The sequence below is a fragment of the Eumetopias jubatus genome, unplaced genomic scaffold, assembly GCF_037043125.1.
Source record: "Eumetopias jubatus isolate StellerSeaLion01/CBP00866 unplaced genomic scaffold, mEumJub1_p1.0 scaffold_10, whole genome shotgun sequence".
Lineage (NCBI taxonomy): Eukaryota > Metazoa > Chordata > Mammalia > Carnivora > Otariidae > Eumetopias > Eumetopias jubatus.
In genome coordinates this window covers 7,314,931-7,601,732 of record NW_028274816.1, presented here as the reverse complement: position 1 = coordinate 7,601,732, position 286,802 = coordinate 7,314,931, and the positions used below count along the sequence as shown (strand labels likewise).

General features: G+C 49.4%; 4 protein-coding genes across 19 annotated transcripts; 1 reads left to right on the top strand and 3 right to left on the bottom strand.

The window, feature by feature from the left end:
* Positions 1-48: 48 nt before the first annotated feature.
* CYLD (CYLD lysine 63 deubiquitinase) lies at positions 49-65,634 on the bottom strand. 9 transcript variants are annotated; one of them, XM_088027371.1, is made up of 18 exons: positions 65,617-65,634; positions 60,510-60,587; positions 53,692-54,343; positions 52,181-52,483; positions 49,799-49,904; positions 26,482-26,580; positions 24,560-24,676; positions 17,365-17,744; positions 16,322-16,487; positions 15,074-15,215; positions 13,725-13,847; positions 11,535-11,626; positions 10,555-10,621; positions 5,331-5,463; positions 4,296-4,404; positions 3,159-3,277; positions 2,667-2,883; positions 49-1,139 (listed from the first exon to the last, which is right to left on the bottom strand). In XM_088027371.1, the coding sequence occupies exons 3-18, from the start codon at positions 54,193-54,195 to the stop codon at positions 955-957; spliced, it is 2,862 nt and encodes a 953-aa protein (XP_087883497.1). In that variant the 5' UTR covers positions 54,196-54,343; positions 60,510-60,587; positions 65,617-65,634; the 3' UTR covers positions 49-954. The 9 variants fall into 9 exon arrangements, with proteins under 9 accessions (XP_087883497.1, XP_027947581.2, XP_027947603.2 ...); XM_028091780.2 differs by lacking the exon at positions 65,617-65,634 and adding an exon at positions 61,231-61,272; XM_028091802.2 differs by lacking the exon at positions 65,617-65,634 and adding an exon at positions 61,231-61,255 and having other exon boundaries at positions 60,530-60,587.
* A 3,926-nt stretch (positions 65,635-69,560) lies between these two features.
* On the bottom strand, positions 69,561-105,370 carry NOD2 (nucleotide binding oligomerization domain containing 2). 6 transcript variants are annotated; one of them, XM_028091817.2, is made up of 12 exons: positions 105,286-105,370; positions 98,391-98,857; positions 91,539-91,644; positions 87,198-89,013; positions 83,234-83,317; positions 82,938-83,021; positions 80,599-80,682; positions 78,545-78,628; positions 77,735-77,818; positions 76,109-76,192; positions 72,609-72,692; positions 69,561-70,916 (listed from the first exon to the last, which is right to left on the bottom strand). In XM_028091817.2, the coding sequence occupies exons 2-12, from the start codon at positions 98,847-98,849 to the stop codon at positions 70,844-70,846; spliced, it is 3,042 nt and encodes a 1,013-aa protein (XP_027947618.1). In that variant the 5' UTR covers positions 98,850-98,857; positions 105,286-105,370; the 3' UTR covers positions 69,561-70,843. The 6 variants fall into 6 exon arrangements, with proteins under 6 accessions (XP_027947618.1, XP_087883492.1, XP_087883494.1 ...); XM_088027366.1 differs by lacking the exon at positions 105,286-105,370 and adding an exon at positions 99,752-99,882; XM_088027368.1 differs by lacking the exons at positions 98,391-98,857; positions 105,286-105,370 and adding an exon at positions 89,249-89,487 and having other exon boundaries at positions 91,539-91,627.
* An 8,088-nt stretch (positions 105,371-113,458) lies between these two features.
* SNX20 (sorting nexin 20) lies at positions 113,459-121,909 on the top strand. Of its 3 annotated transcripts, XM_028093497.2 has the most exons (5): positions 113,459-113,574; positions 115,935-116,100; positions 116,766-116,904; positions 118,343-118,494; positions 119,818-121,909. In XM_028093497.2, the coding sequence occupies exons 2-5, from the start codon at positions 116,095-116,097 to the stop codon at positions 120,484-120,486; spliced, it is 966 nt and encodes a 321-aa protein (XP_027949298.1). In that variant the 5' UTR covers positions 113,459-113,574; positions 115,935-116,094; the 3' UTR covers positions 120,487-121,909. The 3 variants fall into 3 exon arrangements, with proteins under 3 accessions (XP_027949298.1, XP_087883490.1, XP_027949289.1); XM_088027364.1 differs by lacking the exon at positions 115,935-116,100; XM_028093488.2 differs by lacking the exon at positions 115,935-116,100 and having other exon boundaries at positions 118,266-118,494.
* A 32,395-nt stretch (positions 121,910-154,304) lies between these two features.
* Positions 154,305-237,752, bottom strand: NKD1 (NKD inhibitor of Wnt signaling pathway 1). The gene is made up of 10 exons (XM_028095789.2): positions 237,577-237,752; positions 237,407-237,439; positions 236,559-236,692; positions 180,948-181,014; positions 167,492-167,598; positions 164,204-164,299; positions 159,001-159,148; positions 158,441-158,525; positions 156,854-156,981; positions 154,305-155,879 (listed from the first exon to the last, which is right to left on the bottom strand). Exons 1-10 carry the CDS (start codon positions 237,599-237,601, stop codon positions 155,290-155,292), a joined length of 1,413 nt encoding a protein of 470 aa, XP_027951590.1. The 5' UTR covers positions 237,602-237,752; the 3' UTR covers positions 154,305-155,289.
* Positions 237,753-286,802: the final 49,050 nt, after the last annotated feature.

The window sequence follows — 286,802 nt, the reverse complement described above, 5'->3', positions numbered from 1 at the left end:
CCTCACAACAGGAGAGGTTTAGAAAGCCAATACATCTCCTCAGAGAGATTTTACTGAGTATTCCAGGTTCAAATTTATTTTCTGATGGGCCATATATTTGTGTAGAAACCTACTTATCACCCCAACCCTTTAATAAAATTCATTGTGCCCTGTTCCATAAAATAGTTAGAGAGCCTTACGAAAAATAAAAAGACAAAAAACACCCAAACAAACCTCTCAGCTGACAGTTACTGGTGTGAATGAAGAGCTTCAATTGCTGTATATTCGAATCCCCCAGGAAAGTTACATCAAAAATAGACGTTTTATGACAAAAATCACTGAGATATCTCAAAACCAGAACAAATAGAAAACAACACCATTAAAGGGATTTAAGTACTTTTCTGGCCACTACTGCAGAGACACAGAAGCTCAGTGGGGTGCGGGCATGCAGGGCTCAGCACTATATAGGAGAGAATTAACAAATCAAACTCAGTACAATTTTCATAACTGGATTGAAAGTAGACTCTTAATAAAACCAACATATTTCTTCCTCAAGGCAACCATTAGCTAAAAGGAAAAATGATTTCATATCGTTGGTCCATAAAGAAGACACATTTATTTACATTCTCAATGGACTAAAAGAGGTTTTAAACTGTCACAATTAAAATTTTATGCTTCCAAAAATATCATATGATCAATGCACTTAACTTAAAGCTTCAGGTATTAATAACTTCATTTAGACTTCTTAAAAAACCAACACAAACATACTTTCTAGAGTGCAAAATGCTTCTTATTAAATACTTCAGTAACACAAAAGCAATTTGTTTTTTTAAACACAGGACTCCCTTTCAGCAGGATCACCACCACAAAGACATCCATTGCCGGCAATGGACGCAGAACAGAACTGCTAGCTCAGGTCAGTGTGACACGACAACCTTGCCTTCGGCCGCTGCCCCTGCCCAGATGTGACCCCGATTACTTGTACAGACTCATGGTTGGGCTCTGGTACATGCACATGTACGCATCACAGAAAAGTCTTCGTGCGCAGCCTTGGATTCTTCTGGAGTCCAGGGAGTGCAGGTCCTCCGGAGACATTTTCAGGTACTCTCCCACTTCTGGGCATGGGGTAACTTGAGGAATGTTGAAGCCGTTCTGGCCGCCTGAGGAAAGAGGAAGAGCTCTAGTTAGGGCAGCCAAGTTCTAACCCCTTTGGCCGCCCCGGCCTACTAAAGCGATCCTGCGACTCTAAATTTAGTGGAGGCGGACTTCCAAGATCTGAAGGACCTTATTTTACTTCTGATTCCTAGAAGTTCAAGGCTCCTTTTAAGTCTTCACAGTGTTCTCACTTCTTGGTTTCTGAAAGGATTCTGGGACCAATGGAATAAAACTGGTAAAAGGAAGCATATCCTGAGCAAAGTCCAAAACCCACTTTATAGGCTTGTCTGTATTCAGTGAGGGAACAGCGTTCCATAATATGCGTAATCACACAACATCCAACTCCTCACATGCCCTACGTCTCCTCCCGGACAGAAGGACCCCGGTTGCTCCACCGTGAGATCATCCAGTTTAGAGCATATCTAGCGAAATGAGTATTATTCCACTTCCCTAAATTTTAAATACATATTTGTGCAAGGCTTTGCTTCACATATCATCAGACTGAATGAGGGCGCTGGTGTGGTTTTAGGCGCTCCCGGCCCAGCCCCTCAAAGGCTTTTCCAAATGTCCAACCCCCGGACGCTTTTCAGTTACGTGAGAGCCCCTGGAACTGGACATGTGCTCGTTACGTATTTGTTAAACAATGCCTAAGCATCCTCGAACATGGCTGAGAAGGTGCAGCATACTCCCCATTTCGGGAAGAAACATTACATGCAGAATAGGCTTATTTTTCCAAAGAAGATACTTATTTCTATTCTTTGCTTCATCCTTTAGAAGACAATGTAGTGCGTAGTATAAAAGACGTAAGCAATGAGGTCAGAAAGATGGAGTTCAATACAAGCTATGTGACCTCAGGCACCTTAACTTCAGCTTTAATAACAGAAAAAGAGGAGTAATCCCCCATTCTTGCAGGGATTTCGGTACAATGACTCAACGTACTTCCCAGAGAGCTCGGCGCATGGGCGCTTCATAAATGGTGACTATGGCTTGTAGAGAAACGGAGAGGAGCCTGAGAGTGAAAGACGACGAAGCTGAAAAGAAAACCTCTCAGCCCTAAAATAAGAATTTTAGGATCCTTCTTTTAATAAAAACCACGTGTGTCAAGATATCACAACGATATTGTTCCTTTAGTAACAGGGCTGCATATGCATTTCAAGATAGAAAGACTATGTCACCAAAATACTCTGGAGAGGCTTTCCACATACACTATTCTATTACTCAGAACAGACTCTCCACTATGAACTATCCCACTACAAACTAAAACGGTGCCACACGTAGAAGAAAAGTTCTTAAAACCATCCTGGGGGCACCTCAGGGGCTCAGCTGGTGAAGCGTCTGCCTTCAGCTCAGGTCATGATCCCAGCGTCGTGGGATCGAGTCCCACATCGGGCTCCCTGATCATCGGGGGATCTGCTTCTCCTTCTCGCTCTGCCCCTCCCCCCGCTGGTGCTCGCTCTCTCTCTCTCTCTCTCTCTCTCCCCGCCTCAAATGAATAAATAAAATCTTTAAAAAAACAAAACAAAACAAAATACCATCCCGATCCGCCATGCTGTCAAAGAAGAGCCAGGCAGAGTCATCCTTCCCATACTTCACAAAAGCGACATAGTGGCTTGTTTCTATGCAGAGAACAGCAAACAATTCCATCTTCTGGCAGGGGATGCAGCCGTGCCTCCAGTCCCAGTCAGGTAAATCTTTGGGAAGCGACACCGGGTTATATTTATGGTTCAGTCTCTTGGGATGAAGGTGGACCTGAAACGGAGCATGAAGGGCCTGTCACTCGTGAGCCAAACTCAAGTGTTTCCAGCAAATGGGCCCCACTTACTCTAACTCAATTCAACCCGATCAAGAGCAACCAAGTACTTCTCAACGGTCCACCGACGAAACAGAAGACACATGAGCAATACCACTGGATTATCAATTCAAGTTAATAATGGTTTTGAAAAGTTTCCAAAATGTTTCCAACTCCAACTACAAATAATTTCCTATTTCAGGAGAGAACATCCATTAAGTGACGTCAAGCTTACTTGAGTGTTGCAGGTTTTACAAAACTGTTTGATGTTTCCAGCGGAGATGTCAGGGTCATCATAACACTCTCTACACTCGTACATGGCGAGCCCCCCACATATCCGGCACTGCCTGGGGGCTAAAACGGTAAGGGTGGGAGAGAGGTTATGGGGCCTTTAAACATGTGTTCTTTCATTAAACAAATCAAAAGGAAAAGGTAAGCTTTATTGAGGACTTAGCCTCAACAAGTCCACCCCACCCTGTCCCCATAAATGTTACATTTCCTTGGACTCGGGATATCTTTAAAAAGACATTTTCTATGATCAAGTAACGCATTCTTGTTGTTGTTGTTAAGATTTATTTGAGAGAGAGAGAGTGCAAGCGAGAGAGAGCACGCGCAGGGGGCAGGGAGAGGGAGAAGCAGGCTTCCCGCTGGGCAGGGAGCCTGACTCGGGGCTTGGGGCTCGATCCCAGAAACCTGGGATCACGACTGAGCCGAAGGCAGACATTTAACCAAGTGAGCCACCCAGGCGCCCCAAGTGACAATTTTTTAAAAACAGTGTATTCTAGAGTGTTTTTACACAATTATGAAATGTCTACCGATGACAATTCAAAGAATGAAAAAAATATAAAGAAGAAAACTGTAAGCACCTACAATTTCAGTTGGCAAGGGATAACCAGTGTCAACACTACTGTGAATTTTCTCCAATAATTTTATATCTGCAAATTTATGTAACCCTGTGTATGCGTGCATGCGTGCATGTACGTTCGGGGGGGGTCCTCTTATAGAAAGGACCAACTTACCTTTTCACTTCACATTACGTTATAACTGCCTTCATACAGTTTGGTCTTCACAAACACGAACTTTAATGGCAGTAGTTCCATTGTATAGATACACCATAATTCATTTAACTACTCTTCTCTCAAATAGATTGTTCCTAATTTCTTAATCATGTGACAATAAATACATTTGTATATAAAATATTTATTTGCATCTCTGATTATTTTCTCAGAATACCTAAAACTGAAAGTCCTAGCTTAGTATTTCCAGGCTCTTCAGATCCTGAATTGCCTTCTGGAAGAACCATATCCCGTTAGACTCTGACTGGCCTATTTGTGAAAAATAAACAAAACAAACTAAAAAAACTTATACTTACTGTCTTCAAGTAAATCTGTTATATTTAACTCCAGAGAAGGAAAAATTTTTTTAAACAGTTTAAAGTCTTTTCCAAATCGAGGCATCTGAATAATCAGACATGATGGTGCCTAAAAACAAGATACATGTATTTTTAGAATCAAAGTGCTGAAAAAAGTTCTCCCTACGAAACCGAAGCAGTCATGGTCATCATGCCAAGCAGCGATTCTGCTATAATACCAACGGCCTGTACGCAGGATCCGAGCATGAATGCAGAGCAGGGAGGCAGAGCACCAAGGTTTTAAGTGGTCCAGGATCCATACCATGGACACCCAGAGGTCAGGCAGGTCAACAACCCTGGGTCTCTAACAATATGATGACAATCTAGAGTAACACTCCACTGTGGGTTTATATTTAAAATAAACATTTTAGAAAAATTGTTTTGGCAAGTATAATAAAGAAACTGTGGTCACTGAAGGACACCATTCCTTCTATTTCAACAAATAACTGTAGCCGTTAAAAGCTTTACCAGAACATTCTTTCAGAAATAAATTCAATAAAAATAAACCACAAGCATGTACCACTAAGATCATGAAGACACAGTAAACAAGAAAAGAAAAATAATTTCTATCACTTGTTCACTAACCAACCAATATAAGTGAATTTATTTTGTCTCTTGTTGAAGGAAAAGTAAACATTCTTCTTTGATATGTTTGGCTAATACGCTTAGATAAAATGTTAAACTTATGGGTAAAATGACAGTTTAAAAAAAAAACAAAACACAATTCTTCCTTTTTGCTTCAGATACTACTTAAAAGTTTTCAAGTTACAAATTAGCTTTATATTTTCTTTTGCACCAAAAATCCAGAAAGTCTAATCTTAATTCTAAGGCATTTTCTACAAGGACACAACTGAGACACTGAACTTTTTTTTTTTCTTAATTTGTGTTTTGTTAACAGTTACTACGTTCTCAGTGGGGTAAAATTAACAGTTATTAAATCTAGTAGTAGTCTCAAGATTACTAAGGAGTGTCACATAAAATATAATAATCACTAACCTCTGCAAATTTCAGGTTACTGTTGATAAAAGACCATTCCAATAACTGCTGAATTGTAGGAACTCCAACTTTCTCATTTTTTTCCATAAAAATTTGATAGAAGTAACAATCTTGTACTTTTTGACCTGCTGATCTAAAAAAACATGCAGAAAGAAACATATGATTTTTCTCCAAAATGCTCAAGTCAGAACGTGAAGCTGTCCCAGCAGTATCTGAGGACAGAAAAACCTATGGCATTGACGGTGCCCCCTGGGTCATCAGAACAACAGGTGAAAGACAATAATGCAGATTAATTAATTAAATGTACTTTGCATAAAACCTTAAAAATGAGTTATTTTAGTTTTCATATCCAAAAGTCCCCTCAGTGATCAGAAAAATAATGGAATAACATCTGCCGTCAAGAAGCACTGTGTGAACAATAATAATCGGAAGCTAAAATGACTTGGTTCAACTGAACTGTCCAAATCTAAAAAGTATTTTTAATCAACAATCCATTAAACTATTGATTGTTTAAAATCTAAAAGGCATTTAATGCTTTAAACAGGAAAATAAATTCTTATGTCTCTGAATGGGACAGACCCTTAGAGACCTTCCAGACTCAACGTTTCACTTCCAAAATGAAGGCCCTGCGTTCTAGGAAAGAATAATCATTGCTTCCCGGCAACTTGAAGCAGAGCTAGGTGTAGAAACCAGGTGTCCTATCAACCAATGACTATTCTTTCCATGAAAGCATGCTATCTCTTTAGATGGTCACTCATTTATTCAACAAATATCAAGTAAGCTCCTACTATATGCCTGTCAGTGTTACCAATATATTATACATTTTCCCTTTCAAATATTTTACTACAGGGGCGCCTGGGTGGCTCGGTCCGTTGGGAGTCCAACTCTTGATTTCAGCTTGGGTCATGGTCTCAGGGTTGGGAGATCAAGCCCCATGTCGGGATCAGCACTCAGCATGGTCTGCTTGAGCTCTCTCTCCCTCTCCCTGCCCCTTCCCCCACTCACACATGCTCTCCCTTCCCCTCTTTAAATGAATAAAATCTTAAATTAACTAACTAAATATTTTACTACAGAATGCCATTAATCTTTAGAAAACTAACTCTACCAAAAGGATTAATAATCTTTAAGTGTACTATTTACCTTCTCAGCAGAATTTCTGGGTATAGAATCAACTATTTTTATAGCTAGATTTCAAGATTTTTAAGAAATTTATTAACACAGTTTTCATAATGAAACAGCTGTTCAGAGACCAACCTTCAGAAGCCCTCAGCTATCCAAGCAACTAACGTCCTGAAATAAACAAAACTTACTTGTTAACAAAGCCAGGAGATTCATGAGAACCCACAACAAATAAAAACAAATGATAGGGGCGCCTGGGTGGCTCAGTCGTTGAGCGTCTGCCTTCGGCTCCAGTCATGATCCTCAGGGTCCTGGGATCGAGCCCCGCATCGGGCTCCCTGCTCCGCGGGGAGCCTGCTTCTCCCTCTCCCTCTCCCACTGCCCCTGCCTCTCCCTCTCCCACTCCCCCTGCCTGTGTTCCCCTCTCTCGCTGTCTCTCTCTCTGTGTCAAATAAAAAAAAATAAAAATAAATCTTTAAAATTAAAAAAAATGATAACCAAAAAACCTGAAGGTTATGCTATATCGATATTTTACTTGGTTGTCGATGACTATAAAAGACCAGCATTTTTCTGTGAAAGCCAAAAGCACAAAAAAATTTAACAGGTAACACGGAAAAAAAAATAGGACAGGAAACTAAGAAAAGCATAAGGCGGTCGAGGTCAGTAGTTGCAACAATTAGAAATAATAATGGTGAGGGAGAAGGGGCACCGGGGGTGACGGGAACGCAAGACGCAGACGTCCAGAAGGGGACCCGAGATGAGGATGAAAACCAACAGCCTTGCGATACTGAGGCGGATGGATTAGGAGCCTGGAAGGGGGTGGGGAAGGAAAAAAAACAAAAGCAACAAGCACTCAAATCTCATCACCACAGTTTTAGAAGGCTAAAACCCTAAAATAATAAGCGGGTCACTAAGGCACACAGACACAAGAATTACAACAAAGCTGGTGGGACGGCACAAAACCGTACAATTTAGATTGCCATTTTCCACTAAGAAAATCTAAAGGCAGAAGGGTACAAATGTTACATTAACCTTAAAAGAAAACATATATCTATGGAGAAGATAAAAACAAAATTCTTTAGATCGTGGGCTATCTAGCCCCGTGGAATAGAATATATCCATGTAACAAGAATATGCAGACCATGTTCTATAATGAGAAGTATTCAGTAACACAAGCTGAAACTGCCCTGTATCTTTGCTTCTTGACTGCCAATTTTATTCTACGTTTCTTGGAATTCTTCTCTGCCTCCGTGCACTACCCTCTCTTAATAGTGGCTATGACTTCAGTTTTACTTTCTCTTTAACACCCCACACGAGTCGTCATTACCAGTACTATTGTTACTGTTGTTTTTTGAGTATGAAGGCTTAATTTACCTCTATTTATGACCTTGATTCTTCCTTGTTTCTAGCACACTACTCCTTTGCTCGAAATTCAGCTTTGTCTTTCTAAAGTATATTCTGTGGTAAGTCTCTGAGTTAAGTGACTGAGTCCTGGTTCTTCCTGCTCAGGAATCCTGTGCACCCTTCTTCTTAGCACTTAAGTCTGCCAAAAATTCTGGAAAATATTCAGCTGTTATCTATCAAAATTATTGCTTCTTCCCCATTCTCTCCAGTGTCTCCTAGAACTGCACTTAGAATCTGTCTTCCACGTCTCTTACCCTCTCTCGTTTTCCAACTTCTTTCCCTTGGGGCTACATTCCAGGTACTTTCTTCAGATCTATCATCCAAATCAGCAGTTATCCAGTGACGCACCCCCTCCCAGCCATAAAGCATATATACGGAGATAGACATTTTTAATCTCTATTTCTGGGAATTCTATTTTTGTTTATTTGACTTTGTTTGTTAGCAAATCCGCATTTATCCTCCTAGGTGGCTAAGTCCTTTGTCTCGTCAGTCATGTAAGACTTCTGTGCAGTCTCTCAGACTGTTCCACTATTACAGAGTTTACGGTACTCCTCTTCCTAGTTGTTACATCAGCAGACTCTCCCTCAGAAAGAAAGGCTCCTGCAGGTGAAGAATGACACTTGGGACAGAAAAGCTAACGTCTGAAGTATCTTTTTATATCTTCTTACAATCTTTAAATGAGTGACTCCCCATATGAAGAGGCCACTGAAAGGGGAGGGGAGCAGTGACCCCTTCGAGGGGTGGCGGAACTTCCTAGGGCCCTCTCCAAACCCCAAAAGCCCTTCAAGCACCGAGATGCACTCTTACATGTATCCAGCCCTCCTCACCCCCCGAGAATCACAGCTGTTTTCATCTTTGTTATTACTGAGAGTCTATGACATTCACAAAGGGTGTTGGGCCATTGGGGAAAAAAAAAAAAAAAGACAATTGTTTCAATCATCTGAAATTTATCTCTTCCAGAGGAAAACAAAAGTGACTTTTTTCTCCCAAATTGCCTATTAGATTTCCTACATCATGTATTAAAGTGGTCTTTCCGAGAAGACCTCATTTGTGTCTGAAAGCTGACTTATAAGATACTGCAATTCTATTTTTGAGCTTTCTATTCAGGTCTACTGGTCCACTTTTATATAGTATCACACTGTTTAATGTCTAGTGCTTTGCCTTATAGCTTATCAAAGAGCTCTTGAAAAAAAAAATCCCTCAAACTTCAATGTTTTCACCCATTTCATCCTGTAAAGAACTCTAAAATCACTTTACTGAGTTCAAAAAAAAAAGTTAAGATCCTGTTTATGTACAAATCATTCTGTAAAAAATTAACATCTCTAAGTACCTTACTATTCTTAACTGGAACACAATCTTTCTCACTAATTAATCAACTCACCTTTGAGCTCTGGGCAAGTCTTTTAAAAAAAAAACCCATCTCAATAAAATCGATTTCTTGGCATTTTATACTTTCACTAAGTATGAAAGCATTCCCTTTTCATATCTGCTAGAAGGTATATAGAAATGCCATTGATTTCTCCATGATTATTGTCTACATGGTCAAATTACAAATTCTCTTGTTAATTCCAGTAGTTTCTGAACAATTCTCCAGGATTTTCTAGATGTTCATATAGCTATTACCATCTTTGAATACAGAATATGTATTCTTGATGTTTATGTATTATGTCTTATTTCATTAATTAAACCTTCCAAAACAGTATCAAACTGTAATTGTGGTACTGTCCTCCTTTCCCTTCCTTCCATCCATCGATGCAACACTGGCATCAAACAATATCACTTATGACACAAAGACGAGTAAGAGTATTTGTATGTGACCAGCTTAGGGAAGTAAATAATAAATCAGCAAGATTTTCAACAGAGGAACCCAAGCTAAAGTATAAAAGGGTTCAGCACTTAGACTGTGATCATTAAACTACCTGGAAAGTTCATCCATTTAGAATATCTCACTAAGAACTTTAGTGCATTAGATTCAAGACTTTCATTCAAGACGGAGGAGAAAAAAAGGCTAAGTTACAAAACTGGGGACAAAAGAGCTAATATGAGGCTAAACTAATTCTGAGTGATGGATCATCAAAAACAGCATTCTCATGGTATTTGACTGGGTTAGAATAAGATTCTTTTTTTTTTTTTTTTTTTTTTTTTTTAAGATTAATCTATCCACTTTAGAGAAAGAGAGAGAGTGCAAGTATGAGCGGGGGAAGGGGCAGACGGAGAGAATCTCAGGTAGACTCCCCACTGAGTACAGAGCCAGATGTGGGGCTCCATCCCAGGACCCTGAGATCATCACCTGAGCTGAAATCAAGAACTGGATGCTCAAGTGACTGAGCCACACAGGCGCTCCAAGAATAAGATTCTCTTAGAATCTTAATTTCCCTTAGACTCTTTCATTAATTAAATTATAAAAATATTTATGTACAGTTTTATAAGAAAATGATTTGCAATAATATTACTAGGGTTAAAATTAAAAGCACAAATTTACACTGGATTCACTCTTCCAGTTAACTATGATACTATGGGGAGAACAATTTAATTAATTACATAATTAAATGGTTAAATTTGCATCATAGGAACCTAGCATATTAAGATTCCTAAACAAATACAATATTAATCACTAAAGAAATCATTTTTTTGGAATGATGGTAGAGAAAATGAAGATCGCCTATTTTTTCCAATGCTTCTGTAACAATTTAAAAGTTACCTTATTTTTAACAATGGCTCTACCCTTAAAATGTGATGAAATAGGATATTCAAGAATTCTTCAGGATCTAGGAGAAAATAAAAAAAATAAGTCACAGACAAAATTTTTAAATCACTCTGTTTTTTATAATAGTTATAATTCTGAGTCTAAATTCACTTTCATAATTGATACTTTTTCAGTTAAAAGCATAGTTCTCCAGTTTTCCTGCCTAATGAAAACTATAAAGGATATTTAATAGTTATGACCAAGTAGGACAGTCCAATTTTGTTATAACTTTACTGTGTATGAAAAGGTACAGTAAATTCATGTATAATGAAATAATTTTAATTTCTTCTGGGGGGTTAAGCAGAATAAAACTGGAAATATAGTCTTGTTTTTTCCTGTTATTTGAATAATTACCAAGTCTCTAAACATCATAGCTGGTTACAGTATGCTGCTAACATGTTCACAGTCAGGAGCTGAATCTCTAAGGAAATCCATTAGCTAAGAATAGATTAAAACATGGTCTCTGGCCATAAACTTAATTCTAGTTTGCCATGTTAGCTCCCTTTATAACAAGGAAAGCTAACTGGAAAAATGGGGATGAACCCAATGCAACCCTTCACCCCTAAAGGGAAACAATGATGAATACCATTGCTGGAAGGAAAGACAAAAACTATTTATTAACTTAATGTACTACAACTAGGCAACTTCTCAAAGGGATTCATTTTCCCATATATCACTCACTTTTAGAAGAGATACAGTATTTACAAAAAGGGGGCAAAACTGTCCATTACACAGAAACTAATATTTCACTGTATGTTAACTGGAATTTAAATAAAAGCTTAAAAAAAGAACTTAAAAAAAACTGTACATCACACAGAAAGGAATTTCTAGTTTAAAATAAAATCCCCAAAACTACATAGACACACATTTCAGCCAATAATTTAGCATATGCTTTCAAATTATTTTTAATGCATATCCTATAAATTAAGAGCCACCTTTTTCTTCAGAGGTAAATCCTGATGCAGCCTCAACTTTTTCAAGTATTTTCCTCAGCTTCATAATCTTTGTTGCACACACATATCCAAATCTACGTTAGTAAAAAACAATTAACAGTGGCACATATATTAAATTAGTATAACCCAATTTGATAATCACACAGTTCTTATATAATTCCAATATGTCATACATAAATTCTTAGCTAGACAATTATTTTGAAAATCACAGTTATAGGCTGCTTCTTGAGGTTTACAAATTAAAAATCTAGCATCAGAATTACCCCAGACACTCTCATGCCTAAGTAATAGCTGTCAGATACTAATCTAAGAAAAAGCATTTTTTAATTACAATGACTGGTCTTCTGATTCTATTTGCTTAAGAAATTAAAGCATTTACTTAAAAAAAAAAAAAAACTTTGAGAGCAAGTCCTTTTAATACTAAACACTGAAAAAGCTGCCAAAGGGAATGGTAAGGGACCCTGATAAAAAACTGAAAATTGAAAGTGCAATCAAGCTGGTCATCAAGTGCATGACACTGTCTCTCATCTTTAATCTGAATACAGGACACATTCAGTACATTCCACGGGAATCCCTCACAAAATTCCAATGCTAAAAATGCCTTCGGAAGAAACCTGGGAGGCCATCACAAGCTTAACAAGAGCAAGTCAAAACTAGCTAATCTAATATCCATTTTGTATACTGACTATTCATTCACTCATTAACTCTCTGCAACTAACATACACTGAGCATCCACCACTTAACCCAGTACTCTAACCTGTCAGCCACTAGGAATATAAAAATGAATAAGGTGATAAAACAGGGACTCTGCCTTTGAGGAGCTTGAAACGGAGAAAGCAGAAGTTTCAGTAACCAGTCAGCTATAATAAGATAGGAACGCTGCAGACACAGGGAATCTTGATCACAACAAGGCATCTGCCAAGGGCCTTGCTGTGGACAGGGTGACAGAGTCTGGTTAATCATGATTCTTAACTGGTTGGACAACAGCATCCAAATAATTTCTGTTAATGGACTTAAGATGTTTGGGAAGGAAAGAAGGAAGTGGTCTAGAGTTTTGGATTTGACCTGTCTTGTTCCATTATCAATTACTTAGGAGAAGAAATGGACAGTAAACTTAAAAATTTGCATCAGATAAAATAACTGATATCAAAATCAAGACTCATAATTACCTTAAAGGATGAAAACTAGTCATTTTCATTACAGAATGTGAAGAAAAGATAGAAGGAGGGAGATTTATTTGTTTATAATTTACTTTCCTAGCCATGTTATACAGTAGGCCATTCTGCATGCCCTCCTTTATTATTCAGCCTTCTGCATTTTTGTCATCAAAATCTTCTATCAAACTACTTTTATATTTTAATTGTTAAATAAGAGAAGGGTCCCAAGATTCAAATTAATATTGACTTTAAATTACATAGTTTGTTCTCCATATTCCTGAGTGCACAGATTTCTTTCATAGTCTAGGGCCCTAACTCTTCATAGTTTAACTTTTGTAATGTGAAATTATCACACGTCACTACTACCACTTATGAAATGTCTTTACCAGATGTCTCATCACTTGAACTTATATCATCACAAATTGCTTTCTGTGACCAAAGAAAGACATATTTATAATTCATGAACTAAGAAATGACCAAAAAATCACTTTTTAAAGGATGTGCAGGGAGGCCTAAATATATTCCTGTAACCAAAAAATGTGTTAATAAAATACATCTCATCTGTTTCTAATACAAGAGTACTAAATACTAGCTATTCTACAAATTAAAATTTTCCTTTGCTCCTTTTTTGTCGATAAAATTAAGTTTAAGAAGCCAGACTATGCCAACTGGAACAGAGAGAATGATGACTGTTAGAGGTAACTGCTGGAAGGAGCTGTAACAGAAGGTAAGAGTACCATGTACCTTATATCAGCTTTTCTAAACCTACTGCAATTACTAAATTGGACTCTACCAAAAAGGTTTCATCATTTTATGGCATACGCTATGTGCTACACCTTAACCAGATTTAGAAATTAAATAAGTAAAGGCAGTAAAGGTTCAATCATACTTCATCAAGAGACAAATTTTTACCCATTCCTTAATAAATGAAAGCAGGTATAAATTAATTACTAGATCAAAAAACAGCAAACAGGACACCATCTAAAGGCAAAATAACTGTAGATCTTCTACTTACATTCTCAGAGGATTAACAATTTCTGTCCTCAGTAGCTCCTGAGTTTCACTATAATATTCTACATCATTCTTTTCTTTAGGTCTAAGTAACACAGTGTCCAGAACAGAACTAAAAGCAAACAAGCTGTAAAATAAAAGGAATATTTTTCCTCATGCTGTACACGGACTACAGATACTAAACAGAATACTAAAAAGGTACTGAACAGATACTACAGTGATACTTTTTGGGAAACAGAGACTAGAGAGACTTGAAGAGAAAACACACAAAGTCTGGAGAACAAGGAACATAGAAATTAGTGCTTTCCGTTAACACAGGTCCCAGAGACACCCGTTAAGTTTCCCATTGTTTAATCATCAGGGTCTAGAGATCCTTCTAAGTTAAAAATACCAATATTGAGAAAACAAACTATTGATTGACAGTGTTAAAGGACAAAAACATGCCTCAAGTATATTAAGAGAACTTCTCTGCAAAAGCTGAAAAGGGGCCTACAAATCTGAGTCGAAGTACAGACAACAGAGGAGGAAGTCTGAAACTACTTCCCAAGGCAAACACGTACACAGTATATAACCCACTCCGGATACCCTACTTCTCTCCCCACACACCCCTTTGCAGAGATAGAAATTTCTTTTAAATGCCAAAATCACGTGAGTGACTAACAGCGGTGACTTGCTAGGATCAAAGAAAAAGGAAATTTGGCTGATGCAAATTTTTATCAGGAAATCTAAAAAGTCTTGTTATCAGTTCTTTAGGGCTTGTTTTTGTCCTTACACGGGACGTAAAGTATTCTGCCAAAAAGAATGGCCCACCACGTTTATTCTCCTCCCCACTTTTTAAAATGTTAACACCCCACTGACTTCCTAATTCTTACAACATGGCTGTAGAGAGCTGGTCAGTTACGTTCAACTTAACCAGTGGCGACCTTGGTTGGATCTTCTTGCACTGTTAACTCGTGCAACTTTGGAACAAACTACATATATGAGGGCAACTGTGCTTCTACTGAACATAAGTCTTTAAAGAAAACTCTTAATTCTCTCCAGTCACATGATTTCCCAGACGCCATGAGAATATTTGTCCCCCCGTAACACTATCATTCTTACTCCTCACTCACAGCATTACTTTTATAGTTTTTTTGGATATGAGCATGAGACCACATTCGATAGCTTCCAAAGGGTATATAATGAAATGTAAATCTCCCTTTCTTTCCTGTTCCCCAGCCACTCAAAGGCATGAGCAGTTTCTTTCACGCACATGCAACATGCACACGCATGCACGCGTGCACGCACACGCACACACACACGCGCCTCTGCCCCCGTGGAACTGTATCCCTATTGCATTAATTTGAAACTTACCAGAATAAGGTTGAGTCTAAATAACAAGAATTGTAATGACCCTGGATACCCTTCTTCTTTCCAATCATTATCTCTAAACCTTCTTTTTCCATTTTGGGTGGGGTATTTTCTTCTACTACTTCACTCAAGTAGCCTCCAAATGCTGCAAACATAAAAATGAAAATGCCAAAGTACCCTTTTTAACTATTGCAATATGTACTCCCATATATTTCTTCATTTTAAAATACATTTTTGTATTCTGAGGCAAAATTTGTCTCATGACTTAAAACTAAGTAAAAGGTAGGTTTGGGTTCATTGTTCTTCAGCTTGGCTTGTAAAAATGCTATTGCTCATTTCAACCTCACTTCCTCCACCATTTAAATAACACTTTAGGGTATTAAGTACTGTATAAAAAGCATCTGCTAAATATTTTGTTCCCCGAATATTTTATAATCTGTCTGAGATGTTTCATCTTCAAGTCGAAAAATAAAACAAAAAAATTCCACAGTACTACTTCAACTGTAATGAAAAGTGTTTTTCCTAAAGATGGCTTTCCTACTGATAGCTGCTTAACTGTCAAGATGCTTCACAACTATTACCCAAAACTGGAAAGGGATAGCATCAGGAAACTGTCCCCTGTTATGAATGATGAGGGGATCTGTCCTCTATGAATCAATCCACAACTACTTTGTATAACAACGCTGACTCCTTGATAAGCTATGCTTATTGGTGTACTCGATACACCAAAAGAAGGCCACTTTTCAATTTCCACCTCTGTGTTTTTAAAAATTACATGCTGGCGACCAGGGCGCCTGGGTGGCCCAGTCAGTTACACGTCTGCCTTCGGCTCAGGTCATGATCCCAGGGTCCTGGGATCGAGCCCCGCATTGGGCTCCCTGCTCAGCTGAGAGCCTGCTTCTCCCTCTCCCTGCTGCTCCCCCTGCTTGTGCTCTCTCCCTCTGTCAAACAAATAAAATATTTTAAAAACATTAAAAAAATGCTGGCAACCAACAGGAAGAGAAAAATAAGTCCCACTATTTTTCACTTTCCAAATCTCATTTTTTTCCTGATACTTTTTTTCAAAAGCCCCCTCTTGGGACAACTGTAACTTTCTTATACACCAAGTAGCAATTTTTACTGATTTACGAGCCGATGAACATTGGCAAGAAATATGTATAAACGCTGTCACTGCCTCCTACTGCAAAATGGCCTGAGATCAGAACCAGAGTCACTCCAGATTGGTAAAGTAAACGAAAGGCATCCAAATACCTAGAGAATTACAGCGTTCAATCTGATTGGAAACTGGCTGCAGAGAGGCAAACCTAGAGTCGGGCCTGCAGCTCTTCAGTTTAACAAACAGCGCCTTCTTCAGGGCACAGGTGAAGTACCGAGTGCCCCTAAAGGTTCCATCCGTACAGCCCGCACATTCATCTTCCTGAAAAAGAAATGCTTCGGTATGTGTTACTCTGCACCTTGCAACATAGCATACAAGGAACGAAGGCTGCTAAGATGTGTTTCTGGCTCAGCCTTTCTCAGAATTCCCTCATCACGCCTGTCCCGAGAACTCCATTAGAAAAAAGGGATCGACTAACCAGTGCTTCAGCCCACAACTAATCATTTAAGAAATTAATTCCTTAATCCAACAGGAAGTCCTCAATGTATTTTCTTCCAGAATGTGTGTTTAAACCTTCCCTGGTTAACTGACTTTCCCACACCATTTCCACAAGTACTGAAACTAAGGGGCAGAGGTGATTTATTTTAACAACTGCCCCCTCCCCAAAAGTAGCATTCACTAGCATGCAAACAAATTTTTTAAGAAATATATTTTATAGATAAAAGTTAAATGTTCTCAAATGATCCTTCCCAGATCATGAAAGGCCAAACGTTACGCTTTCCTAATCTCCAAGGGGAAAATCTTTCCCTCTAATAAAGATCATAAAAACTCTCTTAAAATGGCAATTAATCTTAAAATCGATGATATAAATATTAGAACTGACTGGGAGAGGGAGACTGAAGAAGAAAAAAGAAAGCTGATAACAGATTTGCTTTCCTTACTGTATTCTGTTTAATGTAATGAGCCTAAATACATTAGGCTAAAAATCTGTTTTCATTAGTTGAACCTAGATCAACTAACATCAGGAACAAGTGGGTCGGATGCTTCATGGGTGGCAAAGAAGTCGGGCGACATGGTAATAAAACTTTTCTCTAGCGATGTCTTTTTGACAAAGCATTTTGACAAAAAAGCAAAATAGGGAAAAAAAATACACAAAACTCCAGAGAAGAACTGCAATTTTTAAGTCAAATTAAATTACCAGTTCCAGTCCAGCTAGCACTTCGTTGAGTCCTGGTGGCTGACCAATCCAACGGATCACCCCATAGAAAGGCGGATTCTCTTTAACTTCAGCCAGAGAGCCCACTTCCAGACCATGTGAGTTCCCAGAAGTCATGGCCAAGGGTGGACTCTCCTGGACAGGTGCATTGTTTAGCTCTCCCATCACGGACTGAACTGAGAGAGAGAGTGGACTGTGGCCAATACTTCCATTGGTATTGGGCATCTTTGTCAGACTGAATGGTAAAGAGTGAAATCTGTTCTCAGTGGATAACGAGTTCATGGAAGGAGGCTGCAGGGGTGGTGAAGCATGTCCAAAGTCTGGAGATATCTCTGTAAGCGATTTTGCAGGGTCTTCAGCAACTATAAAAAATTATTCTTATTTAGAAAAATGTATTCAAGAACGTTAAATATGCCCATATCTCTAAAAATTAAGATGCACGTCTAGTCCAACTGCCCATTTTGACTCTAGAAGGACTCTTGTAAGCACTGCACACTTAATCTCTCCAGTGTTCTAGATTCTCCTCCCGCCTCTGGATTCTTCTACCTCGGTAAATGGCACCCAATTGCTCAAACCAAAAAAATCTATTATTGATTGATATTAAATAGGTTTTACTCTTTGTCCATAATACAATTAAGTTAGAAAACAGTACCAAAAAATACCAAAAAATTTAGAAAGATGCTTCTAATTAACTAAAGGACCAAAAAAGAAACGATTATGTAAATTTTAAAATAAAGAAAAAAGAGAAAGAAGCAACAAACGTTTGTGGAACACAACTAAATTAGTACTTACAAAGGAAATGTACAGACTTAATATAGTTTATTTTAGAAAAAAAAAGAATATTAATGAATTCAGAATACAACTTAGGAAGTTGGAAGAACAGATTAACCTCCCAAAAAACAGTCAAGAGGAAAAGAATAAATACAAAACAGGAATTAATGAAAGAGAAGACAAACATACAGTAAAGAGAATCAAAACCAGATAAATTTACAAAAACAGAAAATAATTCAAGAGAAAACACACAAAAAGAGAAACAAAGCCAAAAGCTATTTCCTTAAGATAACTAATACAGATGCCAGGCAGGCACTGCAGACCATGGGGGGAAGGACAGGGAATAAACTTCTCAATAAATAATACTGAGATCATCGGTTATCAGAATTTTTAAAAAAAATTAAACTGAACTTGTACTGCATGCTCTACACAAAAATCACTTCCAGGTGGTTTAAAGACAAATGTGAAAGGCAAGACTATAAGCTTCTGGAAGACAATATAGAAGAATGTTCTTTGTGATTTTAGGCCAGAGAGTAATTTCTTGAATATAAGTATTCAAGCCATAAAGGAAAAGACTAACAAATATGATATTAAAATTGAGCTACTTATTCATTAAAAGGCATCATAACAAGGGTGAGAATATGAGCTGAACAAGGAGAAAACACTTATAATCCATATTTTTTTTAAGATTTTATATTTATTTATTTGACAGAGAGAGACAGCGAGAGAGGGAGAAGCAGGCTTCCCGCCGAGCAGGGAGCCCGATGCGGGGCTCGATCCCAGGACCCTGAGACCGTGACCAAAGCCGAAGGCAGTCGCTTAACCGACCGAGCCACGCAGGCGCCCCTATAATACATACTTCTGACAAAGGATTAAAATTGGACAAAAGCCTATAAATCAATATAAAAAAGACCAAAAAAAAAAAAAAAACCCTAGGAAAAAATGGACCAAGGGCCTGAAAGGCAACTCAAAAGATGATACCCGAATCACCAACACATCAGTGAAAAGATTTTTGCTCTCACTAGTTAAGTAGATAAAAAAGAGAGAAAAGCAACGTGAGATATTTCAAAAGTTCAAGGTCTTAGAACAGGTCAGGATGAAGAGCAAATGATACCCTCACACAATGCTGATGGGAGTGTAAACTGGTAAAACTACTCTGGCAACAGTGTGGCATGATTTAGTAAAGGAAAGATGTGCATATGACATGACCCAGTGAATCCATTTCTAAGTATACAGTCTAGACACGTGTAATGTTAACAGTGGAGCTGTTAATAATAGCAGGAAAATAAAAACAATTCAAATGTCCATCAGTGGTCGATTGGAAACGTATACTGTGGTATATTTAGACATTTCACAGCAATGGAATGAAATAGAATGGAACGCTATACAGCAATGAAAACAAATAAATTATAATCATATACTACTACTGTGGTGAATCTTTGGAACATAATATTGAGGGGAAATTACAGCACACATACAGGCTGATTCCTTTATAGGAAGCTCAGAAACATGCACAAATAACAGTATACTGTTTAGACGTACAAACTTATAAGGCTATCATGAAAACCAGGAGAATGATAAACACTAAATTAAAGATGACAGAAGCTCAGAGGCGAGCATGAAGGGAAGGGTTCTAGGAAGAGGCTCCAAGGGAATTTCAAAGGTGATGATGATAGTTTTTTTCTCAAAGTGAGTAGTGACTACATGGGTGGTTCACTGTACTCTGTACCTTACTATTCTATCCACCTCATCCATTTAAGATTCTTTAGTAATGGGTATTTAACATAGGAACTTTATTTTTTTTAAGAGTTCATTTATTTATTTGACAGAGAGAGAGCGAGCACAGCAGGGGGAGCTGAAGGCAGAGGGAGAGAGAAGCAGACTCCCCGCTGAGCAGGGAGCCCAACACGGGACTCGATCCCAGGACCCTGGGATCACAACCTAAGCCGAAGGCAGACACTTAAGCATCTGAGCCACCCAAGATCCCCTTTAACGTAGGAGTTTTAAAAGTTATTCTTTTCTTTCTCAAACCCTCAACCCCTCAAGCCCAAAACCCAAATCCATAAAGCATTTGGTTCTATCTCCAAAATATATGTCAAATTCATCCTCCTCTCTTCACCCCTACTACCTCCCTAATTCAAGCCACCATCATCTTTCACCCTGTAACCAGTCTCTTTCCTGATCTGACCTTCTTCTTGTCCCTCTCCAAACTATTCACCATACAACTCTAAGAGAGACCTTTTTAAAATCTAAAGATCTTCCATGATCTTCTATCATTCCCCTATTTAAAAACTTCCAATGGCTTTCCAGTGTTCTTATAATAAATACTCAATTTCTCACCAAGATCTACAAGGTCCTGGATGATCTAGCTCCCACCTACCTGTCCAAATTCCTTTCAGATACCTATTTTCCTTGCTTACCATGCTGTAGCCAGTCTGGCCTACTTCCTGTTCCTCAAATACTCTTTCTCACCTCAGGTCTTTGCCTTTCCTATCTCCTCTGCCTTGAATGTTCTTCCCAAGCTCTTTCTCTGACGGGTTCGCTCACATCATCCAGATCTCAACCCAAATATCCTTTCCTCAAAGAGACCTCTCCACAACACTCTACGGTAGCTGGCTTCCCACCGGATGCTATCATGCCTTGTTCATTTCTTTCTTGCACATGTCACCATCGATTATTACCTTGTCTGTCTACATATTTACTATCTGTCATACCAACCAGACTATAAGCTCCGGAAGAACAGGAATTCTGCTAGTCTTTTTCATGGTTTCTCATGAGGCTTCATGGTTCAATTCACAGCACTTGGTATAGCCACTAACACATGAAAATACTCAACATTTAAGAAAAAAGTGAATACGTGAATCAAATGTTGTAGGAAAAAAAGCTTTTTAAATATATAAGTTAAATTAATTATAGAAAAGAAATGTTCTTTTACAATGAAATTACTTCTATTTTCTAATTTAAGGATGAAGGCCTACTCCATATAGATTTCATGACTTTATATGTCCCGTTTAGGACCCACATTCTTATATACACTTAGTATACACTTAGCATTAGACTAAAGTCAAGAAGTTAAAAATACTCTACCACACTACTGAAACTGTATAAGAATAAAATCATAGCATAAACATAAAGAATTAATGTCACCTAGGTTATGACAAACCCACGGTTTTACTAGTTTCCTTTCCTTAGAAAGAAAGAAGCTCATAGGAAAAGCATTCCCAAAGCCACCAGTAACAACAGAGGGAGAGAGTGGGGCTGTGCCATAACCACCATGGACAGTCCCCATGCTCGTGCAGAGGCCAGGAGGGCTGTGACTCACCAAAGGACCCTGCCAGGCCCTTGCTGTCTCAACACTCCCAAGATCTTTGAGAGAGCGGATAACTGCTAACATATGGGCCAACACCTACCAAAGTAGTCTCTTGGGAGACAGAACCGTCCTGGAGAAGCATCATTAAAGGAAGCTTCCTGCTCTATGGCTAGGAAGAATTCTTGGGGATGAGGTCCTATACCTGCCTATCTTCACAATATCCTACCCCAAGTAGAAACAAAGGCACAGAGAAGGCAAAACCAGAGAGCTCACTCAAATCATTTCCTATGAGTATCTAAGTGAGTATCTTAAGTATCTAAGCCCAAGGGAGTATCTGAGCCCAAGTGAGGTAACAGTAGACTTGGACTGTTACATTTGTTTATGTATAATATAAATAATCCATAGGATAACTAAAAAGTCATTACAGAGTTCTACAGTACTCTTCAATTCTTATTTTGATTTAATTTGCAAACAATTACGAAAGCCATGCCAAGCCCTGTGCAAGGCAATTGGAACTCCAGTCTGGCAGAAGAGACAGGCGACAATTATGATGGCACCTCACCTAACCCAGGAGAGATAGGAAAGGCTTCCAAGGAGAAAATAATACCCAAGCTGAGATTGAACAGATGGATAGAAGTAAGCCTGAGCATGGAGTGGGAGGAACAGGAAGAAGGATTTCCAGGCAAGAGGAACAACAGGCGCCAAGAGAAAAGTATGGCACGTTCCAAAATGGCCCTACTCCAAGCATGGCTAGAGCAGGAATGCAGGACAAATGAGAGAAACAAGTAAGAAGCCGTGCCATAAAAGAGTCCAACAGGCCAAAGTAAGGAATCTGGATTTTTATCTTCAAGGGCCAGGAGAAAATTAATCGATATACAACAAAGGAGAGACATGAGCAGATACAGCTTCAGAAAAATCAACCAGAGAGTAATGTGAAGAGAAACACAGTGTAGTGATTAAAAGCGGCAGTTCTGGTGTTAAGCAGACTTGGGGTGCAACACTGGCACCAGGTACTGAACCACTGTAACAAGAGAGAAAGTAAAAACACCTACCTCATAAAGCTCGTATGAGGACAAAGGAATGCATATAAAGCGTGTAACACAATGCCTGGTGCAGTAGGTTGTCAAGAAACATCAGCCACAGCGATGACGGTAGCAGTGAGAAAGGAGATGGTGAGGGCGGTTATTATCATTCAGAATGAATTCAGAAGGAACAAGGCTGAGGCAGACGAACCAGTTGGAAGACCATTATACTAACCAGACAGCAACAAAGGATCTGAACTAAGGCAGTGGTTGCAGAAATGAAGAAGACGGGAAAGATTCTAGTGATACTGAAGAGGAGGAACTCCAGAAAACCTGGTGACAACTGGATGTGACAAATGAGAGAGACAAGTCCAGGAAGATGCCTAAACTTCCATTTTAGGCAACTGGACTCATGTCTCCATTTCCCCACTCCACGAAAGCATAACCAGCTGAGGTTATTGATGGCTTCCGTTGGCTAAACCCAGCAGGTAATCACGTGGTCTTCACCCTACTTGCCCTCCTAGGCACACTCAATACTGCTGTCCGCTAGCTCCCCAGCTTCTTAACCCAACAACCCCCTGGTTTTCCTCACCTCCCTACGGTTGCTTTTTTTTCTGTCTCCTCTGTCTCCCAGCCACTAAGGTCCTCAGGGCTCAGTCTTATCCCTCACCCTCCATCCCGCCCCCCACTCTCAACAAAGGTGATATTATTCACAGGACTTTAATCACCAAATATGTGGGGGCAACTTGCAAATTTACTTCTCCAGCTCTTAACTCTCTTCTAAGCTCCAGACCTGTATACCCCACTGTCTACTTGACAAATCACCTCTGGGAAGTTTAAAAGGCCCCTGGAGCTCAACATATTCAAAATCAAATTCATCACCTTCCTCTATAATCATAGAAGTATACAAGCCGGAAAATCCGGAGTATCACTGATACCTCTTTCTTCCTCAGCTCTCACTTTCAGTCTATCTGAGTCTTATCAATTCACTTCCTAAATATCTCCTACACTATCCACTTTCCCCATCCCTTCCCCCAACAAGTCTTGCCCTAGCCGCTATAATCTATTTCTGGGCCCCACAACCACCTTCAATGGTGCCCTCGCACCCACACGGTCCCTGCTCCAATCCACTGTCCACCGCGCTGCCAGAATGATTTTCAAAAGGCAAACTTGGTCATGTCACCCCTTGCTGAAAATCCTTCAGCGGCTTCCCATTTCCTTTAAAGAGGGCACACCAGGCTCCACATGCCCTGGCCCTGTGAGCCTTTCTCATAAAATGTCATGCCTCTTTGTTCGAGCTACTCTGGCTCTTTTTAGTCCTTGGCAAACACCAGTTCCATTTTTCCACGAGGCCTTTACATATGCTATTCCCCCTGCCTAAAAGGTTCTTTGTCCTTTTCCCTGTGTTACCTCGCACTCCTCTGGTAAATTTAAGCTCATACTGCTTCCTCAGAGAAACATCCCCGAGCCTCCGTAAGTAAAATCCTTTATATGCTCTCACAGCATCATGTGCCTTCACTGCACTCACCGCGATTTTAATTCTAGATCTGTTTCTGTGATGGTCTGATTAATGTCCATTTTAATAACTTGATTATAAAGTCAGAATGGGCAAGGACCCTGTCTGTTTTTCACTCACCATTGTAACCTCTATGCCTAGAGGAGTGCCTGGCACATTGTAAGCACTCAATAAATATTTACTGAAGGGATGAACAAAGAAAATAATAAACCAGAAGAAAATGATGTCCCTGAACCAAAGAAAGGTAAAAAGGGAGTGTTTTAAAGAGGTAAAGACCCAGACAGGAAAGACTTCAAATGATTCAACTGATTCTGGAGATCTACCCTAAAGATCAGCTAAGGGAAGAAAACGAGCTACTAATATATTTTCTAAATGTTGTATTAATCTTAACAGCAATACAGTTCAAACTGTACACAGTATTTTAGTTCAGTCATATTACTGAAAAATGGCCTATTCATTGTTTCCGAAAATGAGATATGCTAGTGAAAAGCCTTTATTTTTTTCTTGATGAGCTAAAAGGAGAGGATCATTATAAAAGACACTAAAATTATGGATTACCTTCATCAATGTACCATGTGTTTTTTGATTTGGATTGTGGTTGTGAGTCAACAGAAGATCCATTTAAAGTATAAAAGAATTCAGATCTGTTTCTATTTCCAGGGTCTGAGGTAGATCCTATGGATCAAGAAAAGTTTCTTTTAAAAATAAAGTCAATACAGTGTGAAAGCTTTTCCCTAAGAGAAATTAACATGCATACAGTGTTAACAATTGCTTAAGAAAGCAACAGATGTGTACAAACACAATGTATTTTATTAGCGTTTTTTTTTTTAATATTTTGAACTCTGATTTTCCTCTCCCATCTCACACGTTTTTGTGACCCAGGATTTTTATTTTTTTAAGATTTTATTTATTTATATGATAGAGAGAGACACAGCGAAAGAAGGAACACAAGCAGGGGGAGAGGGAGAGACAGAAGCAAGCCTCCCGCCGAGCAGGGAGCCCAATGCGGGGCTCGATCCCAGGACCCCGGGATCATGACCCGAGCTGAAGGCAGACGCCTGATCACCGAGCGACCCAGGCGCCCCTATTAGCGTTTTCAACCACTTTGGCAATGTTAAAAAATTCTTCCACCCAAGAATCGATACAGGAGGGGAACAGGAAGAAGTTAAAAAAAGAGCCTGCTTTTTTTTTTTTTTTTAAGACAAACTGCTTTTAAAAATTATTGCACCTTCTATGTCTTATTTCCAAGGGTCAACATCACCATTCCCCAATTTCATGTGATGAACCTGTTGGCTCCCAAATTTAACGTTATTTTAAAACTGTTTCTTTCAGAAGAAGGTTATCTTCAAATGTTGTATACATAAATCAGTGCGCCAATTAAGTTTAAAAAATTTAAACAGTTTGGAATTCTTCATCATCAAATTCCTTGCTTCATTTCTTCATGCCTTTGAAAACCTGGAGCAGCATTGTTTTTTTATATAAAGAAAGAGTCAGTGTAGTCCTGTCACCGACATTTCAAGACCTTACCCTGCCTCAGTACTAAGAGGACACGCTGTAGGTGAGAGCAGGGCATTTCTAGGACCCATACAAAATCTGATTTTTTTTTCAATTTAAAGCAGATAGCTCTGTATTTTACGCTTATAACTAAGATCTGCTACAACACAAGTAAGGCACATGTCTTCAGAAAATCTGTAGGCTATTTGTATTTAAGTGAGAATAACAAGTGTGAGCTATCCTATCTAGATCCATAAGTTAACACAAAAAATAACGATTACTTGTGTCTCCTATTTAATCCTAAGTCTCCCAGGGTCCAAAATCACATAAAATACTTCTTAAAATACAATTTCCTTTAAAACGAGCCAAAGTAGTTTTGTTCACCAGATAACTGAGGAAAAAATATTCTGCTCCTAACCCACATCTGAGTTAACAAACATTCTTACAGTTTTTTTTAAATGAGCTGTTTAGCTTGTATAACCACCATCCTTTAAAACTATGAAATATGTGGAAGCTAAAGAAAAAAACACTAAGAACTCCACAGGCATTGTGAGGGAGTTTCTGGAAGAGAGACAAAAATTTTTGCTTAGCAGTTTGGAATTTATCTTGTGCCACATTCTGTTAGCAAAATCCACATAATTACTCTCTATATACTTTACCCTAACATTATCCAGATAAGGTGATTTTGTACAGTTGCAACTCTAAACTTTACATACAAATGTTGCAAGTAGGGGGTTCCAAAACCCAGCTGATACAAACCAACAAAAGACACAGGTCCTCACAGAAAGCTTTTCATCAACCAAAAAAGGTTGGGAACTCTTGGCTTAAGCAAGAGCATCTATAAAAAATTTTTAGTGAAATACTAAAAACGTTTGCAAGAAGAGAACCTACATATACATTGAGTAAAAACTTTCAACCTCCTTTCAGTGCTATGGCAAATCAGATACCATGTTAATATCTAAGAACTGTAGTCTCCTGACCCATACCTGTGGCCTTTGGTTTATTATGACTGGATGAACCTTTGTCCCCAACACCTCTTGACATAAAGGCAAGTTTGGGAGGCCTCCTTTCCTGTGTCACGCTATCTGAAAGAGTAAACATATTTTTTAAGGATAAAAGCAAATTCTTACAGAAGAGAAGCAAGCGAGCAAACATGATAACAGCAACCAAAAAAACCTCCTTCCTACAAAAAAGCAGCATTTTTACAGTAGTTTTACCAATGTTTAAAGGTCGACACAAGTACTGAAAGAGAGTATACAGGAAAGAAAAAAATCAATGCTGTATTTCAAAATGTAATTTCTACAAGAAAATACAACCCAAATACAATTCAGCTAAGTGTTTCAACTTCTTGAAAATTTAATCACTTTTAATCAACTATTACTTGATGTGTTAAAACACTACAGAGAAAACTCTACTCAGTCTTTTGCAAGAGTTCCCCAATGGGTATCCCCACAACACCCAGGGTGTTATGAAGTGTTCTACACTCAAATATTTCTAGAAGATGCTGAGATCAACAAAGGTAAACAAATTTCTTTACCGCCTAACACCAGATCCTTTAATATGCTAATGTGCGTGGTGAAATCTCTCAAACAGGGATATAGTAAACATTTTATAATGTTTTTTGTCCCATTCTCTTTAGCATCTCAGACTAATGTATTTCATGGAAGACAGTTTGGAAAAAATCTGGTTAGAAATATGTAACAGTTTGAAAAATCATGTATGTTAAGAATAACACTGACTAGTACACAGACATGTATGCGTATAAACAGGAAAAATGCAGAGAACTAAACAAAGATTAATGGTGAAGAAAACCAGAGAAAAATATCAATATTTTTGAAGAAAACACTCAAAACTACTTTTCGGAATATAGGTGTAATAAATCTGGCAAAGTGGTTTTTGATAGACAGACCACTCTATACCTTAAAGGCGAACAATTTTCATAAGACATTCACAAATACTGATCAAGCAAATGTAGAAGTCAATCTGGAAAGCTTTTCCCCTGAAAATTTCAACAACATATCTGTAAAGTCCAACATGACACAGGAATCATACCTGATAAAGCTGTGTATCAGCAAAAACGATAGCACCCACAGTGGATTTTTATGAACAGAAAGAAAAAAATAGGAAAATTTTTACATTTTAAACATAAGGGAAGGCCACTTTTTTAGAAAAAGGAAATAATACTGAATTAATTATATATAAATCATGCTTGGCAACGTATATAAATCATGATTGGAGGGAGCAGAGATTTCAGTGTTAAACTGTATCTTAAATGTGTCAGAATATGATCAAATGAAAAATTATTTTAATTCAAAAATTATACCAAATAGCCATGATTTCAACCAAGTGATATAGTAAAAGCTATTTACTAATACTTTGATGATGATGCCATTCAAGTGTCTCCAAGTCTCCAAGTATATGAGAGCTACTGTGGAAGGTAAAATTTCTCAGTCACTGGCAAAAAAGTTCCCAAATGATAGCATATAAATTGACTAAAGAAAACCAATTCCCACTATTAACTGTAACTAGCTACATATAAGTCCATGTTCAAAAGATACGCACATGCATATGATATCCTACATACGTGACACAGTTAGTGGTGATTACAACAAAGCAGCAAACGGTCTTAACAGAGGCTAGCAGTAACAGAGGGCCACATGCATGAGCCATTGGTGGGGGGTCTGGGGGTGATTAGGGGAGGGCTCCCAATACTGGGAACACAGCACTGGAGTTGTAAACAGTAGTTATCTTCTGCCAAAGACTTCGTCTGAGGGAATGTCAAACACCAATTTTGAGGACTAGATATTCCTAAGAATTCTATGCAGATGAAGGGTCACATGCCACATCTAACTTGCCCTCCAGCAATGACATACCAAATACTGTTTCTTTGTGCTATGTTCATGATCCAAAACCAAAGCCTTCTACCTTAAATGAATTTTAGGAGATTACCATCTCAGGAAAAGGTAAGTATGGGAAAGTAGACATGCTGCCAAAGCAAGCACAGTATGGGAAAGTAAATAAAGAATCAATCCGGCAGACAATTTTGTGAGATTAAAACAATTATGCCTAAGAGATATTAAAAGAGATAGTGTGATATGTCCACCAAATGGCATGTACAAAAGTGTGCATGGCAACCTCATTCAGAATAACCAAAAGCTGAAATAATCCATTCTAAGCAAAATAAACAAACTGTAATCTGTTCATACAGAACACTACATAGCAATAAAAAAAAAAAAAGAATAAACTATTGATATGTACAACACGGAGACTGGGTTGAGTAAAAGAAACCAGATGAAGAATATCCATTATATATACAAAGCAGGACTACATTCAAAATGATGAAAGTATGTATGTATCCCTACAAGAGCCAAGATATGGGAGCAACCTAAGTGTCCACCAACAGATGAATGCATAAAGAAGATGTGTTACACATGCGCGCGCGCGCACACACACACACACACACACACACACACACACACACAGGAATATTACTCAGCTATAAAAAAGAATGAAATCCCCATGTTCCACAACATGAACAGACCTAGATGGTATTATGCTAAGTTAAAGAAGTTAGACAGGGAAAGACAAATACTATATGATTTCATTTATATGTAGAATCTAAAAAAATAAATAAAACAAACAAGAAACAGACTCCTAGATACAGAGAAAAAACTGGCAGTAGCCAGGGGAAAGGGAAAGTGGGCAGACAAAAAAGGTAAAGGGGATTAAGAGGTACAAACTTCCAGTTATTAAAAAAAAAAAAAATGCAGTGATGTAGTGTATAGCATAGAGAATAGAGCCAATAATATTGTAATAAATTTGTAGGGTGACAGATGGTAACTAGACCTAACATGGCAATCATTTTTTGGTAACGTATAAAACACTGAATCACTATCTTGCACAACTGAAACTAATATTCTATATCAATTATGATTCAATAAAAAGTTATAAAGTAGCAGCTCATCCATCACTCTTGTTAATTTAATCAGAAAAACAAAAATCTCTTGGAGAATCTTGGATTGAAAATCATGACAATAAACTAGTGAACAATAACCATCAAACCACAAGAAATGTCTATGAATTTGAATGACCCATTAAATTGAGAAAAATCACTTAATTGATGTACTGCTTAACATCATCAGCCACAAGAGCATAATTCAGACCCAAATGAGAGTTTAATATCCACAGAAAAAGCTACTAGAGAAAATATAAGTTTACTTGGGTAAAATGAGGTATTATAAAACCAGATACCAACGTACTATACATAACAACTACACAAAGATGTCTTCATGAGGCAGGATTGCTGCTGATCAAAATAAACACTTTCCTTAAATTTTAGATAATTTTATATGAAAACTTGTTGAAAAAAAAAAGTGGAAGGTCCCATCCGATGACATCAGGGTTACATTATTCAGATCTAGTGCTTCAAATTAACCTTCTCTGGGGCTCTGTCTCAGATGAGCAAGAGTCCTGTCTATACAGACAACATTCAAGGTGATTCGGACAATCGATCTCTGTAGCAGGCCATTTAGCATTCTCTATCAGAATGTAAACACACATGCCCTTTGCCCCGGCAACTCTACTTCCAGGAAGTTACCTCTTTAAAAAATATCTTATGACTATTTTGTATGAGTATGAGCAAAATATATCCCATTTAAGTAGTCAGATGAGTACAAATGGCATGGTGTCGAGAGAGAAAAACAATACATGCAAGGACACAATTAGTATCCAAAATGATCTGAGAATGTTGGAAGACTGGATAGCTCTGATATCCATAAAGTTTTATAGGGACAAAGGCAAAGGCCAGCAGATGCCCTCCAAATCAACTGTCCAAGCACAGATCAGAAGCAGACATATGCATGAACAAAACTGAAGATTTAAGTCAAGCGTAAGCTCAGTATTTATTAATTTATTGATTTATAGATGCATTCATTCATCCATAATGCAAGGAAGGCATCACAGTGGTCTCTGGGAATATAATTCAGACTGTGACAGGGGTCCCCAAAATTTGGGGTTCAACTTTATCATTAGCAACCATTAGCCAGCATATTGATTACAGTATCCCATTTCCCTCTAGATGTGCAAGTGTAAAATAACATCTTCAACAAACCAGGTCTTATTCGGAATATCTGGAAATCATGCAAGGGCTAAAATGACTCAAACTTTTTAGGATGGAGAACAGAAGATGAAGGTTCCAAAGACACACAGCTTTGAATATCTAAGGGTTGTTGTAAGGAAGAGGAGCTGAATTTGTCCTGTCTTGGTCACCAGCTCTGAACGAGAATCAATGCATGAAGTTGTAGGAAAGTAGATCTAAGCACACATTCATACAAGGAGTGACTTTTTCACAATCAGATCCATCTAAAATGAAATATTCTGATTTCCTTTAGGCGACAGTGACTCTTCTATCAAATGAATACACAGTTCTCTAAGAAAATATGGATAGTAAGACAGGAAGCTGTCTTTCAGCCATACTGGAACACATGCAAACTGATACATATACATGAAGTTATTCACTGAAGCACTGCTTGTAAGAGCAAAACACTGAAAACAACCTAAATGCCCATCAGTAGGGGAACTGGTTAAAAAAAATTATGGTACATTCATAAAAGGAAATACAGTGCATAATTTAAACAAAAGATTAAGTATGCAATTCATATACTAATATGAAACGATGCCTAAGATCTATTATTGTTAACTTACAACAACAGGTGCAATTTCCACTTCTGAAAAGATGAGTAGACACAACTTTTCCTATTCCTCCTGGTAAGTACAACTAAAAATTCTGGACATAACCTGCAAAACAGAAATTAGAAGACCCTGGAAGGTGGAGAGGAGAAGGCAGACCAGGTGGGGAGCTCCAGACCTAAGGAACAACACAATGGAAAATTCTCTGGATTTTCTTCTTGCCTCATGTATCCCCCTTAGCACTGAAGAAGCCAGCAACCCGGAAACGCCAATGGGTACAGACAAAAGAAAGCCCCAACAAGTCAGCTCTCTCTAGTCAAAGGATGAGAAAAGAGGAAACCTACTAAGACAGAAAAATATTAGATAATAATCACTCAACACCAGCCAAACACCACAGAAAAAAACAGTGGCCCCACCCACTCCAACAAAGGCCAAATGGGGAGCCCAGACTTCCACTCATGTAAGGGTGTTACAAAGTACTCCAACACCCCAGTTGCATGATGTTGGAGAAAGCCTTGGTGTCAGAGGAGAACACATGGAGAGCCTAGACTTCCATCTCTGTCCACCTGCTGGGGTGGGGCCAAAGGAGGTCTAGTGGAGAGTCAGAACTTTCTCCATAGCCCAGCAGCGATGAGGCCACACTCATCACAGCGTCACTGGAGACCAACGCACACCTCTACCCAGCAGGAATGAGGAGCTTCCGTCTCAGGTATCAACAGAGGACAAGGGAGGAACAGACTTCTGCCTCCACCCGGCCAGAGCAGTGCCAGAGAAAGCTGGCTAAAAGCTGGCTCTAGATCTAGTAGGATCTAGAGTCTCAAAACATAATACCCAACTGTCCACGTTTCAAATAAAAATCACTCATTATACTGAGAACCAGTAAGACCCCAAGAATTTTTTTTTTTAAGATTTTATTTATTTGACAGAGAGACAGAGAGAGCCAGAGAGCATGAGCAGGGGGAATGGCAGAGGGAGAAGGAGAAGCAGGCCGCCCGCTGAGCAGGGAGCCCGATGTGGGGCTCGATCCCCGGACCCCGGGATCATGACCTGAGCCGAAGGCAGACACTTAACTGACTGAGCCACCCAGGTGCCCTTCAAGAAGAATTTTAAAAGATAGTCAATAAATGCCAACACTGAGATGAAAGAAAGGTTAGAATTATCTGACAAAGATTTTAAACAGCCATGATGAAAATGCTTCAATAAGCAATTAGAAACACACTTGGAAAAAAATGACAGAACAGAAACCTCATCAAAGAAATAGAAAGTCTCAGCAAAGAAACGGAAGATATAAAGAAGAGTGAAATGGAAATCTTAGAACTGAAAAAAACAACCACCCAAATACAAAGCTTGGTGGATGGGCTCAATAGCGAAATGAAGGAAACGCAGGAAATCATGAGTGAACTTGAATATAGAACAATACAAATTAGCCAGTATGAACGACACAGAGAAAATAGACTTAAAAAAAGAAAAAAGAAAAAGAGAGACTTCGGGACCTGTGGGACTTCACAAAAGATCTAACATTCATTTCATCAGAATCCTAAAAGGAGAGGAGAAAGAGGCAGGCCTCAGAAAGTACTCAAAGAAAAGGAAGGCTGAAACTGACCACATGTGGCAAGAGATACAAACTTACCAATCCAAGAAGCTGAGCAAACACCAAACAGGATAAACCCAAAGAAATTCTAGGCCAAGACACATCGTAATTAAACTTGAGAAAGCTAAAGGCAAAGAGAAACTCCTGAAAGCAGCCAGAGAAAAACAAAACGTATAGGAGGGGGAAAAAAAGGCAATTCAAATGAGAGCAGATTCTCATCAGGAACCAGGGAGGCCCAAAGGAAGTAGCACAGTATTTTTCAGGTGCTGAGGGAAAAGAATTCTTGACCCAGAATCTTATAATCAGTGAAAATATCCTTCAGGAATGAAGGGGAAAGCAAGACATTCTCAGATGAGGGGCAACTAAAATAATTTGTCACCAGCAGATCTAGATGAAGTTCTCAAAAGAAAAAAATGATCAAAAAATAGGCCCATACAAATATACCCAACTGATTTTTGACAAAGGTACAAAAGCAATTCAATGGAAGAAAGAGGTCTTTTTCAACAAATGGTGGTGGGACAATTAGACATTAAAAAGAAAAAAAAAAGAAAAATACCTGTACATAAAAAATTAACTCAAAATAAACCATGGGGTTAAATGTAAAATGAAAAACTATAAAACTTAAAAAAAAAATAAAAGGAAAAAGGAGAATGTGAAGAAATCAGAATTCTCATATATTGCTGGTGGGAATGTAAAATGTGCAGCCACTTTGGAAAACATCCTGGCAGTTCTACTAACGATTAAATATACAGCTACCATATGACCTAGCAATTCTATTCCTAGGCATGAACCCAAGAGAACTGAAAAGTATGTCCACACAAAAACTTATAACATGTACGTCCATAGCAACATTTTTCATAAATAATCAAAAATTAGAAATACAAATGGCCGTCAACTGATGAATGGGTAAATAAGATAGAGTTCATCCTTGAACACCAGGGGGGTTTGGGGCATTGACTGCCATGCAGCTGAAAATCTGCATTTAACTTTTGACTCCCCCAAAACGTAACTACTAATAGCCTACTGTTGACCGGAAGCCTTACTCCCAATAACATAGTCAATGTTAACGATGCAACACATATTTTGTATGTTATATGTATCACAGGCTGTATTGTTACAATGAAGTAAATTAGAAAAAGGAAAATATTGTTAAGAAAATAAGGAAGAGAAAAAATACATTTATACTACTGTTCTTTAAAAAAAAAAAAAAATCCATGGACCCACACAGTTCAAACCCATGTTGTTCAGGAGTCAACTATGCACTATACCTATATAATGGAATATTGTGTACCCATAAGAAGAACTCAAGTACTGATTCATTCTACAGCATGGCTGAACCTTGAAAAGATGATGCTTAAGTGAAAGGAGCCAAACAAAAAAGGCCATATTTTTTATTCTGTTTATATGATATGTTCATATAGCAGCATATAGTTCATATGTCCATAGGCAAATCAAAGTGACAAAGAACAGATCAGTGTTTGCCAGGCACTGAGTATGAGTTTCCATTTGGGGTGATTAAAAAGTTCTGGAACTAGACACTGGTGATGGCTGCACAATATTGTGACCGTTCTTAACATCACGGAATTGTACATTTTAAAGGGGTAAATATTCTGCTGTGTGAATTATATTTTGATTTTTAAAAAACTTAGGAGAAAATCAGAGGCAAATCCCACAAGTTAAGTCCAAAAGACTGTCCTCATTGTGACACCAGTCACAAGTCCCAGGCTGTGGTACTACTGACTGTCCAGCTAGAAATCAGTGTTCCCAGGACCCCCTCCTTGGGTTCCATAATTTGCTAGAATGGTTCAAAGAACTAAGGGCAACACTTACATTTACTATTTTATTATAAAGGATATAATAAATTATACAGATTAACAACCAGATAAAGAGAGACTTAGGGCGAGGTATGAAGAAGGGGCACAGAGCTTCTGTGTCCTCTCCAGGAGCAAAACCCTCCCAGCATCTCCATGTTCAGCAACCTGAAAGCTCTCCAAACCTTGTACTTTTGGATTTTTATGGAGACTTCAATAGGTAGGCAGGATCAATTACTGACTCCATTTCCAGCTCCTCTCCCTGCTCCCCCCTGCAGAGGATAAGGACTGGAGCTGAAAGTTCAAGCTTCTAATCATGGCTTGGTCTTTCTAGTGACCAGCCCCATCCAGGAGCCCACCAAAAGTCATCTCACTAGAACAGAAGGCACTCCTATCACCCAGGAAATTCCAAGGGATTTAGGAGCTCTGTGTCAGGAATCAAGGTCAAAGACTAAATATAAGCAAGAACTGAGGATATATATAAAATATATTTTATAGTTATAATGTATTAACATACATTAAATAATACAAACTATATATTAATGTATAGTAAATAATATACTTAAAAAACATATATATAAAATTACATACTACCACAGAATGAAATAGTTCTCAGTAATAAAAAAGACACATGAATGTGTCAAAACGAATTATACTGAGTGAAATAGATCAGACAAAAAGAGTACATCCTGAGTTACTGCACATATATAAAATTCCAAAAAATGTGGACAAATGTATACTGATACAAAGATGATTGATCAGTGGTTGCCTGGATTTTGGGGGGGACGGGGCAGGCAAAAGTGGAAGGAAATAATCACAAAGGGCATCCTCACGGGTGACAGGTATGCTATCTTGATTGTGGTGAATTTAAGAAACAAAACAAATGAGCAAAGAGAGGGGGAAAAAAAGGGGGGGGGGAGAGAGAACCAAACCAAGAAACAGACTCTTAACTGTAGATGTAGAGGGGAGGGGGTGGGAGGGATGGATGATACAGGTGAGGGGGATTAAGGAGTGCACCTGTGATGAGCACCAGGTGATGTATGGAAGTGCTGATTCACTAAATTGTACACCTGAAACTAATACTACACTGTATGTTAACTGGAATTTAAATAAAAACTTAAAAAAAAAGAAGGATACAGAAGGAAAGTAGGTAGTTGGGGGTCAATGTTGGGAGGGAAAGATCTCACATAGCCTTTTAAAATTCTGTGCAAATGTGCATGCACTGAATAATCTAAAAAGCCAAATTAGCATTACATTCCCAACCTCCAACACTAAAAAAAGAAGACACAGGCTGGACTAGAAAAAGCAGAAATGTATAATTTAGGGGTAGCACTAAATGATCCGCTCCAGCACAACAGCTTTAAGAACGTGAACACGTCAAATTAGCTATGTTAGAATTTTTAACATTTGAAGCAGAAATGAAGAGAGAAAAAATTTTGAAACAGATTAAGACTTTTGCAACTTGGAGTCAAAGGTACTCCTCAGAAGCCCACTGTAACAAGGAACTGACGGAGATGAGTTCTCCCCTAATCTCACCAGCCGCTGAACTGCTTCAAAACAGTTTTAAAGTGCTGGGAATATTAATTTTGTCCTACAAATGAAGGTAATTGGCCAAGAAAAACGAACTAAGGAACTAAAAGAGACACTATGACTCTCTTTTTCTCTCCAAAAAAGGGTGTTAATGATGACATGAAATACAGACAAAGACCCATTCAAAGCAACTAATTTTCATTTAGACAACTTTACTTTTTAAGTCTATTTGTGAGCTTTATTTTGTTGGCAAAAAGTATAACTTGTATTATTACATTATAAAAGCTGGAATCATTCAAGGTTTATGAAATCAAGCTTTAAAAGAAGCAGCAGCATTATTTTCCTTTCTTGTCACTGCTCTGAGAGCCAATAATAATGACAATGAGAGCCACTGATCTAGAAGATCAAAGTGTACCTGACAGGTGATTCCCAAGAGATTCATGTAACTAATTCTTATTATTTTAATCCTACATCATTATTTAAATAAAACAGAATTGTAAATGTTTTTGAAGATAAATAGTATTAAAGAATTCCTTTGTCAGGTCATATATAATTCCATCACAGGAAAAACAGAAATGGTAGCTTTTCCTTTCATTTTCTTTTTGTGCTAGTGTAGAACCCAACATCATTTACATTTCAAACCAAACTGAGACATGGAAAAAATATACAGAAATACAGCTCTAGAGTTTGGGAGGGGGGGAGGCATTTCAAATCTTTATTCTACTGCAGACTAAGAAAAACACAGTCAATTATACAGAAGCCAACTTCATATTTCAGGTATCTTTTCCTTTCTTAAATTATAACACTAAACTAGTGTTCTCCCTAGTCTCTCAATTTACTCAATGTAATGAATTATATTCACTTGTAAAATGCAAAACTCAAAGAAGGTAGGTAAAAAGGATGGTTACACTAATGAGGTTTTGAATTTTCAAAAGCACCCTTTGGAAACTTTTTGTGTAGTTTCAAGAGTTTATTTCAATTCCAGTTAGTTAACATACAGGGTAATATTGGTTTCAGGTATAAACTGAGTGATTTGCCACTTACATACAGCAGGCAGTGCTCATCACAAGTACCCTCCTTAATGCCCACCCCACCCATCTAGCCCATCCCCCACCCACCTCCCCTCCAGCAACCCTCCCTCTGCTCTTTACAGTTAAGAGTCTGTTTTATGAAACCCACAAACATCTCTGATTTGGTAAGACAAGTTAAATTACATTTATCCATGTGATTTTGGAGAAACAACATTAGCACAGAATTGGTTACCCCTGTAAGAATACTTTAAAAATGAAAGAAATTTCATTTTACAAGGGATTCTCCTTTGCCATCCAGCAAGTTAACATTATAAAAGTAGCATAATTCACAGAATTTGCTTAGGACAGGATTTCTCAACCTCAGCAATACTGCCATTTTGGACCAGAACATGTTCTGTTGTGGGGGCTACTCTCCTGCATTGTAGGATGTTTACTTAGCTGCATCTCCGTCTCTATCCACTAGATTCAAAGTAGTACTCCCACCCCACATGTGATGATCAAAAATGTCTCCAGACACCTGGGGTCAAAATCACCCAAGGTTGAGAACTGCTTGGCTTAGAAATGAAATGACCTTCTTATAAACATTTTGTACTAAAGCTTAAAAACAATTTAAAAAAAAAAACTTAAAAATTCAATAGTTATAGTGTGAAACAATACTGTATTTCAAACAATCAGAAACTTAAATGGGTGATGGTATTATTAAAGAGAGCACTTGTTGTGATGAGCACTGGGTACTGTATGGAGGTGATGAATCACTCAATTCTAGACCTGAAACTAATAGTACACTGTAGTTAACTAACTGGAATTGAAAATAAAAACTTGAAAATAAGGGGAAAAACTATAAAATAAAATCCATCATACCTACCCAGAGAAATCCCCTTTTTTCTTGAATAAATGCTTTCCACATTCCAAAATATATATTTAAAAATAAAGCTATAATGATGAAGTAAGCTCATACCAGAACTCCTCTCCTGAAATAATAGATTTAAACTTTGACAAATTACATAAAAACAACTACCTGCGGGCACTGGAGAGTGAAGAAGAAAAAGAAAAAAAAAGAAAACCCAACAGGCAGATTATGAAGGAGACCCAAAATTTTTAAAAAGGGCACAATACAAGGATATAATCCAAATTGCTCAACATACTTAAAAAAAAAAAAAAAAGAAAGAAAATTGTGACCCATTCTCAAAAGAAAAAACCACAATGGATACCAATCCATAGACTATTTTGATGTTGGAATTGGCAGAGAAGAAGAATTTTAAAGGAACTATTATAACTACGCTTAATGAGGAAAAAGAAAATATGCTCACAGTGAAGAAGATAGCAATATCTCACCAGAGAAATAAAAACTATTTAAAGAAACAAACGAGAAAGAATATGATGGATGTCTTAAAAATACTTCTAAAAACTTAAAAGGCAATATCTGAAAAAATAGTTCATTGGATGAATGAATTTTAGCCCTAAAAACACAATGTGGACAAGAGAAGGGGAAGTCAGTAAAATTCAAGATAGAACAGTAGAAATTATGTGAAGAACAGATACATAAAAGTATGAAAAAATTAACAGAGCCTCAAGGACTGCAGGCACAATACCAAAAATTCTAACATGTATCCATCTGAAGCCACAGAAAGAGGGAAGGCTGACAGGGACAAAGAAAGTGCTTGAAAAAATGATGGTCAGAATATTTCCTACTTTGTTAAAAGGTATATATTTACAAATCCAAGAACTTTACTAAACTCCAAACAGGATAAATATGAAGAAAACTATGCAAGGGACATCCTGGTTAAACCGTTGTAAGCCAAATATAAGGAGAAATCATCAAAGCTCCAAGAGAAAAACAACATATTGCATTACATACAGAGGGATAATGATTTAAATGACAGCTGATGTTCACCAGAAACTATGGAGGTTAGAAAATGCTGGAAAACAGGACGAAAAGAAAAAATATCAAACCAAAATTCTATCTACACTCAAAATATCCTTCAAATACGAAGGCAAAATAGATACATTTTCAGATACAAGAAAATTAAGAGAAATTCATTTCTAGAAGAACCGTACCTCAGTACACAACAAAAGAAGTTCTTCAGGATGAAGGAAAATGTTAACAGGTGGATATGCGGATCTTTCAATTTCTTTAAAATATATATGATTTCAGCAAAAAATACATTTTCTTGTGAGTTTTTAACGTACATAGATGTAACATACATGACAATAGCATAAAGGATGGCAAAGAGGTAAAGACTTACATGGTGGCAAGGCATCTACATTTACATAAAGTTGTACAATACTAACCCTAACTACACTAAAATATTAAGAATATATATTGTAATCCTTGGAGAAAGCACTAAAAGTTAGTTAAAAAGCCAATAGATTAACATAGAATTCTTAAAATTTTTCAAATAATCTGCAAAATGGTAGAAAAAGAGTATAAGAGGAAAGAAAAACAGGGACAAATAAAAAATAGATAATAAAATTATAGTTCTAAACTCAGTAATACCAATAATTACACTAAATGTTAATAGATTACACAACAATGAAAAGACAAAGATCATCAGAATAGATGTTTTAAATTAAAAACTCTAAAAAAAAAAAAAGCATGGGAAATGAATGGGAAAATGAAATGAGAAAAGGAAGAGAAAACATCTCAATCCAACAACACAGTGGGGGTAAAGCAGAAAATTAGGACAAATAGAAAACAGACAGTAGAAATAAATCCAATTATCAGTAATGATAAATACTAATAGATTAAATCTTCAAAGTACAAAAATTGCCAAACTGGATTAAGAAAAAAAGATATCCCACTACATGCTGTTATAAGGGACATATCTTAAACATAAGTGATTGAAAAGAGAAATACGTGGAAAATACTAACCAAAGAAAATCTATCCACAGCATACAAAATAGAATTTAAGGCAAAAAGAATTACTAGCAATGAAGACAGTGCCTCTCTTTTCTTTTCCCTCTCATTCTCTCTGTATAAAAACAGACTATATAACAATAAATAGTTCAAATTACCTGGAAGCTATAACAATTCCAAACTCCAGGTACTTAAAAATTCTAAACTTATATGCAGCAAATAACTATTTCGAAATAAACACTTATAAAATTAAGAAATTAACAAATCCATCATTGTTAGGAAGTTTTAACATAGCTTGTTCAGTAACTGATAGATCTAGCAATTAAAAACTCAGTAATGATACATAAAATTTAAATAGCATAATAAATTAGCTTGATCTAAGGGACATATAAAATATGCATGCAATGCATGCAGGCTACAATTGGAGCAAACACATTCTTTTCAAGTCCACACAGAACATCTCTGTAAACTGATCATGTACTAGGCCATAAAGTAGCCCCAACAAATGTCAAAGGATTGGTATCATATTCTTTTACCATAAAGAAACTGAATTAAAAAAAATAATAATGACCAAAAAAGTCAACTAAAAATTTAAAATCCTATTTTAAAATAGCTCATGGGTTACATAAAAAAGAAATCATAAAGTAAATTACAAAATGCTTCAAATTTAATAACAAGGTAACTACATAAATTTTGTGGAATGTAGGTAGATGAGTACATAAAATCTATAGCCTTAGACGCTTTATACTAGAAAAACTAAAAATTAATAAACTGTTTAAAGTAGTAAGAAAAACAATAAATCCAAAAAAATCCAAAGAAAAAAATAATAAAAAAACAGAAACTACTAAAATAGAAAACAAACGTCTAGAAAGGATTAAGAAAGCCAAAAGATAAGGTTTGTTTTTTTTTTAATAAAAGAAAGAAACCTCTAGAGACACAAACAATCGTTTGAATGAAAACAAGGACACAACTGCAGATACCGCTGAGATTTAACAGAAAATAAGATATCTTAAGAATGTTGTGCCAAAAACTTTAAAAAAAACAAAGATTAAATGGAAAAACTCATTAAAAAAATAACACTTCCACAAAAGACTCTGAATAGCCAAAGCAACCCTAAGAAAGAAGAGCAAAGGCATAAGCATTACACTTCCTGATTGCAAACTACAAACATAAAAGCAACACATAGACCAACGGAACAAAAATGAGAGCCCAGAAATAAACCCATGTATATACGGTCAATTAGTATTTGCCAAGGAGCCAAGAATACTCAGTGCAGTAAAGGGTAGTCTCTTCAATAAGTGGTAACGGGGGAACTGGAAAACCACATACGGAAGAATAAAACTGCATCCCTATCTTACACCCCTCACAAAAGTGAACTTGAAATAAATTAAAGACTTAAGTGTAAGACCTGAAACTGTAAAACTCCTAGAAGAAAACATAGGGAAAAGCTCCTTGACATTGATTTTGGCAGTAATTTCCCAGACAGGACAAAAGAAGCACAAGCTACAAAAGCAAAAATAAATAAATGAGACTACACCAAACTAAAAAGCTTCTGCAGAGCAAAAAGGAAACAACTGATAAAAAATAAAAAGGCAACCTACAGAATGGGAGAAAATATTTGCAAATAATATAACTACTAAGGGGTTAATATCCAAAATATGTAAGATTTTGTACAACTCAACAGCAAAAAAACTAACATCACGATTTAAAAATGGGCAGAGGAACTGAACTGAACAGTTTTCAAAAAAATACATACAAATGGCCAAGAGGTGATATGAAAAGGTGTTCAACATCAATAATTATCAGGGAAATGCAAATTAGGAACCTAAGGAAACTGTGGAACACCATTAAGCATATCAATATGCACATCATAGGAATCCCAAAAAGGAGAGAGACAGAAACAGAGAATATCTGAAGAAATACTGACTGAAAACCCCAAATTTGATGAGAGCAATGAATATAAATACCCAAGACGCTCAACAAACACCAAGTAAGATGAATTAAAGAGACTCCCACAGCAACACATTAGAATCAAACTTTCAAAAAACAGAGTCTTAAAAGCAGCAAGAGAGAATCAATTTGGCATAAAACAGATCCTCAATAAAGACATATACAGATTTCTCATCAAAAACTTTGGAGGCCAATAGACAGTGAGCTAATGTATTCAAAGGGCTAAAAGAAAAATACCGTGAACCAAGAATCCTATATCTGGCAAAAACGTCCTTCAGAAGTGAGGGAGAAATTAAGATATTCCCAGATAACCAAAAACTGAGGGAGTTCGTTTCCACTAGACCTGTCCTCTAAGAAATACTCAAGGGAGTCACGCTGGGTGAAATCAAAGGACATTAGACGGTAATCTCAAGGCATATGAAGAAACAGAGATCTCAATAAAGGTAAATACACTGGCAATTATAAAAGCCAGTATTATTGTAACACCAGTTTGTAACACTACTTTTTGTTTTTTTACAGGCTTTAAGAGAGTCATCATTTTTAAAAAAACAAAACAATTAGCCTGAAAAGTAGTATTATTGTAACTTTGGTTGGTAATTCTACATTTTGTTTTCTACATAATTTAAGAAAACAATGCATTTATTTTTTTTTTTTTGTAAAGATTTTATTTATTTGACAGAGAGAGACACAGCGAGAGAGGGAACACAAGCAGGGGGAGTGGGAGAGGGAGAGGGAGAAGCAGGCTTCCCGTGGATCAGGGAGCCCGATGCAGGGCCCAATCCCAGGACCCTGGGATCATGACCTGAGCCGAAGGCAGACGCCCAACGACTGAGCCAGAGCCACTGATGCTTTACGGTGTACAAGGTATAAAGATGTAATTTTGTAACATCAATAACCAAAAGGGGTGGGGTAGAGCTGTAAAGGAAAAGAGTCTATTTTTATGTTGTTGAAGTTAAGCTGGTACAAATTGAAACTTGAGTGTTAAAAATTTATGATGTTAAATGTAATCTTGTGGTGAACACAAAGAAAATAGCTATAATATATAGAAAAAGAAATGAAAAAGAAACATTTCACTACAAAAATCAACTAAACACAAAAGACAATAGTAATGCAGGAAATAAGGGTGAAAAAAGACTAGAAGGCATATAGAAAACAAATAGCAAAATGATGCAAATAAGTTCCTCCTTATCAGTAATTACTTTAAATATAAATTGATTAAACTCTCCAATCAAAAGACAGAAATCTGAATGGATAAAAACACATGATCCAACTATATGTTGTCTGTAACAGACTCACTTTAGATCCAAAGACACAGAGATTAAAAGTGAAAGGCAGATATAAATATCCAAAGCAAAGAGTAAGCAAAAGAAAGCAGTGATGGCTATACTGGTATCAGACAAAACAGACTTTAAGTCAAAAAAGATTACAAGAGACAAAGAACATTTACATGTTAATGAAAGGTTCAATGCAGCAAGAAGATACAAGAGTTATAAACATTTACATACCTAATAAGAAATCAGCAAAATCTATGAAGTAAAAACTGAGAGAACTGAAGGGGAAAATAGTTCTACAATAATAGTTGGAGACTTCGGGCACCTGGGTGGCTCAGTTGGTTAAACGACTGCCTTCGGCTCAGGTCATGATCCTGGAGTCCCGGGATCGAGTCCCACATCGGGCTCCCTGCTCAGCAGGGAGTCTGCTTCTCCCTCTGACGCTCTTCCCTCTCGTGCTCTCTATCTCTCATTCTCTCTCTCTCAAATAAATAAATAAAATCTTTAAAAAAAAAATAATAGTTGGGAGACTTCAATCCCCCACTCTCAATAATGGATAGAACCAGACAGAAAAAAGCAAATGGAGGACTTAACCAACACAACAAACCAACGAGATGTAACAGACATACACAAAACACTCGACCCAACACCAGTATACACATTCTTCTCAAGTTCACCTGGAACATTTTTCAGGATACACCATATGTTAGGCCACAAATTCTCCATAGATTTAAAAAGACAGATAGCATATGGAGTATCTTCTCAAGAGGATGAAATTATCAACAACAGAAGTAAAACTGGAAAACCCAGAAATTTGTGGGAATTAAACAACATACTTTTAAACAACCCATGAATCAAAGAAATCACAAGGAAATTAGAAAATTCTTAGAAATAAATGAAAACAAAAACACAACATCCTAGAACTTAGGGGATGCAGTGAAAGCAGTTATATTAAGAGGGAAACTTATAGCTATAAATGCTTACATTGAAAAACAAGAGAGATCGCAAATCAACAACCTAACTTTACAACTAGCTTTACAAAGCTAGTTTACAAGAACTTTACAAAATAGCAGAAGAAAATAAAGATTAGATCAGAGATTAACAAAATACAAAATAAACAACAGAGAAAAATCAATGAGCTCAAAAGTTGGATTTTTTAAGTTATCAACAAAATTGAGAAAACTTTAGCTAGATGGAAAAAGAGAACACTCAAATTACTAAAATCAGAAATGAAAGTAGTAACATTACTACTGATCCCACCAAAATAAAAAAGATTATAAGAGAGTACAATGAACAAAAAGGAAACCCAAAGAATGGGAGAAAATACTTAAAAATTACATATCTGGTAATGGATTAATATACAGAATATATAGAGAATGCCTAAAACAACAGCAAAAAAATAAAAAAGTTAAAAAATGGGCAAAGGACTTGAACAGACATTATCAGCAAAGAAGATATACAAATGGCCAATAAATACAGAAAAGATGCTCAACATAACTAATCATTAGGAAAATGCAAATCAAAATTACAATGAGATATTACCCTCACACCCATTAAAATGGCCATTATCAGGAAAACAAAATAAATGTTGGCAAAGATGGGGAGAAACTGAAAAACTTGTGCATTGTTGGTGGGAATGCAAAATGGTTCAGGCACTGTGGTAAACCTTGTGGTAGTTCCTCAAAAAATTAAAAATCTATTTACCATATAATCTAGCAATTCCACTTCTGGGTATATCCCCAAAAGAATTGAAGACAGGATCTCAAAGAGATATTTTTACACCCATGTTCAGAACAGCACTATTCTCAACAGCTAAAACATGAAAGAAACTCAAGTGTCCAACAAGAGATAAACAGATAAATGTGCCATATACATATACAATGGACTATTATGTAGCGTGAAAATGAAGGAAATTCTGACTCATGTAACAACAGGGATGAACCTTGAGGACATTACACTAAGTGAAAAAAGCCAGTCATAAAAAGGCAAATATTGTATGAGTCCACTTATATGAGATACTCAGAATAGTCAAAATCATAGAGACAGAAAGTAGATTAAGAAGCTGGCAGAGGCTGAGCAGTTACTGTTGAATGGGTGTAGAGTTTCAGTTTTACAAGATGAAAACTGTTGCAGAGATGAACGGTAGCAAGATGAATGTGCTTAATGCCACTGAACTGTACACTTAAAAATGGTTAAGATGGTAAATGTTATGTGTACTTTACCACTATTAAAAAAATTTTAAATTTAAATACAAGCTATTTTTACAATTTGTTTTTAAGATTTTTTAAACACGTGCAGATTAGCAAACTGGACCAAGCAATGTATGAATATGATGAAGTTAGATTTACATCAGAAATGTAAGGCTGATTTAATATTAGGAAATTAGGGGCGCCTGGGTGGCTCAGTTGGTTAAGTGACTGCCTTCGGCTCAGGTCATGATCCTGGAGTTCCAGGATCAAGTCCCGCATCGGGCTCCCTGCTCAGCAGGGAGTCTGCTTCTCCCGCTGACCCTCCTTCCTCTCATGTGCTCTCTCTCTCTCATTCTCTCTTTCAAATAAATAAAATCTTTAAAAATAATAATAATATTAGGAAATTAGATTAAAAGAAAAGAAATACAAGATTATGTCAACAGACAAAAAAGTTCGATAAACTTCAACATCCATTCATGATAAAACTCTTAGAAAACAGGGAACAGTAGGTAACCTCTCAAACCTGATAAATGATGGCTGCAACAATAAAATCCTAGGGCAAAGATCACACTTAATAGTTCAAACACTGAAAGCACTCCCTTTGAGAGCAGGAACAAGACCAAGATGGCTGATATGACCACTTCTATTCAGTATGTACTAAAAGGTTCTTAGAGCTGGGACAGCAAGATCATGTTGTAAAAATAAAAGACACAAGGATTGAAAGGAGGAGTTAGACTATTAGTATTTGCAGATGATAATGACTGGTTATTAAAAAAGTAATGTATGGGTAAACTGAGAATTTAATGAGATTTTAATAAGACTGTTTGCAACAAAACTCAGCAGACACAAGCCAACTGAGATAACACGCTCGCTAGGATGGGTAGGACCAAAAACTCAGATAACAATAAATGTTGACAAGGGTGTGACGAAGTCAGAACTCTTAACACGGTGCTGGTAAGAATGTAAAGTCGTGCAGCTGCTTTGGAAAAGAGTCTGACAGTTCCACAAATGATTAAACACAGAGTTACCAAATGACCCAGCAATTCCACTCCCAGATATATGCCCAGAAAAACAAAAGCAAACATCCACACAAAACTTGTACATGAATGTTGGAGCAGAGCTGTATATAGCGAAAGATGGAGGGAATTCAAGTGTCCATCAACAAATGGATACACAAAATGTGCTACATCCATATGATGGGATATGATGCAGGCATAAAAAGGAATAAAGTATTGACACGTGCTACAACACAGATGAACCTTGAAAACATTAGGCTAAGTGAAGGAAACCAGTCACAAAAGGCCACATGCTATATGATTCTATTTCTATGGAATGTCCAGAATAGATAAACATACAGAGACAGAAAGTGGATTAGTGGTCGGTTAGGACTAAGGAGAAGGAAGGGACAGTGGAGGGAGAGCTAAAAGGTACGGGGTTTCTTTGTGAGGTGACAGAAATGTTCTACAACTGATTATAGTGATGACCCCATGTATCTGTAAATATACTAAAATACACTGAACGGTACAACTGAAATGAAGGAATTATATGGTATATGAATTAGATTTCAATACAACTGTTTTTTTTTAAGTTGATTGTATTTCTGTATGTCACAAAAACTTATTGGAAAATAGGTTTTACTTTATAACGTATCAGAATGCATGCAAGAAATGGAGAAACTTATACAGTTTTACTAAAAAGAGATTAAATAAATGAAAGGTAATGCAATGTTCATGTATTAGAAATTTCAATATGATAAAAATGTCAGTTCTCCTCAAGTGACTCTACAGGTTAACTACAGTTCCAATCAAAATCCCAATGGAACTCTCCTATAATATTTGAGAAGCCGACTGTTAAATTGACAATGAAGAGGCATGGGCCAACAACAGCCAAGACACTCACTACGAAAAAAGAACAAGAGGAGAAATGTAGTCTTACAGCTAGAAGGCTTCTTGTCAAGCTAGGATAATGAAGGCCTAAAGGTCTTAGTGTAGGAAAAGAGTAGAGCCCAGAAAGAGATCCATGTATATAGTATGTTGAAACTGGATTTATACGCAGCAAGCATGGTAGATCAGATTGGGTATGTGTACTTCACATGCTACACAAAATTAAATCCAGGTGGATTACAGACTTAAATGTATCTATTAACCTTTTAGAAGACAATGTGGAATAGCAGGAAAATTCAGAAGAGCAATGAGGCAAGACTAGTGCTCATACAAAAACATATTATAAAGAATCATTAAAAACAATGTGGTACTGAATGAAGCATGAGCAGACAGAATAAAAAGTCCAGAAATACATCATAGTATATGTGGGAATTGAGTCTGGTCAAAGTGGCATCTCAAAGGAGTAGGAAGAGATGAAATTTTTTTAAATTTTATTTATCTGAGAGAGAGAGAAGAAGAGAGAAAGCATGTGTGGAGAGGGAGAAGCAGACTCCCCACCAAGCAGGGAGCCCAATGCAGGGCTCGATCCCAGGACTCTGGGATCATGACCTGAGCCGAAGGCAGACGCTTAAGCGACTGAGCCACCCAGGCGCCCCCAAAATGAACTTTTTAATCAAAAATGTTGGGACAACTGGGTAACTTATCTCGGGGCGGGGGGACTAAACTGGCCCATATATACCACATGTACAATAAAATGTCCATTTTATTAATCTAGGTGATAGGTATAGGAATGTTCGGTCTGAAATCAAGAAAAGCCAAGTATGTCAGACTTTTACAAAGCAAAATCGAAATAAAGCTATTATTTGAATCCCACACCCCCAATTAAATTAATGTACTCTTGCTGTAAAACTAAAAGCTAAAGCAGAAAGCATTTCCCAACTCAGCGAAACAAGCATTTATTACTTGCCAAGCCAACAGGGAACAGGAAGGGCAAACAGCACAGGCTAGTAGGAATCCCAAGGATAATCTAGCATTAGCCCCTTCATTTTTACAAAAAAGATCCTGAGGACCTGAAATGACCTATGGGGAACTCAAAAGTGTTCTGTGTCAAATTTAGGAAGAAGGGAAAAACACTGGAAGCAGAAAAATCATTTTGTTCGGTTATGATCCCTGCTATAGGAAAATTCAGCTTTTATAGAATTAGAGAAAAAATACATCTCCATGGAAACAATATTCCCAAGTATCCATCTGAGGCTGAGAAGCATGCTTTTCTATGCAAGTCTTCACATCCAAAGTGTACACACAGGATGTGGGGTGAGGAGGTACTAAAAAGAGCAGAGCTTTATAATCAGACAGGTCTGGATTTGAATTCTGGCTCTACCACTAACTGAATCCTAGCCAATCTTAGTCCTGGCTAAGCCCCAGTTTTTTATCAGCAAAATGGGAATAATTAAGACCTTATAAATTTGTCAGGAATGTAAAGAAGTACAAGTCATCTAATTCATGGATTCATACATTGGTGGCTACTGAATGTAGGCTTTCTGACATTTATTCATAGTTGCATAATGCTCAATAAAAAGCACCACCTCTGAATGCCTGTCAGTTCATGATTAACATACTATCAGCTGACTGGCCTGTAAATGGAATTCTACTAAAGGCAGGGGGAAGATGCTGTTGATTTCTCCATCAAGGAATTTATTAATTAGTTGACAGCGGCTGTTAGATGCCACATGTTTGAGGTAAAATAAAAGTTGCTTGATGGTTTGGGTTTTGGTTTTTGTTTTTTGTTTTTTGTTTTAAGATTTACTTACTTATTTGAGAGTGAGAGAGAGAGAGAGCGCATGAGCAGGAGGGGCACAGGAGGAGAGAGAGAGAATCTCCAGCAGACTCATGCTGAGAGCAGAGCCCAACACAACCCTGAGATCATGGCGTGAGCCAAAACCAAGAGTCAGACACAACCAATGGCACCACCCAGGCGCTCCTTAATGTTTTTTTTTAAGGTGTAAAGATGAGGGATCTATTTCTGACTATACAGCCATGAAGCCTGATCAATTACACCGTCTCAAAACTGGGAGAAATCTCATAGGGCATCCAGCAGGAATCCTCTCCACAGCAGATCAGATCACATTACATGACCAACTCCTGCTTAAAGCCTTCTAGTTTAAAACCAGCTTCTCACTCATATTATCTGATCCTTCAAATGATCAGAAAGGGCTTTTTCCTCCCACTTAGAATAACCAGGTGATGAAAAGTTAATGATAATGTATAAATGCCAAGCCACACTCACCTACTTTTGGAAATAAAAATCTGTAAGTGTTGTCTTCACTTGGGGGTAAGAAAGGATATTCTATTTAATAGCAATTCCATAATATAAAAAGTCAAGTTCCAAAAGTGCATCTTGAAGTTTATATTTACATCCTCAAAACAAAATACAGCTTAGAAACTCTGCCTTATATTAATATATATAAAATATATAATATACAAAACACAAAGAAAACATACCTGGGATGATATCATTGATGTGCAAGAGAATTGTACTTTCAACACTTGCAAAACTACAAAGCTGCACTCCATCAAATCTGCCATCCCAATTCCCAATAGGATTATCCTAGAAATTAAGTAATAGAATAAAGTTGTAAACCCTTCTCAATAAAACACAGTATGAAAATCTCTATTTTCCAGAAAAGGGTCTTCCAAAAGATTTTACACTAGCCAATTTTAACAATTTTTCCTAAAAGAGAAAAGAATGTATCAGAAATAACTGCCACAGTAATAAAGTTTTTGGTTTGTTTTTGTTTATTCGGTTTTTGTTTTGGTTTTGGTAAAAATGAGATCCAAGAGTAATCAAGTTATAGTAAGCTCATAGATGAGCAAGAAATTGAAAGTATTGGTCATACTTTACTGGACAATAGATGCTAGTCTACACGATAACACCCATTTGCATAGGAAGACTTATTAATAATACATTGTTTCACCCAGAAATCTGCCCCCAATTAAGCCTAGCTTGTTCTAATCACTCCTACACTCCCTGAGCACTTAAGTATTCCATTTGAACCCCTGTATGCCATTCTATACATAGAAAATCTATTTTTTATTGTCCTTTTGACATTGTAGGGATATGCAAGAATTCCCTCTGAAATAGATTTTTACATTCAATTCTTTTATATTCCAATGTAACACCAAGTAGTACAGTGCTGTTCACCGAGCTAGATTAAGAGATGAGCCAGTCAGACAACTGCCCTGAGCACCAATGTGTACAACATGCTGTCATCGGAAACAGATGGAGATGAAGAATACTGCATTTGCCAGAACTTTCCTTTCAAAGAGTACACTAGAGGGGTTTGGAATGTACGTGTGCACAGGCCAAGTGAAGGATAGACAGAGGCGGGGGAGAAGCTGGTGGGGCAAAGCTCTAGGCAGCCTGCCCCGAGTAAACAAGATGATCCTCCGGACAGCCATCTAAGAAGTGGGGGAAGGCCTACAGGGCTTTTACCAAGTATGAGGCCCAGATGCCTGAAGCAAGAGAAACTAACCCCAATGACCAATGGCCTTCCTTCTCCAACCCTCCCTCCACCCAGCTCACAATCTCTCCTCTAAGTAAATACTAAAGGTGTGCTTTATCATTAGCTATCCTGAGGAACCCACACAGGATAGTGTGGTCCTAAGTCTCTAACTTTTCACGTGGCAAATGTTCAGTAAATGTTTGTCTAAACAACATAGTAATGTTTGTCAAACTAAAGGGTATCAAATAGAATTTCCTAGAATTTCCAAGCACAAAATAAACTGATGCTAGAACATTCATACCCTCCCAAAAAGTATGCCTGAGTAGATAAAAATAATCACTAAACCCATCATGAGACAAGAGTCTATTAGTCATGATCTCTCCTAACTCATTCTAGTGTTTAATAATTCTGTATGAGTTACTTCTTTCTACCTAACAAACTCTTGTCCATAGTTCCAATCTGTAATAAAAATGTTCTCAGGCTCTTTCTTCTCCCTCTCTTAATGCCCACAGGTAACATTCAACTTGTCATATTATAATGTTTCCGTTATGAACAAATATGATTGCAAGGTAACATTAAAAATGACACAAAACAATGAACAAAAGGACAAATACTGTAGGATTCCACTTACGTGAGGTACCTAGAAAAGGTAAATTCACAGAGACAGAAAGTGGAATACTGGCTACCAGCAGAATACTAGCTGAGAGGAGTCATGGGAGTTAACATTTAATGTGGACATTGTTCCAGCCTGGGATGATGAAAAGCTCTGGAGATAGGGATGATGGTTGCACAACAATGTGAATGAAATTAAATGCCATCCAACTATAAGCTTAAAAATGGTTAAAATGGTAAATTTTGTTACATATATTTAACCACAATGAAAAGAAAGAAGGAGATACTCTAATCATCTTTTCCTCTAAAGCAATGTGCTCTTCCTCTATGCACGTATTTTCCATAAATGATGTTTACACTACTCATTAAAATCAGACCAGCCAATAAGACTTTGCAAAATACCATAAAAAGAGAATCACAGATTGGGGGGGGAAAACCACCTTTGCAAGATAAAGAAAAATAAGACCTCAGATAACACATTTGGGTGGGGTTTGTTTTTTTTTTTCTGTTTACTGGTCAACTATCATAGAGCAAATTTAAGGACTGAAACATTATTCCAGTTTATTCAAATTGTAAAAAAGACTAAGTGCAACTCTATATCTAGACTCCTGTCCCATATCCATGTTCCTTTACCAAAGATAAATTAGAAGATGTTTTTAAGTTACTCCAAATTAGTCCATTTTAAATATTCAAAGTGCTTAATTTGTACCTAAAATTGGTCATAAAATAGATATACCCATAAAGATAATATACTCCAAAAGTTTCTTACCATGTCCACACCAACAAAATATCCTAAGCTTTCTTTTCCTGGCAAGACATCACAGAATATAACTGTGCCAGACTCTATAGTTTCTCCAAGCTTCAAAGAAACTCTGGAGTTTATTTCCAGAGGGGGAAGTTCCATCTGCATTGTGTCCCCTGGACCTGCAAAATCACTTTCCAATCCATTGTCATCATCTTCTAGGATTTCTAGTTTGTCCAACGCAACAAATACTCCACAGTCTTCATCACACTGAAAAAGCTGTTTCCCTTGATATATCCCGTCAGTGAAACCTTGGCCACGACCTTCTTCCTAGTTTTCAAATAAGAGGGAAAAAAAATGATTGATAGATAAAGAGATGGAGAAAGATGATCCAGAAGAAAAAAGATCCACTCTGGGGATTTCTGGGAAATCACTGGGAAAATTCTAAATGACACATACAAAAAATATAATTATTAGCAGCTGCTATTGAATTTCGAGTGTCTAAAAAAGAACAAAGAAGAAGCTGTGTGTGATGCTGAAATACAGTTAATTAATTAATTAAATTTAAAATCATAATTCCACTGTGAGAGAGCCTGGCCAGATCCTACACTGTGATTTGAACAATAATTTTGCCATAAAAAGAAAAATTCACTTTAAAATAACGATAACATTAGCTCCATTTACTGAGTACTTACTATGGGCCAGCCACCCCACTAACTCTTGAATCAGCCTATCACAAAAACACTTCAAGGTATGTACTGGTTTCACTATTTTACAGATGAGGAAGCAGATTTAGGGAAGTGGCTTGGTTAAGTAACCTGGCAACTCAGCTAGTAAAAAGCATAACTGGGATTCAAATCTCCAGTTGTTCTACAATCGCTGCTTTAAAAACTTTAATCACTAAATAAGGCATGAAATCCTATATGCAAAAATGTAAAAATGTAACTGCCATTTAAGTTCTTGAGAATTAATATTAATTTTGGAAATGTATCACAGAGTCCTTGGTTCCCTCTTTCGTAGAAAAAAATTCCAAGACAATTTTCACATATATTATGAGGGACGAGCAAAAGCACGTTTAAATCGCTGCACCTTACTTTTCTAAAATCTTAGAGCCACATTTCATTACTTAATAGCACACACTAAGAAAAACTGAGAAACCTACAGATGCTAATGTCACAAGTAAATTAACAATTTGTGAGGTGAGTAATTCAGTTATAACTGGTAAAGCGCCCCATTTTTAACACAGACAATGTTAAAATTTCTAAGATTTGAAAGTCTTGAATAATTACAGGATCTATGTGTATTTCCTACCATAGTAGGTTGTTTTTTAAAAAAGTTTTCAATGTATCATCTTTGCATCATCTCAATTTATCATTAGAAAGTAAATCCTAAGAATTATGAACATTAAAAATTACAGAAGATTTCTGGAAAAACTTTTTTGTTATATATAAAGGGGAAAAAAAATACAGGTGGGCATACAAATATACACAGAAACAAACACACACACACAGCCCACTAAAACAGTTCATCAAACTTACCAGTAATTCTACTCCAAAGAATAATCCCGACACTGTCCTCTCTGCTAATAAGGGTCCTCTGAAGCGCACAACTCCAGGAAATTTTTCTTCCCCAGATCTCAGCTGTACTTTCACATGGCAGCCCACATCTATCTGGAGGCCTTTACTCAGTCTGTTTCTGTTCTTAAACAGGCTGAACCTCTCTTCACAATTGGTAATTGCCAAAAGCAACTCTGTGAACTTTTCATGTATTTCTACAACATCCTCTCTATCAACAAAGAGAACTGCGTGTGGTTGCTCTAAAATTTTTAATCCAATCTGATTTTTCTTGCCTTTTGCAGAAGGAATCCTCGAGTGCCCCACAGAACGATCTTGGATATACTGTCCTATACTCCCCTTTGGTACTTTAAGGAGCTTTTGTGTTTGTTTGTCTGTAACACTGCATTCTTGAAGAAGCAAATAAAAAATCCGCTCTTCCCAGTAGGGTGAAGTAACTTTTTCTTGGCTCCATAAGCCTGAACTCATTGTGACATTAACTCCAAAACATTAACTCAAAAAAAAGGGAACTACTAAGTTTGTAGTAAAACCACAAAAGATAAATTCACTGGCAGTCCAAAAGCACGTTTTTAGCAATTTGGTGTCCATGCTGTAAAAAGACAGCAAAGCAAAATGCCTGGAGGACAAGCAAAAAGAAACTTTACACTTTATTCTACATGAGCTAAAATTAAGATTAAAGACTTCTTAAGATCTCATTCGATTAATAAAAACACACACATAAATGAAACTTCCAAAAGTACCTAGAAAGGTTAAAAAATATACATTACTTGTATCTACTGTAATTTTGCATCTTTAATTAAGAAGATCCAATTGTAAAGTATCTTCAAAGACAATACAATAATGTTTGTTTCCAAGGCAATGAAATTTACAAAATTAAATTCGAGTAACAGATAACATTATATACATATTTAAATATATATATTTTTTTAACTTTAAAAAGTAGCATTTTTAACAGATCCTGCCTAACTTAAATGAATAAGTTGCTGTATTTTGGCAAAACACACATAAATCAAAAAGGCTGTTATTTCTGTACACACCATTTAAGTAAAAGTTACCCACCATATAATTATTATGATAAACATCCTTTATCAAAAAAAAATGATGAATCATATTCTGAAACTTTAACCACGATTCGTTTATCTGTGTTCCATGTTTCGATAATGGATCATTTATTTGCCCTCTGATCCAGTTTCATCTCCTTCATCACGTACATTTTGTCCTTAGGCAAATGTTAATCATACTAATCAGAGCCATCATCTAATTTCTCAAAATCTCAGATAGTATAAATCTGATTATAGTAAACATCTCTTTAAAAATCAATTTTGTAGCCACTAAAACTTGGACTACATAACAAGGAATATAACTTTAATACAGTAACAAATATAAAAATTTTTATACCACAATTTTAACTATGTTATCCTAGAAAAGAATACAAAAAGATTATTTCTTTTTCAGTTTCAAGTTTTCATCTAAAATTTTTACAATACTAATCTTTCACAATGAAAATAGCCTTCTTGGGGCACCTGGGTGGCTCAGTCATTGAGCGTCTGCCTTTGGCTCAGGTCACGATCCCAGCATCCTGGGATCGAGCCCCAGGTCAGGCTCTCTGCTCAGTGGGAAGCCTGCTTCTCCCTCTCCCACTCCCCCTGCTTGTGTTCCCTCTCTCACTGTCCCTCTCTCTCTCTGTCAAAATAAATAAATAAAATCTTTTGATAAAAAAAAAAATAGCCTTCTCAACCCTACTTTAAATGATGGTTAAAAATGATACAATTTTGTCAAATCAAAATAAGATTTTTAGTTCATCATCTTAATAATTATCTTACTGAAAAAAGTTCTTATGTATTTTCTGTCACATGAGTGTGGCCATTTGGTTTCTAAATACAGTTACTTATCCCATCCTTCTTTTTGGGGAGGGGGGCAGGGAGGGGCACAGGGAGAGGGAAAGAGAGAGAGAATCTTAAGCAGGCTCCATGCATAGCGCAGAGCCCAACGCAGGGCTCTATCTCACAACCCTGAGATCATGACCTGAGCTGAAATCAAAAGTCGGACGCTTAACCGACTGAGCCACCCAGGAGCCCTTCCATCCTTCTTTGAGGTAGAGGTATCCATTTCCATTCCATTTCACAGCAGCAGTTGAGGGCACTATCATATTTGTCTATTTTATTCTTGGAATTTAGAAATAAGTACTTCTAAAACTAAAGAACCAAATTTTAAGTTTAATAATTTAATGTAATGATTAAATAATCTGGCAAATCTACACATGGAATGCATCATTAGATAATGAGGTACTCTAGAACTGGTCTAGTTTTTGTTAAAAGTCTGTCCCTCTACAACCCAGAATGAGACACTTACCCGAGAGAGGATAAAAAGTTTGGCATCCCTTTAAACCGACATTATTGAAATACCTGTGCAACATTCTAAAGGCAGGGGCAGAGCTGGTGTAAAGTGATTCTCCCGCTCTCCCTCTCTTTTTTTTTCCTTTCTTTATAATGTGTTTGTCTTAATTCCACTTGAGGGCACTGTCTACTTCAGCAGGAAGAGAATCAATTTATATTTGTCACTTACATAAGACACCTGTGGAAACCCCTATCTTGGCACCATTATAAACAAAATCCCTCATAAAGGCTACCCAAACAGAGACCTAAACCCTTAATTTGGCTGTACTCCTTTAAAGTACCAAAATGAAGTATGTGTTATTTCTTACTAAAGTTCTTCTCAAATGTCAACAAGGAAATACTATTTTCTGAATCATCGAATTATCAATATGAATATAAGCTCTCATGTGATTCTCAAAACACAAAGATGTTTGTGACTTTGTTAAAAGGCTTGACGTTATGCTTTCTGAGTTCCTGTGTCTGCTTTCTATAGATTTACAGTCCCTGATTTTCCCTTGCAATCAGCCATTTTCTGTGGTTTCCTCCAGGGTGCATTTGACTCATTTTATGGCCTTGTTGCTTTCCACCTTACGGCTTCTGATCAGTTCTGAGAAGCCAGGGGATGAAATATGTTTGTTTAAAAAAAAAAAAAAAAAACAATAACTAAAGAGGTATACATAAACTCTGAACAGCCTTTTAGTAGTGAAGTGCAGAAGCTTTACTGCATGGACTTGTTTGGGTTACTCCCAGAAGGTGGAGATGGTCACAAAGCAATTTCCAAAAAAGGGAGCTGCTTTGTTCTCTTTCTAAATGTATTTAAATATTTTTGGCCAAAAATTGCTTTTCAAGTATGGTAATTCTATTTGGAAAAGAAATTACTTTTTAAAATTCCTAAAAATTACACCTTCAAATATTAAGAACGTCCTTGAATCTTAGTATTACATGCCCATGATTTCTACTTCATTGGTTCCCCAGCTTAACAAGTCATGTCATGATTTAAAACAAAGCCCACCAGTGGGTAATGAAATAGTACCAAGACAAAATTAAATTACTGTATGTAATGCATTAGGACACTGTTTTAAATGAATTTGATTACAGAAGTGTTATTTGCTAATCATTTAAGAGACAGTCCACAGTAAAATTTAATATAATTCCTTTGGATTATAAAAAAGGTGGAAGGCAATTTAACAATCATTAAGAACCACAGTTTATAGCAAACACACAGGAGCAGCTTTGCTCGAACCTGCATTAGCACAAGTGGGAGTGAGCTTCACCTCAGTAAAAGCAGGGGTTGTGTTAGACCACTAGAAGAACCAGAGCAAAAGTTTATAAAACATTTAAAAAGCATTATCCAAAAATAAAAAGACTGTGGCCTTTCCTCTTTTAGAAAGTACACATTAAGAAAGAATAAGTTTGGAATTACCGTATTAAACACTGATTCTCACCATTGCAACTGATAGTTCGAGAAAGGTGAATGGGGAACTTTATAACTCCAGAGCTACACAAGATAATAAATTTAATGGTCGTGAATATCTCAATACACTGCCATTACAGCAGAAATAGGTTAATAAAGAGACTTTCCTCCGCTGTAGAATGAATAGAATGACAACGTTCTTCTTTTTTTTTTTTTTTAAAGATTTTATTTATCTTTTTGACAGAGAGAGACACAGCGAGAGCAGGAACACTAGCAGGGGGAGTGGGAGAGGGAGAAGCAGGCTTCCCGCTGAGCAGGGAGCCCGACGTGGGACTCGATCCCAGGACCCTGGGATCATGACCTGAGCCGAAGGCAGACGCTTAATGACTGAGCCACCCAGGCGCCCGACAACGTTCTTCTTTCAGTGGGATATGCACAACAGTTAGATTAAGTCTTAAGAACCCCAAGCAATAAAAACTAAAGACTATATGGGAAAGATTTAAATGACATTGTCAATGAGTTCTTTATCAGTCAAGGTTTGTTAGTTTGTTTAGTATTTTTGTGCACTCAGCACAGTGTTAGATGCTGAGAAGTATGGCAGATTTAAGATATGATAACTGCCCTACTTTATGTTCTCTTACTGCCTTTCAGGTCTAATTGGTTTAAAATTACCTCTAATAGTATACCTCACTTTGAGTGTAAATATATCACAAATGATTCATCTAAATGCCTTTGCACTTATTTCAGGCTGGAAAACTGAGTGATTATGAATATCCTGATCATTACTCTAAGTACTGAATGAAAATTACCAAAGAGGTGGAATGCAATGATATATTTAATCCTAAACCATACTGAACAGAAAAGGCCTTTCCTCTGACAACATTCGAGATGAGGGAATGCTTCAGGGTCACAAAGACTTGAAAATACATCTGGTTATCTGAGCTTGTTGAGGGTCTGGATTCTGAACAAATAAGAGTTTAACTGTATTAAAATAAAACCATTAAACCAAGATGAAGGTTGAAAGACAAATATTTATCAGTTTCCCATCAATGCAATGAAAAGATGGGTCAAGAAATATGTTTTATACAAAAATATTAAAGGTCAGAATTACCACATTCTAAAAGATAATATACAGTATACATGAACAACGTTAGCTTACATACAATTGACAATGGTTGTCTAGAAAACACAATGTCTTTTTAATTCTCAGGCTATCAGGTTATACTGCTCATAGAACCTCATGAGAGAAAAACAAAGACAGGTCTAATTCAAGAACGTTTTTGCATCTTCTCAAATATCCCAACTTGTTCTAAAAACCACATGAGACTATCTAAATCAGAATAAAATTTACAATACTAAAATTCTGCCCCCAATTATAAAGGTGGCAAAGAGACAGGAAGATCAGCATGAATACCAAAGAAAGAAGACACACAGGACTTTTTCCAAAAGCTTCTAGATGGCTAGAATAATCACCATTTTAAGGAAGAATCTCTCTCACTAAAAGAACAAGCTGTTATACCACTAAACAGCTAAAAACAGAAAAACAGATTCCATGACCAGAAAAGAGTGTCAGCTTTATCTTTCCTCACATACTGTGTCCCAAGCGCACAAGTATTCCGTCCCCAAAACAAGCGGGATTTACAAAGTTAAAAAGGAGTCTGGCTCCTGCATCTGCATGTATATTCACGGCGGAAGAACAAGGAACCCCAAAGTCTCCCTAGAGTTAAACCCGGCCACTACACTTCCAAACTGGGAACCCCTCAAGTCCTTCATCTTTGTATTTCCAGTGCCAAACCACTGTCTGACGTGTAATGGGCATTCAGTACACGTGAAATGACCGAATGATTTGGTTAACTCAGGTGATAAAAGTGAAAGCCAAAATTCCATTTCCTCATCCTAATTAAGTGATTAAAAGCATATCTTCCAGGAAAAAAATATATATATACTACTTCTCAGAATAAATTAAGTCATGGTTAATGTTTACCACCACTGCATTCTTACACATATGAGAAAAACAAGACAAATTTCACAATTACCAAAACAAGTTGTTTTGAGGTTCATTTGAAACTGGTTTCCTAGATCTTCACATCATGTGTAATACCTATAAATTCTGTGTAACCAATGAAAATACCTTGACAAATTTAAGAAGAACGTGTGGAAATCAGGAACAAAATACTCATCTTTTGATGAACAGGTTAATTAATCCTTTCTCTCTTCTTAAGAGAAGGACACCGTAAGTCAAGCAAAATCACAGTTCAGGCATGCCAGACCATGAGAAATCACTGCTGCTGAATGTTTGTTTTACATAATAGTGCCCTGGTTTTATCAGCTCTTCACAAAAGTTACCATCCACAGGAAGGCTTCTTCACGGGAATACTATAACATTTTGCAGCAGAACATTAGAGAATGTTCTGGGTGATATCAACATTCACAGTACACGAACTTGCACAAGAATTCCCAGCAAATCATTTTCCCCTAATACTGTTCTAGTTCAAATCCACCCACTACCGAGTGGGGAATTGGCAGCCTAATCCTCAGGGCCATTCAGTCTACTTGGGGCGTGAGGGGGTGTGCAGAAAACCAACACTTGAATGAACACCCTCCCTCAAGGCTTGGGTTTTTCCCCGGGAGCCAATGACTGCAAAAAGAACAATCTTATTAAGATCTCTATTAGCCTGAATTCAAAAGCAAGGTAAGGAATGCTCCTTAGCTGAGCTAAGGATCCAACTTTCCAGGGAGACCGGGGAGAGAATGGGGGCAGGGATGGTGGGAGCTGAGAGCCTGAAAGGCTTGGTGGCTGGAAGATGACAACCATCCTAAAACATGCAAATGCCACAGGGTGGAATAGAAAAGATGCCAAGTACATGAATAACCGGGCAGCTGACCCAGCTGAGAAACAAATCCAGGAACACTATCTTCTGTCAGGACTTCCCGATTTCCCCACAGATCGTTAACATGATTATAAAGAAAAACAAAAGGAAGGAAAAGAATACCTCGTTTCGACAGAGCGCACCTTTCAACTAAAGAACTCCAGGTTGTAGAAGACCATCCTCACCCTGGAAAGGGGGAAACTGAAAGAAAAAGCAGAACACGCCATTAACGGGGCCAGAACCCCGACTGCTCTTCCTGGACAGGAGCCACAAACACCCCCAAACCGACCGATCGATACGCCCCTCGGCTAGGAAAGAGGAGATATTACAGCCCAGGGCTCTCGAGGCCAACGGAGGCCGCCGGGAGCCGGCCAGCGGCCCGCGCCTCAGTTTCCCCATCTGTAAATGGGGGGCCCGCGGGGGAGACGGTCTCCTGCGCGGCTCCCACCTCAAGTGCTCTCTCTTCCGGAGGTCCCGGCGGCGGCGACCACGCTCCCATGTTTCGGGAGCCCTCTCAGGAAGCCCGGGGCGGGGGGGGGGGGAAGCCCCGGGGGTGGGGAAGCCCGGGCTGACGTCAGCGAGCTCAGTACCCCGCGGGCCTTGCCGGCTCCGAGCCAGGGAAACTAACGGGCCGGCGCCGAGGGCCCGACGGCCGCGGCGGCGGCTGTAGGCCCCCCGAGGCCGGGGAGGGACGCCCGAGGGGACCCGGCCGTCCACTGCTCGCCGCCTCAGTAGCCCGCTCACTCACTCACCTCGGGCGGCGGAGCGGCGCCCCCTCCCCAGTCTCGCTAGCCAGCGTCCTACTCCGGCCCCGGCGCCCCACACCCACAGCCTTAATATTTACCTCCGACGCGCGGCCCCGGCGCAGCCGAACCTGCTACCTGGGCCCGCCCCCACCTGCCCCGCCTCCGAGCCGCCCGTGGGGGGGGGGGAGAGAGGGGGGGGGAGCGAGGGGGCAACAGCCTCACTAGCCAATCGTAGCCCGAGGTGCCTTTCTGTGCACGCTCTGATTGGGCAGCCCTGTAACAGACCTTCCTCCAATGGCTGCCGGCCCGGAGCCCGCTGAAGGGACTTTCCGCTCCGTCAAGCTCGGTCGAGCCAAAGGGAAAGCGGAGGGGAGGGGAGGAGGAGCGGGGGGAGGTGGGCGGGGAGCTCTGGCTGATTGGACAGAAGACTGTGGGTGCCGCATTACCATTGGCCGACACCGGAGCCGGGGCGGGGCGCTGTGCTGCTCCCCGCTCCACCTCCCAGGCCCGGGTGCTGGCTCTCGGCTTAGCTGTCAAAACTCCTGCGGGGAGTTTGGGGCTGGGGTGACACGAGCTGGGAATAGGATTTCAGGATTCCATGAAAAAGCAAAGCTTTAGAATCAGACTTAAGTTTGAATCCTTTGCGCTTTCAATTAGTAGCCTCGTGACGTGAGGATCTCACGACCACGCTAAGCCTCAGTATCCTCATCTGTAATATGGAGATAGTCATCACCTGTCCTACAGAACTGTTGTGAAACACCAAACACCGTAGTTTACCTACGGAGCTCAGTCGTGTTGAATCTCTTCTCCTCCGTCAGATTCGGCCCGGGGCCTCTGCTGTTTTCGAAACCTCTGTTGCCACCTATCCCAGTTTGGAGGGAGGGGTCCCTAGGGTGGCGAAGACAGGATTTCCACTCGCTGCCTCACTTCGCTCTGTACCCCTGGCCACCAGCCAGGACTTGGGGTGTAGTTAAGGATCTTTCAATTAGAAGGGAGGTTTCTGATTCCCAAAAGTGCTCAAAATATTTAAGGAAGTGCTTTTTATAATCAGTCCCAGAGCCTTGCCACATAGCATGCCTTGCTGCACTGGATACTCCTGTTAATTAATTCCTTCTCCTTTGACATTTTAAGTACCAATTACAGGAGAAGGTGATTAATACTGAGGAAAGAAGAGGGGTGTGTGTATTTAATCATGAGAGGGAAAATTTCCCCAGTGGAAAGTGACATTTCTGAAGATCTGGGCAGTTTAAACCAGTGAGTACATAAAAGAAGTCACATGAGTGATTACTAACAGTACTAGTAAACAGGCCACCCACCTCCGTTGCCCTAAGCACCCGGGATGAAATGGACATCTTTTGAAAACCTAAGCCTCAACTCACTTTTGTGTCTCTTTCATTCCTCTCTATCCTCTGTCCCACGCTTCAAGACCCCACGGTGCTGTAGAAAGCAACAAAACGGAAATCAACAGGCCTGGCTCACAGTGTGGCCTTAGGCGACACAGTTCCCTCCCGGGTCTAGATTCTCCAATAAAGTCAGGAGGACTCAGAGGTCACCGTCTGGCTGTCTAGGCGAGCAATTCAGCCTGAAGACATTCTTGCTTGACCTATACAATGAGGAGGAGGAAGGAGAAGAGGAAGTGGAATGGGAGAGAAAGAGTTTGAATCCTTTAAGACAGGACAGTCTCCCTTTCCCTTTCCCCCATTTGCCACACTGCTCACCATCCCTAGTTTATTCACCTGGCATATTTCTGTCCTTTACGTTCTCTACTGGCCCCCGAAGGTCAGTTTGCCACCACAGGACGAAGACATCTTCAAGCCTTTTCTGATGATGGTATTTGGTACTGCTGAGCCCACTGCTTTCCGCCCTACCTGTAGCTGTCAGAGCCCTTGCTCAGTCCTCCTGCGACCCATTCCTTGAATCAGACACTGTCAAAGCCTGACTTCATCCAAGAGATACTCTTCCAAGCCAGGCCCGATAAACAGGGCTTATCTCAATTACCATCTCCCATAAATTGGTAATGACTGTCCAGAACATTGTGTTGAAAACAATTCTAAAACCGTATTCAGTCTCTCAGGGAAAAGAGACGTCTGCCAGGGGATAAGATTGGGGAATAGGGTCATGCTGCTATTATTTGCCATCCTTGCTAAGCCAGTCTCTCCTTCTACAGAGAGGAGATTAAGGTCCAGAGAGGGAATATAACTTGTCCCAGGTCACCCAGGAGAGGAGCTGAGACCCTGGTTCTCCTGATTTCAAGTCAGGGCTCTTTCCAGCTCTGTTGAAACAGATTCTCCAACTGAAATGTCCATCCTCTCTGCTTTCCAATCCTCCCTTTGTTTCAGGCCTAACCAAAGTCCACCCTCTTCCAAGGGTCCTTGCAGATGGCTCCAGGCCCTGCTTGATCCCCTCTGTTTCTCTACCACCTCACAGCCTGTTCCACTCAGCCTGGCCTGGATCCACACAACTGCTGGTTAGGTTACCGAGCAGGGACCAAGAAACCCAGGGGTGTCCAAGAGAGATGCCATCCATACCCTCTGGCAGGGAAGGACAGACCTTAAAGGACTAGCTGCAAGATCACTTACTAAACTACGGAGGGTAGGGTGAGCCCCAGAAGGAGAACTGTGCTGAGCACACATAAGAGGTGGTTGGGCACTGAGGGAAGGCCTGTTTGAGGAAGTCACCTGTAAGATGAAATAGGAAAGACCACTAGCAGCCGAGGGGGAAAGAGAGCACTTCCGACAAAGGGAACAGGACTGTGCGTGACATATTGAAGGAACTGAAAGAGGCAGAGCATAGTAAATGTGAGCACAAAAGAGCCCTTCAGGTAGGGCCTTGGGAGTCAAGTTTTGGTCTTTAGCTTAAGAGCAGGATCCTGCTGAAGGGTTTTAATAGGGTAGTTAACACTGATTCTAAACTGTCTCCCATAGCTCCCGTTGTACACAGCAGGAACCCAACAAAAAGCTACTGGGTTAAATTGAGCACTCTGCCCCAAGAGCTGGAAACCTGGTCGCCTGGTAGGGACCTGTGACTTGGAGTAACACCTACGCAGGACCCAACCAAATCTCAGTAGCACCAGTAACGGTCATTTCTTAGACCCTGCCCCGTGCTCCCCAAATGGCTACCACAGGCTACCTCTTAACTTCCAGCCTCACCAATTTCAGTATTTTAGGTCCTACTGCCTGCTCAGCACCTCCACTCCACACAGCCAAAAGTGAACTCCTGATACTCCTCCACGCCCACCTAAGTCCTTCTGCCTTCCCCAACCCAGGAAATCGCAACTCCTAGCTGTTCATCCAGCTTCCCATGCTTCCGGCCGTTTCCCCACCACTCCTGGGAATAGGGGCATTCAGAATAAGCTCTAAACCATGGGGCTAATGAATAAGCTCTGAACCACCTAACTGGACCGGGCGTCCCCACAGGCAAGGATAGTGCATGGGTGCTTTCTCCCTACAGCCCAGCACGGTGTTTCAGTCACTGGATGAGTGGAGAGTCTGCCATACCAAGGATGTGCTTGTCTCTCAGAGATGGGGGGTTAGGGGGGTGGATCTGCAGGTACAACTGAACATTCTGTGTGGGGGCTTTTACTCTGGTCACCCTAAAGCTCTTTTTGACAAGATAAAAGGGATTACTTTAATCATCTTTCCCCCAATCCTGCTGAACTATAAATCCATGCTCCCGTTTGAGCTATTTGCTGTTATCAATGACAAATGATCTCTGCGTGATTTAAAAAACACACCCACAGAGACGAGGGGTCTAATGCTCTTCGTTGGGACCCTTGTGCTATCTCCGGAATCCCATTTGGGGCAGTAAATACATTGGGAATGATCTCATGTGGCAGGAAACCTTCCTCCCTTAGAAAGGAGACACCAATGGTATTAGGAAAGAGGTGATTCGTTTTTATAATCCTCCCCAACTTCTATGTTCTGCCTCTTTTAGGCAGGTTGATTCTCCATTCGGTTAACAAATATCTGAGCATCGACTATGCACTAGGCACTATTCTAGCCCTGGAGGACTCTGCAGCAAGCATGGCTCTTGTTCTCATGGAGCTGACATTCTAGGGGAAGGAAGAAACACACATACATCAGGTGGTGTGTGCTGGGAAGACACTATTAAGCAGGGCTGAGGAGGAGAGAGTGGTCAGGGACGGCCATTTGAGGTAGATGGTTCAGGGAAGGAGTCCCTTGATGAGCTGACACTTGAACAAAGACCTGCTGTAAATGAGGAAGCCAGCCAGGCCACTGTCTCGGGAAGAGTGTTCCTGTAAGAGGAAATAGGCAAGTGCAAAGGTCTGGATGCAGTTTGCATTGTCAAGGAGTGGCCAAGAAGCCATGTGACTGGAGTGCAGGGAACGGGAGTCGGAGTGGCAGAGGGGAGGTCCATGAAAACACAGGGGTGGGCCAGGCCAAGAGGGGAACTTGACTTTCACCCTGGGCTAGATTGGGAAGTTCTGGAGCATTTTGATCAGAGCAGTGATTCATCGGACTTACCTTTTAACAGGCTGACGTTGTGGGTCAGGGGTCGCAGGCAGGCCAGTTAAGACACTCATGTAGTCATCCAGGTAAGGATGGGCCCCTAAGGAGGCCCTTCTTTCCTGGGGGTGGGAGAGAGCACATGGGGGGGCGGGCAATGCAGAACTGACGATGTCAAGAAAGTTGTTCCAAGTAAAAAAGGGAGGGGAGGGATTTTCAGGGTGACTGATAAGGGAGGGATGATGCCTAGGGGATTGGATCTGTGGGTTGTTCTGGAAGTGATGATAGATGGGATTAAATTTAGAGCAAAAAAAAAAAAGTAATCTTGGAGAATCCAACGATCTCAGATTGCCTGTCCGCACAGCTGAAGGCTCTCCCCATGTAATTCTCCAGGATGGCCCCGATGTCGCTCCCCTGAAACCTGCCCCCCAGGGCCCGAGCCTACGTGTTCCCTTGGGTGCGGGCACTACCAGAGTGTGCGCCCCCACCGCTGTGTGCTTCACCCGCTGGGCTGCACCCATCTCCTGAGTGGGGATGGAGGCGTGAAGATGTGTTGGTGCAATAATGAAATGATGCTGTATGTAGTCTCAACTCAGCCTGCTTAGAATGTGATTCTACCTCCCACACTTTCTGCGGGGTGTATTCGTTCCAGTATCTGATTTTGGCGCTATGTGGGGGGGGGGGGGCCGGGGGGGGTAGCACTCAGATTGACATTTTTTTTTTTCTTCTAGGATGATGGTGAATATAATTAAAAGTCTGAAGCTCTTTTAAAAAATTCTCTTGCTCTGGTACTTTTTTTTGTCTGCACATAAGAATTATGTATTTTCAGCCACCAATCTAGAATGTGTCTGCTCCTGTTCTGCAAAGTGATTTCTGGAAAGTTGGCTAACTTGTTTGCAAGTTACCTGCCCAGGCCCAGAATGCTTTTGGTGGATCTGCTAGACTTTGGAAATGTTAAGAAGCCTCTACTCTGAGCTCTGACAGTAAGCACGTATCCAGGTCCCAGTGGCACCCTTCGCTGGACCCTCTTGAACTCTTCTTTCTCCATAATCTCTCCATGGGTTATGACATCCAGGCCCAGTGACCCCATTCCCCTTTAGAGGCTGAGGACACCCATGCTGTTAAACCTGGCAATGACCTCTCCCACGGGCTCCAGACTCACAGCATAACTTGGTGTCTCCGCTTGACGTCACTCAGGTGTCCCAAACTTGACCATCCAAAACAAAGCCCCTCCTGCTTCCAAGCTGGCTTCCCATCTGTCTTCCTACTTGACCACCAGGATGGTGTGCCCCGGTTACTCAAGTCAAAAACTGAGGAGCCTTGAGTCTCCCCTCCCCCTCTTCTCCCATCCATTCCATTTGTAAACCTTCAGGAATCGACTCCTAGAACATTTCTGGAATCCATCCTCTTCTCTCCACCTCTGCTGACGCCACATTAAAACAACTGCCTCTCCCCTGCAGTAGCGCCTAGGTGGTCTCTCCTTTTTCTGTTCATCTCACCCCTATGCCTTCCAGTCCCTTCTCCACCCAGGAGCAAAAGAGGTCTTCTTTAAATGTCACTGGGTCACACTGATCCTGCTTTGAACTCTCCAATGGCTTGCCATTATTCTAAGATCAAGCCCAAGGCCTTGACCATGGTCAACTAGGCGCTTCCTGAACTGGCCCCCTACCTACCTCCCCGAACCCATGTAGTGACACTCGCCCCTTAGCTTGCCTTAAACATATTTGTTTCCTGTGGCTGCTGTGACACATTACCACAAACTTGGTGGCTTAAAATGACACAAATTAAGTCTCTTACAGTCCTGGAGGCCAGAATCCAAAATGGGCTGGAACCAAAGTGGCGGCAGGGCTGCGCTCCCTCCAGAGGTTCTAGGGGAAAACCTGTGTCCTTGACTTTTCCAGCTTCCAGAGCTGCACGCCTTGGCCCGTGGGGCCCCTTCCTCCACCTTCAAAGCCAGCAGTCTAGCATCTTCCCTCAGTGGTCACACTGCCTTCTTCTTCTGTGTCAAATCTCCCTCTGCCTCTCTTCAATAAAGACATTTGTGGTTGCAGTTAGGGTCTATTTGGATAATCTAGGAAAATCTCCCCATCCCAAGATCCTCATCTTTTTTTTTTTTTAAGATCTTATTTATTCATGAGAGACAGAGAGAGAGAGTGGCAGAGGGAGAAGCAGGGAGCCCGATGCGGGGCTCGATCCCAGGACCCCGGGATCATGACCTGAGCCCAAAGGCAGACACTTAACCGACTGAGTCACTCAGGCACCCCAGCCAAGATCCTCATCTTAATCACTTTTTTTTTTTTTTTTGAGAGAGAGAGAGAGCTTGACCGGGGGGGAGTGGCAGAGGGAGAAGGAGGAAGAATCTCAAGCAGACTCCCCACTGAGCATGGAGCCGGATGTGGGGCTCGGGTGATCTCCCAACCCTGAGATCATGACCTGAGTCAAAATCAAGAGTTGGATGCTTAACCAACTGAACCACCCAGGCACCCCTTTATCACCTCTTTAAAGTCCCTTTGGCCACGTAAGGCAACATTCACAGGCTCAAGGAATGAGGAGCTAAATATTTGGGGCCATTATTCAGCCTACTACACGTACCAAGCTCTTCCCCATGACAGGGTCTTCATGCAGCTTGTCCTCGGTGAACAAGCCCCCTCACTCTTGGCAAGGCCAGACCCTTCTCATTCTTAGGGTCCCAGCTTACGTGTCTCAGCCCAATCCCCAATCTGAAGGTTCCCCTCTATCTTGAACCTTTATTTATTTATTTATTTATTTTTTTTTTTTAGAGAGAGAGAGCACACACACGTGTGAGTTGGGGAGAGTGGGAGAAGCAGACTTCCCACCCAGCGGGGAGCCTGATGCAGGACTCGATCCCAGGCCCCTGGGATCATGACCTGAGCTGTAGGTGGACACTTAATGACTGAGCCACCCAGGCGCCCCTGTTTATTTCCTTCCTAGCACTTACCACAGTGGACCTTATTTTCTATATCTTCCAGTTCACTAGTTTTCTGCCCACCTCTCCACCTCCCCCCAACCTAAGTGCTTTGAGGATAGGGATCCTGGCTGTTGTGTTCATCCATCGATGGTCCTAATATACCTGGCCCATAAATCATTGCTGAATGAATTTCAGGAAAACGAAATTTACCATCCAAGTCGCCGCCACACACATGGACTGTTGTGTTTACTCCTCAGGGAAAGCAGGCCCATCGATCTCCACCTTCCTCCTGATCTTCTGTATCAGGACAGAAGACTGGCCAGAAACTACCACCACCCACGGAGAGCCCACAGGCAAGCTCACGCACGGGAGCCCACAGAGATGCCGCAGCATTTCACGAGCGAGGCCCACACAAAACATTCCCAGGAGGGCGCCTGGGTGGCTCAGTCGGTTAAGCGACTGCCTTCGGCTCAGGGCATGATCCTGGAGTCCCGAGATCGAGTTCCACATCGGGCTCCCTGCTCGGCAGGGAGTCTGCTTCTCCCTCTGACCCTCTTCCATCTCGTGCTCTCTCTCTCTCATTCTCTCCCTCTCACATAAATAAATAAAATCTTAAAAAAAAAAAAAAAAAAAACATTCCCAGGAAGCGGATCTCACTTCGGTGAGGAGCTACCTGAGCTCTTGCTCATTAAATACAGCTGAGAATGATTTCAACAAGGCCTACCCAGGAGGCTGCTTGCTGCGGAGAGCTGTTCCCGAACCTTCTCCATCCTTCTCCTGCTTAAGACCCCTGGAGCCACGGGGAGAGAATCAAGGGAGGCCCAGAGGCCTCCTCACGTTTGCCTTGCAGCCATGTGGGGCACCACGAGGCTCCTGCACAGACTTCACGCAGGGTTAGACCTTTCTAAGCCAAAGCCCAGAGAGTTTTTTTGCAAGCCTATTTCTAAGAACTGCTTTTGCCCTAACCAATACGTTTTCTGGTCCAAACATCATTCTTCCCCCTCCAAGTGGAAGACTGTGCTTGACTATCTGGCAACGTTCAGGAATGTTTTTTTTAAATATTTGGTCACAATGAAGACAGCTTTGGGGGGCTCTCCACAGTTTTCTTCTCTGTGACTATTTACAGCATAAAATCCATGGTGGTGTTTTTTATAAGAACAAACTGGGGAGACTAAAACAAAGTGGCTTATAAATATTAACCAGTGTTCACAAATAATAATGTTTAAATAATAACACTTGTACAGCACCTACCATTTACAGAGGCTTCAACATGCTTCATTTGGAAAAAAAAAAAAAATCCAGAAAAATATCTGCCTTATAAGGAAAAGTCTTTGATTTTGCCCCTGTAAACTTTTGGTCCATAACTTTCTATCACATAACACTGAACCAACTCTCATGAATATATTTTAGAAGGCTGCTGTCAGAGTCCAGCTCCCAGGCATCAACCAGAGCCCTGGTGGGACTGCTCAAAATTCTGGCCCGGACTGATTCTAAAAAACTGCATTTGGGTGGGGAGTGGCTTCCAAAGGCTTAACTGAAGACTAATTGATTTCACCAGAAATAAAAATATGCGTATGATATCAGCTGTAGTGTGGTCTTATTTTTCTTGAAAATCGCTTCTCAGCCTTTTGGCTAAGATCAAGTGAAAATCTAGAATGTCTGGAGGAACTAAATGGCCGTCCCGTGTCCCCTTTCAATAAGGTCAAGTATCAGGAAGGGCAGCAGGTAAATTATAGCCCTTCCCACCCTGCGTATATGTGGGGGGGGGGGAGCCTATAAAAATCAAAGCTGAGAACACCAGTATTCTGAGTCCTTCCCCACAGAGGAAGTGCCCCGTGCAGGGGTCCAGGATGGGTGGAGGGACCAGATGTGGGGAAGAGCCTGGAGAGATGACAACCCAGGGGTTAAAACCTGGCAGAAAGCTGCTTCCTGAGTCTACCTCCTCATTGCGAGACAGGTGGGACGGGGCATCTCCTGTGGGTCTAGGTCTCTACAGTGATGGGCACGCGTTAACATCCATGGGCCCCACTGACCCACATCAGATCAGCTGGAGGCGGCGGCAGGAGCTGTCCCTCTGCTACATTCCATGGACTGAATCGTGGGAAGAACCAGATGCAAAAGTCGGCTGCAGAAAAGTCTGCTCTGAAGGGCACTATGGCTCCTTCCTCTGCCGGAACAAAGATGACCCATTGCGCCAGCCCTGCCCTGGGCAGGACACGGCTCTGTGTGAATGGGCTGCTGCCAGATGTAATCCAGGTCCTGGGATCCAAACCCACAGCTTGTTCACAAACTGAGATAAACATTGGCCCCCAGGCTTCAGAGCAAGAGTCTGGTGTCCCTCTGGCTGAGCCTCTCAATTTCCTCGGGAGAGAAAGTGTTGCCTCGGAGCCTAAAGGGGATAAAGCAAAGAGAGGTTTGGATGAGTGCTGAGCCAGGGCGGTGCTTTTGATTGGAGGCTGCTACTTCCTAAACCTGGGACTCAATGGCCTGGCCCCTTGGGGCCCAGCTGCAGCCCTCCCATGCTGGTGTTAGCCTTGGTCCACCAGGGCGGCTCATGAATCATTGCATGGGATGAAGCAAGCCTCTGGGACTCTGCAGAGAAAACCCACCCCCGACCCAGCCGACCCCGACTCCCCAAGGCTGGCGATTCTTTTTAAGGCAACAGCAGAATTCATCAAGAAAGCAATGAGCAAACCCTGATGCCCTCCCAAGCTCTGCCGACAGGCGGCAAATAACATCAGAACCCTTAAAATATCAACATGATGCTGGCTTCCTCCCCCACCCCGAGACGCAGAATGTGACATTTCCTATGACCATGCAATGGTTTAAAACAAACACAGAAACAAAAACCCACACTCTGCCCAGGACCTGAGGACGTCATGGCCTACAGGGATTACACAATCATACAGAGAGGAAAAATCTCTTCCCCGGGCAGACTCCGACAAGTCTTTATTTTTAACTTCATCAACCGATATGTATTGTTGCTGCTGCCTTGATTTTTAAGGGAGGGACCGGTCAGTCGGCATATGCAAAGCAGGGGTCACAAGCTCGCAGGGATGAGACATAAGGCAGTCAAAGGGGCCTGGCCCAGGATGCCAAGCTTGCTGGGTGTGCAGTCGGCAAGAGCCGGTCTGCCCAGCTCAGTGAGGTCAGTCCTACTCTACTCTGCTTACTTACTGGCATTTTCCGTGAGTACCCAGAGTTGGAAGCTTTGGGGTGAAAACTCAGAAATATAGATTTCAGGGGCGCCTGGGTGGCTCAGTCGGTTAAGCGACTGCCTTCAGCTCAGGTCATGATCCCAGGGTCCTGGGATCGAGCCCCTCATCGTGCTCCCTGCTCGGCAGGAAGCCTGCTTCTCCCTCTGCCCCCTCACCCTGCTTGTGTTCCCTCTCTCGCTGTCTCTCTCTCTCTCTCTCTCTGTCAATTAAATAAATGAATAAAATCTTTAAAAAAAAAAAGAAATATAGATTTGCATGGGGGAATCTCCTAGTTTTAAAAGATTGGCTTATAGCCCAGTGCCTGAAACACATACAGTGGGACATTCACTCATTACACATCAAACCAGGGGGAACCTTCATACTTACTCTGTGAGTGATAAATACATCCCTGGAAAGAAGGAGCATAAGTCTCTGAAGGTGTGACTCAATGCTTTTTTCAAACACATGAAGGAACATGGCTTTTAATTATAAAGATCTGGAAACACTGTACAACAATACCTCCTTCCCCCACCCCCACCCCCGCCAATGTCACCTCCACCCAGAGGCAACAGCCCCAACCTGGGAATGCAGGCGCAATGCCCCCAAATTCCTGTGTCCGTGTCCGTCTTCCACCACACCCCCTCCTACACTGTTACCTGGACTGAAACATTCCTGCATACTCAGGGTTTAAAAATGAACCACTTGATCCACGCTTGGAGACATGAAAACATCTTCCCCAGAGAGAAATTAGATCCACTGCATGCAGAATGTCACAGAATGTCAGAGCCCAGAGGGAAAATAAGTTCCCCCTCTCTCCTGGCCCCATCTTACAGATTGGAAAAGGGAGGCTCAGAGAGGTAAAGAGGCCTGTCCAGGGGCCTTACCAGACTTCCAGGATGGTATCATTCCTTTCCAGGGCCTGCAGGAGGGCTTCTGCCCCAAGGTAGGTGACGCAGTTGTTGGACAGCCTGGAGAGAAAGACAGAAGGGTGAGCTTCAAGGATGCTTGGTTCTCCTCTGGGGCCTGTCCAATTAAAGGAGGCTTTGGGAGTTGGCCAGCCTACAGAAGCCCACCTACCCCCTTGACATGTCACGCTCTTGTCTGAGATTCCCAACAAGCTCATCCATAAAGGTTCAAAGCCTACAAGGAAATGCACCACTCTTTCCTCTGTTTCCCAGATTCGTGTATCTCCCTTAGGAAGGGGCTGTGGCATGGGGGTTAAGTATGTACATTTTACTCCCTGGGTTCCAATCCAACTTAACACCGCATCTTTTCTGATCTCAGGCAAATTAATCCCAACTTCCTCATCTGTAAGACAGACCTAAAAGAGCACCTACCTCGTGGAGTCTAAGAGTTAAACAAAAGAATGGCATATTCTGTGGTGCATTTGGCACCATACTCAACTGATGGGAAATAATCAATGAACAGTAATATTTTCATGTGGGGTGGGGGGCAGAGACATGGATTCGAGAAAATATGAGGTTGGCAATTGGGAAGGGAGAAGGCACACTGTCAGAGACAGCAGAGAAGAGCCACCACCCCCTGCTGGGTCCCATTATTACCTCCCTTTACACTCAGTGCTACCGAAGCGCAAAACCAAGGAGAAACAGTGGGTAATGTTGGAGCTGGGGTCCAAACCCAACCCGCCAGGTGCCAGAGCCCACACACTTACCCAACATTTGGCAGCCACTCTGCCTGGAAAAAGAAGGATGCAGGCTTTTTTTTTTTTTTTTTAAGGTACATAAGAAGCTCCCCCCATTTTTTTTTTTAAGATTTGATTTATTTAGAGAGAGAGAGTACAAGCAGGAGGAAGGGGCAGAGGGACAAGCAGACTCCCCACTGAGCAGGGAGCCCAATGTGGGGCTCGATCCCAGGAGCCCGAGACTGTGACCTGAGCCAAACTCAGATGCGTAACTGACTGAGCCACCCAGGCGCCCCAAGAAGGGGAAACAGTGAGGGATGATGGAATTCAGTGGTGCTTAATGCTAAGGCTCTGGACTAGGCAGCGTGGGCCAAGCCCTGCTGCCATCACCTGGCAACCCTTGGGGTAGACGGGGCTAAGTCTGTGACACCGACGGAGGATGAACGTGCCGTGTCACACTTGGTTAGTACTAAACCAGGTATGCCGTCGGCCCCCCGTGTGCAAAGCCTGGCGCCCCCACTTAGACAGTCCTGGCGTCCCCCAGGCCTCTCAGCCCGGTTTCACCCAAGGGACGGACGGGCACAAGTGTTTTCCCCAAACATTTGGCAACTCCCTCGCCCCTGCAAAGAAATACAAACAAGTGTTGCCAGAGTGGCTGGCGGGCTGGCAGCAAAGCAGACACTCTCCCAGAGGCAGCTGTCTGCCCGCCTCTGAAGGCAAGCGTGTTCCACGGGCCACATTTGCCAGGGCAGATGCCACCCTTCCTGTCGCACAAGGAGCCATCTGAGGATGCCCTGACGTCCCTCTCCAGGGAGACCTTTGGCACCCCGGCAGGTGCGGCGCCAGCCTCGGAGAGCCCGCGCACAAGCCCGCGATGATCCCTAGCTGGGCTCCTCCTCACGTCGGCCGTCCCTGTCCTCATGGGCGGGGACCTGCCCGCTGAGCCCACCACCAGGGCTCGCCACCACTTCTGGCCAGCGCTGCCGCCCTCCAGCCCTCGGGCTCCCGGACCCTCCCTCCGCAGGACCTCCAACCAGCGCCCACCCGCCTTCAACCAGACTTCTCCTCCGCCACCAGCCTGATCCAAGCCTCTCTGCTTCATCTCCCGCCTGGAAGACAGGAGGAGCTCCTGACTGGTCTCCCTCCTTCCGTCTTACCCCTCCTCCCATCTGTTCTGCACAAAGCAGCAAGCATGATCTTGTTATGATGTAAATCAGATCATGTCGCTGTGCAGATTAAAATCCTCCAAAGGCTTCTCAAGGCCCCTAGAATAAAGCCCCAAATCCTTCCCATGGCTCTGAGGCCTATGTGGCCTCCTCACCCTGCCCCTTCCTCCCCCCACTCTCCCCTATATACAGTCCAACCATGCAGGCCCTGCCCGCTGTTCCCAAAACCACCAAGCTTGTTTCTGCCACAAGGCCTTTGCACTTGCTCTTCGGTCCACCTAGAGTGTGCATTCCTGAGACCTCAGCATTATAAGAACAATAACTTTTCTTATTATTCAAGGTTTCAACTCCCATGCCACCTTCCCAGAGAGGCCTTTCCCAGGCAGCTGCAACCCTGCCCCTCCAGACACTCCCTGACACATCTTTCCCTTGAATTCTCTTCTCTTTAGAGCCTTTATTATAAATAATCTTGTGTATTTGCTTACTTGTTCATCATCTGCCTCTCCCATTAGAATCTAAGAGCTAAGGGGGCTGAGGCCTGCTCTGTTCTTTCTTTTTTTTTTTTTTTAAGATTTTAGTTATTTATTTGTGAAAGACAGAGAGAGAGAGAGAGAGAGAGAGGCAGAGGGAGAAGCAGGCTCCCAAGGAGCAGGGAGCCCGACGCGGGACTCGATCCCAGGACCCTGGGATCATGACCTGAGCCGAAGGCAGACGCTCAACCATCCGAGCCACCCAGGCGCCCTGCTCTGTTCTTTCTACCACTCTATCCTCAGGGCCTCCAACAGTGCCTGGCACAGTGAGCGCTCCAGAAATATTTCTTGCATCAAAACATAAATGGATGAATGTAGTCATGGATGTACAACAAAGAAATGAATGAATGCACACACGAATAAATGCAAGCATGCCTACCTGTATAACCTAAGAGAAACCACCAGAGATGTTGGAAGAAGACATCTACCAGAGCCAGAGATGGCCCCTGGAGAGGGGGCATGTCCTGTAAGCCCCATAGCAGATGCCACTGGCAACGCACCCATATGCCCTCAGCTTTCCCCTCTAACTCTGAGGGCTGCTTGCTGGGAAGACCTCCACTCTCTGCCTGAGGCCTTTCTACGGACGCCCTGGAGCATGCTTGGCCGCGTGCAGGGCAAACCGGAAGTGCTGGAAAATTCACATCCCCACAAGCACACCGATGAAGGACAGGCCAAACACCCCTGCTGCCTCGCTCCTCGGTTGGGTAGGGGCTCCTGGAGCTCCCCAGCAGGTCTGAGCCCCCACTGCCCTCGGTGATAAGCGGGGTGATAACTGCTTGATGACACACTTGTTCCTGGGTCCCTGTCCTCCCCCACATCATTTCACTGACCTCTCACCAGGGTGTGCCGGGACCACCTCCCCAGTAAACAACTTGCATTGAATCCCCATCTGTGTCTGGGGGATCCCTGACCCTACCAGCCAATTTCTGCCAGGTCACCCTGCCTGGGTGAGTTAGCCAGGCAGGAAGCTGCCCAGAGACACCCCCGCCCGCCCCCCCACCCCAGGCCGTCATTATCATCCCGCCTCCTGCTTACGAGTTCCTTACTTTAGAACTTTCAAACTTGAATTCCTCTCAAGTCCTTTGGCAAGAGAACACACACCTTCATCCTGGAGATGGTTCTCCTCCAGGCTGGCAAGAACAAGACAGAAAATCCGGTTGATATGGTAACATTTATTATAGAAGAGGATGTCAGTAAGGATTAACCTGCTTGCCCCCCAGTTAGAAAAGCCAACCTCTGAAAATCTACATTTACAGATAAAGTGAGACCCGGGAGAGTCGCGTGTGAGGGTCTTCAATCCCAGGGGTGTCTCTGGGAGAGACTTTACCCCAGGCTTCTTCATGTCCAGGTGACCTAATAGCCATTTTCCCTTCCTTATTAACAGAAGCCTCATTCCATTTGGGCAACCCTGTGCTTGATTTAAAAAAAAAAAAAAAAAAAAGCTGCATTTCCCACTCTCCACTACGGCCGGGGTTGGCCAGTGACATCCACACGGCCATTAACACATAAGGGGAAGCCGGCAGATGGGGCTTATGGACATGCTCTTTCAAAGAGACAGACCTCACTGGCCTGTGCCTCCTGCCCTTCCTGGATATACAGACTGAATCTGGGGACACAGAAATAGTACCGCAGGTACAGCAGCCCTCTGGTGACCATGCGGCACCCAACCTTGACAGCGAAGCCACAGACTGAGGATCTGAAGGGACAGAGAGACAGAGTCTCCGACCCCTGCTGACCTGGTGGAGCCATTACGCCAGCCCCACGCCGCCGGCCTCCAGACTGGTCAGACGTGAAAAAAATAAATCCTTTACTGGTTTGAGCCACTGGACATGGAGTTTTTCCCTCCCCTGCAGCCTAATCATGTAGTCATAACTGATACACCCAAGGGTGAGACCTGCCTCTAACGAGGATTTCCGAGTGGTACAGTCTAGTCGGGGTATAATCAATGGGACATCGGCAGAGCTAGGGAGCCCTGCTGACAGCCAAGGCCACCACAATATCCACTTTGTGACAATGATCAGAGGTTTCAATGCCCTTCCACTTCTTGGAGAAAGCAGTGTTTGATCTCCCTGATATAATCAGGGAGTGCCCAGACCGTGTCATATGAAGACCAGACTAGTGGCATCGAAAGGATGGGAAACTTAGAATCAGTTTCGGGTCAACAATGCAAGTACAATTTATGATTCACCTTTGAACTTGCTCCAAACCCCACTCCACCTTCCAAGGTGACCCTCACTCTACTCTCCGGTGTTCTTAGGCACTCGACTTAGAAATAACAAAACATTACGAGTATGGTAACATATGCTTTACCGTCGGAAGCAGTCATCCCCTCATTTTACAGGTAAGAAACCTGGGATGCAGAGATTATTAGATGACTTGCCTGAGATCACAGCAGGCCTGGAAGCTCAGCCAGCTGGATTCCAGAGTCTCCGCTCTCAACCATTATGCCACATGGAGGCAGTATACAAACCCATAAATATAATTACATAAAAAGAATCGGCACCTACAGGCCAGGCTCTCTATGCTTCACACCACCCAGGACATAGAGAAAGACAAACCCAAAAGCCCAACCGCTTCATTATCCAGCTCAGTTCTATCCGCCTCCACGGAGGAGGCCTGGGAATCGAGAAAGACTTATCTGCCCCCCAGAGCAGGGGACACTCCCACCTCACCAGAGTTCTTCCAGTGCCACGTTCTTTTCCAACATTAATGCTAAGGCTTGAGCCCCGACGCTGCCGATGTCGTTGCCCACCAGGCTGAACGGAATCAAGGAAAAACAACGTGTCAGGGCAGGGAGGGACCTCAGAGAGAAGCTAAGCCAAGAAGGGCAAAATGCACGACACCTATGGCCCAGCTTCCTAGTCGGCTTCATTTCGGACATGACTGATTGATTACAGTGCTCTTTTCCATGAAGCACAGGAAGCAGCTTTAGACTCCCTCCCGACATGATGTCCTGGGTAGTCACTATTAATGGACTGGAGTTGGTTCTTGAGATAAAATATACCTGATGCAGCCCCAAATCTTCAATTTATAGATAGGGAATCAGGACCCATTTTAGAATATTTTTTTTTAATATTTCTCAGTAAGAGAAAGAGAGAGAGAGAATGGGGAGGGGCAGAGGGAGAGGGAAAGAGAATCTTAAGCAGGTTCCATGCTGAGCACAGAGCTGGACGCGGGGTTCGATCTCACGACCCTGAAATCATGACTTAAGCCGAAATCAAGAGCTGGATGCTTAACTGACTGAGCCACCTGGTTGCCCCTGAGAATCAAGACCCTTGAGAGAAGAAGGGATACTCCAAAGTCACCCAGAAAGACTCAAGGGTCCTGACTCCAAATCCAAGGGTCTTTTTTTCTCATCCCACTGCCTAACATGGGGGGTGGGGTGGATGTAAAACAAAGTTCAAGCAAATGAAGGACTTACTGGCCCAGGCTCCTCCCTCCTCATGCCCACTCCCCACGGCCATGCAGACCCCAAAGCTTACCTGAGCCACCTCAAGCTCTGGTGATCCCCCAAGGCTTCGGCCAAGGCCTGGGCCCCCTCATCACCCACCTTGTTGCCCCACAACCTAAAAATGCCAACAGATTCTGTCAGTCGGTCAGTGAGTTATTGCTGTGTGTTCTAGACATGCATGAAGCCTGCCCTTCCCCTCTACGTCCCCGGCTGGAGGCGCTATGACCACCCAGTTCCAGAATGGTCTCAGTGGGGCTCCTAGGTCCCAGCAAAGTGGTCCTACCTCCACCTTTTTGGAGGGATGGCCAAACTACACTCACATTTTTCAGTCAGATTTACAGAACAATAGAGGCCCACCTAGCACATGCCCTCAGGGACAGGGAACTCCCTCTCAGTGACGAGTCACAGGGTTAACATTTTTCCTGACCCTGCTTCCCAGGGACTGCTACCCCGTGGCCCTCAACTATCCTCCAGGACCACCCAAAACAAGTCTCACTCTTTTACCACAAGCCAGCTCTCTCTCTCTTGCTCCTCCCTAGTGTCCCCCGTTCCTTCATGGTGTCAAACTCCTTCACCCCCGGGTCATCCTCGCTCCTCCCTAGCGTCCCCCCTTCCTTCGTGGTGTCAAACTCTTTCACCCCAGGGGTCATCCCCCTCAGACCTCCTGCAGTTTGGATGGACGTTTCCCTTTTCAAAGGTGGGGACTGACTCAGACCTTCTGACCTGGCTGTTTTACACACGGGAAGTGAGCCCCGACCTGGCTGGGCACACATGAGCAAAGGTGGCCGAACTAAGAGGTTCACTGAGCTTTCATTCATCAGGTAAATATTTACTGAACCCTGGCTCTGCACCAGCACCGCTCTGTTCCCCGGGGGAGATTGCAAACAACCAGCAAAAAACCTGGAACAACCTCAGTGTGTCTCAACAGGAGCCCAGTTAGAGATTACAGCCACCCAGCCTGTGGAATACTAAGCAGCTTGTCTTTCAAAAATGATGTCATTAGGGTATAAAAGATAGATATATTGTTAAGCAAGAAAAAACCAATATTCAGAACAGTTTGTATCAGAGGATAGCATCTGGAGGTTTGAGCACAGTGCCTGGTCCAGACAGGTGCCTTAATAAACATGTGTTGAAAGAGAACGCCCCCGATCCACTAGTTGTGACCCTGAGCAGGAGAGAGCTTGGTGGGGCTGGGGCCACGCTTGGGCTGGACCCTGTGTGGCAAGGCACGCAGCTTGGAAAGGTGATCTCCCAAGCGTGTGGGCAGCTCGCCTGCCTATGAAATGGGTTGGGCCCTAAGGTTTTAGTCTCTCTTCCTACAGCCTTGGGTCCTCAAACCCCCATTTCTCGTCCAATGGACCCTAGCTCACACCAGGGGAGGCGGGATGGGAGGGGGGTCTGCACGGATGCCATCCTGGGGGGTGGTCACTCTGCCCGGCAACCAGAGGACGCCCCCCTCCTCCCCCCCCCGCCCCCCGCCGCAACACTCTGTGGGGACCTGTGGTCTGTGGGACTGCCCTCCCAGCCCACGTCTGACTCTTCTGCCCTCCCTGGAAGGCCTGGCCTGACCCCACAGCAACATGCGCTCTGAAGAACCTGGCAAAGCCCCCTCCCATCCTGGGGCCAGTCTCCAGCCTTGTCCACCTCCATCTCTTACCCTGCTTCTCATCCCTGGCCGCACAAACTCTGCAGAGCTTTTTTTAAAAATGACGGATTCCTAAGCCCTGCACCCAGGCGCTTCATTTAATTGGTCTAGTGTGGGGCCCAGGCATTCTTCAGAAGCTCCCAAGTGGTTCTGAGGGACTCACGAAGGCGAGAGGCACAGCCCTGGACCCAGGGAGGACCAGAGGGCTTCCTGCCACCCCTGGCTCATCCTGAGCTTCCTGTTTATTGAGTGAAAGACAAACACCAAAGCAGCCGAGGGCCACCCACTCTCTCCCACCGCCTCTGGGGCCTTCCAGCTAAAATGTGTCACCTACCTCTAAGTCCCCCAACGCCCCCCATGCGGTCCCCCAGCCCCGCCCCCTGCGCAGTCCCCCAACCCCCCCCCCCCGCGCGTTCCCTCTGCCCCAGAATCCAACCTACCCCAAGAACTGCAAGGAGGCGTTGGCTCTGAGCCCCTCGGCCAGCACCTGGGCTCCCGCGGCAGTGATATGGTTGTTCCCCAGCCTGGAAGGGAAGGCAGGGAGAAGAAGAATGTGCGGGACAGGGAGATGTGAGTGCCCAGAAAGCCCGGGGCTTCTGGGAAAAGTGTGCCCCCGACACAGAAACATGGAGAAAAGCTTTGAGGACCTCCCTGCAGGACGCAGGAGCCTGTCTTCTCGCTCCCGCCTGCCCAACAGTGAGCGTATGTGCTTTTCTATTCCTGTTTGGGGGAACTTAGTAATGACTCCCGCTACTTCATTTCCCAGCTGCAAAGGGAAAGAAGTGGGGGAAACCTGTTTTGCAAAGCAGTGTGACAGGTATGGGCAGAATGCACAATAGGCAGGTGTCCTAGGAGGTGGTTTCCCCAGGGGCGGGAGGGTGACTCACTATCACACCTTTTCCTCCTGCGTCAGCCACTGGCTGGTGCTAGACTCCATGCCCCCCTGCAGCCCTCCTGGGTCCACTGTTGCTGCAGGGAGCACTCACCTGTTCTGGAAAGAGGACAGGCCCAGGCCGCTGGGAGAGGGAAGGGGATCCTGCTGAGCAGGGACTGGAGGGGGGAGGCTTCAGCCACATCCGGGTACCTCAGAGAGTTTCAGGGAGGTCCCCAGAACTCTCACCCACAACCCCAGGCTTCCTGGAATTAATAACATACTTTCCTCTTTTTGGAGAACTTTCAGGCCCTTGAGGCCACTCTAGCTCATAATGCTGCAAGGCAGGCACTATCATCCCCTTCCAGAAGGAGTGTGGTGGCGTCTCACACCTCTGACCACAGGCCCTGTGATTAAGGGCACCTGCTGCTGGGCTGGGAAACCCAAGGTCGCCTCGGTACCGCGGTCGCTTCCCACAGGAGTCTCCCGGCCAGTGACGGGGAGACACAAGACCCAGCTGGGCACACTTGGCTGGAGGACTGGCCGCCACCGTCTGTGCTCTCAGAACTGCGCTGAAGGCCAGGACACTTCCTCCCAGCCCTTTTTCCTTCCCTCTCCCCCTCACTCAGGGTCAGACCTGACTTGCCCAGCCTCCCCCAGTGCCTTCCCCCACTGCCCCTCATTGGCATTTTCCCCAACAAATTTCTTGCACATCTAATCCCTCCTCAGAGGCCTGAACTACTGGACCAACATACTGAGAACTTTCGTGATTATTCGCCATCTTTTAGCCACTGAGCTCACTGCTTAAAGCACTGACTTACTGTGCCAGGTCTCTGCATATGTTAACTCATTCAATCATCGCAACAAACTATGAGGAAGCTGTAATTATTATCCACATTTTATGGTGGGGGAAACAGAGTCACAGAGGCACTGGGCTGACCCAAGGTCACACAGCAAATGAGGATTCAAATCTCAGGGATCCTGGACCCAAACCTCAGTTGGTCTGATCCCCAGAGCCCCATGCTCTCAACTATCATGCTAATCTAGCCCAGAACCCAGGCCTCAGGTTCGAGCGTAGCACCTTCCCGCTACCCCACGGCCCTCCCTCTGGCCACAGCGGCTCTCAGGATTCTGAGTCTGGGGGAGCAGGTGGTGGTGGCAAAACAGAGTCCTTTGTACAGAAAGGCCTCAGCAGCCCTGCCTGAGACTGAGCTACATGGTTAGCAATTTAAAAATGGCAGCTCCCATCCCCAAACCCAGCCCAGCAGGTAGAAAGAATGGACGATAGCAATTGTTCGTCCACATAAATTCTTCTTTCACCGCCACATAAATCCAGGTGGCAAGACATCCCCGGAGAGAGAGAGAGAGAGAGAGAGAGAGAGAGAGAGAAGCCAGGCCAAGCCAGGGGCCAGCAGGAGAGGTGATTTAACGGTGTCAGGAGAGCGACTCCAGTTGAGCCGGGAGGGCCAAGAGCAGCAGAATCGCAGACTTCACAGACTGGAGTACAAAGCCGGACCCACCAAGCACCGAAAGGACCTTCTGAGAGCTTTTCGGCGACTGGCTGCCACCGCCGTGGGGACAGGGGACTGGTGCACGCCTCTGCCCACAGCCCGTGCTCAACGTCCATCGGGGAGCTGGGAAACCCCAGAGAGCTCGTGAGGCTCTTAGACCCAGGGAAGGAAAAGGCCCTGGAAACCCTCTTCAGCCCTGGGGGCTAAAGGTCAAAGGGCGGGAAGCCCTTAGCCGGGCAGAGCCGGTCCGGAGTTTGCTGGGGAGGTCAGAGCATTGGTGAAACCCTGCTCCAAGGCCCTGTAAAGCAGCCAGGAGATTAGCGGCCCAGCAGAGGCCAAGCCAGGGCCAAGGCCAGACTAAGCAGACTCAGCTGTGCAGCAGAAAGGCAGCGCTCACCTTAACGCCAAGAAGTTCCCTTTGCACGCAAGGAGCCTGGCCATGGGATGTGCGCAACCATCCGTCAGTTTGTTGTTGAAGAGCCTGGAAATTTCCGAAAGGGAGGAGCCATGGAGACCAAGGACAACAGTCAGTGACCACCCCAAGCCCCAGGTAGCCGGTTCCCTCAGCACAGAAGCCGCCCACACCCTCTGACCAGGCCGACCTCTCCGGCCCTGCTCACAGCCCCGGTGGCACGGCCTGGAGCGTGGCTGGGGGCACGAGGCCCCGACGTCCGCAGCCCAAGCCCAACTTACGCTAACTTCTGCAGCTGCTCACTCTGCAGCGCATGCTCCACGAGCTTGCAGACGCCTCGGTCGGAGATATTGTTATCTCGCAAGCTGAACAAAAGACAAAACAAATAAATTTGAAAATGGAGCTGATGAGAGAAAAATCAAATAAACAAGACCCCCCGGAGAGATTTTCATGTGTGCCCAAAGTGCCATCATCTGGGCTTCTGGAAAACACCACAAAGCACTGAGGGCCCCAGAACAGAGGAGACGCCCCCATCCCTGGTCTGGGTGCCGACGCCATGCCCTAGGTAGGAGACAGCTCAGCAAGCGGAGACCCAGAGCTCCTGCTAAAGAACACTGGAATCCTCAGGGTCACTGGCCTAGTCCGAGAAACTGTTTCCAGCTTTGTAACACAGAAACGATCCTCATAGCAGCCTCACAGAAGGTTCCGAGGTGGGTGGGTGTGGTGAGAACTAGCCGGCCCCCTCCCCCGCAGGAGGGGACGGTGGGCACCGGAGGGCAGCATCCCCCATACTCACCTGATGCCACTAGATCTTCAGAAAGCGTCTCTAGAATACAGACTCTCAGGCCCCTCCCCTGGAGCTGGTGGTTCTGTATGTGTGGGGCGGCTGGACCCAGGGGTCTGTATATGTCAACAACTGTGCCCATGATCCCCATGTTCGGGCAGATCGGGGAGACCCTAACTTAAAGGTTAACAACGTGGGCTCTGAAATCCCTCAGTGGAAATTCGGATCCTTAGCAGCCACTTACTAGTTATTTGCTGCTCCCTTCCTCAGCATGGTATTCCCAGCCCCACCTGGCTGTAGAGAATAAGATTTAAAGAGACAGTGCACATAAAGCCCTGGGAGCCCCTGGAATGGGTAGAAGCTCCCTATAATCATGACTGCTCAAGTGCATGGAATGCTCACCTAAGCACTTCCCAAAAGTAAAGGTATTTAATCCTCACAAAAGTTCACCACGTAGGTACTACCAGGATGCCTATTAAGGGGAAGGAAATTGAGGCACAGACAAGTGGAGTGACCGCGCCAAGGCTGCACAGCGCCTAAAGAATCTGGGCCCGGGAGGTCTGGCTCCGAACCCCACCCACGAGCATGACATCCCCTGCCTCTCCCCCAAGGCCTTCTAGGGGCTCCTAGAGCCGTGATTTTCAGGCTGCAGGTCATGACCCACTGGTGTGTCATGAAATCAACTCGGAAGGGCCCAGCAGCATTTTGAAAGGGAAAAAGAACAGAAGAGGGCAGAATGCATCCCAGTTTACACCGGAAAGTCATTTTGTGAAGTTTTTGTTTCAGTTTTAGATGCCTGTGTGCCTGCTTGTACCTTCTCTCTCACGGTGGGTCACAGCCCAAAAACTGTGAAAGCCAGCAGCCTAGAGTCAGAGCCAGGGTCTAAAGAAACCCAGATGAGGACACTCTGTAGACAGGTTTCCTGGAGGCTGCACGTTTCTGTTGGCATGGAAACAATTCAAGTAGGAGAGAGGAGCTGTGGAGGAGAGGAGCCCTCCTGCTGTCCACTACCCTCTGTCTCTGTCTGTCTCTCTCTCTCTCTCTCTCTCTCTCTCTCACACACACACACACACACACACACACACACACACACACACACAGGAAATGCCCAAGCAGCAACCTCCAGGTCCTTTCCCCTCCCACACAGCACTGGCAATTTCGGTACAGAGAGTAAAGAGCAGTGGAACTTGGTCAAGGCCTTTTATGGCTCGTGGAAAATCAAGTTGGTTCCCACACCCACAGACCACCCCAGACCTAGGGAATGAGAATCAATGGGGACAGGCCCTAGAATCTGCATTTCCACAAGCTCCTTTTCACCTACGAGCAGAGCACTGGAACCAGACCATCCTCACCTTCTTCTGAGAATAAGAAACAGACCTCGAGCCTCCCCTCAGCGCTTTGACACATCCTGGGAGTGACGTCGGCTTTCCTTAACTGAGGAGAAGGTGTCCATTCATTCTAAGGATGGACTGGTCTATAAGGATCATCCAGGCCAGTGGTTCCCGACCTCTTGGGACTCGAGGACCCCTTTGAGGATGACAGGTCCACTATTCAGAAAAATGCACGTTCATATTTTATCAGGAAAATGACTCCCACAGACAGGTCTCAGACTTCCTGAGTGAAAATATGGGGATTCCTCCTTCCTGGGGAAATAGAGTATGGTGCTGGCCATCTTCCATTTGCCTGGCCAGATCCACTTTCCCCTCTCTGCCTGGCTCTCGGTCCTGAGGGGCTGATGCCCATGGATGACAGCAGCAGGTTCCCCACGCTAACTCCCGGTTGGTTGGTCAAGGCACAAGTGGGAAGGGGAGGAAAGGCCAGGACCTCCACTCTCCCAGCTTTCTGTAGCCTCAGATCCTACCAGGCAGCCTTCTCCACACCTGCCCCCCAGCCCTGCCTTTCCAGGCCTGCGGAGGGTGACAGCCCCGTCCCCACCCTCATGGTCACAGGCCTCAGGACCCTGCCCTGTCCCTCCTGGCTCTTCCTAACTGCTGCCCAAGCCTCTGTAAACAGTCCCTTTATTAAACTCTCTGCAAATGACCCAATTTAAATGTGTCAACACTATATCCTCTTGATAGATTCATAACATATATTATCTATAATATACATGTTAACTATATAAAATATGCTACATATTATTATTATTACATTATATTTATAAACTTACGACCACGGACCCTATGTAAGGGATAACACAGGCCACCAAGTTTCTAATAGATAGGTATATGTTTGCTCCAGAGGAAAAAAAAATCTTGCTGCTCTGGCCCAGAGAAGGTGTGCCTTCTTAATAGATTCAAGGAGAGGCTTGTCCCTTGCTTAGGGTCAAATAAGGTCATCTGGGATAGACCAAAAGCCCCAGAAAGCTGTGAGTAGATTTTAACATTAAGCTACCACTTCTGCTTTCTCGGAGGTTTTAAATAGGGAGCAGGACATGCCCTTTCAAGGCAGGAAGGAAAGTGGGGGAGCCTGCAGCCGGCTGGCTGCCAGACCTGGCCATGCCCTCTGCTCTCACCTGGCCCTAGACGTGGAGAGAGGCCCTGCGGGTGCGGGAACAGACGTTCCAAAGGGGGAAGGAAACCTCACACCTCCAGATGGGGGTCGGGAAGCAGTACAGGTGACAGCACACCCTCATGTGGGTGCTGCACTGCGCAGAGGATAAAAGGGCAGGGGCAGGGCACCTGGGTGACTCAGTTGTTAAGCATCTGCCTTCGGCTCAGGTCATGACCCCAGGGTCCTGGGATCGAGTCCCACATTGGGCTCCCTGCTCAGCGGGAACTCTGCTTCTCCCTCTCCCACCCACCCCCAGCTCCTGATCTCTCTCTCTCTCTCTCTCTCAAATGAAAAATAAAATCTTAAAAAAAAAAGTGGGGGGCGTGCGGTGCAACTCTGCAGCCACTTTCCAGCTCTTGGATCCTGCTCATTGGGATTTTAAAATCTCTCATGGGGCCTAAGTCACCTCTAAATTGTGGGTGGTTTCTAATAACATACACATATGACACAAAACTTTGCGTGTCACTTCAAGGTTCTCGTGGAGCCCCGAAACCTATCCACGGGCAGGCTGCTTGTGGAGAGCAAGGACTTGTCACAGGAAAGATATGATCTGTTCAACCCAGCTCTGCCATCTCCTGTGTCCCACCAGACCAGTGACTCTGCTTCTCTGGGCCTCAAACAGAGGATAACGGGGAGACAGCCCCGGGTGTTCACCAAGATGAAAGGAATTAATTGCCAGAAGTGTGTAACACAGCGCCTGACACGCAGGACACTCCATACGCATGGCTGTCATCATCACCACAAAACTAAGGCTCCCTACCAGGGAAGGGGCGGGGCTGGGGTTGCTCCAAAGAGGTGGGGGGGGAGCTGGCCGCCCGCACCCCCCTCCCCCCCCAGCACCCAGCTCCCACAAGGCACCCGAGTGCTGGCATTCGCGCCACACCCAGCCTGCGTCACCCAGCAACACTCACTACAGAGCCTTGCAGACATCCAGGCAAGGCAGTAGCTGTTCCACACCAAGGTCCCCTACAGAGTTGTGGTCCAGCTGCAGGGCCACAGGCCACTGGAGGTGCCGCAGCACAAACGCCAGGGCGGCACACTCTGCAGGGCCCACGCTGCAAAACGTCAGCTTCAGGTGCCCGATCTTGAGCCCCCGCACGGCCTGCCGGGCCAGCCGCTCCTCCTGCATCTCGTACAGGCTCCGGATGAGCCACATGAACCCGGGCATGGCATGCATGCTCTTGGCCTCCCCCGGCACGGCCTGGGGGATGGAGTGGAAGTGCTCATGGAGGCTGTGGGACAGACATTTGCGGGCGCAGGCCTGGAACTGGAGCAGGGCCTTTTCAGACACCTGGCCCTCGGCCAGCAGGCCTCCGTGCTCCCGGGACAGCAGCCCCGCCAGGAAGGCTGCTGTGATCCGGAGGTTGTGCGGCTCAGCCTCCCACAGCAAAGCGGCCGTGCTGCCCTCCTGGCCCTCTGAGCGCGGCACGCACATGGGGGGCAGCAGCCGGGCCAGCAGCGAGCCGCGCGGCCGGTGACAATTGAAGAGCTGTCTGAGCAAGGATGGTGACAGGTCAGCGCTGAGCACGAGGTACAAGGCTGCAAAAAAACACTGGAAGGTGATGTGCAGGAATTCCAGGGTGGCAGCGCCCCCCGGCACAACACTCTTGGCGTGCACCAGGAAGCCAAGAGAAATGTCCTCCCTGTCGATGTGTGCTGCCTGGAGCTGCTTGGCTGAGAATACGTAGCAGCACGTGCCCAGGCCCCAGACAGCCAGCCAGCCCAGGCGCAGGAGGGTGGGGAGCCTGCCTCGAAGCAGGCCGGATCCCAGACCGTGGGGCACCAAGTCTGCTGAGGAGGCATGCAGCAGAAAATGCTGCAGGATCAGCAGGTACAGATCCGTGGTGGTCTTTGGGGACCCCCCGCCATGCAACAACAGTTCCTGGTGGCATTTGGACACCATCCACGAGACAACAGGAAGGTGGCACAAACCATGCAGGGCCGAGGTCCCTTTGAGCAGGCGGATGAGGCGGTCGGCCACCCCCGGCTCACGGTGGCGCTTCCTCAGGTACAGCTCGATGCCCTCTTCTGAGAAGCCCTTGAGGTGGAGTTCCAAGCGCAGGTACTTCCTGAGGAATGCGGACACCGCATCGGGACGGCTGGTCAGCAACTTGCGGGCATTCTTTAGCAGGTTGCCCTGCAGAAGGTTGAACAGCAGATTCTGGACAGAGGTGGGGTCAGTGGGAGAGCAGTGACGCTCGCGATCCGAGAACCTGAACCTGAACTCGTCAAAGCCATCGAAGGTTAAGAGGACACGGTTGGGGTGGTCAAGGAGGAACTGGAAGACGTCCTGTTGGCCAAGGTCAGGCCAACAGCAGTGTTCAAAGAGCAGCATCTGCACAGACAGAGGCTTGACCACACACTGCAGCTGCCGGCAGCTGAACGGGAAGACGAAGAGAAATTCCTGGAAGTCGCGCCCTGCAGCCCACAGCAGGTGCATCCGCTGTAGCAGCGTGCTCTTGCCACTGCCCGCCTCGCCCACCACCAGCACAGCGTCTGCATCTTCATTGAGGTGGCCATGGGTGCTGAAGAGATCCTCCAGGCCCAGGGTCACAGGGCTCTTCTGCGGGGGTCCAGCCAGGCCCACCTCTGTCCGGATCTCCAGAACATTCTCTGTGTATATTTCCTCCAGGCAAAGATTCTCTGCCCCATCATAGGTGCTCAGGAAGCGAGACTGAGCAGATATCGTGGTCCTCAGCTTGGACATGTACTTCTTACATGCGGCATCTGGAAGACCGAAGAAGAGGCGAATGAGGTAGGACGGTGGGGTGGATGGGATCTGACAGAGAGGGGGCTGCATGGGGGAATGTGATGTTATGCATGGAAAGAAGAGCCAGCACGTGCCAGCCCTGGCTTCTCCACTTTCAAGTTGTGGGCTTTGACGACAGTCACGTAACTTTCCTAAGCCTGGGAATTCCACCCCCCCCCCCAACTTGGGAAGTGGGAAAATGGTGGTCCCTACCTTATAGGGTTTACATGGAGCAATTAAGATAATTCATGTCAAGTGCTTCATTCAGCATCCCACACAGAGCTCAAAAGTTATTAACTAGTGGTATTATTACTACTGACATCAGGAAGAGCTGTAGATTAGAAGGAGCATTGGGCTGGGATCAGAAGACCTGCATTCCGATGCCTGTCCCACCACATTGGTTAGATGGCCTTCGAGAAGCCTCTTCACCACTCAATCTCGGCTGTGTCTTTCTAAAGAAAAACACAAGGTGTAAGAGCCTGGCAGCCCAGTTTCTGAAGTCCGATACGCCTGGGTTTGAATGTCGGCTCCATCATTAGCTTGCACAAGCCACTCAACCTTTCCCGCCTCGGTATACTTATCTCCCCAAATCAGGGAAAATCCACACCTTGAAGGATTGTCACAGGAGGAAATGAGATAAGATAAACTTTAGAGGACTGTCTGACACATGGTAAACTCTTGAAGGATGGTATTTATTATCATGATACTGATGGGTTTGGTAGGCATAACAGTAACCCTCAGGATCTGTGAATATGTCACCTTACTTACAAAAAAAGGGACTAGGTAAATGTGATTAAAGAGATAGGGACATATCCTGGGTCATCCAGGTGGACCTAGCACCCTTTGGTCTCAGGGGCAGCGGGGTGCCCAGGTCAAGCACTTGGACAAGAGTTCTTGGTCAAGATTCACTTCCCCATGCTCTTCACATAACCCTCAGCAACCCTCTTTCACATAGGGTGTGTCCACAAGGCAGCAGCTTTTCCTTTACCATCCTAATAACCAATGTGAGCAAACTACTTTCTGTATCAGGGGTTAGTTCCTCTTTCAGGGAATGGGGAAGTGGTAGTCCAGAGCCCCCAGGGTGGGGGGACACTGGGGCATCATGACTTCGCTGCTCCCAACCAAAGACCAGCCCCCTTGTTCTCAACTCAAAAGCTAACAAGTAATTCTCACAGAGCATACTTGGCATCCAAAGCACTTGCCCCGTGTTTGTGTCCCGTCTTCTGTTCCCAGAGCTGGTAATCAACATTGTTCTTAAATCTGGATATACCAGGAGCACTGAACGTAGATACCATAAAATAGACACCTGCCTTTCTAATTCCCTCAGTTCTAATGCAGGTTTTCCGGACACGACCCACCAATATAAAATTCTCCAGAAAAACAGGGAGCTCTCATTTGAAAAACAAACACAGGTCAATTGTCCATTTTGGATTGGTCACCCTGGGGAGTATGACCCCATGTCACAGAGTTACAATGCATGAAAGTCAGCTGGGCTTGATGGTATCAACAGCAGATATTAACCGAGGCCCAACTCGGGCACCGTGCTCTGTGATGAGCAGCCCCTGTTGGACACTGATGTCTGTGCCCTGTTCTCAGGGAGATGGTGCCCACCGAGGTGCCAAGCACCAGCTTCTAGCCATCCCTCCCGCAGGCATGCTCCCTGCCCCGAGGGTAGAGCCCAGGGTGGTAAATCTATCTGCTAGCACCACCCACAGGTCAGGGGCCCTCACTGCCAATGAGCAATCCCTATGGTGGTGGGGGAACAAGACATGCAAGGCTCACGCCCTCTCTTTACAACTGATGATCTCACCTCCGAAGAAAAGGGGAAGCAGCGGTGGAGACGGTTTAAAACCAGACACATCCTCCTCACCTCAACCCCCGCCCTCCTTGCCCCAGTTTTCACATCCGTAAAGTGGAAAAAATGACACGGATTTCTCAAGGTTGCTGCAAAGGACAGATATGGTAAATAAAGCACCTTTGCAAGGATGCCTACTACATGCCAACTGTGGGATCCGAGCCCCTCCCGTCCCTGGGTTGGGTTGGTGGCCATATGCAACGAGAGAGCTACCACGTTATCTAAACCCATTTGGTCCCAGAGTTTCTCACAGTGAGTAGTTAAATTGCAGAAATCAAGAGGTAACAACCCTATCTCAAAAGGGTATCCCTTTCGGGACAAATAATAAGAGTTTGGCTGGTGAGGAAGACCTGTCTTCGCTTCAGGGCGCAGTAGGCTCCAGTTAACACGGTGCAGCTTGGGAAGTAACAAAAGCTAACCCTCATATTACACGTGGTAAGCCTCTCAACCCTCCCAATAGCCCAGTGAGTCAGTGGTGGTGGTGTTATCCTTGAAATCAGGAAACTGAGCCGTAGAGAGGCCCGCAGGGCCAGTTAGTGGAATTCTAACTTAGGACAGGTCTTGCTCTGGAGTTCTGCCCTTAACCAGGAATCCGTACGGCCTTTCTTTCCCTTTCTGATGAACCGAGAAGAACTTATAAGTATATACCTTCGAAAGGCAGGGCCAACGGGACTGGCAATTCCTGAACATGACGTAGAAGGAAGGCAGCCAACCCATTCGCCTTCACTGTGGCAAGATCGAGGAGCCTCCTTGCCTATGGGGAGAGCAAAAGTCAGTATCTTTCCAGAAAGGCAGATGGAGACAGTATGGGAAGGTTTCTCCCGGTCACTACAGTTTCTTAGGTATCTCCCTTCCACCACAATAAGAGGCCAGAAAAACACCCAAAGCAAGAGGAGTTTGAAGAAGACATTACTAGGTGCTGCTTGGTGAAGCGAACACTTGAATACACGCACCTGATCTGGCTCTCACTAGAAGAGGGAATCACTTAAAAAGGAGAAAAAGACATAAATCCATAAACCTGCAAGGATAGGAAAAACAACTAAGGAAGCGAGAAATCATTTGGAAGACAGGTGATTCCATGGAGCCCCGAGGCTTGGAATACCATCACTGAGCATGACCCCCACATTTTCATCTCCAACCTGAACTGCTCCCCTGAACCTTGGACACACACACACAAAACTGTCTGCCCGCCATGTCCCCTAAACACCTCTGACTTAACATATCCACAACTAAACTCCTCATCTACACCAGCCCCCAAACCTGCAGCCTTCCTCCTTCCAGCTCATGTCAACTCTACCCTTCCAGTTGCTTAGCCCCAAACTTCTAGAATCACCCTGGAAACTTCTCTGCGATCCACCAACAAACCCTGTTGGCTTGACTGCATATCCAGAACAGCACAATAGAAGTATGATGCTTGCTGCCCAGAGGGTAGACACAAATGCGAGACATATTTGTAATGTTGAGTCTTCCAGTAGCCATATTTTTTTAAAGTAAAAATAAATGAAATCCATTTCAGTCGTATATTTTATTTAGCCCGATATAGCCGGAATATCACCATTTCAACATGTAATCAATATAAAAAATTACTGAGATATTTTACATTCATTCTCCGGAACAGAATGCCACTGCAGACCGGCCACATTTCAAGCGCTCGATAGCCACATGTGGCCAGTGTCTACCCCACTGGATGCACAGCTAGAGAGCCCTGTCCCTTCTTGTCCCCTCCTCTATGCCACCGTCCAAGACGCCATCATTGTTCACCTGGAAAACAGCAAAGGCTGCCTAACTGGTGTCCCCGCTTCTGTCCCTGTTCCCAGAATCGATTCTCAACATCGCAGGCAGAGTGTCATTCTTTAAAAATAAAAGTCAGATCATACCTCTCCTGTTACACATGTCCCAGCACTTCCCTCATTTTCTCAGAGTAAAAGCCCAAGTTCAACAGTAACCTACAAGGCTCCAAACAGACCAAAGTGCTGTCTGTGACCCTCAGGATCCTGCTTAACTTCTCTCACTTCACCTCTTATTGATCTTCCCCCTGCTCATTCTGCTCAGAACACTAGCCTCGGGTTTTCTGGCGACATCAAGAATGCTCCCACCTCTGGGCCTTTCCTGGGGCTGTCCTCTCTGCCTGGAATGCCCTTTCTCCAGCTGTCCACATGACCCCTTCCTTCACCTCCTTCAAGCCTTTGCTCAAATATCACCTTCTTGAGAACTCCCTGACCACTCTATTTAAGATTGCAATCACTACCTCCACCCCCTGTAACTTTCAACCCCCAGACCCACTCTGCTATTTTCTATAGCACATCCATCACCTTCCAACATGCCCTGTCATTTGCTTCCTTTTGCTTATTATCCATCTCCCTGCACTGGAACATGAGCATCTCCAGGACAAGGATTTTTGTCTGTTTTGCTCACTGCTGTATCCTCACCTAGAAGAGTGCCTGGCACAGAGCATGCATTCAAGGACTTGCCAAAGGAGTGAATAGTAATAGACTTAGAAGAGCCCAGAAAGCCAGATCCTAAGCCAACAGTGGGTTGAAAACCACACAATGTGCATTTCGGACTCTATAAAGATCTCTGGAATTAAGAGTATCAGGTACCTCCAGAATCAAAGGAAATGATTAGAGTAAGGAGGGTTGAGTCAACGTGGTTTATAAAACAGATCTCTGGTTCCCCTGACCCACTCCAAGCCAACAACAACTGTTCCTGCCCTGCCATGGCAAAGTGTGGAGATTTATATTCTGGAAAGGCTAAAGCAGGGTCCCTGGACTGGGAGGCACCAGGCACAATAAAGGAGGAGGGCATCATGCCCCAAAAGCAGGTTTAAATGACCATGGGCAAAATGAGTGCTGAACGCAGAGACCTCTCCCCACCACTATCACCACCCAGCCCTCTTACTCACTGGGTTCCCACAACTCTGGAAGTCAGACCTTTACCTCCAGGCTGGTAACTTGACCAACCTAGGAGGAAAGGTCTAAAGATACAAGTGCCATCACTTCCCAAAATGTCTACAGTGAAACTTGAGGCAGACAAGTTTCACCTGTAGGCTCTGAGTTTCCAGAGTTAGATTCAGGGAGTCTATTTCAGTCATGAGTGGTCAACTAAGGATCACCACATGCCCAAAGAAAGCATCTCATGTGGGAGATCGAGGCCGAATAAGTAGGGAAGGGGAAAGCAACTTGTGGGATAAAAAGGTAACGCAGGGTGGGAAAAAAAATCTGCCCTCCACCAAAAACAAAACAAAACAAAACAAAACAAAAAAACCACTGTATCATTATGGTCCCTAAGTGAGACAAGAAATTGCATCCATAAAACAAGAACAGGATGCTATAATAAGAAACATTTTAAAATAGCTCTTGGAAATTAAAAGTGATCACAAAAATGAAAAACACAAGGGCACAAGGGTTTAAAGATTAAGTGGAAGATATTATAAAGGAAGTGATAAAAAAGGACACAGAGATAGAAAATGGACAAGAAAGAGAAGAAAATTAGGAGATCAGTCTAGGAGTCCTAAAATTCAAAGAGTAGTTCCATAAAGAGAGAGAAGAAAAAAGAGAAAGAAATCATCAATAAAGTAATCAAGAAAATCTTCCAGAACATAAAAGAATCTGAGTTTTCAGGTTCAAAGCACCCCTTGAGTGCCCAGCACAATGGAAAAACACTAAGGCACATCATTGTGACATTTCACAATGTTAGCGGGCCAAAAGAAAATTCCACACACTTCCAGAAAGAGTTATAAAAGAGTTTTGGAATTCTAGCAATTCTTTTCTGGAAGAGAGCAGATAAGGGAGTAATAATCTCAAAATTCTGAAGGAAAATGATGACCAACCCAGAATTTTATACCCAGCCAAATTTTGACCAAATATGAGGAAACTTGTAGCTATATAAGAGGTTAAAATTTAACTCCCATATACTCATTTTACAGGTGTGGGGGTGATATGATCTCCCAGAATAGAACAAACCAAGAAAAAGGAAGACAGATAACTCAGGTAGAGGAAAACCAACATAAGAGGACTATCAAGGGAAATCTCAGGATGATGGCTCTACCAAAAGTAGAGGGCCACCAGTTGAGGCAGATTGGAGCAACGTGACTCGAGTCACACAGGACCAGGGCAATTATTTCCTAGATGTGCAGGCAGGCCTGGCCCTAATCCTTATCTATACTTGGCTTGTCTGCACCACAGGCTAATATCATTCTTTCTCTCCACCTTGTGGCCTGGGTCAGTGGAGGACACCCATTTCACCCCGCAGAAGTGTTTGGCCTGGCCCTATTCCTGGGAGCTGAGGGAGCCTTGGACAAGCTTACAACTGAACATACGGAGCAGCCCACTTCCTCTGACTATTCCCGGACATCCAGTTCTGACTCATACCTACTCTACCAGATCCTCCAGCTGTAGTGAATGCTCTGTTTCTCGGGCCTCACTCAATGACCTTGCCCACTGACTTCCCAGCAGGAGCCCTTAGAAAGCCTCCAAATGGTAAAGCCAAGACCAAGTCCCTGAGGCCCTGTTCAGCTTCCGTGCTCTTGGGAGCCTGCCTCCAAGAAGGAGAGGCAGGACTACCCTTCCCTGACACCACTGTGCTTGTGCTTGCTAGAACTTTTTCAAAACAAAACACATTGTTTGGAGAATTATTGCATAAGGTGTTAAAACTATGAAGAAAAGCAAAGAAATGACTTCACACAAAAGTCAAGCTAGGGGTAGCAACAGAGGAAAGTAGTAGTAGCATTCTGTCTTCATGTGGGTGATGGGAACGTGTTTATACCACAACATGTGAAATTATACACTTTTCTGCAGGCATGCTACATTTCCCAAGTTAAAGGTGTTGGAGTTAATTTCATAAAAGAGTCAAGCATTTCAGTCTGACACTCTGGCCCTAGCAACCTTAGCAGGTGCATGAGTCAGATGGAGAGCTGGCTTTATAGCCTCGGGTCTGCTAACAATGTTATACCCGACTGTGCGAGGTCACCGCACGAAGCCCCACATTTCAGGTCAGAAAGAGAAGATCATTCCCTCTGGGGACAACCAGGCCTGGATTCGAACCCTAGCTGGGCTACTTCCCAGATGGGTGGTCTGGGCAGTTTCTTCACTGTTAAGAAACAGTAGAGCCAACACGACACCCTGAGAAGGTCGTAGTGTGGCTTAGAGATCACCACCGTCGAGGGCTACGGACCGTGCCTGGCACGAGGTAGGCACTCACTCAGTAAATAGTAGCAGTGGGTCTTTTAGGGATCTAGTTCTTCAACTTGCATTTTGTTTCATTCCACAGCATTTTTCGGTGCCCAACCTGCAATCCATGACAACTGCCTCTTTATAGGAAATTACAAGGTCAGTTTACAAGAGTAAACAAGGCAGTCCTGGAGTGGGGGGATATGTTGGTTGGACATACCACAAGTACCACCCACACTGAATCAGAAATTCAGCCACTGAAGGCAAGCCACCAAGTTAGAGAACCATAGGATGCCAGACCTCAAAGAAGGCTCAGAGAGAGCTGGATTCCAAAAACTTAAACCTCAGGCCGCCCAGTCCCTCGGGAAACTCCTACGACCCTCAGAGGTCTTGTCGGCCACGTGCTCTGCACAGTCCCAGTGATGGGTGCTTTTGCTGTCCACCTGGCCTTTTCTTAAGATGTAGTCTTAGCTCATTAAAATGCAGGCTTTCTTCCTTCCTAGTATTAGCATTTAAGGTTATACATTTCCCTCTATGTTCCGCTCTAGCTGTACCCCATAAATTTTTATAAGTCAGATTCTCATTACTGTTTGGTTCTGAATTATTTTCTGATTTCCATTATGATTTCTTCTTTGGCCTATGAGTTACCCTACTTTCTTTTTTCATCAATCCAAATACCTCCGCTATGCATGCCCTGTCTCCTCTAGGCCCAAGGCTGCCTTCTCTAAACTGCTCAGAGCATCCAGGCTGGACCACACTACCACACTGTTGAACACTTGATCAAAGATGACGAGACACAATCCTTTCACTTCCCATATGGGCTGATTCGATCTCCACAACAGATCACAAAGACACCAGGGTAGGTGCAACAACGAACGTGTTTTCTATAATCCCCACAGGGCCAGGCTCAAGGAGCTGGTCCTCAGGGTAGAATTGTAGGTTTCACGTGCACTAGTGAGTAAAAGGAGAGGCCCACACCACGCGTGCTCTGTAAATATGCAGCCACCTTGAGCCAGCTTTAAAACAGCCTTAAGGATGCACTGGTTCATCCCATCAGTCTCAACCTAGACTCCCCTAATCACCAGACCTTTTTTTTAATAGAAAATAAAGACTAGAAAATCCCCCAGTTTGGCCCGACCTAACACTGCCATTTAATTCCAATTCATTCATTCATTCATTCATTCAATAACTGAGGTGTTTCATCAACAAGTATTTATCGAATGCCCATTTACTGAGCACAAGAAGTTTTAAGAGCCCAGTACACAGTAAGCATCTAAATAGATTCTGGCCAACGGGGCGCCTGGGTGGCTCCGTCAGCTAAGCGTCTACCTTGGGCTCAGGTCATGATCTCAGCGTCCTGGTCTGCTCAGCAGGGAGCCTGCTTCTCCCTCTCCTTCTGCCCTCCCCCCACTTGTGCTCTTTCTCTCTCTCTCTCTCTCTCTCAAATAAATAAATAAATCTTTAAAAAAATAAATAGATTCTGGCTGAATAAATGAATGAATGAATGAACAATGAACAAGCGAGTCAAGGTACCAGGTCCAACATGGCACTTCCATGCCATCAAACTACTGTTCTGGGCATCAGTTCTCCAATATATAAAGGGGGATATCAGTGATGGCTCCATCTGTATCACAAGAGCCCAGAGGGTCGCTGTTTGGGGTAAAATGAATAAGGAGTTTCAAAACTACCCAACAGACACTTTTCGGGTCTAATGGAATGCGTTTTCAGAGGGAGTTACGCCCCAACTCTGAATGTCTACGGGCCATTGCAAGTTCGTATCAGAAATCCAACGTAGACATGTGAACAACAAGCGGTCCATAGTGTGCTAATTATTAACAATTAGTAATTAAATGTTAAAGTATCTATTAAATACAATGTAATAATTAATTATGAAATACAAAGACAACTTAATGAATTTTGATGATGTTGAGCTATTAATTTAAGACAGCCAAAAAGCGTCCAGGTACAGAATATCACCAATAACACAACTAATGGCGGCCAATGGGAATGTTAACGAGTGGTTACGATGCGCTAAGACACTGTTCGAAGGGTTACATGAATCAACTCACCGACTTTTCCCAAGAACCTTACTAACGTTTCACAGACGAGGAGAAGAAACAGGGGAGATTAAGGAGGGAGAGTTTCCACAGAGAAGTCCCGACATCACAGAGAACAGGCCCTGAACGACTTTTACCTGCCTGGTGACTTTGTTAGGGGGAAGGCCAGCACCTTTGTCTCCCCACGGGGCTGACTCCCCAAAGACAAATCCGTCCTGGTGACTAAGCACCCTTTTCCCGGGGAATTCCGATTACCCAAGACAGAAGTGCCTTACCCGCTGGGAGGATGTGAAGATGGGCAACCTGATTTCATCACATTCATACCGGCTGATGAAACCGTGCTCCCACGCCAGATCCAGCACACCCTCCACATGGCTGTAGAGTCTCCTGACAATGGCTGGCCGGTGACTCTGCAGGTCACGGGCTGGGTGGGGCGAGTGGGGATCCCAGCAACCGGAAAGCTCTGGGGCCTGGCAGTCGGTCTGGGCCTCGCGGATGGCCGCGACGAGCTGTTCACAGCCCCATGCGCCCTTATTTCGGACAGTGTCCAGGAGGCGCCTGGCCAAGTGCGAGAGGGGCTGGCCCAGGAGGCTGAGTCCCTCGTAGTCTTCCCAGGAGAGGACTTCCCAGGAAAGGAGCCAGTCCAGGATGCTCTCGAAGCCCTCCAGGGACCCTGAGACCAACAGCCCCACCAGCTGACTCCTCTGAGCCTGGAAGGCCTCCTGCGTGCACATTTCATAACCTGGGGAGGAAAGTGAGGTCAAGACTCCTCTGAAAGCAGGCAGGGGGCAGTGGGAGGGGGAGGAGCAAGTCAGCCCCACCCCAATCCTAGGAGGCCACGGACCTACTAGGGCATTACCCAATCCAAGCTCCCCCTTGTACAGATGTACAGACCGAGGCCCAGAGAAGGCAAGAAATTGGCTTGAGGTCCCACAGAGAGTTCAATCAAGGCTCCTGGTTTCCACATCTGCACTTCATCCCTGGCTTAAGAAGGCTTAGTAAGTCTTGAGCTGATAGTCGAGCAATGACTCCCAAGGGATTTGGAAATTAACTCTCTTTGGGACCTTATGAGAGGGCTCCTCCCTGCTGGTTGCATTCAGGCTGACGGCTGCGCTCTCTCCAGTAACAGCTGATATTTACTAAGCACACGCAGAGTGCTGCCAGTCAGCCTAAGCGCTTCCGCATGGGAATTCACTCAACCCTCCCAAGCACTCTGAAGTAGCTGCTATGATCAGCCCCATTCTACAGATGAAGAAACCGAGGTACAGAGAGGCCAAGTGACTTGTACAAGGGTTCCCCATCAGGTGAGGTGGAGCTGGGGTTTGAACCCAAGCCGTGTGATTCCAGAATGCATGCCCTTAATTCCCCCATATTTGGGTTCCGCCACAGGGGTGCCCCTGAACCCATGCCTGCTAGGGTAACCTGCTGCGACCCCAGAGGGCAGACCAGAACATTGCTATAAAGAACTCAGCCCAGGTGAAGCAAAAATCAGCGCGCACACTGAGTCATTTCAAAGCTTAGGGGAGCACGGACCCCAATTGTCACCGCCTCCTTCCCAACTGCCCCCAGGCCCTCCCTTCCCTCCCACTCCCTCGCCACCACACATTAAATGCTGTCGTCTCTGTCGGGGGCTTACTCTGGGCTCAGCCTTCAGACTCTGGGCTCTGGGAATTTGAGAGGAAGTGATTTCTCTGAGTTTCAGGCCCCGGGAGGGTCCCCAAGCAGCAGAGAAAATCTCTCAGCGGGAGCCATTACGCGACTGTCACCAGGGACACGGACGGCTACAGTGCCCAGAGAAAGTGAAAGCAAAAGGGAAAAAGGAGAGGAACTCTTCCTTCTTTTTACAAAACAGGGACATTCTGAGATCCTCAAGGGAGCAGACGCCAAGGCACTTGGAGATTTTGCATCTCTCCTGTTTATGTGTCTTTCCCCCTTCTTGGCCCGAGTAGAAGCCTGGATCTTACTCATCCTGGCATCCCTAAGCGTGGCACAGCGCTGGGCCTCGGAGAGGCACAGTGGGAATGCTCATGAATCAAAAATCCACCGAGGAAGGGGAGGGTCTGGAACATTCTGTGCCTGCCCTCATGTCACCCAAGGGAAGTAAAAGGAGACGTCTCCAACTCAGACTGTTGCTAGCACTCGGGATGGAAGCCTTGGGCTGGCCAGGTGAGGAGACAAAGGCACGGCAAGGTTGCGTGCATGTCTGGCAGCTCGGGAGGGCATTCCCCATGCAGAGATTGCTCTAGGGCAGTTCTCTCTGGCCAAGCAGGCCTCCACCCTGTGCCCACTGCCAGGCAGAGGAGTCAGGAGGGTAGACATGGGAGGGGTGAGAGGAGAGAACAGGACAGGTAGGAAAAGCTCTGGGCTTGGCCCTGGCGTGGCTCTCGGCTGTGGAAAGCCCAGCCCCACTGCCACCCCTGTCCAGGACCTGGGGAAAAGAACCACACGCCCCTCCCTCTGGGAAGAGCCCAAGCATGGGGTGGGCACTCTCTCTCTCTCTGACCCCATGCCTGGAGGGCATGTGTGCAGCCAGGAATTAAAGATGTTGCAAGGTTAACATGAGACCAGGCAACACCTGCTCCTCTTATCCGGAGGATGCCTGAGGACGGAGAGCTGCCCCCTCATCTGCATCGGGAGAACCTAGACCACACTCTCCCCCTACAAAGATTACTAGGCTTGGTGGAGCAGGCACAGCCTTGAGCAGGAAGGCAAAGGCTGAGTGGTGCCAGGTCTAGATTCACCTACAGAGCCCACCTCCCCCGGAAATCCTGAAAGGATGGTCTGGAAGCAGAGGTGGCCAAGCCACTGTGCAGAACTAGGTAATTCTCATCAGTTCTGGTGTAAAGCCCTGGGCATCCACCATGACCTGCACTGAGAGACCCACAGTTGTGCTCACCCCCAAGGGGACAAGCTGGGAGTAAGCAGGGGCCCTTCCCAAACACACCAAGTCTGGAGCAGCTGACAAATGCTTGAGCCACACACACCCAACTAGTAACATCAAGGATCTGTGGACACCAGGAAGGAGAGGCAGGCCTGAGCCCTAACGGTTGATGCTCTGTCCCCCCATCAGCAGCTGGAAAGTCCCAACTCTTCCCTGGCTTCCTTCCAGAAACCTCAGAGCAGGAAGAATCCCCAAGGACCCATTTGGTCAGACCCTTGTCTCTGAGCAGACATTGTCCTTTCTTACTGGAAACAGGCAGGGGGAGGACCTGGCCTTGCTGCAGTCCTCAAATAACCAGCTCAGGAAGTTCTTCATCATGTCTAACTTAAGTTTCTCCTGCTTTAGCTTCAATTGGGAGTGAGAGAAAACAGATGGCCAATCATCCCCTATTTCATGAAAATTGTCCCTAAAAATCCTGTTTCTGGCCCCCGTAATCCCCTGTTCAGACTTCCCCTCTTCAGTCTAACTAAATCAGTCTATCTCCACTGCCTTTTCTTTTCTTGACTTACTACAACTTTGGAGTCCTGACCAGTCTTTCCTTGAGGAAGGTGAGGCCCAGGCCAAGAAAGAGGCATGAAACAGAGTCAAGTGGAAGGGACAACGCACGTGGGCCCTCCCTTACTCCTAAAGCCCAGGCCCAGGCAGAAGCCCTGACACCTCCTTCCTTCCTGAGACCACAGCCAGCTGACTTTCTCTGGAGCTCTGAGCCAGCTGATTGGCTTAAGGGCTGAAATCTCAGCCCATTGGGCCCCTGCAGGCAAGAGAGGGAGGAAGGCCCAGGGAAGCTTGGTTTCTCAAGTGTCCTGACTCAGCTGGGGCCAAGCCTTCCCCGGGGCACTGGACCCATCCCTGCCCCTCCTGCGGCCCCTCTTCTGTTCCACCCCCTTCCCTGAGCTTCTCTCTGGGGGACCATTTCCCACCAGCACCCAGACTATAGTGTCTCCATCAGGAGAGTAGAGCCCTCTCTTCCTCAGACAGCTCGAACCCCAATTCTCTGACCCCCTTCACAGCAGGACTCCTATCTGTTGTCTGTAATGCTGTCTTCCAGGCGCATCCTCCTGGGCCCCCCAGACTGTTCTCGTCTCAGCTGGGTTCTCAGCCCTGGACCAGCTCGCTTGGCCAAAGGCGTCAATCAGAATGGCTCTCCCTCTCCTTGCAGCACCCCCTTTACCCCAACTCTGACTTCTGCTCCCAGCCCACTGGCCATTCCTTCTGTCTCCTTGGCTGGCTCCTGATGCTGGGAGCCCCAGAGCTCCAGGGTTGGGTCTCTCTCCTCCGTACCACTCTCTCCCTAAGTGAGCTCATCTGCTCTTACAGCTCTAAATGCCAGCCCCAAATTTTATTTCCAGCTCCAAAGCCCCCACAAGCCCCGCACTGGGCATCTTCCCAGTGGATGCCTAATGAGCAACTCAAGCATAACAAGCACAAACCAGCACTCTGGCTCTTCCCCCTAAACAGCTCCCACTTCAGGAGATGGCAGCTCCAAGCTTCCGGACTCTCAGGCCAAAAACCTTCGAGTCATCCCTGACTCCACCTTTCTCTCACATCCAAACCCTCCTGACCCTACCTTCAAACACTACCCCAAATCGGAAAATCGGATATTTTCCCATGGCCTCTCTGCCCCCCGGGGTCTCTCCCCAGAATGACAACAGTGGTCCTGTCACTGCTCCCCGCCCCCCGCCACCTTCTGCCCTCACTTCCCTACAGTCTTAGTCTGCTAACTCCTGAGTCAGAGCAGGTGACTCTTCTCTTCAAAGTCCTCCAGTGGCTCTCACTGCACTCCCAGTAAAAACCAAAGTGGCCTTCAAGGCCCCAGGCAAGGGACCCCCACTTCCCCACCCCTTACCTCTCCGCACTCATCTCCTACTAACCCCCCCAAGGGCTCCTCACCCACCCTGCTCCAGCCACTCAGACCTCCTCCTTGTTCCTGGAACAAGCTGGACCTGCTCCCACCAGGCATGCCTCTGCCTGAGGGCCTTTGCACATGCTCTGTGCTCTTCCTTCCAAGGGTACACTGTCCTTCCCCTCGGATAGTCACATAGCTCACCCTTCACCTCCTTCAAGGCTTTGTTCAGGTGTCACCACCTCGGAGAGGCCCTCCCTGACTATGCTTTATAAAACTGCAATACCCAAGCCCAGCCCTCACCCCGCTTGCCTGCTTTGTTTTTCTCCATAGCACTTCTCACTGCCTGACCGATCATGTATGCACTTGACCGCGGTCCTACTCCTTTCTAGAATACGAACTCCATTAAGGCAAGGAGTTTTGTCCGATTTTTTTTTTTTATTGCTATAGCCCAGGGTCTCACCCATTGTATCAATAAAGATCATTTGAATGAATAAAAGAATGAGTTGACTCTGCATGGCTCCAGGAGGCAGAAGTGGAATGGAGCGGTGGAAATCTGCAAGCCATCGATTTTAGTTCAATGTAATGAGAGCTGCAGGACAATGAACAGGCACACCATAAGTCATCATCACTAGGGATGATGCACCAGGTGGGAGGTGGGTGGGCTAAATAGGGGTCCCCTCCACCCCAATGTTTATAACATCAATGTCCACAATAGCCAAACTGTGGAAAGAGCCGAGATGTCCATCGACAGATGAATGGATAAAGAAGAGGTGGTATCTATACACAATGGAATATTATGCAGCCATCAAAAGGAATGAGATCTTGCCATTTGCAACGACGTGGATGGAACTGGAGGGTGTTAGGCTGAGTGAAATAAGTCAATCAGAGAAAGACATGTATCATAAGACCTCACTGATATGAGGAATTCTTAATCTCAGGAAACAAACTGAGGGTTGCTGGAGTGGTGGGGGGGTGGGAGGGATGGGGTGGCTGGGTGATAGACATTGGGGAGGAGGGTATGTGCTATGGTGAGCGCTGTGAATTGTGCAAGACTGTTGAATCACAGATCTGTACCTCTGAAACAAATAATGCAACATATGTTAAGAAAAAGAAGAAGAAGATAGCAGGAGGGGAAGAATGAAGGGGGGGAAATCGGAGGGGGAGACGAACCATGAGAGATGATGGACTCTGAAAAACAAACCGAGGGTTCTAGAGGGGAGGGGTTGGGGGGATGGGTTAGCCTGCTAATGGGTATTAAAGAGGGCACGTTCTGTGTGGAGCACTGGGTGTTATGCACAAACAATGAATCATGGAACACTGCATCAAGAACTAATGATGTAATGTATGGTGATTAACATAACCATAAAAAATTTTAAAAATAAATAAGTAAATAAATAAATAGGGGTCCCCTCCAGCCTCAGATCCCAGACTGGCAAAGGGGATCTGAGTAACCAACAAACTTAGGGCCAGAGCGATTGGGACAGGAGAGCAGAGGCAATGGGAGTGTCACTCTGGTCTTCCCCAAGGGGACAGGTGACATGGCAGACAAGAACAGCCCATGGGAGATCAAGGCCACATGAGGGAGAATCTTATGGGCTCAGAAAGAGGGAGAGAAGCAAGAGCAGACAAACAGATCCAACTGTGGGAGGAGATTTGGGGATGCTTTTTAGTGTGCTGGAAAGCAAGTAGGACCAGATGGCTGCTCCCCGACATGACAACCAAAGGACAGGGCAGAAGGCACAGAGAATGCAAGGCTTTGCAGGCCCTGGTGTGGGTCCATGCAGGAAGGGATGGGAATGAGGAGGGGTCTCCACACCCACCAAGGGAGGGAAGGAAGCAGGAGGCTCCCCTAAAAGTTACAAGGCCAGAGGCAGGGTTAGATATCATCCAGGCACTCTCTCACCTATACCCACCCATTCACAGGCATGATGAAGATGGGGAAACTGAGGCCCAGAGAGAGGAGTTGTCTCGACTGAGCGTTGAGGAGGCTTCCTCTAAGAACTGAAATCTCATTCCCAGGCCAGCCCCGTGCCTCGGGACTTCTCATTCTGCAGGCTCTCCCTTCAAACCCGTCAGGATAGCCATACACAGCCTCTCTCCAGACCTCAAAGGCTCAAGGGGCCTGGGAGTTCTGCTCACGCCCCCAAGCCTCCTCATTCTCTGTAGCCGCTGCCCGCCAGGGCGCTCCGCTACCTCGAGACTCCCCCTTTCCTTCTAACCTCCATTTAGAGCCCGGGACGGCCGAAGGGGAAACCGGGGCATCCCCTTCCCCCAAGCCCGACGGCTGGGATGGCTCAAAAGCCAAGTGTCCGAGACCCGGGGGCAGCTCCCCTCGGCGCCCAGCTCCTCCCCGCGCTCCCGTGCTGGGTAGAGGGGCACTCACCGCACAGTCACCTGCGCCCCAATTCCTCCTTGCGGTCTGGGCGCAAAACTCAAGGCTCGGACACCCATTCCGGCTCCGCTCAGGCCCCGCCCCTTCTGTCCGGGAGCCCCGCCCCAGCGCCCTGGCCACCCACCCGGCCCTGCGGGACACTCCGTCCCGGCCCGGGCGCCCCGCCCCGCGCTGGGCCCACCCACCCTGCCCCGCGGGCCACACCCCTCCGGCCCGGGCGCCCCGCCCCGCGCGGTACCCATCTACCCCGCCCTGCGGGACACTCAGCCCCGGCCCCGGGCGCCCCGCCCCGCGCTGGGCCCACCCATCCTGCCCTGCGGGCCACACACCCTTTCCGCCGCCCGCCGGCCCTGGCACCCCGCCCCGCGGCCACCCCTGGGCCACCCAGAGGTCTCCCGAGACTGGACAGGAGGGTGAACAGGAACAGGCCTGGGCAGCCCGTCAATTGGACCCGGGCCAAGTGTGTCCCACTTAGTGAGCCACCTTTCTACTAGAGGGAACCAGAGGCCCCCTCCCGAGACACACACGCCCAGACATCCTGTGGAAGGAAAAGCTGGGAAAGCTGTGGAAGCCAGTATTAACCAAAGCACTCTTTGACAGCCAGTAAGTCCATAGTCACCTAAGGCCTTAATACTGTGGAGTCCCAGAACAGTGTTTTCCAGAGTGTGATGGGTTACATGTTAGGTGAGAGTGGACAGGGCATTTCAAGTTCCTCTTTTTTCCTTCTTCCTGCAAGCCTTCTGTTTAAGTTGAAGCAAGCCCTCTCTGTTTGGAACTAATGGGGCTTGAGCCTCTCTCTAACACTGCCTGGTCTACTTGGCTCTCCTACAACATCTAACTAGAATTTAACAGCATTGTTTTGTTTCCATTAAATTAAATTTATTTCAGTTTATGGCTTCCAGTTCTTCCGAGCAAGTGACACTGGTTTTCCACTGAAGGTATTAAAACGTTCCTTTTAAAACACCCTTATTTGGAAATTTTCTCATGTAAAGCAAAATATCTGACATTTTTACATGGTGCTTATTTTTTTTTTTTATTTTTTTTTTAAATTTTTTTTTTTTTAAGATTTTATTCATTTATTTGAGACAGAGACAATGAGAGATAGAGAGCACGAGAAGGAGGAGGGCCAGAGGGAGAAGCAGACTCCCCGCCGAGCAGGGAGCCCGATGCGGGACTCGATCCCGGGACTCCAGGATCATGACCTGAGCCGAAGGCAGTCGTCCAACCAACTGAGCCACCCAGGCGCCCTTTACATGGTGCTTATTATGTGCCAGGCTTTACCTACATTAACCCAATTAATCTCAGCTACGGGCTATTGGCTATCATTATTTAAAATTTATAGATGAAGAAACTGAGGCACAAGAAACGTTAATTAACCTATCCAAGTAGAGACAGCAGAGCCAAGATTTGCCCCCCTGGCACCAAAGTTCTGGCTCTGACCACTACCCCACATTGCCTCCAGGTGAATCCCTGCACAGGTGGCGTGCAGTGGCCTCGGTTGGGGAATGCTGAGTTAGAAGGACTGCCTCTACCCCAGGGAAATCATTCCAGATAGTGCACAGATCTATCTACAGGAATGTTCACCACCCTCTTATCTACAACAGTGAAAAGCTGGATAATAGCAGATTACTTAAGAACACTGACAGAGCAACTGAACCTCCAGCTGAACTGACTCATCTTCTCTCCTACCCCACGTCCAACCTGGGAGCACATTTTCCAGCTTGACCTTCAAAATAGACTCAGAATGCAGCCACTCCTTACTATATCCACCATGACCACCTGGGTTCAAATCTCCGACGTCTCTCACCTGGTTTTGGCAGGAGCTCCCGGCTGTTGTCCATGATTTCACCTATAGTCTTTCTTCAACACAGCAGCTGCAGTGAGTTCGTTAAAAAAAAAAAAAAAAGAGTGAAATGCTATCACTCCTTTGCTGAAACCCCTCCGCTGAGTTCCATCTCACAGTAAAAGAGAGTGGAGGTCCTTACAATTACTGTTTGCCCCCAGGGACCTCTCTGAACTACCCCCTCATTCATTCTGCTCTAGCCACACTGGTCTCCTGGCTGTTCCTGGAATGTGCCAGGCCGGCTGCCACCACTGGGCCTTTGCATTTGCCGTTCCTTCAGCCTGGAATGCTTCTCCGCTAGAAATCTACACGGCTCCCTCCTTCACCTCTTTCAGGCCTTTGCTTATATGTGACTTTCTCAGTGAGGCCTTCCCTGACCCTCCTATGTACAATGGCAACCCCTCCCCCTGCAACCCTCTCCCTGCTTTATTTTGTATTTTTCTCCCATCTCAAGCGCACTTATCTGTATACAACACACTGTATATATTTACTTATTTATTGTCTTTGATGTTAGTCTCTCAACCAAAAGAACATGAGCTGCAAGGTAACAGAAACCTTTCTGTCTTGGTCCCTGTGTTACCTCGGGGCCTAGAACAGGACCTGGCATGCAATAAATATTTAAGTGAATGTACCAACAATGATGCTCTAGTCTAATAACCAAGGAAAGTGGATGATACTGTAGCCCACAAGAGTCGCAGCCTCATAAACATCATGTTGGGTGAAAGAATCCAGATGCAAAAACGTAATACAGTCTGATATCATTTCTATAAAGTTCAAAAGCAGGAAAAACAAGTTACAGTGATAGGAGCCAGGATAGAGGTTATAACAGGGGAAGAGGTCAGAGGTGGTGACCAGGAAGGGGTACAAAGGGGATTTCTGGGGTGCTAATAATGTTCTATTTTTTTTTATCTGAGTGGCAGTTATATGGGTGTGAATACCTTGTGAAAACTGATCAAGCTAAACACTTATGGTATTCGCATTCTCCCTTACACTTGTTGTATTTCAATAGAAATTTATTTTTAAAAGATGTTACAAAGGTATGCTTTTTAGCATGGTGAGACATCATGATATATGGCTAAATTCAAAAAAGTAGGTTGCTTTTCAACAGGAACACCAAGACAAGCGAAGGGGGGATAGCAGTCTTTTCAATGAATGGTGCTGGGAAAATTGCACCATTTGCCACATGCACAAGAATGAATTTGGTTCCCCGCCTCATATCTGCAAAAATTAATTCAAAGTGGATCAAAGACCTAAATGTAAGAGCTAAAACAAAAAACTCTTAGAAGTAAGTATAGGTGTGAATCTTTGTGACCTGTTATGTCTCAGTACAACCATAACGATGCCCATCCCCCTCCAGTCTCTGGCCCCGATTTTATTTTATTCTATTTTTTTAAAGATTTTACTTATTTATTTGAGAGAGAGAGAATCAGAGAGAGCACGAGAGGGAAGAGGGTCAGAGGGAGAAGCAGACTCCCTGCTGAGCAGGGAGCCTGATGTGGGACTCGATCCCGGGACTCCAGGATCATGACCTGAGCCGAAGGCAGTCGCTTAACCAACTGAGCCACCCAGGCGCCCTGGCCCCAATTTTAAAATTCCACAGTATGGGGGCATCCGGCTGGATGGTTGGTTAAGCGACTGCCTTCGGCTCAGGTCATGATCCTGGAGTCCCGGGATCGAGTCCCACATCAGGCTCCCTGCTCAGCAGGGAGTCTGCTTCTCCCTCTGACCCTCTTCCCTCTCGTGCTCTCTCTGATTCTCTCTCTCTCAAATAAATAAGTAAAATCTTTAAGAGTCCCACTCTTAATTTCAGCTCAGGGCATGACCTCAGGGTTGTGAGATCCAGCCCTGCGTCAGGCTCTGCACTCAGCATGGAAGAACTGGAAACCATAAACTGAAATAAAGAAGAGCACTGACTCTTCATCTCCTGGTCACGAGTTCGAGCCCCACATTGGATGTAGAGATTACTAAAAAAAAAAATGAATAAATAAACTTTAAAAATTCCATAGTATTAAGCCCCTATGAAGGGCTTTTTTTTTGAAAAATAATTTTTTATAACAATATTAGGTTCTGGTGCACAACATAATGACTCAGTGTTCGTATGTATTATGAAATGATGACCACAATAAGTCTAGTCATGGAACATAGTGAAAGAATTGTTTTTCTTTTGTGATGAGAACTTTTAAGATCTAGTCTCTTAACAACTTCCCAATATATGATATAGTATTATTAACTGCAGTCATCATGCTGTATTTTATATCCTCATGATTTATTTATTCTATAACTGGAAATTTGTACCTTTTGACCCCCTTCACCAATTTCACACACACCCCCACCAGTCTATTCTCTGTATCTGTGAGCTTTTTTTTCCATATTAATTCCACATATGAAAGATCGCCCAGTATTTGCCTGATCTTTTCCACATAGCATGTGAAAGGTCCACTCATGTTGTTGTAAATAGCAAGATTTCTGTCTTTTTTGTGGTTGAATAATATTGCATCGTATCCAGATACCACATTTTCTTTACCCATTCATCCATTTCACAGGCACTTAGGTTGTTTCCATGTCTTGGCTGTTGTAAATAATGCTACCATGAACATGGGATGCAGATCTTTTGTCAAATTTGTGTTTTCATTGCCTTCAGATAAATACCCAAAAGTGGAATTGCTGGATCATATGGTAGCAGAAACTTTGAGAGGTTTTTTGGTTTTTTGTGTTTTTTTTTAATTTATTTAGAGAGAGAGCACGTGTGAACAGGGGGAGGGGAAGAAGGAGAGAGAGAGAATTTCAAACAGACCCTGCGCTGAGTGCAGAGCCTGACACGGGGCTCGATCCCACGACCCTGAGATCACGACCTGAGCTGAAACCAAGAGTCGGATGCTCAACCGACTGAGCACCCAGGCGCTCTGGAACCTTTGAGAGTTTTAAAAAGTTTATGTGTGTCCACCCAGCTGTGGAAAAACAAGATTGACATGACCAGATATTGCATCACCTATGAACACCTCATCAGTTTGGGTTTTCTTTGCCACACTTGTGGGGACACACATCTATCAAAGGGGGTTTGTCAGTGTTGGAGTCTCGAGCTCGTCAGACACCCGGAGGTTTCAGTGGTGAGCGGTAGTGGCCAGCATTCAGTTACTTGCCCAGTGGTGCTAGAAGGATCCTTCAGTTAGTCTCATGTTGCAATTAGGGAAAGCAGATTCAGAGAGGGCCGGTGGCCTGCCGAGGTCACACAGCTGAGTCATGGGTCCCATCGCCCCTGCTCTGCACGCACCCACTCACTCGTGCCTCACACAATTGCCAAACGCCCACTATGTGGCAGGCCCTGGGGTAGGCACTGGGGACAGAATGCTGACACAGGCAAAGACCCCGTCATCATAGCCTTTGAGACGGGCAGTAAACAAGTAAACAAAGAAGGAAAACAATGGTAGGTCTTAACAGAGGGGTCAGGGAGGGCCACGCCAGGGAGAGACAACCGAGCTGTAGGATGAGAAAGAGCCAGTTGTGGAAAGAACCAGGAGAGGGCCATTGCTGGCTGAAGGGGCCTCGAGGACAAAGCACAAGGCAGGCGGCGGCCGAGAGTGCAGTCCAGGCAGGCTGGCGTGTGGCAATGCTGGGAGTGGCACAGGGCGAGACGAGGTCAGGAAGCCAGCAAGGGGCAGGTCCGGAGGCGTCCGGACAGAGTCTGAACCCACTCTGCCTGAGGGAGGAAGTCACTGAAAGGTCCAAGCCATCTGAATTCTAGAAGAGACACCCAGACTCTGAGACACCAGCATTTCCCTTTGGTGCCCACTCCTCAGGCTCTGGGGTCAGCCCGGCAGTGGGGGGACACCCAGTCTGTGCCCCCATGTCAGCGGAGCCTCGCCTGCCCTTTACCACACACAGATCTGTGCGGCACAGAAGAGCCAACACCCAGCAAGGGGCCTGCCATGGCCACTCTGGTCCAGCTAGGTCCTTTCCACGGCAGCCAGACACTCTTGCATGTTGGGGGCTTTCCAGAGAACACCTCCTTCGCCCAGAAGAGGAAGCAGTAGCTTCCACACATGCCTCCCCGCATCCGCTGGCTGCCTCGTGAGAGGCTCGAAGACTCCAGTCCCAGGCAGATGGGAGAAGGACTTCCAGCCTCGCTCGACACAGAGGAAGTGTCCCCCCCCCCCCGGCCATGCCAGGTCCTCTGAGGGGCAGTGGGGGGTAGAGGTGAGTGAGATGCAGCCCCTGCACGCGGGCTCGCGGGCCAGAGGCACACCGTTCAGGCCACTTCCCTGGACACCCCAGACACTGACATACGCCGATACCCTTCTCACAGTGACCACACTGCTGAGCTGTGGGATTGGATGGCCATTTCAGTAAACAAGGCCAGTAAACATGGAGGGAAAAGCGCTGGGCCTCCCTACCTCACGCCATACATGAACATCTACTCTACAGGCGTTGGAGAACCCCAAATGAGAAAGGCACACTGGGAAGGTGTTGAGAAACAGCAGGAATTGCCAGCACGTTTTTCAGTGCTTGCTAGGGACCAGCACTGTTCTAAGTGCTTTGCACATTGTAACTCAGCAGAAGCCTCTCAGTGGTTTGCCAAGTGGTTGCAGAAGCAATGAGAAAGAATAGAAGGGAAATATCTCCTTAATCTCTCTCCTAAGGTATGACATGGGCTGTGAAAGCCAAGACTGATATGGTTGAATACGTTCAAGTTGGCAACTTATATTCATCCAAAGACCCTATTTAGAGAGTACAGTGCAAGCCACAGAATGGGAAAGAATACTGAAAACCACATAGACCTTACAAACCATGAAGAAAATAAGCAATGAGCAAAGGGGTGGGGGCGCTCAGTCAGTGAAGAGTCCCACTCTTAATTTCAGCTCAGGGCATGACCTCAGGGTTGTGAGATCCAGCCCTGCGTCAGGCTCTGCACTCAGCATGGAATCTGCTTGAGATTGTCTCTCTCTCCCTCTGCCCCTCCCCTCTAAATTAATTAATTAATTAGATATTTTTTTTAAATGAGCAATGGACTTGAACAGAGGATATAAGGATTGAAACTAAGCCCATGAAAAGATACTCTGCGTCACTCCTTATTAGGGAAATGCAACTTCAAACCATAGTGAGACATCACTATACACCCACTAGAATGACTACAATAAAAACATACTGACCACATCCAGTGTAGGTGGGGTCGTGGAACGCCTAGAACTCACAGGCACTGTGGCGGTGGGTGGGAGCACAGAAACACAGCCACGGGGGGAAACCTTTGCCATAATCCAGGAGAGTTGACAGCTATTCAGCGATTCATACTCTAAAACCCAGGGATTTCACCTTACATAAACATGTGCACTTGGAGAAATGTAGAAGACTATTCCCAGCAGCATTGATCACAATGGCCCAAACTAGAAACAACCCAAATGTGCATTCATAGACCAAAAAAAGAAAAAAGAAAAAAGGAGAAATAACGATGTATTCAAATAATGTAACAACACAACAACAAAAATGAAAAAACTCTAGCTACACACACACACAAATTGATGAATCTTATACACAGAAATGTTGAACAAAGGGAGCAAGACACCAAAGCATACCAACACTATGCGTGGCTCAATTTTGTAAAATTCCAAGATAGGGAAAGTTAAGCTCTATTGTTTTGGGGTCTATTCATAGGTCGTAAATTTACAAAGAAAAGCAAAGTGACCCCAGTTCAGCATTCAGAGTGGGGCTGCCTCTAATGGGGAAGAGGGGGATCGTGGCTGAGAAGAGACACATGGTGGCCTTCTTGGGGGTTGTCTATTTTTTTTTGTTTGTTTGTTTGTTTTGTCCCAGTCTCCTGTCCTCAAGGTCACAAATACTAGTGGCCATGAATCACATCACAGCCCAGAGGTCTGACTTCCCTGGTACCTTCTCTTGGGAGAGTTGGATGCAGTTTTGCTCAGAGAAAGGCACAAAATGGAACTGAGAGTTTACCCCATTTCCCTTCCACATGAGGCACTGGTTCTGCGCTCCAAACCTCAGTTTCCCCATTTGTCAGTTAAGCATGAGGGCCCCCATCAGGCCTAGCTCACAGGGGAGAATAATGAATGTTAAAGAGGGATGCGGGATACTGTTGGAATGCCAGAGAGTATCTGGGATTCTGAGGGACAGCCAAGCTAGCTGCAAGGCTGTGTGAGGCCCGGCTGGATCCCTCAGAACTAGGTCTCTCGGGGCCTGGTCCTGCCTTGCCCTGTTCTGCCCTGCCCCTGCCCTGCGGGACCCCCAGTCAACAGGATTCAACGTACTGTCTGTCATCAGCCAATGGGCTGGGGCACCAAGAGCGGGTCACACAGCCTATTTCCTGTTTTCAAACAGGGAACTTAGAAGCTGCAGCTCGCCGGAGCCTGGAACAGAGGGGAGCTGAAGACGGCCATGTGATACTCCTCTGGGACCCCCAGACCCACACAGGGCCAGAGAGGCTTCAGGTCAGTGTTTGATCCCAACCTCGGTGGGTCTCTGCCCGTGCCCCCCCCCCACCTGTGGCCTGAGCCCCCTCCCCCTGTGGCCCTCCCTCACTACCTGTTGGGGGCAGGGCGGGGTAGGGAAGGGTTGGTGACAGCCTCTAAGTGTAGGGCTCTCCTTAGCTCATTGGGGTAGAGCAGGAAGCAGCCCCCCGACCCTCCACCACCTCAATTCTTTTGAGATACTTCAACGACCCCTCTTGAGGCTGGGGAATAAGTCACCACACCGGTGTTTCTCAAAAATTGGTGCCAGAGAACCCCCGTGTCAGTATAGCCCCAGGGGACTAGTGCAACACGCAGAATCCAGGGCCCAGCCCCAGACCTGCCAGATGGGACTCTCTGATGTCAAGAGACAGGAGACCTGCTTGTTCCAAGCTTCCAGCACCCCCCATACCCCTGGGAGATTCCCAAATGTGAGTGTGCCCACCCAGTGTCTCGGTCCGATGGAAAGTCCTCTGCAGCCCCCTCAGGAAGGTAGCATGGGCTCTGAATGTAGCCTGGTGTAGCCATCAGAAGAATGCCTGACCATAGGGGGCAGCCCTCGGAGGGAGGAGTGGTGCTCAGGGCCTGGGAGGGAAGGAGCAGAATGTCTGCACACATACACAGCTGGATGGAGAGGGGGCTGGGCTGGATGGGGAGGGGGCTGGGAAGGTGCTCTGTCTCCTGGGCAGAGCACAGGACCCCCACCCAAGAGCACAAACATTTGCACGATTTTCTTATCAAATCTAGAAATCTTTACTATACAGGGTATGGAGATGGGAGAGAAATACCCACAGAACCCCATGTGTCATTATCCCCCAAGAGCTTTTGGAGTGACAGGCTGTTTTCCCCATTTCACAAATGAGGAGACTGAGGCCTAGAGAGGAATGGGAAGATGGCCAAGTCTCCATGCAGGCACCAGTGCATGACTTTCTCCTTTTCACTCCCCTCATGGTGACTCCCAGACAACCCTGTAAGAGAAAACATAAGGGAACTGGCTCTGGCTGCTGAATTTGATTTTTATTCAAAGCCCTGGGTTCACACTCAGCTCTCCCAGGTTTTTACTGGTGCGTCCAGCCAAGGTTATGATTCCTGGGGTCTCACAGGGTCTCTGGGAAAACTGTGCCCTGCTTCTGACCTGGCACCAGCCGTCTGAACAGGACAGCAGAGCTGGAAGGGCTGGGACAACTGAGGCTCGCCGTCACCCATTCTACAGATGAGCTAACTGAGGCAGGGACATAAGAGTGCCCACAGGAAGCACTGGGCTTCCAAGAACCCTGGCCACCCAGAGTCCACTATGTAATAGAGCATGCAGACCCCTCACCACCTTGCCAGGGCACCTCTCGGGATATAGAGAGCCTGTCCCCTACCAACCACTGTCTTGTCGGCAGGACAAAGCTTGCGGCCACACTTCTCAGGTGGGGACACTGAGGCCTGGAGATACTAAACAACTTGCATTCGGACCCACAGTTGGTCAGGATGGAGGGCCTGACTCCTTAAGGGGAGAAGCACAAATGAGGTGTGCAGGCTCTAGCGGGCTCAAGTGTGTGCAGCCCTGGGCCAGCCATGCCCTTGCTCTGTGCCTCAGTTTCCCCATCTATATAAAGTAAGTTTGGACAGAGGGTCCCGGGGAGACCCGGACTCGGAAACGGCACAGAACCACCTGGAGAATGGCCCAGGGTTCCTTTCACCTGAGCCAGCAAGAGCTGCCCCCCGAAGGAGGCGCCCTGGCCCCTGCTGACCTCAGCTCTCCCCAGGCCGGGACTATCCAGGGGGCCCCTCAGCCCTGGAGGCGGGATGGGCTCGGTCACACCCAGGGACAGAGCTGGGACTCTGTTACAGCAGCAGTAATCCCACCACCTCTAGGCCATAGTCAGCAGAAGGGTTCAGACACGGGGCCGGGAATGCAGCAGAGCCGGCAGACCAGAGTTCGCGTCCCAGATCTGCCCCGTGTGCCCCTTGCAGCTCCTCCCTCGGATCGAGTGAAGAAGGACGTAAGGTTGCTTGCACCCGTCTGATTTCAGAGTTCTGTGCCAAAGGGGTGCCCCAGCTACTCACTCCACCTGAGCTAATATTCTCATCATCCCATTTCTAATTTGTCTATTCCAATTTACACCTTAATTTAGAGTCACTGAATTTCAAGTATTTCTCCAAGTATTATCAGGTGTCCAATATCAATAGCAGGGACTATTATTATACAGCGTCTGGTGTATGCAGAGCCCTGAGCATGGTCTCCCCAACTTAACCTTCACGCCAGCCTCGTGATGGCAGGTTCCGTTCTTATACCCATTTTATGGGAAACTGAGGCACAGAGAATTGCGGATACCAGGTCCTCTCATTCACAGATCTGGGTCACAGACAGAGTTACTGCACAAACTAGCCCTCGGCCCTCCTGCTGGCTGCCCTCCCGCTGGCCCCAAGGAGGGGTTCCACCTGCATCCTTGGCCATCACCTACCAGCCTTCGGATCGTGGGCAGCCCCAAGTCTTGGTTCCTTTATCACAAGATGGAGGTAAAACTCCTTCGGCACACAGAGTCAGTTACGTGAGCGAGTGGGTGCTGAGGGCAGAGCGTACGAACTGACACGTCACAGACATTCGGCTTTGCTCGTGGGACGGGCTCACCAGCCGCGTCACCTTGGGCTAAACCTCAGTTTCCTCTTCTGTGACTGGGAGTCACGAAAGATTTTTGTGGGTCTGAAATAAGTGGATGTGAAGAACCTAGGTGCCTATGAAGTGTGTTCCACAAGTCGTCAGTAAGTGTTTGCTTAGAGAGGGAGAGAGAGATGGGAAGGGTACATACCCGGACCCCTACTTTGGGCACTGAGATTTTATTTACATGTGGAACATAAATGGAGTATTGCAATGTTCTTCAGGACAAGCCAGCATCTTTCTCCCAAGTAATCCCGAAAGCCACTACCTTGGCTTGAAATCACCGCATTTAAGATTCAGAGAACTTGATCATCGAAGCATCATAACAATAAGAGAAGGCCTTGGGCTGATCAGTCCAGCCAAGGGGCAACAGACCCAGGCCTCGCATGTGACAGCTGGGCGGACAGCTAGGTGGGCAGGGGAGGGCTCAGCCATGAGGACTATGACACAGATCCTAGCACCCCAGAACCCACCAGGAACCCCAACGTGAGCGGGAAATCACTGTTGTCTCTTGTCCCCTTGGCAGCCTTGGAGCATGGCAAGTCCCAAGCACCCCGGGAGCCCTGGATGGACGGGACCCATAGCCAAGTGCACAGCAGGGACCAAGCAGGAAGCATCAGCCGCTGGCCGAGACCTCCCGTGTCCAGGACCCGAAGGGCACTTAGGTGGGCTTGGGGCTTGGTCAGAGATAGAGGTTTGAAGATATTCGGAATCCAAATATTGGGTACTTCAACAGGTGCCATGGGAGAGGGGGTAGCTTTCTCAACTTGGCACAAGAACTTGGAGCCTGTTGTTTTTCTGGGAGAAGGTCCCAGGAATCATAAGGATACATCGAGGAAAGGAAGGGCAGGAAGCCAGTAAGGTGTTGATTACTGCTGCGGGCAACTGGGCTCGGTCCCGGCGCGGGTCCTCGGCAAGCCGTAGGGAACGTATCTCAGAGTTGTCCCATCCAGGAGGCGAGGAGGCCAGGGTACTAGCCACCAGCCCACCAGTCCCATCCTTCATCCGCCAAGGGCAGCTCCAGAACGGGCTGCTTTAGCTCAAGAAACCCCCCTGTGTGAGAGCCCTAGGTGCCTCCAGCAGGAAGCCAGGGGGACATTCCAGAGCACTGGGCGCGAAGCAGCCCAGCCCCGCCCCGACTGTGTCCACCGCAGCGCCATCTCCTGGAGCAAACTGATTTACTCATCATTCATGCGGTCGTTCATTCCGAGCCTATGCCTGCTCTGTCCTTGGCCCCAGGGGAAACAGGAACCAATCCAACACTGCTGGCCCTCAAGGTCGGTGGGGAAACAGATCTGTGAAAAATAATTCGAGATGTCACCAGAAAGGTTGTAGGGACAAGGTGGGAGGCTCTTACTCTAATGCGAGGGGACAGTCGAAGTGACATGTGTGCTGGGTCTTGAAGGACACCGTGGAGAAGGGGCACCCCGGCCCCCGGGGGGCCCCCACATCCCTTGAAATAAAATGCACAATGATCGGTGCATTTTGGTGGGGAAGATGATCAGAATGGCGCCCGGGACACCTGAGGGCTAAGAGACACTGTAAGTTTTCCAGGTAGGGAAATAGGAGGGCTGCATTTAAGGCAGATGGTGTAGCATGTGCAAACAAAAGCAGGGAACGTGGGAAAGGAGATGAGACAGTGGGGCGGGGCCCAGCAGGCTGAGCCTGGAGCCCAACATCCTCAATGGCTCCCTCCACTGATCGCTGATGCATGTGCTCAGGCGCCCCCCCACCGGGCAAAGACACCGTGTCAGTGCCCTAGGGAGTACAGAAAGGAACAGCCACCATCCCTGCTTCTCAGGAGCATGGGTCTCACAGTGGCCAGTCTGCAGGCCGGAGGTGGATGGCGCAACACACATGTGCGGCATTTCCCAATGGAGAAACTTGCTGGGGGACGTGGGGCTATTTCAGGTTGCGTGTGGTGGGATGGCTGCAGCGGCGTTTGGGGCGCAGGAGTCTGGGTGGGCGGGGCCGGGGAGAGGGAAAGGCAGGGCCCTTCCAGATTCCGACTTCCCATCCCCAACAGACCCAGCCAACTCCCCAGACCCTTGTCCCCAAAGTGCACTGACCTGGTGCAAGTGCTGACGGGTGCCGTCCCTCCAGACGCTCACGGCGGCCCCAGCCCCAACTCCAGCATGACCACCGGGGAGCTGCAGGAGTACTGGCGGAAGGAGAAGCGCTGCTGGAGACGCGTCAAGCTGCTCTTTGAGGTCGCGTCCGCCCGCATCGAGGAGAGGAAAGTCTCCAAGTTTGTGGTAAGCTGAGATCAGGCAGGGAGGGCGAGCCTTTCACCACTTCCTTCCCGGCCCTGGGCCTCAACTTGCCCCACTATGAAATGGGCTGATGCAGCTTAACTGACAGAGTTCTAACAGACACAATGGTCAAAAAGCAAGATTTTGTGCTGGGCGTTGCGTTAAGCACTGTGAGAATTGGAGAGGAGTGAGTCACGGTCCCTGATCCTGAGAAGGAACTAGCCCAGATGAATTCCACGGCAGCCAGAACTAGCCATCTGTGTCCCTTCGCCACAGTCTTTGGTATCCCCAATCATTTATATTATTATTAATAATTATATATTGCATAAAATAATGATAGATAATAATTAACCTCTTTTTCTTTAAATCTGATTGCTTTTTAAAAACACAAAATCACTCTTTCAAAGGGTAACCAGTATCACATAGCATAAAGAAAAGGTAATCTTGAAAGTAAATACAAGGAAACCTAAATGCTGTCATTAGATTCTAGCTGGTTACACCATGGCTGGCGGCAAGCTCTGGGCTTGGAGGGCTGCTCTGTTAAAATGGGATTTGAGCCCTTGGTGGTGGCGGTGTGCAGGTCCAAGTAGGAGCCACGCTCAACCTTTCTCCCCTCCTGGCCCCTTAACTGGGACCAGGATAACAATAGTGGGGGCTAAGTGCTGACTGCAAGTTGAATCCAGTCCCCCGTGGTTGCAGAGCATTCCATCCTCACCCGGCGATATTACTATCCTCATTTCATGGACGGGAAAACTGAGGCCCGTTGCGATTCACGTACCCACCTGAGACCACACAGCTAGACCGTGGCAGGGCCGGAATTATAACCCAAGGAGCCTGAGCCCTCATCAGTATTCTCTAACTGCAAGAGAACTGAAAAGCAATCATCTCCTTACCATAGAACTTCACCGCCAGCATACCGCCCAAAACCACCTCTCCCCCGTGTCGCCGGCTGGGGAAACACAGACCGAATCCAAGCTCCCCAGTTCAGGAACCGGAGGCCCAGTTTTGACGATGGAAAGTCCGGAGCACCCCCGAGCGCCCTGCATCACCCACTTCTGTGCTTCTGGTCCCACAAGCCGCCTCCGTGCCGCTGTGTTTGTTATTCTCAGGTGGCCTCTTGTCACGAATCGCTTGTATAGCTCAGCAGATGCTGATAGCAATTTACAACAGAATTGCATGGAACGATAACCCATTTTCGGGCTCCGCTTTAAATGATCATCACCATTATTTTTATCTGCCGGGGCTCACTCTGCCAGGGAAAACCTTCCATTAGGACGTAGTCAAATGCTCTCTCTCTCTCTCCCTCTCTCTCTCTTTACACTGCAGATGTACCAAATCGTCATCATCCAGACAGGGAGTTTTGACAGCAACAAAGCCGTACTGGAACGGCGCTATTCAGACTTTGAGATGCTCCAGAAAAGCCTCCTCAAGACGTTCAGGGAAGAGATCGAAGACATCGTCTTCCCCAAGAAGCACCTGATGGGCAACTTCTCCGAGGAGATGATCTCTGAGCGCAAGCTGGCCTTCCAGGAGTACCTGAGCCTGCTCTACGCCATCCGCTGCGTGCGGCGGTCCCGCGAGTTCATCGACTTCCTCACGCGCCCCGAGCTCAGGGAGGCGTTCGGCTGCCTGCGCGGGGGGCAGTACAGCCGGGCCCTGGACATCCTGGTGCGCGTGGTGCCCCTGCAGGAGAAGCTGACGGCCCACTGCCCCGTGATGGTGGTCCCGGCGCTGTGCGCCATGCTCGTGTGCCACCGGGACCTGGAGCGGCCGGCCGAGGCGTTCGCGGCCGGGGAGAGGGCGCTCCAGTGCCTGCAGGCCCGGGAGGGCCACCGCTACTACGCCCCCCTGCTGGACGCCATGCTGCGCCTGGCCTACGCGCTGGGCAAGGACTTCGTGTCTCTGCAGGAAAAGCTGCAGGAGAGCCAGCTCCGCAAGCCCAGCCCCTGGGGCTTCACACTGAAGGAGCTCACCGTCCGGGAATATCTGTACTGAGCCCCTCTGGCGGGCTGGCCGGAGACGGTGGATCGCCGCGACTCAGGGCGCTGTTTGGGGGGGGGAGGGGCGGGGGCGGGGGAGTCGTGTTTAGTGGGAGGAGCCACTTGAGGCTCTAACTTGCTGGGTGACCTTGGACAAGCCCCTCCTCTGGTCCTCCACATCCCCATCTGTGTGGATCGGAGGTGCTCCCCGGGGGCCCTCGGAAGCCTCTGCTTGTGTCGTGGGTCCCTTTGATGCCAGGCTCACCTCGTCTGGAAACCACAAACCCAGCTGCCAAAATGCCGGAGCGTAAGATCCAGCTTCCTGATGCTTTTGTGCGTCGCTGGAGGGGAGGTTTACATTGCACGCCGTGGACAAAGCTTAACCCACTTCCTCCAGGCAGCTGTCCCCACCAGCTGTCTGTCTTTCCTCTCTGCTCCTCCTCCCTGGGCATTGCCTGCAAAGATCGCCTCCATCATCCTAACTATTCCAGCTCTTCTCTCTTAGCCTGTAGACCCGGCGCAGCAAAACAAAAGCTCACCCATAGCTCCTCAAGGCCAGCTTGTCACCGAGGTGGGGTGTATGTTACCCTTTCAAAGGTGGGAGGACACTGGGCTAGAACGTCATCCGGTCATAAGATTCTGTGAAACGAGGCATTTTTAGGAAGGGAAGTTGCCAACAATTCTCTGGTTAGGATGCTATAACTCAGTGTCCAGGTGGGTTTTCATTTATAAGGCACCTGGCCCTTGACGGGCCTCCCTGAGTTACATAGACATAGCCCCAAAAAGAGGTGGGGGATGATACCCAGTGCAGCCTCTGGGAAGAACAGAGAATGAATGCTTAACACCTCCCCATTTGAGGGGCAATGTTCTTGGAACCCCTCTGGTGGGTTGGGATGCCCTTGACTGGAGTCCGCTATCAGGAAAGGACACCAGGAGCTCAGAGTGGAGGGGGAGCCTGGACCCATAACCTAGGTTCAACACCGGGCCTGAAGCCGATGGTCCAGGCTGGTTTGGGGCAATATGTGCTTGAGGCTGGAAGTCCCTGAAGACCTAAACCATCTGGCTGAGCTTATCAGAGTGAACTAAAGAGCCTATAACTTGGCATCCTCATGCGGGGCACCAGTTTGGCCCGTGCAGGGATCCAGGCTCAGCAAAGGGATCACTGTAGCAGGGACGGGGCCTTCACCAAACTGCACCAGAAGGTGTTCAACAGCGACACCATGTGGCAGCAGCTGGAGTGGCCCAATCAGGCTCTGCTCTGGAGGCGAGAAACAGCCTGACACCTTGGGACAAAGAAAGCCTCAGGTCTCTCAATTTACTGCGGGAGAAGGACACTTTGAGTGGGAGACGTTGGACCGCTTGAAAATCTGGGCACAGAGAAAATTAAAGTGTTCAGTGGAAAAATAAAAGGTCGTGACTCTATTTGCAATAGTAAAGAAGACCTTCCTGATTGTATAAGTCATTTCATCAAATGTAAAATGCCACCTCGACTCTCGGGCGCCCCAAATAGTCACTCAGAAGGAAAAAAATGCCCAATCCGGAAAGTTTAATAGGAGTTTCCAGCAAGATGCTGGGAGAGCAAAGAGGTAGCTCCCCACGTAAGGGGCAACGTGGGAGAAACCAGCTTCAGAGAAAGGGACAATCAAGAAATGCAGGAATCAAATTTGGCACGAGGTGAGGGGTGGGAATCTCCTTCTCGAATCCGAACTGCAAGGTTTGGGGTCTGAACACATACAGTGTGGTGCACAATACTTCCAGCAGAGAGGTGTCTTCTCCCTTCCCAGTCTTCCTCCTGTCCACACGCCCCCATCCAGGGCCCAGGGAGTGCCAGGTGGGAGCACCGTGCCAGCCTCACCCAGGTCCAGGAACCCCATTCTGGGCACCCAGGCCCTAAGCCTGAGGGGGCTTTTTCCCATGAAGGCCTCCTGTTGGCTGGGGTCAGGTTACCTGGTGAGCCCCTGTGCCTGGGATGCTGCTCTCCTGCCTGAACCTGAGCCGGGATGGGAGGATGGCACTGCGTGTGAAAACCCAGAGCTCTCCAGCACTTTTGGAGCCCAGCTGTGTGTCCCAGGCTTTCCTGATCACTGCCGGCCCAGCTCTGCTCAGGAGATAATCTTATCCTATCTTACCAATGAGGACACAGACACCCTGATGGCTCACGTGACTTGCCCGAGGTCCCACAGCTCACAATGGGTAGAGCAGGAAATTAAACTCAGGCCAGTGTGACCCCCAGCCTGTGCCTTTCCCACTGAGCCCGACTTTGGAGGGGAGAGAGGAGAGGAGGCTGTAGGGATATGTCCCTGGTCCTCTCATCCTTAAAGGGCCCTTAAAGATCATTTCTCTCATCTCTGTTTCTAGGTGGGAAACAGGTCTGGAGAAGGAACTCCTTCAAGGTCACCCAGGGAGACAGAGACAGCTCCGGGACCAGGCCTGGGGTGTCCACATCCAAGTGACATGGTCTGGCAGGCGGGGCAGACAGAACGATCCCGGGCTGGAACTCCAAGAGGTCACTGGGGGTCACCCAGCAAGACCTGGGGGCGTGGTATCAGTCTGGAGGCTTGGACCGGGGCCAGCCAGCCAGGAGGCTCAGGTCAGGGTGGGCCTTCCTCAGCATGCCCCTCGCTCTGGAGGTTCCCTTGGCTGTAACTCTGCCTGGGAGCTGCAAAGCCAGTTGCAATCCCACCTGCTGGTGGGGGAGGGGTACTTGCTCAGGGGTCTCCAGATGCTTCCTGTCCTCCTGCAGCAACTCAGCAAAGCACTGCCTTCCCAGCATCCTCCAGCTCAGCCACACACCCGCTCCCCTTGGGGCCCCACAATGCCGCCACCGGTTCCATCATCCACTTGCCATTTTCCTTTCAGCAGTCCCCCTTACGCTTGTGTAAATTTCTTTGAAAAAGAAACTTCCGATTACCACTCTAAATGGAAAATCAGAATCAGAATCACTTGCTATAATGAGGAAGGTAGCTCTAAAAATCCTCACAATGAAACCTATTGCTGTTAGTACACCTCACAGGACTTTGTCTGCCACAGGCCTTGACGGTGAGGCCGCCAGAGGTTCTTTGTTAACAGAGACAGAGAGACAGGTGTTAGGGGCCCGTCATCACCAAGTTGAGACTTGTCTTTGATTTACTCAGAAGGACTGGACAATACCGCGAGAGGAAAGAAGTTTCCGACCATGTGGACTGGATCGTTCGACGTTGTCTGTGCATTATCCCCGACCATCTGGGTCTTGCCCCCTGCTGCTGGGCCTGTGGCCCTGGTCCCCCATCCCCAGCCCTGTATTCAGCCCTGCTGGCTCTCCAGCTCCTCAGTCGTGGGCCTGGTTTTGACTTTTGTTGACATTCCCGGCTTTCTTTCTTTCTTTCCTTTTTCTTTCTTTTTTCTTTTTTTAGGATTTTATTTCTTTATTTGACAGAGAGAGACAGAGTGTGAGCATAACCAGGGGGAGCAGCAGAGGGAGAGGGAGAAGCAGGTTCTCCGCTCAGCAAGGAGCCCGATTCCAGCCTCAATTCCAGGACCCTGGGATCATGACCTGGAACCAAAGGCAGATGCTTAACTGACTGAGCCACCCAGGTGCCCTGACATCCTCGGCTTTCAACACCCCACTTGGAAGGCGAAACCTAGGCTCCAGCTCCTGGCTTCATACCCGATTTCAGGTCAGACCCCCCCAATTGGAAGGAAAATTCTGTCTCAGTCAAAACCTGAAACTGCAGTATGTCCTCTGGTTGGTGTCCCTGTGCGCCCCTGGTATAAGCAAGAAAATACTGCTCCCCCAAAGAGGTCCTGCACAGAGCCCTACTCTCATGGTCTGCACACAGAATAGGCTCTTGCCAGCCGTATCCATCTATCTGTGCATATTCTCATTTTCTCGGTAAACAGTGATTGATGCCACTCCCACTATTTTGCTAGACTCTGCCAAGAGCTGGGGACACAGGGGTGAAAGGCACAGCCCCCGTGCTGACCTTATTGAGGCCAGAAGGGAGTCACTCACAGAGCAAACAGAAGCTGAGATAGAATGGTCTCCCTCAGCCAGGTAGTCAAGGAAGGCTTCTCAGAAGAGGAGGTGTTTAAGGGAGCCACAGAGAAGGCTAAAGGGGCGGACACTGCAGCGTGGGGAGGGGAGAATTTTAGGCAGAGGTAAAGCAGCAGCACCCCTAAGCAGGAGCCTCCTCCGCCCCTGGGGACTCTTAGTTGAGGCCCCGGGCCCAGAAAGGGGGCAGGCCCAGGATGCCCCTTCCCGGATGTGTCACGCTGACGGTACCCACTGCAAGGAAGGGTTCCAAGTGCTGCCAGATATGCCTGGCAAGCCACATGTGTGCCATCATCCATCTCCAATGACTGGCTCGTTGCAAAGTGAGCAAGCTGGGAGCTTGTGTTTAGGGAGCACAGACCCTCTTGGTTACAAGCAACAGAAAGCCAGGGGAGGAATTTATTATCAGAAAAGTCTAGGAATAGACGAGCTTCAAGCCAAGTTGGATCCAAAGAATCAAACCTTGTCATCTGGTCTCTAACTTTCACTTTCTGTCTTTCTCTGTTCTGCTTCCCTGCTTTGCCTCTTTCTCTCGACAAGCTATCCTCCTGGTGACAAGATAGCTGTAGCAACGCCAGGCTCCTAGGCTCCCTTCTTGGCAACCCCTGGGGCTCCCCCTTCAAGGCCTTGTGAAGCCCCTCATCTGCAGGGTATATACCAAACACCCTCATGTCCTTTCCTGAGGGGCCAGGCAGGGCAGATCCTGCCCCCAAGTGGGGCAACCACAGTGAGCCTGCCCAGCCTTCGACAGAAATAAGTCTTAACATATTGTTTTGTAAGCTGCTTTTGAAATTTTAAAATAGACTTTGTGGTTGTTGTTGTTTGTTTTTTTACATCAGTCTCCAGTTCACAGCAAAATTGAGTAGAAGGTATGGAGATTTCCCACATAGGCCCCATCGCCACACAGGCATAGCCTCCCCCATGATCACATCTTTCACCAGCGTGATACATTTGTTACAACTGATGAACCTGCACAGACACGTCATTATCACCCAGAGTCCATAGTTTCCATTAGGGCTCACTCTTGGTGTCACGCTTTCTATGGGTTTGGACGAAAGTAACACCCACTGACATGTATCCACCCTTACAGTATCATACCGCATACAATAAAAGCATGGTTAGAATACGATTAAATTTTATTTATATATCATGAGCCCTTTACTATAATATATAACATTTCCATGTTATTTTTAATCTATTTTAACCATCTTGTAATGTAATTTTCCTCATTACAGTCAACACTGCTGCAAACCCCCAGATGCAGTGTCTTTTTGTATTTGTACACTCTTCAGGCAATTTCTAACTGTGGTGTCTCTGAATCATAAGCACTTTCCATGGTTTTGATAATGTTAATTTCTCTGCAGAGAGTCTGTGCTAACTCACTCCTCTACCAGCTGGGTATGAGAGATGCCCATTTCCATGAACCTTCCATAGCACGGGGATGGTAGCTCTTTTTAAACTATTTCCAGCGTGAAAGATGAGAAGTGGTATCCACGGCTTAATGTACATTTCACTGTTGTTAGTATGAACATTTGTCATGGGCCTATTGGTCACTCTCGTTGTACTGAAGGTTATTGAAATGTTCTTTTTTCCCCCCTTGCATCGGGCACTTCTGGAGGGAGGCTCATCCTGCAATTTAAGAAGCGGCCAGCAGATGGCGCTGCCACACCGGCGGCTCCGGGAGCTTCCGCGCGGTGCTGGAGGAACGAAACCGGAGGGAAGTTGAGCCTTCCTCCCAAAGAGGGGGAAAAAAAGACTTTAAAAAACCGTTCGAAGGGGGTTGAAATAATACTAAGAAGAAAGTTTTGCTGGGAAGGCGCTGACGTTTCGTCGCCTCCTTTTCTGCCACCCGTCGCCCTCGCCTCCCGCACCAAGGACCCTCACTTGGGGTTCAGGACCTCACTTCCCTTTTCTGCTCCCGCATCCTCTTCCTGAAGCACACAGACCCAAAGGGGCGGAAGGAGGCCTCCTTGTGGCCGCCTCCCCCCACCCCCACCCCCAGGGGCTATCAGAAGGAAGGGAGCGAAACCGCAACTGCGAACAAAATAAGGTGCCTAAAAATATAGGGCGGCCACCCCTTGCGGTCCTTTAACCTGCTGGCTCCTGAGCGTGGGGGCTGGAGTAAGCCTCCCTCGGTATGGGGGCAGGGCCCTTTCTCAAGTATCGGGGGAGGGAGCGTAGGCACCCCCAGAAGCCCTGCCACCTGGCTTCCCAGGAGGGAGGGTTTGGGTGCTACCTCCGACCTTCTGAGGCCCGGGGTGGTGCTGAGGGGTTCTCATCCATCTGCCTACTGGATTGGGGGAGAAGAGGAGCCACACTCTGACTTCTTTTCACCACGAGATACCTAGAGGCTGTGTGGCTTGGACGGATAAGGGAATGGAAGGATCAGGAAGAGGGAGATAGAGTGGAAGGAGAAAGAGAAGAGAAATCTGGGCGCCTGGGTGGCTCAGTCGTTGGGCATCTGCCTTCGGCTCAGGTCGTGAGGGTCCTGGGATCGAGACCCACATTGGGCTCCCTCCTGGGCGGGAAGCCTGCTCTCCCTCTCCCATTCCCACTGCTTGTGTTCCTGCTCTCGCTATCTCTGTCTCTGTCAAATAAATAAATAAAATCTTTAAAAAAAAGAGAGAGAGAGAGAGAGAAATCTACCTTGCTTGTTAGAGTGGCAATGGGTACAACCACTAAGGAAAACCATCCCCTGAAGCTGACCATAAACTTACATGAGGACCCATCAGTTCTGCTCTTAGGAGCATGCCCTATAGATGGATAGGCAAGCCTGTTCACCAGAAGGCATGAACCAGAATTTCCGAGCAGGACTACTCCCAGTGATATCCCCCAACTAGAAACAACCCAAATGTCCACGAACAGTGAAACAGTTCAGTAGATGGTGGTGTATTTATATTTATATTTGTAAGTTGGAATATTATATAGTCATGAAAGCAAACTACACTTATACACAATGAAGCAGTCGAATCTCACAAGCAGGGCCAAGTGTGAGCAGTCGGACACAAAAGAATAAAGCCTATATGACTCCACTGAATGAAATTCAAAAAGAGGAGAAACAAAATGATGGTTGTTAAGGATGCTTACTTAGATCGCAAAACCCCTAAAGGGGGAAAAAAAGGCAGAAGGGGTTAATATGAAACCCAAGATAGTGGTTATCACTTCCTGAGTGGGGGGGGGGAACGTGGGAGGGACAGTGAAGATCTCAGCCCATGGGTAGTGTTCTGTTCTTAGTCTTGTGTAGTGGTTACAATGATATTTGCTTTGTAATAATTTGTTAAGCCGTGCATGTATATTTACGGGCTTTCTGTTTGTGTTATATTTCACAATAAAAATATTTCAATAAAGGAATGGATGGATGCAGCAAATATGAATTCAGTATTTATTATGCACCAAGTATGGCAGCACGCAGGGCTGGAATTTGAACCCAAGGCTCCCGCTCCTGGCCTGTGCTAAACCAATGGGCATCGGGTGGGGGTGGGGTGATTACATGAACTTCAGGCCTTAGACTAGTGAACAAGGCAGCCTAAGATACTTCACACACACCCAGCTAACATGGTGCTTTGACTTAAGTCCATACTTGCCCTAAACCACAGGAAGGAATCATGAAAGCTGGACACTCAGGAATAGCAATCAGCCAGTGGGGCAGAGAGATCCCTACAGGTGCCTCATTAAAATAATAGTGTGTGGTCAACTGGGGGGTTGGCCAGAGTTCTTTCCCACTCCTGGTCTCTATGCCATTACTATGTGATGCTGCAGTTCGTCTCACTGCAGAGGCGGGGTCAGTCCCCCCCCACCCCCCGCCCCGCCGCTTTGAGCCTGGGCTGTCTTGGACACTTGCTTCGGCCAGTATGATGTGGCACAAGAGACATCAGGCCAGTTCCAAGCCTTGGACTCGAGAGATCTTGCGTGTTTCATTCTGTCCCTGTCATGAGAAGAACATACCCAGCGTATCTGAAGGAGGAGAGATTCCAGATGCAGAGCCCAGGGAAGCTGAGATCAAATGACAGCCAGCTACTCCCAGATGTGTGGGCAAACTCCATCAAAATGAGCCACCCTCAACTGTGTGATTTGTGAACTTGAATAATAAATTGTTTTAAACCACTGGATTTGGGTGCTGTTTGTTACATAGAAATAGCTAACTGAGACACCGTCTGGAGATAGCTGTAGGGTCTGGGGGACTTGCTGGGAGAGGGTCCTGAAAGGAGATGCCCAGGCTGGGAAGTGATCGGTGCCAGTCTGCCCAACACCCCCGCCTTTGCTGGATTCCCTTCCAGGCTCCAAGCAGCCTCCATGTCACCATCACCACTGAGGCTCCTTGAAGCCTGGTATGCAGAGGGCACTCATGCCAGGCCCTTGGTTTAGCACCTTACACTCCTATACTTAACACTACACTTAACACTTACAACAGCCCTATGGGTTAGGCGCTGCTACCACCCCTGCTTTACAGGTAAGAAGGCTGAGATCAAGAGGTCAGCCGGCCAGCCCAAGGTCACATGGCTTGTAAGAGGGAGCTGTGATCAGACGTCTGAGCCTGCGCTTTATTCACCTGTGCCACCCTCCTTCCCCATCCCAGCCCGCTCCCCTAGCAGCGCTTCCCCAGTTGCAGGACACCAAGCCTCTGGGCTCTCAGGAAGACCACCCGCCTCCCTCTGCTCGCCTTCTCCTGGCCCTCAGGGCCACCCAGTTCTCCAGCAGGAAGATGGTGCTCAGCGGCAATCCTGTCCCAGAAGAACATGGCTCCTACGGATAAACAAGATGCTAGTTTACAGGAACCAGCAGAAAGGATGCTTTGCAATAGCTCCCAAACAGGATGAAGTGTATAGGAACAGAGTTTGTCATTCTGACAGAGAATCTTGGAATATTCGGGTTGGAAGGAGGGGAGCGGTATTCCAGAGCTAATCTGGTTCAGGTTTCAGGGTCTTTTTTTTTTAAAGCCACAGAGTTGTTTTCAAATGAAATTTGATACAGAAAGCCAATACATGAGAAAGACCAAAGCCAGGCTCTTCAGGCTGGGAGGCCAGGGGGCTCTACCTCAGACCCTGGGGTACTTCTGGGGCTCTACGGACCGCTACTTGAGAACCACTCTGGTGAACCAGTCAGGTCATTTTGCTGATGGGAAAGAATCTTAAGGTCACAGAGCACTAGCGTAGAAGAGCCAAGACTTGAACTCACATCTCCTGCCTCCCATCCCTGGGCTTGCTCTTCCGTTCCAAGCATCCAGAAATAAAAAACACTCATTGCAAAAAGAAAGCCATAATTCTGATGGGTTTTTTTACATCCCTTTTTTCAAAATGGTGCACTTGTCTTCTCACATAGTCACTAGGATAGAATTGTTCAGCCATCAAATTTCAAGACCCTGTTTATCACTTTGTTGTGTTTAGCTAGGGGTCCACTGGGACCCTGGGCTCTTTTCCGTGGGATCATCTCCCTTGACTCTTATCCTCTCACTTTACTGTGCAGTCCTTTTGTAGCTGGCTCCCTGCAGAGCAGCTACCCACTAGAGTAGCCTTTCCCTGGTGTCTTCACAACCTCCTCCACCGCCTAAGATGCTGGACAGGCTGCAGGTGCCTGCAGATGTGGGAAGATGCTCCAGAGCATTCCCCAGGTCCAGAGGGAGCCAGAGGAGGCCAGGGAAGGAGCGGAGAGTCAGGTATTGGGTGTCTCTGGGTTTCACCCGCCTGCCTCCTTCTGGAAACAGCAGCTGGTTATTCTCCCCTGGGGAGTTGCTCCTCCCTGATTGCAGCCTGTGTAATTTTGGGCGGGGGGGGGGGTGCTGGAGCACCGGCTGTCTTGAGCCAGTCCCTCTGTTTTTTGGGCTTCAGTTTCTCTGCTTGTAAGCTGTATTCATTTCCTCGGGTTGCTGTAACACATCACCACACACCGGATGGTTAAAACCACAGAAATGTATTCTCTCACAGCTCTGGAGGCCAGAAGTCTGAACTCAACGTGTCCGCAGGACCACACTCCCTCTGAAGTTCTAGGGCGGGACCAGCGCAATGCCGGGCTCCTGGCTTCCGGTGGCAATCCTCGGGCTTCCTTGGTTTATCAAGGCATTGCTCCCATCTCTGCCTCCATCTTCACGTGGCCTTGTCCTTTCTGTGTGTGTCTGTGTCCAAATGCCCTTCTTCTCAGAAGTTCACCAGTCATTGCATTAGGGCGCATCCCAATCCGGTAAGACCTCATCTTGACTTGATCACATCTGCAAAGACCCAATTTCCAAACAAGCGCACATTCCCAGGTACCAGGGGTTAGGACATGAACATATCTTTACAGGGGACGCGATTCAGCCCCCGACATAAGTGGGTTATGTGCCTACTGGGTAGTGGCATCCCTGGATTTTGTGAGATAAATGTGTCAAGGACCGAACCAAATGACAACTTACCAGCGTCCTCCCCTCTCGGCCCATCATGCGACCCCACAGCCCCCTGCGTGGCCCCCCTAAAAGCAGGTTTCTAGTCCTTTGTGTTACTCTCTTCAGTGGTGGGGATGGGTCTGTCTCCTCCTTGTCTTCCCCCTGGGCACCTGGGGCCACTCCTGGGGGGTGAGCGAGCGGATGACAGGCCTTAAATCCATCTGGGAATCCTTTAGGTTTGCCCTCCACATAGACCTTGGACCCCATCCCTTCTCTGCCCCCACAATTCCTGCCTGGCCCCAGCTCCCCTTGACAACTCTGGCACCTCCTGTCATTGTGACAGAGAATCTTGGAATATTCCCATGCTCTCTCCACATTGCCACCAGAGAGAACTTTCCCAATGGAAATGGGTCATCTCACTCCCTGGCTCAAAGCCCACCTCGCTGTCTTGAGACCCCAGTGATCTTCCACGTATTTCTTTACCAGCCCCGGATCCCCATGGGACATCAGCCTGGGGGCTGCTCACTGTCTCTCCCTCCACTGTGAGAGAGTCCCTCTGGGGCACAGCTCACCAGGCACTTGCCCTTGGTACCTAGAGGAGGGTGAGGCAGGGTTGGTGTCATGGGTGGCCGACCTCTGCAATTCCACGTGACCCCTACCTAGAAGGGCTTCAGGCTTGGTGTAAGACTCCGCTGTCACTGTGAGAATTCTCAATACTTTTCATTTGGCACCAGGCCTTCTAAATCATGTAGCCTCTCCCCGAGTCTGGTAGATAGAAGCTGCTCAGGAGGTAATTGCTGAGTGGTGCCACAGGCACCCCTTGTGGGGGGAAGCAGATCTTGTGCCCTGCCCACCCCCCACCCCACCACCTCCAATCGCCTTCTGAGAGACTGGGCCTAGACCCTACCCGGGCTTAAGCCTAGAAGCACCTGCAGGGGAGGGAAGGGAGCAAGCAGGGCAGGACACAAAGTGAACCTGAATCCCCTGCCTCTGTCCCTGGCTCCCTGAAGATACCTCAGAAGGTGGGGCTGGGGGGGGGGGGTGACCGGCTGCTGGAACCTCCCTGATGTCCCCGCGGGTCCCTCAGGAGCCCACACGATGAACTCACTCCTGCAGGGCACAGCGGGATGGCCAGGTGCGCGCATGCGCGACCAGCACTAGGCGGGGCCTCCCGCTCTCTGGGCCCAGTTCATCCCAGATTGGGGTGCAGCCCCCCCCGCAGTGAGCTCATTCTTTAATGATCCCATTCGTTAACCTGAACCCCAGGCTGAGACGTCAGCCCCTTTCTCTCCTAATCATGGCCAGGAGAAAGCCTTCCCCCCCCCCCCCCGGAAACCCACCTCCCTCTTGGCAATCTCGGATTTCTACAGAGGGAGCCGCCTCCGCTGGGCAACATGACTTAGCTAGGATTTGATGACATGCTCTTTTCTTGGTTGTTTTGTCTTCTTATGGACCTGATATTGTTTCATTCTTTCCCCCCCATTTATGTGGGTGACATAAATATTCCTTATTCAATCAAAAGGCTTGCGTTAGGCAAAGGGAATCTTTGTAAATTGTAGCAAGGTGGGGGAGGATATGGCAGGCATTGTGGGGGACCCTGAGGGAAAGGGGACACTTCTGAACTCTGGTCCCGGCCCTCACCCAGAGTGGACACTGAGGCTCAGAGCAGGGAGGAGACATGTCTGGAGTCCCACCTTGGGTGGTGACCCCAGTGCTTTCCCCCAGCTGACCATTCAAGCCTTACCGTCTGGTTCCTGACGAATCAAAGGCGGGGCTGCCACTTTCCTCCCAGAAACCCCCTTCCACCAAGTCCCTTGGGCCCCCCCCCCCCCGACATCGGCGCTCCTTGGCCCATTTAAAAACCCAGGCTGCAGGCGAATCCTCCTTAGCAATCCTCAAACAAGCAAATCTGGAGACTGGAAATCATGTTTCTGCTTTGAAAACTGCCACCGACTACCTTCCCCACCTTCTGCTCAGTAAATCTTCACAGGCCGTGTTTTAAATACTTTCTCCTTTTGCTGTGATCAAAGGACTTGCTTGTTCCCCTGATAGGTGACAAAAGATGTCAGAAAGACTAATGAGAGAATGTGGTTGCCGCCCACCTTCCTTTCTCCCAGAAGAAGGGGGATCACAGGGCAGAGCTTCTTGGGCTGGGTGGTTAGGGTTGCGTTTAGGATTTAAGCAGGGGAGAGATAAGGGTAGAGGGTAGACCAGGGATGGAGGAGGGGGCCTCAGGCAGGCTGATAATTTGGCGCCAGTGGTTGACATCAGTTGGGTGGGCCTCCCAGGATGCATTTCCCCCTCTGGGCAGAGCATCCCAATTTTGCTTTGGAATAACCACCCTGCCTCCACCAGCGTCGGCTCAGGAGGCGTGTCTCCAGCCCCAGCTAGGCGCTGTGTGTGTGACTCAGACCTGGCCCAGCGGAGTCTTATATTCTTTTGGCCCCGAGGTGGGTACGTGAGCCGATCAGGACCACGGAGAAGCAATCTTGGGGCTCCAGTGCGACTGAGTGCTAGGAAGGAGGACAAAAATTCCAACTGTCCTCTTGCTGCTTCCGGTGGGCAATGTGACCTAGCTAGGATTTGATGACATGTTTTTTTCTTGGTTCTTTGCATGGGGATGCAAGCCTGGAGCTTCCGGGGAGCTTGCCCAAGAGGCACTAAGGAAATAGAGCCAAAAAATGGAGGGAGAAATGGTGCACTGAGTGCTGATGATCTTAAGCACCTAGATCAAACCACACCTGCGTATGGACGCCGGAAACACCCTTTTTTGCTTCAACTGCTGAGGTTCTCTTTCACTGTGACAAAAGATGACCATTTCATGATCATCTGTTAACACCTGAATATGTGTCCTCAGGCGCCTCACTCCCTACCCTGACCCCTCCCTATCCCCAAGGACCTGACAAATACAATTTCTTCCGTCACATTTCTGGGCATAATTTCAGCTCCTTCCAGGTTCATCACATACTAACACCGGAAGAGTCTCTGTTGGAGGGCACAAGTTCAGATGGGGAAACTGAGGCTCACTCAAGTGCATACCACATAGAGAGTTCCTAAGATTAGTCACACCTCTGGAGTCGTCTCTGCCTGGGTACCCTCCCACCCAAGAGACAGCCTAGAGGAATGGATCAAAAGCCCTCACAGCCCTGTGACTCCTGCAACTTATATCACTCTCCCTGAACTTAAATGTCCCATTTTATAGGTCCAGGGACTGAGGCAGCAGGGACAAGGAATGTGTGATATTCCTACTCTCATCTCCTTATCTTGACACACACTCATCACTTAACCTTACGGCAAGGAGAGAAGCAGACGGAGCACTGACAACATTGATTGTGCTCCTGGATCCAGCCATGCCCAAAGGCCCTAGAACTATCTCTTGGACCTTTCAAGAGCCAAGAAGTCCTCCTTCAAGATTTATTTCAGGATCTTGTCACTTACAACCAAAAGAGTCCTGATTATATAGCTGTATTCAAATCTCTGCGGGGCCATATGCCATGGGACAAAGGGAACAACTATGCCCAGCCAGCCCCAGAAGTCAGGAAGAAGACCTGTCATAGAAAGTTCAGGCATTCCAAGGTCTTCCCCAGTTATCTAGGCGGGTTGGGAGCCCCTGGAAGCAGTGGGAGGGGAGGCCGGCAATGTGGAGACTTGGGGGAAACCAACACGCATGGGATGGGCACAAATACCGGGACGAGGTGCCCTTGGGAGAGGGCCTGGTCTTCCGGGAACTGGGACCATAGATGCCCCAGACCAGTGGTTCTCAAAGTGTGGTCTCTGGACCAGCATCAGGGTCACCTGGGAACTTGGAAATGCATCATCTCAGGCGCTGCCTCAGACCTACTGAATCAGAAACCGGGTGTAGGACCAGCATGCTGTGTTTTCACAAGCCTTCCAGGTGATTCTGATGCTGCATAAAGCTTGGGCACCACGGGCTTAGACATTTAGATAAATTAACTATACTCGGTGAGTAGAGGAAAGTATTTACTATTAAGAAGAGATGTGGGGAGCCCAGGGCCCAGCTCTTGATCTTTCCTGTTCAGAAGTGTCTCAGGGACCTTCAGCAGCTCCGGAAGCTGGTACGGGCTCATCTGCCTCAGGCCCCTTCTGAGCACCCCGTACAGCAGCCTGCCAGGACTGACCCAGAGAGGAGGCAGGGCCCACAGGGCATGAGTGCGGGCGGAGGTTGACCAGGTGAACCTTAACCCGACACGCTGGGATCATACACTAGCCATATCCCTGACTGCAGCCCTGTCCCGACCTCAAGTTCAGAAACCGCCTCCAGGTAGTCAGGATAAGGCTGCATTTTGCAGCAGTAACAAACTAATCTGACATCTTAGTGGCTTAACACATGGCACGTTCCTTTCCCGCTCTCATGAAGCCCAGAGCAAGTTGGGACGCTTTCCAGGACAACACAGTGTCTCAGCAGAACAAGCTGCTTGGCTCTTGCCGCTCGGCTATCTCAAGACAAGCCTTCAGGGGCACAGAGAACTGCAAAGAAACGCAAGGACTCTTCCCATCTCCACCCGCGTCGCTCCCACTCGTAGTCCCGAGGGGGCTGGGACACACGGGAGGCATGTGGAGAGTTGGTGATCGATAGAAATCTCTGCTACCTACCTGTTGGACACCCCCAGCAACCACCCACTCCGCCACCACCCATGGGATCCCTCATCTCCTCAAAAACACCTACTGAGGATTGACGGAGCCAGGTACTGTGAGCAGCATGGGATGTGGGTGGACATAAACAGGACAGACGTGGTCTTAGTCCTTCAGAAGATGATGCATGGAGGGTGGGGTGCTGGAAGGTCAGACAGATCCTCCTGAACGTTCCCCAGACACCCGTTTCTACGCCACCATCCTTCCTGACTCACCAACTAAGTTTAGTCAGCTTTCAACCCTTGACTGAGGCTCAGTTATGCCATCTGTACAATGGGCATAATAAATGAACTGAAGTCATCCAATAATAATGATAAGAGTGACTCTCAGGGGGACGCCTGGGTGGCTCAGTCGGTTAAGCAGCTGCCTTCGGCCCGGGTCATGATCCCAGGGTCCTAGGATCAAGTCCCACATTGGGCTCCTTGCTCAGCAGGGAGCCTGCTTCTCCCTCTCTCTCCCTCCGCTTGTGCTCTCTGTCTAATAAATAAAATCTTAAAAAAAAAAAAAAAGAGGGACTCTCAAATTGGTGACGCCTCACAACCCCAGGCAATGGGGCCGGGATGCAAATGCCATCTGTCTGATTCCCGTCTTTTTCCCCTGAGTGGTCCTTCCTCTTCCTCCCTGGGTGAGTGGCCCCTGCGGAGTCTCCCTCAAACTTTTTTTCTTCTTTTAAAGTCGGCTCCATGCCCAGTGTGGAGCCCAACATGGGGCCTGAACTCACAATCCTGAAATCAAGACCCGAGCTGAAATCAAGAGTCAGGCCCTTAACCAACTGAGCCACCCAGGCACCCCTAAACCTTTTAAGCTTTCTGTAAGAATGAAGATCTGACAGCCCAGCCTCCCTGCCACAGCCAACATTAACCAGGCCTGGCTTCCAGCCAGCGTAGTCCCCTGAAGACAACTTGAGCCAGCCCAGCCTGATCTCCGAGGCATCCTAGGAACTGGCTCCCGGCTCAGGTCATTCCAGGAGGACCAGAGCGGCCCGCCTGCCACCGGGGATGCGGACAGGGCCCGCACCAAGCCCCTCACCTCCTGCCCCCCTTTCTCCAGACTTAGATGTCGTTGAAAAGCTTACCACGGGACCCAGCGAGGCCACCACTGCCACCATTAGAAATCTGATCCCGAGTCGCTGATTAAAACCAGGAGGGGGTTTTAATCAGCCGGGACCATATGCTATTTAACTGAAGATGAAAGTACCAATGATAAGCATCATCTCGGAAAGGATGTCGTTAAAGGAAGAGCAGAACAGTGAGTGGTATCTTTTATCATTACAGCAGCCCCTCGCCAAGCTCTCGTTAGGGGCCTGGAGGCCCATCTGGGCCTGTCTTTATTATGCAGCGCTTACAGTTTCATTGTGTTTGAGATGGCTCCCGAGCCCACGCCACGCTTAACTTCTAAATATACAATTAATGCCTATTAATTATAGTTTTCAAACCCGCAAAATGATCCTTCATTAACTTAATCGCCTCTTCTATTTTATCAGGAAATTGTATTCTGGCTTTCCATCATCCTCGCATCTGAAGCCCCCCAGGGGCGGGTGGTACATGATGCTTGGCTGACTGGCAAGGGGAAAGCCTGCCTGTCCTCTGGCCATCTCGACACCCCGCTCCCCATACCACCCTCTGCCACGAGATGGGAAGCCACGGAGCCGGGTCAAGCTGGATCCCAGGTCATATGGAATCAGATTGACATCAATGTGGGGGGGGGGGTGGGGGATAGAGAGCCTTACCTTCCTCATCTGTAAAATGGACATGACAGAAAGCCTCCCCCCACAAAGTTGCCGTGAGGATTACGTAGGCAAGGCTTTGCCTCCAGGGGGATTTTGGCACCGTGGCATCGCAGAGAGCCCAGAGCAAGGAACAGGCTGCTTCTTCATCCCAGCTCTGTGCATCCCCGAGCCCGTCTAGACTCTCCTAAAACCCTATTCCAGCTTTCTGTACGTTTAAAGCATCTCTACACTTCTCTCCTTCTGTTTCCACAGCTTTATTTTAAGCCCTGTCACCTCATCTCATTTGTGCCTTAGTTTACAGCTAGCAGGGAAGACAAGTAGGTGCGCTATGAGGGATGTGTGGGAAAGCCTACGAGGGGCATCTGCCCCAGGCTTGGGGGTCAGGGAGGGCTTCTTGGAGGAACTGGTCTCGAAGGAGGCCTGGGCAGCACAGACCCACGGCCCCCTGCTGTTTCGACATGGCCGTTGGGGTCAGTCCCACAAGCACAGATTCACCCCGCCGCCAACCCCCCCCCCCCCCGAGCAGAATCACATCCCATGCTGTGCCCAGTCTTCCTGCAAGGGCCCCGGGCCTTCTCCAGGCCTGCAGGGGCCTGCTTGCAAGCATACAGCCTGCCAGTGGGCCCTTGTCCTGAGGGCGATGGGGTGGGTGTGAAGCAGGGTCCGAAGGGTGACCTTCTGGGTGGGAAGTGGCAAGGTCAGACTTGTCCGCACTGTGGGGACTGACAGGAGACGCGAGGCTGGGAGAGGAGCTAACCAGGTCAGGGGACAGCTGACAGGCCTCCCCGCCTGGCTCGGTGCCGTTGGGATGGAGGGCCTAGGTACAGGTGAACGCTCTTTAGGATGGAGAAGCAACAAGTCTCAGCGATTGGATGAGGGGTGAGGAAGAAGAAGGAGTTGAGAACCCCCAGGCTTCTGGCTTGGGCTCCTTGGTGGATTGTATCACCCTTTACTAAGCTTGAAACATGTTTTGGGGTAGGATGGTGACTTTGTTTGGGGCCATGCAGTTGGAGCCCCTTATTAACAGCCTAGAGACGGTCATCAAGGCCATGGCCGTGGATGAGATCCCAGGAAGTGAGGCCATGGAGAAGAAAGGGGCCAAGATCAGGACTGCAGCAATGCTGCCATTTAAAAAACTTTTTATTTTGCCAATACTTAAGATTCTGCAGAGACAGTACAGAGAGGTCCCATGTACCCAGTTTCAACACAGCAATTTTTTTTAATTTTTTATTGTTATGTTAATCACCATATATTACATCATTTGTTTTGGTGTAGTGTTCCATGAGTCATTGTTTGTGCATAACACCCAGTGCTCCACGCAGAACGTGCCCTCTTTAATACCCATCACCAGGCTAACCCATCCCCCCACCCCCCTCCCCTCCAGAACCCTCAGTTTGTTTTTCAGAGTCCATCATCTCTCCTGGTTCATCTCCCCCTCTGACTTACTCCCCTTCATTCTTCCTCTCCTGCTATCTTCTTCTTTTACTTTTTTCTCAAAATATGTTGCATTATTTGTTTCAGAAGTACAGATCTGTGATTCAACAGTCTTGCACAATTCACAGCGCTCACCATAGCACATACCCTCCCCAATGTCTATCACCCAGCCACCCCATCCCTCCCACCCCCCACCACTCCAGCAACCCTCAGTTTGTTCCTGAGATTAAGAATTCCTCATATCAGTGAGGTCATATGATACATGTCTTTCTCTGATTGACTTCTTTCACGCAGCATAACACCCTCCAGTTCCATCCACGTCGTTGCAAATGGCAAGATCTCATTCCTTTTGATGGCTGCATAATAGTCCATTGTGTATATATACCACATCTTCTTTATCCATTCATCTGTCGATGGACATCTTGGCTCTTTCCACAGTTTGGCTATTGTGGACATTGCTCAATGCAGCAATTTTTAAAGGAGGATTCAGCAAAGCCTCCTGCTAAATGTGGTCCAGAGAGGCTAGAGAATGTCCAGTAGGGCTTGGTGTCAAGAAAGTCATTTCACTGAGGAGTCACTTCGGTTGCAAGAGAAAGTGGTTTGAACAAGTGAAAAGCTGGTTTCTTCCTCGTTGAAAAGTCTAAACGTGGGTGTCCAGGTCTGCAATTGCAGTCCTGTTCCTTGGGGGCACAGGCTTCTTCCAGCCACTCCACCATCTCTAGGCATTGTCCCTGTCCTCACGGCCCAACGCAGTGGCTAGAATTCCAGCTATCACGTCTGCTTTCCAGGCAGCAGAATGGAAAAGGGGATGGAGGAGAAAAGGGACAATGGGAATAAACAAGCTAGCTTTTAAAAAAGATTCCCTGAGCTGCCATATGACACCTCCTTTCCTTCTGACTAGAATTTGGTGACAAAATTGAGTTGCGAAAGAGCCTGAGAACCGTAGTCTTCATTCTTGAACTGAAAACCGGAGGTTCTATTACCAGGAAGAAAGAGAGAACGCATACAGGGGAGCAACAACCAGCCTGTGCCCAGAATCCAAGAGTGGAGGGAGAATGTGAAAAGGAGAGAATATGGTACCATCATGAAACACAGCCAAGAAGTCAAGAAAGGTAGCCACTGAAATACCCATTGGTTGGGTTTAGGAACAGAAAAGGCAATGGCAACCTGGTGAGGATAATGACAATTGTCCCTCTGACTCCAGAGCCCTTGATCCTGAGTTCTCTACTTTTCCCAGAGGTGGCTTTTGTCAGGTGGTGGGGCAGAAAGACAGAGGTGATTGCCTTGAAGGTGCTGTATAGAGAGTGGTGGCGATCCAGACCAGGGGCTACTGCAGAGCAAGCAGGAAGTAGAGACAAAGGCGTGAAAGGACACTGGTGTGTGGGGAAGAACCAAAGGGAACTGTGAGAAGGCCAGGAGTGAGGACAGGGGGAGGTGGCAGTTTTTGTGGCTTCTGAGGTGGGGCACTTCCGGGCCCACAGTGAGGCCCGGGAGTGGGAGCTGGCCGGCTAAAGAAGAGGAAAAAAAGGAGGTCTTTGGGGGGGTGGACGGGTGGTTACAAAATGGGGGGGGTGCCCACTTGGGTGCTGAAATCCACCACGATGCTGCCAAGATGTCAGATAAAGACAGACACTGAGTTCCCTTGGCGCAAACCCAGGTGCCTCCAACGCCACCCCAACACTTTCACATTCTTACGGCCACTGGGACACCTGCCCCGAACCTTGAATGTTTGCCCGTGGATCCCCAGGACAATGTCCCAATCCCTCTCCTCTTCCTCAAAGGCCGGCCCTCTGTGATCACCCGGCACGGACCAGGAAACCCCCAGGAACAGACGATGCCAGTGCCCTGAAACCCCATGTAAAGCATTTCTGTGTCCACCAGTCCATTTCCCAACTGCCAGCACCACCGAGGCTTTGTGGAAGGTCTGTCCGCACACCAGAGCTTGCTCTGCCTGCAGGCGGGAGCAGCCGACTAATGGCTGACAGCAAGGGGTGGATAAATGCCCCGGCTCCCTGGCTGTGGCGGTGCATAACTCTGAGGGGTGTTCTACGTGGGCTCCCGGGGTTCCCAGCAGGATTAAGCCCCCACTGTCCACACTGCTCGGCTTCCCTGTCTCACTTCCTCAGTGCCCTACTGGCAATTCCCAGGATCACTTCGGAAGAAACGACTTGATCTCAAATCTTCACCTCAAGGAGCTTCTCCTGAGAAAAGCCAAGCAGCTGGAGTGCCCATGCTGAGCAGCTGCCAGGTACTGTACGAGTGGTACTCAGTGACATCCTCTGGGACCGGGCCTCCCTGTCTCTGCTCTGCGGTCCTCGGGCCCCTTGCAAGATGGCTGCCACCATGACGTCTCGCAAGCCAGTCCACAGACTTCCCTTCGAGTCCCATTGGCCAGAATAGGATCACATGACGTTTCCCGAGCCAATCACTGGCAAAGGGAATAGCTTTGCCAAGGTGGCTTAGACCAATGACAAAAGTAACACAGAAGGCCTCCTACTTCTGTGAAAGTGTTGAAGAAAGAGGAGAAAGAGGAAGAAGGGAGAAGAAAAAAAGAACAAAAAGAACCAAAATTTGTAATGCCCAAAGAACAACTTTATGAGCTCAAATATTCATATTTGTCTATGTTATAAATATTAAGACGTGAAATAGTGAAAAGACGGAACTGGTTGATCCTGCATGCCCTTCCTTCCTTCCTTCCTTCCTTCCTTCCTTCCTTCCTTCCTTCCTTCCTTCCTTCCTCCTTCCTTCCTTCCTTCCTTCCTTCCTTCCTTCCTTCCTTCCTTCCTTCCTTCCTTCCTTCCTTCCCTCCCTCCCTCCCTCCCTCCCTCCCTCCTTCCCTCCTGCCTGCCCGCCTGCCTGCCTGCCTACATATATTGAGTGTTTACTATGCCCTTGCCCTAAAGGAGCTCAGAGGCTACTTGCTGGGGGTCGGGGTGGGCAGACAAGAAAAGTACAGAAAACTGAGTGTGCAAAGGACAGGGTGTCAGAGGCATAACCTATGGATCCCCTGATTCAGCTGTCTCTTCACCCGGTACACACCTGCCCCGCCCCCCCCCGCCCCCCCGCCACAGCCATCCAGGATCATGCAAGCCCTACACAGCCACTCTCCTCCAGGAAGCCTTTCCCGATTTCCCTCGGTGTCCAGGATCTACCCCATCCCTGCGCCCCCTGGGACCTTGGACGGACCAGGCGCTGGGCTGACACTGCCTTGGCTGCCTCTGAAGTGCCCTTATGTCCATTTGTCCTGTCTTCCCCATTAAGGGTGAGGGCTCCAAGAGGGAGGGGGCTGTCCCCAGAGCTGACCCACAGCCTAGGCAGACCTGCCCTGCCCAGGCCCAACCTGCTTCTGGACTCCTCTCCCTGTCTCTCCCATCAATTTCTTATTTAATAAAAATCAATTTCTGTCCCGGTTTTGCCATGTACATAAAAGACTATGGCATCAATTAGCCTTCGCTCTCTCTCTCCCCCTCTCTTTTTCTTCCTCGTCTTTTTTGGAAACCTCTTTGTAGGGAAAAATCTCATATTTCAGCAATTTGCATTATCCACACACTCAGCTTTGAAGTTCTAAGTTATGGTAAGAAAAGGACCCACTTATCTGCCCATAAAAAATGTTCAAAGCTTATAAATTCCCTGAAACAGATGTACATTATCATTGGATTTGCCTTTCTTTTTGCTAGAGCATGCCTAATAGAGTTTGGCCGCCCCCTGGCCCCCTTCCCCCGCCCCGTTAGCATCTTGTCTCCACAGAAGCCCGCTCCCCACTGGGCCAGACTGACTTCAAAGGTCCCAGGCTGTCTGTTAGAAGCAAAGCACAAAGTGGGAACATAGGGGCCTTTTAAATCCCCCGCGTTTAAGTCAATATCATGCCTCCCTTCTTTCCCCTCTTCTGGCGGAGGGACATAAGTCAGCCATTCCTTTTCTGCCTTCACGAGCGCCAATTCAGCAATTACGAGAGAGAGAGAGAGAGAGAGAGAGAGAGAGAGAGGAAATTGAGGCCTCTTTCTCCCTCAGCCTCTGTCTTTGCCCTCTTGTTCTTTCCAACTTCACTTTCTGTTCCTCCCCCCACTTAAGAAGATATTGCTCAACAGCAAGGAAGGTATCACTGACCCTCGGTGTAGACAAACAAGTGGATCCTTAGCACTTTTGTGGGCAAGAGTGTCACACGCGGCTTCTGTCCGACAGGCTGCCATTGTGTCTTATGATGAGAGCCCCCTCTCCAGGCGACAGTTTACAATCTCCCCTAAGTGACCAGAGAGTCACACCCTAACCACCCTCCCCGCCCTGACCTTCCAACTTTTTGATGTGTCCTCAGAGTAATGAGCAAACTCTCCATGGTGACCCTCCCAGGCCCTGCCCTCCCCGGGCCTCCCTCTTGCTGTCTGCGTTCAGCCTCACTGGCTTCCATCAGTTCATCCAATGGCCCACCTTTTCTCCCACCCCAGGGCCTTTGCACAAGCTGTTTCCTCTATCTTTTCACCTTTCCTCCTTAGCCTTGAGGTCTCCACTTGAACGTGGCTTCCTGGAGAGGCCTTCTCCAGCCCTGGTCTCAATCATGTCTCCTCTGTTATTCGCTCACACAGCCCCCCCCAGAAATGATCACAGTTGATAACAATGTAATTTTTGTCTGACTGTTGTTCCCCTACTAGGTTGAAAGCTCTGCGAAGGGAGAGAGGATGTCTATTTTATTTGGCGCTGAGCATGGCTCCTGGTACATAGTAGTTGACCAGTAAATATTTGAGGGTACAGACAGAAAGAAGAATTCGGAGATGAATTTGGGACAGGTGTGGTCCAGGGAAAGGCCAGATGGGCCTGAGAGGAGCCTCTCTGCACAGCGAGTACCAAGTTTGGGTCACCCTTTGCTCTGACTGTGTCAATTTTGGAGTGGTCAGCTCCCAGGGACAGACTCGCAGGAACTAAACCGCACAGCAGGGCTGAGTGAGATCCCTGAATGCCAACCTCTCCACAATGAAGGAGGGGAGGAAGGAAAGAAGAAACAAGGGAGGAAGGGAGGGGGTGAGGAAAAAAAGTTCACATGGATCGCACTAGAATATTCCGATCAGGAATTTCTGAACAAATCACAATCAGATGTTGCCTTTTTGAGGATAGAAGCAGAGGAAATGAAATCAGGTGACAACGGTCATCTGGGGAGGATCTGGCCAGGGGACAGAGTCACCCAAAGTCACCCAGGTCCCATGTGCCTGGACTACCCCGGGAGCCCATAGGCCAAGCCCAGTGGTGTTACCCCTCCTTCCCGTGCTACCCAAAGCATCCCCGGTACATTCCCGGTCTTCAGTCTGTCCAAATGCCACGACCCATCCCTGAGGGCAGAGTCAACATGTTAACGCACCTGAGCACAATCTGTGAGAGGGGAGGCTCCCTGCCCACTTGTCTTTATGAATGCAACCAGCAGAAAAGCCTGGAGCACTAGCGTGGGCCCTATGCGAGCTCCAGCCCGGGGTCATGTGGGGAGGCCGGAGGCCCTGTCCTCCAGCCGCTCTAACAAGGGTCCATCTTTTTTGTTTGTTTGTTTAAAGATTTTATTTATTTATTTGAGAGAGAGAGAATGAGAGAGAGAGAGGGCACAGGAGAAGGGGAAGGGTCAGAGGGAGAAGCAGACTCCCCACTGAGCAGGGAGCCCGACGTGGACTCGATCCAGCGACTCCAGGACCATGACCTGAGCCGAAGGCAGTCGCTTAACCGACTGAGCCACCCAGGCGCCCCTAACAAGTGTCTATCTTTGCAGGGCCTTTGGGATTACAAAATAATCTTTGGTGAGCAAGACCGTGCTTTGGTGGCCACGGATGTTAACTAAATAATCAGAGGCACAAACAAGAATATACAGCCGATTCTGATTATTCACAGTCTTTATTTATGAATTTGCCTACTCTCTAAAATGTAGACACTTGTAACCTCCAATTCGATACTCACAATGCATTCACACTCGATCAGCAAAAAATTTAAGCCCCTTAGCTGTGCGGGTTTCCAACTGACGTCAAACAAGGCGATGTTCTGCCTTCTTGTTTCAGCTCTCATGCTACAAACAAGTGTCCTTGCTCTAGTCTACTTCATGCCACACTTCTTGTATTTGTGTGCCTTGTGTTGGTGATTTCGCTGTTTAAAATGCCCCCCAAATGTGGTACTGACATGCTGTCTAGTGTTCTGAGGCACCAGAAGCCTGTGAAAACGCATGTTAAATCAGCTTCATTCAAGCATGAATTACACTGCTGTTGGCCATGAGTTTGATGTTAACGAATCAACAATATATTGTAAATCAGGTGTCTTTAAACAGAAACACACACACAACAAGGCTAGGTATTGACTGGTGGATGAAAACGTTGCAACCAGAGGCTCGCAGGAACCTAACCCTTTATGTCTCCTAAGAGCGATGGTTCATTGTGTGCTAATTCAGTGTTAGCAATGACTGTACAGAACATAACAGGACTCGACTGTAATTATGAACATGATCAGTGCTATGAAGAAGGGGACCGGCAGGGCACCATCTTGCTGCAGCTGGGGTCTCGGGCTGGGCCAGCACGCCCACCTCCCAGAGCTTCCCCTTCACTCACATTTGCCCAGACTTGGCTGGTAGAGGAGAGGGTAGGACCAGTCTTTGCTCATCTTTGCCAATGTCCGAAGGCTCCTGGAAAGGGAGAGTCAAGTGGCTAACAGCTTGCCCTTTCCTCAGGTGTCACTCTGTGTTTAACCCTACCACACATTAACCGTGACCGTGGTATAAGTCACTTAGCAGAATAGTCTCATGGTTTCTTCACAAGGGTGTCCGAAGGAGGTCAGCAAATGCAGGCTGAGCATACGGTAGGTGCTCCATAAGTGATAAGTATGGTGATTTAGACTCCTCAGTAATCCTGGGGCTCAAGGCCTGGTCCCAGGGGCTGGACCAAACTCTCTGAGGACAAGGAGAATCCCAGATGCAGGGCAGCTAAGAACTGTCCCAGAGGCTCCCCGTTTCCCCCACTGGTGGGGGGAAGGAACTGCTGGGCACAGCTCTTAGGGCACCAGTCCTACCGCTGCCACATCTGTTTAGCGTCCAGAGCTGCCACTCCAAGGCCCACTTGTCTGAACCATGGGCAGCCTCATTATGTAAATGAGATTTAAGGCCCAGAGAGGCGGCCGGGGTCGGGGGGGGGGGGGTCTTGCCCAAGTTCACACTGCAGGTCAGGTTTGGAAGAAATGGAGTGACCTCATCGAATGTGGAAAGGAAAAGTAATAGGGCAGGTGGGGCAGCCCTCAAGACTGTACCTCCTTCCCCAGGAACCCGGTGGGGCCAGATTCTCATAACAGCGGCTGCCATTTCTTGAGGGCCTACTGTGTGCCAGGCTCCGAGCCGAGCACTTGGTACCCACTGGATCATTTACTCTGATCCTTACAACGCCCCAGGGAGGTGGGTACTCTGATTAGCTCCATGTTGCAGAGAAGGCAACTGAGGCACAGAGAGGTTGGGCAGCAGGGCCCATAGCGGTCCCACTGGTCACACAGCTGGGAAGTGGCAGAACCAGGTTTCAGTTAGGGTCTGCCTGACCCCAAAGTCCATACTCTCAACCACCGGAGCTGAGCCCCCAAGCCTGCATTTGGGGCCTGGCTGCTGGATCCCGTCCCCTCCTGAAAGTTCATCCACCAAACCAGAGGGGCAGGATCCAGGAGCTACATCTGGATCTGCAGATGGGAAAGGGCCAAACGCCCAAACTGAACTGTGAGACGCAGCCCAGAGAGGTAGTGCCGGGCCTGGACAGGGCAGTGCTGCGTTTCCCCACAGGCCCACCCTGAGAACCCCCCTCATCAGCAGCCTTTCTGTTGCGTCCTCCAAGAGAGCTGAGCCATGTGGGGATTTGCTCAGGGAATGTAATGTGTAAGACTCTCCTCTTGTATTTCTCCCCTTGCTTACATCTCCGAAGACCCTGGAGCTAAAAAGCAAAGCGGATCTCATTAGGCCCATTTTACAGAAAAGCAAACTGAGTCTCTGAGCAGTGAAGTCGCTGGCCCAGGGTCATCAGCTCAACCCAGCCAGATGGAGTCCAGCCAAAGTCTTTTGAGTTGGGACTCTTTCCACCCACTTTGCCTCTTTACACAGTGATGGGCATGGTCTCACGCAGGTTGGCACCCTCTGCAACGGGCCCCCAACCAACCCTGCCCCAGCTAAAGGGGGAATGGGGCCATGTGCTGAGGGCGGATTTCTAGAACTGGCCCCAAAGATCGTCCCCGTGAAAATCCTCCCGTGCCTGGAACGCCCCCATTAGCAGCTAAAACTCTGCCTTGAACAGGCCCAGGTTTTCATGGGCATCGCTGGCCCTCAAAGGTGCCTGAGCGTCTTCGGGGTCAAGAGCTGAGAGGCTGCAGGGGCAATCCAGGGAAGGCGCACGGGCCCCAGCCTGATGGGGCTCCAAGACACTGGCAGGCATGCGCACTATCTGAAGGGGCATCCCAATAGCTCCTGGGGATCCCTGCCTTGTTCGGAAGGTGGGCCTGGTGGAATGGCATTTTTTGACCTTTATGAGAAAAGCTCAAAATCCAGATATATAGATGAAACCTTCAGATTCGGGAAATTAATTCAAAACTTTTGAAACCCCAGATGGGTCAATCATGACATGTTGATGGGTACGCGTTGGGTACAGCCCAAGGGATCAGAGGGTAGAAGAGAAAGCCCGGAGAGGCTCAGAGGAGGCAGGGGATGGGAAGGATGGGAGGGCGACAAGCTCTCAGGGAGGGTGGCTCTGAGCCCTGCACCACGCCACCACCGCCCCCCGCCACCCCGCCGCCCCGAGGCGCCGCAGACGGCTGACTGTTGGACCAGCAGAACAGGCCTCCAACTGACCACAGCCAAGCTTTGCCTAGGCAAGCAGGATCTCCACAACGGCCCCGGCAGAGTCCCTGGCCCGGGACTGAGGCTGTGGAAACCCTCTCCCCAGACATCACAGATGCCAATCCCCACGTCCCCCAGCAGGCAGCGGAGGTCACAGACTGGAGAGGGGGCCTGGGAGCTGGTCTGGACTCAGCTGCAGGAAGGAATGTCATTATGGACTGCACATGCCTCCTCTGGACTCAGTTCTCCCATCTTTAAAATGGGGACAGTAATTCCTGCCCAACCACAACCGGCTATTCACAAACACGATGAACATTCAGCCAAACGTTCACTGGTTTCTGACTGTGGGGGACGGTGGCGGGGGGGGTGGGTGAGGGGTTGTTGCAGTGAAGGGTTGTTCTTTTCAAATAAAGCTCCATTTTGTCCTTTCTTTTTCTTTTTCTTTTTTAATTCTTTAAACAGTAAAAGACTGCAGTTTTCTTTTCTTTTCCATTCTTATTTTAAAAAAAATTAGAAGCCGGTGATGCTGTGTTGCTTTCCCAGACTTTTATCTGAACTATGCTTTGCACAGCTCCACAGTCAAGGATTCAGCCGCAGGAGAACGCCCACAAACCCGCCAGTCACTAAAGGGCTCCCAATCCGCAATCCTCTCCCTCCTGCCCTCCTTTCTCTGACATTCCTTCTTTTCCCTTTAGTGACCACCTACTGCGCGCATGCTCCAGGAAGGGCAGTTCCAGAAGTCCCTGCCAGGGCGGGTGGGCACCTTCCAGCCTCGGAGGAAACCAGCAGCCACAGCGAGACGCTGCCTGCCCCTTTGTCTGGGCACCGGCTAAGTCGGCTCCAAGAAGTGAGGCCTTGTTGTTCAAGAAACAAATAGAATCAGCTTTGATGAACTTCTCCAGAATTTTGCGGTGAGAAATATCTAGAAGGGAGTTATTTTAGTGGAGCAGGGGGGGCAAGTCAAAGCTTGGGGTGAGGGTAGAGAGTTGGGGGTGGTAATCCTATTATAGTGCTCCCAGCCCCTTAAGGCCTTCATCCTGCTCACCTCCTCTAGGGCCTCCTCAGATCCTGGTAGTTATTCCATGGCTGGATAATCATACCCTGATTATCTTTCTTCTAAATCTCTGACGCCCCTCTCTGCATACCTCTTCCCTCCAGACATGGGGGATCAGGAAGGGCCTTCCAAAGGGTCAGCCCAGACATGGCCCCCAATGCAGACCCTTGGAGGGGCGGGGCAGGGCGCCCTAAGCTTGACCATAACCAAGCCTGGGTCTACAGTGCTGCAGAGAGGGGTCAGCTGGTGGTTGCGCCAAGCCCCTACTCCCCAAGGCTGGCCTTGACCGAAGACACCAGTGCCCCCCGCATCAAGCAAGGACCCCAAAACAAAGTGGGAAGATCGAGAAAAGGCCACTTGCATCTCCCCGAAGAGCCAAGAAGGAAGGAGAGAGTGTGGTCCACACACCAGGGGTCACTGTGGACCCATCCTAGTTGGGAGACATGCCTGGGAATCTCACTAGAGCTGGCTGTCCTTAGGTGCCTGTGGTTTTGCAGGGGAGGTTATTGAGGGCCCAGGTGGCAGGGCGATGAGGAAAAGAACTCGGCCTGCACCCGGAGGGCTGTTACTGAATTATCCAGTTTTGTCCACAGGTGTGGCCGTGGCCACTTGCTCCAACATCAGGAGGCTTTTTGGACGCTTGCGGTGGGGAAGGGGCATGGGGAGCGCTCTCTGCCTCATTTACACCTCAGTGCACGTGGTCCTGAAGGGAGGGCCCCCTAGGGTTCCACCCTGCTTGCTCCAAGGCGTAGCCGCAGGGTTTCTCACGTTGTAGCCTCTGGGCCCAAGGGCAACAGCACTCCCTGGGGTGGGAGCCGGTCAAGGGCACTCATGCCTGCTGTCATCACAGCCCAGACCCACATGATCTCACTCTCTGGGGTGGGGGAGGGGGGCGCTGGATGTCTGCATCTAACATGCTCCCTGGGAGAGTCTTATGGCCCCTGAAGTTAGGGATTTCCCTCGAACGGGGCCTTCTGAGGTCATCTGGGGAGAATGCAGGCTCAGGGTTCTCAATCTGGCTCACCGCAAGTCTGGAAGTCTGCTGGGAGCTGAAACACCTTGATGCCTCTTCAGAGTCAAGGCCAGCCTTGGGGAGTAGGAGCTTGGTGCAACCACCAGCTGACCCTCTCTGCAGCACTGTAGACCCAGGCTTGGTTATGGTCAAGCTTAGGGCTCCCTGCCCCGCCCCTCCCGGATGTTTCCTTTGCCTCTTCCTTCCAGACATGGGGGATCAGGCAGGGCCCTCCAAAGGGTCAGCCCAGACATGGCCCCCAGTGCAGACCCTTGGAGGGGTGGGGCAGGGCACCCTAAGCTTGACCACAACCAAGGCTGGCCAACCCCCAGACCAGCGAATCAGTATCGGAGGCGGGCCCAGGAACTGGTATTTGAAAAAACCTCCCCGGGTGATTGTGAAACCCTCAGGATGAGAGTTAGAGGCTGTGAACGGTCAGCTCTGCCCTCCCCGCCCCCGCCCCCCACGGGGTGGTCGATGCCCAAGTCATGTCTGGAGGGTCTCCTGTCGAGGTAAAGCCCCTCTCGTCTCCACCAGGCTCACAGGCTGAATGCACCGAGCTTCTCCCCCTTTGTGGGGACAAAGTGGAGGGGAAGAGAGCCTAGGGCATGGTCCGTGGGAGCTGGGGAAACCAGGCCCGGCTCTGAGTGTCATTTCCTCCCCGGAGTCACCTTCTACTACTAGAAAAACGGGTCTCACACTCATTCCCCCTCCTCATGTTAAAGGAAGATGCTGAGGGCAGAAAGCCCCTGGCGGAGACATACATTGATCCATAAAGTCATTCAAGGGCACAACAGCCCCTGAGAACAGGGGCCAGGTTCAGAGGTCTGCGGGTCTGGGAGAAGGTGACAACACAAAAACCAGATCAGAGCCCCCAACAAGGCTAGTGATGAAACTTTAATGACTGGGGAAGGGTGCTCTTGGCACCACTTTTTGGGGTCACTAAAGCGTTTGTCTGAACTACCCCTGTTGGCTCTGCAAAACACAGCACGTGCACGCGGAGAAGGGGTGAAGCCAGGCCGCGCCCACGGGGCTTGGGGGGCAAAGGCAGGGCTGGGAGGGCAGAGGCTGGGCCTGGACTGGACAAGGGCAAGGCTGCCGTGGGGTCTTTTGGGGCCTGCCACCCCCCAGGTGTCTGCTGGGTGCAACCCTGCCTTCAACGAGCAGGTGAGCATGGGGGTGGGGGGTCGGAGGGTGTCACAGTCGGCTTACACCAGGCACCTCTCAAAGGTCCTCTTCCATTCCCGCGAGTGCTGACGGGCCTCCCAGAAGCTGGGGTCATTAGTGGAGGCGGCTGACAGAAATGGTACTTGAATACAGGCCACCTTCCCTCCTCCTGCCACCTCCAAGGCTGCCTTCCCTCCGGCCCTGTAATGATGTGACATCTAAACGCTGAGAACAACGAAGGAGAAGCCAAAGAAACTGCTCCCGGCTGTTTCCTTTGCCAAAAGGTGTCATTGGCACGGCTGGGTGGGAAGTGCCCGAGACCCCCAGGCTCCCCGACACCTCAGTGCTCCCCAGGAGATGAGAGCAGGGCCGGGCAGCTGCCAGCCTCACACCTCAGCCCGGCTGGCTGCCTGACACCACAGACGTCCTCGGGGCCCCGGGACAGATGAGCAGAAACGGGGCATCCTAGCCACCAACTAGCGCTTGCGCGCGCGAGCGCACAACGCTGGCCAAGCCGAGTCCGGTCCCCCGGACACCTTCTCCCCAGGCCCCAGAGGAGCTCAGGGCTCAGGGTCCTGGAGAAGCAGCAACGGTTCCTCAGGGAAGGATGTCAGGAGATTTGCAAACAAGACAAAACTCACCCGTACCAGCCTGCAGGAAAATGTGCTCAAAGCCTCCCCCAGGGAGTGTGGTTGACCCCTTCTAGTTTTCTTTTCCTTCCCTTCTTCCTTCCTTCCTCCCTTCCTCCCTCGCTCCTCTTCTTTTTTCTCTCTCTTCTTCCTTCAACTTCTAACTATTTGGAACAACTTCTTTTAGAGGTCATTTAAAATCTACCAACATTGAAATCACACACGCCCTTGAACTCAGCAGTTCGGTGCTGGTGCTGTCCCTCTTGCTCCTGCCGGTGGGCACCGGGTCAAACTGAGCACAAGGACCCACCGTGCCCCTGGGATGAGAGACCCACAGGTCGGGCAGGAGGGGATGGGGCAAGTCCGTGACAGTGCCTCCGAGCCAGAGAAGGCTGAGCAGCTGTTAGAGAGAAGGCGGCGAGCTCTACAGCCACGGGGGTTGGCTCTCCAAATACATGAGGTCACAGAGGAAAGGCCTGAGTATGAAGACTATGTTACTCCTCGGGTAAAAATAAAAAAGTGGGGGTGGGAAGGGGATTAAGCAGCATGGCAGTGTTTTCTTTCTTAAAAATAGATCTGAAATAAATACTGTAAACTGTCAGCTTTTGTCAAATCTGGGCGGTGAGTTCAGTTACTGTTACCGTTTTCTGTTTCAAACCTTGTTTGAAATATTTAATAAAATAACGAAACAGGGCAGGGGAGAGAGGGATAGGTGGCACACAGAGGATTTCTAGGGCAGGGAAAATACTCTGTGTGATATTATAATGACGGATACGTCATTGCATATTTGTCCAAACCCACAGAATGTCCAACACCAAAAGTGAACCCCAAGGCAAACTATGGACTTTGGATCATTACAGTGGGTCCCTGTAGGTTTATCCTTGGTTAAAAAAAAAAAAAAGAAGTACCATTCTGGTGAGAGATGTTGACGACGGGGGAGGCTGTGCATGCACGGAGTAAGGAGTATGTGGGAAATCTCTGTATCTTCCCCTCGATTTTGTTGGAAACCTAAAACTGCTCTGAAACAAGTCTTTTCAAAGAATTAACAAAATTTGAGCGGGGAGATATCTTACAGAAATGCGTTTATTCTTGTAAATAATGGTCTAACATCTTCGTGGTGCTCCTCTGGGCCGGGCCTATGTTAACTCGGTGAATTCTTGCAACAACCCCGTGGGGTAGGTCTCTTATGATCCCCCTCTACAGAGGGGAAACGGAGGCTTGAGAAGTACCGCGTATCGCTTGAAGCACAGAGCACTGGGGAAGTCAGAATTTGAACCCAGGCAGCCTGGCCGCAAAGTCTGAGTCACAACCCCCAAGCCTCACTGAATGATTCAGCCCAGGAGGGGCCCGGGAAGATTAGAGTCAGGGATTCCGGAGGAAGTGTACTTTTTTACTGCACACCGGTTCTGTACTATTTGAATCTTTTAACATGTGCACAGGTCACGATTTTTCAAAATGGTATTTTAAATAAATCCCAGTTGCTAAGAAATCACCGAATCCTGGCGGGCGTGGGACTGCGAGAGGTGGTGTGGAACCCCCTCTCTGAGGCTGAGGGAACACTCTACAGTCCCTGCAGGGAGACTCCGCGCGTGGACCCAATCCCTGGTTCCTCTCCACCTTGCGGCAATTCTAGCCCTGGGTCCCTGCTCAGCACCCTGCCTTTCCTTTCTTCCCACAGACTCCGCCCCCAGGCCACCGGGGTTGGACATGTGACCCGAGGTGGGCCATAGTGATTGGCCCAGGAGTGGGTGCCGGATCTAAGCCCAGCCAATCAGAATCCTGCCCTGGACGATCCCTAGCAGAAGATCTTTTTCCAGCCGGTCGTGGGGCTCGGAGGGCCTGCAAGCCCCACAGCGTGACCAGGTCTGTCGAGGTAGAAGTCTAAATCGAGAGAGGGAGGGGCAGGACCCAGCACCTCTCGGCTTCATCCCCACCCTGGCTCCTGTCCTCTCAAAGCCAGCTCCCTGCCTGCCTTAGTTACATTCCCATCAGTTTCAGTTGGATGCCGACTGATAGAAGCCCACAACTCAAAACAAGGGAAGCCCTGATCCAGTGGTTACAGGGGTCCGGGAAGACTAGAATCCCAGCTTGGCCACCTGCTGTGTGATCTCTAGCGAATTAGTTAACCTCTCTGAGCCTGGCGCTCTCCCTGAGTTCACTCTCAAAAAGTAACTCCTTACCAGCCACGTTCAACCAAACCCAGAGGCTCTGGAAGACGAGATGCTACGCAGCAGAGAGCCAGGCAGCCACGCAGCAGAGAGCCAGGCAGTTGGCCCCTCCTTCATGTGTCCCTCTCTGCCCAGAAAGAACGTCCCTGTGGCCCTCAACAGCTCCCTCGCCTGTGGCTCCCTCTGGCTCCCAGGGGCTTCAGCCAATAGTGTCGCAAAAGGATGCAGGGCAGGAAGGAGTGGGGCCAGGAGATGGATTTCTTTGTAGGGTCCCCACAGGCTGGCGGCGTCCCCGAGTGACGGCCCCACGGCTCTGTCTGAAGATGACTCCCACCCTCTCTGCTCCACTGCAGGGGCGGGAGGGGCCCCACATAGCGCTCGCCCTGGATTCTGCACTCTTTCCGGAGGCTTGGCCCACACTTTGTAAATATTCCCTCAGATTACCCCGTTGGAGATTGTGTCATGTTTTCCACGGGACCCCCACTGGTTGACAGTGGTCCTCTTCCCAGTCTCCCTAGGCTCTCATCGGACGAAGTCGTGCTCTGTGCAGGACACTGCTCCGGGGCCCCAACTCCGGCCACTGTCCCCGTTGCCCTCCCGGCTTCTGGACTCCAGCAGGCCTCTCTAAATCTGTCAGACCCCGGGCCCCGAGAAAGGACCTGCCGAGGAGAGGCAAGTGACCGTTCGCATCTGATGGACAGTGGTCCCACCGGGAGGCACACAGGGTGACATCTGGGCTCCGAACATGTCTAGAGAAGCAAGTCACTGATTTCTGCACACCGGAAAAGTTACCTGAGAGTGTATATTTATAGAAAGATACATCGAAACGGACAGATGGCTCCTAGCTATAGATACACGAAGCTCTGTTGGAGAACCACGAAGGTAGGTATATATTTGCCAACGGTAGAGAACATGAGGTTTCCACATCTTCGGTCACAACCGACAACACACAAATGCCCGATCTGGGAAAACCACACTTGCTTTTGTGGTTGGGTTCCCTCTCCAGAGGTTTCCAAAATGAGAAGGCTGGTTTCAGGGGCAGTCTTTAAATATGTGTGTGTGTGTATCTTTCTAAAGAAGAGAGAACAAGGCAAGGGAGGAGGAGAAGCGTATTTTCATGTGGTGCACGGCAGAAAAGATGGGACTGGTTTGGGGCGAGGACGTGATCCCGCTGGAGGGGAGGGAGAGGGAACTCCAGAAAGGACAGCTAGGGTTTCTAGGTTGGGACATAAAACACAACAGCCAGGAAGGTCACGCGTCCGCGGTCCGCTGAAATCCCTTGTAGCACATTACAATCAGTTAAGGGCAAAAGAAAATCAGAATAATACTAAGAGGTAGCAGCTGTTTATCTTCTCGGAGATTTCGAGGGTCTCTGGAAGCGGGCCAGGTAAGGGTGTTCTCCTGCAAGAGACTGGGGTAGGGCACAGTTCTGGCCGAGGGCTCCCCAAGAGCCGGGAAGGGTGTGGACCAGCCTGCGTGGAAACCGCCCCTCGGGAGCCCGAGCGAGCCTCCACCCTCAACAGGCCACTTCCAAACCCAGAGTCATTTTCTTGGGTAAGTTATGCAGTCCTCACAACATATAAATAAAAGTTTAGTTCTGTGTTTCCATATATCTTCTACATGGAGGCTAGCTGAATATTAGTGGAGTAACAATAATTATTAATAACAATAATCGTCATAATAACAATAATTAATAGAATAATAATGCCTTGGGGGGCCTGGGGAAGGGGGGGGTCCTTCATATGGCCGGGGTGGGGGCTTCCGGGGAGGGGCCTATGTCTGGTAAAAGTGGTGGTAATGGTGGTGGTGTTCGTGGTGGTGGTGATGTTCGTGTCTCTGGACCGCCTGGCCGGCCGGGCTCTCATACACCACCACGGCCGGCAGGTCCCTCACACGGTCCCTCCCCACGACACTGCCGCCCACGGCCAGGGGTGCCTGCAGACCCCGGCAGCCCTGCTGGCTCTCCTTGGCTCGGTGCTTGTGCTTCTTGGGCCCGAGGGGTGGCAGCGGGGGGAGGAGGGCGGGGCTGGCGGCCAAGTGGGCGGCTGGGGACACGGCAGGGACGGCGGGGCCCGGAGGGGCTTTGCTTCGTGCCCCTCTGGCCACGTGGCCCACACCCACGCTCTTGCCCTGGGCCTTGGGGGACCTCACAAAGTGCTTGCTCCCGTCCTGGGCGCCCCGGAGCCGCTGCTGGACCTCCGAGACCTTGGCGAATGGGGTGTCAAGGAAGTGGAAGGAGCCCGGCTCCGCGCCTTGGGGCTTTCGGTGTGGGACGTGGATGGCTTCTGGCTCATGGGAGCGAGACCGAGTGGGGTTGGAGGTGCGGGGGGGCAGCTCTGACTTCTGGGCCACTGATGGGGAGCCTAGGAACCAATTTAACAGATATTTAATGAGCACCTACTATGTGCCGGGGCTGCCCTGTGCCCCAGAAACCCCCTCCAGCCTCTGTGCTCCAAGACTGGTAACTGTTCTGAGAGCTCCCCTCCCCGCCCTGACGGCTCCTCGCTGCCTTGGAGGAACCTCTCTGGAATGGAACTTGGCCATCTGCAAAGGGGGAAGATCTGTTGCTTTGTTAGGTCCTTAAAAATGAGTAACTCCCGGGGCGCCTGGGTGGCTCAGTTGGTTAAGCGACTGCCTTCGGCTCAGGTCAGGATCCTGGAGTCCCGGGATCGAGCCCCGCATCGGGCTCCCTGCTCAGCGGGGGGTCTGCTTCTCCCTCTGACCCTCTTCCCTCTCGTGCTCTCTGTCTCTCATTCTCTCTCTCTCTCAAATAAATAAATAAAATTAAAAAAAAAAAAGAGTAACTCCCCTTCCGAGAGAGAAGAGAAAGAGAGAGACACTGGTAGCTGTCTTAGGTCATGGGAACAGAAAGAAATGGACAAGCATATTCTTTTAACTTATGGAGGTGACCAACAGGGATTACACACAGAAGGAGGAAGGGGAGAAAGGAGTTGGGGGTGTGAAATTAAGGGGGCTACCTCTTCATTTATCTTAGCAGGGGGTCAACACATGTCAACAGCTGATGAAGAGGGAGCAGCATTTTGCTCATGGAACAGGGGAGAGGGCGGGAGTGGCCTGGGGCGGGGCACAGAGCCACTGTTTCCATTGCACGACAGGCCCTGAGATACTATTTGATTTCGTTCAACTTGGGGCATGTGTTCGTTTTTAAAACGTTTTTAATGTTGTCTCCTCCAAGAAGACTCTTTAACCCATCCAGTAAAAGCTGCACCTTCCCCCAGCCCAGGGGGGTGTAAGGAGCGCCACCCGGCACAGCCTCCCCCCCCGCCGCCCCAGCCCTCCCCTCGCCCTGCTTCACGGGTGGCAAGAGCTCCCTTACCGGGCCCAAACTGGGACGTGTAGTTCTCTATGCCGGCGAGATCTAAGTAGTGGTTTCTCCTCTCAATGTTCTCATCCACGCAATGGGGGTAGCAGCCGGACTGTTCCAGACGGCTGTCACCCTGGAACCTAGGGCAAGAAGGCCAGTGAGCGGGTGGGCACCGGCCCTCAGTGGGGTTAGCCCCACGGTCTCCTGGGAAGTCACTGGGACGAATCCTTCTGGACCCTTCATTCATCTCCTTCTGAGATGGGGTGGGAAGGGGTGGGGAGGGGAGGGAGCGGTCATCTTGGCAATCTGTGTGTCTAGTTCCCTCCATGGCAGTGGAGACGTAGACGTCTGTTGGCCTCCCTGGGCCTTCTGGGAGGACTGGAGAGGCATTTACTTTGAACAGGTCCAAAGTAAAGGTGAGGGGTTACTGGTCAAAACTTAAGGAAGCCCAAAAGTCAGGCTTTGAACCATATGCGCCCTGGGCAGACAGGAGACCTCACCCCTGGGTTGGTTTCCCAGACAGCGTGGGCAGCAGAAGCCCCCAAGCCACTGGAGTTGAGGGGGGCAGGCTCTGTAAGCCAAGAATGGAGTGTGTGTGTGTGTGTGTGTGTGTGTGTGTGTGTGTGTGTGTGTGTGTGTCAGGAGGGGGTGGGGAGAGAGGTGCCCCCAGAGGCCACCTTTCTCCCACTGCAGGAGTCTGGGCTCCCTGCCTCTCCCCTGCAAGGCTCTCTGAGCTCCAGCCCCACCCCTCTCAAACCCCCCCCTACTCCCCAACGCAGCTAGCCTGCAGCCTGCGTGCCCCTCCCCACACCAAGCTGTGGCCCCTGCTGGGACTGCCTTCAGTCTTTCCCCTCTGGGCGGGTGCCTGTCCCAATCCGGTCACTTCCTTTCGGTTCCCCCGGGGCAGGTACTGCCATCCGGCCCCTGACTTCCGGCCACAGATGCCTCCTACATCCTCACACCTCCTACACTGCTGTTACTTTATATTCCGGTTTACTCGATGCTTTTCTTTAAACACGCTCTCTCTTCGCTTCCCTCCTTCCTTTCCTTCCCTCCCTGCAGTTAAACAAATAACAGGTGGAAGAGAATCGCAGCCTTACAATCCCTTAGCCACAATTCTGAAATGCAAAAAGCATGAAGACAAAGATTTTTCATAACTTCTTTGGCAGCCGAGCCTGCCCTAAACGGATGTAAAGGGAACTACAGCCTTTATATCACTTCGTGTGGATATTCATACGTGTCAGCGCAGAAATTTCAGCGTGTGAAATCCCAGGGTGCTGCCCAGATGCCAAGTAGAATATATGAGAAATGTGCTGGAACATCTCTTCTAAAACCCAACGAATGCTGAATTTCAAAACATTTCTGGCGCACAGCGTTTTGGACAAAGGAATGTGGACCTACATTTAGTCATTTTCTAAAAATGGAGTTTGATTTGTGAGCCTGTCCTCTGAAATTACTGCCCCCTGAAGAGAAAACAGACTGGAGCCCCCTGCTCAAAATCCCTCAGATGCAGGTACACAGCTGGTGCTCAATATGTGCTCAGGGACACTGGGCTGTCGTCCACCCGCCCCCCCCCACACACACACATACCCACTGTACCTGAGTGGGGCTCGCTGCTTCTTCTCCCAGCTTCGCAGCTCCTCGGCAGGCTTGGTCTCCGCTCTGGGCCTTATGCTCTGCAGGTCTGAGTCCCACCCGAGAAACAGCCAAGTGAGTGGCTTATACCTGTGCCCGCCAGCTTCCTGGCTCTGGTGAGGTTTTCTAAGCTCCCCTGCATGCAACCCTTGACAACTGGCCCACGGCGGCTCACCATGGCTCTGTGGGAAGGGTTCTCCAAGCCAGGACCAGACAGAGGGGGCTCACAGCTACCTGGCCCCTTATCTTCTCTCCCGCAGACTCCCCTCCCCCGCAGACTCCTCAGCTGGCCACGTCCCCGCCCACCTCCAAGGCTGTGCCTACACAGGGCCTCCCACCTGTAATTCCTTTCTTATCCAAATCCTGCTCTTTCAAGGACCTGCTCAAATTCCACCTGTCCACAAAGTCGCTCCCAGGAAAAGACCCCAGGGCTCCTTTCCACTCTTCCCAGGGCAGGGTGTGATCCTTCCTGAGAGCTGGGAGTGGACTGGCCTCTGTGGCCGGGGGGGACACCAGCCCCTCACCAGGGTGATTGAGAAGGATGCCCTTCTTGCCCTGGCTTCCGTCCGGGGCCACCGTGAGCTTCACCCGCAGCGTCTTGCTTGACGTCGGGGAATGGTTGACGGAGGAGTCAACCACCTCGTAGATGGTGTGCAGCAGGCTGGTGATGTCCTGCAGGGGAGCGAAGCAGAGAGCCACCCGGGGCTTCAGCCACAAGGGCATCCACACACAGCCCGGGGAATCAGAGGCCCTGGTGAAACCTGAGGAAGGGAAAACCCCCTGGCTCCCCCAGAAGTCAAGCCTAAGGCAGAAACGTGCACATGAGGTTCATTTGGGAGGGGATCCTAGAACGCAGGAGCAAAGGGGCAGGAGCGGGCGATGATGTGAGTGAGCGGGTCCAGCCACGGGCAACCGGCCTCAGTCGCGCTTGGGTCCTCGGAGGGACTGTGTGGACCGCCCCCTCAGAAGAGTCTCATCCCTCCGGGGTAGAGTTGCCCTGGGGGTTGATGCTACACTGCCGGGACTTCTGGGCTGTCCTGCAAAGGCTGAGCCAGCCCCCACTTGGGAGAAAGCTCTTACGGTGGGCGCTGTCCCCCAGCAGCAGGTGAACTGAGAGGCAGGTCAGGGAGACTGCTGGAAGAGGGGCACTGACAGCACCTGCTTCGGGTCTGATGAGCTCCTTCTGAGTGCAAAATGGAGAACTAGATGTGTCGCTACAGATAAACTGTTCTGTGAGAACTTGACCCAATCTCATCTTCTCTCTGGGCCTCAGTTATGCCCTCAAGCAGAACAGAGATGTCCAACCCGTACTCCGTGAAGTGTCTCAGAGACTTCTGACCGGGGAATGGAGGGATAAAATATGAAGGGATGCAGGGGAGGCTTCCAGCTTTAAATGATGAAGCCTCTGGAAAAGGTATTGGCTCTCTATAGGTCGGGCCCACAGATGGCCACTTATCTGCCCTGTGGCTCTTCATAAACAGACAGACTCAGCCCTCACCTTATTCCCCACCCCTAAGCCGTTCAGACAGAGGTGACAGAGGTGACACCAAGCACTACCATGGCCAGGCAGGTATATGGATGACTGACCCGGAGTGGGGAACCCACAGAGGTGGCACCCACTCGGCACCGCTGACTAGCTCCATGGCAGCGCTGGCTAAGGGAGGGTCATTCCAGAAATCCAGAATCTTCTGCTAAATCTTCAGAATCTCTGATACTGGAAACTCTTTTTAATTTTTGTCAACTCCCCATTTTCCCATCTCCCCAGCCCCTGGTGACCACCATTCCACTTTCTGACTCTATGAATCTGACTCTTCCAGGTATCTCATAGAAGTGGAATCACGTGGGATTGGCCTTTTTGTGACCGGCTTGTTGCACTTTGCGCGAGGTCCCGGGGGCCCATCCCTATTGTGGCACCTGGTAGAATTTCCTCTCTTTTTTAAGGCTAAATAATACTGCATTATATGTTTATATCCACTCCTCTGCTGCGGGAAGCCAGGGACACTTGGGTGGCTTCCACCTTTTGGCTTTTGGGAAAAGTGCTGCTGTGGGCCTGGGGGTCCAAGTATCTCCTTGAGACCCTGCTTTGGGCTACAGAGACTCAGAAGTAGAATTGCTGGGTCATACGGGAATTCTCTGTTTAGCTTTCTGAGGACCTTCCACAGCAGCCGTGCCATCTGAACATTCCGCCCACAGCACACAGGGGTTCTGCTGTCGTCGCTTCCTCGGGGACACTCGTCATTGTCGGTCTGTTGGGGATTTTTTATAGTAGCCATCTTAACGCATATAAGGTGAGATCCCCCTGCGGTTTTGATTTGCACCTCCTAATGATGAGTGATGTTGAGCACTTTTTCGTGGGCCTCTTGGCCATTAATTTGTATCTCTTCTTTGGAGAAATGATCAAGTTCTTTGCCCATTTTTTAATTGGGTTGTTGGTTTTCCTGCTGTGGAGGTGCAGTCCTTTTTATATTCTGTATGTTAATCTTTTATCAGATACGTGATTTGCAAATATTTTCTCTCATTCTGTAGGTTGCCTTCCACTCTGCTGTGTCCTTTGATGCACATTAGTTTTGAATTTTGAGGTAGTCCATTCATCTATTTTTACTTCGGTTGCCTGTGATAACTTAATTTTTAACAAAACCTTCCGGGGGACTGGGCCGGAAGATCTCGGGGCTACATTGGGATTGTGAAGGCTTCCGGTTTGAGACCCAGGCTCGCTGGCTCACTGAGCAATCTCAGCTCCTCTGGCCAGGCCCGCAGAGGATCCCTCTTCTCGCCCCTTCTTCCCTTGACCTGCTCTGCATACCCACGTTTGCCCCCGCCTTCTTAGGAAGTCCATGCAGGAAGCACCAGTGTCTCCATTTTACAGATGAGGAAGGTGGGGTGCACCAACATCATCCCCCAAGTGTCCTATCCCAAGCCAGGGGTGGGGGCCAGTGACTCGGGGTCTAGGAACAGGCCTGCTCTGGCAATCCCAGCTGAAAAAGCCGACTCTTGCCTGAACAGGGCCCAGCACACAGAAGTAGGTGCCCGTGAATATTTATTGCACAAATGAACAGGTACTTTCTTCTGAGTGGGGAAGGGAGCCCAGACGCCAGCTCGGGGCCGTAGCTGCAGTGAGGTGGGAGCCTGTCTGCCCCAGCGCACAGAAACATGCCTGCAGACAGGCAGAGAGCATGGAGGGGACCCGTATTTATAGCCAGCTTTGAGGAGTGGCCTTGGGGCTAAAAATAGACCAAGGGGAAACACGAGGCTGGGTTCTCCCTGGACTGGAAGCCAGCCCCCTAGCTCCTCGGCAGGAGGAAGACACGATCCAGGGATGGCCTTCTCTAGGCCGGGCGGGGGCACCTTCCTCGGGAACCCTCACCTCCCTGCTCTTCCTCTCATTACCGAGGGTAAAGAAAGGCAAGATGCAGAACCAGACGGCAGTGTCTGCCCACGGGTTTCTGCAAGGCCTCCGAGGTGGGGGGCCAACCCTCTTATGGTCATCATCTCCGAACCAGCAAGGAATGAAGGCGGTGGTTAGCAGGGGCAGCGGAGTCTTGGCCGCCACACAAGTCAGAAGAGAGGGCAATACCACCCAGTGCACCCCCCGAGAAGCCCAGCCCGGCTTGAGAGAGACAGCTGGGGGCCACCGCCATTCAGCTCAGTTAACCAAGCTTCCAGACTGCAATGTGGTTCCCCGTGAAGATAATTACACTGCAGCGGCCATTCCCAAACAGGATGGGGAGGAACGGTGGCCGCTCACTCCACACAAAGCATCACAGCTGGAGGGGGCTGGGGGTTCACCTAAACCATGCCCCCCCCCGGCCTCCCCAACATCTCCAACTAAGAAGGGTTTTTCCACTGCTTCCCAAGTACCCAGGCCCCTCTTGGGGCTTTGCCTGCCCGGAATCCGTTCCCCTGCCCCCTAATAACTGCAGTAGCTCAGACCAGGTCCTGCCCCTGCTTGATTTTATATTGTGAGCCGATTACACGCCCCCTCTCACTTTCGGTATTCGTGGCTCACGTCCCTGATAACTTCCTCTCGGCTCCAAGACCCAGAATAGGGCCATCTCGAGCATCGCAAACCCATGGCAAAAATGACTGGGTCGGGGCCACTCGTGTGAGGGGGTCGGAGCCAGTGAGAATCAGTTCTGGAACTTCTGAATTGGGAGGGCTGCTGAGAGTCCCGGATAGAGGGAAAATGTCAGCCATCGCCTTGCTACTGGCCAGGGGCAAGGCTGCTGAGCAATGGAGGAACACAGAGGAAACAGAGCCACTGAGGGTAGCTAGTCTTGAAGGCACTGAGCCTCTGGATCCAGCCATGCCTGAAGTCAGTGCCCTGGACCACATTTTAGTTATGTGAATCAATATGTTCCTTTTTTTTTTTTTTTAACCTATAACAGTTTGCTGGGATTCTGTCACTTACCTCCCCAAGAGCCCTGCATGATTATAAGTCACTCACAGTTTCTTCCCCAGCCCTGTTCGAATATTCCTTAAGCCACGGCCTGAGGAAGAGATACCCTTTTTTTCACCCAGGCGTCCCCTCTGACAGCTTCTCCTGCACGAGCCACAGAAAAGAAAATCTGTAGCTCTGACCCAGGCAGGGAGAGAAGACAGCAAAGCTTATCTGGGGACACCCCGGACGCCCTCGTGAGCTGGACGTGAGGCGGGCGTGGAGCCAGCCACGCTGCTCTCAGACCCCTATGCAGTCCGGTAGCAGGTCCCACATCTGAAAACCAGGGCCTCCTGGGGAGGGAGAGGATGTCGCAGAGGGACGGTGGGAAAAGCGACGAGGAGGCAGAAGGGGTGGCACCCAGGCCCAGGGTGAAAGGGAGGCAGAGACTGCAGTAGCTCCAACCAGGTCCTGCCCCTGCTTCCCCTAACCCACCGGTGGCTTCCCTGAGCCCCAGGACCCCAAGCCAGGGCCTGCCACACGGGTCTCCTCCAGCACCTTCGACACCCCGAGCACTCCTGCTCTGCACCTGCCAGGCCCCTCTCCCCCAGCTCCGCACAGCCACACTCCCCTAGGAGGTTCCCTAGACACACGGGCCCCTCTCTGTCGCACTATTGACCCCTTTCACCTCCCAACCGTCCTGTAACTGGGACCGACCTCCCTCAGCAGCTGTCAGAACCACAGGCTGGGAGCTGTGTCTGAACTGTCCGTCCCCTCGCCCCCACAGCTGGGGCATGGCGGGTGCGCACAGTGGGTGCTCAGTATTCAGACAGAGATGTGGAACAAGGGTGAGAGGCATGCAGCGGGGGCAGAGGTGTGGCAGGAGGGCTGAGGGCAGAGACGCCGGCGTTCGGGGGGACAAGGGCAGTGAAGCCCAGGCCCGTGGCCAGGCCAGGCGTAGAGCTCTCGGTGCTGGGGCTCATTCCTGCCCTGGCAGAGGGAGGCACCGCCTGGCCTCCGTGTGCCCACCCGGCCCCAGCTCCTGGGCACACTGGCTGAGAAGGGAAGCGGCCTGGGATGGTCGCAGCCCCTGCCCCAGCCAGAGCTCTGGGACTCGAGGGAGGAGGCAGGACGGGACGTTGTTGGGACTCAGGGTCCTCCTCTGGGGAGCCCTCAGGGCTCCGTGCCTGCCTCCCGCCCTTCCCCTCCCCCCCGGGGGGGGGCAGTGCCTAGGCTGAGTGCAGGGGAGCCCGGCCGCCCCGTCCTCTGTCCCCGCTGCCCACTCACCAGGCAGCTCTGGGACAGCCCTCCAGGTTTCCCTGAAGCCCCGGCGGCCCGGCAGGTGCACTCACCTCACGGGTGACCTTGCCATTGTTGTCAAAGTCGTACAGGGTGAAGGTCCACTCCTGCCGGCTGTCCTCTTCTACGGACACATCACACTGTAGCTCCTGGACACAGACAGACAACCACGGACGTGGCTGGAGTACCCAGAGGCCAGGTCACGGGGCGGCTGCCTCCCCACTGCCCTCCCCAGACCTTGTGTGAAGGAAGAGCACAATGACCATGACATGAGGGGCCAGGTGGGCAGGCCAGGCCGGGCAGGGGAGGTCTGGCCCAGGGAGAGATGGCTGCGGGGATGCCAGACAGCCTCTGGGTCTTTGAAGGCAAAGGAAACACGGGGCGGGGAGGGGGGCGTGAGCTGGGGGTCTGAGAGGAGGCTTCGTGGCCTCAGGGAGACGGAACCTGGACCAAGGGACAGAAGTTACTGGAAGACACGGGGACCAGTAACGGGAAGCTATTACAGGATGCCCACGGTGGTCACCTGACCTGGAAGGCAGGAGAGGGTGAGCGAGCACAAAAAGGTAAAGCCCCAGCTCAGCCCCGGGTGCCAGCAGGTACATGCCCTCCATGGCTGTGTGACCCTGGGCGTGGCTTCTCTGTACCTCAGTTTCCCCTCATGTAAATTATGGGAAAGGCCAGTACTGATCTCACGAGGCTGATGGGAGCCTGAAGCACCCCACCCCACATCCCCTCGGCGTTCCCGGGTAGCTGTGATGGACGGTTCCCAACCTCCCACCTCAAGCAGCCAGCTTCTGTGTCCGGGGAAGACCTGAAGAGCCAGGGATTGAGTGCCCGGGGGCAGCGTGAGGCATTCGGCACGGCCCCAGCTGCTCTGGCACCGATCCACCCATTCACCCACTGGTATTGGCTTCCCTCCTTTGCTGCTCCCTGGGATCACCTGCCAAGTCCTTGCCTCAGGCTCTGCAACGGGGGAACTGGAAAAAGCGTGGAACTGTTTGGCACCTAGAGAAGTCCAATTAATGATAGTAGCTGCCATTGTCTTTGCTGTAATGTTAACATATGATGCACGTAATGTTAACAATGACTTCATTACCATCACTCACAGGACCCGACGTGTCTAACCACAGGCACCCGAGCTGGGCAGTGATGAGCTCTGATCCTGGCAGTGTGTATGCAGGAGCCAGCTGAACACCAGATAGAAAGTTCGAGAAAGGCTGGCTGGTTTGGCAAAGAGGGTCACAAGAGTCTATGAAAACAAGCAAAGACGCTCCCAGGCCATTCTGCTCCACGTCTTGCCTCAGCTGCCCTCTCCTTTTGCAGGAAGACGGGCTCAGGCCCCCAGAGAGGAGTGGTACCTGGCCTCTGAACGCCAGCAGGGATGTGCCCGAGCGCGGCGTCCCTGCCCCCAGCCTCTGCAGCTCGAAGCCAGTTCCCTCCAGCAGTCCTTGGGCGGCCCACGCGGAGTTCAAAGTCAGCCTTCCCTCAGTTGTGACATGCCCGTCTGATACCTGCCAAGTGCCCGTTCTGCTCTGTGAGGCACCGTTTCATGTAGCACAGCGCTCGCCCCGCACACGTGCCGCGCCCCCACCCTCCCCCCCCCCGCACTCACACACTCACACTCACACAGCGTTTATCTGATTCCTTCTCCTTGGCCTTCCTGCGCGGCTCCAAAGACAGCTCGGGGTTCAGTAACTATCGCCCCTCGACTTCTGTCATATATGTCTTTGTTCCCCCATCCCCCCACCACCTGGGCTTCTCAGGTGAGTCCTCCCCATGGGCCATGGATGAGTCCCGGGCAGTCAGCCGGGCCCTCTCCAGAAATCGGCCCACTCGGGCCTCCAGGGAAGTGAGACATCTCGGTCTGAGCCTTGCCTCTGCCGCTGCACTCAGCCCTCGGCTCTGCCAACCACCCCAGAAGACACGCAGGGACGCCAGTGGGCTCTGGGAAGCAGCTAGCAACCCCAGCTCCCCAACGGGATGCTGCCCGCCCCCCTCAGCTCCTGCATTCAGGGCCCACTGTGACCCGTCTCACACCCTGTCCCAAGTCATCTCCCCAGACCACCCGCCATCACTACGCAACACGATGCAGCTTTGTTTCCACACAGCTTGTGGCACCGACAGGCCTCTGGGCCTTTGCTCCTGCCGTTCCCTTGGCCAAAAGTGCTCTCCTTATCCCAGGGGCTCCGTGTCCTCACCTCTCCCAACTCCTACTCCTGCACTCAGAGGTTCTACTCAGACCGGCATCCGCCCCACCCTCTGCTTACAGCCACCGCCCTGCACAGGGTCAGGAACTGCCTCCAGACCCTGCGCACCTCCAGCCTGACCGAGGCGGCCGCCCCTCCGCGTGCTCCCGGACCCCCATCCCATCCCCGACTGTGCAGTTACTGGGTCTAGGTCACTCTCTTGTCCCCCCGACCACACCGTGCTCCGGGAGGGCAGGACCATGCCCCGTTCACTGTGGGGTCCCCTGGTAACCAGCAGGTGTCAACCGAGCTTGGTTGGAAGGAAGAAGAGAAGTACCGACGTGATAGTGGACACCCTTTGAAGCATGTTAGGTGCATTAACTCACCAGGCCTACAATAAATACCCCGACAAGAAAGAGACTGAAACTACCCGCATTTCCCAGGGGAGGCCAGCGGGGATGGGAACCCTAGGCTGCTGGCTCCAGAGCTATGGCCTAGTGGCCTCAGGGAGGGAGGCAGAGAAGGAAGAGGGGAGAGAAGCCGGTAAGCTCCGTGCCGACAGGCCCCGGTTCCGCTCTCTGGCACCCGGCCCTGCTTGGTACACAGAAGGAGCTTCACATACTGTTTGGGATGGGGCAGGACAGACAGACTGCAAGCTCTAGGACGACGTGTTCCTCTAGCTGTTGACCACATGGGGAAACTGAGTCCCAGATAGGGCCGGGGACCTGCCCAAGGCCTCCTGCCCCCCTGCATCCGGCCCACTCGAGAGCCCCACGTGTTCCCCAGACCAGCCCCAAAAGTCGAATCAAAGGCTTCTTCCAGTCATGAGGAAACCGAGGCCCAGAGGGGAAGGCAGACCCCTAGTACAGTAATGGCAGCGCCAGGGCCAGCCGTCCCCCCGGCCCCCCCGTCACGTCCTCCCCCAGACCGCCGGGCCACAGCCCAGTGGGATGGCGGTGCTGAGTCCTCAGGGCCCACGTGGAGCTGGGGCAGCTCCAGCCGTGGCCGGACAAACCTCCCACAAAGGGCAGCTGTTCACACAGGAGGTGAAAGGCCTCTGCGTCTGGACGGGCCTCAGCTCCCCTCCTCGAAAAGCACCGCCAAGAGGATAGAAGCCCTACTCTCCAGAGCCCAGTGCCAGGAAAGGGAACTTACTTCAAATTTCAGCTGCTTCTTGGAGCCCGGGCAAGAGTCGCTCGCCTTCTCTCTCCTCTTCTCGTCTCCGCTGGCCAGCCCGTCTGTCTTCTCGGGAGGCAGGGCCACTGCAGGGAGGGCAAGTGAGACAGCGTGAGGACCGTCCCCAGCTGGGCCTCGGGGCCACCGCACCCACTGGGGCTTTGGTCTGGGGACTGGGCCCCTTCCTGCCCTGCCCGTGTGCTAAAGTCAAAATCACTTGGCTCCCCGGCCTCGGGTAATGTCCGGGGCTGCCCGAGGGGAGCCCCCCTCCCAGGTCACCTGTGCCGGCCACTCAGATGACCCCAGGGCGCCTCAAGGCCGCCATTCTCCGTCCCAACTATACAGCCCAGATAAGCAGCCTGCAGCCAGCCAGACCAGAGGCAGGTGGACAGGAAGCTCATAGACTGTGGCCACTTTCCACACCGTCTCACTGCCTTCCCTGCTGACATTTTGGCCTCGAAGATGCTGCCGGCCTGGGCCCAGGCAACCGCATGCCGGATGGGCGGTCGGGAAGACTGAGGGAAACTGGAGGCACGGGGCCTCCCTCAGGCGGCCTGAGGGGCAGCCTCAGTCTCTGCTTGGGTCCTCCTGACACTATGTGTGAGCCAGGGTGGGTCGTGTACCTTCTCCAGACATCTCGATGGTTTCCCCAGCTGTACAACAGGGACCAGAGCAGCCCCCCTCCCCAGAGGATCCTTGGGCAGATTCACTGAGCTAGGACTGAAAAGGCCAAGAGCCCAGGGTCCCAGCGGCTGCGACTAGTTACGGTCAAGGGGACTAAGTCCTCTCCTCCCCCCCCACCCCAACTCAACCTCTCGGGAATCAGCACAGTTGGTAGCTTAGCTAAGTTTTCTCAAAGTGGAGGCTTTGGGAATGCAAAAGGACACAAAAGCATCATACCGAACACAGGCAGCCTGGGATGGAACAGGACAGGGAGGGAGGAGCTGAAGACAAGGGTGCTCGGGTCACCAGTCCAGACAGGAGGGGACAGGGAGGCCACGGCAGCAACAGACTGACCTGGCTCCATCCACAGCTCCCCTCCCAGCGGGGCCTGAGTATTCCCTTCTTTCTCTTCACTCCGGGTACACCCAGAGGGATTCAGGGGGACCCCCCCCCCAGGGCCTGCAATGCCCCCCCAGCAAGGCAACAACTCCTTAGAGCTGTCAGGGGTCCAGCGGGAGACCCTGTCTCAGCCCCAGATCCCAGCTCCCTCCTGGTGCTTTGACAGAATGAGGCTGATAAGGACAAACCTAAAAGGAGATCCAGCTCCTTGGAGGCCTCCAGGGCAGGGGGCCAGGTTGGGGGGGGGGGGTTGGGCCTTGATGGCGGTGGGGGGAGGTGACTGATGCTGACGGCTTCTGATCTAGTGGATAAAACCAGGTCCTGCCCTCCCTGCTCCTCCAAAGCAAACACCACCACAGCCAGGCGGCACACCAGCCCAGTGCAATGCCGAGTCCTGGGGCAGTCAAGCCGGCAATTAGCCAGTGACCCAAGGACAGCCGAGCACACGGCCTGGGCCACCCTGATTCCCCCACTCCAAATCTGCAGGTCCTGCTGGGCCCGAGCATCCGCCATCGTGGGACCAGCCGGGGTGCAAGGCAAAGCGCTTGACCAGGCCACAAAGCAGTAGGCACTATGGCCACCCCCACTTAGAAAAAGGCAAAAAGCTCTAGAGAGGCTTGTCAGAGCGAGTCAGGGAGCGGAGTCTCTCTCCATTCCTAGCCCTCAGCTCTAGGAGCCCCCACCATCTCCGGTGGGTGCAGCTGAGCTCGGCGGGAGTGTCCCGATGAGAGGACTGATCCTCTGGGTCTGTATCCCTACCCTGCTACTGACTGGCCTGGGCAACGTTGGGTAAGGTTCTGGACTTCTCAGGATCTCAGTCTCCTCGTGTGGAAAATGGGGATGAAATGGTTTCTTCCTCACAGGGTTACTGGGGTGGGTGGGGGGAGGCAATGAGGAAAGTGCCTCCTTAGCACAGTGACCTGCATGCAATAGGTGCTCAGTAAAAGCTTGGCTTTGCAAAAGATGGAGAGGAGCCATGGTCCCAGCCGATAGCCCAGATCGAGAGGATCCCCCTCACCCCAAAACTGCCCCACTGGAGAAACCATGGTGCTCTTCTGGCCGGCAACATCCTCCAGTCGGCCCCCCCACGGGGGTTGAGGGGGGAGAAGAAAGGAAAACAAAGCCGAGCTCCATCTTCAAAGCTGCAGCCTCCCTCCACAGAGGTCCTGGCTGGAGATGTAAGCCAGCCAGGCTTATCGAAACCAAACTTCAAGTTCAAAGAGAAGTTATCAGAAAACCACCTTCAGGTTCAACATTGCCTTTCAAGTTCCACTTGATAAAACCCAAAGAAAAGAAAGCTCTGTCCCTGCTCCCTCCTTCTCTGGAGCACCCCTCCCCACACGCAGGCCCTCCCTGCCTCCCCTCCTTCCTCCTCACCAACCGAGGTAGAAAACGCCCCCCTCGCCCACTCACCCTCTTCCTGTATCTTCTCTAAAGACCAGAGCGGTCTGGATTGCCTTCTCTTCCCCAAGGGGTCCCTCATCCCATCCCAGCTCAGAAAACCCCCATCATTGGGCTCGTGGGCAGGCACAAGAAGGGTAAAGGGTACCCACTTCGGGCCGCCAAGGCCCCACCAACCAGCAAAGAGAATGGCATTTTTGTCGAGATGGGCTTTGGCACCAAATTCTGAGCCCATTCTCTCTCTCCTACTCCTGCTCAGCCCAGAGATTTTTTTTTTCCCCCAGAGATGATCTTCGGGGGGGGGGGGTGCATAATTTCAGAGGGACTCTGATCATTCTTTAATCACTCACAGTAACAACAGGAGATACCGCTAACTTGAAAGAAGAAAGGAAAGCTGGAGGAAGAGTAGAAAAAGGAAGGGAAGGGTTGGGGTAAGGAGGAAAGAAAAGTCTTCATGTTCAAAGACTCGTATTCTGGGTTTATAGCCTATGTTGCTATCATACCTTTAGATGTGACATACCTGTAGACGACTTAGAACAGCCAGCCCACCCACCACCTGTTTTTGTAAATAAAGTTTTATTGGGACACATTCACGTTCATATGCACTGTGTATGGCTGCTTCGCTCTATGATGGCAAAGTTCAGCAATCACAGCAGAGACTATATGGCCTGCAAAGCCTTAAAGTTATACTCTCCTGGTCCTTTATAGAAAAGTTTATGAACTGCACTTAGGTACCCTTCCCACCAGGGTACCCTGATAAGCAGGGTGCAGGCTAGATTTCACCTGCTGCTCACCTGCTTACCTGGAAACCTGTGCAGTACACAACCTGCCCAACCATACACAGTAGGCATGGAAGAAAGAAAATGTCAACTCTGATTTCTTCAAACCAATTCTCAGCTCAGATGAGTCTGGGGGTGGTGTGCGAAGCTCCTTCTCTTTGGAAACTGCTCCCTGTCCCTTCTCACACCATGGCTGCGAGAAGCCTGCTGGCTGTGTTTACCAGATGATGGCTCTCTCCCACATTAGCTCCCAACCTGGCATCTCTCCACCCCCAGCAACTGCCAGATTAAATGCATTACTTGACCATCTTCACCCGGCTCCCTTTGATGTTCCCTTCTCAAGCTTCAAAATACCTTTTGGAGGGAGATCAGACAGCATTAAACAGAATTACTAATTAATTAAGCAAAGTTAAATTTTAAACACTGTTTGTTGTGTTAGCCAAAAGCCTGAACAGAACAGACTTTTTTTCCTCCACTGAGATCAAAGACAGTCTCTTCCCTGTCCCTCCCCCAGTTTAAAAAGAAGAGGGGGCTGGGGAGAAAGAGAGGGAAAGAAGAGAGTACAGAGGAACATGAGGGAGCGAGGAAAGACCCGAGTGGGGATGAGTGGGGATGGTCGGGATGGTCATTGGGGGTGATCATGAGGTCGAGACTCCCGGCCCTCACCCCGCAACCACAGTCCCAATAGGAGGCATCAACAGCTCATTTGGGACCGCATGCTGGGAGAGACCTGGTCACTTCCTCGAGCCTGTTTAGCCTGGCAAATAGCAGTGACCCAGGGAGCAGGACGGCACAGCCTACCCAGCACAAGCTGCTGATAGCTGGCACCACCCAAACAGCATGAGAATCAGCTACAAAATAAAACAGATCTGCCCTCCCGCCGCCCCACCCTCCCTGGCACACAGGCAGGACAGGCACCTCAGGGTTCTTCCCAGGGGGGTTGGGGGGGGGGGGCTTAGGGTCATCTGAGAGACAGGTTGTGCAGTGTACAACTCTAGGCGGCGCCGTTCACAGGCTGGACCTCATACGCTTGTATATCGCCAGTGATATTTTTTGGACAGATGGCAGAAAGGTGTCTTGAGGCCGGCGGGAGGGGGTAGGGGGAAGCTCCTTTCTCTACTTTGCATGAATGCATTTGTTGCGAGCAGAGTGCCGTCTCTCCCCATCCGGCCCAGCACTTCATTCTGCGCAATCTGATCTGGGATCTTCCGATTCCTTCACAGGAGCCTGCCACATCCTGGCGGCCAGACTGCAAGTCTCCTGGGAGCCGGGGTCCTGCCAGCTAGTGCCCCTGGGATGCCCACAGCACATGCACAGGGCAGCCAATCCACCCCAGTGTGCAAAACTGCACCAAACCCCATAGGCAGACACAAGGAAGGCTGCATAACAAACACACCATCAATTCTGGCTTGATTGAGATTGGGAACCGGCGGGGAGAAAGGGGGTGCTTGAAAGAGGTAGGTCTGTTCCCGAATCCCATACTTCGGCTAAAATCCAAACCCTGGATGATGGGAGAAAACGCCAGCTTATTTTAACATAATCTAGAAAAGCCTGGTTGATAATAAACTTAGGAAGTAGGGACAAATTTGAAATCCCGTTATGACTATTATCAGCCCTCCCTCACACCCCAGAGACCAGAAATGACTGACACTCAGACGGGCAGTTCTATCCTCCCGGTTACCTGCCACGTTCTTCTCTGCTGATACGACGTAAGATCTAACACAAGCCAGAGCTTCCTTGCTGGAGTTTGGACACCTGCCCTAAAGTCTCCACTGGCCCTTCTCAATTGTCCACGTGCAGATTATCTGCTGCAAATATTTTAGTCTCGGGGTGGCTCGCCAGGATGTTTCTGACTCCCCAGCCCGCCACCAGCAGCTGTTAGAGGGAATGCAGATGAATTTTAATATTAGCCTATGCCAAATATAATTAGGCGGGTAAATCTGCTGCCAGTAAAAAGAGAAAGATATCATATGTGCATTCCAGGCCAAATGGTTTCTCGCATCATTTGTGCGAGGTTCTCCTGAGGGAGCGAGGGTCCGGGAGGCGCGCAAATCTGTTCATTCAACGAGCTCAGCAGCGGGCTGGTGAGGTTAGTGGGTACGTGCAGTATTCCATTAGGGCCTGTTAAGAACACCGGGTGGGGTAGGTTCCTGCTTGCATCGTACCAAAGAGGAAACTAACTTTAAGGATCTTAGCAAAATGGATTTAGCCATGTAGTTCCCTGCTGAAAGTGATCTGCCCGCTGCTGTCTCTTGGCCCTGCCTCTCCCATGAACTGCTTTTTAATTTGTAACCCAGCCGTGCTCTCACACTGTTATCCCTGCCAAGAACACTCAACCTGGCTTGCCAGTTCCTGCTCAACCTTCAGGTCCTCAGCTTAGGCCCTCCAACCTCTGAGACGGTGCCTGCACGCTCCCAGGGGCTAGGTTAGGGTTCCCTGCTCAGGGTCCATCTTACTCCGCTATCATCATTATTCTGTTAATTCGATCTTCCTAAAGTAGCCCCAACATACAGAACAGTGCCTGTCACCCCACATCTAGGCACATCAACACTGTCATCATCATCATCATCATCAAAACGAGACAACAGTAAGTAGCACAAGCGGGATTTGAACCCAGAAGCGTAGAAACAAAAGAACGAAAATCCCCGTTTCCTGACTCCCCAGCCTCTGGTCTCTCCACTGCATCACCCAATAGTAGACACCTGGTCTTGCGTGTCCTGCAACCATCATACCCCTTCTGAGAATAGCATCTGGGTTTCCTCTGGTGGGCCACCCCTCTCCCATCTCAATCCACATGGATTTATGGAGGGCTGATCTGACTCCGGCTTTGGGGATGCACCCAGCACCCAGTCGACACAATGAATTTCATCCTGACAGCCACTGGGGCTGCTCCTATGTCAGTACCAAGGGAGGGTGCATCCTGAAGCCAGTGAAGCTGAGCCTGTGGGCCCCTCCCTTACACGGGCCCTGGCAATGTGTTCACGTGGTCGTTTGGTTTTCTGATACTTTCAAAATTAGGTATTTTAACTTCAATTGGTTACGACCACTGTCTCTTTCCATTCTGACTCCCAAATGTCCTCATGTGTCACGCAGTGTCGGAGCGAACACAGGCATTTCTGGAATTGAGCTAAGGGAAGGCTGAGCTGGAGATACCTTTCTTTAGGTTTAGTGGGATAGATCTATCGTCTGGTTCAAAGTTATCGTGTAAAAAATAAATAAAAGAATTACGTATTCTTTTTCTTAAAGATGGCCCCCAAACTGGGATAAACTTCAGGTGCTACACAACCTAGATCCACCTGGTGAGAACCAAACTTTTGCAAGAAGAATTGGGACTTGGGGGCTCTCTTTCACCTGAGGTGGCTGAGCTCATAGGATGGGAGTGCCCAGAGTTGGGTAGCTACCCTTTGCCACCTTAGCAGGAGAGACCAACACAGGGGCAGAGGGAGAGGTGACCGAGGGAGGGAGAGAGAGAGAGAAGAGAGAGAGAGAGGGAGGGAGGGAGGGAGGGAGGGAGGGAGGGAGGGAGGGAGGGAGGGAGGGGATGTGTGTGTGGATGACATGTTTTGAGCTCCAGGATCCAGCTGGCCCTTTTTAGGCAGGATCCACCCTAGGATTTTTCAAGATCATCAGCCAAAGCTTCATCGCATTCGGGTTGAGTGTCAAAAGAACCCAAAGAATCCTGACTTAACTCTTAGCCCCCGCTTATCAGGACAAAAACCACCTCCACCCAAAGAGGAATTGACCTAATGCGGCAGGATTCTCCAAGGTAGTTTCTGGCCTTTCCACCAGTGGGTGCCTACCCTTCCTGAGACCAGACATGCCAGCCTGGGGTTTTTTTTCCTCCACAATCTTGCCTCCCCGGGCTGCATTTTACTGTAGGGAGACTTTATTTAAGGACCAGTGGTGACTGAGGAGAAAAAGGAAAGGAACTCAAGAGAAAGAAAGAAAGAAACCTTCCCAACAAATAGCATTCCAGCCTTTTACCTCATCAGAGCGCAAGGTTGATGGCCACTCTGCTTTGAGGTTTGAATCGGTTGAAATGAAACATCTGTTCAGGGGGGGACAGGGCGGGGGGGAAATGCCGGCAGAGAGGGAGCAGGAAAGAGAAAAAAGCTTTTTGGGGCCTAAAAATACCATGTCCCTTCCATTCTCCCTCCATCCCTGCCCAAGTTAAAACATGTGATGCAATTCAACTTTTAAAATCTAACCCCGAGCTACTTGAAACTACTGAAGCCTGCTCGGTATGTGACACAAGTCAGAATTTCCACCATTCCAGCTGAGCTTTTATGAAGAACAGACTCCGAGCGGAGTCGGGCCCCACTGACACTCACAGGAGGACGGGCTCTGAACTGAGAGCGAGCAGCCGGCAGGGTGTGGCCCGCCTGCCCTCCATCGGGGGGGGTCCCCGCTGCTCCCCAGCCATCTCTTCCTCCGCTTGGACTTCCAGGGAACCACCGGCCAGCCCCAGTGATTGACCGGCCTTTGCCGGGGAGACGCGCAGGGCCGTCTGTGGAGACGTCCTCAGAAGTCCTGCCCCTGCTTTCCCTCTCACTGTCTCCCCGCCCCCCGGCTGCTCCCCGACCTCCAGACTCAGTGCCCAACTGTCTGTCTACTTGGCATCTCTACTTGGATGTCCAACAGCCATCTGGAACCTGACATGCCCTCAACAGACAGCCTTCGCTGTCACCTGCCCAAACCCCCACCTCAGAAGTGGCCCCAGCCTTGCCTTTGGTCCTTAAGCCGGGGGAGGGGGTGCCCAGGATCCCTTTCTTTCCCTCATCCACCCCCTCCCCCCACCTCCCCTCCCCCACGCCTACCCCCAGGCCCACCCACTGCTCTCCAGCCCCACGGCCTCCCCGCTAAGCCGATGCCATCACCTTCACCGGCACTACTAGAATCATGCCCCGTTGTCATGGCCTCCTTCCTCCCTCCCCCGCAGGGCCCATCCTTCCAAGAAGCCACAAGTACTTTGTTAAAATGGAAGTCAGAAGCTGGCACTTACCTGCCTACGATTTTCCAGCGCCTTCTCTTCAAAAGCAGCGTGAAAGCAAGCGCGTGGTCCCACCCTTGCTGACGGGCCCACAGGTCTCCCTTTTGTGCTTCCCTAAACCCCAAGTTCCTTCCCCCTTGGGGTTCTGCTTGCTTGCTCCTCCTGGCTGGTCTCCCTTCACATCCTCCCATGGCTGGCTCCTTCCCGGCACCTGCATCTCCGCTGACACGTCACCTCCTCAGAGAGGCCTTGCTACCCTCTACCCTCCACTGGGTTTTACCTCTTGGCAGAGCACCACTACCAGAAACGTGCACGGTCCTTCCCGCGTCCCTTGTATGATACGCTGCCAGCAGGTGCTCAGTAAATACTCCCCGAATGAGGAGGACTTAGAGACCCGAGTTCAGTTCTCAGTGTGCTGTGTGACCTTGGACAGGTCACGTGCCTTCTCCAGGCCTCGGTTTTCCAACTACGTGTGAAGGGGCTGAACAGCCTCCTGAGGGCTCCTCGGGTCTGTGAGTGGTCGATATGTCACACCTGGGGGCCGGGACAGACAGACCGGGGCCATGGGGTGGGTGGGGGGTGGTACATGGGGCCTGCCTGGGTGGCCCGAGGGAGGGGACTGCCTGACTTCAATGACTTCATGATGTTGACTTCATTCTTCCAGTGAATATTTATTGAGCACGTATAGCATGCCAGACTCTATGTCATGCACTTGGGAGGAGAAGGAGAGGTTCTAATAGGATTAAAGAAGCTTTGAAAATAGATCTTCTTTGATCTGGACTAGTAAATAATTATAAACACCAGTTGGCTCCTCTTCAAGAAGGGACCCATGAAACAATAAGACTCCTCCCAGCTCACATAGGCTGGGCACTTACTCCGCGTACCAGGGCTGTTCTCTTCGCTCGCATAAATGACCTCACTGTCTTCACGGGAACCCTGCAGAAGGGCTCTGATTACCTCCAAAAAGGCAAATGAAAAACAGAGTCGTGAAACAATTCACCCAAGGTCACCCAGAGACTGGTGGTTAAGGCCAGGCTGGATCCGGGGTCTGACTTGCAAATTCCCAAAAAAAGCCCGAATAAAGGTAGGAAGGTGCCTCTCGTGGATTCGGAGGTGGTGGTGGTGAGACAAATTTCGGAGCCCGTGCAGAGTCAGACAGGCCCTGAGCTCACAGTGGAGCTACTCAGACCCCCAGAGCCTCAGGCCCAACAACACTGCCCTGTGTGGCAGGTCCAGCTACTCTAACACATCCACCCTGGGGCCCGGGAAGTGGGGACCCCCGGGGGCCCAGGCTGGGGAGAGAGAGACCTGCCCTGAAGCAGCCCTGGGGGCCTGGAGGGAGGGCCCGGGCCCCCAAGGGGTGGGGCCCCCTGACTTCAAGCCCTCTGACAGTTCCTTTACTGGAGGTCTGTCAAATCAGTTTTCCAGAGATGCCAGGCAGGCGGCAACGTGCCTGCTTCCGGCCCCAAGTGGAGGCTGGACGACAGGAAACACACACGGTGTTGGGGGTCTGTGGCCAGAGACCGGAGGTCAAGCCCCCTGGGAGGGGTGGGGACATGCCTGGGTGGCAGGGAGAGAGGGGACCCAGAGAGAAGGGGCTTGTGACCACGTACAGGTCTTTCCCTTCCCAAGGGCACAGAGCAGAAGCTGCACCGAGTGCGGAGGACACCCCCAGACCAGTGCTTCCGGGGGGCCACTCAGGGTACGATGGGTCTGCCAAACGGGTGTGGCTCCAATTTGCACCTCAGGCCACAAGCCACAGGCTGCCACCACCCGTCATGTGGCCCAACCGATGAGATGAGGAAGCCAGGTGCGGACCGGAGTGAAGGGTGGGGTGGGCCCTCCCCTGTGCTCAGACCCCTGCTGGGTCAGCAGAGGGAGGGTTCCTCTCCCCTCCTCCCCTGGAAAGCCAGCCCCGCGCGTCCTGCCCCTGCCACGCCCAGCCAGCTCTCAGAGCTTGGGACTTTTGATGTTTACAGTTCAAAAGGAGCTCCGCGGCCCTCGCACCAAGCCCAGACTTAATCTGCCCTCCTCGAGCTCCCAGCCGGCCAGTTAAGGCGGTTAAGATGCTGGATTAGGGCCGGCTTTACATAACAACGCAGGAGCTAAAGCTGTCCTCTCCTGGGACGGCTAAAAGACTTCTTTTTATCTTCACGCCTCAGATGGCCTTTTTTCTCCCTTAAACAGCCCTCCAGCCCGCCAAGAGGCAATGAACTTGGCCAACAGGAAGACAAAGAAGAGATTCAGGATTCAGGCAGCATGCTCTCGCTTGGCCGGTAGCACAGGGGGACGCCGCAGCCCCCGCCCCGGGGCCAGGTGGGTGCTTCTCCGTGGCCGTGGCTAGGACCTGGGTGACCACGGAACCACAGACGGTCATGGGTCCAACATCCCTCCCACCAGTGTCAGGGCCACACAGGCCGGCCCAGGCGCAAACCCGAGCAGCCTCACCTACTCATCGTTTTCACTTTTTAATTCTGCTTTGAGTCTTTCAATCCATTCGTCTTGGGAAAGTTAAAACATTCGTCCCCGTTAATACTACAGCCCTCTCTCTTTGTGAGCTCTTTCCGGTTTTAGTTACCTCTTCCCAGGTCCAAGAGGAGCACCCTATCTTTGTCTGTCGAGCCCTCCAGCTATACAGCAATACGCACATGGTCTCTACTCACACACGTAGGAAATACGGAGCGTTATCGCGTGCCCCTTTTTACATAAAACATACTGGCCATGGCGTACTGCATCTCTCTGCAATCTGATCTGTTTTATGTTCTCTGCTTCTGTGTAAACTTTTGTTTGAAGAAAGAGGCCGAAGAGCTGGACCAACAACAACTTAGTCCGACCCCTAGTTGGGAAACTGAGGCAGGAGAGTGGCTCCTAACCCCCTCCCTCATGAGTGGTGGCACCGATGTGCCCGGACATCACCAGGGACTAGCAAGGTGCCCGGGCTGCCCTTCGAGCCCGGCGTGCAGCTGGGAGGCCATGGGGTCAGACCGAGTGCCGCCAACCTGACACCCTTTCCCCATCAGGAGCCGGGACCCTCGGGCGCCTCGTCTTCATCCCCCATCCATCAGCCAATGTTTGTAAGTGCTGCCCTCCCCGCTGCCGCAGGGCTTCCTTCTCCCTGCAAGGAGCCCCTTTGCGCACCCATAGAGTCCAGCTTCATGTCCCCACTCATCATGTGACAGAGGGCAAGGGGGCCTAGAGCTGGGGGGACCTGGCTGCGATCCACAGCAGGCTGCTACCAGGCCTGGGAGGGGACCCCGGTCTAGGTGCTTCTCGGCCAGCATTCCTTCTACATCATTCCAACGGGACTCACGCTCTGAATGTAGACAGTGAACAAAGTAACCCTCCCCTCCAGAGGGAAGTGGATTCCATGGGTAGGCCATTTCATGTCTGTTTGCAGAGAACGACATCCCATTTGAAATCAATTACATGGTTGTAAACTGAGCTTTGACGGACAGAGAAGTGCCTCCGGTGGGGCAGTAAGGAGGGGCTCAATACATGATGGATAGACAGACAGACGATGATTGGAGGATGGGTCAATGGATGAAGGGATGAATGACGGGGGATGAGCGCACAGGCAGAGAAGGGAGTACGGATGGCTGCGTGGTAACTCAGAGTGGCCGGGCTGGTGGACGGGGGACAGGAGAGCAGGGCGAACCATGGATGGATGGATGGGTGGGACATGGCCAGTGGGTGGGTGGGCGGTGGGGCGGTGAGGAGTGAGGGATAAGTGAATGAAGGGACAGACAGACGAGTGGACTGGTGGCTGGTTGGATGGGTAGCAAATGGGCGATGGATGGAGTAGGTGGAAGGATGGATGAACGAGAGAATGAACTTGCTACTGAGTCACCATACGAAGGAGGGGGAAATGAATACATAACCGGAATGAGACCCGAAGCCCGCGGAATCAGTGTCTGGGGTCACTCCAGTCCCCAGGGCTTACATCCTACCCACCTTTACCTGACTCCCCAGATGTCAAGGCACCAACTCTTGGCATCTCTCCATGGAGCCAAAGACAAGAGCTGAGGCTTGGGGGAGCCCAGGGGAATGACAAAATTAAGGCTGCAGAGCCTCTGAGTGCAGTTACCAGCTCTGTAGGCTGCACAAAGCCTTCCATCCATGGGACTCCCCCCAACCCTTGATTCAGGACCTGCTCTTATTTGAACAAAGTTTGATAGATACCTGGGTCCCGGCCGGCCTCCAACTCCTGGGCAACTGAGTGAATCTCTTAAAACAGTGCTTCTCAAAGTGTAATGTGCACACAAGCCACCTGGGGAGCCTCTTCAAGGACGAATGGCCTGGGGCTGACAGCTCTCAGGCTGCATGTGGCCACAGCCCTCAGGTCTGGCCCAGGATCCCCTCGAGAAACTCTGGGCACTATGTGCTCCTCTCAAGGCCCTACGGGGCCCAAAGGCCTAGATCCCTGCCTCCCCTCCCCAGACCCTGGGCCCCCTGGCTCTCCTGCGAGCTGCCTGTCCTTACCTCCACAGCAAGGCCCCTACTAACCTAAGGCTTCCCCAGTTCAGTGATTCTCTTCTCTGAGTATAAAATGGAAAAGCTATCTCACTTAGCAAATGCTTTCCAGTGCCATCTGTGTTCCGTACCCAATGCAGGGAGTCAAGCAGGGAGAAGGCTCTCGTTCCCACTCTGTAAGTGTGGAAACTAAGGCTCTTCTAGAAAGGTGGTGTGCCTTGCCCGACGTCAAGTGAGGGCACCAGAGGCCGGCCCTCTGCTCCAAGGTCCTCATCCTTCTACAAGGTGCCTCCCCTTGAACAAAGGCAGGAGAGAGAGCTACAGACATGGGAGGGGAGGGGCCGGTAGGGGGCTGTCTGTATGTGTTCTTGTTTGTGCTCCAAGTGAGTGATGTGAACCAAGAAACGGGGAAATACAACAGCTACTTTATGTAGTGCTGTATGTGGTGTAGTATGGTCACCCCCCACCCCCCACCAAATAGGAAAGCTGAGCTAAAACAACCTGTCCAAGGTTCCCCGGCCAATACAGAGCAGGGCCCAGATGGGAGCCTCAGGAGCCTGGCTCCACTCTGGGCTTGGACCCATGAAGGGCTACACCACCCCCACCGGCAGTCAGGGTCTTGTCCTCTGCCTGGTCTGCAGATTTTCTGGAGTGAACCTAGGGCACGTGGTGGACCAGATGGCCCCTTCCCCATCTCACTGCACCCTAGGAAGAGAGCAATGGATTCCAGTACCTTCTAGCCGAAAGTCTTCCTCTTCCTCCTCACTGAGCCTTTCTCTGAAAACTTCACCCACGAGCTCCTAGAGGAAGACAAAGCAGGGACGTTAAGTAAGTATCCAACAGAGTCAAGGAGAAAGCCAATATTCGGACGGTAAAGGTGGCTTCATGAACGTGTGCCTGGCTGGTCACAGGGAAGCAGGGGTCCTGCTCTGATTCTTCTGATGGGAATTTAGGTCAACTGAGGTGGATCCTGTCGCTTGAAAAGTGAATTGTCACCATGCTTTTTAGGAAGTACCTTTTTCTCAGCCTACAGCTCACTATCAAATACTGCATACGGGGCGCCTGGGTGGCTCAGGCCTTAGGCGTCTGCCTTCGGCTCAGGTCATGATCTCGGCGTCCTGGGATCGAGCCCCGCATCGGGCTCCCTGCTCGGCAGGGAGTCTGCTTCTCCCTCTCCCTCTGCCCCTATCCCCGGGGCTCGTGCTCACTCTCTCTCTCAAATAAATAAAATTAATTTAAAAAAAAAAATACTGCACACTTCTCCCTCAGAAAGGAAGTTCCACCCTCTGCCCTGGAAAAAGACAGAGACAAGATGAGAAAAAGGTCCCTCATCTATCCGTCGGAGTCAACTTTGATGGACTCAGGACCAACAAGCCTCCTCTGTGGGCCCCAGGAAGGGATCTCAGTGTGAATCCTTCCTCCAGCAGAGAATTCCAGGCGGGCTGTCTCCATGAGTTTGCAAAGAGGGCCTGGTGTGCACAAGAGTGGGTCTCTATGGCCCCTAACATAACCCCCCAGCAGTTCAGCATCACATTCAGCAGCCTGCATGCTCTGCCTCCTGGCTGATCTTCAGACATGCCTGCCGCCTCTCCCCAGTGCACACACATTCCAGAAACTAGCCTGATTCTTACACTGCCTTGCCCGGTGCCCCACGTGTGAGTTCAGGATGCCCGGTGGCAGAGTTGCTCCTGACCAGCCTGGTCACGCTGCCACTCGGGTGTTGTCAGGTTGGCAAGGGGAATTTGGTTAGCCCACGGGCTGGGAAGTTTCTGGAAGGTCGACAAAGGTACCACTTATCTCACCCTAACCCAGCAGGGTGACCCTAGATATGGAAGAAGCAAGACCAGCACTTGTCAGACCGTCTTCTGCATTATTGGTGTTCTGCCAATAAGAGTTCTGTGATCAAAAAAGATTGTTTTCAAGTCAGAGAAGATCCCTTACTGAAGAATTTACTATGGTAATGGACACCGTGAATATCCAAGTGGTAACTTATACTGCATTCCTCAAACCTATTGAGACCATGGAGTTTCATGTCTCAAAAGCATCCCATGGGATCTGAGTTCCAAGGAACCCACTTTGGGAAATGCTCCTCTTCTGGGGAAGAGACAAAGTTTGGGAGGGTTACACCGCCTTATCTCTTTTGATGCCACAACAATGCTCTGGCAGCACTTCTAGAACCACAGAATGACAAGCAATAAGAAAGCCCAAAAGCAGCAGCTCTCACCAACTTCTCTTTTTGGGGAAAAAAAAGGTGCAAAGAGAAAGAAAAAGAGAATGCACCCTCTCCTTGAAAAATTAGAAGGGGGAATAAAATCTCACACTTCAGATACTTAACAGAAACACCAGTGCTTGTCTTGATTAACAAAACCAAAATCATGCTTGGTAGAGCTGATCTTATCAGCTGGACACAGCTGGAGATAAGTCTCTAGTTTTGTTTTGTTTTGTTTTGTTTTGTTTTGTTTTGCTTTGTTTTGTTTTGAAAGGATCAACAGCTAACATTTTATGGATTAGGGCTGGTGTTCTCCATTCTCCCTCTTCTTCCAAATCGTCCTGGGGCATCACACTCTTTCCCCTGCAGGTTGTGAAAATGTCGTCAAACTCCTGGTGTCCCACTGACTTCAAAACCAGGCTCCTTGATTCCTGGAGTCTGGGCGGCTTCTCCCTCCACTTCCTCCGCCAATTATCATAATCACCGAACACTTCCTGGGCTTGTAAACTGGCTGTTTGTGTTAACAGCACCGGAGTTGACAGGGAAGCTGGGAGCCGGTGACAGGGACGGCACACACTCAGGCGGCATCATTAGGTGGCTGGGACACTCCGGCAGCCAATTAGAGGCCATCTTTCATGCCAGAGGAAGACAGATGCTGCCTCCCCCAGACAGGCTGGCAGGCAGCACTCCCAGGAGCGGGAGACCGGCTTCAAGGGGATCGTGCTGAGGTCTTCTGGAAAGCGGAGGCTCAGCGCTGACCTCGGCCCGCCACCCTGACCGCTCCCAGCGAGGCGGCCAGGACCTGCCAGGCACACGCCTGCGAGCGCTCGCGTCTTCTTGCGGCACACCTGGAGGAGTTTAGAGACTGCCAAGGTCTCCCGCAACAAAGCAGCCGTCTGGAACCCCAAGTAATGATGCCTCGCGGTGTGCATCACTGCACTCTGAGAACTGTCTGCAGGGAGGACCAACCTCCCTGACACAGTAAAGGCATGCCTCTGCATATGAAAGCAGAGTTCTGGCAAGTTCCAGGGTCGGCCTCTTCGTGCTAAACCCTACACCACTCTGTAGAACCGTAAAAGCTCCCCAGCACCAGGGTCCGTGGACTCGCTGTGAGGCACAGGTGCTTGATGCTGGCAAAAATCCGTTTCATCCAGGGCGCGCGGGTGGTTCAGTCGGTTGAGTGTCCAACTCGGTTTCTGCTCAGGTCATGATCTCATGGGTCGCGAGATCGAGCCCCGGCACAGGGCTCTGTGCTCAGCAGGGCGTCTGCTTGAGATTCTCCCTCTCCCTCTGCCCCTCTCCCCACTTGCTCACTCACTCTCTCTCAAATAAATAAATCTTAAAAAAAAAAAAATTCATTTCATCCGCTAAGCCAGACGCCCAGGGAGTGCACTGTCCGTGGTCCTCAAGCTTTGAATCACTAAGCCAGCAGCAATGCGGTGTGGAGCCAGACACAGGATCACATCCCGGCTCCATGGCCTCCCTTTGCCCTTGGACGTGGGGCCAGCCACTGCTTTCTTGGAACCTCAGTCTATCTCTCTGTAAAATGGGCTCAATGACAGGACAGCCGACCTTACTGGGCATCTCCTCAGCGCCAGGCACCATGCGAGACACCTTGTAAGGATATTTATTATCTCCCCCAGTCTTCACCATTGCCCAGCACTTTCCATCTCTCCAGGAATAAACACTCATAAAAACGATCTGCAATTTGTAAAGTGAGAGTTATAATTGTTACCCTTTTTTTTCCCGAAGAAACTGCCGTCAGTCCTCAAGGGACATAGGAGACAGGAGATAATGGGACCGAGAGCCACTCGTGTTATTTACCAAGTGCTCATGGTGCATGAGGCACCGACTGAGGGAATCCTCACAAGAACCTCCAGGGAATGGGGTTCCCAAAAGTCCTGTATTTAAATCAGGAGGAGGCTCCACGAGGCCAGGTGACAGGTTCTGGATCCTCAGCAGAGCCAAGATTTGAGCCAGTTCTCCCAGAAGCCTGGCCGGAGCTAGTACAATGGAGTCAGGGTTCCTGTGGGCGTGCGACAGAGGCGGCCAAAAGCCCTGGTAAGTCACTTGCCAGGGACCAGGGATCACGCTTAAAGATGTGCAAGGAGAACGGCCCTGCCACTAGCTCCGAGGGTGGTGGCCAAGGCCTCCGGTTTGTGCTACAGGACTCAAAGGGCCCACAGCTCCTCCCCACTAAGGTTGGGGACTCAACAGAGCTCTGGCCAGGAGACCTGCAGACAAGGTGTGAGGCCAGGCCCTCGGGACCATCTTGCAGGAAGGTACTCAGACCCCTCGACAGCCACGGTCCCCACGCAGAGCCCCACTGCAGAAGGTGCAGGGCATGGAACTGGAATTGGTCAGACCTCGGTTCAAATCCCAGCTCTGCTTCATACAAGCTGCACCATGTGGGCAAAGGAACATTCTCAGCCTCCCATTTGTACACAGGGACGATAGTGCTCGTGATGTCTCAGGGTGGGTGTGAGGATTAAGTCAGTCATTGCATGGAAAGTGCTTGACATGACACCTGATACCACAACTGGGGCTCCATAGACCGATAGTTATTGTTTATCACTTCTTCTACTCCAATGGTCAAATAGCTACCAGAACATTGCTCAGAGAATCTCAAAGACTCACCAGCCCCAAGGCGCCCTCAAAGACACTGAGAAACAGTCTCCTACCCAGCACACTGTTTTTAATGCTTCACATTTAATCCTCCTGGCAATCCTTTGAGGTCATACCATTATTATCCCCACTTCACAGATGAGCAAACTGAGGCACAGAGAGGTTAAGCAACTTGCCTAAGGTCACACAGCTAATAAGGGTCAGAGCCAGGCTGGAAGGCAGGCATCTGGCCCCAGAGCCCACACCCTTCCCCACTGCCCTGTAGGAAGCCCAAGTATGGGGCTTGGTATGAGCGACTTCCCTTCACTGCTCCTTTACTCGGCCGTCACTCTGGCCCCTGGTCCCCAGCCCCCTCTCCTCTGGCCTCCAGGACAGTCGGCATCAAACTAGGCTCTAAGTTGTTATCAAAGGCCTTCCTGGATCCCCGGACCTCCTGCTGCACCCAGCCTGATGCCAGGCTACCCCCTGCTTAGTGGCCAGGCTTGGTGGCCTCTCAGGCCACAGGGCCCAAGCCTCCCTTCCCTCCCTTCCTCCCTCCCTCCCACGCCCCGGCACTGCTGATACTCTGCCCCACGCTGGGCCCCAGGAGGAAAGACCATCTCTTTCAGTCACTGAGTGTGCAGTCAGCGCCAACCCAGAGCCCAGAATTGCAGGCATAAGGCCTTATAAGGCCTCCGGGGACGGGAAACCACATCAAAGCAGGGCTTGGGAGCGGGCTGCAGTTCGGTTAAGGTTTTTCCTCTTTGTCTTTGAGACTCCTACTCCTGAGCTTCATATCTGCCCCCCACCGCCTGCCCAGCAGCTCTTTGTCAATGTTTCTGTTCTCTAAGAGCTAACAGATGTTGGTGCCACGGGCTTTCAAAGCAAACTCCTGGTGCCCAGAGAACACGGCACAACTTCTAGATCCCAAGAATGCACAGAACTGGGACATGCGGGGGAAGAGAGGGGTGGGAGGCACGATCCAGCCACCCTGTAACCCGTAGACCCGAGCAGTCTGCCCTGGAGCTGCCCCAGGAAATTCCCGGTGAGCTCCGTCTTCCCAGCACACCGTGCAGAGGCAGGCCAGCCGGGCGTGCCTGGGGGTCCGGCGCCACTGCGGGCAGGCCTCGCCGAGAGCAGGCTCTGGCCGTCCAGTGCAGGGATGCTCCATTCCCAGAACCCGGCCGGACCCGGGGGTCAGGGCGCCCGCCCGCCCACCCACCCACCTGCCCAGCCTCAGCAGCTGCATGACAGCAGATGCCTTCCTGAACCACTCTGGCTCCCGTTCTGCTCTTCTGTAACCTGGGGATTCAGATGTCAAGAGTCAGTGAGAAAATGTAGACAAAATACACGTAAGTGGGAAACACTAAGTACGAGCTTCTCTGCACCTTTTAGAGAGCCCTACTTCTGCCCCACGCTCGGAACATTCTCACATTTTATTCCTGCAAAAACCTCACGTCCGGTGATTCAACACCTCAGTGTCCACCCTGGGACAACATTCTCACGGGAGCACCAGGGAGGCCCACTCAAATTCACCAACAGTATACGACATGCTAAATGCCCGAGAAAGGAAACTGTGCTAGATCCGCACCGTTAGTGCCGCACGGTGGTTCCGAAGAAACAGGCAGATCCGTAAATCCCGGCATGCGGAGCGCCACACTACATGGGAGACACACAAAGTAGAGTGCGACTTGTACAGCTAAGAAAACACCCGACACACACGCACCGCAAGGGCACCCAGCGTACGGGTATCCCTGTGGTTACTGCCAGGGAGAGAAGGCACAAGAGGGGGGATGAGAGGCAAGAAACTTCAACGTTCTCAGAAGCGTTCCAGTACATTCCTGCATCACTTGGGCCACTGAAATCCAGTTTAATAAAACCCCACACAATCACCCCCTTTATAAGAGGGATTAGAGTGTGTGACTGGCCCCAGGTCACTTAAGGAGAGAAAGTGGAAGAGCTGGGTTAGAATCACCCAGGCCCTGGGGCCCTTGTGTCTAGTACGGGGGCAGAGGGCCAGGATGATGCTCGTGGTCCCCTTGAGAAGAGACCTTCTGGGGCTCCAGCCCCCTGACCCAGCAGGAACCAAGAGTGAGAAGAAAGCCAGGGCCATCCACTTTCTGGGCCCCAATGTCCCCATCTCCACTGTGCACCTTAATCCGTGGACCTCTGTTACCTCCGTCCCTGAGAGCCACTCTGCCCAGGAGCATGGCAGGCCAAAAATGCAGGGAATTACCCATTTTACCCCCACCTGTGCAACATGCAAGCCAGGGCTGATAGATAACCACTGGCAAAGGGCTGGGGCTGGGGAGGCTCCTGGGGGCCCTGGATCCAGTGACAGGCCAGGAGGGGCTGGGGGTTCCCTCCTCCCTGGGGACTCACTCCTCCTGGATGTCAGCAGGACCTACACCTCATGGCTGCTGCCAGAAAGAAACGGCCCCTCTTCTCAAACAAGTGACGTGGAGGGGGGGGGCAGAGGCCTCAGACGCTCCCCTGAAGAGGACACTGCAACCTCCCGTGGCCATGGAGCCCCCAGTGAGGGCCACGGGTTCTGCCTGCCCCAGCTAAGCAAATTGGAGTCCTCCCCCCAGATCCTTCTCATAGGAACTGGCGGGAAAGAGGTCTTCTCTGGTGCCAAGGCTGTGTCCAATCTCATCTCCAGCTGCCTGAGACGGCACAGCCCGGGTGAGAGCTCACAAAGGGACAGACACCCAGGCCAGCGCCCGGGACAGCGCGATCGTTCAAGGCCTTAGAGCAACTTGTTTCTAGAAGTCAGCTCCCCAAGGGCAGGGAACTGGGTCTGTGCTGTTCTAGAACAGTACCTGATGTGTAGTAAACAATAACTATCTGTTGGATGAACCTTGGGGCCAGATCCACCCTCACCTACCTTCATCGCTTACAGCAATTCAGGTTGGGCTTCTACTTGGAACTGAAAGCTCTGACCCACCCCCCGCCCCCAGAACCTTCAGAACCAAGCCACAGTCCCTTAAAACCAGAGCCCATGATCCCAGCCAAGCTTGGAAGCCAGAAGGAGGAAGGTGCCGCCACCCGCTAAGCCGTGGGCACCTGCACAAGCTATCTCCCAGCTGGAGGGGGTGGGGGTTGCTGAGCAGAAGAGGGGATGGCGGCTCCGAGGGCTTCCGTGTGCAGAGCTGGCCTCCGTGTCTGGCCTGCGAGGACCAGGCCTTCATGACTCCAAAGATGTGCGGCAGTAATTAAAATTCCTTGGCTTTCTCCCCGACTGTTTTTATCTGCTCAAGATGTAATCCCTCTGCTCCCACTGGCACATCCCAGCCTCTGCCCCCCACATCTCGGGGGCTCCAGCCTGAGCTGGCTTTCTGGACTCGAGGGAATGCTTATCAGGAAGGTGGATAACGGGGAGAGAGCAGGATGGCATCGCTTAGCAGGAAGGACCTCCAACCCTGGCGTCTGACTCCGGGGCCACCACATTCCCTTTCTCTGAGCCCCAGGCCCTCCACCCTACCGGGTGCAAAAAAGCCCCAAAGATGGCTTTGCCCAGTCCCGGAGACACAGCCAGCCAGAGGCAGCAATGGGCCAGCAGAGTCTACTTCCTGGGCTGTTGTCACACCAACAAGCTGCCGGCATCCATGCGCCATCATCCCAGCCACCCCCAGAACTGGGTCTCACCTGGGCTTCCATGAGTAATTCACAGTTTTCTTTAGATTGGCTCTCTTTCCCTTCTTCTTTCTTTTTAAAACCTAGTCTTGCCAATAAGATCAGTGAAATCATGGGTGTGATGTCCTAGTTACCGTTGGGGTTCTCAAAAATATATTTCATATTGAACAAACGCAGAACCATTAAAATACAAAAGCTGTCCACCACTTTCCTCAAGCCTCATCCCCGCAGCAGATTGCGGATCATGTTTTGGGAACTATAAGGTTTAAAGAGCCTGGAACTGAAGTCCTCTGCCCCCTCCCCCACCGTGAGCAATCGGACAGATGGGAAGGGGTTGGGGGGAGGAAGGAGGGTGACCCCAGGTAAGCGGCCAGGCCCAGTGGACACTCCCCCCATCCGGTCACAGGCCCTCCTCCAGGGCTTGTGCTTTGAGAACAGGAACCCTGGGCATGGAGAGAGAAAAACAGCTAATGCCAAGAGAAAACAGCAAAGTTTGGCATTACCCAGAGCCTGCCTTAATCCCCAGCCTGCGGGACTTGAGCGCTCTCAGGAGGACATGAACCAACACAAGGCAGGTTGTCCAGGGCTGGGCGGGACATGGGGCCTTAGGGATTCTCTGCTGGCATGATGGGAATTTTCCTACTAGATGGCAGTTCAAAGGAGTTTCTACAGTGGAACACAGGATCTGATGGGCTTGTCGGGGCGTGGGAGTAACTGAGGTCACGAACATAAAGGACTCAGTGATAATAATTAGCAGCATTTCTTTCGCAAGTGGCTGATGTGGGCCAAGTGCTCTGTTCAGCACGTTGGTGCCTAGCTAAACACTCCGAACAGCCCTGTGAGCTGGGGTGTCGCTGTCACCCCCTGTAGCCAGGAGGGAGCCCAGGCTTAGGGAAGTCAAGTGAGTCCCGTGAGGGTCCGACCTGAGCCCTGGCTCCTCTGCCTGATACTGTGTGACCTCGTACACATGATTTCCCTGTCCATGCCTCAGTGTTTTCACCTGAACATGAGAATGACAGCAGTGCCTGGGAGGAGCACTTGGAAGGAGAAATGAGATCAACTGGGTAAGGCACTCAGCACACCCACCAAGCAGTCAGCAGGCCATAACGCAGCCATTCCCTCTCCGCTCTCGGGGGGTGGGGAGGGGGGCCCCCGTCCTTCCCCCTCCGCCCTCCCATCTTCTCCCCTACCCCCGCTGCCTTCAGGGATGCCCCACAGCTGATCAAAGCCGGACCCAGAAGCGCCCCAGCCGGCTGCCAGCACTCGGCGCTTCCCCATCTCTGCCCCCACCCCCCCGCCTGGCCACCCACCCTTCCCCGGCCAGCCATGCTGCCGACGCCGCTATGCCACGGACCCACCGGGCTCCCACCTGCCACACGGCTAGCCCGCCACACCACTGATCTGCCCCACTGCTGGCCTGCCGGGCCACACAGCCGAGTGCCGAGAACAGGAGAGGCCTCTGATCCCTGAGCAGCTGGGGTGGCCTCTGCTATAGCCGCTCGTGGCCCTGGGACAGGCCGTGGGTCTGCTGCCAGGGTCCGGCAGCTGTGCCCTGCTGAGCGGGGTGGCCGGGAGCCAGGCTGCTCAGGCCTCACAGCACTGTCATCCGTCGGCCAGGGAACGGTACGTAGAGCCGGGGCCACCTTATTGTGGGCAGAGGCCAGCACAGGTGGGGGCCCTGTGTGGCCTGGGGCCCGAGGGAAGCATGATGTCTCTCTCAGCCTTGGGAGTGAGGGGCTTGGGCTTCTGGTTTCTCCTCACTTAAATAAATAGAGGGAAGAAGGGCATCTCATTTTGTACATGTAAGGAGGCTGTGTTTTCATGAGAGAACAAGAGAAAAGTGGTTTGGACCAGACTCTGGGACCCTCCTGCTAGACACACACACACACACACACACACACACACACACACACACACACTCACTCTCTCTCTCTCTCTGTCTACCCCATCTGGCCTGAAAGCACTTGCAAAACTCATCTTCCTGGCCCTCCGATGCCTGTCCATACCAGACCTCCCTTTGTCCTGGCCTCCTTCTCCTGCACCAAAGCCCAGCTCGCAGGACCTCTCCCCAGCCCCCTCGCTGGCTGGACCCCACCTCAGGGCCTCCCAACCCCCTCCCGTGCTGCTTCCTCCACCCTCAACTACTGACTGCCTGCTGATGAAGTCTCGTCCTCCCGCCCCCGACCAGTGTGACTGCTGACTGCCAACATCCCCACCTCGTTGCATTTGGGCAGAATCAAGGGTGGCACGTCTGAACTCCCAGGGCAGTCCGTGCCTTCAGAATCAGCCGTTTCTGTGCCACTGGATCTGTGGCTGCAAGTCTCCGTGTCCACACCCATAAAATGGGCCTGTGACACAGGTGTGCCTTGAGGGTCACATGAGAAGGCAGACACGGAAGAACAGAAGGGTTAGCAGTGCTGCTTGAGAGCCTGGACTCCCGGGCTCCCAGGCGCTTGCACGGGGGGAGCAGGTGAGGACAGCTAGATCCCACTGGGCTCATAAATAAAAGAGGCATTTTCTCCAGAACGTTTCTGGAAGGACACGCTACCCGTCGGTAACAGAGGCTCCCCTGGGAGAGCAGGAATGCGCAGTGGGGGGAACTGTCCCCTTCAGCTGCCCAGCTTTCTGGACAATCTGGATTTGTGTTGTCTCTCCTCCCCTCCCCTTCTCTCTCTTTTGCTCTATCTTTTGTAACCAAGAACATGTGATGCTTTTATACTCAAAAGACACCAGGCTTTCTAAAGCACTGTTCCGTCAAAGAGACTGCTGTGGCTCCCCGGCCCACTGGCCATGTGCACCGAGCTGCTCCACAGGCCCCTGCGACTTCACGTGTCCAAACTGACTCCCGACCACCCCAAACCCGTCCTCCCAGATTGCCTCCCCGCCCTCGACCAGGGCCACGCCCCGCTTCCTGTTCCTCAGGCCAGCAACCCGGGAGTCAGCCTGCTGCTGCCCTTCCAACCCTTCCAACCAATCCCCACTACATCCTGTTGGCTCTACCTCCAAAACATACCTGGAAACCAGCACGTCCTCACCTCCCCCCGCACCCACGGTGCACCCCAGGCCCTGCACAGAGGTCATCCTCTCTCACTGGGACGATGGCCACCATTGCCTCTTCTCTGCCCTTGTACCCCCTCGTCCATTCTCCAAAGTCATACGAATGCCCTACAAAGCCCCACCCGGACGGTCTGCCCCATCATCTACCTGCCCTGCTGTTACTCCCCTGCATGCATTCTGCCCCAGCCACCCTCACCTCACCCTCACCTCCTTGCTGCAAACACACTCCTACCTCAGGGCCTTTGTACATGCTGTTCCCACTGCCTGAAACTCTTTCTCCCCATACCCCCTCCCGCAGCACCCCCTTCAGGCATTGGCTCACCACATCACCTGGGTGAGGTCTTCCAAACCCCTCTATATTTAAACTGCAGCGCCCCTCCCCTTTACCCCTTCTCTGCCTCAGTTTCCTCTGGGGCAATCACCACCATCTGACATACCACATATTGCCTGACAGAGGAGGTACTCGATGAATATGTGTGAAACAACTAAATGTGGCTCTGACTAAATTTACTGACTCAGAAAAACATTCCCCGCATTTTCCTCAAAGAGAAAAGCAGTCGCCAAAGCGCAGAGAGAAGGGATGGCATCCGCTAAAATTATCTACACGTGTTTCCGCGTGCCGTGGTCAGAGAGGCCCATCTTGAGAGAGCGGCTGCCAAATTCCCAGAGGTGGTGCCTGGTCGCTGGAGTCGAGGTTGTCGGATGGCTCGCTGTGAACCTGCACCATTACTTCGACAATCAGAAATAACCGCGAAGGGCTTGGAAGAAAACATGTTACAACACCCGGCAATGGGCCACGTTGGCTCGAGAAGGACTCGCCCACACAAGTCGGCTAGAAGGGTCTTGGCCCTAGCAGGGGGTGTGGTCTTCCACGTCCAAGGGAAATGGGGCAGTTTTCGGATCCCACCTGGGAGGGAGGGAGGGGGCAAGGGGCCTCTCTGCACCCCCAGACTCCACTGTTCCCTCCCACGCCATGCACACAGCCCACGAAGAGAACCCACCAGGAACCCGCCTGCTCCCTAGTGTGCTTGGCTGTGGGTGCAGAGGAAGCTGGTGGGAGGGGGGTGCAGGCAAGACCTTCTTTGTGGTCATGTAATGCAGACAGGCTTTGATTCCAGAAACGGCACAAGGCCAGCTGAGCATGTGAACCCCGGCAGGCTGTCACTGGGAGTGGGGGAGCGTGGCAGCTTTCTCTCCAGACCCCTCAAATTCTACTCTTTCCATTCTCAGGCAAGCCAAAATCTTTGGTGTTTTTTGTTTGCTTGTTTGTCTGTTTGTTTTTTTAAAGAGGGGGGTTATAGGGTGGCTGCCTGCCCCCACAGGTCATACGAGGGACCCCTGTCGCCACAGTGGTGCCCCGGGAAGCCCACGGAGACCTAGGAGATGCTGTGTGGCCAGCATCCAAGGTCAGAGGATGCACTTGGGTCTGAGGGCAAGAAGGCATTCACAACAGTGCCCGCATCTGTCACACCCTGTCCCACTGCAGCCCCTGTGTCGTCAGACTCACCCACAACCCTAAGAGGTCAGGAAGGAGCCCTCACCCCCTCTTACACATGAGGAGGCAGAGGCTCTGAACGGGGAGGCCGGAATAGGCAGTGTAGGTGGGAGGGACCAAGACCCCCCCCAAGAAGAAGGCCAGGGGCTCCTGAGCCACAAACCCTGGCGTGTTTCTGGATGTCAAGAACAAATGCCTGCAGACGCACACACGCAGTCCCTCGGACCACAGGGTCAGGGTCAGACCAGAGCCCTCGTGCAGAGCTTCTGACCTGAGGGAAGGTCCAGACTCCCCTGAGAAGCCCCCTGGAAAAACACCACATAAATAAAACTGCACATAGAACCTCTCTGCGAACTTCAGGTTAGGACCCCCTCAGAGAGCAGATGGGAAACTAAGGCCCCCAAAGGAGACTGCACTTGCCCAAAGTCACAAAGCCAAAGAGTGGTGCAGCCACAGTCAGAATCCAGAACAGTCAAAACCGGCAGCAAGAGCCGGCAAAAATCAGTCCCCACAGGGGCCAGCAATAAAGATGAGAGCCCCTCAACTCCACCAGAAGCCAGGGGTTAGGTGCTCCGAGTCAGCAAGCTCAGACCCTCAGACCAACGTCCCCACGAGCAGGGTTCTGCGGCCCATGTGGTTGGGAGAAGATCCCAGGTCCTTCGCTGTGGGACTTCTCAAATATAGACAATCTGCACGAGGAGCCGCTTGAAGTGCTCACGGTGTGGTTTCCCCGACTTCTCTAGGCCCTTTGCTTATGGCTCCCACTTGGATCTCTTGCCATTTCTGCATGGCCCCCACCCCCACCTTCAGTAAGATTTCCCCACCAGCAGCCAGCACCTGTAAGGCATCTTCAGAGGCCTTCAGAGAACTGCAAACCTCCCCACCCCAACCTCTGCCAGGTGGCCCTGAGCCCAGCTTCCTCACCTCGAGGGGGGACCAACTCTGAGGCAGAAGTCATACTCCAGAGCTCCCCATAGGAGCTCCCTCCCTTCCTTCCTGGTCTGCCCTGGGAGATTTTCCTTCATGAATCACTTGCACATGACCCTTGTCTCAGACTCTGCTTCTATGGTATACCTGATGGCTCGCCACTGAACTACCTGGTTCTTTGGAGGAATCCTGACACGTTTGGTAAATTCACATGGAGCAGACAGGCTGACCAGCAAGCTGGTTAGGCTCAGACAAAGGTATGGGTCACCCCAAGGCCAGTCCAGAAAGGTGATGGGCAAGGAGCCCTATGCCAGGGCTCAGGCCTGATTGGCAGACAGAAATGGACATTTTCTCCCACCCAACACTCACCCCATCCCCATTTCAATATATGCCTCTCCCCCTCTCTGGGGCCTAATTCAAGTACAGGGAGCCCTTCCTGACCACCTCAACCTCCAGTGACTTCTCTCACTGAATATCCGTAGCTCTCAGGGCTGACTTCAGGAGGAATCTAAAGCCAAAGGAAAGCTTTTTATCCCTCTCTCTGCCTCTGTAGTGGGCACCTCCTGTGATTTGGACATACAACTCCCCACCCCCCACCATCCATTCCTCCTTCTTCTGGTAACACTTTGATTTTCCCTGGAGAGCCACCCCTCCACAGGCTGGCCAGACTTCACAAATAAAAACACAGGACACTCAATTAAACTTGAATCTCAGATTCAGTCATTGTTTAATATAAGTATGTCTCATGCAGTATTGAGGATATACTTATAGAAAAAAATGTGTTATTTATCTGAAATAAAACTGGATGTCCTGGATGGTATCTAGAAACCCTACCCCTCCACCACTTTCATCCATGAGACATGGACAGGGCTGATTTCTCCCCCTCACAAGGGTGGGTACATGATCCAGCCCTGACCAGTGAGAACTTTGCACATCCCTGGCCACAGGGATTAGTCAAGACTGGGCACATGACCCAAGTTTAGGTCAAATAGATGCAATCCCAGGACATCTGCTCTTTTTCTGCTGACATTAATGAAATGTGAGGGTAGAAATCTGACACTGAAAAAACATTTTACCTCTTTACAGGGAGATTCTTTCAAAGAAAAAAACCAACATGAAGAAAAAGAGATGCAGGAGTTGAAACAAAAGAAAATGGGTCTCCACAACACTGAGTGCCTGGATCAAACCATGCCTGAAGCTAGTCCTTCCCCTACACTTTTCAACGACATGAACCACTAAATCACCCCTTTTTACTTAGACCAGTTTGAGCTTGTTTTCTGTTTTCACGGGCCACTGAAGTGCTGCTCAACCCAGTCTCCCCTGACCCCATGCAACCCTGTACAATATGGCACAGAGTCAGGCTCAGTGAATATTTAAGTTACATATGTCTCTGACTTTATACTTTACTATGGAAGGTGGCACGGGATTATGGGAAAGCCTGAGCTTTCAAGTCAGACGGGCCCTGTTCCCATCCCAGCTCCATTCCCATCCTCTTTCCAGGGCCTGGCCCAACTTACTCGAGTCTCTGTGACCCTCAGTTTTCTCATCCGATAAAATGACAACACTAGTACCTAGATTCTGGGGTGCCCATATCATTTTACTGCCCAAACCAGGTCACTTTTGAGAGTGAAAGGGGGTGCTATTAATAACTGGGCTAGGCTAACAGGAGAGAGTTGCACGGTCATGGGTAAATGAGCCAGTGGTAGCCCTACCTACAACCGGCCTTGCCCACCTCCACCTACCCCCTTGGTCAGTGCCTTCCAGGCTGTCCACCCCCCTCTCGCCCCATCACTGCCCTCTGCCCAGGCCACTCCCACCATTCTCTGCTAGCTGCCACCTGATTCCTTCTCCCAGCACAGCTGTAATGTTCCCTCCTGGAGAAGCCAGCCCAGGAGCCCCCAGACTCAGCATGGCCCCCACTCTGTGCCCCCCCCCACCTGTGAGGGCCTCACTGTGGTCCTTAGCAATCGGTAGGACTACTACTTCTGGATCGCCAATCTCCCCACGTGGCCAAGGACAGGGGCCGTACATTTCTTCCTCATTACCGAACGCCCTACAGACCTGGCACAGAGCCTAGAGCACATAAAACAGCAACCCAAAAAGTAAACGACTAACCCTCCTTTGCCTCCTCTCCACAGGTCTTGTGTTTGCTCTGTGCGTCGCCAGAACCATCCTGGGGGAAATGTCAGAAAGGGACGAACGGGGCTATGAATCACAGAGCAGGGAGTGTGTGGGGCGAGGGGTAGGACCGGCCCCTGGCAGGCCTGGATGTGCTGATGACTGTCTCAGAGCCAAGGACTCTGGGGACGGGCCGCGCTGGGAGGCCCCGCCCATCTCAGCGGACTGCAGGCGGCGGCAATGCACTGGCCCTACGACAGCTTTCATTGATCAGGGGCCAGTGTGGACTGGGCCTGGGCCGGTTGCCTATTCCAGAATCCAGCCCTGGCTCCTGCTCAAAACACAGGCCCGGCATTTCCCTGCAGGCCCGGCATTTCCCTGCAGCCTCGGCCAGCTCTGTCCTTGGCGGCAGCCAAGTCACTGCCCAGAACACAAATTGGGCAGGTGCAAAGGGCCTCTCCAACCGAAACCAAGGCCATGACATCCCACGCACAGCCCAGGTTGTTCCACTCATGAGCAGACAGTGTCCCCTTGGGTTGCCTGGCCCCCTCCCACACGGCTCTTCTGGCCCACCCTGGGGCAGCCTCACCCGCCTGATTTCTTGGTTATTCCAGGCTCCCAGGCGGAGGTCAGCTACCTGGAAAATGCTTTGCCGACCAGCTCCTTGGCTCACACCCCGATCCAGATGGCACACTACTTCTTTATTTCCACAGGCTCCCTCCCCTGCTCTGTAGCCCTCAATGGCTCCCTATTTCCAACCAACTCAGATCCCTCTGTAGGCGTGTCCTACCTTCCCAGTCCTGCTCACCGGGAGACAAATGGTTATGGTAGGAGAAAAAAACGCTGGCCTGGGAACCTCACGTTCTGCCTCGGTTTCCCCATTTGTATAAAGGGAGGAGACAAGGGGGTGTCTCCAAAGGCCTCCCTGCTACAACAGGCCATGATTCCATGGGCTCATGAGAGCGTTGATTCAGCCAGACCCTGACCTCCATCCTTCCTCTGCTGTCTTTAGGCCACCTCACGGGGCCATCACCCATTCACAAAGCCACCCATGTTAAATACCCGCGGAAGGACCCCAGCAGCCTCAGCCTGACAACATGCACCTCCAAAGATAGCAATTATCGGGTTAATTTTACAATAGGTTGAGTCCTAACGGCTGTGAGCTCATAACAGCACCAAAAGGAGCCTGCAGCATCGCTGAGTGGGGTGGGACCCAGATTCTGCCCCAGACCACCCGGGGTTTGGGTCTTGGCCCTGTCACCTTCCAGCTGCAAGATATTAACTTCCCTGAGCCTCAGTTTCCTCCTTTGTATCACAGGGAAATGATAATATCTACCTCATGGAGTTGCTGTGGTGATTAAAGTGAGTGATATTTGCCAAGCACTTAATACCTGGCTTATCAGGAGCTCTACAAAAATGTTTGTTTAATAAATAAAAATAAAGGTTCCTATAAAGTGCATAAAGACATACTTCTAATAGAAAGGAAGGAGGGGAGGTCATCCTACAAAAAGAACACTGTTTGTGAATATCTTCTTGTGAGCATCTGCTGGTTCTGACCCATAGGCGGGTATGAAGGCCTGTGGGTGTTTTTGCTTCTTCTATCGGGCATCTGCCAGTTTTCTATGAGGTATTGATATGTTCCTGGATTCTCTGTGCGAGTACGGAGGGTCGATATGGGGAGATGCAGTTAAGCCCAGCAGTGCTGGAAAGAACTGGGCCCCTTCCGAGGCTGGACTGGCAGGAGAGGTCACTATAAAGCCAACGTCAAAAGAGTGCCTGACAGGGGGCTCCCACATGATCTGCTTGCCTGATCCCATCATAGGGGAGCAGGACCTGCCCAGACTTGAGCCACCTCCTCCTCCAAGGAAGAGCCACATGCGGGGGGGGGTCCCTCTAATTATAGGACGGTGCAAGCAAGGCACAGCCCTGCCTTAACAGTGCCCCTGACCGGGCTGATTTTTCACAAGGCCAGGGAAGTGAGCTGTGAGCACTAGCCACACGGGGCTTCCATACGGAGCATGCTGGGCCAGAAACCCAAATCCAAACAAAACCTCCGAGTTTCTTGTACACAGCACGTCATCGGGTTATTTTTTTTTTTTTTAATCCAATTTGCCACTCTGTCTTTTGGGTGGAGAGTTTATTTACATTTAAAGTAATTATTGACAGGGAAGGATTGACTATTATCATTGTTTTCATTGTTCTCTGTTAGTCTTAAGAGTTTTTCGTCCATCTTTCCCTCTCTTGTTGTCTTCCTCTGTGTTTTGTTGATTCTTTGTAGTACTGACGTGCTTTGATTCCTTTGTCTTTCTCTTTCATATAATTTTAAAATTTTCTCTGTGGTTGCCATGGGGCTTACATAAAACATCTCATAGTTCTGGGGCGCCTGGGTGGCTCAGTAGGTGAAGCATCCAACTCTTGATTTCGGCTCAAGTCGTGATCTCAGGGTTTTGAGATGGTGCCCAATGTTGGGCTCCCTGCTGGGAATGGAGTCTGCTTGAGATTCTCTCTCTCCCTCTTCCTCTGCCCCTCCCCCACTCTATCAATAGATAAATAAATCAATAAAAATATCTCATAGTTCTAACAGCATCCATCGTTCGAGCTGCATACAGAAATTCTTCTCCCCCTCCCAGCCACACTTTATGTGATTGCTGTCACAATTTACATCTATCTGCATTGTGTATCTATTAACATATTTTTCTAGTTTTTGTTCATATTTTTGTCTTATAACTTTTATAGTAGAATTCAAAGTGATTTACCCACTGCCATTACAGTATTCTGTATTTGTCTATATATTTGGAGTTTTATGCTTTCTTATGCTATTGCATTGCTATTGAATGTGACTTGAAGAACTCTCTTCAGTGTTCTTGTAAGGAAGGGTCTGGTGCTCCCTAACCCAGCTATTGTCTGTCTGGGAAAGACTTCATCTCTCCTTCGTTTCTGAAGGACACTCTTGCTGGGTATAGTAATCTTGGCCGGCAGGTTTCTTCTTCAAGCACTTTGAATATATCAGGATCCTGAAGATATATTAGCCCTCCCGTGTTCATAGCAACACTGTGCACAATAGCCAAGTATAGAAACAACCTAAATTTCTATCAATAAATGAATAGATAAAGAAAATGTGGTGTAGGGACGCCTGGGTGGCTCAGTTGGTTGGACGTCTGCCTTCAGCCCAGGTCATGATCCCAGGGTCCTGGGATCGAGTCCCGCATCAGGCTCCCTGCTGAGCAGGGAGCCTGCTTCTCCCTCTCCCTCTGCTGCTCCCTCTGCTTGAGCTCTCTCTCTCTCTCTGACAAATAGATAAATAAAATCTTTAAAAAAAAAAGAAAAGAAAACATGATGTATACATACAATAGAATATTATTCAGCCTTAAAAAGGAAGGAAATTCTGCAATATCCCACAACATGGATAAACCCCGAGGACATTATACTATGTGAAATAAGCCAGTTACAGATGGACAAATACTGCATGATTCCACATATGTGAGGTACCAAAAATAGGCAAATCCATAGAATCAAAGAGCAGAATGGTGGTTGACAGGGGCTGGGGAAAGAAGTTATAGGAAGTTGTTACTCAACCAGCATAAAGTGTCAGCTAAGCCAGATGAATAGGCTCACAGATCTGTTGTACAACATTGGATCGATAGTCAACAATATCGTATTGTACACGTGAAAATTTGTTAAGAGGCTAGGATCTCATATTAAGTGTTCCTACCACAATAAAATGAAAATAAAAAGATTTTTCTAAGTCTAAGTAAATAAGTAAGGAAAACTATGAGGACGATACAAGCTTAAAAAGCTCTATTATCCTACAAGTAAAGTTTAATACTTAAAAAAAAAGTCAAGAAAAATAAATAAATAAATAGAAGTCAAGAAAGCTGACTGGTTGTTGTGTCTGGGCGATTACTTCGAGGGGATTCATTTCCATATTCTCTCTAGTTTTGTGTAGGATTGAAACTGTCTTAAATGTTTTTTAAAGTGGTGGCGGTGGGAGGGGAGGGGATGCAGCAGGGAGAGGGCAGCTTAGCCAGAAGAACAAGAGCTTGACTTTGCATCATCTCGGCAAAAGCAGCCAGGTCCAAGACTCACCAGGGATAAGCTGGTCAACAACCAGGATCCTGTGATGCCAGGTCGTGGGAAGAGGCTTGGTTTCTTTCAGGCACAACGAGATCACAACATAACGGGAAAGGGCCAAGTCTCGTGTGGCACTTTGGGCCAGACACCCTCCTAAGCACTTTGTGTTTATGAACTCATTTCATGATGACAACAACTAGGAGGTTAGACATTGCTATTTCCCCCATTCTACAGATGAGTAAACTGAGGCACAGGGTGGTGAAGAAATCTGACTGAGTGGCGCTGGGATTTAAGCCGAGCCCCCTGGTCCTGGAGGCTGTGCTGGATCTAACCATCATGCTGAGCGGCCACTCCCTTTCTGCCCAGAGCAGATCACAGCCCAGCAGAGTCAGATAAGGAACAGGGAAACGCTGGTTAAAGCTACAGCATCATGGCAGTTTTGGAACAGGTTGAATCAGAAGTGCACTGATAAGTCCCTAACCATCGTGCTCTTGTCAGTGGGTTTGATCTGTCATTCTCAGGTTGTCTCCTCTGCCCCACAGGTTTCCGGGAATGCAACTGGAAATTAGCATTTAAGTCTTTAAGAAAAATCAGCTTCTCTATTATGTAAGTTGAACGAGCCATGTAAGTGCAAACAGGTGTCGGTGGTCTTCTCTGTGCACAGCAGTCCCCAGGACGCAAGGGGGTCCCACTGGCAGCAGGGCACCAACCCATCGCCCACACTAGGCTGCTTCACTCACTTGCTGCCCGTGGCGGCCACGCCTGCCACGAGGAACCCAGCTCCACAGGACCCGGAGGGACTCCCCTCACTGACTTAGCTTTGGCTAGCCACAGGATACACCCCAGGATCGGGAGCAGAGGGACTCCCAGGGGCAAGGCATGTCCCTCAGAGATCCTCACATTCTTTCAGATTCATGAAGGCTGTATTCAACCTACAGGACAATTTCTCCATCAATCACTGGCTCAGACTCAGAAGCCAGAGGACAAAAGTTACCTTGACATCCAAGATAATACTTCTCCCCACTTCGAGTACTGCAATGTTAGCCTGCTTTACTACAAGTATTATATCTTCTATCATGGGACATGATGATTCTACCATCACTGGAACAGAATAGCCTCTACCTGGAAAATGAAGTTTCATTCGTAAAGAAAGACACGGCTACATGAGCCTTGCTATTCGAAGTGTGGGCTGAGCACCAGCAGTCTCCACACAGCCTGGGAAGTCATTAGACATGCAGGGTCTTGGGCCTCGCCTGATCTACTAAATCGGAATCGGCATATTTACATGAAATCCATGTAATTCATATATACATTCAAGCCTGAGATGCCTTGGTCTAGGAGTGACCAGAAAGATGACTGCATAGTTAGAGCTGATATTTATTTACTCAGCAAGCTCTGTTCGAAGTACTTTATAGGCAATAACTCATTTAACCCTCCCTCGCAAGAAGTCTGCGCTAAGGACCATGGCTATCTCCATTTTATGTTATGATAAAATGACTCAGACTAAGACATAGACTCAGACTCAGAGAGGCTAAGTAACTTACTCCAGGGCACACAGCTTCCAAGTGGTAGAACTGATAACACAAGGGTAAAGGTTGAGAACTTGGAGGGTGGAAGAGGCCGGTTTCCTGCCTTCACATGCGGTAGCAGATGAAGAAGGCCAATTCGGAGTGTCTCTCAAAGACAGAGCAGGACTCATGGCAGAGAGGGCCAATATTCTCTATCCTTCCAGGAGCTGAAGCCATCCAACAAAGGAAGGGGCCACTCAGAATAGTGAGCTACCTGTCACAGGAGGTATTCAAGCAGAGGCTGGGTGGCCTTCTGTACGGGATGTGCTGGAGAGGGTTCCTACTTTAAGAAGGAGTCAGGCTTGATAGGTGGGACTTTCTCCTTTAATTCCAGAGTTCTGGGAAGACCAGGATGTGAAAATGCCCCCCTTTACCACCAAGGGCTGGCTGGGGACAACAATGGCCCACGGGAGCCTAGGAATCCTCTCTGGCCTTAAGAGTCTGAACAGAAAATGGGGCCTATTTTTAACCCTCCTGCCCAACCATCTTCAACCTGGATCGCCAGTGGTCCACAGACAGCAAGCAGAGCTAACTTACCCCTGGCTGGGGATGGGTGGGGAGGCGGGCAGACACCCCTCCTCACTCCCTCTAAAGCAAAGAGAGACCTCTGTGGCTCCGGGATCCAAGCTTTCACAAACGGGAGAAACCCCTTGAAGAAGATCCTCATTCATTCGTCCGATGGCCCACACCTTGACTAAGCAGACTCTACTCGCCAGTATCTTCAAGTAACTACAATTTCTACCCGGCTCACAGAACAGGGTGCACATGGAAAACTCTGATGGGGACTTGTCTTCTAAAATGTCAGACCATGGGAGCGCCTCAGTGGCTCCGTCAGTTAAGCGTCTGACTTTTGATTTCGGCTCAGGTCATGATCTCAGGATCCTGGGATCAAGCCCTGCATCAGGCTCCAAACTGGGCATAGAGCCTGCTTGAGATTCTCCCTCTCCCTCTGCCCCCTCCCGACCGGCCCCCTGCCCCCCTCTTCCAGCTCACACGCTCTCTCTCTAAAATAAACAAAGAAATCTTTTTAAAAAAAAAAAAAAAGTCAGGCCACGGACATCATTCAGAGCGACCCAGCATGGCTGAGGGTTAGAGCCTGCCCACTAGAGTTGAAATCACAGCCCCACGTACGAACTGACTGCTCTGTGCCCCCAATCCTCATCGGGAACATGCAGATAAGAACGGTGCCCAGCATACCTAGAACAGCACCAGGCACACGATGAGCACATCTGATAAATAAACACAACCAGTGGACAGAAACATTCCTCGCAATGCCGAAGAAAGGCGAGCTTTACTGGTGAGATTCACTAAGCAGCACAAAGATGCCATGAAATACTGAGCGTGGTGCGCTTGGCGTGTCCGTAGCACATGGAAGTCTCTCAGTAAATGGTCATGGGCATCCCTGCCCATCCTGCTACTATGATTCTTGTTACATTACCAGTTTCTAACTGGAGAGAAGAGGAGAAAATCAGCACCGACCACCAACCCCAGGGAGGGCTGAGGCGCGGAGTGGGGCTGACGAGGGCAGCGTGGGGAGGTGGGGAAGGCCCTGCCTGGGTAATCGCCTGGCGGCTGGATCTTGGAGGCAGCGAGGCCTCCAGAGGGCCAGCTCCACAAGCCTTAGAAGTTAGGCCAGCTTTCAGTTCCCGGCATTCGGGCCCCAAGTCCCCCCATCGGGCCTGCTGCCCAGGGCATGCAGATTCTTCCAGGGCCGGGGATGTGCTTCCAAAGTGGCCTCATCTCCAACTCAGACCCAGAATTCCTTGGCCAGCAGGGACCATGTCTCCACGAGGCTGACGGAGCCCAGCTGCCGGGACGCTTTCAGCTATACTCCCACCAAGGCTCCGTCTAGCTCCTGAGTGGACAAAAGGGGAAGTGCCAGTGTCCCCAGGCCCTGTGCCAGCCACAGGTTTGGTACACACGCCGGCGAGGGGCTATGGCCACCCGTCTTGAACCCTTGGTGCCTGAGAGGTGGTGGGTACTGCATGGTCAAACTCTGAATCTAATGACAGGTTTCCCCTGGAACGAAATTCCACAACAGGCCAAGTTTTGAGGAAAAAGAAACAAAAGGGAACCCTCTCTTTCCACCAGAGCGGCACATCCTGAATCTAAACAGCATCCTTGATGCTCTGGGGAGCCGGGGGGAAATGCCATGGCCTGGGCCCCCTTATCCCTGGTGTCCAGGACTTGCTACCATCCACAGGTGACAGGCTGGACACTCGGGGCCACGGGTGATGCAGGACAGGTGCTGGGGTGTCACGAGGCCCTGATGCCCCCAGTTAGGGGGAGATAGGCTCAGCGGGGGCCATCCTAGATGGAACAGACCCCTTGTTTATCCACAGAGGCCAAAGAAGAGAAACCAACCAGCCCCGGAAGCTCCCAGTTACCACGTACCTGTGACTTAGGGTCACCCATACGTTGGCTGGTAATTATAATTGCTGATATTCACCATGGGCTTACTCTGTGCCAGACATTATACCACCCGCTTCACATTTCTCTTCTTTTGAAACCCTTGCAATAGTCCTTCTATTATTATGCCCATTTTATAGATGGGAAAACTGAGTCACAGGCTGAATAATAACTAAATCACCCATTTGGAAAGTCGCAAGCCGGGGACCAATGGCAGGAAACAGAGCCCTCAGCCCCATTGTATCAAGCCGATTGTATTAATGGCCCCGATTTGTCCATACTTCCCTGCACCCACGACCCTTTGGTGGTGTCCTCCCACACGGACGCCGGGCTTAGCCATGTGACTTGCTTCGGCCAATGGAACTGTAGCCAACGTGAGGGAAGCAGAGACTTGCCACGGCACCTGGAATTTCCACTTCCTCTCTTAGACATCCGCTGAGATGATGAGAGGCGCCTGGGCTTACTGGCTGCAGGGATGTGAAATGCACGTGGAGGAGACTCACCTTGTCCCAGCCGACTCTCTTCCAGCCCAGGCAGCTGCCAGTCGACCTGCCAGCCATCCTTGGAAGCCTGAGCGAGCCCAGCCCAGAGCAGCCCAGCCTAGCCCGGGTCAATAAAACTGCTCCGACCAAACCGTACATGTGTAAACAATAACAAATGGTTAAGTCACTAAGTCGTAGGGTGGCTTGTTACCTAGCAAGAGCTACCTGTATGTATTTGGTTGGATGCACATATATAGTTACGGTTCTATATAGTAGATACATATCTACCTGAACACATATAGTTACATGGGGCGCCTGGGTGGCTCAGTTGGTTAAGCCACGGCCTTCGGCTCAGGTGATCCTGGAGTCCCGGGATCGAGTCCCACATCGGGCTCCCTGCTCAGCAAGGAGTCTGCTTCTCCCTCTGACCCTCCCCCCTCTCATGCTCTCTCTCTCTCTTTCATTCTCTCTCTCAAATAAATAAATAAAATTTAAAAAATAAAATTTAAAAATATACATATAGATACTTAGATACTCTTACTGCCTATTCTCTTTCTGACATAGGAAATAAACCTCCTCAGCTTAACAGGGTGAGAGTGATACTATTTTGAATGAGAAACCCATTAAATCAAGGGGTTTGCTTTAAATGAGGGATTCTCGAGGATTTTCTGTATTTGGAGGAGGCTTTGAATCCCAGAATTCTTGACAACATCCGGGAAGAGATGGAGCCGCATCTGCGGTCCTGACCCTGGTCCCTCCACCATACTATGCACCATGTCCCTCAAGGGAGACCATTTGTTGCTCGGCCCTTCTCTCTTCGATACTTAGGCGATGTTCCACCACGTGCCAGGGGACACGGCATCTTTCTTCCATGCAAGCTGACATCAAGCCACCCCTCCGTTTTGATTTTCTACTGCTGTGTAGCAAACCACCTCTGAACTTAGTGGCTTCAAACTACCACCTTCTAACCCCTCGTGATGCTACGGATTGACTGGGCTCAGCCGGGCAGCTCTGCTGGTTGCCCCGAAATCTCTCATGTGGTTGCTGGAGGCTGGGGCTGCAGTCATGGAGAGCGGGTCTGGGCCGGAGCACCCAAAACCGTTCACCCCAGCTATGATTCCGGGACAAACACCTCAAAGCAGCAGCCTGGGAACCCCAGCATCCCTGCTGGGTCACCTGAAGACCCTGAGGCTCCTTCCAGACTGAACATGTGAAACGACTAGTGAGTGGCACTGCTCCTATTCCTGCACCTACATGGCGACGTCTGGCAGGTGTGAGGCCACCACGCTCTTTGCAAAGACCTCAGTCTGGAAATGAGCACCTGCAAGATCCAGCTTCCCTCGGGCCCTGGGAGGCAGGTTCTCTCCCGGGAAAAAAAGAATCACACCTCGGCAAGTGCTCTAGGCAGAGGCCTGTGGGACTGCTGTAGGAAGGGCAGCCCTGGGAGAGCCCTTAATCGTTTAACTAAAATCACATTTGAGGCATAATTAGCAGACGGCTCCAAATTCATGATCTGAGGCCCATCGGCTCGAATGGACTAATTAGCTGAGACATCCTTGGGCGGGCAACACACTCTGGCCTTCTCAGGAACATCCCAGGATGCTCAGCAGATCAAGGCTGACATCTGGTGCAGGAGCTGCCTTACTGGGGCCAGGCAAAGAGACAAAGGCATTACTGGGCAAGAAATACACCTCACGGCGCACACAGCTCAGGGAGATGGACCAGGCAATCTCCCGATACATGACTCCTCCCTCCCCAGATCCCACTCGTCGAGCCCTTGTAGACTCACAGCGACTGAAAGCTGTTGCCAAATAGCCCAACATCATCCCGGATCAGAAAACAAGTCACCAGCTCTGTGGAAGCCCACAGAATACCCAGAGCCACAAGCTGACCACAGAGAGTGGGCACTGGTTGTTCAGCCAGCTCGCTCAATCCAAGTCACTCCTAAGCAAGTGGCAGGGGCCCCACACAGCAAGGAGGACTAGAAATCTCCAAGGGGAGTTGGCAGAAGACAGCTTTGCCGACGCAGAGTTTGCACCTGGAGGAGGCCCTCAGTGCATCTAGCCTAAGAGCAGGTACACGCGGGGGACGCAGTACGCAGGCTGGGTGAGTGGAAGAGATAGCACTTAACAGTATGAGAGCCCTCCAACCCTACAGCTCTGCTTCCCAAAGGGATCGCTGGTCAGAGAACATTGGGAAACTGGCCACCAAATCAAAAGAACACTGAGTTATGCCTAAAACCCCATTTTGAGATTCATAGTGTACCTTGGCACAATAAAGGCACTGAGAATTTCTGCAGTAAAGAAACGTATTAATTTGGTTAGTAGATCTACTGTTTCCCAAACCCTATTTTAGCATAGAATCTTTGACCCCCCAGAATTCCTAGTGGGGTACTGTATTTGGGAAATACTGTCCTATAGGAAGCAATACATCAGTGCAGGGCAGATGTGACAAGCTCCAATCCTATTGGAGCTAGGTTATTTATATAAATGAAGTGGGCCACATTTAATATTCGCATAGGAAACACAGAACCTTTCATCGCCACGGAGAAATACGCTCTCATTTTGCTTAAAGAACCGTCTTGGCTCATCTCCGCCCCTCCCCCCATCTTTGATAGCAATTTTTTTTGAGAGAACTAGAAAACTTAAAAAGAAACATATCTCGGAGCACCTGGGTGGCTCAGTCAGTTGGGCCTACGATTCTTGGTTTTGGCTCAGGTCATGATCTCCTGAGTGGAGGGATCGAGGCCCACATGGATCAGTGGGGAGTCTGCTTAAAGATTCTCTAGCTCTGCCCCTCCCCCCCCACACTCTCTCTCTGGCAAATAAATAAATAAATCTTTTTTTTTTAAAAGAGAGAGAAGAAACACGTCTCTATAAGAAAACATGTGCAAGAACAATGGTGAAGGGCCACAGAGAGAGAAACAGGAGTGGCGGGCGCCACGGGGCTCTGGGAGGCATATACCATGTCCAAAGGCCCAGCCACACTCAGCTCCAGAGCTGACGCCAGTATTATGGGCTTTTCCAGTTTTCAAAAAGGAGGCAGAAATCTGGACTTCTAAGTGAAATCCTCCATTTTGAAGCATTGATCCTTTTTTTTTTTTTTGCAATTAAATCAGTCAAATAAAACAAGCCGGGGGTTACATTCAGTCCACCCATTTGCAATCGCTGCCGAAAGGAAAGGAGTCAAACACACGAAAGTGCTGTCGGCTTTTCCAAATCTTCTCTGGCCAGGGAGCCCTCGGGGAAGCCGAGCTGCAGGGTGTGGGCACTCTGGCTGTGTTGGGTGCTCTCACTTACATTCACCCAAGCCTGTACACTGCCTTCCCTGCACACTGCCTTCCCTGTGTGTACGGGTGCCTGGGCCTGATGCATCGAGGGCCTCCCAAAGATGCGGGCTTTGCCTTGGTGAAGGCTCCACCCCAAGCACTAGGCCCCGTCCCCTACTTGGGCTTGCCCTGGCACATGTGGGAAGGGGTGAGCTATGAGCCAGCACACGATGAGAGGCCAAGGCCATCAAGAGAACCCATCATGGTGTCGTAACACTCCGGTCTCTTTAAAAAAAATGGGATTTGTTCTCAACCGAAAATAAAAACAGAAAACCAACCTGGAAAGACCTACAAAGGCAGGTGCAGGCCATGGGATAGACAGAATGCATGTGTGTATGGGGTTAGACTGCACAGTGAGGGACTCCAGCGACCCTCAGGATGGCCAGGGTTTTATGTGAGCACGGGTTTAACTTTTACAGATGAGGCCGATGGACAGAGAGTCACTTCTCCAGGGTGACACGGCAACACTTGCATTCCCAGAGACAAACACCGCCTCTGATAGGATGAGGCATCATGAAAGCAATGACCCAGCCCCAGCCCAGCGCCACAGCGCAACCAGCTCCCAGGCTACCCAGGAGGACCACAGGGCTGCAGGAGGCCTCCTGGGCATTTTCAGAACCATGAGGAATGGTTCTCAGGAGGTGATAGCCAGCCACAGCAGTGCGAGAAGTACGTGCGGTGTGGGGATCCAATCAGAACCTGGGTGTGAATCTCCCAGAAGGCACAGCAGCCCCCTAGGGGCTACGCCGCTCCACATGGGAACAGAGGCAGAAGCTTCTGTAACATGGAGCTAGATATAGCCAGCTGAGAAAATCAGCAGAAAAGGAGGCCCAGGTACCAAGAGACCCTGCAAAGAATACAAGGACGCAAGCGGGGGCTGTGACAGATAAACACCTGCCCCGCAAAGAGTCATGCTCCCCCTTCCATGGTGTGGGGTTGCCACTGGGAGGTGGCTGCCCAGACAGAACTACATTTCCCAGCACGCCTTGCATCAGGGTGGGGTTATACGATCTCAGCCTGGGATCTTAAGGAGTGGGTGGTTCTTTCATTCTTTTCATTCCCCGTTTGCCAGCTGGAAGCAGATTTGGAGAACCTGAGCTACAAGATGGAAGGAGCCCGGGCCACTGAATCACTGCCTGGGCAAGAGTCACCTTCCAAACAAGATACCTCTTTTACACTGGTACATGAGCGATAAAGAAAATTCTAGCCTCATGAGCCACTCCAGCATCAAGGTTTATGTGCTCCAACAACTAGGGTCACCCCATCTAAAACAGGAGAAGAAAGAAAGAAAAATGCCATGGGTCAGGAAAACAGATCCTCACCAGAGCGAGCAGCTCAAGGCAAAACCTCAAAAAAAAAGGTGAGGAAAAACTCACCTTGCCGAGTCAGATCAGCTGCCACCTCCTACATGCAGCCCACCTGAATGCCCCTAGATAGAGGTAAACTTTAAGACCCCTGGACACTCAGTTATGCCTACTACTTGATCAAGAATGACTTAGGAAAACTTATTTTGAAAAAAAAAAAGTGTTCCGCCTACTCAACAACCTGCTAGAAAGTTACTCCTACTACGGCCACTGACAAGTGAGGGCCACGGGATCAAGAAATTTGGTGACTTGTCCAAGTTCACGTAGTTGGGAGAGGCAGACTAGGTTTTGATTTAAGCTCCTGTTTCTTCCACCAACCCTTCCTGCTCTGGAATATTTTACCTTTTCCCACAAATCCCGTTCTGCAACTCCCGCTACACTGGGTTCTTCCTGAAGGGGATGTGGAGCCTGTCCTTCTGCGGCTCACAGTGCCCAGCTGCAGACCCTTAACTTGAACTGTAGGGAATTATCAATATTTAAACCAGGAATCGCTACCACCGAGGGGCATCTTCTTTGCTGCCTGGGAAGGGGGAGGGATAGAGGGGGGAGGGAGAGGGGGGAGGAGGGGAGGGAGGGAGGGGAGGAGGGGAGGAGGGGAGGAAGGGAGGGAGGGGGGAGGAGGGGAGGAGGGGAGGGAGGGAGAGGGAGGAGGGGAGGGAGGGAGGAGGGGAGGGAGGGAGGAGGGGAGGGAGGGAGGAGGGGAGGGAGGGAGGAGGGGAGGGAGGGAGGGGCCAAATGCCTTCCTATACTATGGCGGTATGGGTAGTGGCTCCTATAAGCTCTGTTCTGGGTCGTGCCTAGCGGTCAGTACACCCACCAGCCACTAAGCACCCATTTGTCTGGGGCCGGGGCAGGGCCCTGGGAGGAGTGAGGGCAAATTAGCACACAGTCCCAACTTTGTTTTTTTTGTTTGTTTTTTAAGATTTTATTTATTTGACAGAGAGAGAGAGATAGAGCAGGAACACAAGCAGGGGGAGTGGGAGAGGGAGAAGCAGACTTCCTGCTGAGCAGGGAGCCCGAAATGGGACTCGATCCCAGGACCCTGGGATCATGACCTGAGCCGAAGGCAGACACTTAACAACTGAGCCACCCAGGCGCCCCACAGTCCCAACTTTGAACAAAAGGCGGGAATAAGCCAAGAAGCTAGCAACCAATCTCAGGAACTCAGAACCTTCTAGAAGCCAGGAGTGGACTTGGTGGGCTTTGCAGGTGCTGCGCCATAGCAGGGTTTGTCAACCTTGGTGCTGTTGGGGCCAGATAATTCTTCGCTGTGAGGCTGTCTGGTGCACGTTAGGGTATCCAGCAGCATCCCTGGTCTACCGCCCAGATGCCCGTAGCACCAGCCCCCTGGCGTGATACCCAAGAATGTCTGCAAACATTGCCAAACGTCTCTGTTCCCATGAGAAGCCCTGCTCTAAAGGGCGCAACCACTGGTGACCACACGGAAATTTAGGCCTGCTGTTTTGAGGGCACAACCCCCTTCCCAACGCTGCAGCCCCTGAGCTCCCTAAGAGCCAAACTCAGGCCCCACAGCCCTGGGAAAGAGCTCCTCAAACATGAGATGCGTACCACTGAGGCAGAGGCAGATCAGGAATCTGCCTTATTTCTCAGGGAACATTGTCACAACATCGCCGTCTTTCCAAACGCCCCTCTCAGTAATACAGGCCGGCAAGCCTGTTCCCAGAAGCCCAGACCGGATTCCCTCTGTAGGAACGCTGATTGTCCCCAGCAACATCCCACCCCCCACACTTCGCCCCTTCTCCCCAAAACACAATTACCCTCCTGCTGATGCTCCTAACGCCCGGGCCCTGAGCGGTTCTGGTCTGTGAAGCGAATACCTGCCAATAAACCCAGCCAGCCTCTGGGCACGGGTGAGTATTTCAGTGCCCGAGTGCCCCCAGAGGACTGGTCTCATCTTCTAGCCCCTAGTTAAAGAACTTGTTCTGAGCAAGTTTCCTTTACTTCTAGCAAAAATCTGGGTTACTAGGGGGAGGGCAGTGGAGAATCTAATAAATCTTAGAATACACTTCTTGGCGAAAGGGGCAAAAAAAAAAAAAAAAAAAGCCTACTTACTGGTGTCATGAAACACCTTTCCTGCTCTCTGAAGAGAGCCCCGTTCAGAAGTTACTATTGTATTCAAGCTGTATTAAATCAAGCTGTGAGCAGCACCAGGGTTATGCTTTTAAAGAATGCCCTGAGCCAATTCTGCTGTTTAAAGGGAAAAGGAAAAGTTTCCAAGGCTTCCATAAATTCCAGCGAGAGGAAGTTTCAAACTTGGGTGTTCACAGTCCGTGGCCCCCACATGGAAACAGCTTGGTTTCATGTATTTGGTTTTACTGTTCAAACTTGAGGGTCTTTTAACTTTTTATTTTTACAGGGCTCAGAAGAAAAGGGAGAGAGAGAGCCATTTGCTCACCAAGTGCCAAAGAAAACCACCGAGCCTCCCTCCAGAGGGCCTCTGCCTGAGGCGGCAGCAAGCAGGGGTGTGGGGCGGGGACCCCCTGGCTCCTGGCACACCCCCAGCACAGCTCCTGCCCGCTGGAGGCCAGGCCAGCAGGACCAGCTGCTAATTAACTCCGACCAGATCAATTCAGGCCAGAGTGTGAGTGGAGAGCGGGCAGGGCAGTCGTTTGGCTGGGTGGCTGGGCTCCGGCCGCCCGAAGGCAGCAGGAGGAACAAAATGGAGACTTTCCAAAAACAAGAGGCGGCCCAGCCAAGTGCCGAGGAATCCTAAATTTAGTCCCCGGGGGGGAGACGGCTGTGTCTGCTCAGCCAGGGCACCAGTGAGGCCCAGCATCTCTCGGAAATGTCAACCAAACCAAACAGGCCCTCCCAGGCCACCTCAGCCCCAAGCCCTGACTCTAAGGAGCTCACCCCTCAGTCGGGAGGGGTGACTCACTCACGCGGGTTCCCAATCCTCAGTCCCACTCTCCAAGTGCTGGCTACCCAGGAGGTGGCCAAGGCAAGTGGAGTGTGCCCATTTGACAGGCAGGAACACTGAGTCCTAAGAGAGGCAGGGTGAGCACAGCGGTCCTGAGTTTGGGTTCCATATCGAGGTCCGTTGCTCGATACTGACCTGGAAGAAGGGACCCTGTCGCTCAGAACCTCAGTTTTACCATCTGGGATATGGGAGTAAGAATGCCTACTTCAAACAAAAATCTAGAAATGTATATGTATCAAGATGCATGTATTATATGTACACACATATATGTGTGTGTTTTAAAAAGAGACTCCTGGGCTGCCCCCCAGACATATAGTCAACAGCTGTCGCTCATGCGGCCAGGCACCCCTCCCCCATCTGTGTGATACTCCTTGGGGCACCATCCCTCCCCTCTCTCAGTCCCTGTGGCTGATATGGGCCTGACCTGTTTCCACAAGGGCTCTCATACCTACTGAATCAGACTCGCCGGGGGTTGAACCCAGAAGTTATTTACTCGCTTAATTTCCCCAGGTTATTCTGATGCACACAAGGCCATCTTGGGAAGAGCTGCCAGAAAAACCCCAGAGGGCTCGGAGAGGGTGTTAATCCCCCCAGGAAGCTGCACATCTGCAAAGGGTCTCAGATTCCAAAGGGCCGTGAGGACGGGACCCTCTCCCAGACCTGAGCCAAGAGGAGCTTCCAAGAGGGGAGGTCCCACGGGGCAGAGAGCAGGCAGCACGCTGATCTGACCCCAAGAGAGCCCTGATTCTTCCCCCACCAGCACCCGCCTTCACGCTGCAGGGCAGGTCAAGGGAAGGATGGAGGCCCAGAGTCTCCAAACCGAACCTCCCTTTGTCCCCTTGACCGTCGCCCTTGGGCCCTAGGTGGGCATCACAGGATGTCCACCCAGCCACAGGGCAATTTCAGCATAAGGGGGTGTCCACAGAAACCCTCCAGCTGGAGTAATTAATGAATCACCTGGTGACCAGACAGGGTGCAGAGGGACAATGGAGGCACAGGGATTGGGTGAGGCTGAAGGGTAGAGGTGGGGGTTTTCCAGCAAGGAAGGACATAACAAAAGAACTTTCCATGGGGTAAAGAAATTTCCAGAAAGACTTTTCCTTCTCCTATTTCCTTCTCCCTCACAAGAAGCAATTTTTAAAGGGAATATGTATTAGTCATAATAAAAAGCAGATTTACTGAGCACCTGGCCTACACCAGGCCACAGAGGTTCACATTGCAAGATCTTACTGAACTCATACACCAACCCCAAGGGGGAGGTTCAACTGGTAGTCCCATTTTACAGATGAGAAGACTGAGGCCTCAGAAGGATCAGGAAAGCTGCCTGAGGTCACATAACTGGTAGGAAGCGGGCCCAGGACTCCAATTCCCCTGATCCCAGGGCCCATTCTCCTACCCTCTTCCAAACAGCCCGTCAGCATCCCTTCTAACCTCCGCATGCTCTGGGCTTGGCAGAGACTGGCTTTGGATCCAGTTCTGCCTGACTCAGAGGTTCACTCGAACCCAATGCCACGCTGCCTCCAGGTTGGTTAAGAAGAACCATGGTGGTGATGACAAGCACCCATTTTTACCGATGAGCCAGTTGGCGCACAGAGGATTTCTCTTTTTCCCGGGGTCCCACAGTGGACCCCGTGAGCCCCAGCCTGGCTAGAGCACAAAGAAAGAAGGTGGGGCACATGACCCTGCCACACCCAGCCTTTCGCCAGCCCCAAGCCCCATATGGGGTCGAAGAAAAAGCACATTAATTCCAAAGAATATCCAAGATGGAAGCGACTTAGAAGCGCGTGAGTCCAGCTATCCCCACTATTTACAGACAGGGTAGTTGAAGCCCAGAGGGGAAGGAATGTGTCCAAAGCACAGAGCAAAGCAATTCCATTCTGCAAGTTGTTGTGTTTGTTTGCTTGTTTGTTTGTTTAAGTAGACTCCACACCCACCGCGGAGCTCAACACGGGGCTTGAACTCACCACCCTGAGATCAGGGCCTGAGCTGAGATCAAGAGTCAGATCCTAACTGACTGAGCCACCCAGGCGCCCCCCCATTCTACACCGTGATAGGCCTGGAGCTGCAGGGGTTAATAACAGCACCTGCCCCGGATACCACAGAGCAGATGTTCATGTGGGAGATGAGCAGCAACTCAATCACCACATGAATAATTTGCTAATGCCAAATGGTGATAAGCACTCCCCAAGTGGAAGGAGCTGGGTGCTAGGAGAACAGCAGGAGGAAGGAAACTCACTGTGAGTGGGGCCTCAGGGAAGTCTGCACCGAGGCAGTGATGTGGCAGTTGAGCCCTGAAGGGTGGGTGAGGAAGAACCAGGCAGAGAGTATCAGGAAGAACACCTCAAGTAGAGGGGACAGCATGTGCAAATGCCCTGAGGTCGGAGCGTGATGGGTGTGTTCAAAAAAGACCAGAGTGCCTGGGACCAAGGGAGTGAGGGGAAGGCAGAAGGAGAAGAGAGGTGGGGAAGGGGCCAATCATACTCAGTCTTGTAGACTATAGGAAGGATTTGACATTCTTCTAAAGGCTGCAGAAAAGCACAGTAGGGATTTAAAGAGGGGCATGATTCTGTAAAATCCCAGTGTGTCCTGTAAGGTCAGCCTGGCTGAACGACAGAAGGTAACATCAGAGGCTTTGGAACCCTCCAGGAGGGATATGATTGTGGCCTCGACCAGACAGGGACAGCGACGAGGCAGCAGACAAATCGAAGAGGTGTTTGGTCACAGAATTGACAAAAGTTGTCCATCTGCCGGCTATTCGGTTGAGAGGGTTGAGAGGAAGAGCCGGGAATGACCTCCAGCTTCCAAACGGAGCAATGGGGGAGTGGAGGGCCGGTCATGGGTTTCCCAGGAAGACGGAGAGAGCCGTTTGGAACGGGTTATGTTCGGGTGTGTGAGCAGCACCTGAAACCCCCAAGACCCCCACTTGCCCCCCAAAGCCACCATGTGTGGAGACTCCGGGGTCGGGGGGGGGTCCAGCGGGCTGAGGGCCCAGCAGGTCTTCCACACCCTAGCCGTGCGGCCCAGCGGCCTCACTCACCACCTCCTCATACAGAAGGCACAGCCCGGCATCTGTGCCTCTCAACGGTGATCTCAGAAGAGGGAATCTGGTTTTGTTACTAAAAGGCGGTAGTCCCCAGGCCAGGGTCCGTGTCACTAACAATTTCCAAGGCCTTGAAAGGGACCTTTAATCCAATTGTCTGTGTCGGGCAGTCAATGGGGCAGCCCCTCCTCCCCCCTCCACCTTCCTGCAGGCTCTCGCTTTGAAGGCGGCCCCAGGGAGGAGATGCCCAGCACAGCCCCGCCCTGACAGCTGGACACCCCGAGCCCCTCTGCCACAAGCCGGGCAAAGGCCACGGATGAATGGCCCTCCATGTGGACCCCCCCCAACCCAGTGCCGGGTGCACTGCTAGCATGATTGGGGATGGGGGCGCCCCGTGCTCAAATACCCTCCAGCCACATGTCCTTGCCCTGTACAAAGTGCTCTGCAGACGTTAAGGTCTTCCCAGGGATTCCAGACAGAAAATCGGGTGAACAGACGTTACCGTCACTCTGTGAGTTGGCCTCGCTTATCACATACGAATAAGAATTAACAATAATAACTGCCCTGTTTATCAGGTACTGAGCAAAGTGTTTCACCTTTAATCTACATAACAGCTCTGCAGGATAAGGACCATTTCTCCTCCCATTTTACAGATGAGGAAATAGAGGCACAGAGAGGTTAAGGAACTCGCCCAAGGTCACACAGCTAATAGGAGGCAGAGCCAGCATGTGACTCAGGTCTGACTGTCCCTGGAGCAGAGTTTCTCATGCCTTGTTATCTGCCCCCTGCCCCACACAGAGCCTACTTACACCTTTTTTCCCAATCACGTGAAATTTTAATACCGCAAATATACTGTGTAACTATTTACGTAGACCAACATGTATATTTGTGCTTCATTCCTAAAATGAATAAGAACTTTTTGCCCCTGCCCCCCCCCCCCACGGCCCCAAGAACCAACTTTTGCCTCCTTGGGGACAATATCATCATCGAGAATGGTCTAGCATCTAGACCAAAGCTGCTCAATGGGAATCAAATGCAAGCCATGTTCGTAGTTTAAAATTTTCTAGCAGCCACATTAAAGAAATTAATTTTAATAATGTAATTTAGCCAATGCATCTAAAAATTGCCCTAAGTATTATCATGATACGTCATCAATGTAAAAATTGTTCACGAGAAATTCTACAGCCTTTGTTATCATACTAAGTCTTCGAATTCTGCGCAGTAGTCACAATCCAGCCCAGCCAAATTTCAAATGCTCAACAGCCGTGTAAAGCTCATGGCTACCATAGTGGGCAGCATTCTAACCACCCTGCTGAAGCAATATTGTTTGTCTTTCCCAGAACCTTGAAAATTAAGCTTTGAGAGATTTTCTCTATCCAAGGAACCCTAGGGAGAGTCACTACCCCTCCTAGCCAGTGGGATCCACTTACTATGTTCTCAGGGCATACTGTGGACGAGACATGCTACGATGCTTTCAAGGAGCCACAAAGAGGAGTAAGAACTGGCTTCTACCTGGGCAGCGTATAATCTAAAGTGGGGAGCGGAGGGGAGTGAAAAATGTGCCAGACCCTTCTGTACACATGGCCTTGAGGCTTCCCACCCATTTCCTGATGGTCCTCATGCTCACCCTAGAAGAGGGGGAGGGAGTCCTGTTATTTCCAGCCCCTTTTATGGATGAAGAAACTGAGGCTGGAGAGCATATGGATCTTGCCCAGGGCCCACCTATGGGACTTGGCTAACCCAGGTCGGGACACAGGAGGTGTCGGCGAAGCGACAAGGAAGGCTTTTAGGAAAGAAGGGGGCAGACTCGGAGAATGGCTTTGGGAGGGGTGGGGTTAGTGAATGAATGATGGAGGTTTCATGGGAAGGAAAAAGGACATGAAGGTGTCAAGGATAAAGAAGGACCGGGTGTGTCCGCAGGGAGTGAACGAGCAGCGTGAGGATTCCTAGCAGAAGGCACAGCACCTCGAGCCTTTGAGAGGCAGAGATTCTGGGCACTGAGATGCCTCAGCACGTAGCCCGTGCGTGAGCCACTGCATGAGAAGGGTCCACGTCCAATCATCTAGCCATGGAAAAGCACCCAGTGCCCAAACCCACGGGCCATAATGACCGTGGAATCCAACTTCCCAAAATATTTACCAGAAGGCTCTGGGCACCAGACTCCATTCTGTAAACTTGGATGCCATTCCAAAGCCAAACCAATAGATCTCCTGGAGAACAAGATAAACTCTCCCTCACATTCTAAATAACGAAAGGGAGGTGAGGAAGAGAATGACATCAATCAACCCTCTCCAACTGCCCAACTTAAAAGGGATGATGGTCAGCAGCAACAAAGGGGCAAGGATGCTGTCTCCTTATCAGGCACATGGCTGCCCCAGACACAAACAAAACTTTTGGCAGGCATTCTTCTTCCACATCGAGGGGGGAAGGGGAGAACAAAGTCTCCATCCACAAAGGTCAAACCCATCCTCCTTGAGTACGATCAAGCCAACATCGTCTCCCCTGATTTCCAGGCGAGAACAGTCCCTTCCATGAACTGAAATACTGACCAGCTCAAGGAATGAGGCCCATAAGTCTCCAACGGGCTGGGGTGGCCCAGATCTCAAATCCCTCACGACTGCACTATCAGACCAGGAGTCTCCGTTCCGGACTCAGCAAATAGGCCCGCTGCACTTGAGAGCGCTAGCAAAGGAAGCGGCACAATAAGCGGCGTCTGGAATGTGGACCGAAGGAAGGCCGGTCTCCCTGCCTCAAGTCATCACCGTGGACACCACGGATCGAGTAAACGAGGAAATGCTGGGCATGGGTAGTCCCACTTCATCCTCAAAAGCCCAGGTTACACACGGACCCAGAGTCACACACCTGGTTGATGGCACGGACTGCTCTGACCTAGGCCTGCTTCTTTCCAGCCCGGGGCCTCACATACTGGCATGCCACCCCAGGGTCTCCCCGTCTCTGCCACGTGCCCCCAGGCCCAAACTCCAGCTCTGACCACTGCCCTTCCCTGCTCTGTGACTTTAGGCTTCCTCCTGCCTGTGTAACAAGCCCAAAATCCCCAGGGGAGGGTTAAGAGAAGGTGGGTGCATGCCCGGGAGCCCCCCGGACCCCCACACCATCTCTGTCACCCACTCCCAATTCCAGAAATGCAGCCCAGCCTCTCACACGGCCCGTCGGAGAAGCGGGCTTCCTAGCATAATATTTTCCTCCCACAGAACATGAGAATAAAGGGCTCTTTGCTTGTCTCCTGAAATAACTGGCTCTCACCATAAAGCAATCTTCTGCCCAGTAAAAATATTTCTGTAAAACTGGGAAACTCTATCTGTGGTTCCTTCTCTGAAAGTCAAAAATCTTGGAGAGCAAAACATGGCAGGGGCAGACTATATGACAAGCTCATGAAGTCATGTCTACCCAGAAGTTCCCTCCTTAATACTGTGATTAATTCGCTGTTAACCACAAGGACTTTGTGTCTTAATACTCTCAAAGTAGAGCACCAGTTCGCGTTTCTACAGAACAATACCCACCACCCCAGACCTGGTGTCCAGCCCGGCCGGTGGCAGAGCCCCCAGCTGGGGTTTTGCTGAGATCGGGGAACTCCTTCAAGCCCCGGAACACACAGGTGAGCCGTCACCTGTGACCCGTCCTTGGCCAGACAGGAGACACGGTTGTGAAAATAAGTGAGGGGTGTCCGAAGATCAGAATTTAAAGGTACCCACAATCACCCCAAACTAACCCCAAGACACCTGGATGAGTCACAGGAGCCTCCTGGGCCTTCGTTTTCCCAAAGCGAAATAGAGATGAATGGCCCCAGCAACTCCTCAGCAAACAAAGATGTTCTCTCTGAACTTCTTCGTCCACCAGACAGAAACCAAGCCCCTTCCAGGTGCTGTGTTGGACCCCCGAGAGATGTGAGTGGGTTTCCGGGGAATCTTCCAGAACCTACCAGCAGCTCTGGTGTGTTTACTGAGTGCTTACTGCATGCTAAGCCTTCAGTTGCTCCATGCATTATTTCCTTTAATCCTTGAAACTACTCCAAGAGGTGGGTACTTCTTTTTTCTCATTTTACAAGTGACGAAATTAAGACCCACTGTCAATACAGTCAACATGGTTCCCTATAAACCCACATCCAAAGGCCAGGTCCAAAGCTCCGTGGCCCCTGGAATTAGAAGAAGATCCACGTGAGAAATAATAATAATGATAATGAAGTTAAAAACAAAAAAGCCGGGTGGCTCAGTCTCGTTAAGCGTCTGCCTTCGGCTCAGGTCATGATCCCAGGGTCCTGGGATCGAGCCCCGCAGTGGGCGCCCTGCTCCGCGGGAAGCCTGCTTCTCCCTCTCCCACTCCCCCTGCTTGTGTTCCCTCTCTCGCTGTCTCTCTCTCTGTGTGTCAAATAAATAAATAAAATCTTCAAAACAAAACAAAATAAAACACAAAAGCCATACAAAATAAGGCAGAGGTTCTTAACTAGGAAGCTGATGGGTGCCCTGAAATTGGAGTTAAAGGTATGAGAGCCTTTATTTGAAGAGAATGACACCATCAGATTTAGCAGATTCCCAAAAGGGTCTTGTTATCTACTCCCTAAAGGTTAAGATCATCATCACTAAGAAGCTAGGAGCTTGAAAGGAAGGCCGTGACCCATGTGGGCTGCGTGGCGGAGGGGACAAACCACCAGGGCTCTTCTGAGATCCAGCAACAAGGAGTGGTTGTCCCCAGAGAGTCAGCTGACTGTCGGCTGCGCTGTCCCCACCCATGCCCACCAGCAGCTGACAGGAGCCACAGTCAGTGAGTTGTACCCCAGGGGCCAGGCAGGACACAGATGCTGGCCCCCTCCCTCCAGTGTGCCTTCTGCAGCTTTCTCCTCACAGGTGCTTTTTCTCTGGGGAACCGCCCACCCTCTCCCCTGAACCCCCTTGAGGTTTGGGGCTGATCCCGGCCCCACTCCAGGAAGACCATGTTGACCCAGGACCATCAGAAGTGGAGGGATTGGTTCTGTGATGGGCACGTGACCCAAGTCAAAATGATAGCAGCCCAGCTTTTGATCTGGCTAAACCACTCCCTTCCAGCCTGAAACAGCAGCCCGGACCACTGGGTGCCAAGGGGCCACCACCTGGGGAGAGCCTGTGCCTAAAAACGAAGCCAACCCCAAAGAAAGCAGAGCTGAAGGCGCAGACCACCGGCCTGGGACGGAGTTGGAGCTCTGGGATCCAGCGTACCCGAATTCAATTCACCCTCGGAACTTGCCAGTGACACAGGCCAATAACATGCCTTTGTATGAAACAGTGGGGATGGGTTGAAAACCCAAGGGATCCTGACTAATCCACACCAAGAAAGGTCGCACTTACTTAACCACAACACCCACCCTGAACCCACAGCCCTCCCGTGTTCTGAGGACACCAAGCCAGGGGAGAAACTCTGGCTTTGCCAGAAAAGCAGTAGAGCCACCCCTGGAGATCACATCAGGGTGTGCGGTGTGTGTTGGAGCTGGGGTGTGCATGCAGAGGAAGAGCTATAGAAATGTGCACCGTTGACCTAGGGTAGACTAGAGGCACAAGCCCCAAAGTCACCTAGCTGCCCAGCAATAGGGAATCAGTGCAGTAAATTATGGTCCATCCTTAGAATGGAAGGTTTGAGAGCCATGAAAAGCAGTAAGATTCAATGCACTGATAAGGACTGATATCCAAGATGCACTGTTAACAAAGCAAGGTGCAGAACCAGATTATGACTGAAGGGAACACAAAGTCTCTATCACTTTTTCATGACTCCCCACCTCACATCCATTTTTCAATTAACCTACAGATACCAGTCCAATTGGCCTAGAGGGCTTCTGCCGTCTGGGCGGGGTAAGGATGTACACACCCACAGAGCGAGGCAAGACGCACCGGAAGAACCAGAAACAGCAGGTGCCCAGGGAGAGGGGCGCTGGGAGGCCAGGGGCAGTGTGGCAAGGAGGCTTCCTTTTCTTTACATAACCTTTAGTACTATTTTGAAAGCCTTTATTTTTATTTTTTCCACGTGCATTACTTCGTTTACAAAAAGGAGAGAGGCGAAGACCGTTTCGAAAAGGCAGGGGAGATGCGAGAAGAGGCTCTCTTCGAGGGCTCAGAGAGCGGAGGGACAGGACCTGACTTGCTGCCCCTCTGGGGTCACGTGCCCACGGACCAAGCTACTAGCCCCTCTGAGCCTCGGCTACGCGGCAAGTGTTCCCTGAGCACCTGCCATGTGCCGGGCTGTGCAAAAGGTCCCGAGGGTGCCGTGGTGAGCCACACAGAACCAGCCCCATGGACTCTGCCGTGCGGCCTCCGTTCCCCCATCGTATTAGTGCTGGCCCTGGCCAGCTTTCTCTAAGTATTAAATGCCTGACCAATGGCTGGGAGGAAGGCTTTGCAGACCATAAAGCCCTGGTTCTTCCTCCTGGAGAAAAGTTGGCCCCCCTCAGGACTGCCCCAGGAGCGGGTTGTGCCTCCAAGCTCCACGCACCAGGGCCAAGGTGACAGGTCCTCACCCAAGAAGCCCAGAAGCAAGATGGCAAGCAGGCCCCTCCCAAGGTTAAGAAGGCTGGGAAGGCCTGCTTGGTGACACCAGGAGAAGGTGCTCCAAGCCACCCCCTGGAAGGACCCCACGATCCTTCCCATCACTGGCACAGCAGTGGCGGGTGGGGCTGCCTGCCTCCAAGCTGGAGGGAAGCCATGCCTCCAAGGAGCGGGGTCTGAAAAGACCCCAAGAAGGGTTTCACCAGGGCTTTCCACCAGCACCTGCTGCAGATAACTCCTTTGACCCCGCTCAGGATGGGTGTTAGCCTGATGTGTCGCAGCACTGGATCTTTCCCGTTGGTCCAGAGCTGTGCGATCCATGAGGGAGCCGCTAGCCCAATGTGGCTATCTAAAGGAATTCAAATACAATATATTGAAGATTCAGTTCCTCAGTCCCAGAAGCCACATCCCAAGGTGCTCAAGAGCCACAGGTGGCTAACAATGCCCCTACTGGACAGTGCGGACACAGAGCATTGTCATCATCACAGAAAGTTCTCTCGGACAGCGCTTGGCTCGAGGTCCTTTTAACGTCGCCTTCCTTCCAGTTACAAAACGAGGGTCCTGGCAGGTCTTGAAAGAAAGGCCATGTATCCACAACTGTCAGTAAAGATCAAAATCCACTTGTAGGTTTAAGATGCCACAGCCACGGGGAAATGCACAGAAGCAGACAGAACCATTGACTGAGCTGGTCGTGAGTCAGGGACTGCGCCGGCTTCTCCACGGGGCCACTCCCACGGTCCCTACAGCTCTACAGATGGGCAGCGCCCTCCCTGCCTCAGCCCCTCACCTTCCGGCCCCTCCCCGACAGCCTTTCCTACAGTGCCCAGGCAGGACGGGCATCACCCAATCCAGAGAGCTCCGATTAGAGAGCATCCTGGGGTGGGGGAGAGGGCCCCCAAGGGCTCTGCCATCCGAGACAGCACGCAGGAAGTTCTGATGCAGGTGATCCTCACTGTCCCCTACGCCCTTCCTCACCCCACACCCCCCTCCGGCCACTGTCTTCTCTCTCCACCCCCTCCAGCAAAGCCTCTCCATAGATCTCCTGCACACGCGATCCACTTCTCATCTCTCATTCTCTTCTAAAACCTATGGGCTTTTTGAAAAATACAAAAGTATCCATGCTCATTGGACTGAAAAAAAAAAAAAGTCAAACAATGTAGAAACATCTAATGTGAAAAGTGAAACTCCTTCTCTCCTCACCACCTCCCACCACTCCAATCCTCAGGGAAGCAGCCTTTGACAGTGTATCCTTCCAGATCTTTCTCTGTGCACCTGCAAATATACAGACATGGGCCTGAATAGACTTTTGTATCCTGCAAAAAACCGGGACCACGTTATACTTCTGTTTTGCTCTCGCTTTGCTCATTCAATAGCATTTCAGGGCCTCCCTCCCGTCAGCCCACTGCCCACCCTCACTCGCCCTGGCTTCACAAGTCACAGAGAGATTCGTGACACAGCCACCCCGTGTTTGTTAGCTATCTCCCGGTGACGGATATTTGAGTTGTTACACATTTTTCACTCTTCCAAATAATGCAGCCGTGGATGTTCCTGCAAGTGAGCAGAGCACATACTTGCAAGGCTCCCTCAGTCCCTTCACGACCCAGGCCCGTCCCGCCTTTGCTGTCATGCCACCAAGACAACTCCTGCCACATCCAGCTGTAAGCACCAGGATCCCATATGCATCGGACACCTTGCAGCCCCTTTTCTGACTCAGCCTCTGGGCAGGTTCTCTCCAGGAGGCCATCCTCTCTGCTAGACTACCTTGATGGCCCCCAATAAATGCCACCTCCCAGTATTTATGCCCCCGCGTAGTCCCTTCCCCTGAACCTGGCCTCGACTTATGACCTGCTTTAACATTGAGAATGTGGCATTGCCAATTCTAGGCCTAAGCCTTCAGGAGGCCTGGCAGTTTCCACTTCTGTACTCCCGGGAAGGCAGCCACCAAGTAGGGAGTCAGCTTACCCCAAGACCACCATACCCTGAGGAGGCCCAAGCGAACCATGTGGTGAGGCCGCGTGGAAGAGGACCAAGGCCCCAGGCATAGGACCCAAGTGGAACCCTTGGCCCCTGGCTATTCAAGCCATGCCAGCTATGCCACGTGAAGCCACAGACAAGTTGCCCCTGCCAAGCCCAACCCAAATTGCATAATGCTAAGAAAATCGTAAAAAGATGAAGTCACTAAATTTTGGGGTAATTTGTTACACAGCAAAAGAGAACCCAAGCACCCTCCTTTTCTTCAGTGTATTTGGAGAGGCAGAAGCAAAGGCCACGAGAGGTCACATTAGCTACCTAATAGCCAAGCCGGGACCACCCCCAGCTCAGGATGCCCAACACAGTACTCTGTCTAGTCCCCAAAGATTCAGCCACGAGTTCTTCCAGGAGGCAGTTGCTGCTCAGAGGTTGGTTCTCAAGTGAGAGGGCTTGGGGACCCACAAAGGACTCCTCATTCTCTTCGTGCCCAAAGCAAAGGGAGTAGGTGGGCAAGAAAGCACCCCCAGCCATCCTGGGAGAATCTGTTGTGACCAAATAGTCAGCAAACCAAAAGGCCCTGAGGTTAAGAAAGAAAACTTTGGCACAGAGAGGTTAGGGAACTTGCCCAAGGTCACACAGCTAGTGAGCAGCGGAGCTGGGGCTTGAAAGCAAGCATTCAGGCTCAGAGCCTGCACCGATAACCAAACATCAGTGTTTTCCAACACCTCAACCCGCAGTAAGAATTACATTTTAGAATGGGCCTCTATATATACGGATTTGGGTATAGATGTGTAGGTAGATAGCCACAGATCTAGACTGATCGATCTATTATCTATAGACATGAATATCCATGCCTTTAAACTAAACAAAAAGTCACACAAAGCAATATTTCCTCTTACTCTAGGCGATGTTCTCTCCCGTTTTTATTCTATTTCTTTTTTCTTTTTAATGATGGTCACTAAATTGATTTCATGAGCCACGAATGAGATTAAAACATATGGTTGAAGGTGAAAAAAAAAAAGAAAACAATCTCATCTATAATGATGGAAGACAACTCTAAAATCAGATTAAGCTGAATTTGAATCTTGCTGGAGCAAGATCCTACTTCCAAGTCAAGTGACTTTGGGCAAGGAGGTAAATCCTTCAGTGCCTCAGTTTCTCCAGCGGTGAAAGGAGGATAGTTAAGGGCACCTGCCTTCTAAACGGTGCCGCGAGCACTGAGCGGTATGGGCCACGCGTGGCTCAGGGCCTGGCGTGCTGAGGATGGCTCGGCATGGGGCGCGGAACAGAGTGGACACTTAGTAACCACATTGAGGCTGCAGCCATAGAACACTGAAAAATGAGGCACGAACAAGACCAAACGAGGCATGAACAGGACCGATCGAGGCCCCAGGCTCCTTTGAATTTCCAGGGCAGGGGAATAAAGGCGTCTCCCCAGTGCCCATTGAAAAAACTTCATTCTTGGTCTGTAGCATTTTCTTCATCATCTTTTTGCTTTTGAAGTCTCTCCAGATCACTGGGGGAAAGACGGGTAAAGTAACAGAGTCGAGGTCAAAAACTGCCCTGCAACAAGGCTCCCTCGGGAAGCCAGGTGGGGCATGGCCGTGTGGTACCCCGAAGTAGTAGTCCCAAACCCACTCACTGGGGCCACCGCAAGCCCACGCCTCTGTGTGAGGGGCCTGCCAGCCTGCATGGCCTTCTGGAATTAGAAAGACATCCTTGGGCCTGAGCCCATTTGGGAGGCTCTGGTCTTCCCCAGCCCTCACCTGTGGCCTGAGGGTCGCCAGTCCAGCCCTGCTAACAGGGCCCCTTTATGCTCTGCCCTGGCCTCTTCGGGGCCCCAGATCAGTACTCAAGGCCAGGGGGCTTGGGTAGCACACAGTGGGCCAGCCAATGAGCTCCATGTGTTCTCCCCTTACCTCCCATCCAGCCAGAAAGGAGAGCAGACATCAGTAAAAAAAATCAAATCACCTGCAGTGGGTGGACCAGGACTCGTGGTGGGTTATGACATATAACAGACCCCCCCACCCCCATCTCTCCACCCAACCCCAGGCAATGCCTACCCACCTCTGCTGGAAAAATGCATTTCTGTCCTAACTTTTCAGAGCCTGGAGTCCGGTCCTGGGTCAGACACTCAGGAGGGAGTTGAAGATTTTCTGCACTGATCACGGACTTTGCACTTCCCTCTGTCTGAGATGCCCCTTTCCTTAGTCGGCTATTTATTCTTTGGGTCGCAGCAACTTAAATGACACCCCCCCCCCGTCCACAGTCGAACCTCCCTTACTCTCCCACCACAGCCTGCTCTTTTCCTCATCACGTTACCACGCAGCTGGGTGATCATTAGCAAGCTGTAAGAGGAGAGACAGCTGATTTACTCTCCCTGATTGGCTGAGGGGAACTCATTTCCCACTTAGAACACTCCATGAGCTAGGAACCAAGATTCTACCCATTCCACAGATGTGGGAACTGAGGATCAGAGATGAGCCCCCCAGCTGGGGAGACATGCAGCTGGGAGTCAGGAGTCGGACCCAGGAAGTCTAATTCCTTAAGCCACGCCTCTGCCACCTGCTCTGTGCGCACACCGGGGCCTCAGCACAGCGTGGCCCAAACTCAAAGGCGGGTCTAATGGAGGTTAAGAGAACCAATGCAAGATGCTAGATGCAAGCTCAAAGTACGGACGAGTGCCGCCCACAAAGTGGCCCAACCCACATCTCTCCATGCTTACCCCACCTGCCCCTCCCACGGTGTCCTGCCCACCCGAAAAATGCTGTCCCCGACTTCCCAGCCCCCAGGCTTCGCCGGGGCTGCTCCCTCTGCTCAGAGGCAGCCTGAGTCTGGCTCTCCCTAGCTGGGCCTGACACTTCCATATGCTGAGCCTGTCTCTCATCCGCATAACATGGGGGAACAACACACGGAAAAAACGCACGTAAAGCACGAGGCCACTTTCATACCCATGTGTATGTACTATTACCACTAACACCCTCGTCCCCCACCAAAATCTCATCTCACAAGCCAGGGCACAACGGGCCAAACCTAGCTGCCTGGGTCCACCCAAAGAAAGTATTTTCTAAAAGTGTTATTTGGTTGATGACAATTTTTTTTTTTTAATGAGAAGGATTTCACATAAAAATCCAGATGGCTGGATTCTCTTAATGATCAGATGTGGCAACACCAGGGCCACATTCCCACATGGCAACCACTGGCTGGGGCTGAGTGGGGCTGCCCCCTTGAGACAGGACGTGTGCCCCCAGTGGCCCCCAGTCCCCACCCCTCCTGCATGTCTCCCACCCAGCCCGCTACGTTCCTTAGTATGACTTCTCTGGCCCTTTAAACTCTGACCATCCTCAGAGCCTCCTCACACACCACCTCCTTCAGGAAGTCCTCCCCAAATCTCCATAGCCTGGTGTCTCTTGTGGCTTTATAACCTTAACAGTTCACTTGTACTGAGCACACACTTCTGTGCCAGGCAGGTATAACCATTTTACAGTTTGAGTCCCCACAACCACCTTGTGAAGCAGGTCCCATTATCATCCCCGATTTACAGATGAGGGAACCGAGGCCCAGAGTTGATTCTTCTATTGGCCTCCCCACCCCCATCCATTCCCTGCCCTCCTCTATGCTGCTCTGTGCCCCGGGAAGCTGACCCCCTTAGACCAATTTGCTGAAGCTGCCTGGTCTCTGGCTTCCAGCTTGGGCAATGGGAGGCCCTGGCAGGAAACCCGAGGATGCAAGGAGAGAGAGGTTGGGGTATTTCTCCCCGCCCCCCGACCCCGACTCCCTCTGCATCGTGTCTCTGGCTGTGGTTCATCTTCCATATCTAGAGCTCCTGCCTGGCCTTTTCCCTTCCTCAGCTGTGGTTTCTACAGGGATCCGAATCTAAAATACCCAACATTTCCTCCCCTGCCCTTTCTGCCCTGGGACAGTAACACCTCCCTGCCTTTGCCAGGGGCCAAGCACTCCCTGGGTGCCTCAACACCCCGTGAAGGTGCTGTAACCCTTCCCACACCTTCAGAAGTTCGTTTCCATTAGTTTAAACTGTCTAGAGTATAGGCCCCTGGCTGACACAGAGGTTAGACACTATGCCCAAGGTCCCACCGTCAGAAAATGGTGCCGCCAGGATTCGAACCCAGGATATCGGGCTCCAGAGTCCTTACTCTTTAACCATCACACTATGCTGCCTTATGTCCTATTCTCCTTCTCCTGGTCCTTCATCTGATGGTCGCCTCCTCAAGGGCCCCCCGGGTGACCCCCAGGAGTCAAGTGCTGTGCCTGGATTGATGCAGACATTCCAGAATCTCTCACTGAGCCCAGAAGACATAGTTACTTGATTCCTCTTTATCCTCCAGAGTATTTTTACAACTGAGAGCCCGTCCCCACATTCCTTCTTCCCGGGCATGAGAGCTCCCCCACTTCTGCCCTGCTGGCCCCTCACATAGGGCTTGCCACTCGTCTTCCCTCTAGACAAAGACCAAGGTCCATAACGTGGCTGAGAGGGCCCCCAGGCCCAGACTGTGACCCCTCCTCAGCCAAATGAACTTCAATCAGCATCTCAAACAAACTGCCCCCTTCACTACAGGGCTTTCTCACACACTGCTAGTCCATCTAGCAGACACTCATAGTGCTATTACACACCCCCTCCCCCTGCCTTGTTCCCCACCACCCCTTCCCCAATTCACCTTTGGGCTGAAATCACAGCTCCTCCAAGACCACCTCTGACCCAAGGCCAGTTGGCACTCCCTGCTCTAGACTCTCAGAGCCCCCAGAGTGTCCTCCAGCATTCCCCTAACATTGTCTTCATTGTTCAGTATCCACCTTCCCAAACTACGAGCCAATCTAATATGAATATCAATGCAAAAATCCAAAGTGAAAGATTAGCAAATCAAATACAGCAACATTTTAAAATAGCAATGTCTTGCGATGAAGAAGGACAGTGTTTAGGAATACAGAGAAAGTTGAACACTAGGAAATCTAGTGATGTAAATCATGCACATGATCATTTGTTATACTAGCAAAGGATGACAAGAGCCCAACAGCATTTGACAAAATTCAATAATGATTCCTGGTTTCAAAAATATTAGCAAGCCAGGGGTCGAAGAAAGCCTTTCTTAACTAGATAAGCAACAAACTAGTATTAAATAGTATGGGAGAGTCTAACCAATGCAATAAGATAAGAAAAACGGATGAGAGGCAAAGATGTTCATCTCTGTGTTCCACTTAGTTCCACTAAACTCTAAGTTCAGTGAGGCCGTGTGCTTCATAGTTTCCACACCATCTTAAGCACATGCAAATATCTGTGGAATGCACGGCCACCCAGATGAGGTCTGAACCCCATTCAATGTTCTCAAATCACCCCAGTACTCCTCCTTCGAGGTACATATCACAACTTAAATTGTGTCATTTGTTTTTAAAAATACTTCTCTTTTCCTACTAGAGCATAAACTCCATGAACACAAGTGGCATGCCCTCCTGGCAGAGCAAATGGATTCCTGGCCTAAAATAGGTACTCAATATCTGTTGCACCGAGGCAGGAAGGACTATCTGTGGACTTGAATAAAATGCATTAGTAGTTGCTAAGTTATAATAAGTGATTTCATCCTACTTCTCAGCTGGAAAAACCCGAGGCCCAGAGAAAGGAGGAGATGCCACACCACTGTGAAGCCCCCCTCCGGCACCCTTGGGTCCTCTGAAAGGCATCAGCCACACACGAGGCCATGCACACAGGGTGCTGCCCACGTGGCTCACCAAGTACAGAAAGTGAAGCCCAGACCGATTCCTCTAAGCAAACGCACACCCAGGGCACCGCCGGTGGGCAGAGCCGCCTTTCTGGGGCTAGGGATGACCCGTGGAGGGACCTGAGCTTTCCTCGCAAAGCCCTGTGGCTGCTGCCTACATGGATAAACAGCCCTCTCTGCCTCCCCGTGACGTTATCAAAGAATTACTTATGTCTCTGGAAATGCTTGTTTGGAAAAGGTTCTCCACCCCACCTGGGCTTGGCAGGAGGGGCAGCATCCTCGGGCCTGCCCTTCAGGGAGTGATCAGACTTTTCCCCAGCCCCTGAGGGCTCTCGGCCATTCTTCATACGAAGAGTCTGAAGCCAGCCATAAAGAAGCAGGCAGCCTCCCAGGATAAACGGAGCACGGTGACATCAAAAGACCGCCTTCCAGATTAAACAACTGAGGCCTTCAGCTCTCTCTGGCGTTTCTTCCAGGATATTCTGGGCTCCTGCCTCAGTTCTCCCTCAGATGGAATGGCAGATATTTTGTTTGTGAGAGTCTGAATTTTTTCCTTCCTCGGGGAGAGGGGGAGAGGGAGGAGGAGAGGGGAAGGGAGGGTGGGGAGAGAGAGCGAGTGAGAGGAAGAGAAAGAATGTCTGGGAGAGACAAGAGCCACAAAAAGAACATGTGTGAGCGAAAAAGAAAGGGAAGGCAGGGAGGCAGCCGGAAGCGCCTGCTTTGGAATCCAACAAGCGACCTAAAAATTCCAGAAGTTTCTAAACCAAAGCACACTGTTAACCCACAGTCAGGGAGGGAGGCTACGAGAGCCCCCAGGCCGGGCTGGGTGGGGTGCCTGGCTCCCAGGGCTAGCAGACCCCTTCGTGGGCACTGGCCCCTTGACCAGAGGGTCCCTTGGCACTCCTTTTTCTCAGACACATCAGGTAAACCAAGGCAAGGGGTCCTCTTCCCTCAGGCACAGGCTCACAATGGTTCTCTGGGGTTGGCTTGTCACTGCCTCTTACCCCCTAGTCCTTGGGGTGCCTCCCTCTGCCTTGAGCAAGCAATCCAATCCCACCCCTCAGGCCCCCCATATCCCACCACAGCTGGGCTTCTGGCCCTCTGGCCGACGCCCCCTCTCCCCACAGGAAAGCGGGGGCCACTGATCCATCCAAACAGCTGGAGTCATGCCCCCAAGGCCCCAAGTCCATGACACGCCACATCCATCGGCTCTAAGGCGCGTGCTGCTGGCTGGGGCGGCAGCTGACTGCCCGCCCCCCCCCGCCCCACCCCCGCTCCTCCACCCCACACACCTGTCCAGGGGACAGGTAGCTGGAGCATGCCATGAGCCACCAATGCGCAGGGCTTTTCAGAAAGCCTGAGCCCCAGGAGAGCTTTGCAGGCCCCACAGGCTGCAAGCCACTTGGGAGTCCACTCTCCCGGCACAACCAGCACCCAGTTCCCAGGGACAGTGGTGAGCCTGGGGCCTCCCACAGCTATTCCGTGCACGAGTACCAACTCTCTCCTCCCATACCCTCTTCCTCACAGCCTCTCAGGTCTCTGCTTCAATGCCACCTTCACGCAGCTTCTCCCAAGTGCTCCTGTCCATTAATGTGCCTGTAAGTACTGATTAGACTGGAAGCCTGTCCATTAATGTGCCTATAAGTACTGATTAGACTGGAAGCCATGGGAGGGCAGGGACCACATCTCGTTTATGTACCACTGTGTCCTCGATGCCTGGTCCAGCTAGGGGGTTCTTATGAACAACAATTCATTATTGATCATAATTAATAGCTGAGTACCTGAAAGCAAAGGCCTGATCCCACTCTTCCATCTGGGAGAGAATGAGGCAGGGAAGGTGGCCTAATCTATCTTCATTCATTCATTCAGCAAACACATCGTGAGTGTCCACCATGTGCCCTGGGGCTACCACAAGGAAGATGTATTCCTCAAAAAGTGATTCTTTCATTGCTGACGTTCTGTGTGGCTCTCTTAAGCCCTCACAGGGACAGTTCGTTCCCTGCGGGTGGTACCGGAGCTTCCCGGTGCTAGGAGTCCTCTCTGCCCCCCCGTGGCCCACCCTCTCCGCTCACTCCGGCCATCCCCACTGGGTGAGGGGATGCACCATTCCCCCAAGTTCTAGGACCCCAGGAGACATGCCATGCTTGCTTCCTGGTTCAGCCTCTCCCTGGGTTTATTACAGTTTGAATAAAACGCAAATGTGCAGGCGCTGTTCCTGACTTCCAGAGACTAGAACACGCATGGCCCCGACTCGTGGGGGAACTTCTCTCCCAAAGAAGAAAAGTTCCAAAGGTAGGAAGAGATGCTCCTCGAAGTCTCCCAGAGACCACATCACAGAGATTCATTAAAGTTTTCAGAATATGACACCCTTGCCCACCACCTGCCCTCCTGAGGGACCCAGCCCTATTGGAAACCAGAAGCCCCACCTGGCACTTTGCCCAGCTCAGGCCTCCCTATTCTTTCCCCCCCAACCCCCCCCCCGGGGTAGAGAAAGCTGCCAGATGGGGCTAAGAAGCTGGTCCTGGGTGCCATGGGCAGAGGAGACCCTCCATGGAGAACCCAAAGATGCCAGCAAGTGGACGCCCAGATGCCTCCACCAGCCTCAAAGCAAATCATCTTTTAATTCTGGAAACACCAAATACTTAATTTATGCTTTACCTCAAATGTCAAGTCTACCTCCCGGCACATAGCTTTGAAACCACGTAAGGAGGCCTAACGCTTTCCATATGGTGAAGACATGGGGCCTTTTAATTGTGCCAACTGGTATCATTCAAGGGTGATTCCCCTGGAATCCGGCAACTGGGGCAGCAGCTGGGCCAACAGCCAGCCTCCAACCTCATCACCCAGCCCCGCACGGCCCCGCGGGCTCCCACGCAGCCTGCGCCCTCCCAATCTTCCCCAAAAAGCAAAATGCACTAGGTGCCCCCTAATCAAATTACCAGCCTGCCTGGCGGCCACCTTCAACCCACAAGCAGGCTTGCCAGCACCACAGCTCTCAGCCCGACTCTTAAGGCAGATCTGCCATAAAAGAACAAAAGGGCCAAACCTGGGGTCAGGGGGATGGGGGCCCAGGAATTGCTGGTCCTACACATTCATGTCCGCACACGCAGGTACACACCTCGGAAGCACAGTGCACCCAGGTTCTGCTTGTCCAGGGGTTCGCCATCAGCCTCTCCATGTCCGCTACGTGGCTCCATCCCTCTACCAAGTTTTTGATTTCACCCATTATATTATATTACATTTTCCAGACCCAGTATTCGCAATTGGTGTTCTTTTGTAACCACCCGTTACGGTTTTGTCTTTACCTCTCCTTCTTTATCTCTTTGAGATTATTAGGCTTATTTAAATTTCTAAGTGTTTAGCACACTGTTGTCTGGCTTATAAATCGTTCACGTCATTGTTCTCTCATAGTACTCTGACCTGTCACCATCTCTCATCAGTTTTCTCCTCTGAGCTCATGATTCCTTGAAACCCCGCCCTTAGCCCGTTGTCCATCCAAGTGCGTCTACAACGGATGGTGGGGCAGGGGAGGGAGGAAACTTCTGGATTCCTAATCTGGGTTCCCATCTCTGCCCCACCAGTGCCTCAGCAAACCTCCTGGTACCTTTCTCCCTTTTGAACTCTTTTTCCAAGAGTCACATGCCATAACCTGGCCAGGGATGAGAATGTTATTATACCCATTTTGCAGATGAGCTTAGGTAAAATGGCTTATACAAGGTGGCAAGCTACAGTGGCAGAGCCTGGCCTCATTTATTTTTGTACTCAGGATGGCAGGCTTAGGTTAGCGCCAGCAAGGTCACCCTCTCCCATCCCAGGACCTTCCAAGCAACTGGGACCCACCCTAAACACTTACAAAGCTACTCAGGCCCGGTCAGGAAGGAAGAGGGCAAGCAGGGGCCCCTCCTGCTCCTGCCTGCCTCACCACCCGCCTCTTCCCAAAGTACTCAGCAGCTGGTCAGCATGCCGCCTCTCTGGAAATGAGTAAGGGAGGCACCCCCCACCCCGGGGCAGATGCTCTAGCACAGGCCTTTGCCAGTCATGGCCCCTGTTTTCTAGAAAGTGCTCCAGAAAGAGAGAAAGACAGAGTCCACATCAGCCGGCTGGCAACTTTATAGGGTTATGAGGAGGAGCAAGACAATGTAAGCAAAGTGCTTGACATACACAGGCACTTAATAAATAATAATGTTCATTGCAATAATAATAATGCTGGTTGGGTGAAACACTAATGTGCTTCCAGCCACCTTAGTGAAAGGTCAGGTGGAGTGGAGACAGAGACCATCCCTACGCCGGGCCTGGGGCTGGTGGGGGGACCTCTGCCAGCCCCCGGAATCCAGCAGACCTTGGAGCTCACACCCTACATCCTGATGATCTAATGGAAGAATCTGCAGCCACCCTTTCTGCACCACTGGGAATCACCAAAACTCAACTAGGCAGGAGGTTGCCCACTGCTGTCTCATTCACTATTTCTCCATGTCTCCCAAACTTCGGACATTCCATTTCCATAGTCACAATTTTGACCACTTTTACTTAGTATTTTGCTCGGAATCAACTTTCACCACTCTCTTTCAATTTAACTTCATCCTAAATGATACTATCCGTGAAATCATGGGTTTTACGTCCTAGTTACTATCTTTTCTGGTAACAGAAATGCTTGCCTATTAAGATAACAAACATTCCTCCAGGCACCACCTGAAATCAGTGCACACATCCCCACCGTGCAGCCCCTGACCTTGGGCTTCCCCTGACCTCTCCCAGGTTGGGCTCGCCATCCCCACCCCTGCATATTCGGTGGCTGGGCCAGGGCTGGTAGGAACCCCAGTGCCCGGGTCCCAGTCACCAAAGCAGAACTCCCCAGGAAGCAGAGGTTCCCTCCCCTTAATATCTTGGATGGCAGTGCCCGCCCTCCACTACCCAACATATGTCACGCGGCTGGCTCTGTGTCTCACATCTTCAAAAGTGCTTTGAACAAACATTAATGACCCCTCAGTGTTTCTCTGAGAGAGGGGGCGAGGAAGGGAGGGGGCAAGCACCACCCCATGCTGTCCTCAGCTGGGGGAATAAACCAGGCAACAAAATTCCATGACTTCACCAAAGCCACAGACTTAAGCTGGGCCCCCTCCCCACCCTCCCTCATTTCCCCCAATGGCAACTTTTACTGGCTCACATTCCTCTTGCTGGGAATACTACTATTTAATTAAAAACGACAGACTTTTGTTTTCCTTTCCTTCCTTCCTCCTCCCTCCCATCCTCCAGGACTGGATGCCAAGGAGACCCACCAAAAACATGCGGGTAACATTTGTTATGGCTTTGAAGATAAAAGTCAATTGAAGTAAACCCTCGCTGTATTTCAAGTTTCCCCTAAAGCATGGAGCAAGCTGCCTGGCAGTTGAGGAAAGGAAAAAAAAGGGGGGGGGGGGACTACAAATAAATGTCATTCTGCAGGAATACTTTGTAAAAATAAACAGGCTGAAAAAACCCAAAACTTGATTAATGGAAATCCACTCAGTTGGCCTCTGTCTTGAGCTGCAAATGCATTTGTTCATATGGCTAAATCGGATCATTTTCACTGGGCTTTAAATAAGTAAGTAGATCAAAAACTATAAATGGTGGGGGAAGAAAGGGAAGTTTGTAGTTCTGTTTCTAAAGGGCCTCAACCGCAGTGCCCCCCACCCACCCAGTTTTGACCTTTACTGGGGGACAGCAGCTCCAATTCCAGCCCAGCCAAGAGATGAAGAAAAATGGAGAAGAGAAAGCCCCCCAGCTAAGCAAGACAGTGGGAGGAGGAGATGGGGGCTTTTCCCAGATGCAGAGATTATTGCATACGTGCACAAGAGGGGACTTTATCCACAGGCTCACTTCCCAACACCGGCCCCTGCAACTGAGCTGCAACCAGCCCAGGTGCCACAGCCCCAAAACACACACACACACACACACACACACACACACACACACACACACACACACACACACACACCACATCTGAAAACTCCACAGGCCCCTCCCTAGCCCATGGATAAGACCAAAGAACTAACCAGACCTGAGACTCAGTCTGTTCCCCTCTAAGTTTAAAAAAAAAAAAAAATTAAATGTCACATCAAAAAGTTGATTCATCCTTTGATCCTTGGCTTGTTCGAGTTCCACGCAGACCATCTGAAAGCCCCGTGCAGAGTTCCAGAGCTCCTAGGACATCTGTGAGCACCAGTCCCAGGCCAAGAGCTGGGGCTGGACTCACTCACTTCCCTGTCACATCGACCACTCCCCCAGGAATAACTCCAACTCAGGGTGGGCCCTGGCTGCAGCAGCAGGAGACCCTCTCTCTCCCTGTGGGCCAAGTGAAGGGGTACCAGGTCTCAGTGCCCCCTAAGCTCTGCTATCTTGATCACAGTCTCTTCTACTGGGGTTCCTGGGCAGATGGTACTGATGAATGCCACAGACACTTGGAACACATTTGGAAGCCAGCACAGTCCCGCCCTCCACCCAGACACCCCTAGATGCCTTCCCTGTCTTCCTAGCAACCCCCCTCCAAATCTACCTTTGAATGCTGACCGCAGAAACAAGGTAGAAGTCAGAGCAGGCCCCCAAATTCCTCCAGCACACACAAGCTTCCCCACAGACTGGACCTGCACCACCTCCTCACCTAGGACTTTTCTCTCCCCAGACAGCCCTCTACCCCCAGCCAGGCAGGAGACTGACACCTGAGCCACCTCTAAGAGTCCCGAAGACATGGGGGTACCAGTGGTTTTGGTGGGGCAGGGGCAGCTGCAAAGGGACTTTCTGGACTTAGAAGCTGTGCCAAGAGGGTGCTAAAAGTTGGGGTGGGTAAGGAGACCCGTCTCTGGGGCTGAAATGTAGGTGGGGATCGTACCCGGGTTCCTCTGCCAACGGTGCCGGCCACCTGCGGCTGTCGGGGTCCAGAGCTGCCGCCTGGACAGCGCTGCCTCCCGATCCACTCCTCGATGCCTTTCCGGGCCCAGGCGGCGCTCACGGCGAAGCTGTCACCTGGGGCGGGGAAGACACGGAGCCCCTGAGTCTGGCCCCTGGGCCGAAAGTTACCCGAGAGAGGAGGGAAAGAGTGGGCTCGGCAGAGGCCGTGGGGCCAGGAGGGGGTTGAGGGCCGGGGCACAAACCGAGAGAGAGGGACGCAGGTACTTGGGAGAAAGGGGTTCAGCGAAGCCCCAGAAGCAGAGACCCAGAGGGGAGCGCGAAGGGGGAGCAGCACCCCGGAAAAGGGGTTTGGGGATCAGAAGAGCGAGCACCAGAGGCCAGGACGGCAGAGGAGAGGGGTGAGGGTCAGAAGACGGGTGCAGTGAGCACGGGATGAGGGAAAGCGGAAAACTGAGGGTCAAGAGAGGGGCGCAGTGGGCGCAAGAGCCCAGAGCTCGGGAGAAGGGGCTGAGGGCCGGAAAGAGAGGGGCAGGATCTTGAGGGAAGGGGCTTAGGAGTCTGAAGAGGGGGGCGCAGTGAGCGCGGAGGGCGGGGACCGCAAAAGGAGGGGTTGGGGGTCAGAAGAGAGAGCACAGGACGGCGAGGAGGGGGTAGGTGGGACAGAAAAGGGGGCGCGAAGGCTGCTCCCGGAGCGGGTCTGTGGGACTGGTGGCCAGAGTTGGGGGTGGGGGTGGCCCTGGTAATAAGATCCCGCGGGCTAGGCCATTCCGCCGCGATCCGCGGTGCTTCCCAGTCCATCCCCCCGGTCCGTGCCCCGCGCGCCCCTACCTTCCGGGCTCTCCCTGCGCTTGCACACGGCGGCTGCAGGCACATCGCGCGCGGCGGCGGCGGCGGCGGCGGCGGCGGGAGCCGGAAAGAAAGGAGAGGCAGAGAGTTAGCAATCGCGGGGGCGAGGGCGGCCGGGGCCAGGGGGCCGGCGCGCGGGCGGGGACACTGACCCGGCTTGGAGTGAAGTTTCCCCATGCTGGGGGCGCGGCGGGCGGGGGCGTCCCTAAGCCATGCGCCCGGCCCGCGGGGTCCGCGGCTCGCCGCGCCTCGCCTCGCTCTCCTCCTCCCAGAGCAACCCCGAGCCGAGCGGAGCCCGAGGCGGCGCCGGGACGCGCTCCTGCCGCCGTCGCCGCGGCCCGACTGACGCCCGGGCGCGCCGAGCCCCCAGCCCGCCGCCGCGGCCCGCGCCTCCCCGCGCGCCCATTGGCCGGGCGCGGCGCATCAAAGGCGAGGCGGGCCGCGGAGGGGGCGGGAGGGGGCGGGAGGGGGCGGGGAGGGGGCGGGCGGAGGGCGGGGCGGGACGGCGGGGCGGGGCCAGGCGCCGTGGGGCCGACGCAGCGCCCCCCTCCAGGCTGAGGTCTTCAGCCGGGCGCTGGGGGCCGCGGGGCCGACAGGTCGGGGGACCCGAGTTGGGGAAGGGCCTCTGGCCAGTGGGCGTATTGGACGAGACACCCTCCCGAGTCCGGTCTGCTTTAGAACAACCGCGGCCCTCGCTAACAGTATTGTGCCTTCCCTCCGCTCTATTTTCCTCGAAGAGGGCCGGGCAGGACTCAGTGGCTCCAATTTACAGGTGATGTGACTGAGGTCGGGGGAGGAGACGCGGCTTGGGCGCTGAGGTCGGCTGCGCGCCTGCTGCGCTGCCCCTTCCCGATCTTACCACGACCTGACTTTGGCGAAAAGTGTTCGCTTATTACTCGCCCCGTGCTCCCACTCCGCCCCTCTAAGTTTTGATTTAGGATCCAAGAGGAGCCCCCACCGCGCCTCGAGCCGGTTGTTGGCCCAGCTCACTGCTGGCGGCTCCAAGTGTCCGACAGCCACGAGTTGCCAGCCAATCGCTCGGATGCCTCATGCCGGGTCCGTGGGTGCCCTCCCCGGGGTCGAGGCGCGCTGCCAGCCGCGCGGCCCGGAAGGGGGTAACCGCTGGGTCTTTGATCTTCCCTGGTTTCCGCTCCCTGCTGCAGCTCGCCAGACCCAAGGGCTTGTTTGTTTTGTCTGGGGAAGTCTCTGCGGAGGGGAGGGCGACATCAAGGGGTTCCACCCCACCTTTGTGGTTCTCAGGGAGAATGCCTGCTCTGCTGGGGACATCGTGGGCCTGTTAAGTTCAACCCGGTACCTGGCGGCCTGGGCGTGGGAAAAGAAAACCCTGTGCTAAGGAGTGAGGAGCCGGACTCTGCCCCTGGGAGTGAGTTCTCTGTGTGAGCCTCAGTTTTGTGGTCTGTAAAATGGAGGCTCAAGTCTCCCCATTTTGCCAGCTCCTTGGAGCGGCATTGCCCAAGAAAGATAACGTAAGCAACATGTGTAAAGCTAAACTTCCTAGTAGCCACATTTTTTTAAGTAAAAAGAAACAGGGATTATAAGAGTAACACTTATCACGATGAGCACTGAGTAATGAATAGAATGGTTGAATCACTGTATTGTACACCTGAAGCTAATATAGCACTGTATGTTAATTATACTTCAATAAAGAAATTAAAAAGAAAAAATTTTAGAAACTTGTAAGAACGCTAAAAGAAAAAATAGGCCATCTCACTCATCAACATAGAAAAAAAGTAAAAAGAAACAGATGAGATTAACTTTAATAATATATTTTATTTAACCTGATACGCCAAAAATATAATTTCAACATATAATGAGATATTTTATATTCTTTGTTTGGCACTGTTTGAAATCTGATGTGTATTTTACACTTAGAGCACATCCCCACCCAGACTCGCCGCATTGCAAGAGATCAATAGCCACGTGTGGCTGGCTGGTGGTTGCTGTGTTGGCCATGCCAGCTCCGGACCCTCTACCTGTCTCAAAAGGGCGTTGGGAACTGCAGGGGCCTCCAGAGTCATAAATCTCTTACAATGTCTTACTCCACAATGTCTCAAGAATGTCTTAACTTCCACCGTCCAAACTTCATGCTTCCCACACCCTTGTTGGTGAAAATGAAGGCTAATCTTATCAGCAGGTATATTAATGCCTTTAGCAGGCTGGTTTCATTTGAGGAGTGCTGGGACTCCCCAAAATATTGCTACTGTCCATTTTATAGTGCACTTGTTTACCCAGCACCTGCTACGAGCCAGCCATCATCCTAAGTCATGGGTAGCCCTCACAACCACTCTCTGATGCAGGCCTGGACTTGTTCTTTACAAAGAAAGGAAACCACCAGGCTCAGAGAGCTGAAGCCGCTTGTCCAAAGTCACACAGCGAGCCAGTGACCTGGTGAGGAACTGAACCCAAGCCTGTTGATCCAACTGGCCAGGCTGTTTTCACTCCATGAGGCTGCCCCAACACAGTCTCAACCTCACATCCCAAAATGTCAATATTGCCAAAATGAACCCCCTCCCCCGCCCGCCACCGCCCAAGATGTAGGAAAACGAAAAAGCAGAGCAGCATAACGGGAGTCAGGAGTAGGAGGGAAGTGGGGGGTTCGAGTGTCTGATTCTGAGGGCAGGAGCTCTCCTGCAAGCCCCTCCAAAGGAAATGGCATTCGGTTGGGGCTGCTGTCAGACTCTCTCACCCCCCAGGCCCCGCCGGTGCCAGGGTGCATCAAAATCAAAGCAAAAACTCTGCGCGTTCTTTCTCACAGTGCTCAAAAAGTTGGTTACTTCCTTAAACCGGTCATGGCTTTCTTCTTTCATGAGAAAAAAGTATCCCCTCTTCCCTTGGGAATTTCTTTTTGCAGTTCAAAAAGAGATAAAAGCAAGAACTAAAACTCCGCAGTTACCAGTTTGAGTCTTGGGGGAAGTAAATCCCAAATGTCCAGCCCAGACACAAAGGCCCCCCTCCACCTTCAGGCTGGCCCTTCCCAGCCGGGCAGGCGCCGGGGACTTCGCTGCTGCCTCCTCCGTTGGAATCGTGACACCACCGCCCCCACCGACCTGGCCCTGGGGCGAGAAACCAGAGAGGTGGGCCTTGTGGTGAAACCTTAGCCTGTCCAGGACTCTGAGGAGGGGCTCCCTGGGCGCCACCAGCCCACCGTCCCCCTGGGGTGGCTATTCGGCCTGCGCCGGCTCCCCGCCCCACGACTCACTGTCTTTTTATGTGTTTTAATAATTTATCTGGCCCACTTCTTGGGCTGAATACTTACAGTGACACATCTTTTTCTTTGAAGATTTCCCATCCTTTGGGGGAGGAGAATGAGAAAGGATGGGAAGGAAGAGATAAGAGAGAGAGATTATAACAGAAACGGGTTTCATGGGGCTTGAGATTTAGCAAGGCTGGTTTAGGTGAAATGTGTTAGACGTGGAGCCAGGGTTTTGTTTTTTTTTTTTTTTTTTTTTTTTTTTTTTTTTTTTTCTTTTAAAAACCACATCACCCTGGTTGGCCACCCCCACGCTTGGCCCCAGGTTATAGCTGTCAGCTCTGGCTCCCTTCAAAGGCCACCTCCTAGAGAAAGCCCTCCTGACTTCCCAGCCTGAACAGCTCTGACCACTCAGATTAGCCCAGCTTCCCTCCCCTGCCTCTGGGCTTGGCAGTCCTTATTTTATAATGAGGGCACTCAATGTTCCTCCTGGAGTCTGGGCTCCTTAAAAGAGGGGGTCTTGCCTGGCGTCTCTAGATGCAGTACCCAGCACTGCCCACAGGAGGTGCTCTAGACAGACTGAGAGGAGCCCGCTGAGTCCCACAGACACCACCCACCCGGCGTGTGTGGGTGTGTTGTCCATGAGAGGGTGGGCCCCTGCCAAGAATGTGCTCTGGGATATACTGAAGAGAAAATTAATGTCCAATTCTGCTGGTTCCCCCTTGGTCCCTGGGTTGCTTCATTCCGCAACCCCCACTGAGATTTGGCATTTGCTAAGTGGCCTGGAAACCCGGTTCGGGGTGAGGAAGGGAGAGTTGAACTAGTCTGCATGAGAAAGTCACAGGAATTTTGGAGATGGCAACCAGGAAAGGGAAGGGACGTGTGTCAAGGGGACCAGAGAGTATGGGAGAAGAACACTAAATCAGGGCCTTAAGAAGGGGCAATCCAGTGAGGAGGGAGGCAGTCAATCACTTTTCAGGACAGTGAGGTCTAATGTGTGATTGGCAGTTGTCACCTGCTCAGCTGTAGGGTGGGATCGCCCTCTGTTACTCCCAACCTCTGCAAAATCCTAACCATGTGTGTGGGTTAGTGGCACAGGACAGAATGAAGGAATGAGCCCAGCATAGGTCATCATAGGGCAATAGGCCACAGGCAGTGGAAATGTTCATCGCGGGGTGGCGGGGGGGCGGGGGGGTGTGTGTGCCGAGAAAGATGGGAGCTGGATACAGCCAGGAGGAGCACCAGTCCCAGGATCAGAGCTTAGAGATGAGGTAGAAGAGGCTGGGTTTCCCCTAGAACAAGGGGTGAGGTCCCCAAGCCATTCTATTCAAATATTACGGGAGAGGCCCCAAAGACAGCTACACTGCTTGAGCCTAAGTATTGGTTGAACTGAATTGAGTTTTGGGGCCACCAGCTTCTCCCAGGTCCGGGGTGTTTTGTTTCGTTTCGTTTTGTTTTGTTTTGTTTATTTGAGGGAGGGGAGAGACAGCACGAACAGGGTGAGGGGCGGAGGGAGAAGCAGATTCCCCACTGAGCAGGGAGCCTGATGCAGGGCTCGATCCCGGGACTTTGGGATCATGATCTGAGTAGAAGACAGAGGACTGAGCCACCCAAGCGCCCTTGGGGTATTCTAGCAAGATCAGAGCACAGGCTTACCCGGAGGGAAGGAGAGAGGGAGGGAGCCAGCCTGGCCTCATCATGCTGCTCCTTGGTGAGACCCTGCTCTCTCTCCTGCAATGCCTGCTTCTTGGCCCTTGTCCTGTGCATCTCTGAAGCCCTCCCAGCTAGGGTGCAGGTCTGTCTACTTCCAGACTTCTATCACAAAAGGGAGAAAGAAACTTCCACCTTCTTGAGCCTTGGTTTTTCAGTTACATGCAATTGACCTGGGCCCTAATCACCACACTTGGTCTGCACGTCCATATAATAGAAAGCAGGGTGCAGCCAATCAGCATTTCCCAAAGCAGGTTCCGTGGAGAACACCAGAGCTGTGAGATGCTATCATGATGTGAAAGAAAGGGTTCTGTGGGAAACTTTGGGCAGCCCCTGGCTTAGCTGAAGGGTGACAAGTTCCCTTTCTGCAGGACTTGTCAGAACCTTCAGCTTTGTGATTCTTCAAGAGGAAGGCATCCTAAGCAGTGTTGCTCAAACTCACCGACCTGGGGAACCCATTTTAGGAAGTTTGAGTGCAAACAAATGGTCGTGGCACACACTTTGGAAAATGCCGGACTAGAGGGCTTCTAAGGTTCCTTCCAATCTGAGATTCCAAGTCCTAATCCAGGGACCTAACCTAAGGGGATGGCAGGAAGGAAAGCCAGTGAGGACAGAGCCAGTGTGAAAAGATACATGTACCCACGTGCATCTATGGTGTGCACTTAGCATGTCGCAGGATGTATATGTCCACCTCCAGGCCCCTGAGCAATCGGACACCCACTCCACATGAGGCTCCACGGCCACAGTTTGAGGCAAGAAGGAAGAGCATCACTGTAGGAAAGTTCATGGTCAATTTGCCTGCCTCACTGGCCTTCTCTCCTCTCTCAGTCTCCTCCCCCTCCTTCTCCTTCCCCCTCCCACCCCCCCATTGCCTTTGCCATCACCTCCACCTTCTCCTTCCATCCCACAGAGCACAGCTTCAGGGAGGCCCTGCTGCCAAGGCAGTACCACATGACCCCTTTCTCCTTGGCCGCAGCTGGCTGGATGCCTGACCCGTGAGCCTGCCCAGTCGGGAGCTCTTTGCAGGATTTGAACAGAGAGGCCCAGGGTCTGGGGTCCGCTTGCTGGTGGTCTCCAAAACCCAAGGGCTCCATCGTTCCAGGGGCTGGAGCAGCTGCTTAGGGTCCACATGGGCTAAGGAACAGGCAAAAAAGAAGCAGAACTAGGAGCAGAGGAAAGCAGAGATGGTAAAGCAGGTGGAGAGAGACACGCGGACAGACTGTCTCGGTCCCTCAAATGGCCTATTCCCGGCTCCTAACCTTGTTGCTTCTGCCTGTGTGTTCTGACCTTGGGTCCCTGACAGACCGTTGGTCCCCCTTTCCTGGGCTGGGGTCAAATAGCCTAGCTGAGGGTTCCTTGGAATTTAACATACATATGAATTCCCTGAGATGGTGTGAAAATGCAGTCCTGGGTGGGACCCGAGAATCTGCATTTCTAACAAGCTCCCAGAGGAGACTGCTGCCACTGGTCTGTAGACCACATTCAAAGTTCAGGAAAGTTACGCATTCTCAGCAGCCGCTAGGGTTTATGACTTGCTTTGTCACTGAGTAAGTAGCAGTATTCGGAGGAAAAGGAGGGACAGAAGTCAGGGAGAAGGGACCCGAGAAATAAAGGTGTTTCTCTTTTACTAATTAAGTCATTCAACAAAAATCTGTTGAAGGCCTAACTTATACCAGGCTCTTAGGTTAACCAAACAGACAAAAATAAGTCCGTGAAATAGATGGTATGTCTATGGGGGGCAAATCAAGTGGGAAAGAGGGAGAGGAATTACCAAGGGAGGAGTTGCAGTTTTAGGTAGAGGGGTCAGAGGGTAATCTTTGAGTGAAGACTTGGAAACAAAGCAGGGAGCCATAGAGATGCATAGGGAAGCCAGAGGAAAAGCAGGTCCAGGCAGGGAAGGGCGAGTGCAAAGGTCCTGAGGCAGGGACGTGATAAGAATGTTTTGGGAGCAAGGTGGACTGTGGCTCTGAAGCATGGGGGAATGGGAATAGGGTGTGCAAGGGGGAGGAAATGATGTTGGAAGGTGACAAGGTTCATCATGAGAGCCTTGTGGGCCTTGCCAGGGGCTTCAGCTTTATTCTAGGGAAATGGGGGTCATTAGAGACCTGTGACCTGGAATGCCCGGGCTACTGTGTTGTGAGCAGAATGTGGATTAGGGGGTGGCAGCAGGAGACCTGGCAGAAACAAGGAGACCAGTAACAAGGTGACTGCAGCAATGTTGTGACATGATCGTGGCTTACCCTTAAGTGATAGCAGCCAAGGAGGTGAGAAGTCAGCTGTGACCGTATTTGGAAGTCAGAGGCAATGAGGTTAGCTAACACAGTGGACATGGGGTGGGAGAGGAAGAGGAGTTGTGGAAGATGCCAGAGTTTTTGACCTGATCCACGGGAAGGAGGGAGACTGCAGTGGAGCTGTGTGCAGAGCGGGGAAGCTCCCGGGCTCAGTCTGAGCACGTTACTTTGAGAGGCCTGTTGCATAGCCAAGCAGCAAGGTCAAGTGGACAGGTGGATCCATGAGCCTAGGGTTCAGAAGCAAGCTGCAGTCTGCAGAGATACACCTGAGCATCATGAGCATGTAGACGGAACTTAAAGCCTGACAGTGGATGCGATCCCCTGGGAAGTGAGTGTAGACGGAGAACAGAATCAAGCCCTGGGGCCCTGCCAAGTTTAGGGGTTGGCAAGCGTCTCCTTAGAATCCAGCACCACCTCGACCTCTTGACCTCCATTCGGTCCTCACGGGCTCCCCTCCCAGAGAACCCCCTTCTCTTCTCGGTAATCCTTCTCATACCTGCTCACCACCGCCTGCACCGCCCCCCCAAGCTGGCAGATTCCTGGCTCAGCATCTGAACTCTCAAAGCACTTCTTTGTTCAAACCAGCCCCAGAGATAAATGAGACAATGTGTGTGAGCCGCTTAGGACGTCGGACCGACCGACCGGGAGGACGCCAGCTATCCCTGAGGGCGGTCACAGCACGGCACCTCGCCCTCCACGTGCGGGGGCCTGGCCCTGAGTCGGTCAGGTCTGTGCCGGCCTCACCACACCGTGCCTGGCGCACAGTAGGGGCTTTAGAGATGCTTGCCATAGGCAGGAATGACAGCACAGGGACCCATCTGACCAGAGGCGACACTGTCCCCCACGGCCTCTCCTAGCCTCCTCCAGGCCCCTCCCACATCATTTTTGTTTCTTCTGACTGTGCCCAAGAGGTCACTGCCCCCCCATCGCTCCAAGCATCTTCCATTCCCAGCCGGGGCAGGGGGACAGATGGAGACTGCTGCTCGGGCACGGGCCACCGTGGTCCCTCCCCTCTGAAACCACAGGGATGAGTGTTTTCTCCCCAATTTGCATCTTCCCACAGCGGCTGGGGGAACATCCTCCACCTGGCGCCTCTTTTAACATCACGATCTGCAGACTTCTCTGGGTGACAAGTGTCTTTGTGCTGGGCGCCCCCTCCCCAGCCCCTCCCTCTGTCCCTGGGTTCTGACTCAACCGGCTGGCTTCCGTCTTCACAAAGGGACCATTGAGAGGCAGGCGGTGGGACGCCGCCTTTGATCTGGGGTTCTAATAACGTGTGTATGTTTGCGTCCCAAAACAATGCAGCCACCTCGCAGGAAGGACAGAGGCAGGGGGAGGAAGAGAAGGTCCACAGGACGGTGACACTAGAGGCTTGCTTGTGAGCGCTGGCCGGCACATTTGAGAGCGCCTGCGCAGAATCTCCCCAGTGAGGTACACCCATCACACAGAGGAAGGCCCTGGCACCGGCTGGCACAGCAAGCCAAGCTCTGAGAGGTCACGGGGACAGCACAGGGGCGCCATAGAACCAGGGCTCACAGGTTCACCAGGGGAAGGGCAGCAAGTCTAAGGGAGGGGCTTGGGCCAGGGAGGTCCAGGGCCATCGGCCCAGCCTAAAGGTACAGCTACTGCTCAATACCGGCTCCCACCCAAGGGCCCAGAGTTGCTAGATCTTTGGATTTTTCAAGAGTAGCCTGGAAAGCCAGGTTTCGAAGTGAAATCTCCCCCTTTTTTGAAGTTGGCAACTAATTGTAAAACATGTTAAAGTATGAAACAGGCCTGCCTGTGGGCACCCAGCCTGGGGAACCCAGCACTGGAGACAGGGAGGGTGAGGAGGGTGACTGGCGGGGAGGCAATCATTCAGACCAGGCCCCGGGCTCTCTCCAAAAGGGAAAAATTAGGGTGAGGGTGCCAGCCTGGTTCCTGCGGCTTCAGGGTCCCCCACAATTGCCAGGCCCCGTGTGAAGGGCTCTATGCATTTTTTTATCTCACATCATCCTTACAAACACCCCGGAAATGAAGAGACTGTGATGATCATTTCCACTTTATGGATGAGGAAGTGGGCTCAAGGAGAATAACAGGGCTTCTCAACCAAGTTAAAGAGACTCGATCCCCCACTGCCTGCCAGCCAAGCCCTTACATGTGGCCACCACTGTACACTGTCTCATGGGCTTCAGGATGGGTCACCCAGGTTTATGCCACATACCACTTGGAGTTGTGCAGTGTATCAACTGTGCAACTGTACATGTCAACCAAGTAAGTGTTCATCAAGGTATATGTAAAGCCCTGGGGCTCAGCCAAGGAAGGTTGAGTCTGGGGCCTCCCCCTGAGAGGCTTCTTTTTTTTTTTTTAACGATTTTATTTTTAATTTAGTTATTTAACGGAGATAGCACAAGTAGGCAGAGAGGCAGACAGAGGGAGACGGAAAAGCAGGCTCTCCGCCGGGAGCAGGGAGCCCAATGCGGGGCTCGATCCCAGGACCCTGGGATCATGACCTGAGCTGAAGGCAGTCGCTTAACCGACTGAGCCACCCTGGCGTTCCCCCCCCCCCCCCCGCCTCCCTGCCCCCGAGATCCTTCTTCCCAGCACAAATCTTGCTTCTGGTGAAGAAACAAGTTCCTCCTTTGCCCAGATCTTCTGCCTTCCATGGGTACCAGAGAAAAACAAAGACCACGCAGAACATTAGCACTTCCTGTCTCCCATATCTGCCCTCAGTTCTCTCATCTGTAAATGGGGAGTGTAGCTAGGAAATGAACATGCCAGAAATAATTGGAGAGGGGTTCTAGGCTATCCGAGGTGGTTCTGCCTTCCTCACCTACCAACTGGGTGACCTTGGCCAGCTCCTTGGCCTCACTTTCTCCATCTGTTAAATGGTATGCAGTGCCTGGCTCAGGGTGGATTCTCCATAGGCATTGGCCATCACTAATGCTTGTGGTCATATGAGCCCTCCACCATAGGAACCACGCTCAGGAGGGGCCGGGCCTCCCTCCTGCATAGAGACTTCCATGGCTCCCACTTTCATCTGGCATCAGGCCAACTTCCAAGAACTCACAAGGCTGCACGTCACAGCTGACTTTTTGTGTTTGCAACAGAGGTGCAAGGTGACAGAGCTCTCACACCGTGTAAAGTGAGGTGGAGCCCACACTCCCTACTGCCCTCCATCCTCAGATGCTGTTCCCCGGAGCGGGGGGCCAGGGGCAAGGGCCAAGGCTCCTCCATCCATTGCCATGGGTGTCTCCAGGGAGGACCCTGGCCGTAACACAGGACCCAGGGCTGGCAGGTCAGGCCCTGGTAGAATGGAGCTGACCCCAGCAAGAAAAGTGGAGGGGAAGGAGGGGCTGAGAACAGGGCCTGGGAGCCCCTGCCCCCTCTTCTTCCTGCCCCTCTCCTAAACATGAACCTGCCCTTGTAAGAGCACCCTATCTATCGGGCACCCAGGTGGTCCAGGAGGACATACGGAGGACTAGCAAACTTGTGAAAAGTTCTTTGGCCTCACAAAAAACCGAAACAATGGGAACAAAACAGCAATAAATCAAGGTTTTACACCGAGGAGAGCTGTGGGCCCTCTCAAAATCAGTGCCCCTTCCATTCAAGTTAGTGTTTTAATGCACATGTCACATCCTGGATATCTCTAACACCGGGTAAAAGTAATTCCAAGTTAGGGACGCCTGGGTGGCTCAGTCAGTTAAGTGTGTGCCTTCAGCTCAGGTCATGATCTTACGGTCCTGGGATGGAGCCCCGCATCGGGCTCCTTGCTCAGCGGGGAGCCTGCGTTTCCCTCTGCCTGCACCTCCCCCTGCTTGTGCGCTCTCTCTCTCTCACTCTCTCTGGCAAATAAATAAAATAAAATCTTTTTTAAAAATAATAATTCCAATTTGAAAAAGTTGTTAATGCCAATAAAAATGCCAGTTTTTCTGTTCTTAAAAGTCAGCAACCTGGGCTGAAATCCAGAGGGCCAGTGTAGGGGTGCCCACTCTCCCCCTCACCTCCCACCCGGGCCCCCTTGAGCGCTACCATTGGGCCAGTTCCATGGAGGCCCCGGCGGCCCCCTGAGGCTGTGACCTCTCCCTGCTGTTCTGCTCCCCACTCTCCCCACGGTGGGCTCCTGCTAGTCCTTCCATGCTGGCCTCGGTGTCACTTCTTCCCCGGCAAGCCAGCTGCCAGCCTCCATGTGAACCCCCAGCTGGAGCCCTGGGGAGGCCTCACCTCCAGCCCCAGTGAAACAAGACAGTTCCGAAAGAATTCTGGAGCCAGCTGTCAACATATTAATAGGGAAGGAGGCACTGAGACTTGGGTTTGCAGGATGAGCAGGAGCGGGCTCCTTCCCACTTTTAGGCAGCCACCTCCCGAGGATCAGTCCCCACACAACTTCTGGCCAGAGGACCAAGCCCCTGTGGCTAGGTGGAATCTGTGTGGTAACAGACTGTCTACACTGACCACCCCCTTCACCTCACACTGAACGCTAAGTCCAAGGTGACCCACTGTGGGGCTGGCATCAGGCTGCCCTACACCTCGTGCGGGCCAGGCACCGGCTGGGTGCTTTGCACGGTGTTGGGACAGAACCAATCTCAAGGAGATGAGGTACATGGAAAGTGTCACCACGCATACAAATAACCACAGACCAAGGTGAATCGTGAGCCAGTGTGTAGAAACACACGGCACAGAGCCCAGCAAAGACACATGTGATAAAAGGGGCTCTCATCATCATCATCATTATTATTAGTATGAAAGCACTAAAAAATAATGTTTTCTTTAGCACTTTTTGGTTGTAAATGTCAGTGGCAAGACCCACCGGAAACTAGCCCAAGCAGAAACGAACTTTATGGGCTCATGTAACCCAGGTACTGGGAGGACAGATCATGAGCAGCTTCAGACTCATAACCTAACAACCTTGTGTTGAGACTGAAAACAGAACTATTCTTCCCAGCTCAGGAGAGAAAAATCCTGGGGGACTCTGATTGGTCCAGCATGGGTCATGTGCACATTTCTGAACCAATCACTACAGGAGTTTGGTCGGTCCCGCCTGAGTCAGATGCCCAACCCTGTGGCTCGATGAGTTGATTGGCAGCTCCAGCCCCACCCCCACCACAATATTGGTTGGGAAGGAACAAGTCCCCCAAAGGAAACGGGGAGACAGGAGTCATTATCTCACTTGAGGAAAGCAGAATGTCCTTATAACTCCACCCTCCAGTGTGCAAAACTCAGGGCCTGTCAAAGAAGTATTGCCCCCACTTTATGGATGGGAAAAGTGAGTCTCAAATCTGTACAGGAACTTGCCCAAGGTCGTGTCATCTCTAAGTGGTGGTCCTGGGACTCGGTCTAGGAGTGTCTGCCTCCCTAGTGTTCCTTCTATCTATTCCCTGTGCGCCTGATACGAGGAGGAGAAAGACTGACCATGAGTAGGCACTGCTGTCTCCCGGCTCCTGCCTGGGCCACTTCCTCCCATGTCCAGAACGGAGCCTTGTCTTTGGAGACGTCTTCAAATGCGTAGAATTGACCCCTTAAAATTGATCCCTGGGAAAGGGAAATGGGAGATAGTAGGGACACAGGACTGAGAGACTGAACAATCTGAGGAGCAAGTTAGCAACGGTCCTTGGAGACACAGGTGACATGGAGACCAGAAGCCACAGATCTGAAGGAAAGCTGGCTTGGTGAGGGAGCGAGAGGATGAAAAAGAAAAGAAAAATCTGTATCATACTCTGACCCAGGCTGCCCTCCAAAGCTTCGTTTCAATGTTCAGAAAGAGGATTTTTGGATTTTCTCCTAGTGAGGAGAACCATAAGATGTCCTTCTCCAGATGGAGCTGGGCCTCCAAGTGACGGGGGCGCTGCCATCAGGACTGGCCCCCTGGATCAGTGGGCACCACTGGGAAGAGGCCAGTGCTGCCCTTGAGGGGAAACCATTCCATCCCTGGCGGTATCTGCAAGGTCTTCGTTCTTCAGGATAATGACAAGCCATTCTCCTTCCGTCTCCCAGACCTGCTCATGCTCCATCCTCCCCTGGCTTCCGCAACTCTCCTCCTCCAGAAGCATCCAGCATTTCTTTTCCCCCCTCTGCGCTCTCCAAACTTACCTGTCCCGTGTCCTGTGAGAAGCCCAGCTCATCTGACTAACGGGTACCTGCCAGAGTCATTGGAGGTGTCCCAGGTGAAGACACCAATCGCCTTCCCCTCCCGGGGAACACATTTAATACATGACAGTGGGGCCACTCCATGTGAGAACCCCAGAGCTGACTCCAGGGTTTGCAGAGGCCACCCTGACAAGCCCTCAAGGCAAGGCTTTCTGGGCATCTCAGTTCTTCCTTCCATGACCAAAAAGGTGCCAAGTCCTGACAATTCTTCCTAAATGTCTCTTCCATCTGCATCCCCTCCCTCCACACCGCCACTGCCTAGGTGTGATTGATTGAAGATGGCTTACCTGTCCCTCTCCCTATGAAGCAGACTACTTATTTTTCCTGCTGAGTCTGAGCTGGTCTGTGACCATGGAACCAACAGAGTCTGGTGGAAGATTCTGTACAAGGGCTGGGCCTTTAAGAGGATGAACAGCTTCTGTTTTCTCCCACTTAGAATGTTTGCTTCTGGAACATTCCTTCTCAGAACCCGGCTGCAATGCTGGAAGCGCAAGCCACACAGAGAGGTCATGTACATGTGCCTGTAAACAGCCCTAGCTGAGCTTCTAGCGGCGAGCCAGCGACAACTGCCATTTTGGATGTCTAAAATAAGAGAGTCCCCAGGTAACTGAGGTCCCTGTTGCCATCACACAGAGCAGAACTACCCCACGGAGCCCAGTCATCCCCCCAAATCACAAGAGAGCATTTAAATGGTGGCTGTGTTGAGCCACTGAGTTTTGTGGTGGCTTGTGACACAGCAGAGGGACCCGAACACCAGGCTTAAGCTTTCATGATCTCTTCTGGTTCAGTTTGCAACCAGATGCTCCCTGACTGATCTCTAGGCCTCCACGTCCATCGGTCGCTCAAAGCTGTTTTCTAAGTGCAGGACTAATGATGTCCTGCTTCGGCTCAAAGCCTTCCACGGCCTCTCATTGTCCCGAGCGGGAGGACTTGTCCCCTGGGAGTGCACATGAGGACTAGCACAGCTTTATTTTCCAAATATTCTACTCAAAGTCTTGGAATCAGGGCTTCAGACTAGGAAAACGCTCCTGGTGTGGTAGATGAAATGATTTGTCCCCAGTTCTTCCCTGTCCACTTTCACACGATTCATGGTGAGCAGAGGAGGCTCTCCCATACCCAGGAAGTTGGACTTGGCCGTGTGATTTATTTTGCCCAATTGAATATGGGCAGGGCTGACACAGTGCCAGTTGCACGCCATGGCCTTCAGAGACATTTCATCTTTCCACTCCTCCTCCTCACACTTCTACGATCCACCATGAAAGAGTTTGCCCCAGCTAGCCTTTCAGCCTGGGTCCCCAAAGGAGAGACATACAGAACGGATATGAACTCAATCCCCGGCCCGGCTCAGCCAATTCTAGTCAAACGCATCCGAGTCATCCCAGCTGGTTTTTAGAGCTGTAGTGAGAAAAATAAATCTTTGTTGTTGTATGCCACACGGGATCACTTGCTATGCAACACTACCACAGCAACAGCTAACGAATACATCGGGTGATTCGGAAGCTCATCCCCGATTTAGAACCACTGGCCTAAAGGATAAAGTCACAAATGCTTAGCCTGGCGCTCAAGACCTTCCTCAGACTCTGAGCGCTAAAACAGAATCTAACCATGACCAATCCTAACAGAAAAGGGATGCATGGGTAGCTGTAAAATCAGACTGAGAAAATGGACAGAAAGCAAGTATTGTCAGGCAGCTGGGACCAGTGCCAGAAGAGGCATAGCTGAGGGACAGACCACCCCTGGCCCCCCTGGACTCTGGGCACTGGATCCTCAGGCCACTGCTTTACAGAGTGGGAATCTTTGGCTCCCCCTGCTTCTTTGAAGAAGGAAGCATCCCATTGGCCCAGCCACACCCTAGCCGTTAGAGAAGAAAGAATGGACATATGACTCCTAAAGAGGATAGGGTCAGATGCAAGGCAGCCCAAATCCCCAGTATCCAGTATCCCTTGAATCTTCATACTCTTTACAAATATGAAAACTCTTGAACTCGTCCTAGTACATAGTAAGTGCCATATGAATGTTTCTCAATAAATATTAAAACATTCTAGAATATTCTAGAATATTCCAAAACATTCTTCTAGGCCCATGGCTAACTCGGGCCGTTTTGATTTCCCTTTCCCGATACGGTAAGTCCAGATCCTTTCTAGGTGGGCTCAGAATCTGCCCCTTCCCTGAGGCCTTCCCCGATCTCCAGGTGGGAAGTGGCATCTCTTTTTCTCAGCACTCCAGCACGCACGGTCTGCCTGTCTTTTCCGATGCTGAGCAGCAGCTGGAGTCATCAGTCAATCTGTGAGGCCTGAGGTCTTCCCAGTGCTGAGGCCAGTGCCTGGTGCCTGGTAGGTGCTTAGGAGGCACTGGGAGGACACCAGAGCAGGAGGCCTTTTACCACCTTGTGAAACTCCCGCCTGCCTCTACACCCTCAAAATGCAGGCATTGGGAATACCGTGTGAGCTTAGGCTAGTACATATATGCAACCTGGCCCAGCTTAGAGCCCGCCGGTGAAATGCCACAGTGCAAAGGGCCTCTGGGTCAAAATCCTCATTCCTCAGGCTGGGATTTCAAATAACCACTCCCAGCTTTTGAGCTGAGCACATTGATTCTCCTATTCAGAAGTGCTTTGCAAATTGGCGGCTCCAAAAGGAGCACCCTGGAGCCAGAGTGGGTGAGCTCTGACCCAGAGAACAGAAGATGCCGGGCCCCCTCCCTGTGCCTTCTCTAACCCTGGCCCCACCGTTAAAATCATTTCCAGCTTCAAGTCTCCTGTGCGAATATGAAAGAGCCTGCTGAGGACAGAGGGTTTGCCCGCATGTCTTCGGACCCCTCTACCCGACCCCTGATGTGCTCTGGTTCCCAATAGCCAGCACCCGTATCTCATGGCTGGCAAGCTCCCTTCAAGTGACTGGAGAACTCAGCCAGTGCCCAGCAGAGTGAGGAAGTCACTCTCCCAGTTCTCTTGCTTCTCTGCCACTCTGAGCCATGACTCGTGCATCTCCAGAGCACCCACGTGGCAGGGAGCCCACATGACCCTTTGCTCGATAGCCCATCCTTGCTAGCCCATCCTAGCACATCCTTGATGTCCCACCCTTGCTCACCACTCCATCCTTCTTGATATCCCATCCTCGCTTTATACCCCATCCTTGCTGGATACCACATCCCTGATATCACATCCTTGCCTGAGGAACTGACACTTTCCCTTCCCAGCCCCACTTTCCCACGTCCAGCGCATTCCCTCCTCTTTGGAGCTGCTTCTGGGAACCCACCCTAAGAGAGTAGAGAGGGAGAGAAGCGACAGTGATAAACGTCACCACCACTTATCACCATTCGGGGATAAACTGAATGCCACTCTACCTCAAGATCCTTTCATGCTTTATCTCTTTCCTCATCTCAACAGCGAGGAATCTGTATTCCCATTTTAAAGATGAAGAAATGGAATCTCCGAGAACGTAAATAACTTGCCCAAGGTTATATCATTACTAGATGTTAGGCCAAGATTTTCTCACTACTGTATGTCCTGCCTCCCATTAGAAAGATGCCACCAATAAGGTCTACACACATATCTGTAAGTTAAAACTTGAGAATAAAAGCCGTAACCAATCCATTAAATAAACACGGGTAATGACAGTGTCCGTCCACGGGGAGGTTGAAGGTATGATAGTGAGGTTTTTGTCTATCAGGCAGAAGTCCCCCTCTTGGCCCCATCTTTTTCCTGGTATCAGACAGGGTCAAGCACGCAATCCGAATTTCTTTCCCCAGATCTGGCCCTTGAACTTAGGGGGTTGAAGTTGGCTGCAACCAAAGCATCAGGAGACAGATCCCTTGTTCTGACATCCTCTGAGATATAACCTCCAGATCCAGTTCTTCAGCCCTTTCTCCAGTCCTCTGAGCTACCCCGGGTATATTCCAATAGCTCAGGTGAATTCCAAATAGCTCAGGTGAATCAGAGCCTGGGGCAGCCACCTGTCCTCAAGCCACCTCAAGTGATACAGAAATTGGTACTAGGAGGGGGGTGTTGAAAGTGACCTACCTTAAAAACATGAAATCGTTTAGTGTAGAAGCCAATGAATTCCCCCTTTGTTGTGTAAGCAGACGACTGGAGTGGGATTTTTGCCCCTACCGCCACAAGGATCTCGAGTGATGTATAAATGAAAAGGGAGAGAATAACCCCTCTTTGGATGAGCTTCCTTTAGCTGGGAATACCGCGTGAGCTTAGGCTAGTACATATACGCAGCCTGGTCCCTGTTCCTTCTGTCTGTTCTCTCCAACTGTGCGTTACAAGTTTGCTTAACTTCTTCCCTCTGTAAAGTCTGTCAGTGTTTCCCAGGTAACACGGGAGAAGGAGGCGGGTGGTCAGCTCGGGTAGGGGGTCACCTGGCGTGTCCAGGGGCACGATTCTTCTAGCAGTTGACCCTGTGCCCTAACTGACACCTCCTCCCCCAGCTCCCGCGACCTCCTCAGAGGCCTGCCGTCCAGGGCCGAGGAGCTAATCTCCAACAAGAAGAGAGGGAAGGAAGGAGGGAGACAGGGCTGGGAGGGAAAGGGAAGGATGGCGTTTATGGGACACTCATTCTGTTCCAGGTAGCTATTGCCAGTATCTTGAAAGCTTGGATTTTATCATTGGCAACACACACACCCCATTATTTTCCTTGACACGGCAGGCATGTTTCAGTCATTCATTCATTCGCAAGGAAATGTCTGCCGGCCCTCAAGTCTGATGAACCATAATTTCTCTGTGAGTTGTGTTTTTTTCCCCCAAAGTAAAAGTGGTGTTCAGTGAGGTCAGCTCAGAGAACTCAAACTACTACCCAAATACTTCTCCTTAAGACAACTGTTGTGTTTCAGTCTGCAGGAGAAAGGCTGGATGCGTTTGGTGGCCGAAGATATTGAATTGGCTATATCAAGGGTGAAGAAATCAACGCATGAATAGATTTTCCTGCTTCCAGAACATTCCTCGGTGATCTGGTCTCTTTCTGTGTTTTGTCTTAACTGTGAGTGCATCGTTGTGCTCCAACGTTAGCAGGTCTACCCATCCTTACTCTTGTACCTCTGGTGTGGAAAGGGCACATAACATCTCAGTATTATTATGAAAATAGCCCTGACCTCATAGACCCCCCGAAAGTGTCTTAGGGACCCCCGGGCATTCTCCGACCATCCTTTGACACACCCTGCCTTTTTTTTTTTTTTTAATATATATATAAGCATGTAAACTAACGTGCCCGTGCACACGTGCCCACACACTCAGGGGCTAGCATTGGATTTTTAAAAAGGCATTTAAATATCAAAAAGAAGAAGGACATCATCTCAGAAGAAAGGAAAGCCCATTAAACAGAATGCATTTAGATCTATGAACAACCCACGGCATTGTCCTTACTTTTCGAGTTTTGCCAAGGCCAGGGGGCAGATGTTGGCCGGGAAGACTGATCTGTGGCAGGCCTCCAACCTGACACACCCTTTCCCGTACAGATGGGAGAAAGTCTGCCCCAAAGGGCTGTGCACCAGTGGGGGGCACACAGCTAGGGAGCTGGGCCCTGGCTTCGCCTTGGGACAGGGCACCAACCGGCAGGAGGACCCCGGGTGAGCTTTCACAGCCACTCGCCCCTCCCAGGAGAGCTGGGAGCAGAGAGAGCAGCCCCTGTGCAAGCCTCCCGGCCATGTGTGCATGGAAGTGGGTTGTGTCCGAAGCAGGTGCAAGGCTGGCTCCCCAATGAGGATCCGGAGGAATCGGTTTTATTCTTCAGCTAGCCCACCCTGCCTGGCCCGTGCCCAGCTCCCTTGCCCCTGCCCCACAATCCCATGTCCACTGCCTGGGGTTGCTTTGTAGGAGTCACGCATACTCACATCCCCCTTTGTGTGCACAGCCCACCCCTGTCTGTCCCACACCCACAAAGCACTCTCACGCGACGGGTCTTTGGCAAAGGCGAGCATTTTGAAGGCCACCCACCCCAGCAGCCTGGGTGAGCCGGGGCCAGCCAGGAAGTACAAGTAGCTGGGACCCAGGATTGGTTGTGACAATAAGGGAGGAAATTTGGAGGTGGTAGGCCTGAGCGGTGTGTGTGGATGTGCAGTTTAGGGGGTACCGAGGGCTCATCAGCCAGGATGGGGAGACTGGAGTAGAGTCAGATTTACCCTGGAAAACCCCTACCGTGGCCTGGAGAGTGGCACATGTCTTTCAAAGGCACAAACCTTCCCCCCCAGGATGCCAAGCCAGAGGGCAGAGGGGCAGATCTCCACCTCTTCTTCAAGGACTTGGTTTCTGTGGGATGTGGCGATGGTGAATTTTATGTCAGTTTGACTCAGCCACAGAACGCCTAGACGTTTGGTCAAACGTTATCCAGGGTGTGTCTGTGAAGGTGTTTCTGGATGAGATTAACCCTTGAATCAGCAGACTGAATAAAGCAGATCGCCCTCCCTAAGGGGGATGGGAATGCCAGTGGACCTTTGCCAACAAAGGAGCCTTAAGCCCCCCAGAATTCTACAAAGGGCAGGGACCCTCTGCAATGTGCTTTGGGCCCCACTGGGATTTGTATTTGGCAATGGGGTTGGCCCATTAGTGGGACAGAGGTATGACTTCGTGACTCAAACTCAAAAGTTTCAAAAGCTTGATGGATTTCAAGTCTGTGGCCAGTGAGGAGAAAAATACACATGGGGGGGCTCTAAAGGGGCCTCCAGAGTGGTATTCTGGATTTGCTTGTCCTTGCTCAGAGGGGAACTGGCTCGACCTTGCAGGCTTGGTGACCTCCTCCGTTTCAGGAGCTAACTCCAAGTCACAGCATTAGAGCTACCTGCCTTGGGTCCCTCTGGCTTGGAACCACGAGGAGGCTGGGAGCCTCCCTGTCTTCTTAAAAAGTCACTGAATCCACAGGAACCAGGCTAATGTCTCCCTGACATCTACTCACTGGTCATTCAGAAGCAACCAATGTCAAATCATACCAAATTGGTAGAAACTACTAATTAGCAACAGAAAAAAATAAAGTAAAAGCTAAAGGAATTCCATGTGAAGGAAAGAACTGCTCTCTCTTTTCTACCCGGAAGACAAATCCAGACTGTCCTCGGGCAGTTTCCCGAGAAGCAGGACCCCCTTGCAGGGAGGAAGGAGAGCGGGGGTGATTTCTGCTGCCTCAGCATAGAGCAGGGAGAGGTGTGCTGGGTGATGTGGGTGCCAAGAAGGAGGAAGACCCCATCACCCCAGGAAATTTCTGCCCCGGGATCCCAGCCACGTGCCGAGGACCAGCGTGGTCAGGGACGGAATTAATATTCTCCCCCCAGGCTTTCTCAGATGAATGGAACCACCAATTTAGAAGGGGAAAGAAACCACAAGTAACCAGAAATGGGACAATGATGATGAAAAGATAGTACAGCAGACAATATCATGGACTTTGAGCAGCCAGCTCCTTGCCTTCAAATACCCACAGCTCTGGGGCGCCTGGGTGGCTCAGTCAGTTAAGCGTCCGACTCTTAATTTGGCTCAGGTCATGATCTCAGGGTCATGGGATCGAGCCCCGCGGCTCAGCACGGAGCCCACTTGGGATCCTCTCTCCCTCTCCCTCTGCCCGCCCCCCCTGCTCACTCACGCTCGCTCGCTCTCTCGCTCACTCTCTCTCTCAAAAAAAAAAAAAAAGAAACAAAAACAACCACACACACACACACACACACACACACACACACACACACCAAATACCCACAACTCTGCTTACTAAATGTCCTTGAGCAAGCTACTTCCAGTCCACCCTCTGCCTCAGCTTCCTCATTTGTAAAATGGAGATGATAATCACTCTACCACCTCATCAGGATGCGTAAGGATTCAAGGAGTTCATAAAGACAAAGCCCTAGGAAAGCGCCTACAGAATACCTGTTCCAGGCTCTCACCTTCAGTGTCCTATCCTGATGTGGGAAAACAGGGGCTTCATGGGCCAGCGGGACCCACATTCCCATCTTACTCATCTTGCCTAGAGAGTGCAAGCTTCTGAGCCTCAATTTCCTCATTTGAGACAAAATGACTGCCTTGAGCGTTATCATGAAGAAAAAGGGAATTATGGAAATAGTTACTCCCTAAACTATAAACGGCATCCCGTAGGGTTGGGCAGTGCACAATCTGAACAACCATACCAAGCAGCCCTGATGACGAACGTAAAGGCTGGAGATACCAACCCTGTGCCTCTGTCTGTATGAGCTCACATATCAAACCATTGACCTTAGCTCACTCTTTTCCATGCGCCTTTCTCCCTTCTGAGTGTGGTGGACAGCAACCCTAAGGAAGAACTGCCATCCCCAATCTGCAAGCGCCTCTGCCCTCAAGGAACAAAATTTCCAGCAAGAAATCGTCTAGGCCGGCTATCTCACAGGACCAAACTCCATAGATCAGGCTCCAGAGAGTGAAGCAACCCACAGCAGGGTAAGAGGTACAAAGGCCAGGACAGCAGGGGCTCCTTCCCCATAGGAAGGTCACTGGGGAAGGTCTTGACTCACATGTCTTGAATGAAGGAGGGTGGTCACCCCTGGGCGACAGTGGCAATGTCTGCAAAGGTGAAGAAGGGCATGCTTCCGAAAATATGGTCATGCTGTCTCTCCGGGTGGCCCTTCGGTGTGCACCCCGAGTGGGGTTGAGGGCGAAGGCCGGAGAGGCTTGCGGACCGTCGTCCCCCCCCCCCCCCGCCCCACCAGTCAGTTAATCCCCGTCAAATGGGACAGCTCAGGGGAAATCCTGAGTGACACCATTTTTCTATTATCCTTCATTACCACCACTTAGATCTTTTATTTTATTACAAACATTCTTTAGCCCAGACACGGGCTGATCTCCTAATTGGAGCTGCTGCCTCCACCCCCACCCAGATCAAAGCCGCCCTGTTTGTTTGTGGAGGGCTGAGGATGAACCGTCTTGCCGGCCTTTGAACATGAAGGCCCCTTTGTCTTCCAGCTGAAGTCATCCCTGGCCCCAGGGGGGGGAGGAGGCTGGGGGGGGGGAGGTGGTATCTGTAGCCTGGCCAGAGGCTTGGACCCGAGCTTGAGTAGGGGACAGCTTTCACCGTAAGGCCCCCCAAACCGCCCTGCCTGCCTCTGAGAAGGGGTCTCCAACGGGCAGCCCCGGAGTGTGCCTTATGTGACCCCCATGCTGATTTTTCATATGAATACAAATTCAACTCTTAAATGATTTTTTAAAAATTATCAGATCCTTAAGTACTTCTTAAAGAAATTGAGGATTTCCCTTCTAATTTCTCCTTAAAAATCAGAATATCTGGCAATACCGGGCTTCTATAAAGGAAATGAGATACCCAGTTTTCTGAAGGTTTTTCCTGATCCTTGGAGCATAGGAGTTTTCAACTCTATTCAGATATCTTAAAAAAAAAAAAAAAAATCTGTTGAATGATTCCCCTGAAGTTCTTTCTTGTATATCCCTGGGCCCACCAGAACCTCTGCCCCACTGTTGGAGATTATAGGGGGTGGTGGGGAAATTATTGTGCCCATTTTGCAGATGAGAAACCTGAGGCCGTGTAGCATTCAAATAACCAGTCTGAGGTCAACCAGAGGTTAACGATAGACTCCAGAAGTAAGAATTACAAGACATAGGGAATCAGCACTTATCTGTCCTCTCCTGTTTTAATATTATGGTCAATGTACCTATTCTGGAAAAGAAAGAGCAACAAAGGTGCCTTCCTATACGTAGGGATGCTTGATGTTAACACTAAAGGTCTGTGGTGTGCCAGGAGCTAGACATTATCTACTCTTCACAACAATCCTATGAGACGGGTTACACTTTCTACATTTTACAATTGAGAAAACCAAGGCTTTGGGGGCTCAGGGACGTGCCCGAGTTTACACAGTGGGGCCAAGAGTTCCACCCACGTCTGCCTGGCTCAAAACCCAGCTAAGCAGTTTCATTCCAGGTTCATCATGAGCTGGGTGATTGCTTCTCAGAGCCTCGGGTTTTCCTATACAACATGGGGGCCACCTGCTCAGAGAACACCTGTTCTGCCTGGGGCTGGACCCCCCCTCCCCCTGCTTCCCCGCCCCATGCCTTCCCTTGAAACAACCAGCTGGACTAGTGGCCACATCTGACCCAAGCTGGGCCCATCGGATCCTTCCTCCTGGGGAGTGGGATCCAGTCTATTAAACCGTGTTGGGGAAGGACCAAAACAGGACCACAGGCAAGCCCAATGACAAAGTGTTTGAAAGGAAAGAAGGATGAAACTGATGTGCAGAGAGAAATAGACACACAGGCCAGATGGTCCCAGGGAGCCGGGGGAGAAACCTTCTGAGGTCTAGCTCACCCCCCGCCTTTGCCCTTTGCTGTCACCTCCATCCTTCCTGTGGTTTACCATGTTAGTTTATGGTGATTTGAGAGATTATCTGTTCTTACAGCCATATGATCCACAACATAAATAGTAAAACAGATCTGGGTTCGAATCCTACATTTGCCCCTGGATGTGTGCTTTTAGGCAAGGCACCTTGTCCTTTTATGTGCTTTTATGATAAAAGTGCTTCTATGACCTTCAGTTTCTCCTTTAAAAGTGGAAGCAATAAATGCCTACCTCGTAGGGCTTTGGGGAGATTCAAAATATGTAATGTGCTTGGAGATCCTTGCCCATCTTGCCCGATACCATCCCTCGGCACCTGGCTTGTGCTTTTATCACCCTTGTAGCTATTATTATTATTATTATTATTATTATTATTATTATTATTAAACAGCTTTAGTGTTAGGGAGAACAAGCAGTCTTTTTAACCACCTCTTGACTATTCCACTTTGCAGGTTATTTACAAACTGATTTTCATCGTCTGTGGATTTCTTTCCATCGGTTTCTGCATGTTTAAGGAAAACGGAATTATTTTATCTTTGGCTAAAATCCCAGGAACTGTGAAGGCAGAGGTGCTTACGACGAAAATCATGGATAGGGGGTATGAATTTTACTCCGTGATCTAGATGTGTAAAATAAAGTCCCTATTTTATTTTTCTAAAATCAAATTAAACAAGACTCTGAGCATTCTTCTGGCAGCCTGACTAGGAATGTGCTCCTGGCCCCTGCTGATGGGTCTCCATCCCAAGGGAGAGCTGGACAACACTGCAGGACCCCCATTCCCCCCGAGGCTGCAGCTCTGAGGCCTCCAGCCTCACCTGGCCATGGCACCTTTGCAAAAGCCGGGGTCTCCTTCCAGCCACCCCAGGGGTAGCCATTCCCCTCAGAGGGGCTGCCACCCCCGAATCTCTGGTTCTGTCCGTTAGGGACCTGAGAATCCTACACCCCCCTTTCCTTTCTTAGGGAATTTCGTTTCTTTCTCATTACCTCCTCTCCCTAAATCAATCTCCCCCACTCAGAATCACTCTTCTCTCTCTCTTTTCCTCTGGAATGATCTAGAACAGTGGTTCCCAGAGCGGAGCCCTGGAGTAATAGCTTCTGCATCACATGGGAATTTGTTAGAAATGCAAATTCTTGTGTCCCTTGCCCTAAGACCTACTGAATCTAATGCTCTGAGGGTGGAGCTTGGCAATCCATGTTTTAGCAAGCCTTCCAAGTGATTCTAGCACATGCCAAAAATTGAGGACCACTGGTCCCATATAATCCTCAAGTGAATTTATAAGTTTAAAACCAAAGGCCAAGAAAGTAGGGTGTCTTGAGACAACTTCAGGTTCTGGTCTCTGCTGCATAGCATCTTCCCACCTGGTGAGCAAACAATAAACATCTGAGGCCTGGGCTAGGGAGGGACAAAGGACTCCCCTAAGCATGTATGGTCATGTGGGTTGTGCACTGCACAACTCCGGGAGGGTGCCAACCACTGCATGAGTGGCACCACATGGTGGCCAGTGGGGGAACATCAAGGAACCAAGGAGCATAAGGAGGGGTCTTGTGGTCTTTTGAAAAAGTGGGTTTTGGGAATTCAATCCCAGACAAGGGGTCATTGAGATGGGAAGAAAAACAGTGCAAAACCTGAACTCAGCCCTAGGGGGCGCTGTCTATGTGGACAACCCACATCACAGGACAAACATTAAACACTTTATTCAGAGGGTCTCAAACTCTGTCTGATGCCTGCAGGAGCGAGGCCCGCACATAAACGGGCAAGGGGCTGGAGAATGGGGTCCAACAGAAAGAGGCAGGGGCTTCCCAGCCTCAGCTGCTACTGCCATGTGGGATACTGGGCTCAACCTTGTCAGATCTTCCCTTTTTTTTTTTTTTAACCAGAAACGCAACTTTTACATGAAGCCTCTTGGCCTCTCTTTAAATATGATAAACAGTTGCTGATTTTTAAAACCACTTTATATTGTATCCAGAGCATATAAATGACTCTCAAAACCTAATTAAAAACAAACTAAACAGAAGATTTGGACACATCACCAAAGAAGATACACAGATGGCAAATAAGCACATGAAAAGATGTTCAACATCATTAGTCATTAGGGAAATGCAAATTAAAACCACACTAAGATAACACTATGTGCCTATTAGAATGACTAAATTCATTTAAAAAAAAAAAACTGATAATACCAAGTGCTGACGAATATGCAGAGCAACTAGAACACTCTTGCATTGCTGGTGGGAATGCAAAATGGGACCGCTACACTGGAAACAGTTTGGCAGTTTCTTATAAAGTTAAACATACACTTCCTATCCAACCCAGCAACCCCCCTCCCTGGTGTTAACCAGGAGAAGTAAAAATCTATGTTCACACAAAAGTCTCTAAGTGTATGTTTATGATGGCTTTATTTGTAATCACCAAAAGCTAGACATAATCCAAGCGTCCCTCAACTGGGTAATGGATAAACAAATTGTGGTAATATCCACGTAACAGAACGCTGTGCTGATCAGCAGTAAAAGGCATAAACCACCTACACGGGCAACAAAATTGCCAAATCTCATAGGCCTTTTGCTAAATTACAGAGCTCTGAATCAAAAGACACCTTAGTGTAGGGCTCCATTTCTATGACATTCTGGAAAGGGCAAAACCATAGGGACAGAAAACAGATCAGTGGTTGCCAGGGGTTGGGAATGGGGACGGGCATAGACAAAGAAGGGCGTTTGGGGTATTTTGAGGAATGATGGAGATCATCCGTATGTTGCTTGTGGTGATGGCTTGTCAAAATTCGTAGGACTGAGTACCAAAAAAGGGTGAATTTTACTATATGGCAGTTGTACAATAAAATTATACCTTCTTTAAAAACCATATCTTAATAAAACATGAAAAATAAAATAAAAATCACTCTGCGGACCAAAGCAGCAGTACGAGCGGAATCTATGAAATCCAGCCTGTGGCCTGGATGGGGCAGAGGCTAGGAGGAGGTTTAGAAGACCCAGCCCGGGGCGCCTGGGTGGCTCAGTTGGTTAAGCGACTGCCTTTGGCTCAGGTCATGATCCTGGAGTCCCAGGATCGAGTCCCACGTCAGGCTCCCTGCTCAGCGGGGAGTCTGCTTCTCCCTCTGACCTTCTTCCCTCTCGTGCTCTCTATCTCTCATTCTCTCTCTCTCTCTCAAATAAATAAATAAAATTAAAAAAAAAAAAGAACCTTTCTTTAAAAAAAAAAAAAGAAGACCCAGCCCGGGGCCCTCAGGGAGCAGAGCTGCAGAGGTGGGACCTTAGACGTTCCCCTCAGTGACAGGCCTCCTGCCCGTCTTCTATACCTGGCGTTACGTATGAGATGCTAAAAAAGACTTCCTTACCTAAATTTTTTTGGGAACTATCAGTGTCCTGAAAACAGAGGTGGATCTAAGTATAAAGACCCCAGTGTGAGCTCACTTCTGCCTCTTGTCCCCTCGGTGACCCAGGGTCCTCCCTGGGTCTTGATGTCCATGTGTCCAAAATGGGAAATGGGCTCCCCCTTGCTATCTGTCCTCCAAGGCCTCCAGGAGACCCAGTGAGACAGGATTATGAATGGGCTCTGGCTCTGTGAGCGGCGAGATGGGTGAGAGTCTGGGGAAGGAAACCATAGGATAATTGACTTTCTCTGATTGACTTATTTCACTCAGCATAATCCCCTCTAGTTCCATCCACGTTGTTGCAAATGGCAAGGTTTCATTTTTGATGGCTGAGTAATATTCCTTGAGATATATAGGTAGATGATAGATAGATAGATAGATAGATAGATAGATAGATAGATAGAAAGATAGATAATCACATCTTCTTTATCCATTCATCTGTCGGTGGACATCTGGGCTTTTTCCATAGTTTGGCTCTTGTGGACATTGCTGCTCTAAACATGATCTCACTCATATGTGGAATGTAAGAAACGAAACAGAGGAGCATAGAGGAAGAGAGAAAAAAATAAAACAAGATGAAATCAGAGAGGAAGACCAACCGCAAGAGACTCTTAATCATAAAAAACAAACTGAGGGTTGCTGGAGGGGAGGGAGGTTGGGCATTGAGGAGGGCACGTGATGGAATGAACACCGGGTGTTATATAAGACTGATGAGCCACTGAACTCTACCTCTGAAACCAAGCATACACTAAATGTTAATTAATTGAATTTAAATAAAAAATATAAATTAAAAAAGAGTATAGGGAAGGAATCATGGGGTAGGGAGCACAGAGGGGTAATTTAGCATTCCAAAAGATGCCCATCCTCAGGGGTGACCAGGGAAATTCCAGTGAAAACAGCAGGGAGGGACTGTTTCTCATCTCTCAGATGGGCAAAAATGAAGCTAGTACTGAGAGCTTGCTGCGGTCATTGTGGCAGTATGAATGGGCCCCGGGAACTTTCTGGTGCGTCCTCAGCCGGAGTAAGCTGCGTGTTGGAATCTCCTGGGGCCGCTGCCAGTAATCCTCAAGCCCAGGTGAGACCCGACCAACTAAACGCCATCTCAGCGGCCGCCCCAGCATCAGAATTTTAAAACAACGTTAAAGTAGGTGCTTTAGAAATGGAACAAACATAAGCGTGTGTGTATATATACAAACACGTATTTACGTGGAGAGGTTAAGGGAGATGTGTCTGATTGGCTGTTCCCAGCATCCCTTCTGCCACTTCATTCACATTTTGCTCAGGTCCGAGGTAATAGGTTTTAGAGGGAGTCTGGACTCCATCCCCAGGATGAATCTTGACTGGTCCAAACTCCTCTCACCAATCCCTGGTGTAGAACCAGCTTAGTGTCAGTTCCGGCCAGTGAGAGGCAAGGGGTGAGCTGGGGGTGCTTCCAGCAGGGCGTCTATTACGCTCAAAGAGAGACACGTGAGGTCAGCCATCTCCTCCCCACTGGATGGTGCCACATGAGCAGGTGATCCTTCAGCCATCTTGAGGCCATGAGGATGGCCAAACCAAGAGGTCACACTGACACTAAGAACAGGGGAAGGAACAAAGGGACAAAAGTGAATGCCCAAGAGATTGCATAACCCACAGGGACCTACCCTGTCCCTGGGCTTCTCTTATAATGACCTAGTGGTCCAAATCGCTGCTTGTTGGGATCTCTGTGCCTTAAAACTGACAGAATCTCAATGAGCCCCCAGAGAAAGGTCCAAGAAAGCCGAGTAGCCACACTGCAGCAGATGACAGGCTGCCGTGGGTGCCCAGCTGAGCAGGACCTCCAAGCCCTCTGTGGACTTGGCTTGACCTGACAATTCCCCGGGGCCCCAGGCCTCTGGCAGAGCTCACCTCCGTACGTCTAGCGCAGTTGGAATCTATCCCTTTAGGGGGACGGGTGAGGGTATGGAGTCGGGGTCTTCTGGGAGCTCGAAGGTCAGAGAAACCCGAGAGTTCTCTGAGGCCTCAACTTCTTGAGGGTGAGGCAAGAACGGTTTGTGTTTCCTCTGACCTCACAGACCTGGCAGGGAGGTAGGAAAGACTGGAAGGGTGATTTCAAGGCCCCAGGCTCCATAAGGAAACTGGGGGCCGCCCAGTTTGAGGGCAGAGCTGCCGTGGAAACAGCAGTGAAAAGCCCCAGTGATGGTGTGCCTTCGCTTTCCCCGGCCGCGGCCTCCACGTGCCCAGAAGTCTAGACTGTGTACTGAGGAAATGCCCTGGCCTCCTGGCCCCTTCCACCCGCTGCTCAGCCCCCATGCTAGAGGGCACCCAGCCCTGCCCCCAAAGTGCCCAGTCATGGTGAGAAACAGGACAGAGCCCTCGTTCCTGGGCTGGAGGACTGATGGCTCCTCAGCAACCGCTAGCCCGGGTGACACGTCACCCGGATTCCTGGGAAGCTGTGCTCCGTCTCTCCCCAGCCAATCAGCCATGCCCAGAACTGGAAGAAAGACCTTTGTCCCAGGCCTCTGTTCTGAGAGGAAAACCACAAGGAATGCAGGAGAGCATGAGGACCTGGGTTCATCCTCCCTTGGGAGCCAGGGGACCAAGCATGGAGAACAGAGAAAGAGCAAGTGTCCCCAAGGAGCTGAACGGAGGAGCCAGGAGGAGGGTTGGCCGTCAGGGGCCTTGAGGGTCCAGCAGGAGCATGGAGACTAGATTTAAGAGTCAGTTGTAAGTGGCAGCTACAAAGTGTCCTTGCACACGTTAGCCTGGGGCCTGCACCAGCTCTGTGGGGGCCTGTATTTGTCGCCATTGTTCAGATGGAGAAGCTGAGGCCCCAGGACTCACACACGCACCTACAAAGCCACCAACCTGGGGCTCAAACCCCAGTCCCCAGAGTCATCGGGATTAAGGTCCCAGCTCCGCCACTAACTCATTCAGGGAGCTCAGGAGAGTCCGTGCTCCTCTTTGGGCCGCGGTTTCCCCCACACTGTTGATGACTGGAAGGCCTTGCCCGTCCTAAAGTCCCAGATCCCAGAACAGCATGGTGGGCCAGCACCAGCTCTCCCTCCACTTTGGGACTGGCCACTCCTACGGGGAAACCCCCCCCAGGCATACTTTGGCACTGATCCCCAGACGGCCCTGCCCTGGGCAAACAGTGGCCGGGACCCCCTGCCCCCGGGAGTTACCCCAGCTCTGAGCGCTCAGCTTTCTGGAAGAATGACCCCATTCTTCTCACTCATGGCTGTCCCCAGCTACCCCAGGCCACTTCCTCCTCCCTGCCCCTGCACACAATGCCCCAGGCCTAAGCTAGACCCCTGCTCCCTGCCCAGCCCCCCACTGCACACCCGGGAGCACACACACACTCACTCTCCCCAGCCCTTCGGCATCAGGCATCCCCTGCCCTTCTGGAATCCGTGTCAGGCAGAGAAGGGATGGGCAGGCCTCCAGCCCCAGAGGCCCAGGGCCCCTGCATGCCCTCCGGACCCCCCAGGGTCTGCCCAGGTTGCTTGGGAAACCATTTCAGGTCATTTGAGATGATTAGGAGTCTTAACTCTGTTTTGAGCTAAACAACGAGAAGAAACAAAGACAGAGCTCTCCCGGGGGCCGGGCCGGGGAGTGGCGGCCCACCTCTCAGCAGTTGGCTCTGCTTTGCTGCCTTTCCTTCAGCTCCGCAAACATCTATCAGGGGAGCTCCTACTGGGCTGGCATTGGTGTCTGGGGAGGCTACAGGGGATGGGTGGGTTGTGTGCAAGAGGGACAAACCCCAAGAGGGAGTAGACTTAGATTCTACCCTCCCAAAGGGTGTCCTCCCAAAGCAAAGGCGTTGCACATCTGTGTTCTACAGCCTCCCATGGAAGAGCCGACTGTGTCCTCCGTTTCTATGTGGTCCTAAGGATGGAAAGGAAAGACCCAAATGCTGGCCATCACCTTCTCATGGGAGGGAGATGCTCTCATTGTCCTTCCTGCGTGTTCCAACGTAGCGCCATGAGCAATTACAACTTTTAACATTGGAGGACAAAGGTTTGCAGGCTTATACCTTTTCGATGCAGAGATGATTTATTGGAGGCGGCTATAGAAGTTACTCTGCTCACTGTAAAAAGTCAGACAATAGCAAAAACAGTAAAGAAAGTGAAACATGACCCATAATCACTGATTGGCCAGGAGAAATCTCATCCTGCTTTTTCTGATGCATAGCAATGGAAGACCTTAGGAACCAGTTGCGGGGGGGGGACTGTGAACTCCCTCCCACAGTGGGGCTCGGGCCTGGGCCCATGGGGGCCGTGAGCATTGGCTTCCCTAAGGCTGTGCTCCTCAGAACCACATGCGGGGGGAGGTAGAGAGCTCCCCACCAGGAAAGGAGTTCAGCAAATGCCAGTCTGTGCCTTCTCAGTGTGCTGGAAGGCTCATGTCCCCAGACATTGGCTATCATACAACACTCAAATCTTACCGAAACTTGGCTTATCAATTTGATATTGCCAATTTTTAAAATCCGTGTCTTACACCAAGCAAAGATATTTAAAAAGGAAATCAGAAAAAAAGTCAATAAAAATAAATGAATAAAATTAAAAACTCAAAAGGAAGTCAGCAATTATTCATTATCACCAACATTTCATAAAAGAACGGACATTTAGGGGCGCCTGGGTGGCTCAGTCGGCTAAGCGTCCGACTCTTGATCTCAGCTCAGGTCTTGATCTCAGGGTCATGAGTTCAAGCCCCACAATGGGCTCCATGCTGGGCATGGAGCCTACTTAAAAGAAAAGAAAAAAAAAAAAAAAGGATGGACATTTAAACACCAAAAATAGGAAGGACTAACTCTCAGGAGAAAAAGCTTTATGAAACACTCAGTAAACTGCCTTTGCTTGCTTGATCTTGCTGTGGGGGGTGTAAGCCCTGGATGAAGGGCTACAGCCAGGCTGGGAGACATGGATTCCATCCTCTCTCTGGGCCTCAGTTTTCCCATTCGTCTCGCATTCTTTTTGCTTAAAGTTCCTGAGTCCCCTTCACCCCCCTATTATTTCTCTCCTGTTTTTTTATTTTTCAGTAACAAACCGCTTGGTCCCGATGATCACCTTCCAACATACCATACCTAGCAGATTGTTTGAGACCCGAAGTGACAACAGAAGCAGAGGGTAATGGGTTCATGCACAGGAAGGGGCAGGGAGGCAATGCCGCAGGGGCAGGCAGAGCCAGAAGGGACAGAGAGGGAAGGTGGTAGGTAGAGGGAAAGGCAGAACCCGCTGGGGGTGCGGGTCTCGGTGCTGTTCCTGAAAAGGGGGGTAAGGTATAGAAGAGGCCATGAGAACATTTCCAGAGGCAGAGTCATTTTCTAGATGGTCTTTCTGAGCATAGAAGCCATATCCTGTCAGCCAGTGGGGTGGGCTCACAGGAGGGGCCCCACTAGGAGCCCCACATGGAGGATGGAAGGAGGGAGCAGACTCTCCAACCTGCCCTGCCCTACCTGGCTCTTTTGCCCCTCCGGGGACCCCGTGGGACATGCTATCCTCCTGGGGCTGAGGTCTCATGAGGAATGCATGATGGCAGCAAAGAAGGTTCCAGTACCTACCGGTGCCTTCAGCACCCTCCTCCCCCTCAGCACCCATGCACCCTCTTCCTGGGGACTCCCCATCTGAAAAATCTGGCCACACAGACCAAGGGGGAGCTATGGGTGGTGGAGGTCAGGGCCAAGGCGGGTTTGGATGGTTTCATTCATTCCTCACTGCACAGAGGGGAAACTGAGGCCAGAGAAGTAAAGCCAGCCCCGCATCAACAAGTTAGTGGCTGAACCAAAACAACAACAATTCTATCCATCATAATAACAATTATGAATATTCGTTGAATTCCAGTGTCCCGTGTGTCACTCCAGGACTGCAGCCACAGGAACGGACATGGGAGCTGACAAACTTGCAGATCCTGTGGTCCAAGGGGAGCCAGGACCCGCGGGGAGAGGAGCTTCCAGTGCCCCTCGGATCATCCCGCGTGCGAAGCCTGCCGGGTGCCGACAGCCGAGGGTCTCCCGATGTGGGCATTTTGAAGCAGTTAGATTTTCTCTTCATCCCGACCCTCGGCCCCACCCCCACCCCTCCCAGCAAACGGATAACAGGAAACAGCCAAAGCTTCTTAACTTTTCTTTAATCTTCCCCTCTCTGGCAAACTGAAAAATCAAACGATAATTGTCTGGGTGATCTCATTATTGTCAACAACATCCAAGCCTTGAAGTCAGAATCCACTGAAACGCTGACACATTAAACACAAAAGGAAACTGTGCTTGCATGTCGTTCAATAAATAAATAAGGCTGGCGGGAGCTCGGCGCAGGCCTGGCACGCGGAGGGGCCAGGCTGTCAGAAAGGCTGGGACTCCAGGACGCCAGCGGGACTTGGGAACGGCCGCCTCTGGGAAGGACCAGGTCCAAGGGGTCGATGTCCCACCCTTTCTGTTTGTATCAGTCCAGGTCCCGGCAGGAAATAGATGGCATCTTCCAAAGGCGGGGGGGGGTTCCAATGGGGCCATCTACATGGGAAACGGAACAGAGAGGGGTGGCGAGGCAGCCCAAGCACCAGTGGTGAGCGCTTCCCCCGACTAGAGCCTAAAAGGACTACGACATGGAGCAGGTACCAGAACCCAGCACGGGTGACTTCAGGAAAGGCCAACAGGTAGGAGCTGTGTGGCCTTGGCAGGGAGAGAAGCAGGGAATGAATGAACAGCTTGACTGATGATGCCCTGGTGCTGCCTCCCATTAGCCAAACACAAGCCAAAGCCAGGGGCAGACACAGACGGAAGGACAAAGCACAGGGTGGCATCTGGAGGGGCGCCCCATCAACTATGGGACACCCCTGTAGCGTGTCACACCCATGCCAACCTCAGCTTGTGTGCGCCCAGAGCTGGGGAGCTCGCCCCGGCCCCCACCTCCAGGCAGCCTGCCCACGTTTGAACATTCCAAACGTCAGTTCCTGGCAAAACCGAGTTCCGGGTTTGGGGAGCAGGTCACACACATACTAGGGAGTAGACTGTAGTTTAACGTCAGGAGGGGGAGCCTGGGGAGAGCCAAGGCAGAACTAGCTAGAAGGCCTGCCTCGTTGGTAAACACAGAAAAAAAGGGTTTCCCCCATTTGATTGCCTTCTCCTTATGCCTTCTGGTCTTGATTTTTCTGCCATCTTTTCAGAACCCTAAAAATTGTCACGATGACATGTTGTGGATCACGCTTATGGGAAATGGGATCCTTGAGGGGACTGAAGTATGGAGGGGGTGTCACTTCTCCGCTTCCTTCCTGTCTGTGATGTTGCGGGCTTGCAGGGACAGACGAGGCTGGGAGGGGCGGGCCCCCCAAGCCCTGCTTGCACACAAGGCTTGGTGTTGACTTTGTGGCCTCTGGCCTCCACATCCCTCTGCCCCGATGCAGCTGTGGAGGGGGTGATGGGAAGGACAGGCAGCAGAAGACCCCAGTCATCACCTGCCTCTGCCACTTCCTGACTGTGTGACCCTGAACGAACCCTTCCCCTCTCTGGGGCTCAGTTTCTCCATCTTACAAGGGAAGCACACCTTGACTCTGATCTCAGCCAGCCCGAGACCCCGGCGTGGAAAAGAACGCCCTCCCTCACGCTCCGCAGAATCCTCCTCCCTGCCCAATGCCCTCCTAGCCAAAAGGAGCAACTCGCTGCTCCTATACCGAAAAGTTCTATCTTGTTTTTTATTTGTGAAAAATTCCCGTGAGCACCTTGGATTTTTGCCAAGAGCCTCTTGTCTGTTTTCGCATTTTGCGAACATCCCTCTGTCTTGCCTGTTCAGTCATAGCATGAGCCGAAGGAATGAGGCATCCCCGACCCCCTCCTCAAGCCAGAGGTTGTCCTGACCGCCCCCCTCCTTCCTCATGCCATTACTGCTTTGGCAGGAGAGTTCACCTCCCTGAACCTCAGTTTCCTTATCTGTAAAATCAGGGTCTAAAAACGACATGACTGACAGCACAGATATCATTGGCTTGATGCCTGGCACATGGTCTGTCCTTCTCTCTGGCCAGAAAGAACTACTGAGTTACAAGCCTCCTCTCCTGCCCTCCCGGGAGGCATGGTGCAGTTGGATTTCCTCTACAAAGCCAGATGGCTCCGACACTCGCCCGTCCAGTCCCCACATAGGTCCCCCGCACTCCATTCCCCATCTTCCTTCCCGTACGCCAGCAGGAAAAATCCTCCCCAGGAGACTATGGAAATGAGGCTGAACAGCCTTCTACAAAATGCAAAGGATTGCATGCTTCTAAGGAACTAAGGAAATATGTTTATCTTTTCATCTATCTATGCCTTGTCACCTTGAACAGGTTCTAAACTCTTTGAGGGTAGATAATAAAGGCAGGAAACTAATGTTTATTGAAGACTGTGGGAGACATTAAGTTCTCCCCAATATCTGCCTCACGTTTCCTCCCTGGACCTATAGAAAATCGCATATCCCAATGCCCTTGCTGCTAGACGAAGCCATGTAACTAGTTCTGTCCAGTTAATTGGGAGCAAAAGGGCTCTTCCCAATTCTTTAGCTAATCTCTTCCTCTGCCACAGGGAACATGGTGGCTTCTTGCTGAAATGCTGGATCTAGAATTTGATTTGGATCGTGGATCACACACAGGTGAGGGGGGAAAGCTGCCCTGGGGAGTGGTCTAGACCTACAGCAAACCTTATAAGAGTGAAAAATAGGGGCACCTGGGTGTCTCAGTCGGTTAAGCGTCTGCTTTTGGCTCAGGTCATGATCCCGGGATCCTGTAACGGAGCCCCATCGGGATCCCTGCTCAGTGGGGAGTCTGCTTCTCCCTCTGCCCCTCCCCCCCAATCGTGCACAAGCATGCTATCTCTCTCAAATAAATAAAATCTTTTTAAAAAAAGAATGAAAAATTAATTTCTGTTGTATTAAGCCACTGAGCTTTGGGGGATGTTTGTTACTGCAGCATAACCTCACTTGGACTGACTGGTACAAACACTATCCTGTGTGCATACGTTCATATACATTGTTACCTCTCTTAATGCTCACCACTTTTAAGGCAGGGATTATATTATCTCTATAATCCAGAGGAGGAGACAAAGTCAGACATGTTAGGTCTTGGCCCCAAGTCAGAAAGAGGCAGACCCAGGGGTAGAACCCAGGTTGATTTGCCTCCTGAGCTCTGGGTCTTAATAAGTAGGCTCCACCACCCAGAAAGGGGAAATTGGGGAGCCGGGCATGTAAGTGGCCAACTCGATGTAGAAATGCCCCTGGTCAGTTTGGGGTCTTGGTTGAGTAAATCATAACCCTTCAAGTGTGGCCTTCCAAAGTCTGGGAAAAAATGTTCCCAGCTAAAAGTAGCTACAGCACAGGGTCCCAGCCAAAGTCCAACGAGAGGCTGGCAGACTTCTCGGATGGCTTGGAATTCCTGCCGGCCAGGGTTCCACTGGTATGGAAGTGTTTACGCTTGCCTCAAATTAGTTCTCCCACGCCTTCCAGGGCCCTAGCCCATATTTGGGATGGAAAAGGGAAAATGATTCCCAGTGGGGATTCAAAGGCATCAGAAAAATTCCAGGGGGGCCGCAGCCTCTCTCCACGGGGACCAGGGCTTGGAGCTGTCACATCTCTTGGTGCCTCACACCTGGACCCTGTGCCCAGCAGGACGGCCACACTGGCAGGACAGGAACCCCCTCACACACTAGTTCAGAAGAAAAGCATCTCTGGAAGGACCCCTATGAGGGCTAGGACACCTCCACAGCCAAATTAAGTGCAAGAATCGAGAAAGAAGAAAAGATCTAACTTTTGTTTCTTGTCTGTCAAAAGTGGGCTTTTCTTTCTCCCTTTAGGAAGGTGCTTGGGGATTGGATTCCTTTGACTGCAAGGAGCAGAAACCCCAAATAAAAGTGTCTTTGTGGAAAGAAAAACTCCCAGAAGACCACGCAACATGTTCCCATTTTATAATGCTCAAAAGCAGGCAAAACAAAATAACATGCTGTTTGGGCATACATCTATCTGACAAAACTACACACACACACACACAAGAGGAATAATAAACATAAAATTCAGGGCAGTATTCAACGAGGGGCTCAGGAGTGGGGTGATCAAGGGGCCAGTTCAAGAGAAACACGTACAAGGGAGTAACTACAATGGGTGATATTCTAGTTCTTGAGTTTCGAGTTGAGTGATGGGTTCACAGGTGTCCATTATATTAACAAGAATAGCAGTGGCATGTCACGAACCAAGGCTTGTGACTGATGCAATTCTGTCTACCTGTTAACTTAGATCTATCTTTAAAGGGGGTCTCAGGAACAGTCAACACTGATACACCATTTCCTGAGTACCAGACCCTGTTCTAATCTCTTCACACATACAGACACATGTACACCTTACAGCACACTTACAAGGTGGATCTTCTTTTATGTCCATTTTACTGATAAAGATACTGAGGCAAGAGAGGTTAAGCATCCCACCCAGGATCACACAGCTAATGAGTGGTAGGCAGTCAGGCTTCATAGACCTTGCTCTTGGTTGCTGCACTAATAAGGTTGTTAACACGTCAGCCCAGAGTGCAGCCAGGTCAGTTCCATGGCTCAGTGACTTTGTCAGAGATGCCACCCCCCTCACTGCACCCACCATGTCTCCCCACCGCTCACGGCCACATCATATGTGCAGTTTCGGGCGATTATGTGCAGTCTGGCAAAAGGAAGAATTTCCATTGTTGAGGAAATTCTTTTCCAAATCTTACTTCTGAGACTTCCCTTCAGAGCCACTGACCAAGCTGAGTCCCATGCCCAGACTCAAACCAATCATCATGGCCAACTATAATGGGGTTAGAACAGTCACAGTTCACCCCCTGAAACTGCAAGGGTAGGTGGGAATGGCCAATGGGGGCAGCCAAGAGTGTCTGCCTCTGCCTCTGTGTGGGGTTCCCCTACAAAGGCTCTGAGAAGACCAGGCTGGTGACCCCACTTGGGACCTTGAGCTCCCTGGACAGAAATCATGTCTGTCACCCTGCCCTGCCTGTGTCCTGTCTAGTCAAGGCCCATTAAATAGCAGGTGCCTGGTTGTACTGGATGCATCAGTCCTAGAGACTGCTGAGCTCACAATCCCCTGCTGAGGGAAGAGGGGACAGACTGACCCTGGCGCTCAGGTGGCTGATGTCTGTGTCATCCTGCCTCTGACCAGAGAGGATTGGTAGAGAGTCGATCCCCCGACCTAGGAAAGCTAAATCATAGGCTACCCAATCATCTATGGTACATCTCAACACAAAGATCTCCCCAGAAGGAAAGGTGATGGTTTAGTGGGTATCTTAACCCAGACTCCCCAGAAAGCAGAACGTGGGTCAAAGCTTACCCACTAATACAGGTAATACAATCCCAGGGAAGCAAGAATAAGGGGAAAAGGCAAGTGAGGCCAGGAAGAGGGGTGAGTGGATCCCCCTTCAGAAGTGAGGAATTTATCCCCCCAGCTCCCGGGAGTGCTGCTGTCAGGTGACCCCCCACTGCCAGCCCTCTTTGGAATTGCTCTCCTAAAGTCACCTGGCCCCCAGGTGACTGCCCCTTCCTGGAGCAGTCCATCGATGGCTGAGAGCACCTGTGCAGAAAGGCCCCATCCCTCACTCACCCCAACTCAGGACCACTCCAAAGAGCCCCACCAGCCTCAGGACTCCCACTGAGACTCCATCACAACTCGCTTCTCCCTCTGCCCAGCGCTGATTCCCTCCTGCCCGTCCACACACAGTGACCCCAGGAGCACACCAGGAAACCTTGGGTGCGCTAAGCTCCATCTTGGGCGCTGCTTCCCGGGGAGCTCAGAGACACAGAAGGAAAGCAAAATTCAAATATGAGCATGATCTAGCTAGTCCCAGCTTCTGGAGAAATCCAGGGGGTTGGCCTGCTCTGTGGAAATGTGACCACAGATGTGGAGAGGACCCTTGGAAGCACTGCATCTAGAAGAGTCTGTCTAAGGGAGGACAGTGAGAAACCTCCACCTCCTGACTCACTTGTCCAGCTTTGCCTCTCAGGGTGGTTACTCTTCCATGCATTATCCGGTCCCCCCAGGCAGCTCCCAGAGCCTCCATGGGCCCCGTCGGATCCATCCAAAGGCTGGAGCTTCTCCTTCCCCACCTGAGGAAGGTGAGAGAGCCGGCAGCGCTAAGAGACGCCATGACAAAGATGGCGGCCAGGGCTTCTCACAGGTAGGTGCACGCAGCCCAAGCCACTGCTGGGGCCACTCCACTGGGCATGGAGCAAGGAACGGAGGGCCAGAGCAGACAGGGTCGTATGGATCCGGTGGACATCTAGTACACCAGGCCAATCTGGGTCCCTCCTCTGGACTGGGAGGCATGAGGGAAAGTCTGTGAGGAGCGGGAACAGACGCTGTGAGGCTGTGAGGGAGGAGGGGGTCACGGGGCCCTTGAGAGCAGAGGCCTTGAGTCAACAGCAGTCGGGTGGTGAGAAACCCAGCGGAGCACAGTAGGGCGCCGACTGGTAGCAGGGGAGTCACCTGCTCGGTGTTTCCTCTGAGCTGAGGAGCCTGTGCTCCCCCTGGAGGGGACAGAGAGACAGCCCCGTGGGACAGCCGCCTGGCACTCTGAACGCCCTCCAGTCCCAGGGCGCTCGGTGTACCAGCGACCGTCCCGGTTCTTCGAGGCTCACGTGATTTTACTGAAGTAACGCAAGGGGCTCCATCCCTTGTGGCCAGAGCAGCCTCATGCGAGGAGCAGGGGCTCCTGAGTCTCCACCCTCTGCTTCTAGATGAGTCCAATGAGACCCAGGCCTCAAATTTAAGGTGGACGGTCAAGGAAAGAGACTCGCCCTGCAGGGTGTGGTGTGAAGCTCTTCGCCCAAGTGTTGCTCCGTCTGTCCTGGCAACATTTGAGGAGAGCCTGGAGGAACTGGAGTTGGGTAGGAGAGGGGGAGACCACTGGAAGCCCAGGGAGGAGGCCAACACCACGGCAGACAGAATGAAGAGACCACTGGAGAAAGACACCAGAAAGAGAGAAGCCAGACTTAATGCAAGAGTCCTCCCTTATCCGTGGGGAGTACGTCCCACGACCCCCAGTGGATGCCTGAAACCATGAAGAGTACTGAGCCTTATCTATTCTGTTTTTTCCTACACATACATGTCTGTGATCAAATTTCATTTATAAATTAGGCACAGTAAGAGATTAACAACAATAATGATAAAATAGAACAATTGTAACAGTACGCTGGAATAAAAGTTATGTGATTGTGGAATCTCTCTCTCTCAAAATACCTGTTGTGCTCTGCTATTCTCACCCTTCTCGTGATGATGTGACCTGATAAAAGCCTGCTGATGAGATGAGGTGAGGGGAAGATGTAGGCATGGTAACCTAGCGTTGGGCTACCACTGACCTTCCAAAGACATGTCAGAAGGAGGATCATCTGCTTCCAGATCGTGGTTGCCTGGGAATAACAAACCTCAGGAAGCAAAACTGCTGACAAGGTTGGAGCGGGGGGGGGGGGGGACTACGGGACATGTTTCAGCCTTGGGCCTTTTCATCCGCATTCCTTCTTCCTCACCCTTGTGCACTGTTGGTGGGAATGTGAATTGGTGCAGCCACCATGGACAACAGTATGGAAGTTCCTCAAGCAATTACAGATAAAACTACCCTATGATCCAGCAGTCCCACTTCTGGGTACCTACCCAGAGGAAATGAAATCACTATCTTGAAGAGATTCCCACGTTCACTGAAGCATTATTCACAGTAGCCAAACAGGGAAACAACCTGTCAGTTGATGGATGAATGGATAAAGAAAATATGAATGTTGGTAAAAGGGTATAAAATGTTGGTTGTAAGATGAATAAGTTCTGAGGATCTAATGGATAGCATGGTGACTCTAGTTGATCAAACTGTAATATACTTGAAATTTGCTAGGGAAGGAGATCTTAAGCATTCTCATACACACACACACATACACATACACACACACACAAGGGCAACCTTATGTGAGGGGATGGATGTATTAATTAACTTGATGGTGGGGATCCTTTCACAATGTATACACATATCAAATCATCCTCTTGTAGACTTTAAATGCTTACATTTTTTGTCAATTATACCTCAGTAAAGCTAGACAAAATTACCCTTCCTTAATACCTGTCATTCAGGGTCATTCAGATCAAGACCAAGCTAGAAATAAACAATCCAATTTATTTTTTTAAACAATCCAATTTAAAAACGGGCTTGCATAGACCTTTCTCAGACGAAGATATACAAATAGCCAGTCAGCACGCAAAAAGATGTTCGACATCACTACTCACTAGGGAAATGCAAATCAAAACCACAACGACATACCTCTCGATATCATTAGGATGACTGTTCCCGAAAACATAAACAAAAACAAAAAAATAAAACGTGTGGGGGGGATGTGGTGAAATCGGAGCCCTTGCGCATTGCTGTTGGCAACGTAACGTGACACAGCTGCTTTGAAAGATGGTATGAAAATTCCTCAAAATTTAAACATAGGGTTACCCTGCAATCCAGCACTCCTACTCTGGGTATATCCCCAAGAGAGGTGAATGCAGAGACTCCAACGGACATTTGGACACCCCATGTTTGTAGCAGTAGCATTTACAATAGCAAACTGTAAAAGGGACCCGAGTGTCCTTCAGCAGAAGGGTAGATAAACAAAATGGGGAACATACATACAATGGAACATTGGTCAGCCTTAAATAAGAAATTCTTTTTTTTTTTTAAAGATTTTATTTATTTGACAGAGAGAGACACAGCAAGAGAGGGAACACAAGCAAGGGGGAGTGGGAGAGGGAGAAGCAGTCTTCTTGCCGAGTAGGGAGCCCGATGCAGGGCTCGATCCCAGGACCCTGGGATCATGACCTGAGCCGAAGGTAGACGCTTAACAACTGAGCCACCCAGGCGCCCCTAAAAAAGAAATTCTGACACCTGCTACGACATGGATGAAACTTGAAGACACAGACACTATGCTAAGTGAAATTAGTGAGTCACAAAAGGACAAATACTTGAGGTTTCTACTTATATGAGGCACAGAGAATAGTCAGATTCATGGAGACAGAAAGAATGGTGGTTTCGGGAAGATGGGGAGCGGCAGGGGAGAATGGGGAGCTAGTGTGTAATGGGGACAGAGTTTCAGGTGGGTAAGATGAAAAAGTTCTGGAGATGGATGGTGGGGATCGTGGCACAACCATGTGAATGTATCGAATACCCCAGAACTGTGCACCAAAAAATGGTCATAATGGTACATTTTATGTCACGTGTCTTTTACCAAACACACCAAAAAAGTCGACCATTTGGTTAAGTGTGAGAGCTTGAAGGAATCCATGAGCCCACTGTTCCCTCATTCATTGTGTAGGTGAGGCTCAGCAGAGAAAGAGGCTTGTTCTGGGAGCAGCTGTGACAGCAGAGACAGGGGGAGAACCTAGGCATCCTGACCCTCAGACCTTCATCACCGGCCCTTCAACTCAAGCTTCTGAACTCCGTGAACAATATCCTAGATGCGTCTTCTACACAAGACCCAGCCCTTCCGAGGGTCTTGAGATCCACCACCTGGATCACTGACCCAGATCCCCTTAAGGAAAGGGACAGGTGTAGGAGACTCACAGCTCTGGGGGGCAGGTAGGGCTGTAGAGACATAACCCAAGCTTTATCAGAATATTCCTTAAAGTGAAAAACCTTGGAAATTCCCATTTTGCAACTCTGACCACAAATCCCTCACAGCAACTTGATGGCAATCCATTGAGGAGCTTCGTGGATTTCACGTCTCTCTCAGCAAACCTGTTCTGATTTTCAGCTTCTCTATCCAGCCAGAAACCTCCAAGATGGCCTACCTTTAGGGCCTAGCTCAGAGTATCCCTCTGACATCTAGATGGGGTGGCGAAAACTTGGCATATGGACCACTACGTCCCTTCCGGTGCCCATGGTAGGCATCACTAATCGATCAAGAGTCTGTTCCACACTGAGCAAGATAAAGGCCTCAGAATCATAGCATCATAGCCTCCAGCTGTCCAATCATTCAGCCTTGGCACCTGAGGTAAGATCTAGTTGCCAGCTCTCCTCTACACCCATCTAGCACACTCTGGGCTCTTGGGAAGATCACTTCTATCTTGGCCTCAATTTCTTCCCCTATAATGTGAAATGATTTTTATGTCCCGGCTAGCGCTGTAATCCAATGAAAAATTCTCTAATTATGGACTGGACAGTTCTGTATTGTGGATAGTAGAGAGAAATTCTATAGGTTTCAAAAAAAAATCTATGGTGTTTTAGATTTTGTGGGGGGCAGTAAATCTGCCCTCCCCAAGTTATTTGCAGCAGGGGAGGTTATGAAGCCAGACATCAGGGCCTGATTGAGCTCCTAGCCAGCAAGGTCTCCAGTGCTTTCTGGGAGCCGTTTCCCACTTCTTGGAAGGCCCCCAAGCCAAGATTGTCCTAACACTTCTCTTTGAACTGGAATGGGATACTCCCACCCACCACCACCACCACCACCACCACCACCACCACCACCACCACCACCTCCCAGGAGTTAGGATTAACACCTCTGCCCCTCACACTGCCCCTCCCCCTTACTTGTCCTGTCCTCTGTCCTGGGAAGGCAGCTATGTCCCTGAAATGGAGCATGGATAGCATTTCTCATTTGCCTGCCTACCAGCCAGCCAGCCCGGCGGCCCTCTCCACCCAGCCCCTGGCCAGCCAGACAGGACGCATCAGAAGGAGGGGAGAGGACAGGGCGGCCCACTTGCCACCGTGCACTGTAAAAGAGAGAGCATTAAATCTTGGCCCCCATCAGAGAACTGCCTTAATTAGGGTGGCGCCGAGTGGGACGCTGTAATTAACTGTGTGTCTGCGTTTCCATCTGAAACACCCATTTCCAGAGCTTTGTGATCCAGTCTTCCAAGAGAAGCTCAGCCAGAAGCTCGGCACCGGCAGCCCCAGAGGGGAGGGATGGCCAGTTTCCCCTGCTCCTTCCCTCACTGCCCCACTCAGGGTGAGTCTCTGGAGGTGGGAGCCGAGGGTCCTTCTGATAAGGGTGTTTGATAATTATGGGCTCAGAGCTACTGGCTCCCAAAGCCAGGGAAGCCCAAAGGTGTGGTGTCACTGTGGGTGGATACTTGTTAGGTTTACTTGAACAACAACTATTATTCCCATAACTTTGACTTTCTTTGAGGGACCAGCCCCAGCCACCTGTAGCTCTAGATGATCTAGGCTGGCCAATCCGAGTGTACATCCCTGGGCCACGGCGATTGGCTCAGAGCTGGTCATGTGACTGGTGCTGGGCCAATAAGCTTCTGTTGCAGGACTCTGGATGGAATTACTGGGAAATGGGTGTATGCTTGTTAAGCCGGTAGGATGTCAGCCCGGATGGAGCTGCCGGGGACCAGGTTTACCGCTGCACGCAGAGAGTCTGCGTGAGAATAAGGCCAAATTGAAAAAGGTATTCTTTAAAGGTGGAGGGTGACAGCCAGAGACTGAAGAGACCTGATGACATCCTTTTAAACAATGGAATTCAGCCATACCCAAAGCAAAAGGCTCCCGCGGACTTTTAATCATGTGAGAGGCCACACATTCCCCACTTTTGTTTTTGTCGATTTGAACAGGATGTCACTTGCAACGTAAAGAGATGTGGTGAAAACAGAGCTCACTATATGGACGCCATGAAATGCAATCAAAGCACGCGTACTATATACATCCCGTGGTGTGCGGGGCAAGCGTGGAGAACATGCGGGGAGACAAGAGGGGGCACCCAACCTTAGCGAGCTTCTTGGCCTTCACTGGGAAGAGGGGAGGCAAGGGTAAACTGGACTCGGTGTTCTAGGGCCCCTCACACATTGAAGGCTGCCTTCCTTCTGGGCGGCTTGCAGCATAGCCTCGGGAGGAGAGTGTCATGCCTTTACTGGACACCTGCTGTTGTGCCCACCCAGAAAGCAGGCCCTCTTCATCCGATCACAGGTCCTTGTGACTGGCGTGAAGTCACTTGTGTGAACCAGCCCCTGGTTCCAAGAGTGGCCACCTAACCGGGCCTGAATCCTTAAGACACTATGCCCCCCAGCCACAGTGACTGGTGTAGGAATGAGCACAGGAATCAAGGTAAACTAACAATCACCCAACCTGGAGCTTTTGCGGGAATTAGTGGGGAAAAAGATACTATTTTCCCTGGAGGTGCTAAGTAGGATCTGGGCCTGATGCTGCTGGGAGGGAGACAACAGAGAGGAAACTAGAGACAAGATAAAGAGAGTCAGGGAGTCTCTGTCCTGATAACAAATATAGTTTGAGCACCTGAACCAGCTGTGCCTGAAACCCAAACTTCTGGTTGGCTCCATTTGAATAGGGTTTCTGCAACTATAAACCTAAAGAATGCTGAGTAATGCCCTAGGACTGAGGCTCCTTTCTATCAAACCCCAGCCAACCTTTTCACTCTCGTCTCCAATAATAAGCTTCATACCCCAACCGACTGAGCTACTCCTCAAGCTGCAATACACCCGGCACTTTGTAGAGCTTTTTGCTCCACAGAGAAACTCTTTTCTCCCCTAACTGCCCATGAAAACCCTGGACGTCGTTCAAGACTCACCTCATGGCTTCCTCCTCTGAGAAGCCCTCTGGGCCTGTCCCTCTTCTGCCTCATACAGTAGCTCTGGTCACTTGGACCTACGGACACATACCCCTGGCTCTCACTTTTCCTGTTGACCAATGAACTCCAAGAGGGCTGAGAAACAGGGTGGGACAGTTTCCCCATGACCTCCCTTGAGCCTGGTTCCAGGCCTGAAACCAAATCCTTTGTCAAATTTTTCAGTCACACCCCAATTCATTACATTTTTATCTTCACAGAAGATTGAGTTGGGTTTCTGACTCTTACGACAAAAAGTCCTAACGCAGGACATGTTTTTCCCTAATTACAAAATAATACCTACTCATTGAAGACAAGCAGAAAATATTCATACACACACAAAGGAAAATAAAAATGACCCATAGTCCCCTGCATCCAGAAACAACTGTGAATATAATGGAGTAAATGTCCCTTTAGACTTGTTTCCATACATGTATGTGTCTGGGCTTATTTAGATGAGATCATACTCTAGTACTGGCGGGTGCCTGAAATAGAACGGATCTACAGAGAAGGGCCCACATCACAAGGATACAGGCTTCATAAATTTCACAAAGTGAACACATCTGTGACCAGTGTCCAGATCAAAAGAACAGTGTTGGCCAAGGACCTTCAACTGTTTTACGGTTCAGCCTACAATTGCAGGGGGGCATTGCCCTCCCGGAATTAGCCTCCTTCCTTCTCTTGATGCACCATCCATTTGTTTCCAGTGTTTGGCTATTGAAAACGATGCTACAGGGAACATCTCCTATACACACATCATTTTGCACATGGGAGCTTATACCCTAGGATAAATTGCTAATAATAGCTAACATTTCTCAAACCCTTTCTGCCGGGTACTGTGTTAAATGCTTTTTATGGCTTAGCCCACTTGAGCCTTTTCACAATTAACTGAAATGGGGAGTCTTATTGTCCCCATTTTACAGAAGTGGGAACTCAGGGTCAAAGGACAAGCACATTTTGCATTTTGATTCGCATTTTCTAGCTGCCTTCCCTATGACTGTACCAATTAATTCTCCCTCCAGCAGCGCAAAGGGTCAATTTTCCCTCCACACTTGCCAAAGCTGGATACTATCAATTATTTTAATTGGCAGTTGTGGCCAAACAGATAGGTGAAAAATTATAGCTCATTATAGACATTTGTTCATTTCTTTCATATTTTTTTTTTAGTGAGACTGAACATCTTGCCTCATATTAATCATCTATACTTCTTTTCAAAATTGCTTGTTTATGTCCTTTGCTTATTTTTCTGCTGGGGGTATTGGCTTTATTTTTGCATGGTAGAGATATCCACCTTTCACCTTTCATAGATGTAGATATTTTCCAGTTTGGGGTTTTTTGTTTTTTTTTCCATCCTTAAGGTGATTTTTGTGATATAAAAAGTGTTTGTGGGTTTTTTGTTTTTGTTTTTGTTTCTTTGCATTTGCATGATGTGATGATCATCAACCTTTGTTTTTTATGATTTCCCATTTGTAAAATGAGCAAGGAGAGATTAATCTGTTTTATTTTGTTTTTTAAAGATTTTATTTATTTATTTGACAGAGAGAGAGAGTTCAAGCAGGGGGAGCAGCAACAGAGGGATAGGGAGAAGCAGACTCCCCACGGAGCGGGGAGCCTGGTGTGGGGCTCCATCCCAGGACCCTGGGATCATGACCTGAGCCAAAGACAGCCTCTAAACAAACTGAGCCATCCAGGTGCCCCAAAATTAATCTGTTTTAAATGTGATCCACTTGCCTAAGGGGTTCTGGGGCTCCTCAGGGGCCCCTCGGGGAAGTGGCACCTGCGAAGGGATCTGACCTCTTTCCTCGATCCCTGGTCCCACTCAGCCAGATAACTTGGGTATTGGTTAAGGGCACCTGTCCTTTGAGTTGCAAAGCTCATCTGTTTTTTACCTCCCAGCCAGCGAGGCTGCTCCCTTGCACGGCCTGGAGGATGGGAACCCCTCTCTCTCACAATCTCTGGGAGGTCTCTTAGGCTTTCTCCATCACCTGCGCCCTCCATGTTCTCATCTGACCTCATCATTGACGGGTCATTTCGCCATCCTGCCTACCACGTCCCGTCTTGTCCCTGCCTCAGACAGGAGCCCCAGCACTGCTTCCCTTGACCATCCCTCTCTTCACCAGCATCATTCACACAGAGCTCTTGATGAATATCAGCCTGGATCAGTTTTTGGGTGACAGAGGGGGTCATAGGATGGTGCCACACAGCAAACAACCCCAAACTAGGCATTCCTGTACTTAGAAGCCCTTCACCTGCCAGCCTCCTCCCCAACCTCTGGGCTTCCACTGGCCCTGGTCCTCTCTCACACACTGGACACCTCTCATTCTCCTTTTCTGGAATCCTTCCTCTAGGACTCTCCCTGGGAAATTTACTTTTGCTGGATTACTAGGCTAAGTGTATCGGGTCCTCCTTCCGTCATTTGCCTACGTATGCGTGTGGGGAAGCCGTGGGCCTAGACCCCTGGTTTTCAAAGTGAGGTCCCAGGTGTCCCCAAGACTCTTTCTGGGGTTTCACAGGCTGAATTATTTTTTATAATAATGCTGTAGTGGGTTGGGTGGTGGTCCCCCAAAAGATAGACCCATGTCCTTATCCCGAGAAACTGTGAATGGAAACATATTTGCAAAAAAAAAAAAAGAGGCTTTTGCAGATGTAACTAGGCTAAACGTTTTCAGATGAGGAGATAAGCCCAGATGATCTGGGTGGGCCCTAAATCCAATGACAAGTGTCATCACAAGATAAACACAGCCCAGCAGGTGCAAGGACAATGGAGGAAGAGATTCAAACGACGCAGCCACAAGCCTCGGAGCACAGCCAGCCACCAGAAGCTGGAGGAGGCGAGGGACAGATTCTCCCCTAGAGTCTCTGGGGGGAGCATGACCCTGCCAACTCCTAAATGTCAGGCTTGTGGCCTCCAGAATTCTGAGAATAAATTTCTGCTGTAAGTCTCCAAGTTTATGGTCATTTGTTAGAGCAGCCACAGAAAACTGGTACAAACCTGAGATGGTGTTTGCTCACTCACTCTTGTTCCCCCAGGATTTGTACAGTGGAGTTTTCCAGAGGCTTCATGACATGTGATATTGGAGCAAATTGAATGCAGAAGCAGATACGAGAATCCAGCTGCCTTCTATTAAGCCAGACATTAGGAGATCTGCAAAAACAAAAACAATGCCACTCTCCCTACCAAATCTTTTTTGTTTTGGAAAATCTAGTTCTTTTTCATTTAAAAAAAAAAAAAGTTACTTATGTGAACATAAGATAGAACTTTCTAAAGATTAATAAATCTTTTTAAAGTTTCTCAGTTTTAATTTCTAATATAGTAAATACTGATAGCTATATGCCACACAAACAAAAGTTCTTTGGAGTCCTGGATAATTTAAGAGGGCAAAGTGGGAGGCGTCCAGGTGGCTCAGTCTGTTAAGCGTCCGACTCTTGATTCTGGCTCAGGTCATAATCTCAGGGTTGTGAGATTGAGCCCTGTGTTGAGCCCCACATCAGGCTCCTTGCTCAGTCGGGGGTCTGCTTGAGATTCTCTCTCTCCTTCTGCCCCTTTCCCCTGCTGGCACATGAGCTCTCTCTCTCTAAAATAAATAAATAAAATCTTTAAAAAACAAAAAACAAAAAAGAATGCAAAGTGGTCCTGAGATTAGAGCACTTGATCACTTAACTAGATCATATCTCCCTCACCTTTCCGCTCTGACTCTACAGTCCTACTCCAGCAAAATGTGCAAAGACAGCCTGTATTTGACTGCAATTAACAGAACACCCAATTCAAAATGACTTAAACAACAGGAAAAATGTGTCATCTCACAAAACAATGAGTCCAGAAGCTGGGC

Bases quoted from the DNA above. Each gene is read 5' to 3' on its own strand.
- NOD2 (XM_028091817.2), bottom strand. From the start codon at position 98,849: ATGTGCACGCAGGAGGCCTTCCAGGCTCAGAGGAGTCAGCTGGTGGGG. The intron at 80,683-82,937 runs GTGAGCGCTGCC...CTTCCCTTCCAG, and splicing joins GGGAACTTCTTGGCGTTAAG to GCTGGGGAACAACCATATCA. The intron at 78,629-80,598 runs GTAGGTTGGATT...TGGCATTTTTAG, and splicing joins GCCTCCTTGCAGTTCTTGGG to GTTGTGGGGCAACAAGGTGG.
- NKD1 (XM_028095789.2), bottom strand. From the start codon at position 237,601: ATGGGGAAACTTCACTCCAAGCCGG. The intron at 181,015-236,558 runs GTACGATCCCCA...GTCTTCCTCTAG, and splicing joins CCGTTGGCAGAGGAACCCGG to GAGCTCGTGGGTGAAGTTTT. The intron at 158,526-159,000 runs GTGAGGGGCTGG...GGTGGGACTCAG, and splicing joins CATCCTTCTCAATCACCCTG to ACCTGCAGAGCATAAGGCCC.
- SNX20 (XM_028093488.2), top strand. From the start codon at position 116,807: ATGGACGGGACCCATAGCCAAGTGCACAGCAGGGACCAAGCAGGAAGC. The intron at 116,905-118,265 runs GTGGGCTTGGGG...CATCCCCAACAG, and splicing joins AGGACCCGAAGGGCACTTAG to ACCCAGCCAACTCCCCAGAC. The intron at 118,495-119,817 runs GTAAGCTGAGAT...TTTACACTGCAG, and splicing joins GGAAAGTCTCCAAGTTTGTG to ATGTACCAAATCGTCATCAT.
- CYLD (XM_088027371.1), bottom strand. From the start codon at position 54,195: ATGAGTTCAGGCTTATGGAGCCAAGAAAAAGTTACTTCACCCTACTGG. The intron at 11,627-13,724 runs GTAAGTAGAAGA...TTACTAACGTAG, and splicing joins ATTGTTAATCCTCTGAGAAT to ATTTGGATATGTGTGTGCAA. The intron at 1,140-2,666 runs GTATTTTGTTTT...CTCTTTCCTCAG, and splicing joins CAGCATGGCGGATCGGGATG to GCGGCCAGAACGGCTTCAAC.